At 37.1% G+C, this 288,358-nt stretch overlaps 13 protein-coding genes, 1 long non-coding RNA gene and 2 other non-coding genes across 26 annotated transcripts; 10 read left to right on the top strand and 6 right to left on the bottom strand.

The window, feature by feature from the left end:
• The first annotated feature begins 16,149 nt into the window (after window positions 1-16,149).
• On the top strand, window positions 16,150-19,123 carry LOC131934539 (uncharacterized). Its single transcript, XR_009385800.1, has 3 exons — window positions 16,150-16,283; window positions 18,445-18,506; window positions 18,947-19,123. It is a non-coding gene; the product is annotated as an uncharacterized LOC131934539 (long non-coding RNA).
• Window positions 19,124-46,904: 27,781 nt separating this feature from the next.
• LOC131934524 (uncharacterized) lies at window positions 46,905-61,871 on the top strand. Its single transcript, XM_059290562.1, has 15 exons — window positions 46,905-46,987; window positions 48,245-48,348; window positions 49,830-50,035; window positions 51,459-52,013; window positions 52,695-52,942; window positions 53,886-54,028; window positions 54,495-54,722; window positions 55,707-55,854; window positions 56,596-56,667; window positions 57,110-57,230; window positions 57,474-57,643; window positions 57,794-57,930; window positions 58,342-58,467; window positions 58,908-59,056; window positions 60,664-61,871. Exons 3-15 carry the CDS (start codon window positions 49,851-49,853, stop codon window positions 61,190-61,192), a joined length of 2,811 nt encoding a protein of 936 aa, XP_059146545.1. The 5' UTR covers window positions 46,905-46,987; window positions 48,245-48,348; window positions 49,830-49,850; the 3' UTR covers window positions 61,193-61,871.
• Window positions 61,872-62,250: 379 nt separating this feature from the next.
• LOC131934525 (ATP-dependent zinc metalloprotease YME1 homolog) lies at window positions 62,251-73,872 on the bottom strand. Its single transcript, XM_059290563.1, has 19 exons — window positions 73,564-73,872; window positions 70,854-71,006; window positions 70,508-70,655; window positions 70,244-70,357; window positions 69,770-69,903; window positions 69,388-69,554; window positions 67,903-67,976; window positions 67,654-67,736; window positions 67,414-67,504; window positions 67,174-67,233; window positions 66,308-66,400; window positions 66,016-66,148; window positions 65,692-65,754; window positions 65,253-65,365; window positions 65,005-65,049; window positions 64,770-64,880; window positions 64,461-64,612; window positions 64,143-64,343; window positions 62,251-62,964 (listed from the first exon to the last, which is right to left on the bottom strand). Exons 1-19 carry the CDS (start codon window positions 73,609-73,611, stop codon window positions 62,731-62,733), a joined length of 2,217 nt encoding a protein of 738 aa, XP_059146546.1. The 5' UTR covers window positions 73,612-73,872; the 3' UTR covers window positions 62,251-62,730.
• Window positions 73,873-77,182: 3,310 nt separating this feature from the next.
• Window positions 77,183-92,170, top strand: LOC131934526 (uncharacterized). 4 transcript variants are annotated; one of them, XM_059290566.1, is made up of 8 exons: window positions 77,183-77,257; window positions 84,105-84,191; window positions 85,903-86,130; window positions 86,359-86,458; window positions 86,734-86,839; window positions 87,205-87,460; window positions 88,523-88,700; window positions 89,245-92,170. In XM_059290566.1, the coding sequence occupies exons 2-8, from the start codon at window positions 84,144-84,146 to the stop codon at window positions 90,588-90,590; spliced, it is 2,262 nt and encodes a 753-aa protein (XP_059146549.1). In that variant the 5' UTR covers window positions 77,183-77,257; window positions 84,105-84,143; the 3' UTR covers window positions 90,591-92,170. The 4 variants fall into 4 exon arrangements, with proteins under 4 accessions (XP_059146549.1, XP_059146547.1, XP_059146551.1 ...); XM_059290564.1 differs by lacking the exon at window positions 77,183-77,257 and adding an exon at window positions 83,831-83,964; XM_059290568.1 differs by lacking the exons at window positions 77,183-77,257; window positions 84,105-84,191 and adding an exon at window positions 84,828-84,924.
• Window positions 92,171-97,839: 5,669 nt separating this feature from the next.
• On the bottom strand, window positions 97,840-98,062 carry LOC131934541 (small nucleolar RNA U3). Its single transcript, XR_009385801.1, has one exon. It is a non-coding gene; the product is annotated as a small nucleolar RNA U3 (small nucleolar RNA).
• A 502-nt stretch (window positions 98,063-98,564) lies between these two features.
• Window positions 98,565-107,774, top strand: LOC131934502 (RUN domain-containing protein 3B-like). Of its 2 annotated transcripts, none has more exons than XM_059290550.1 (13): window positions 98,565-98,584; window positions 100,372-100,430; window positions 100,767-100,885; window positions 100,972-101,126; window positions 101,912-101,997; window positions 102,159-102,248; window positions 102,692-102,772; window positions 103,015-103,177; window positions 103,570-103,727; window positions 104,479-104,649; window positions 105,277-105,457; window positions 106,151-106,196; window positions 106,857-107,774. In XM_059290550.1, exons 2-13 carry the CDS (start codon window positions 100,375-100,377, stop codon window positions 107,330-107,332), a joined length of 1,782 nt encoding a protein of 593 aa, XP_059146533.1. In that variant the 5' UTR covers window positions 98,565-98,584; window positions 100,372-100,374; the 3' UTR covers window positions 107,333-107,774. The 2 variants fall into 2 exon arrangements, with proteins under 2 accessions (XP_059146533.1, XP_059146526.1); XM_059290543.1 differs by lacking the exon at window positions 98,565-98,584 and adding an exon at window positions 98,598-98,708.
• A 6,260-nt stretch (window positions 107,775-114,034) lies between these two features.
• Window positions 114,035-122,202, top strand: LOC131934518 (chromobox protein homolog 1). Of its 2 annotated transcripts, none has more exons than XM_059290561.1 (6): window positions 114,035-114,153; window positions 114,581-114,634; window positions 114,853-114,991; window positions 119,930-120,086; window positions 120,179-120,279; window positions 120,764-122,202. In XM_059290561.1, the coding sequence occupies exons 2-6, from the start codon at window positions 114,628-114,630 to the stop codon at window positions 120,903-120,905; spliced, it is 546 nt and encodes a 181-aa protein (XP_059146544.1). In that variant the 5' UTR covers window positions 114,035-114,153; window positions 114,581-114,627; the 3' UTR covers window positions 120,906-122,202. The 2 variants fall into 2 exon arrangements, with proteins under 2 accessions (XP_059146544.1, XP_059146543.1); XM_059290560.1 differs by having other exon boundaries at window positions 114,581-114,664.
• Window positions 122,203-124,011: 1,809 nt separating this feature from the next.
• Window positions 124,012-134,280, top strand: LOC131934540 (cysteine sulfinic acid decarboxylase). Its single transcript, XM_059290584.1, has 14 exons — window positions 124,012-124,076; window positions 126,085-126,282; window positions 126,494-126,584; window positions 126,786-126,916; window positions 127,132-127,222; window positions 127,418-127,524; window positions 127,788-127,903; window positions 128,219-128,353; window positions 128,969-129,150; window positions 129,376-129,454; window positions 129,705-129,904; window positions 131,657-131,711; window positions 133,031-133,120; window positions 133,506-134,280. Exons 2-14 carry the CDS (start codon window positions 126,159-126,161, stop codon window positions 133,677-133,679), a joined length of 1,575 nt encoding a protein of 524 aa, XP_059146567.1. The 5' UTR covers window positions 124,012-124,076; window positions 126,085-126,158; the 3' UTR covers window positions 133,680-134,280.
• Window positions 131,012-131,234, top strand: LOC131934542 (small nucleolar RNA U3). Its single transcript, XR_009385802.1, has one exon. It is a non-coding gene; the product is annotated as a small nucleolar RNA U3 (small nucleolar RNA).
• Window positions 134,281-135,032: 752 nt separating the features above from the next.
• On the bottom strand, window positions 135,033-175,981 carry LOC131934527 (uncharacterized). The gene is made up of 7 exons (XM_059290569.1): window positions 175,869-175,981; window positions 173,088-173,600; window positions 157,261-157,311; window positions 138,960-139,065; window positions 138,391-138,499; window positions 137,416-137,530; window positions 135,033-136,749 (listed from the first exon to the last, which is right to left on the bottom strand). Exons 2-7 carry the CDS (start codon window positions 173,145-173,147, stop codon window positions 136,123-136,125), a joined length of 1,068 nt encoding a protein of 355 aa, XP_059146552.1. The 5' UTR covers window positions 173,148-173,600; window positions 175,869-175,981; the 3' UTR covers window positions 135,033-136,122.
• Window positions 175,982-185,339: 9,358 nt separating this feature from the next.
• Window positions 185,340-186,632, top strand: LOC131934535 (delta-type opioid receptor-like). The gene has a single exon (XM_059290580.1). The coding sequence runs from the start codon at window positions 185,340-185,342 to the stop codon at window positions 186,630-186,632; it is 1,293 nt and encodes a 430-aa protein (XP_059146563.1).
• Window positions 186,633-207,347: 20,715 nt separating this feature from the next.
• Window positions 207,348-215,565, top strand: LOC131934439 (protein adenylyltransferase SelO, mitochondrial). The gene is made up of 14 exons (XM_059290527.1): window positions 207,348-207,491; window positions 208,053-208,344; window positions 208,649-208,887; window positions 209,293-209,431; window positions 209,859-210,004; window positions 210,283-210,406; window positions 211,094-211,209; window positions 211,475-211,578; window positions 211,686-211,855; window positions 212,010-212,041; window positions 212,362-212,562; window positions 212,687-212,807; window positions 213,245-213,402; window positions 214,343-215,565. Exons 2-14 carry the CDS (start codon window positions 208,057-208,059, stop codon window positions 214,599-214,601), a joined length of 2,097 nt encoding a protein of 698 aa, XP_059146510.1. The 5' UTR covers window positions 207,348-207,491; window positions 208,053-208,056; the 3' UTR covers window positions 214,602-215,565.
• A 61-nt stretch (window positions 215,566-215,626) lies between these two features.
• LOC131934378 (uncharacterized) lies at window positions 215,627-236,373 on the bottom strand. Of its 6 annotated transcripts, none has more exons than XM_059290518.1 (16): window positions 236,328-236,373; window positions 228,901-228,957; window positions 228,597-228,734; window positions 228,335-228,423; window positions 228,112-228,223; window positions 227,753-227,872; window positions 227,221-227,247; window positions 226,270-226,293; window positions 222,038-222,146; window positions 221,740-221,858; window positions 221,342-221,485; window positions 220,969-221,094; window positions 220,408-220,580; window positions 219,594-219,806; window positions 219,122-219,292; window positions 215,627-218,790 (listed from the first exon to the last, which is right to left on the bottom strand). In XM_059290518.1, the coding sequence occupies exons 2-16, from the start codon at window positions 228,917-228,919 to the stop codon at window positions 218,614-218,616; spliced, it is 1,761 nt and encodes a 586-aa protein (XP_059146501.1). In that variant the 5' UTR covers window positions 228,920-228,957; window positions 236,328-236,373; the 3' UTR covers window positions 215,627-218,613. The 6 variants fall into 6 exon arrangements, with proteins under 6 accessions (XP_059146501.1, XP_059146499.1, XP_059146500.1 ...); XM_059290516.1 differs by lacking the exon at window positions 236,328-236,373 and adding an exon at window positions 229,606-229,730; XM_059290517.1 differs by lacking the exon at window positions 236,328-236,373 and adding an exon at window positions 229,631-229,717.
• A 6,595-nt stretch (window positions 236,374-242,968) lies between these two features.
• Window positions 242,969-246,362, top strand: LOC131934531 (galactoside alpha-(1,2)-fucosyltransferase 1-like). The gene is made up of 4 exons (XM_059290576.1): window positions 242,969-243,052; window positions 243,583-243,697; window positions 244,074-244,448; window positions 245,013-246,362. The coding sequence occupies exons 2-4, from the start codon at window positions 243,624-243,626 to the stop codon at window positions 245,641-245,643; spliced, it is 1,080 nt and encodes a 359-aa protein (XP_059146559.1). The 5' UTR covers window positions 242,969-243,052; window positions 243,583-243,623; the 3' UTR covers window positions 245,644-246,362.
• A 7,981-nt stretch (window positions 246,363-254,343) lies between these two features.
• On the bottom strand, window positions 254,344-259,919 carry LOC131934364 (galactoside alpha-(1,2)-fucosyltransferase 2-like). The gene is made up of 5 exons (XM_059290509.1): window positions 259,652-259,919; window positions 257,540-257,627; window positions 256,808-256,939; window positions 255,572-256,108; window positions 254,344-255,004 (listed from the first exon to the last, which is right to left on the bottom strand). Exons 3-5 carry the CDS (start codon window positions 256,879-256,881, stop codon window positions 254,374-254,376), a joined length of 1,242 nt encoding a protein of 413 aa, XP_059146492.1. The 5' UTR covers window positions 256,882-256,939; window positions 257,540-257,627; window positions 259,652-259,919; the 3' UTR covers window positions 254,344-254,373.
• Window positions 259,920-264,299: 4,380 nt separating this feature from the next.
• On the bottom strand, window positions 264,300-267,823 carry LOC131934534 (galactoside alpha-(1,2)-fucosyltransferase 2-like). Its single transcript, XM_059290579.1, has 4 exons — window positions 267,808-267,823; window positions 266,306-266,445; window positions 265,542-265,922; window positions 264,300-264,930 (listed from the first exon to the last, which is right to left on the bottom strand). The coding sequence occupies exons 2-4, from the start codon at window positions 266,377-266,379 to the stop codon at window positions 264,300-264,302; spliced, it is 1,086 nt and encodes a 361-aa protein (XP_059146562.1). The 5' UTR covers window positions 266,380-266,445; window positions 267,808-267,823.
• Between the last annotated feature and the right edge of the window lie 20,535 nt (window positions 267,824-288,358).

The raw sequence follows: 288,358 nt of genomic DNA, 5'->3' as shown, positions 1-288,358 counted from the left end.
ACTGACGGACGACTTATAGACGACTCATAGACGACTGATGGATGACTGACGGACGACTGACGGACGACTGATGGACGACTCATAGACGACTGATGGATGACTGATGGACGACTGATGGACGACTGACGGACGACTGACGGACGACTCATAGACGACTGATGGACGACTGACGGACGACTGATGGACGACTGACGGACGACTCATAGACGAATGATGGGCGACTGACGGACGACTGACGGACGACTGATGGACGACTGATAGACGACTGATGGACGACTGATGGACGACTGACGGACGACTAATGGACGACCCTATTTTTTCAGGTCTGAAAGGGGCCGATGAAATGAAAGGTTTCGACCACAGGCCGCAGGACTTCTCCCTGAGAAACCATTTTGTGCTCTACCCCTTTGTCTTTTCCTACAAGATGCAGTGTAAGTTGGGGGGTGGGGGGTGGGGGGATCATGAGTCGTTTATTACAAGATGCAGTGTGAGTCGGGGTGTGGGGGGTGGGGGAATCATGAGCTTTTTTTTACAAGATGCAGTGTGAGTCGGGGGTGGGGGGTGGGGGGAGGGGGAATCATAAGTCTTTTATTACAAGATGCAGTGTGAGTCGGGGTGTGGGGGGTGGGGGGATCATGAGTCGTTTATTACAAGATGCAGTGTGAGTCGGGGTGTGGGGGGGTGGGGGAATCATGAGCTTTTTTTTACAAGATGCAGTGTGAGTCGGGGATGGGGGGGGGATCATGAGTCGTTTATTACAAGATGCAGTGTGAGTCGGGGGGTGGGGGATGGGGAATCATGGGTCTTTTTTTACAAGATACAATGTTAAGTCGGGGGGTGGGGGTAGGGGGAGGGGGAAATCATGAGTCTTTTATTACAAGATGCTATGTAAGTCGGTGGGGGGGTGTATAGGGGAGGAGCATGGGTCGGTTTTTTACGAGACAGTGTAAGTGGGTGGGTGGGGGGGTCAGGGATTCTGTTTTCTACAGGATGCAGCATAGGTCTTTGGGTGGGTAAGGGGTCGGCTATTCACAAAGTGCAGTACAAGTTCGGGGTCAGAGGTTAAGTTCTCGTGGTTTGGTTCTGGTGTAACTGACGTCATGCAGTCGACTTTCCTGTGTGCTTGGGTTTTCTAGTGGTCAGCTTTAAGTAAGCTTTAGAGCTAGTGGTCAGCTTTCTGACCCTTACATAAGGGTAGGAGTTAGGTTAAAGGTTAAGTTCTGTACATTATCACTGAACATGGTTTTAAATTACCATAAGTGTAGGAGTTAGGTTAAAGGTTGCGTTCTGTACATTATCACTAACTGAATATGGTTTTTATTTTAATTCCACAGCTCGACTCCCTAAAGCACAGACCATGGGACAGACCATCCAAATGCGTAAGTGAGGGGGGGGGGGGGCTTTTTGGTTGGTTTGTTTTATGGGTTTTAATTATGAACCACGATAATTAAACAAAATTTGATTTTATCCAATCTGTAGTTAGAGAGATATCGTCTTGAGACAGCTAATATTTGAGTTTTGTATGACACACTGAACTAATTAACTTGTCATTAACATTAACTTCGAGGGGGGAAAACCCTGTGTTTCTCCGCTAGCAAAAGTGTGTGTAGATCAGTAGGTTTTTTTTTAATAGTGTCCCATATTTGTGTATATCTCTCCGTCTTCATTGCATTCCTGTCTGTCTTTAGCCGGAAGTAACTCTATTTTGGTGCTGTATGGATTATAGTCAGCACTTCCCCCATTATGGTGCTGCATATATTACAGGCAGCGCCATCTTCACGTTGGTTCCACCTATCTTTGTGGCATCATCAATATAAAAACATCAAGCAGCCGTAGACGTAATCTGGGGGCATTAGACGCCAAATACCTGAACAGTTGTAGATGTGTAAATGGGAATAGTTTCTCTACAAAGTTTGCTACTATTTATAATTTGTTTCCTTTTCATTTTCAGCTTTATATTACCGAGTCCAAGACATTGACTTTGCAACTTGTAAGTTCTTTTAATCAACAACCCACCTGTTGTTATATTTATATTCTGGCGCACTCAAACTATGAGACATTGTAAATAGTATGATTATGTGTACTTGACACTGTAAAAAAAGTTAAAGCTTCCATTACAGATCTTACGACACATAGGGCAGAGTAAGTAGAGTTCATTTTTTTTTTTTTTACCCAGGCGAAAGAATGATTTAGTCAACACTATGCTTTTACTTTTCCCAACGGGGGTTAGTTACCCATCAGGGCTGAGTAGACTCTGGGACGTCCTGACCAAGATCCGAACTCAAGACTTTCGGGCTAACTGCCGAATGCACTACCATTTCACTACGCTGTCCCATGCTATATTATGTGCATTATGCAAAATGATAATATTACACTGATACACAATTGTATCACTTCTTTTGTGCACTTTTTTATGTATCGTTCTTTAGATGTTTTGAAATCGCCAAGAAAGCATATTACAAAATAATCTTTACACAAAGTTTCTCCCGAACCAACGCCCAAATCCATTGATCAAACACTCCACTCCTATTGGTCAAATATACCACCCCAATCAATTTACACACCACCCCATCAATCCATATACCACTCCACATACCACCCCCATTTATCCACATACCACCCCCATCAATCCACATACCACCTCATCAGTTCTACAACTACATCAATCTACCTCTAGACCACACCCTCCCACTATTCAACATCGAACACCACTATAACCCACCCATCCCTCCCATGTATCACAGCCATTTGTTGTCATCTTACCCACCAGGCCCTGGGAAAGAAAATTGGACTTTTGTTCCCGAGCTGGGGAATTGTTTTCGTCGTTTCTTGGAGGTCCGCAGCTGGGCAGATGCCAGGGATGAGTGTGTGAGGCACAGGGCAGAGCTGGTCATGATCAACTCGTGGCAGGAGCAGGAGTTCCTTAAAGGTGGGTTGGTCACTCATGGTTGTCATCTCGCTGGTGGTCACTCATCTGACGGGTTGGTCACTCATCTGACGGGTTAGTCACTCATATGACGGGTTGGTCACTCATCTGACGGGTTGGTCACTCATCTGACGGGTTGGTCACTCATCTGACGGGTTGGTCACTCATCTGACGGGTTGGTCACTTATCTGACGGGTTGGTCACTCATCTGACGGGTTGGTCACTCATCTGACGGGTTGTCATCACGATGATGGTCACTCATCTGACGGGTTGGTCACTCATCTGACGGGTTGTCAACTCGATGGTGGTCACTCATTTGACGGGTTGGTCACTCATCTGACGGGTTGGTCACTCATCTGACGGGTTGGTCACTCATCTGACGGGTTGTCATCTCGATGGTGATCACTCATCTGACGGGTTGGTCACTCATCTGACGGGTTGGTCACTCATCTGACGGGTTGGTCACTCATCTGACGGGTTGTCATCTCGATGGTGGTCACTCATCTGACGGGTTGGTCACTCATCTGACGGGTTGGTCACTCATCTGACGGGTTGGTCACTCATCTGACGGGTTGGTCACTCATCTGACGGGTTGGTCACTCATCTGACGGGTTGGTCACTCATCTGACGGGTTGGTCACTCATCTGACGGGTTGGTCACTCATCTGACGGGTTGGTCACTCATCTGACGGGTTGGTCACTCATCTGACGGGTTGGTCACTCATCTGACGGGGGGAGCAATGGTTGTCATCTCGCTATGTTGCCCGACTTTAGCTCTTTGCTATTTGCCTGGTTGTCTTACCCGATAGCCATTTCACTTGTTTGCATTTTACGCTGTTGCTATTGGACGTGGTTGCTATTTTGGGTGGTTGCCATTGCATCTGGTTGCATCTCATGGGGTTGGTGTTTCCTCTCAACGGGTACGGGTTGCGGTTGTTATCCTAAATGGTAGTATGTGTAAAATTGTGTACTCCCCCCCCCCTCACACGTACACATACATATATATTTATTTATTTATTTATTTATATCATCTAAGTATGTATGTACGTATATATATATATATATATATATATATATATATATATATATATATATATATATATATATATATATATATATATATATATATATATATATATATATATATATATATATATATATATACTTATATATTAACGAGAGCAATTTGACATGTTCACAGATTTCCTAATTTACGAAGAGCCTGGTATGTATTGATCAAGAGTCCGATTGTTTATTGTTATAAAAAAAAAACATTTTGATACAAAAACTAGTGTAACCAATCAATGAATGCTGCGCCATTAATTATGTAACCAATCAATGAATGCAGCGCCATTAGTTATGTAACCATTCAATGAATGCTGCGCCAGTAAATATGTAACCATTCAATGAATGCTGCGCCATTAATTATGTAACCATTCAATGAATGCTGCGCCATTAATTATGTAACCATTCTTTGAAGGCTGCGCCATTAATTATGTAACCAATCAATGAATGCTGCGCCATTAATTATGTAACCATTCAATGAATGCTGCGCCATTAATTAAGTAACCATTCAATGAATGCTGCGTCATTAATTGTGTAACCATTCAATGAATGAGACGCCATTAATTATGTAACCATTCAATGAATGCTGCGCCATTAATTATGTAACCATTCAATGGATGCTGCGCCATTAATTATGTAACCATTCATTGAATGCTGCGCCATTAATTATGTAACCATTCAATGAATGCTGCGCCATTAATTATGTAACCATTCAATGAATGCTGCGCCATTAATTATGTAACCATTCAATGAATGCTGCGCCATTAATTATGTAACCATTCAATGGATGCTGCGCCATTAATTATGTAACCATTCATTGAATGCTGCGCCATTAATTATGTAACCATTCAATGAATGCTGCGCAATTAATTATGTAACCATTCAATGAATGCTGCGCCATTAATTATGTAACCATTCAATGAATGCTGCGCAATTAATTATGTAACCATTCAATGAATGCTGCGCCATTGATTATGTAACCATTCATTGAATGCTGCGCCATTAATTATGTAACCATTCAATGAATGAGACGCCATTAATTATGTAACCATTCAATGAATGCTGCGCCATTAATTATGTAACCAATCAATGAATGCTGCGCCATTAATTATGTAACCAATCAATGAATGCTGCGCCATTAATTATGTAACCATTCAATGAATGCTGCTCCATTAATTATGTAACCAATCAATGAATGCTGCGCCATTAATTATGTAACCATTCAATGAATGCTGCTCCATTAATTATGTAACCAATCAATGAATGCTGCGCCATTAATTATGTAACCAATCAATGAATGCTGCGCCATTAATTATGTAACCATTCAATGAATGCTGCGCCATTAATTATGTAACCAATCAATGAATGCTGCGCCATTAATTATGTAACCAATCAATGAATGCTGCGCCATTAATTATGTAACCATTCAATGAATGCTGCTCCATTAATTATGTAACCAATCAATGAATGCTGCGCCATTAATTATGTAACCAATCAATGAATGCTGCGCCATTAATTATGTAACCATTCAATGAATGCTGCTCCATTAATTATGTAACCAATCAATGAATGCTGCGCCATTAATTATGTACACAGCTGGGTCGACGACTGAGGAATATTGGGTTGGCTTTCATGTCGTAGACAACCATTTTCAGCTGGTCAATGGTCGAGAGGTAATTTTTTTTGCTTGACCTACGTTTTTGAAAAAAAGACAACTTTAATTTTAATTTTTAATTTGTATGTCCTACCTTTTTTGAAATGGATGAAACTGTTTTAAAAAGTTGGACTTTATTAGTAAAACTGTTTTTGTTGAATATAAAAGCGGTCTTACGTGCTCATCTATAATGGTGGGTACTTGAGGGTTTAACAACACATCCATTATATATATATATATATATATATATATATATATATATATATATATATATATATATATATATATATATATATATATATATATATATATATATATCCTAATGTATAAAAGCCATGTGCGTATTTCTGTACTTCTTTCTCTCTCGCTATCTCTCTCTCTCTCTCTATCTCTCTCTCTCTCTCTCTCTCTCTGACCATCACATATTTTTCGAGGCTATGAGATCAGTATCTTTAGAAAAAATATGAAGAATTTTATGATGCGGAATTTTACATGCATAAACTCCATTTTATTTAAACCCTGAAAATTTAAAAATGGCATATTCGAATGTAGAAACACATCTTTTAATAAGCCAATTGAAGAAATGTTTATGGTTGTGACAAGAACGCTCTAGAGAACATATAAGAACCTCAAAAACTGCCACTGGCAAAAAAGAATGACGGAAAGTACACAACACTAATAGCGTATTTGATTATAGGATAAAAAATGTTAAAATCGGAGGTCGAAAATGATACACATTACTATTGACGTCATCTTCAATAAGATTCGCATCTCACATCTTCAAAATTTTAGAATACGAAGAAATGAACTATTTCACTCAAATTTTATTTAGATCGATAGATCTACTTATCGAGAAATGAAATGTTACAATTTTCTCGGACGGAAAAAAAATTAAAATTAGTATAAAATACAAAAACAAAAAAGCCGGATTTTTAACGGAATCATTTGTCAATTAATCAGTGCTGGCGTTTGATAAGGTGTAGTGCTGACTAATTTTATATATATAATTTGGTTTTAATTTTTCTTATAGGTATTGGTAGCCTATGTTACATTAAATTTGACGGATTTTAGCTATTTAATAATTTCTTTGCTTTGTCACTACTATCGTTCAATGTAAAGTAAAGCACACATCGTTTTGACCGATAATTATTTTATAAAATATTTTTCTGAAACAACTATAACCTTAATATATATATATATATATATATATATATATATATATATATATATATATATATATATATATATATATATATATATATATATATATATATATATATATATATATATATATATATATATATATATATATATATATATATATATATATATATATATATATATATATATATATATATATATATATATATATATATATATATATATATATATATATATATATATATATATATATATATATATATATATATAGGCCCTATATATAACGCTGACCTTGTTGCTAGATGGTGTTTCACAACGTCCACACCTTGCCGCAGACCGGCCAGTGTGGCGTGTTCAGTAAAACCCAGACCAGCTGGTCGCTTCAAGCTTGCACACACAACCTGCCTTTTTTCTGTGAATACACCGTTACAGGTGAGATTACACCGGTACAGGTGAGAGTACACCGGTACAGGTGAGATTACACCGGTACAGGTGAGATAACACAGGTACAGGTAAGATTATACAGGTACAGGTGAGAGTAAACAGGTACAGGTGAGATTACACAGGTACAGGTGAGATTACACAGGTACAGGTGAGATTACACAGGTACAGGTGAGATTACACCGGTACAGGTGAGATAACACAGGTACAGGTAAGATTATACAGGTACAGGTGAGAGTAAACAGGTACAGTTGAGAGTACACAGGTACAGTTGAGAGTACACAGGTATAGGTGAGATTACTCGGTTACAGATGATATTACACAAGTACAGGTGAGATTGCACCGTTACAGGTGAGATTACTCGGTTACAGGTTAGATTACACAGGTACAGGTGAGATTACTCGGTTACAGGTGAGATTACTCGGTTACAGGTGAGATTACACAGATACAGGTGATATTACACAGTTACAGGTGAGATTGCACCGTTACAGGTGAGATTACTCGGTTACATGTTAGATTATACAGGTACAGGTGAGATTACTCGGTAACAGGTGAGATTACTCGGTTACAGGTGAGATTACACAGGTACAGGTGATATTACACAGTTACAGGTGAGATTGCACCGTTACAGGTGAGATTACTTGGTTACAGGTGAGATTACACAGGTACAGGTGAGATTACTCGGTTACAGGTGAGATTACTCGGTTACAGGTGAGATTAAGGGCAATAATATATTGCTTTTCTAAAACCCCTTTATGGTAATACAACCAATTGTCACCACCTCCCAGCACTAAGACCACCTCTCCCACCCACCTCCCAGCACTACGACCACCTCCCACCCACCTCCCAGCACTACGACTACCTTCCACCCACCTCCCAGCATTACAACCACCTCCCACCCACTTCCCAGCATTACGACCACCTCCCACCCACCTCCCAGCACTAAGACCACCTCCCACCCACCTCCCAGCACTACGACCACCTCCCACCCACCTCCCAGCACTACGACCACCTCCCAGCACTACGACCACCTCCCACCCACCTCCCAGCACTACGACCACCTCCCAGCACTACGACCACCTCCCACCCACCTCCCAGCACTACGACCACCTCCCAGCACTACGACCACCTCCCACCCACCTCCCAGCACTGCGACCACCCAACCTTAACAAGGCGACATCCCTAACAAGGCCTCACCCTTAACAAGGCGACATCCCTAACAAGGCCTCACCCTTAACAAGGCGACATTCCTAACAAAACCACACTCCTAATTATGCCACACCCTTAAGTATACCACACCCCTAACATTACCACATCCTAACAAGGCAATTATCTTAACTTGGCAACCATTGCCACAGTATTGTTTCCACGTGTGTCTAGCGTCTAAACGTAATTAAACGACTTGACACGCTTGACCTCGACCTTGACACTTGACGGAACCACGAGCTTTGAGACCTCATGACGTCACGATCGTCACACTTCATGACGTCACGATCGTCACACTTCATGACGTCACGATCGTCACACTTCATGACGTCACGCTTTTGTCTTGCAGTCACTGACGATGACGACGGAGTCGCCTGTGAGACAGGCAGCTACGACTTCGACCCAGTGAACCCTGCAACCTACTTCCTGTGCCAGAATAATAAATGGAAAGTCATGACATGCAACGTCCCTAACACCGTCTACTGCGGCCCACTTCTACTCTGTACTACTAACCGTACAGAACACTGCATTCGTAAGTCAATGGTCCTGATCTCTAGTTTCACCCTATCCTTTCTCTCTCTCACTCTCTCTCTCTCTCTCTCTCTCTCTCTCTCTCTCTCTCTCTCTAAACATGGTGTATGGTCATGACCCCGACCCCTGGGGTCTCTAGCTTGACATCCGCTCTCCCCTGGATCAAGTTTGCCTGAACTCTCCCATAGACAAGGATGTAAAGCTTATATTCTCTCTCGTGGGTTTACATCTCCCCTAGGTATCCCCTCTCTGAAATGTCACGAAACCCAAATGACCACCAATGCTCTCTTTCGTGCTTAGGATCCCTACCAGGAGCCCTGTCCTCTCTCCCCAGGGTTAAGGGTCCCTGAAATGACCCCTCTCCTCTCTCTTCTCAGGGTCAAAGGTCCCTAGCGTGACCCCCTCTCTCTACCATGACCCCTAACCTCTCTCCCCAGGGTCAAAGATCCCTACCCTGACCCCTGACCACTCTCCCCAGGGTCAAGGATCCCTACCCTGACCCCTGACCTCTCTCCCCAGGGTCACGGGTCCCTAAGACAGAGAAGAAGACAGAGACGACGATCCTGCGGACGATCTCGAGTACCGGTGAAATGGCGCTGGAACAATCCGGCGTGCGCCGCACGTTGAACGTCCGGGTCACCACGTCCACCGGAAGTCACTACTTCTCCACCTTCCTGGAAGTTCCCGTGAGTAGTTTGTGACTGTGTTGTCATGGTGACGCTATAACCACCGGCTGTCGTTTTGTTCGGCGGTTGTGCGCCCCGGTGCGGCTGGGTCTTCCATATGAGTTCACGACGACTAGTATCGTTTTAAAGTGTGCGCTTCACTAGGGATGCGGTTGGTTACTATAATCTTTAACTAAATCGACACTTCCGCCGGCATTCGTCGATCATGTAACCAGGCTACACCCGGGTTCCCTCATTGAGGCGCTTACATTCGTTTTAAAGAGCACACTACAATGGGACACTGTGGAACACTGCATTCGAGGACTAAACAGAAACAAGGGATGCAAATGACGCCCCTGCGGTAGTGTAAACCGTGGCTCCCGAGAGCACCCCATGATGCCCCGGACACCTGGCTGGTCACAGAAGTGTGTTCTACCTCAGTTTTACGGAGGGTGATTACCTTACACTTAAGTCTTTCATACAGAGCTCCTTCAGGCGTCTGGACGGTGGCGTAGACAAAACCCGCGCCCCAACAAATAGTATACAAAAAAATTAACGCCAGCTTTGTTTTCATTTAAATAAACTCGTTTTAGACAACACGTCTTAAAATATGCGATTAGTAACGCGTTGTTGAAACCCTTTTAAAATTTTAGTTTCGTCTGTGCGTAGAACTAGATCGCAGCAGCGCGCGCAACGGGTACGCTATTTACTTTATAAAATCTACATACGCTATTTACTTTATAAAATATATTTCCAGCATTAAGCGCAATGACCCTACTCAATTTAAATATCAAACATGTATTAACCAGTTCTAAAATATTGACATATCTTTCATTAAAAGTATTTTTATACTTGACCTATTGCTTTTGTTTCATAACCTGCTGTTAAATATTATAAAATCACACATGTAAAATAGAAAAGGATACATGTGAGTGGGACGGAGTTGTCTAGAGGTAGAGAGCTGGACTGCTACCGTAAGTCTCGAGTTCGAATCCGGGTTCAAGTCAGTCACAGAAACAAGTGAACTCTACTTCACTTGCCCCAGGGAAACTTTACTAACTAGCACGAGCTGGTTACGGAACTGCGTGATCTAAAAGTAGACCACGCGCATGGTTACCTGAAAACAAGGAAATCGGAACTGTCCCCGTAGCAGTTGGTTTTGATGCACCGACTGTTTTCAACTGGGAACATGAAGTGGGTGCATGAGGAGGCGGGACCTCACGGGTCTAATGCCCGACAACATGGGTGTGAGAAATGCTCAAATTTGATCATGCGATCCGGAGGCGTAGCAAGGGGGGCGCCAGCTCTAGCTAGAGGGGACGCCACACGGGGTGGAAAAAAAATAAACTGACACGGTCTAAATTTAAGGGAAAAAAGACTGATTATTGGCTTTACATAGTGATCTAACAGTTTTCTACATCCATTGTATGATACCGAAATAAAAACTGTTACAGGATAGTGACTGGTAAAATGCGCAACCAACCGTTCCAAAATTTAGAGGGGGGGGGATTGCGATTTTTAGCCAACTTGATAAACTATATATAAATGGTGGGGGGGGGGGCGCAAAATTGATAGGTCGCCCCGGGCGCCGGAATGGGTCGCTACGCTTCTGCTCTGATCTGCCTGTTTTGTTATGGCCAATTATGGCCGGATAAGAAATAAAGAGAAAATGATCTAAAGTCATTAGTTGAGCCAATGAAAATATTACCTTCTGTCTTTATTAACAGTTTTGGATGACGTTTTGACTTATTTTTTTATTCATATCCAGCCCGGCAATTTGTCATTGATAAATCCATCGAGAACATACGACAAACTACAGGTTGCTGTAGTCAACGGTAAGTTGTGTGTAGTGGGGGGGGGGCGTGAAGGGGAGTTTTGTATTCTGAGGGGGGGGGGGGCTGAGCTATGTGTTGGACGTTTAGATGGGATATGTATTGTGCAATTTGTTTTGGGGTGCATTGTAGCATATTAGCATATTAGTTTTAGTTTTTAGAATAGGTTTTATTCCTTAAGTTGGACATTTTAAAATAGTTTTTTTTTCTTTAAGTGGGAGGTTCTAGAATAGGTTTTCTTCCTTAAGTGGGAGGTTTTAGAATAGGTTTTCTTCCTTAAGTGTTAGATTTTAGAATAGGTTTTCTGACTTAAGTGGGAGGTTTTAGAATAGGCTTTCTTCCTTAAGTGTTAGATTTTAGAATAGGTTATCTGACTTAAGTGGGAGGTTTTAGAATAGGTTTTCTTCCTTAAGTGGGAGGTTTATAATAGGTTGTCTGATTTAAGTGGGAGGTTTTAGAACTAGTTGAGACACGACAATTGATTATTGGACTTACAGGTCTACTTGTGTCTTTCAGACTTGACCTACCTTGGACCTTTCACCTTGTACCTGACATATCAGGACGCACATCCAAACCGGCGCAAGGTAGAGTTGACTGTCTTGTTGTCTTATGTCTTGTTGTCTTCTTACTGTCTCGTTGTCACATCCCTCCAGCCTCCCACCCGAATCCCACAAACCTCCCAACAACCTCCTGTCAACCTCCTTTCAACCTCCAATACACCTCAACAGTAAGCACACTGATCTACACAATTCTTGAGACTTTGTAATCTATCCTGTCTCTCGCCAGCTGATCCACAAAATTCTCGAGACTTTGTAATCTCTCTGGGTCCTATCTCTCGCCAGCTGATCCACAAAATTTTCGAGACTTTGTAATCTCTGTATCCTGTCTCTCGCCAGCTGATCCACAAAATTCTCGAGACTTTGTAATCTCTCTGGGTCCTATCTCTCGCCAGCTGATCCACAAAATTTTCGAGACTTTGTAATCTCTATGTGTACTGTCTCTCGCCAGCTGATCTACAAAATTCTCGAGACTTTGTAATCTCTGTGTACTGTCTCTCGCCAGCTGATCCACAAAATTCTCGAGACTTTGTAATCTCTGTGTACTGTCTCTCGCCAGCTGATCCACAAAATTCTCGAGACTTTGTAATCTCTATGTGTACTGTCTCTCGCCAGCTGATCTACAAAATTCTCGAGACTTTGTAATCTCTGTGTACTGTCTCTCGCCAGCTGATCTACAAAATTCTCGAGACTTTGTAATCTCTGTGTGCTGTCTCTCGCCAGCTGATCCACAAAATTCTCGAGACTTTGTAATCTCTGGGTCCTGTCTCTCGCCAGCTGATCCACAAAATTCTCGAGACTTTGTAATCTCTGTGTACTGTCTCTCGCCAGCTGATCCACAAAATTCTCGAGACTTTGTAATCTCTGTGTACTGTCTCTCGCCAGCTGATCCACAAAATTCTCGAGACTGTAATCTCTATGTGTGCTGTCTCTCGCCAGCTGATCCACAAAATTCTTGAGACTTTGTAATCTATCCTGTCTCTCGCCAGCTGATCCACAAAATTCTCGAGGATTTGACGACGTCCAAGAAGACCGAGATCTCCTACTCTAACGTGGACTTGGTGCTGCTGGCAGTGGGACGTCTGCTGCAGAAAAAACCGCACAACATCAGAAAACTGGTACGTCTTTAGCTGCGCAGCTTCTTTTTTTTTTTATCTTGTAAGTCATTTAGAAATTAGGTGTTAGTAAGACGTCTATTTTTTTGTAGCTTATATTTTTGGTGACCCGTGCTTTTATGGCCCGTAATTTCTGGTTTCTGTGACCCATGTTTTCTGTGACCCATGTTTTTGCTGACCCATTTTTTTCTATGGTTGTGCTTGTGGTTGTGTGTGTGTGGTTGTGCGTGTGGTTTTGTGTGTGGTTGTGGGTGTGGTTGTGCGTGTGGTTGTGCGTGTAGTTGTGTGTGTGGTTGTGCGTGTGGTTGTGTGTGTGGTTGTGCGTAAGGTTGTGCGTGTTGTTTTGTGTGTGGTTGTGTGTGTGGTTGTGTGTGTGGTTAGCATCTCCCAATCCACATGACATCTGACCTCTATTCCTTGTCCACCCCCCCCCTCACAGAGCCTGGCCCAAGCGGTGGTAGAACGTGTCGTACACACCCACATCAACTCACCACACGACCCCAGCAGCGACCAGGCTTTGTTTACGTAAACATGACCTTTAACCTCACTATTTACATTTGGCTTTTTTAAACATTGGCTTTTTTAAACGTTAGCTTTTTTTTTTTATTTTTAGCCTTTTTTAAACGTTGGCCTTTTTAACTTTGGCCTTTTCAAACGTTGGCCTTTTTAAATGTTGGCCTTTTCAAACGTTTGCCTTTTTAACTTTGGCCTTTTCAAACTTTTGCCTTTTTAAACGTTGGCCTTATTATTTATATCAATTTCCGACGTCTCATTGTACTTTGCTCTATAAAAACCTTTTGACATTTTTTTCTACTTTACAGTTTTTACATAAACATTGGGCCTTAAGTTTTTCTTCAAAGTTTAACAGCTCATGTTATATTATTTATGTAGCTTGTAGGTTCCTGTCGTGTGCTGTAGGCTACTTGTATGATCCCATGTATTGTGAAGCCTGGACCCTCAATTAATTCTTCTCCCTGCGACTTTCTGAAATGGTTTTAGGGCTCTTGATTGGTTTTATTCCAATCACTGTAAATTAAAAAGTGTATTTCTATAGATTTTGCTTCCTTCACGAGGCATTTATCACGTAATTTATATATATATATATATATATATATATATATATATATATATAAATATATATATATATATATATATATATATATATATATATATATATATATATATATATATATATATATATATTGCGCTGAGTTCAATGTAAATTTACAAAATCATGACATTTGTAAATGTGATTTTGCGAAAGTTTTACAATTTACATATGAATCTACGAAATATTGACAACTTTACAGGTGAATGTACGTAATTTTTACAATTTTAGATATGAATCTTGTACGAAATAAAATCTTGATAATTTACATGTACGTACTTTTATAGGTAGAACTATGAAATTTTGACAGTCAAATCTATTTTAAAAAATACGTTTGTGATTTCAGAAAAGAGTTTCAAATTTTGGATGATATCAAGGAACTGATAGTCACTGGCAAGGCAGAAAAATGGATCGGGCAAAATGATTTCAAGGTAGGGTCAAGCTAAGTCAGGGTCAGGAGAGTTCAAGGTCAGGGTAAAAAGCAATAGCTCGAACGGTACTAATATATGAAACAGGCGGTGGACTTTGCAGTTAGTGCGTTTACATTCTGGAACTATAGACGAGAGTAGCCGCTCCTTGAGCAGCTTGTGTAACTGTAGGCTTGGGTTCGACGCTTGTCTGATGCAGTCCTACAGTACACCAGTGCAGAGGCGTAGCGAGGGGGGGGGGGTGCGGACCGCACCGGGTGACACCATTTATGGGGGGGGGGGGTGACACCAAGGCAAAATATAGCAAAATATATAGAGAAAAACGTGATAGGGGTGCAAATTGAAAGTTTGTCCCCGGGAAGGGTCACTACGCCTCTGGGGGGGGGGGGGTGACACCATTAAGTGCCGCACCGGGTGACACCCGACCTCGCTACGCCACTGCACCAGTGTTATGGTGGTAGGTGGTCTTGTCAAACAAAAACTTGTCTTTACTGTTTGACTTTTTTCACTGGCTGAAGCTAAAGATAACCTGGCCAGTTGTGAGACTCCGTTTGATTTAGTCTGGCTCACCGTGTTTTCTGTGGCGTTTTGTTTAGGCTTACCTTGTGGCCGAAGGTGTCACCACAATGCAAAGTCAGCTGCTACAGTACAGGACCAGCAAACTAGTTGAGGTAGTTTCCCTTACGTGATAATTCGTTGAGGTTATTTCCCTTGCATGTTTATTTTTTTGGTTATTTCCCTTACATGTTTATTTTTTGAGGTTATTTCCCTTACATGTTTATTCTTTAGGTTATTCCCATTACATGTTTATTTTTTGAGGTTACTCCCCTTACATGTTTATTATTTTAGGTTATTCCCCTTACATGTTTATTTTTTGAGATTGTTCCCCTTACATGTTTATTTTTTGAGGTTGTTCCCCTTACATGTTTATTTTTTGAGGTTACTTCCCTTACAAGTCTATTTTTTAGTTTGTTTCCCTTACGTGTTTATTCATCTAGGTTATTTCCCTTACGTGTTTATTCGTTGAAGTTATTTCCCATGCAAGTTGAGTGATTGCTTTTTACTGTAATTGTTTGTGATGGGCTGTGCTTGACACAGATTAATTTAATTGATTGTGATTGACTTAACAGGCTCTGTTTGATTGTGATTGTTGTGGTCTATGGCTTGGCAGTGATAGACTGTGTATGGTGATGTGATCATTGTTTCTTTCAGACATTTTTAGGGGTGCACTTAAAATTTTCAGGAAGGGAGTCGAAAGACACCGATTAAGTATATATTTTCTATATAGTATTTTTACTTTCTCGTATTTACGAAGTATAGAACTTGTAAGTTTATCGTTCTTTCTCGCGTTAATTCATGTCTGGTTAGCCAGGGAGAGATAAAAGTTTTCGAACTAAATCAATTGTTGTGAACGGGATTCCCATTGATAACAAAAAACATGGCGGCTATTTGTTTAGTAGGTCCCGCTTCAAGATTTCAAAATCATCAAACGTTCCAGAAATGCAACAATTGTAAAAACTTTCAACGCTGTTTTGTTCATATGGATGGGAACAAACACATGTGTATGCATTTTTGAATATAAAAGTTTTGTGGCGGTAAGTATATTGATTTTATTTCTTTTGTTGATAGTTTGTCCAAGGCTAGGGGACATTACTCTGACTCTCTACTCAGTCTTTGCTACGAGACTCAAGATTCCCAGACCTCTAGATCTAGAATCTTCTAATCTACATTGCTTTAATCTAGTTCTAAGAGTATAAGTTCATGAATTAGAATCTATTAGATTCTAGATCTAGTATTTCAGTGATCTAGATAAAATATTAAAAATATTAAGAAAAGGATGACTCAGTCTCACTGAGCCTACAAACTACAACTTAAGAGACTTAAGACTTAAGACTTAAGACTTAAGAAGACTGAATCGAATCTAGAATCTAGATCTAGAGAATTATCTAGTCTAGATCTAGAAATCTAGATCAGACTAGATTAGATTTTAGAAAGTTAGATTGACCACATTCTCTTGTTTATGTAAAATTTAAATCTAAACATTTGTATTTACTATACTATTTACATTTTAAATTTAGATCTAGATCTATCATCTAGCTAGATATAGATCTAGATTCTAGACTTTGAGAACAATGTTATTAATATTATAGTTAATAGTAAAATTAGTATAGACTACTAGATCTATTGACTCTAGGTCTAGATCTAGCTAGATTACTGAACTAGACTCTAGTACTGATTATTCAGTGATTACTGTTTAATATTTTAGAAGTAGGCCTATAAGAAGTAGCTTGTAGATAGATGGCTAGATAGTGATAGTAGATCTAGATGCAGATGGTAGTATGGTAGGCCCTAGATCTAAAATCTTGATCCAGAGAATCTAGTAGATCTAGATAGATTCTAGATCTAGATTAGATCTAGTTTAGGTAAAACCTACCCTAGTTAAGTTTAGTAAGAGCTAGTAAGGCTAACCTGTTTTTAATTTTAAATCGATTTTTTTAGATCTAGAATCTAGACTCTAACTATTAGGCCTAGTATTTAGTAAATACTATTTACTAGATCAGTAACCAGTAGAGTGAGTAGAGAAGTAGTAGAGTGTTGTGTAGAGTATTGTAGACAGTGGCGTAGCCAGGATCGTCTCAAGGGGGGTTCCAATTTTTACCCGGGGACAAACTTTCGATTTGCACCCCCCCCCCTCTCCAAACTTGCGATTTTCACCCCCCCCCCCCTCAAACTTGCGATTTGCACCACCCCCTCAAATTTTCGATTTGCACCCACCTCATATTTTATATATATATACCGAGGGGTCTATGGGGGGGTTATGACCTCCAACCCCCTGCCTACGCCACTGATTGTAGAGTGTAGGTACTAATAACTAGACTTAAACTAGATTAGACTAGAATCTAGATCTAGATACATTTAGGGCTTACAGACTTATCAGACTACAGTGTTGCAATTAGTAGATCTAGTAATATATAGACTAAATTTAGTTTGAAATTGTTACAGTAGTGCTACTACTTTTCTAAGTAGTAAGTAGTGTAGACTACTAGAAGAGCAAGATGATAGATCTCCATCAAGCTACAATAGAGTTTAGTTAGTAGTTAGTTAGACGTAGTAATAGTACCAAAAGCAGTGTAAGTAGCACAGTAAAAAAAAGTATTACTAGGCCAACTACTATTGTATTTGGCCCTTTTATTTTTAGCAAGTTAAAGTTTGGTTAAGTACTAGTCTTCTAGCAAGTTGCCTAGTAGTAAACTTAGAAACTAGATCATGTGTATTAGTACTATTAGACTTGTAGGCTAGTCTTGTTAGTCTAGACCAGGGACTATAAATTCTACAATTGATAACTTTCGGCCTTTTAGTATAAGCCTAATTATTAATGAATTACATGGTACAAAAATTAATAAATTGGTCAGAGTCAGTAAGGTTACAGTTAGCTGTCAATAGAATTAAGTTTTAGATCTATTGACCACAATTTTTAGTTACAAGTAATGAAAATGAAACTAATAGTTTTGTAATAGTAAAGATATGGTTAACTGTAATCAGATATTTTAGCTTTTAAGACAAGCTAAGTAGATAGAAAACTGAACCTTTACAATAAATGAAACATATATATATATATATATATATATATATATATATATATATATATATATATATATATGTGTGTATATTAATATCACATATTAGTAATATTATTTTATATTTTAATATAATATATGGATAAACTTAATACTTTATTATATTTAAATTCTCTAGGTACTTGGCAAGCAATTTTCTCACACTTTACTGTGGCTATTGGTGCTGATCTTGAACTAAAGGTGAGCTGAATTTTTTTTTATAATAAGCCATTTTTCAGCTTAAGCCCAAGTTTGAAACCGATTCAGTTTTCTAATTCTTAAAGAATATGTTGCTACTAAGATTATTTACTGTAAGTATTAATATGTATGGCTTGATAGTGGCACTGTCAGACAGTAGCTTTCACATTTCTATCCTAAAAGATAAGAGTTCAGATCCCTGGTTTTAGTCCTGGTATGATGTCCTAAGTCTCATGAGTACCAGCTCTCATGAGTACCTGGCTCAAGATAGGGAAATTAAAGGTGGCTGGGTATATACCTCTGAACACTCTACTTTTACATGCAAATGTCACAGAAACAGGTGAATTTTAATTCAACTGCTATATTGGCTGTCTGTTTTAATCAATGATTAATTTTTTCATATTACAGAAAGTTGTTAAAAATATTATTTATTTAATTTCTAGGTAAATGGAACAGCATGGATGTGGATTTTTAGACACAAGGAAGCTGAATTTAACTTTTAATGAAGAATTTAAATGATGATTGTCCATGAAAAGAAATATTAATCATATACATTGTAATGCTGTATTGATGCATCTTCTGTTTTAAGTAATTAAAAAACCATCCATTTATGAAATTCTTTTCATTTTTTTTTTCAATTTTAAAACTGTAGTTGTGTTTTGTTATTTGAAAACAATGATGAAAGTATACTGAACTGCCATTGAGATATTAATATAAATGCTATTGTTTATAGTTTAATTCTTTCAGAAGCAACTATATTGACATCAAAACTGAATCTTTATTGTACACTAAGTATAAAAGCTTACCCGCAAACCAGTCCATGTCAACAATTTATTGACATCCAAACATTAAATTTTTTTAAAGGTGATTTTTCTTAAATAAAACAGACTACTTTCATATGGGATAAGAAACATTTAATTTTGAAATTGATTGGTTTATTAAATTTTAATGTAGCTGAAACTAAAACACTGGGTACAAATTTATTATTACTTTGTTTCTTAGAAAATTGCTAATTTTGAACATAAGAACTGTGGGAAGTAGGCAATGATATTAAAATATCTCTTGAAACTTGAAGAAATTGTGGAAGGTTTAGAGATAGAAAACAACATGTCAGAAGATGATGTTTGAAATAATGGTAAAATATCTTTAGCAATTGTCACTGAATAAATATTTTCATTAGACAAATCACATTTATGTATAGAAGAATAAGGTACGTCTTCAGATTTTCTTATCAGCAAAGATCCTGGGTGATTCTCTTTGTTACCATTGGTCAAACGACAAGCCAATTCTGGAAAATTCATTGGGTTCTTTGCCTAGGCAGCTAAATATATTTAAATTAAGTTCATGCAAGGCTTTAGAAACATCAATTTAATAAAACTATAATTTGATTAACTTTTTATTAATATCAGCTCCAAAGGAATAATATAAACAAGTTACACATCATCAATAAATCAAATGTACAGATATTTCCATTTCACCAAACTTTCTCTAAGTCATAATATATATTTTAAATTCATGGCATTTTGATAGGCTAGATATGTTGGCTTTTATTTACCACAATAATATGATTATATAAATTAACAACATTACATTAGGATTACCCAGCTATCATGCATTCTTCTTTTTACTGCCCTCCTTTATGAGGGGGGGGGGGGGTAAAAATCATCATAAAATGTGTGATGCAATTTACAGATGAACCCTCTCTCTCTCTACCCCTCCCCCTATATATATGTATATCTATATAATCTCTAAAATCATGTTGGTACCTCTACCTGTTTGAATGTTAGGCCCCTTTCCTTCAACTGTTTCTGTGTGGATCTTCTCCATGGGGGTCATCCATAAATGACGTCACGCATTTTTTTGACGATTTTTACACCCTCCCTTCCCCCTACACATCGTCACAAAAAGCCAGACCTCCACCCCCTAAAATGACGTCACACAGTACTAGATTCTAGATCTAAATTACTACAGTTGCCTACATTCTAGATTTAGTTCTTAAGTTCTACAACAAGACTACACTAAACTTTACTAGATCTAGAATAATCTAGATTCTCTATATAAATTGATATTGAACATATTCTAGTCTACCTGTCTTAAAGTAAATAGCCTATTTATTAGGCCTAATTTTAGTAATTTAGTAATTAATTCCACTCAACTACACTGGTGTAAAATAAAAGAAACTAGATCTAGTATCTAGATCTCTAGACTACTCTTGTGTCTATAAATTAAAAATAAATCCTGTATGTCGTATGTTACTGTCTAAGTCGGAATTTTCAAGAGGGCTTTTTTTTTTTAAAGTCATAGATCTAGATATAGAATTCTAGATCTAGAAATCTAGACTCTAGATCTAGGCTATATATATTTATTAATTAAATTAGACTTGATTTCAGATTTACGATTGAAATCTTTTAGGCCTATAAATATCATGTTTTATATAGATGTATTATTATTATACAGGTTGTATTCTAGATCTATCTAGCTCTATATAAAATATAATATATTTGTGTGTGTTATTTTAAACTTAATTTACTTAAAACAACTTATTGTCGGAGTTTGTTTTTATTCCAAAAACGAAAGTAGATTTCATAACTTAAAAAAAAATTAATAAAAAATATTCACATTTGGTTTGAAAAAACAAAAAAAACGCTAGCTGGCAACTACCGGAGCGAGAACTTGGTAAGCTACTTTAACAACTTACAAGCCCAATAGAGAAAGTATTGTAATCGTGCACAAAAATCATTTGATATTTTAACAATTTTTACCGTATTACACCTCAGGCCTTCATCACATCCGAAGTATAGAGGACTTATTTTAATCGGGCAAAAAATCATCAATCCAGATTTATCAAAATTAAGAGGTTTTATGCGTAATCCAGTCTGAAAAACTGGGCTTTGCAATTCTGTCCGTATGTCTGTGTGTCTGTCTGTCTGTGTGTGTGTCTGTGTGTAAACACGATTACTTGAGTACCGTTACAGCTAGGTTGATTAAATTTTATATATAAGTATTTTATCAAAATCGTAGATCCGTATCAACCTTTGAGCGATAACCGGAAGTGGTACTTTTTCTACTTTGAATTTTTCAAAAGCCTATAACTTGAGTACTATTTCAAAAAGATAAATGAAATTTCACATCCAAGTATAAGATCTAATTCTCTACCTTCTGTTAAATTTTGAGTAATTTCCGTTGACCAGAAGTAGTAATTTACGCTACTTCGGATTTCTCAAAAAACTAATGTAAATTTTTAAAGTACTAATAATATTGCGCACTATTATGCACTTTTTTTAATTTGGCGTTCACTTGGTGTGCAATTCTTTTGTCTACGAGATTTTATTCTATTATTAAAACTTTAAGTATTTAAAAAATGGATTAAAAATCAAGTCTATAGCCCGAGTTCCCATCCCCTGTTGTTTTATATAAGAATATTCGAGAAAGTTTAGGGGAGATCACTCCCGGTTTATTTTCTATATCGTAAGGGGGGTGGGGAGGGTGGACGTGCTACTGGGGTTGCAGTGTCCGTCTACCACCTAGATAATACCTGAAAGAAACTCCGACTGCCATTGATTGTTATTGACTGTGATTGATTTTGTCTCTCTGTGACTGTATGTGACTGTATGTGACTGTATGTGACTGTATGTGACTGTATGCGACTGTATGTGACTGTCTGTGACTATGTGACTTATGTGACTGTATGTGACTGTATGTGACGGAATGTGACTGTATGTGACTGTCTTTGACTATGTGACTTATGTGGCTGTATGTGACTGTATGTGACTGAATGTGACTGTATGTGACTGTATGTGACTGTCTGTGACTATGTGACTTATGTGACTGTATGTGACTTATGTGACTGTATGTGACTGTATGTGACTATGTGTGACTGTCTGTGACTGTATGTGACTGTATGTGACTTATGTGACTGTATGTGACTGTATGTGACTGAATGTGACTGAATGTGACTGTCTGTGACTGTATGTGATTGAATGTGACTGTATGTGACTGTATGTGACTGTATGTGACTGTGTGTGACTGTATGTGACTGTATGTCCAGAGGTACCCTACGATCGACGACCTCCGCCTTCCCAAGTCAACCGTCACCAACTTCTGGATAAATACTGAGATCGATACCGACCTTTTGATTGGCTCCGACTACGCCACAATCTTCGTGGCTACACACGAGTACCGGCGAGCCTTGAGTGAGTTCTCAGTGGACACGTACTTGAACTTTGGGGTGAGTACATGGTGACACGTACTTGAACTTTGGGGTGAGTACAAGGTGACACGTACTTGAACTTTGGGGTGAGTACATGGTGACAAGTACTTGAACTTTGGGGTGAGTACATGGTGACACGTACTTGAACTTTGGGGTGAGTACAAGGTGACACGTACTTGAACTTTGGGGTGAGTACATGGTGACACGTACTTGAACTTTGGGGTGAGTACATGGTGACACGTACTTGAACTTTGGGGTGAGTACATGGTACAAGGTGGCCACGTACTTGAACTTTGGGGTGAGTACATGGTGACACGTACCTGAACTTTGGGGTGAGTACATGGTGACACGTACTTGAACTTTTACGAGTGGCTGATTGTTAAAAAATGCTACTCTTCTCTTCCCAACCCCCACCTCCGTGCCAGGCCCCTAAAACCGTATGCTGACTTCCCCCCCCCCCCCCCAAATAAAGTCTACCCCCCTCGAACGATATGGAATTTATATAGAAAACGTATGCTTCTTACCAGTGTCCATTCCCCCCCCCCCCCCCCGGAAAAAAATTAAGTCCGTCCCCCACCCCGAAAATATCAAGTGTCCCGTCCCCCCGGAGGAAAATGTGGAAGAAACGCTGCCCCCCCCCCCCCCCCATACAATGTCCACGTATTGCAGATCTACGCCACCCACGACAGCCCCCACCAGTCGTGCTTTGATGACATAGAGATCAACCACCCCATGCTCCTGCTCAGTCTGGAACAAAAACAGCCGGACCAGTACGCCATGCCGGACGTCGTGCCGAGTTTGTTTGACGTCAGGCTGCACCACGACAGAAAAGGTAAGACGGGATGGTGTTTGGTGGTGGTGGTGGGATGGTGTAAGCGTTTGTTGGTATTGGTGGGATGGTGTTTGTTGGTCGACAAGGTGTTGTAGGTGTTTGTGTTGGTGGGATGGTGATGATGATGATGTTGGTGTGATGGTGTGGGCGTTGGTGGGATGGTGTGGGTGTTGGTGGGATGGTGTGGATGTTAGTGGGATGGTGTGGGCGCTGGTGGGATGGTGTGGGTAGGATGGTGTGGGTGTTGGTGGGATGGTGTGGATGTTAGTGGGATGGTGTGGGCGCTGGTGGGATGGTGTGGGTAGGATGGTGTGGGTGTTGGTGTTATGATGATGATGATGTTGGTGGGACGGTGTGTGTTGGTGGGATGGTGTGGAGGTTAGTGGGGTAGTGTGGGCGCTGGTGGGATGGTGTGGGTGGGATGGTGTTGGTGTTGGGTGGATGGTGTGGATGTTGGGTGGATGGTGCTTGTATTAGTGGGATGTTGTTAGTGCGGCGGTGTCGGATGTGTAAGATAATGTTGGTGTGTTGGGTGGCCTGTACTGAGTGGGATGGTGATAGTGTGATGGTGTGGAATGGATGGTGTTATCGGGATGGTGTAGTGCTGGTGTGGGTGGCATGGTGTGGGTGGAGTAGTGTTGTGAATGTAAGCGAGTGTGGGTGCTAGTGGAATGGTGTGATATTTCCTGACAATGATTTTCCTGCGCTCCACTCAGCCGTGGAGGAAAAGAAAACACTATTCAGTCTGGGCGTGTACAGCGACACGGAGACGGGCAACATCATCACCGAAAGTGACTGTCTGATTATAAAGGTTAGACATCCCAATATTTTACTAAACATTCAACAGTTTAACTTTAAAATTCGCATTTTATGTTTTCGTTTATGTTTTAGCTTGCGTTATTGTTTGCGTTTGTGTTTGCGTCAACGTTTGTGTTTAAGTTCGTGTTTATGTTTGCGTTATTTTTTGCGTAATTGTTTGCGTTTATGTGTGTGTTTATGTTTGACTTTATGTTTATGTTTTTGTTTGCGTTTCTATTTGCGTTTTTGTTTGCGTTTGAGTTTGCGTTTATGTTTGCGTTTATGTTTGCGTTTGTATTAATGTTTGTGTTTGCGTTTAGATTTATGTTTGCGTGTATTTTTATGTTTACGTAAGTGTTTATGTTCTTTGCTTTTATGTTAGCTATGCGTTTATGTGTACGTTTGCGTTTATTTTGCGTTTTTTTTTTTTTGCGTTTGTGCTTATATTTTCACAAACGTTCATATTTAAAAATAGACTTTTAATTTAAAATTTTATATATTCCCAAATCCCGTTTTATATATATATATATATATATATATATATATATATATATATATATATATATATAAATAACCTGACCGATATAAATGCACATAACAGATGTGGCTGTAGATAATTCAACTCCACTATAGAGGCACAACAACAAAAATTTGACACCACTAACGATACATCCCTAGGTGCCCCACTCACGTGATTTCGGCAGCCAGCTGACCTTGAAGTCTGACCTGACCCTGGAGGTCACGGCCGAACTTCACCGCCTGAGGAAGGAGAGCCTGAAGATCATCAGCTCCCACACCACCACCGTCCCCACCACACCTCATCCCAGGCGGGGTCTGTCTCAGCTGCCGAATGCTGTCTTCCTCCCTAAAGCTACGATGGTAAGATGTGTGGTGTGCTGGTTATGGCAAGATGTGTGGTGTGCTGGTTATGACAAGATGTGTGGTGTGCTGGTTATGGCAAGATGTGTGGTGTGCTGGTTATGACAAGATGTGTGGTGTGCTGGTTATGACAAGATGTGTGGTGTGCTGGTTATGACAAGATGTGTGGTGTGCTGGTTATGACGAGATGTGTGGTGTGCTGGTTATGACGAGATGTGTGGTGTGCTGGTTATGACAAGATGTGTGGTGTGCTGTTTGTGACAAGATGTGTGGTGTGCTGTTTGTGTCCCCCAAGTGTGTCTTTTGGTGTAAATAATGATTAACCTTTTGACAAAAATTACCACTACTTCGAGGTGACTGACCTTGCTGACCACCATTAGAAGTGACCTGCCTCCAGACAGTTAATCACCAACATTTTGTCAAGTCCACAAAAACATTTCCTCCTTACGATAAACATTAGAACTTAACATACAGAAATTATAGGCTACTTATTTTAGAGAAACAATGTCTACTGCGGACAGAACCAATATATTTTACGGAAACAATTAACTTGTTTTACAGAATTGATATCTTTTTTTTAACAGAAAAAAAAAATAGCTTTAAAAAAACGTTTGCAGAAACCTTTTTTTTTACAGAAACAATAACTTTTTCACAGAAACAACAACTTTTTTCACAGAAACAATAACTTTTTTCAGAGAAACAATAACTTTTTCACAGAAACTAGCTTTTTACTTTCTCGTATACACGTAGTATAGAGAAAGTATTGTAATCGTGCAAAAAAAAAAAAATCGAGATTTTTACAAATCTCGACGTTTTACACCTCACTGATACGGAAAAACATGATTTTGCAATCTTGTCCGTATGTCTTGTGACCTACTTAGGTCGAGTCATTTTTATTTTGACATTGTATAATTCCTTATATGGAATGATGGTGTAACACCTGGGGTTTTTCCACTGACTTATTAAGGTGTTTGAGACATAGAAATTTTCCATTAAAATCTGATTGAATGATTCTGATCAGATGATTATCCCAACCAATGGCGACATGAGTTGAGGATAACCTCCCCTGTCACAGAAGTCTTTAATTGCACTGCACACTCGCAACACGAGGCAGTTTTATCTTGACCTGGCAGTCTACGAGGCAGTTTTACCTTAGTCAGGCAGCCGTCCATATTGTCCGGCTATAGGCTCTGACCATTTGAACGTGAGAGTACTTAAGACCTGTGTGTGCCTTGCTTTCTTAAGTTGATTTAGTCTTCTAGTTTAATATTACTTGTCGCTAAGTAATTCTAGAAACTACAGCAGTGTTGTGTGGCCTGTGGCTGTTTTTTTGACAGTGTAGAAATCTGTGATAGTGTTTTTTCCTACATTGTGTAAGTTGGGTTTTTGATATTTTATACATTAAATATTTTATCTAGTTCATCTTTGTGTTCTGCCACTTCTGAGTTCGCTGATTAAAAGGTCGTATGTAGATTGGATGAGTGTTAAATACAATAGTATCACTAGCTTCCCTAGACATTAATTTCGAGCCCTAGTGGGACGTTGTGTTAAGTGTTCATCCACTTAGGCCGTAAGGTATTTGCATATGACCCCGAAAAAAGAATCCGGGGACGTTCTCCTTCTATTTAGCTGATAGATAGGTTAACGTTACAAAGTGGGAGCTCGCCGAGATTTAATCTGTCGTTCCAGTTGTTGGTTATATCAGTTGAATACTAAGGTTAGTTGGATTTAGTTGTTTTATATCCAGTAGCGCAGTGTTCTTACAACGCGCGCTCAGGCTAGAGTATCTAGGTCAAATAAGCAGACGTGTCACGTCCTACATTTAGAGGTCAAGTACACGGCCCAACGCTGTGTATTAATTTAAAGGATCTAGGCTTGTTGTGATTTTCAAGTTAGTGTTATGGAGTCTTTTTTGGCTAATCCTACTTTTGAAGAGGTCGAGAAGTTGAGTAGAAAAGTTTTGGTTAGTGTAGTTAAGGAATTGAAATTGGATTATTCTGTTACGCAGAAGTCAGAGGTGTTGAGAGATAAAATTGTTGTTCATTTCATTAATGAAGGAGTATTTGATGAAAGTTTGTTGGCGGATGTGTTACTCCGCGAGGAGAAAACTCTAGAGAAGGTAGAATTAGAAGCTAGAATTGCTTTAGAGAAGGCTTTAAAAGAAAAGGAGTTTGAAACTAAAATTGCTCTAGAGAAGGAGAAAGTTGCTTTAGAGAAACAGAAGATAGAGGCTAAAATTGCTTTAGATAAGAGGAGGTTGGAATTAGAGTTTGGTCAAGTTAGTGATGTTACTTCTCTGGTAGATCCAAAAAAGTTGTCGGTAGGGCAAGTGATTGCCAAATTTGGGAAATTAGTTCCTAAATTTGATGAAACAGATTTGGTCGTTTTCTTTAACTCGTTTGAGAGTTTAGCGAAGACATGTGAATGGCCCGAAACTTCCATTACTGCTTTATTGAGCTCTGTCCTTACTGGGAAAGCTGCAAAAACATACCAGGCACTCTCTCACGACGTTCAAAATAACTATAGTTTGGTCAAGACTGCCATTTTAAAGGCCTACGCACTGACGCCCGAGGCCTATCGGACAAAATTCCGAACACTCCGCAAGTTACCCACACAATCATATGTGGAATTTCTCTTTGAAAAGGAGAAAATATTCTCAAGGTGGCTACACTCTGAGGAAGTTTCTGAGTTTGAGAAACTCAGGTCACTTATCCTAAGGGAAGAATTCCTATCGTCCCTGCCTGAAGAGATACGACTACACATTCTGGATAACAAGATAACTGACATCCAGAAGGCTGCTGAGTCGGCTGACACATATATGTTGGTGCATAAGAAACCACCAGTGTCAGGAAACCGCCTCAACCCCGTGCTTCCCCTTTTTGGCAGCAATCATCCTGTTGGCCAACATTTGAAGGCATCACAGTCCAGAGAGAAACCAAGATCAACTCTCAATCGTCGAGCAGTATGCCAGTTCTGCAAAAGGTCTGGGCATCTTGTCAAGGACTGTTACAAACGTCGTCAATATAACAGAGAGGTGGTGCGTACTTCCGCGCACTATGCTCTATCCCCTCAAGCAGCCAGTTCAACTATGAACTCTAGAATTCTAAAGGACTCTAACCCTAAGTGTCCGCAAGAAGGTAGTCAAGTCTCCACACATTATGTGCAGTCACATTTTGACTGTTCTCGCCACCATCCAGTTTCTTCCGAGTCTACCGATCTCGAGGGATCGAGAAAAGTTGACTTTTCATCTTTTATGGCCGAAGCCATCATTAGCAAACCAGGTGATCCGTTGTCTCAGAAGAATATCACCGTTCTAAGAGACACAGGAGCGTCACAATCACTCCTTTTGAAAAGTTCAATGGACATTTCACCAGAGACGAACACCGGAAGGATTTCCATTATCCAGGGAGTGGGGACAAAATCTACTGTCGTCCCTCTACACAAGTTTGCCCTGAAACATCATCTCGTCGAAGGTGAGGTCATTTTAGGTGTGATAGATAGTATTCCAGTCCCAGGAGTACACCTACTTCTAGGGAATGACCTTGCGGGAAGCAAAGTATACCCCTGTACGGTTTCAGACCCTTTGTCAACAGTTCCAGATAATGATTATGAACTGTATCCTGCATGTGCGGTGACAAGAAGCCAGACCAAACAATTGGCTGACACAACGTCTGAACCACACCCGCCGTCATCGTCAAGAAATTCGACTCCCAAACTGGAGTCTATGCTTCCAGAAAACACAAGCTTGGGCTTACCCCTGAGAATATCTCAGGAAGACATCATTAAAGCTCAACAAGTCGACGCGGAACTCAAAGCAGCGGTCGAAAAATCTCTATCATCTGACGATGGAGAATATTTCGCCGAGAACGGCCTCTTCTTTCGTCGCGCTATACCAGTGATTGCCTCACCGGCCGAACCATGGTTGGGTAGAAACCAGCTGTGGATCCCTCCACCTTATCGGCATGAAATACTTAAGCTGGCACATGACCATCCAATGTCAGCGCACCCAGGTGTCACTAAAACGACGGCGAAGATCAAAGAACTGTTCTTTTGGCCCAAAATGAGAAAAGATGTGTCGCGTTACTGTAGAAGTTGCACGAACTGTCAGTTGGCCGGAAAGCCAAACCAGACAATTCCTAAGGCCCCTTTGAGTCCGATTCCTGTATTAGAAGAACCTTTTTCTAAAATCGTCATGGACTGTGTAGGTCCCTTGCCTAAAACCAAGGCGGGCAACGAGTACCTACTTACCTTTATGTGTTCAAGTACCCGTTTTCCCGAGGCGATTCCCTTACGGAACATTAAGGCAAAGACTGTAGTCAGAGCCATGACCCGGTTCTTCACTACCTTTGGATTACCTAGAATCGTGCAAACAGATCAAGGCAGCAACTTCACCAGTCACCATTTTCAGGAAGCGCTAGCCAAGCTAGGCGTTACCCACATCACCAGCTCAGCCTACCACCCTCAGTCTCAAGGCGTACTTGAGAGGTTCCACCAAACCCTCAAAACCATGCTAAGGACATTCGCTAACAGTAACACCCAATGGGATGAGTCTGTTCCTTGGATTATTTTCGCCGCGAGGGACTGTGTCCAAGACTCTTTAGGCTACTCGCCTTTTCAACTTGTGTTTGGACATTCTGTCCGTGGTCCCCTGAAGCTGATACACGAACGTTGGACAGGTACCAGTGATCATCCAGTGGAAAACTTCGATGATTTTCACGTTCGACTGAAAGCCGTGTGCGAAATGGCTCACAAGAACTTAAGAAAGGCCCAAGTTAGAATGAAAGGACTGTATGATAAGAGTTCTTGTAAACGAACATTCAATCCAGGCGACAAAGTTCTTGTGCTAGTACCTAATCTGAACAATGCGTTATCCTTGAGATATTGTGGACCCTTTACTGTGCATTCAAAATTAAGTGATTTGAACTATGTTGTCAATACGCCCGACAGAAGAAAGAAACAGACAGTGTATCATGTCAACTCACTGAAAAAGTATTATGATAATTGTAACAATTTTCATTCCACAGCTAAAATTACTTTACCTGTATGTTCAAATGTTTCTGATGATGTGATACATGATAAATTGAAACCCCCAAAATTGGTAAATTCTTCCTTTTTAGATAATTTGAATGTCCACCTTATGCATTTGTCCACAGAGGAAAGCCATAGATTGTCTCAATTATTTGACACATTTCCCTCTATTTTTGGGGATGTCCCCAAAGAAGCGAAGGTTCCACCTCATGATGTAGACGTTGGTGACGCAAAACCCATTAAACAACACCCCTATAGAGTTAACCCGGAAAAAGCTGCTTTGATAAAAGATGAAATTGATTATATGCTCAAGAATGATATCATTGAGCCCAGTTTCAGCAACTGGAGTTCCCCATGTCTCCTAGTCCCGAAAGACGGTGGATCTTTCAGGTTTGTGACCGACTTTAGGAAGGTGAATGCGCTCACCAAAGCTGATTCCTATCCCTTACCTCGGATAGAGGACGTTATTGATAAAGTTGGTCAGGCTAGGATAATTTCCAAAATTGATTTACTTTCAGGATACTGGCAAATCCCATTATCTGACCGTGCAAAAGAAATATCTGCTTTTGTAACCCCTAATGGTTTTTATAGATACAAACGTATGCCCTTTGGTATGCGAAATGCTGGTCAAACTTTCCAGAGAGTCATTAACTCTGTCATTGCTGACATAGACCAATGTGAGGCCTACATAGATGATATAGTTGTATTTTCTAATACTTTTGAAGAACATATTGTTCAATTGACTAACCTTTTTAGAAAATTGTCTGAAGTGAATTTTACTGTAAACTTACATAAAAGTGATTTCTGTAAAGCTTCAATTACCTATTTGGGTTATCAAGTGGGAACGAACCAAGTTCGGCCCATTGAAGCTAAAGTAGATGCTATTGTAAAGTTGCCACCTCCCAAAAATTGTAAAGAGATCAAAAAGTTCCTTGGGATGGCTGGTTACTATAGACGGTTCTGTCAAAACTTTTCAGCTATTGCTGAACCTCTTACTGCATTATTGAAAAAGGGTGTTGAGTTTGAATGGTCAGATAAATGTCAAGAAGCTTTTTTAACCATTAAGTCATTTCTATCTAATGATCCTGTTATGGCTGCACCAAATTTCAGCAAGCCCTTTAAACTTGCCATTGATGCTAGCAACTTAGCCATTGGCTCAGTCCTATTTCAAGAAGACAACATGGGAATTGACCATCCCATTGCCTTTTTTTCCAGGAAGTTAAATGAGAACCAAAAGAATTATTCTACTATTGAAAAAGAAGCTTTAGCTTTGGTTTTGTCATTACAACATTTTGAAGTCTATGTCTCTTCTTCAACCAATCCAGTCAGAGTGTTTTCTGACCATGATCCCCTGAAATTTACCTCTAAGTTAGGACAGACAAATCAAAGAATATTGAGATGGTGCTTATATTTCCAAAATTTTAATCTGGAAATTTCACACATTAAGGGTAGTGATAATGTTGTGGCTGATTGTTTGTCAAGGATGTAAAATCTTGTTACACACATTGATCATGTGATATGCTTTGTGGTTCATTAGGACCATAAACAGGTTTTGTTTGAGTGTCACTCATATGAAAGTGAGTGGTGTGAGTTTTGAATTTTTTTCAAAATTCCAATCCTGTTGAATATTTTGTTTATTTTCAGGTGAACCTTAATTAAAGGTGGTTTTTGATTATATATAATCTTTTATAATAATATGTCTCATATGGCTCCGTTGATATTGTAGCTAGTCATTGAAATAAAGGTCTTACCCTGGCGGGTTTACCACTTTTAATATCCACATGGAAATATTGTAATACCCTTTTTTGAGGGATTTTGATGTATAATTACTTTTTGAAGGGTTACTCCCCTTTCACCAATTGTAAAAGTTGGAGTTACTTCCCTTTTATGTTCAGGGATATTTTCATCTGGTATTATGATTTTGATTGCCTACATTTGTAAAACATTTTGGTTATTTCATTGCCAGATTGGTTCCCTATGTATGTTTTTGTGGAACCTATCTGTCACTTCCAAAAAGGGAGGGGATGTGACCTACTTAGGTCGAGTCATTTTTATTTTGACATTGTATAATTCCTTATATGGAATGATGGTGTAACACCTGGGGTTTTTCCACTGACTTATTAAGGTGTTTGAGACATAGAAATTTTCCATTAAAATCTGATTGAATGATTCTGATCAGATGATTATCCCAACCAATGGCGACATGAGTTGAGGATAACCTCCCCTGTCACAGAAGTCTTTAATTGCACTGCACACTCGCAACACGAGGCAGTTTTATCTTGACCTGGCAGTCTACGAGGCAGTTTTACCTTAGTCAGGCAGCCGTCCATATTGTCCGGCTATAGGCTCTGACCATTTGAACGTGAGAGTACTTAAGACCTGTGTGTGCCTTGCTTTCTTAAGTTGATTTAGTCTTCTAGTTTAATATTACTTGTCGCTAAGTAATTCTAGAAACTACAGCAGTGTTGTGTGGCCTGTGGCTGTTTTTTTGACAGTGTAGAAATCTGTGATAGTGTTTTTTCCTACATTGTGTAAGTTGGGTTTTTGATATTTTATACATTAAATATTTTATCTAGTTCATCTTTGTGTTCTGCCACTTCTGAGTTCGCTGATTAAAAGGTCGTATGTAGATTGGATGAGTGTTAAATACAATAGTATCACTAGCTTCCCTAGACATTAATTTCGAGCCCTAGTGGGACGTTGTGTTAAGTGTTCATCCACTTAGGCCGTAAGGTATTTGCATATGACCCCGAAAAAAGAATCCGGGGACGTTCTCCTTCTATTTAGCTGATAGATAGGTTAACGTTACAGTCTGTGTGTGTGTCTGTGTGTCTGTGTGTCCGTGTGTAAACACGATAACTTGAGTACCGTTAGAGCTAGGCTGGTGAAATTTCATATATAAGTATTTTATCAAAATCGTAGATCCGTATCAACTTTTGAGCGAATTCCGATAACCGGAAGTGGTACTTTTTCTACTTTGAATTTTTCAAAAGCCTATAACTTGAGTACTATTTCAGATAAATAAATGAAATTTGATATGTAAGTAAAAGAGCTAATTCTCTACCTTCTGTCAAATTTTGAGTAATTTCCGTTGACCGGAAGTACTTATTTACGCTATTTCCGATTTCTCAAAAAACGTATGTAAATTTATAAAGTACTAATAATATTGCGCACTATTATGCGCTTTTTTATTTAGCGTTCACTTGGTGTGCATTTTTTTTTTCTACGAGATTATATTCTATTTTAAGAAATGTGAGTATTTAAAATGGATTAAAAATCATGTCTAGAAGTCTATATCCCGAGTTGCCATCCCCTGTAGTGTTATATTAGAATATTCGAGAAAGTTTAGGGGAGATCACTCCCGGTTTATTTGATAGAAGCAATAACTTTTTTCACAGAAACAGTAATTTTTGTTCACAGAAACAATACCTTATCACCAAAGGCGGTCACTACTTCGTGCTGATTCGCGTGAGGAACGAGCAACGTTTTCCCGCCACTAGCCATACGCCTGCAGCCAATGGGAAGTTTCTGCTCGGTCACGTGAACGTCGAGGTCGGCTGTCTACGTCTGCTGTGTGTGGTGTGGAGTGGGGAGGAGCACTCCTGGGAGACCAAGTACTGCAGGGTGAGTAGAGTTTACAATGGGGAGTCACATGCGGGGGGGGGGGAGACGAGGGATACACACTGCAATATACTTTCACACACATATTACCCCACCACATATACTCTAACTTTCTTCACGATATCCCAATCCCACGTCATCCTACCCCACACGTTTCTATCCCACACCATCCTATCCCACACCATCCTTTCCCACACCATCCTTTCCCACACCATCCTTTCCCACGCCATTCTATCCCACACCATCCTATCCCACACCTTTCTATCCCACACCTTCCACCTTCACTACATAGTCTATGTAGTCTTAGGAATGTGTGTGTGTCCTTGTATGTGTAGGTGCACCCGTATGTGTGTGCACGTGAATGTGTATGTGTGTGTTTTTGATAATCTGCGTCTTAGATGAAGTCTTTGACTTGTGTGCGTATGTATATCTGTATGTGTGTGGGTGAGAGTGTGTGTATGTATGTGTGTGTATGTCCGCGTGTGTATGTCAGTGTATATGTCCGTGTGTATGCGTGAGTGTGTCGGATGTGGTTTACGTGACCTACATTCAACAACCCGTTTTGTTCTGATCCAGCCCCAACCCGAATCATTCGGCCAGCAGTCCGTGGTCAACTGTGTTTGTGTGTATGCACTTGTGTGTTTGTTCAAGTGACCCACATTTAACAACCCGTTTTGTTTTGATCCAGCCCCAACCCGAATCATTCGGCCAGCAGTCCGTGGTCAACTGTGTTTGTGACACAGGGCGCCTGTTTTCTGCTGGGGTCGCTCCATGTACCGGATCTCAGGAGATAGACTGGTAACCATGGAAACCTTCTCTTGTTCAGCCTTCTGTTAGTTTGGTCAGGGTGTAAGTCAAGAGCCTGTCGTCTAGCTAGGGCGGGTACCTAACTCACTTCAGGGAAAGTGTAAGTGGCTGGGCATAGTGCGCACCACACTATCCCTTCAGTTGCTGAGGTCACAGAAACAGGTGAACTCTAGGTGGGCCCTAGTTAGAGTGAATGTTTAATCCACCTTGAATAAAGGTGTTTATAAACTTCTTCTTCTGACCACTCCTTCCTCTTGTTCAGATTTTAAACTTAAGAAATCACTGCGCGGCACAAAATTCGTCCTGCCCAGCCTCACCAAAGCCCTATACTGGGTGGCACGCAACATTTTTGCGCATGCGCAAAGTCCTATAATTTATTCTATCAATTCCTCGGTTCCAAGAAAAATGCGCAAACGGAAAAATGCGAAACGGAAAACTGCGCAAACAGAAAAATGCGCAAATACTAACTATTTATACTATTACATTTTAATTTTGTTATATTTCGTGGAAAAGTTACAAAGCTACAAAGCACATGTGTTATTCTTTACCAATGCCTATAAATGCTCGACTTATGGATACTCAAATGTCAAGGGGTGTGGTTTCAAAATCTTTAGGGATTGTTTAAATTTTACACTGTTTTTATAATTGTTTCGCTCTCTTTATTTTTTTTTTTTTTTTTTTTTTTTTTGAGGTGGGATATGTTTTTCATTTCTCAAGCAAACATGATAAATATTTAATTATTTTTGCGTGTCTAATAATTAGGAAAGATTAAGTTAATAAAACGTAACAAAATTAAACTAAAATAAATATGGTCTAGTGATAAAGGTAAAGTCTAGTCCAGGGGTCTCCAAACTTTTCAGTCCGAGGGCCGCATTAACTATCAAATTTCAGTTCGGGGGCCAGTTTCTTCCAGACATGTCTTTGATTTTTCTGGGCAACGTTCCTCGGTTATCACCAACAAACGTTTTTTCCTTGGACAAAAAGATCTCCGCGGGCCGGCTCAGATGACTTCGCGAGCCGTAGCTTGGAGACCCCTGGTCTAGTCTGTAGTATAGACGAAGTAGCCTTTCTAATAAATAAACAACGAACATAAGCTGACAAGAGATACAAGGTCCGGTTTTGAGATATTTTACAAACAAACGCATTCACAATTGAAATAAAATTTTCTTTTTACTGCGCATGTGTATTTTAGTTGCGTCTAGAATCGGCTTATTGAGTTTTTTCCTGATCGTGGGCTATTTTTAGTCTGCTAAGTCAGTATAACCTTGACCCTTTGCCCCAGGAAGGAGTACAGCCTGCACCAGTTCAAGTGGGACCAGATCACCAACATGAATGAGGTCAACTACACCGTGTTGACCATCGTGCTCAGCATCTGGCTCTTCTTCATCGCCGTGCTAGTCTGGGCCAGGAGGCAGGATAAGCAGGATAAGCTGCTGGTCAGTGCACTGCCATGGCAGGATGGATTAGGATTATTATGTGTGATGGATTGTATGGGGTATGGGTTATGGAGCAAGAGTTGTTAGATGTGGATGGCGGGTTGTAAGTGTTAGGTTGTTGGTGTAAGGTTGTATTTTACTTTATTTTTAAGAAATAAGGGTTATGGATAATTGGCTTTTATCTTTTCGGTAGTGGATTATGTATCAAGAACAGAGTTTCTTCCAGGCATCTCTTCAAAGCCCCCCCCCCCCCCCCGCGAAAAAATTCTACCGCCCCCCCCCCCTCCCCCCGAAAAAATTCTACCGCCCCCCCCCCCCCCCGAACGAAATGAAATTTATATAATTTATATAGAAAATATATACTTTTAACAGTGTCCGCCTCCCCCCCCCCCCCCGAAGAAAGTCTACCGTTCCCCCCCCCCCCCGAAAGTTTCAAGTGCCCCCCCCCCCTAGAAAAAAAGTCTAGAAGAAACACTGATCAAGAAATATGGGTTATGGATAATGGATTTTTAGCTTTTATGTTGTCTATATGGTTTTTGTTTCAAGAAATATGGATTATGGGGTTTTAGCTTTTGTGTATTATTCATTAAGAACTATGAGTTATGGGCTGAGGGCTGTAGGTTAACATGTTAACATCTCCCTTCAGTGTTAACATCTCCCACCAGTGTTAACATCTCCCTTCAGTGTTAACATCTCCCATCAGTGTTAACATCTCCCATCAGTGTTAACATCTCCCATCTGTGCTAACATCTCCCACCTGTATTAACATCTCCCACCTGTGTTAACATCTCCCATCAGTGTTAACATCTCCTCCACCTGTATTAACATCTCCCACCTGTGTTAACATCTCCCACCTGTGTTAACATCTCTCACCTGTGTTAACATCTCCCATCAGTGTTAACATCTCCCATCAGTGTTAACATCTCCCACCAGTGTTAACATCTCCCACCTGTGTTAACATCTACCCCACCTGTGTTAACATCTCCCCCCTGTGTTAACATCTCCCTTCAGTGTTAACATCTCCCACCAGTGTTAACATCTCCCTTCAGTGTTAACATCTCTCACCTGTGTTAACATCTCCCATCAGTGTTAACATCTCCCATCTGTGCTAACATCTCCCACCTGTATTAACATCTCCCACCTGTGTTAACATCTCCCATCAGTGTTAACATCTCCTCCACCTGTATTAACATCTCCCACCTGTGTTAACATCTCCCACCTGTGTTAACATCTCTCACCTGTGTTAACATCTCCCATCAGTGTTAACATCTCCCATCAGTGTTAACATCTCCCACCAGTGTTAACATCTCCCACCTGTGTTAACATCTACCCCACCTGTGTTAACATCTCCCACCTGTGTTAACATCTCCCACCAGTGTTAACATCTCCCACCTGTGTTAACATCTCTCACCTGTGTTAACATCTCCCATCAGTGTTAACATCTCCCATCAGTGCTAACATCTCCCACCAGTGTTAACATCTCCCCCACCAGTGTTAACATCTCCCACCTGTGTTAACATCTCTCACCTGTGCTAACATCTCCCACCTGTATTAACATCTCCCACCAGTGTTAACATCTCCCACCTGTGTTAACATCTCCCATCTGTGCTAACATCTCCCACCTGTATTAACATCTCCCACCTGTGTTAACATCTCCCATCAGTGTTAACATCTCCTCCACCTGTATTAACATCTCCCACCTGTGTTAACATCTCCCACCTGTGTTATTATCTCTCACCTGTGTTTACATCTCCCATCAGTGTTAACATCTCCCATCAGTGTTAACATCTCCCACCAGTGTTAACATCTCCCACCTGTGTTAACATCTACCCCACCTGTGTTAACATCTCCCCCCTGTGTTAACATCTCCCACCAGTGTTAACATCTCCCACCTGTGTTAACATCTCTCACCTGTGTTAACATCTCCCATCAGTGTTAACATCTCCCATCAGTGTTAACATCTCCCACCTGTGTTAACATCTCCCCCACTTGTGTTAACATCTCCCCCCTGTGTTAACATCTCCCACCAGTGTTAACATCTCCCACCTGTGTTAACATCTCCCACCTGTGTTAACATCTCCCACCTGTGTTAACATCTCCCACCTGTGTTAACATCTCCCCCACCTGTGTTAACACCTCCCCCACCTGTGTTAACATCTCCCCCACCTGTGTTAACATCTCCCCCACCTGTGCTAACATCTCCCCCACCTGTGTTAACATCTCCCCCACCTGTGCTAACATCTCCCCCACCTGTGTTAACATCTCCCACCTGTGTTAACATCTCCCATCCGTGTTAACATCTCCCACCTGTGTTAACATCTCCCACCTGTGTTAACATCTCCCATCAGTGTTAACATCTCCCATCAGTGTCAACATCTCCCATCAGTGTTAACATCTCCCATCAGTGTTAACATCTCCCCCACCTGTTTTAACATCTCCCATCAGTGTTAACATCTCCCCCACCTGTGTTAACATCTCACACCTGTGTTAACATCTCCCATCAGTGTTAACATCTCCCCCACCTGTGTTAACATCTCCCACCTGTGTTAACATCTCCCACCTGTGTTAACATCTCCCACCTGTGTTAACATCTCCCACCTGTGTTAACGTCTCCCACCTGTGTTAACATCTCCCATCAGTGTTAACATCTCCCACCTGTGTTAACATCTCCCACCAGTGTTAACATCTCCCACCTGTGTTAACATCTCCCATCCTGTGTTAACATCTTCCACCTGTGTTAACATCTCCCACCTGTGCTAACAGCTCCCATCAGTGCTAACATCTCCCACCTGTGTTAACATCTCCCACCTGTGTTAACATCTCCCATCAGTGTTAACATCTCCCACCTGTGTTAACATCTCCCACCTGTGTTAACATCTCCCACACATCTCCCATCAGTGTTAACATCTCCCACCTGTGTTAACATCTTCCACCTGTGTTAACATCTCCCACCTGTGCTAACATCTCCCATCAGTGCTAACATCTCCCACCTGTGTTAACATCTCCCACCTGTGTTAACATCTCCCATCAGTGTTAACATCTCCCACCTGTGTTAACATCTCCCACACATCTCCCATCAGTGTTAACATCTCCCACCTGTGTTAACATCTCCCATCAGTGTTAACATCTCCCCCACCTGTGTTAACATCTCTCACCTGTGTTAACATCTCCCATCAGTGTTAACATCTCCCATCAGTGTTAACATCTCCCACCAGTGTTAACATCTCCCACCTGTGTTAACATCTACCCCACCTGTGTTAACATCTCCCCCCTGTGTTAACATCTCCCATCAGTGTTAACATCTCCCATCAGTGCTAACATCTCCCACCAGTGTTAACATCTCCCCCACCAGTGTTAACATCTCCCACCTGTGTTAACATCTCTCACCTGTGCTAACATCTCCCACCTGTATTAACATCTCCCACCAGTGTTAACATCTCCCACCTGTGTTAACATCTCCCATCTGTGCTAACATCTCCCACCTGTATTAACATCTCCCACCTGTGTTAACATCTCCCATCAGTGTTAACATCTCCTCCACCTGTATTAACATCTCCCACCTGTGTTATTATCTCTCACCTGTGTTTACATCTCCCATCAGTGTTAACATCTCCCATCAGTGTTAACATCTCCCACCAGTGTTAACATCTCCCACCTGTGTTAACATCTACCCCACCTGTGTTAACATCTCCCCCCTGTGTTAACATCTCCCACCAGTGTTAACATCTCCCACCTGTGTTAACATCTCTCACCTGTGTTAACATCTCCCATCAGTGTTAACATCTCCCATCAGTGTTAACATCTCCCACCTGTGTTAACATCTCCCCCACCTGTGTTAACATCTCCCCCCTGTGTTAACATCTCCCACCAGTGTTAACATCTCCCACCTGTGTTAACATCTCCCACCTGTGTTAACATCTCCCACCTGTGTTAACATCTCCCACCTGTGTTAACATCTCCCCCACCTGTGTTAACACCTCCCCCACCTGTGTTAACATCTCCCCCACCTGTGTTAACATCTCCCCCACCTGTGCTAACATCTCCCCCACCTGTGTTAACATCTCCCCCACCTGTGTTAACATCTCCTCCACCTGTGTTAACATCTCCCACCTGTGTTAACATCTCCCATCCGTGTTAACATCTCCCACCTGTGTTAACATCTCCCACCTGTGTTAACATCTCCCATCAGTGTTAACATCTCCCATCAGTGTCAACATCTCCCATCAGTGTTAACATCTCCCATCAGTGTTAACATCTCCCCCACCTGTGTTAACATCTCCCACCTGTGTTAACATCTCCCACCTGTGTTAACGTCGACCACCTGTTTTAACATCTCCCATCAGTGTTAACATCTCCCCCACCTGTGTTAACATCTCCCACCTGTGTTAACATCTCCCATCAGTGTTAACATCATTCCCCACCTGTGTTAACATCTCCCACCTGTGTTAACATCTCCCACCTGTGTTAACATCTCCCACCTGTGTTAACATCTCCCACCTGTGTTAACGTCTCCCACCTGTGTTAACATCTCCCATCAGTGTTAACATCTCCCACCTGTGTTAACATCTCCCACCAGTGTTAACATCTCCCACCTGTGTTAACATCTCCCATCCTGTGTTAACATCTTCCACCTGTGTTAACATCTCCCACCTGTGCTAACAGCTCCCATCAGTGCTAACATCTCCCACCTGTGTTAACATCTCCCACCTGTGTTAACATCTCCCATCAGTGTTAACATCTCCCACCTGTGTTAACATCTCCCACCTGTGTTAACATCTCCCACACATCTCCCATCAGTGTTAACATCTCCCACCTGTGTTAACATCTTCCACCTGTGTTAACATCTCCCACCTGTGCTAACATCTCCCATCAGTGCTAACATCTCCCACCTGTGTTAACATCTCCCACCTGTGTTAACATCTCCCATCAGTGTTAACATCTCCCACCTGTGTTAACATCTCCCACACATCTCCCATCAGTGTTAACATCTCCCACCTGTGTTAACATCTCCCATCAGTGTTAACATCTCCCATCAGTGTTAACATCTCCCCCACCTGTGTTAACATCTCCCATCAGTGTTAACATCTCCCACCAGTGTTAACATATCCCACCTGTGTTAACATCTCCCCCACCTGTGTTAACATCTCCCACCAGTGTTAACATCTCCCACCTGTGTTAACATCTCCCACCAGTGTTAACATCTCCCACCTGTGTTAACATCTCCCACCAGTGTTAACATCTCCCACCTGTGTTAACATCTCCCATCAGTGTTAACATCTCCCACCAGTGTTAACATCTCCCACTTGTGTTAACATCTCCCATCATTGTTAACATCTTCCACCTGTGTTAACATCTCCCACCAGTGTTAACATCTCCCACCTGTGTTAACATCTCCCACCAGTGTTAACATCTCCCATCAGTGTTAACATCTCCCACCTGTGTTAACATCTCCCACCAGTGTTAACATCTCCCACCAGTGTTAACATCTCCCATCAGTGTTAACATCTCCCACCTGTGTTAACATCTCCCACCTGTGTTAACATCTCCCACACATCTCCCATCAGTGTTAACATCTCCCACCTGTGTTAACATCTCCCACCTGTGTTAACATCTCCCACCAGTGTTAACATCTCCTCCACCTGTATTAACATCTCCCACCTGTGTTAACATCTCCCACCTGTGTTAACATCTCTCACCTGTGTTAACATCTCCCATCAGTGTTAACATCTCCCATCAGTGTTAACATCTCCCACCAGTGTTAACATCTCCCACCTGTGTTAACATCTACCCCACCTGTGTTAACATCTCCCCCCTGTGTTAACATCTCCCTTCAGTGTTAACATCTCCCACCAGTGTTAACATCTCCCTTCAGTGTTAACATCTCTCACCTGTGTTAACATCTCCCATCAGTGTTAACATCTCCCATCTGTGCTAACATCTCCCACCTGTATTAACATCTCCCACCTGTGTTAACATCTCCCATCAGTGTTAACATCTCCTCCACCTGTATTAACATCTCCCACCTGTGTTAACATCTCCCACCTGTGTTAACATCTCTCACCTGTGTTAACATCTCCCATCAGTGTTAACATCTCCCATCAGTGTTAACATCTCCCACCAGTGTTAACATCTCCCACCTGTGTTAACATCTACCCCACCTGTGTTAACATCTCCCACCTGTGTTAACATCTCCCACCAGTGTTAACATCTCCCACCTGTGTTAACATCTCTCACCTGTGTTAACATCTCCCATCAGTGTTAACATCTCCCATCAGTGCTAACATCTCCCACCAGTGTTAACATCTCCCCCACCAGTGTTAACATCTCCCACCTGTGTTAACATCTCTCACCTGTGCTAACATCTCCCACCTGTATTAACATCTCCCACCAGTGTTAACATCTCCCACCTGTGTTAACATCTCCCATCTGTGCTAACATCTCCCACCTGTATTAACATCTCCCACCTGTGTTAACATCTCCCATCAGTGTTAACATCTCCTCCACCTGTATTAACATCTCCCACCTGTGTTAACATCTCCCACCTGTGTTATTATCTCTCACCTGTGTTTACATCTCCCATCAGTGTTAACATCTCCCATCAGTGTTAACATCTCCCACCAGTGTTAACATCTCCCACCTGTGTTAACATCTACCCCACCTGTGTTAACATCTCCCCCCTGTGTTAACATCTCCCACCAGTGTTAACATCTCCCACCTGTGTTAACATCTCTCACCTGTGTTAACATCTCCCATCAGTGTTAACATCTCCCATCAGTGTTAACATCTCCCACCTGTGTTAACATCTCCCCCACTTGTGTTAACATCTCCCCCCTGTGTTAACATCTCCCACCAGTGTTAACATCTCCCACCTGTGTTAACATCTCCCACCTGTGTTAACATCTCCCACCTGTGTTAACATCTCCCACCTGTGTTAACATCTCCCCCACCTGTGTTAACACCTCCCCCACCTGTGTTAACATCTCCCCCACCTGTGTTAACATCTCCCCCACCTGTGCTAACATCTCCCCCACCTGTGTTAACATCTCCCCCACCTGTGTTAACATCTCCTCCACCTGTGTTAACATCTCCCACCTGTGTTAACATCTCCCATCCGTGTTAACATCTCCCACCTGTGTTAACATCTCCCACCTGTGTTAACATCTCCCATCAGTGTTAACATCTCCCATCAGTGTCAACATCTCCCATCAGTGTTAACATCTCCCATCAGTGTTAACATCTCCCCCACCTGTGTTAACATCTCCCACCTGTGTTAACATCTCCCACCTGTGTTAACGTCGACCACCTGTTTTAACATCTCCCATCAGTGTTAACATCTCCCCCACCTGTGTTAACATCTCCCACCTGTGTTAACATCTCCCATCAGTGTTAACATCTCCCCCACCTGTGTTAACATCTCCCACCTGTGTTAACATCTCCCACCTGTGTTAACATCTCCCACCTGTGTTAACATCTCCCACCTGTGTTAACGTCTCCCACCTGTGTTAACATCTCCCATCAGTGTTAACATCTCCCACCTGTGTTAACATCTCCCACCAGTGTTAACATCTCCCACCTGTGTTAACATCTCCCATCTTGTGTTAACATCTTCCACCTGTGTTAACATCTCCCACCTGTGCTAACAGCTCCCATCAGTGCTAACATCTCCCACCTGTGTTAACATCTCCCACCTGTGTTAACATCTCCCATCAGTGTTAACATCTCCCACCTGTGTTAACATCTCCCACCTGTGTTAACATCTCCCACACATCTCCCATCAGTGTTAACATCTCCCACCTGTGTTAACATCTTCCACCTGTGTTAACATCTCCCACCTGTGCTAACATCTCCCATCAGTGCTAACATCTCCCACCTGTGTTAACATCTCCCACCTGTGTTAACATCTCCCATCAGTGTTAACATCTCCCACCTGTGTTAACATCTCCCACACATCTCCCATCAGTGTTAACATCTCCCACCTGTGTTAACATCTCCCATCAGTGTTAACATCTCCCCCACCTGTGTTAACATCTCCCATCAGTGTTAACATCTCCCACCAGTGTTAACATATCCCACCTGTGTTAACATCTCCCCCACCTGTGTTAACATCTCCCACCAGTGTTAACATCTCCCACCTGTGTTAACATCTCCCACCTGTGTTAACATCTCCCACCAGTGTTAACATCTCCCACCTGTGTTAACATCTCCCACCAGTGTTAACATCTCCCACCTGTGTTAACATCTCCCATCAGTGTTAACATCTCCCACCAGTGTTAACATCTCCCACTTGTGTTAACATCTCCCATCATTGTTAACATCTTCCACCTGTGTTAACATCTCCCACCAGTGTTAACATCTCCCACCTGTGTTAACATCTCCCACCAGTGTTAACATCTCCCATCAGTGTTAACATCTCCCACCTGTGTTAACATCTCCCACCAGTGTTAACATCTCCCACCAGTGTTAACATCTCCCATCAGTGTTAACATCTCCCACCTGTGTTAACATCTCCCACCTGTGTTAACATCTCCCACACATCTCCCATCAGTGTTAACATCTCCCACCTGTGTTAACATCTCCCACCTGTGTTAACATCTCCCACCAGTGTTAACATCTCCCATCAGTGTTAACATCTCCCACCTGTGTTAACATCTCCCACCTGTGTTAACATCTCCCACCAGTGTTAACATCTCCCATCAGTGTTAACATCTCCCACCAGTGTTAACATCTCCCACCTGTGTTAACATCTCCCACCAGTGTTAACATCTCCCATCAGTGTTAACATCTCCCACCAGTGTTAACATCTCCCATCAGTGTTAACATCTCCCATCAGTGTTAACATCTCCCACCAGTGTTAACATCTCCCATCAGTGTTAACATCTCCCACCTGTGTTAACATCTCCCACCTGTGTTAACATCTCCCATCAGTGTTAACATCTCCCACCTGTGTTAACATCTCCCCCACCTGTTTCAGCGAAAAATCTTTGTGTACCCCAGGATCTTCAGCGCCTATCTGGCTGAGCAGTACCTGGTGTGTATCGCCACCGGCACCCGCCCCGGCTCGGGGACGCTCAACGCCCCCACCCTCACCCTCATCGGCTCCAGTGACGTCACCTTCAACTACAAGCTGTTCCCGGATAACTACGTCTTTCAGGTAACGCTGGGTGGGGGGGGGGGGTTGTCCCTCAGTGGGCTGTTATTGTGGGCTGTTGTTGTGGGCTGCTGTTGTTAGTCGTTGTCGTGGACTACTATTGTTAGTCGTTGTTGTGGGCTGTTGTTGTGGGCTGCTGTTGTGGGCTACTATTGTTAGTCGTTGTTGTGGGCTGTTGTTGTAGGCTGTTGTTGTGGGCTGCTGTTGTGGGCTGCTATTGTTAGTCGTTGTTGTGGGCTGTTGTTGTAGACGGCTATAGTTGGTTGCTATCGTGGACTTCAGCTGTTGGATGCTGTTGCAGGCTGTTGTTGTGTTCCCCTGTCAATATTGTAAAGAGGTGGGATGTACATGTTTTTGAAAGTGTTTTGTCTGTCTATCAAGCTATGTTTTGTCTGTCAAGCTATGTTTTGTCTGTCAAGCTATGTTTTGTCTGTCAAGCTATGTTTTGTCTGCCTGTCAAGCTATGTTTTATGTGTCCTCAGACGGGAAGTGAGATCTGGTTCCTGTTGAGCTGTCCAGGAAATCTCGGACAGCTCCAATCTGCTGTCCTGGCTTTTGAGGAGAAACGGACATTAGATGAGTGGTTGGTCTAACTTTTGAATTTGGTCTGACTTTCTAATTTGGTCTGACTTTTTAATTTGGTCTGACTTTTTAATTTGGTCTGACTTTTTAATTTTGTCTGACTTTTTAATTTGGTCTGACTTTTTAATTTGGTCGAACTTTTAAATTTTGGTCTAGCTTTTAATTTGGGCCTAATTCATAATTTGGTCTAGTTTTTTAGTTTGGTCTGACTTTTTTATTTGGTCTAACTTTTTAATTTAGTATAACTTTTTTATTTAGTCTAACTTTTTAATTTAGTCTAACTTTTTAATTTAGTCTAACCTTTTAATTTAGTCGAACTTTTTAATTTGGTCTGACTTTTTAATTTGGTCTGACTTTTTAATTTAATCCAACTTTTTAATTAAAATTTGGTCTAACTTTTTAATTTAGTCTAACCTAAAATAATATATGTGAACAGCGAATTTGTATATGCTATGGAGAGCTTCACTTTACGTTAAGTAATAGTCATGGAACTAGACCGATGTTCTCTTTTCAAACAACAATATGTACTCTTCTTTTTTTTTTTAAATCAAAATTTTACGTCGGCTATATTTTTTTTAAAAGCCAGCTTATATCTTGTAGTCATCATTTTTTACGATTTTGAATAACTTAACAATAACGGAAGTACCTTTTGGTTTTAAAAATACTACCTGGCAAATACGAAAACCGTAAGTTGGTGACCTACTTACAAGCCCTATTGTTGTTTGAAATCCTATGTTTTGTCTAGCAGATTTAGCTTGCTACACATCCTTTAAAATGTTATTCTGGGAATTATGCCGACTCTCGTAAACATTGGTCAGTTACCAGTTAGAACACATTCCAACAATACATTAACCTCAGCTCACAACACCCTCACAAAAACACACGGAGTTAATTAAACTCAACTGAGTTGTAGACTATTCTACCCTAACTTTCAAATGACCCGCAACTCATACCATCAGCCTCAAATGTGAACGCTACTAACCACCCACCTCCCCTCACCCCACCCCCACCCCAGGTATGTGCTGCACATATTCTTTAGAAACCTCAGTACCAACGAAGACAGCTACTGCATCTGTGACAGCTGGATTCCCGACCAGAGAACCGGCTACCGGTACATCATCTACCCCATCACCAGAACTGACGGTAAACTTTTCATACCTGTACATTATCTACCCCATCACCAGAACTGACGGTAAACTTTTCATACCTGTACATTGGCTACCCCATTACCAGAACTGACGGTAAACTTTTCATACCTGTACATTAACTACCCCATCACCAGAACTGACGGTAAACTTTTCATACCTGTACATTATCTACCCCATTACCAGAACTGACGGTAAACTTTTCATACCTGTACATTATCTACCCCATCACCAGAACTGACGGTAAACTTTTCATACCTGTACATTATCTACCCCATTACCAGAACTGACGGTAAACTTTTCATACCTGTACATCATCTACCCCATCACCAGAACTGACGGTAAACTTTTCATACCTGTACACTGTACATCATCTACCCCATCACCAGAACTGACGGTAAACTTTTCATACCTGTACATTATCTACCCCATTACCAGAACTGACGGTAAACTTTTCACACCATGCCGGCTTTAAGCCGGCGTCATGCCCGCGTCATTCCGGCGTCATACGGCGTCATACCGCGTCATACCGCTGTCTTTCTATTTTTTGTTTTAAACCTCAGCTGATATGGTAACACAGCTAAATAAAATCAATTTATTACTTTTATAATCAAAATCAACATTTTGTTTCATTAGAAGGTTAGAAGAAAAGTTAAATAATGCTCAAAAGGACGTTTGGTTAAAGTATAAGATTATAATTTAAAACAGAATCATTTTTGTTAAAGAAATATTCTTCGCTAGGCACCCAGACCCCACTTTATCTGTCGTGATATTTCTTCCCCCCCCCCCCATCCCTCACCCCAACCCTCACCACCACCTGTAGTAATATCTCTCCCACCTGCAGGCAGTAGATACAGGACCCTCACCCACCCCATCCCCCACCCCATCCCCCACCCCATCCCCCACCCCATCCCCCACCCCACCACTAATAATATCCCCTCTTGCGGTAGCAGATACAGGACCCTCCATCTCCCACACCACCTTCCCTACACAACCCTACCCACCCCATTCCCCACCCCCGCCTCTAATAATATCTCTCCCCCTACAGGTAGCCGATACAGGACCCTCCCCCACCCCCACCTCTAATAATATCTCTCCCTCCACAGGCAGCAGATACAGGGCCCTCCCCCACCCCCACTCCCACCCACCTCTAATAATATCTCTCCCCCTACAGGTAGCAGATACAGGACCCTCCGCCTCCCACACCACTCCCACACCACCCCCACCTCTAATATTTATTCCCCCCCCCCTACAGGTAGCCGATACAGGACCCTCCTCTACCTGTTTGTCCGGCACCTCCGTATCCTCCACGTCATTGTCGGCTGTGTCTTCAATATCCCTGGGAACGTCTTCACTAAGGTAAGGTGGCAGGTGGGGCGGACAGGTGGGGCGGACAGGTGGGGCGGACAGGTGTCTTCAATATCCCTGGGAACGTCTTCACTAAGGTAAGGTGGCAGGTGGGGCGGACAGGTGTCTTCAATATCCCTGGGAACGTCTTCACTAAGGTAAGGTGGCAGGTGGGGCGGACAGGTGGGGCGGACAGGTGTCTTCAATATCCCTGGGAACGTCTTCACCAAGGTAAGGTGGCAGGTGGGGCGGACAGGTGTCTTCAATATCCCTGGGAACGTCTTCACTAAGGTAAGGTGGCAGGTGGGGCGGACAGGTGGGGCGGACAGGTGTCTTCAATATCCCTGGGAACGTCTTCACTAAGGTAAGGTGGCAGGTGGGGCGGACAGGTGGGGCGGACAGGTGGGGCGGACAGGTGGGGTGGACAGGTGGGGCGGACAGGTGGGGCGGACAGGTGTCTTCAATATCCCTGGGAACGTCTTCACTAAGGTAAGGTGGCAGGTGGGGCGGACAGGTGGGGCGGACAGGTGGGGTGGACAGGTGGGGCGGACAGGTGGGGCGGACAGGTGTCTTCAATATCCCTGGGAACGTCTTCACTAAGGTAAGGTGGCAGGTGGGTTGTCAGGTGGGGCGGACAGGTGGGGTAGACAGGTGTCTTCAATATCCCTGGGAACGTCTTCACTAAGGTAAGGTGGGAGGTGGGGCGGACAGGTGGGGCGGACAGGTGGGGCGGACAGGTGGGGCGGACAGGTGGGGTGGACAGGTGGGGTGGACAGGTGGGGCGGACAGGTGTCTTCAATATCCCTGGGAACGTCTTCACTAAGGTAAGGTGGCAGGTGGGTTGTCAGGTGGGTTGGACAGGTGGGTTGTCAGGTGGGTTGGACAGTTGGGTTGTCAGGTGGGTTGTCAGGTGGGTGGACAGGTAGGTTGTCAGGTGGGTGGACAGGTGGGTTGTCAGGTGGGTTGGACAGTTGGGTTGTCAGGTGGGTTGTCAGGTGGGTGGACAGGTAGGTTGTCAGGTGGGTTGGACAGGTAGGTTGTCAGGTGGGTTGGACAGTTGGGTTGTCAGGTGGGTTGTCAGGTGGGTGGACAGGTAGGTTGTCAGGTGGGTGGACAGGTGGGTTGGAGAGGTGGTTTGGACAGGTGAGCCTGACGGGTGAGTGCGACAGATGGTTAAGATGGATAAATTTAGGTTGGTTGTGTATCCCAAAAGTCCTAACTAGTGTTGGAACTGTACGAGTTCCTCTGTCATAAATTCTGAGGACCGTACATAAACTGATTATAATTCTTGTCTACCCCATGCCAAATATACCCTCTGCCTTATTTTCCACATGCCAAATATGCCCTCTGCCTTATTTTCCACAGTCCAAATATGCCCTCTACCTTATTTTCTGCAGGCCAAATATGCCCTCTACCTTATTTTCTGCAGGCCAAATATGCCCTCTACCTTATTTTCTGCAGGCCAAATATGCCCTCTACCTTATTTTCCCCAGTCCAAATATGCCCTCTGCCTTATGTTCACTCTGCTGCTGATGATGACCTTGACCCTGGTGACCACGGGGGTCATCAAGGTGGAGCTGTACGGGGACCGGATGATCATGAAATCGGCGGGAACTTTCCAGTCTCTGATGTCAGAGCTCATTCTGACGTCATTTATTGGCTCCATCATCTCGTTCTTGATCGTCCTCCTGGTGAATTTGTGAGCAATCATTTGATTGGTCTGTTTTTAATTGTTGTCATGGTGAATTTGTGAGCAATTATTTGATTGGTCCGTTGTTTTGTATCGTTGTCAAGGTGAATTTGTGAGCAATCATTTGATTGGTCTGTTGTTTTTTATCGTTGTCATGGTGAATTTGTGAGCAATCATTTGATTGGTCTGTTTTTTAATCGTTGTCATGGTGAATTTGTGAGCAATCATTTGATTGGTCTGTTGTTTTTAATCGTTGTCATGGTGAATTTGTGAACAATCATTTGATTGGTCTGTTTTTTAATCGTTGTCATGGTGAATTTGTGAGCAATCATTTGATAAGTCTGTTGTTTTTAATCGTTGTCATGGTGAATTTGTGAGCAATCATTTGATTGGTCTGTTTTTTAATCGTTGTCATGGTGAATTTGTGAGCAATCATTTGATTGGTCTGTTTTTAATTGTTGTCATGGTGAATTTGTGAGCAATTATTTGATTGGTCCGTTGTTTTGTATCGTTGTCAAGGTGAATTTGTGAGCAATCATTTGATTGGTCTGTTGTTTTTTATCGTTGTCATGGTGAATTTGTGAGCAATCATTTGTTTGGTCTGTTTTTTAATCGTTGTCATGGTGAATTTGTGAGCAATCATTTGATTGGTCTGTTGTTTTTAATCGTTGTCATGGTGAATTTGTGAACAATCATTTGATTGGTCTGTTTTTTAATCGTTGTCATGGTGAATTTGTGAGCAATCATTTGATAAGTCTGTTGTTTTTAATCGTTGTCATGGTGAATTTGTGAGCAATCATTTGATTGGTCTGTTTTTTAATCGTTGTCATGGTGAATTTGTGAGCAATCATTTGATTGGTCTGTTGTTTTTAATCGTTGTCATGGTGAATTTGTGAGCAATCATTTGATTGGTCTGTTTTTTAATGATTGTCATGATGAATTTGTGAGCAATCATTTGATTGGTCTGTTGTTTTTTTAACTGTCCCATTGTTGACTTTGTGAGCAGTCATTTGATTGGTCCAAGAAGTAAATAGGGGCAGATAACTACATTTTAGAGATCTCAAGACAATTAATGAATTTTAATGTAGATATTTTTAGGCGTAACTTAGTATGAACTTAATTTCGATCGAATGTCTAAAAAGGCGACTTCATTTGTAGATAATGTACTCAAGTAGTTAAAATCTAACAAAGACATCATTTGATTTTTTAAAATTCGAACTCTCATACTATAAAAGTTCCAGAATCCGCATAACTAAATTTTGAAAAAAATGCCTTTTCTCCTACTAAATAAATAACAAAGGGAATTCCAATTCAAGTACAAACTCTTCATTTTAGTGATCATTACATTTTATTTTCTAGTTGTGTAACGGCGTGCCGTAAAAAATAAACATCACATTGCATAACATTTTCTTCTCCGCTTTGTAAAACCTAGTATAGGTCTCAACCAGACGGGCACACATTCACTCAACTGGCCTCAAAGTATCCGGCATGACGTCACGCTCCCGCCCCTGCCGGATAGGCCGGCGCCCTCCCTCTTAAACATGACGCGCCCCGTGGATAAAGCCGCGACGCCCACAGAGACGCCTAAGAGACTTTCGAATAAATCCCCCCGATCAGAAGTCACAAGTTTTTCCGATAACCGGAGCCCCTCGGATGACGGAACGACCGTGGGGCCGTCGGTGGAGGAAGAAACGAACCGGAGCGACAATGCGGGGGAGGACACCCCCCGTGTGCGGAGAATGTCGAGCGTTTTTTCTGCGAAAGGTGGCGAGCCCGTCAAGAGGGACGCCGAGATCGGTGAGGTCATCGCCAAACATCGGCAGCGGAACCAGAGAATCCTGAAGAGCATCCAAGATACGGGCGTGGACCTGTCAGCCTTCAGGGCGCGCAGAGAGAGATCTCCCTCGGAGGCGTCGTTGTTCTTGTACCACATTTTTCTGGAGAATCTGCACCTGGACCCCCAGTGGCAAAAGGCTCAAGACAAAGGGTATGTTCTCTTTTTTCGCGTTCTACTTTTCTTTTCGCGTAGTGTACCATATTTTAAAAACCAATAGCAAGGTCCCGATCTACAACCATGTTTTCATTTTAGTTTTTAAAGTATTTCTATACAATGAAAATGTGACATCATATATAAATAATACCTGATATGCTAATGACAGAAATCAACTCTAAAAACATATTGCGAACTTTGCTTGCTAAAATTGTACTTTTCCGGTCACGAATGTTCGTATGTTGAAACGAAACACGTTTGTTCACGTTTTGAAACTGTAACCACTTGTTCGCGTATTGTGGCTGAACCATTTGGTTCGTACATTGAAACTTAACCATTTTGTTTGTACTTTGAAGCTAAAACATTGTGTTCGTACATTGAAGCTGAAACATTGTGTTCGTACATTGAAGCTGAAACATTTTGTTCGTACATTTACGCTGAATTATTTTGTTCGTACATTGAAGCTAAAACATTTTGTTCGTGTTCTGAAACTGATCCATTTTGTTCGTGTTCTAAAGCTGAAACATTTTGTTCGTACATTTACGCTGAATTATTTTGTTCGTACATTGAAGCTAAAACATTTTGTTCGTGTTCTGAAACTGATCCATTTTTTTCGTGTTCTGAAGCTAAACCATTTTGTTCGTATATTACAACCGAACCATTCTGCTCCACCCACAGCATCAACTGGATTTCCATCGCGGAGACGACGGTGTTGTGTGTCCTCATCTTGACCATCATCTCCATCAGCTACCTGGTCATCTTCTACGGCTTCCACATGACGGAAACTGCCCACTACCTGCTCGTCAGCTTCGCCACGTTCTTCATCGTACAGGCCATCATTCATCCCTTCTTCATCATGGTCGTCGCCTTCATCGTGTTTGAGAAAAATCCGCTCTTTAAGACTGAGGCTGACTTCAAGTTCAAAGGTGAGTGGATGACTTAAAGTTCCAAGGTAAGTCGATGACTTCAAGTTCCACGGTGAGCCAATGACTTTAAGTTCCACGGAGAGCGGATGACTTCAAGTAGGTGAGTGAATGACTTTAAGATCAACGGTGACGCAATAACTTTAATATCAAAGTCCAGATGTACACGAATAAAACAAGTAAGTGCTTAATAGAACGCTGAGTAGCCTATAGAAAGTTAAGATAAAATTATATTTGGAAAACCCTGAAATTGTTTATTTTAAATCGTAAAATTATATTTTTTCAAACTTGGGTAATTTTATTTAAATTTTTTTTTTTTAACTTTCTCGTATATACGAAGTACAGAGAAAGTCTTGTAATCGTGCAAAAAAAAATTGAGATTTTTACAAATCTCGACGTTTTACACCTGATTCGGAAAAACATAATTTTGCAATCTTCATATATAAGTATTTTATCAAAATCGTAGATCCGTATCAACTTTTGAATTATTTCCGATAACCGGAAGTGGTACTTTTTCTACTTTGAATTTTTCAAAAGCCTATAACGAGTACTATTTCAGATAGATAAATGAAATTTCACATGTAAGTAAAAGATCTAATTCTCTACCTTCTGTCAAATTTTGAGTAAGTTCCATTGACCGGAAGTACTAACTTAAGCTATTTCCGATTTCTCAAAAAAACGCATGTGAATTTATAAAGTACTAATGATATTGCGCACTATTATGCACTTTTCATTTGGCGTTCACTTGGTGTGCAATTCTTTTTTCTGCGAGATTTTATTCTATTTTAAAAACTTTAAGTATTTAAAATGGAGTTCCCATCCCCTGTTGTTTTGTATAAGAATATTCGAGAAAGTTTAGGGGAGATCATTCCCGGTTTATTTTTGTGTGTTTTTTTTCTTGTTACATCTAGTGTGACCCGCCCAGATTTTTGTGTTTCCCCCTCAGCTTGCCAGAGGTACCTGTACTCTGGTCTGAAGATTGGAACCCTGCTCAAGTCTGACCCCAAGAGAACCGTGTCCTACAAACACACGTACCTCTCTACTGCCTGGAAGTTCATCTACCGCAAGCACACTCGTAACGTGCTCAAGGTACGGTCCGGTCAGGGCACAGAGTTTCTTCCAGGCATCTCTTCGGGGTGGCGGAGCCCCCTCCCTCCCTCCCCCTCCCCCCGAATAAAGTCTCCCCCCCCCCCCCGAACAATATGGAATTTATATAGAAAATATATACTTTTAACAGTGTCCGCCCCCTCCCCCCCGGAAATTTGAGTCCGCCCTCTTCCCCCCCCCCCCCCCCCCCCGAAAATTTCAAGTGCACCCCCGGAGAAAAAAGTCTGGAAGAAACACTGTCAGGGCATTGTATAGACAAACCAAGTAGAGTTCATCTGTTGGGTGGTAAATTATGTACCCAGCCGACTTTAATCTCCATAACGTAAACCAGAACTGGGTGGATTCAATGGTCAAATATTAGAAAGTCGTGTGGTTTATTTTGTCTATACCCTGACCACTACCAAAAAACTGGACAATTTTAGCTCACACTTGTCAAACTCCCGTCCAGGAGCTTGGGGTCCACATCCCGACGGTGGAGGAAAAGGGGGTCGGGGCGGTGGGGGACATGCCGGCCCCCAAACGAGGCTCGGACTTCCAGCGCTCGGCCCTGCTCTTCATCTTTGTGGTGGTTGTCATCATCAACTTCCAGAGCGGCGACGTCCTGATGCGCTACCAGCAGACGAGCTTCTTGAGGCAGCTGTTGCAGGTCGGCCGGGCAGAGGTCAGCATCAACACGGTGAGTGGCCTTTGGTTTTTGTAGCTTGTACGTTCTTTAATGCAGATTTTACTGTAAGGGTCTTTGGTTTTTGTAGCATGTACGTTCTTTAATGCAGATTTTACTGTAACGGTCTTTGGTTTTTGTAATGTACGTTCTTTAATGCAGATTTTACTGTAAGGGTCTTTGGTTTTTGTAGCATGTACGTTCTTTAATACAGATTTTACTGTAAGGGTATTTAGTTTTTGTAACATGTACGTTCATACGAGCAGATTTTACTGTAAGGGTCTTTTGTTTTTGTAGCATGTTTCATGCAGATTTTACTGTAAGGGGCTTTGGTTTTTGTAATGTACGTTCTTTAATGCAGATTTTACTGTAAGGGTCTTCGGTTTTTGTAGCATGTACGTTCATTCATGCAAATTTTACTGTAACGGTCTTTGGTTTTTGTAGCATTACGTTCATTAATGCAGATTTTACTGTAAGGGTCTTTGGTTTTTGTAGCATGTACGTTCTTTCATGCAAATTTTACTTTAAGGGTCTTTGGTTTTTGTAGCATGTACATTCATTTATCCAGATTTTAATGTAAGGATCATGCATAAGAGATGTAACTTTACACATACACAACCCCCCCCCCTTTTCCCCCATGGTCACAGATCCTAACAAAACGCCAGACTCCCCCCCCCTTAAATGACGTCATACCTCAGCGCACAACAGCCCTCTCTCTCCCACCCGAAACGACTGCCAAAACTTCCTTTCTGAGTAGGCTAGCTTGTCTCATTACACTTTCTGATTGTGCAAATACATCGAAAATATACAAACAGTAGTACAAAAAATATACAACCAATTTTTTATGACATGTTTCAATAACAGCGCGGAAAGATTTCTAACCTTTTTTTTCCACTTTTATACTATTCCAGGCTGATGTCATTTGCTTATAAACTTTCATTTTCCACTATTGTTGCATTGTTTACTAATCAAACCCGCTCTCGTTGTCCTGTGTTGTAGTTTATCAGCATCGACGACTTCTGGAACCACCTCAAGTACAGCTTCCACATGAAGACACACAACTGGCTGTCCAACGCCAACACCACCACCAGCTTCAACAGCCTCCCCAACGTCAGGATACGACAACTGCGGGTACAGCCGTATGATGGTAAGTCAGTACAGAGGTAGGTCACAGGTAAGGGTACAGAGGTAGGTCACAGGTGAGGGTACAGAGGTAGGTCACAGGTGAGGGTACAGAGGTAGGTCACAGGTGAGGGTACAGAGGTAGGTCACAGGTGAGGGTACAGAGGTAGGTCACAGGTGAGGGTACAGAGGTAGGTCACAGGTGAGGGTACAGAGGTAGGTCACAGGTGAGGGTACAGAGGTAGGTCACAGGTGAGGGTACAGAGGTAGGTCACAGGTGAGGGTACAGAGGTAGGTCACAGGTGAGGGTGCAGAGGTAGGTCACAGGTGAGGGTGCAGAGGGTATTTAGTTTCTGACAAAAATTCTTTTGGTGACAGAAAGATGACCACTGTTTGTGACAGAAAGATGACCACTGTTGGTGACAGAAAGATGACCACTGTTGGTGACAGAAAGATGACCACTGTTGGTGACAGAAAGATGACCACTGTTGGTGACAGACATGACCACAGTTGGTGACAGAAAGATGACCACTGGTGGTGACAGACATGACCACTGTTGGTGACAGAAATGACCACTGTTGGTGACAGAAAGATGACCACTGTTGGTGACAGAAAGATGACCACTGTTGGTGACAGAAAGATGACCACTGTTGGTGACAGAAAGATGACCACTGTTGGTGACAGAAAGATGACCACTGTTGGTGACAGAAAGATGACCACTGTTGGTGACAGAAAGATGACCACTGTCCACTCTTCCATCCAACAGGGAACTGTACCGAAGACTTCAACGAACTCATCAGCCCCAGATGTCACTTTGACATCGAGAGATCAAAGGCAGGTAAGTGTCTTTCACACTTCTGTCATTAGACATCAAATCCAGGTGTCTTTCACACTTCTTTAGCCTCACTCGTGACATTAGGGCCAAAAGTGGCTCTTGATTAAATAAATTATAAATGCGACTCTTTTCTTTCTATATCCGTCTACAAGCAAAAATGTAATGAACCTTTAATATTTATTTTACTGCACAGGACTGAGCTACGTTGTTTGTGGCTAGTGAAAACTCAACAGCAAATGTAACCGTCAGATAACTTGGTAAAACACGGTTTAGGTTTGCGTACAAAGGGTTGACAGAGATCGCTATCATCTCGTCTCCTTAGAACAGGGATCGCCATCATCTTGTCTCCTTAAAATAAGTCCTTATCGAATTTTGTCTACGATGCAACATACTATAACTAGTTTATCTACTAACCTACAAACTACATTTTTCTACAAACCACCAGAGTTCAAGAACTACGCGCTGTCGTGGGGCAAAATTACAAAACGTGAAGTCCTGTTTGGTCCTTTCAAAAATGAGGAGGGCGAGATATTCAATACTTGGGAGCATAGGTACCCCTCTGATGGGTGAGTAGGGAGGTCATAAGGGGGGAGTGGTCAGTGAGGAGTGGAGTGGGCAGTGAGGAGTGGAGTGGGCAGTGAGGAGTAGAGTGGTCAGTGAGGAGTGGAGTGATCACTTGTTCTGAAGGGAATTCTGAATTCAATTTTTTTTCGTGATCGACATAAGTCAATGACCACTAAATTTCTGTACAACTAAAAAATTGTCATCACAAAAGAGAGAACTTTTTGTTGTTTTATTCCTTACACCAGGTACAACGCCATGTTTTCGGTGCGAGCAAAGAAAGCTGAAGAACTCGATTACCTGAAGAGTCGACAATGGATCGACGAATACACTCGGGCGGTGCGAGTCGATCTCGCGTTGTTCAACGCTGACACTCAACTCGTCACGTCCATTGTTCACGTATACGAGTTCAATTCCGGTAAGCCATTTCCTGTTTGCTTAGATGACTCGCGTGCGAGGCGTCTATTTTGCGTAATCAAAAGCTAGTAATTTCCGATTTTTTTTTCGAGAGAGTGGTTCAATCAGTGGTATCGCTAGGTAGGCTGATACCCCCATATTCTGTTAACAGTGGGCATATCCCAAGACACGCCCCAAGTCTACAGCTTCCCCCTCTTCTACAACCCGACACAGAGCATCGTACTACGTGGGTTCATGGTGGTCATGTTGATTCTCACAGTTCACTACATTAAGGAGGACATTGTACAGGTAATCACAGGTTGGTCTAGTCGTGGGCAGGTAATCACATGTTGGTCTAGTCGTGGGCAGGTAATCACTGGTTGGTCTAGTTGTGGGCAGGTAATCACAGGTTGATCTAGTTTAGGGCAGGTAATCACAGGTTGGTCTAGTGGTGGGCAGGTAATCACAGGTTGGTCTAGTTTTGGCAGGTAATCAAAGGTTGGTCTAGTTGTGGGCAGGTAATCACAGGTTGGTCTAGTTTTGGCAGGTAATCACAGGTTGGTCTAGTGGTGGGCAGGTAATCACTGGTTGGTCTAGTCGTGGGCAGGTAATCACAGATTGGTCTAGATGTGGGCAGGTAAATTCACATCTTAGCACCACAATAACCATCTTAGCACAGCCACTTTGTTCGGTCGTTGACCTCGTCATCTCTTGCACCAGATGCAGGACCAAGGGTTAATGACCTTCCTGAAAAAACCTATGTCCTGGATCAACATCATTGAACGTGGCAACTGTGTGATCGTGATGATACTCTTCGTACAGGAATATTACATTCGGAAACAAGCGGTAATTATCATTTGTTTGTTCTTAATAATTTTCAATTTCTTTAAGAAAAAACAATGTTATGGATCATATTATCACATTAAGTTTAAGAGGTTATAGTTACCAGAAAAATGTATGTAGACTCCTCCAATAGAGCAAATCCATGAGCTCTAGCATGGCTGAGTCACCTGTACCACTATATACCACGGTATATAGTGGTACAGAATATCTACTTTGGTAACAAAGATTCACAAATGTTTCTCTTTACCCACAACAGAATATCTACTTTGATAAAAACAATGATACACAAATTGTCACTCTTTTCTCGCTAGATTCTCGATGTACAGAATATCTACTTTGATAACAAAGATTCACAAATGTCTCTCTATACCCACTAGATTCTCGATGTACAGAATATCTACTTTGATAACAAAGATTCACAAATGTCCCTCTTTACTAACTAGATTCTCGACGTACAGAACATCTACTTTGATAACAAAGATTCCCAGACCTACATCGACTTCACAGAGGTGTCTGACATTGCTTACAAAATTACGTCATCCTCCTGCGTTCTGGCACTGACTGTTTTCTTAAAAGTTATTTTACAGACAAGGTAACAACAGTCTATATGGTGTGTAGGTCCTTAGGTAACAACAGTCTATATGGTGTGTAGGTCCTTAGGTAACAACAGTCTATATGGTGTGTAGGTCCTTAGGTAACAAGTCTATATGGTGTGTAGGTCCTTAGGTAATAACAGTCTATATGGTGTGTAGGTCCTTAGGTAACATCAGTCTATATTATTATGGTGTGTAGGTCCTTAGGTAATAACAGTCTATATGGTGTGTAGGTCCTTAGGTAACAACAGTCTATATGGTGTGTAGGTCCTTAGGTAACAACAATCTATATGGTGTGTAGGTCCTTAGGTAACAACAGTCTATATGGTATGTAGGTCCTTAGGTAACAACAATCTATATGGTGTGTAGGTCCTTAGGTAATAACAGTCTATATGGTGTGTAGGTCCTTAGGTAACAACAGTCTATATGGTGTGTAAGTTCTTAGGTAACAACAATCTATATGGTGTGTAGGTCCTTAGGTAACAACAGTCTATATGGTGTGTAGGTCCTTAGGTAACAAGTCTATATGGTGTGTTGGTCCTGAGGTAACAACAGTCTATATGGTGTGTAGGTCCTTAGGTAACAAGTCTATATGGTGTGTAGGACCTTAGGTAACAACAGTCTATATGGTGTGTAGGTCCTTAGGTAACAACAGTCTATATGGTGTGTAGGTCCTTAGGTAACAACAGTCTATATGGTGTGTAGGTCCTTAGATAACAACAGTCTATATGGTGTGTAGGTCCTTAGGTAACAACAGTCTATATGGTGTGTAGGTCCTTAGGTAACAACAGTCTATATGGTGTGTAGGTCCTTAGGTAACAACAGTCTGTAAGGTGTGTAGATAGCTAGGCACTACTAGCAGTGGCGACAGACATGGTTTAAATTTAAAAATCAAGACAATTTTCATAATCGTCATTTGTTTTTAGGCCTCTTTCGGGCACACATGATTTTTTTACAAGCTTTTACTTAGTTCGCAACGTCCGTTTGTTAGTTCGTGGATTTGTGGCAAATAAATTTTGACCCACTTCTAATTCACAGATTCCGTTCAAACTTTTCAGATACACTTGTCTTCGATGACGATGCAATAATATCTAATTTTGATTTTAAATAAATAGTAGATTAGTCATTAAAAATATAATTAAAAGATGACTATAATCAATAATAAAGGGGAGATAACAAGATTAAATAATAGCACAAGCGCGATCAGTTCGCCGTCGTGAACTGTTGTCACGGTTGACTGATTTGGTGATGAGCGTTGACTTCGAAGAGGGGGCTGTCAACTGTCTTTTAGATATCACAAGCTACTGATCGGGCTTATTAAATGCACATATTTGTGGGCGTAGACTATATTGTACTAATGTTAACATCATTTAGAACGAATTACTGAAAGGCGGAAAAATAAATATATATATAAAAACCTTTACAAAAAAATTGTTTAAATGCAAACTTACTTTCTTTAATAAAAGTAATATTCTCTTACATATTTCGACGACATTAAAGAAAGCAAGTTAGCATTTTAAAAGTTTTTTTTTAAATTATAAATAAAAGGTTTTTAAATTTCTTTCATTTAATTTTAATAAAATTGTGTTGCCGTCTCTCTCCCCAGAAACATCGGGTCACTGCTGATATTCCTGGAACTTGTTCCCCCAGTTCTGGCCATCACGTACATTCCTTTCCTGGCCATCATGGCCTTCTCCTCCACTGGGTACCTCCTCTTCAGCGACTTCTCAGATTTCCGGTCCGTGACGTCATCGACGTACACCGTCACTGGCCTGCTGCTGAACCAGGACGTCATACCGCCGCTAACCGGCCTGTACCGGATCTGGGGGCCCCTCTTCATCGGAACCAGTATGTCGATTCTCAACTATGTCATTGTCAACTACTACATCATCCTGCTGAATGAGAAATATTCTAGAATCTGTGAGGCGGTGCGAATCAAGACGGGGGGCAAGGTGACGTTTCTGGATGAGATCGGGACGTGGATGAAGCATAAGACAGTGGAATATGAAGAGCTGGACAGTGAGGAGGAGATGGTCGACCACAGCGAGGACAACCAACAGATTGCCGTCAAGGATTCTCACAGAGGTTTTGATTTCACAACATGGATAGAACAAGTACAGGAATCTAACAAGTAGATCTAGCTTTTCTCACAAGTAGATCTAGCTTTTCAAATAAATAAAATGAAAAGTGTCCAATATAATAAAAATGATTTAATAGTATCCAGCTATGCTTACTGAAGGCTTCAGTAAGACTTACTCGTTCAATGCTAGAACTAGTAAATCAGGCAAATATATGAAGGATAAAGTACTTAGAATGATCCCACCCCCTCCCAAACTATCAGCTCAGGGTTAGAGCTAGTATCAGTTGACAAACACTTCATGATGAAATGCACTGAGCCCTATCTATTTGTAAATCGTGAAGTTTGCCCAGTGTCATTTAATTGAAACTATGACATTGCAAGATGCAACATACTTACTAATGTTTTAGTGTAATATAACATTTTAATTTCTCGTGTTATCTTTGGCCAATGAATAAGAAACTTAAAAAATCTGCATGATTATAGTCACAGAAGTGCTTTTTCATGGAGTTATTACTGTTGAATTCTGGAGGCCATTTTACCAGTTTGACATATGAGAGAGGATTTCTATCATAGAAAGTTCTCATTCACCCAAAGAGAAGAACCAATTGAAATAGCTGGACTACCTACTGCTTTTGTAACATTTTTATCAGGTTCTGTGTTAAAGCTTGATTACTAATTACTATTAATTTGTAAACATTATGTGACAGAGGTGAGGAGCCTGTTGAATAATTAGAATGTATTTTATCAATAAAGTTTTATAATGTATTACAACTGTTTCTTCAAGTTTTGTGATGGGGCAATAATTACACTATGAGCTGATTTTACCAGTTTGGAGTCACATCAAATGTACAAACAAATGAACCAGAGGAAAGAAATATTTCAACTGTGGGATAGAGAATTTTGTAATGAACTGGGAATATCTTGAGATTAGGTTTAGAGGGAGGGGCAAAACATATAATAATATGTACGGGAAATAAAAATATTAAATATTAAAGAGGAATAGTTGAAATATTTCCTTTACACAGTACAAAAAAAATATTTTAAGTTTTCTTTTAAATGTAAAATTTACTGAAAATAGAAAGATAATTTCCATTCACTTTTTTTTTTTATTAACACAGATTCAGTCAGTAGCACCTCCAGATACTCCATCCGCTTGTAACAAAAATGTTCGACTTACTAAAAGTACATGTTAAAATTCACCCTAAAATAGCAGATAAAATTATACGGGCAGCCTATAAATACTACAATGATCTCAAAGTTAGTCTAAAATATGGATCCTGAATATTAGTCATATAAAATAATGATTTAAAATATCATTAAAACTTAGTCATCAGCTCTTACAAGAAAATGTTTAAAAAGTTACTATCAAGTAAATATTAAATGAACCTTGTATTTTTCCCCTCATGAGTTAAGAAAAGTTGGACTTGAAATTTTTTAAAACCACTCGGGCTTTTGGCAAACTTGTACTACACCAGTGGTTACACAAAACAGCTTCAAAGGAATCCAAAAAATTTCATTTCTTCGACTTGTAGCAGGGCTTGCCAGTTGAAATGTTAAATAAGTTTGTCAAGAGTTTAAAATAAATTTCATGGATCATAAAGTCCTGTTCAACTTTTTCCCTTCAATAACCATTTTGATCTCATCTTTGTCTAAAGTTTCGTATTTCATGAGCGCCTGTGCTAGATTGACTAGTTCATGGTTGTGCTGTCGGAGTATGGTTCTGGCCCTCTCGTAGGATTCTTGTAGTAGACGTCTGATTTCGCTGTCAATTATTTCCCTTTGTACTGGACTTAACTCCACTTCATCTGTAAAGCTCCTCAGCCCAACCTGAACAATAACATAACAATAAGTTAGAGAAATAAAATGTGTACGGGAAATAAAAAATCTACATGTAACATAACATGAATAAATTTTAGAGGATTTATTTTTTACACAAAAACCAACATGTACAAAAGTCTATAGAAAAAAAAACAGGTACAAGTAGATAAACATCAGGACAAAAAATAAATGCTCAAAAACAAGAAAGTTGGAAGCAAACAAAGAAATAAACCGGGAGTGATCTCCCCTAAACTTTCTCGAATATTCTTATATAAAATAACAGGGGATGGGAACTCGGGCTATAGACATGATTTTTAATCCATTTTAAATACTTAAAGTTTTAAAAATAGAATAAAATCTCGTAGACAAATTAATTGCACACCAAGTGAACGCGAAATAAAAAAGCGCATAATAGTGCGCAATATTATTATTACTTTTAAAATTTACATTAGTTTTTTGAGAAATCGGAAGTAGCGTAAAGTACTACTTCCAGTCAACGGAAATGACTCAAAATTTAATAGAAGGTAGAGAATTAGATCTTTTACTTACGTATGAAATTTCATTTATCTATCTGAAATAGTACTCAAGTTATAGGCTTTTGAAAAATTCAAAGTAGGAAAAGTACCACTTCCGGTTATCGGAAATCGCTCAAAAGTTGATACGGATCTACGATTTTGATAAAATACTTATATATGAAATTTCATCAACCTAGCTGTAACGGTACTCAAGTTATCGTGTTTACACACGGACACACACACACACAGACACACACACAGACACACAGACATACGGACAAGATTGCAAAATTATGTTTTTCCGTATCAGTGAGATGCAAAACGTCGAGATTTGCAAAAATCTCGATTTTTTTTTTTTTGCACGATTACAAGACTTTCTCTATACTTCGTATATACGAGAAAGTAAAAATACTAAAAATCAAAATTAAGTGTGTTGCTTAATCTTGGGACTGAAAATGGATACTTTTTACCTATAGAGGTTTTTTTCACATGTCAGAGTAAAGGCAGGTTTGCCTAATTGGACTGACATGTATGTGCTTTACTTACTTCATGATTAGTTCATTCAATAAATTATCAAATCAACTGAAATTTAAAGGATTGTATACAAAAGAAAATGGCACAGAGACACCATCAAAAAGTCAATTGGGCAGTTACAAATGTAAACAGACATACTTTTTCAGACATTCCGTTAGCCATGACCATAGCTGTGGCTACTCGTGTAGCTTGCTGTAGGTCTGATGAGGCTCCTGTTGTCACTTTCTCTGGCCCGTATATCAGCTCCTCTGCCACCCTGCCCCCCATGGACGTGTCCATTGCTGCCTTCAACTGTGAGACTGTTCGGTTGTACACTTCTTTTTCTTCAATGAACGATGTCTGCGTCAAAGAAAAATCTCTCTTGTAAAATACTTCAACCTGACTTGGAATAACAACTAAACAAATTGTGTGCCCACTCTGCTTCAGCTATGATAATTAAAGTTTTAAAAAACTCACATGCCCCAAAGACTGCCCTCTGGGGATAATGGTCACTTTGTGCAGGGCAGTGGCATCTTTAGTGAAGTACGCAACCAGTGTATGGCCTGCCTCATGATAGGCGGTGATTAAATTTGTTTCTTCATCTGGTATTCTGTACTTCCTTTCTGGGCCTACCACAGAAAACAACACACATTATTTATTCAAAAATCTTCAAAGGTATTGTTCCATTAAATATGTAGGATTATCAGCTGCGAACATAAAGTATTGTAGCTGTTTTATATTTTCCCTTATTTTATTACAATGCAGTATGTGACCAAAAAAATGTACCCATCATTATTTTGTCCCTGGAATATTCCAAATGGCTCATAGTGACTGTGTCTTGTCCATCTATAACTGCCTTCAGTGCTGCCTGGTTCACCAAATTCTCCAGTTCAGCCCCTAAATTTTATGGTACAATACATTTCAATGATCAGCACAGGAAGTAGCAAGTAAAAAAGGGTACACTCAAAAAAGGCAGACACAGTGGTAAATTTTATGTATTGGCTGTGTGGTAAGAACTTACCAGAAAAACCAGTGGTACCCTTAGCTAGTTTATCTACATCAACATCTGAAATAACATAGCAAAGAATCATTGCATTTTTTACTCAACACGACTATAGAAAACGTCATTGTTAATTCATTTTTTTTAAATAATAAGAAATTACTTATTTTGCTATCAACATAGAAATTGAAACAAAAAAGCATCCATAAAATTAAGTATAGACTTAATTCAGAAGTGCTTTAAGTTGTATTATCATGCATTCAACTTACTTGGATCTTTCTTGATTTTACTGATGTACAACTCAATGATTTCTTTTCTTCCTTTCAAATCAGGTAACTGCACTGTGACTTCCACATCAAATCTGCCAGGGCGCCTCAGAGCTCTAAAATTAACAAATTTAGGATATTTCAGACCTTCTTGTTTTTAGGATACACAATGATAAAGTAAACAAACCAGAAGAGTAATATTCAACCTAAAAAAAGTCAGGAAACACTTCAAAGCCACCTTTCCCCACACATAACATAAGCAAAATTAAAATATTTTCAATATATCAGAGCAATGAATTACTACAGCTAAGAAAATGTGTTAGTTGACTGTTTGGAAAAGGGTAAGTATTGAATAACAAGATTTGACTATACAACCAACCAACCAACCACCCACCCACCAACACATAAATGCCCACCGCGACCTAGTAAAAAAATGATTTACTTGTCCATGTTATCCACCTTGTTTGTGGCTCCCATCACAATAATACCTTCATTCTGTTGAAACCTGAAACCACATCCAAGCTTAGTTAGTACCAGTCTTTACTCTTTTAGTTCATTGAATTAATGATTCAAAGATAAGGCTAAATGCCAGGTTTCTATTAGAAGCTCAGTTCAGCTATTACATGATATATTGGTGCCACTAACAGTTAGATATAATTCAGAGGTTAAAGCTTCTATCACATGATGAACCTAGCCCATGAAATGTAGATGCTACCAACAGTAAGATACAATAAAAGGTTAAACTCTTATCACATTATGGACATACCCATCCATTTCACTCAGTAGCTGATTCACTGTCTGATTAGCGTAAGGATGGATAGCAGAACTTGTCCTTTTGGCACCTACTGAATCAAATTCGTCAATGAATATAATACATGGAGCTTGTTCTTTAGCAGCACCTAGAAAGAAGAAAAAAAAAATTAACATTAACTATTAATGCACTTTCAATAACTTACACCTTAAAAATAATGTAAACAAATATTTGTAAGTTACAAGATTAAACTGTGCTAAAAAAAAAAAACTCAGTTCAGTTGGTTAAAATGTTTTGAAGAGCTTACTGAAAAGTTGTCTAATACGTTTAGCTCCAAGACCAACAAACAACTCATCAAATTCAGAACCTGAAGCATGAAAAAATGGCACACCAGCTTCTCCTGCAGAGGTAAAGAGACAAAGATGTGCTCAAATTATTGTATGAGACCAGCCCAGCTTTAGATAAAAGGTCTGTATCAGTCTTATCTCTAATGAAATAAATATCTTGAATAAAATGCTAATTATATGTTGTAGTATAAACTCATTATACAAATAAATTGTTATTTTGTGAAAGCTTAATTTTTTGCTAAGGTATTATTAACCCATTACTACAGCTGACCACAGATATAAGATTTAGAACATCATTCATCAACACAACTCACCAGACTGGTTTCACAAATATCTAGTTATTTCCCCTATGTAATTTTTTTTATATTTTCTTTTTGTATAGGGCAGCCTTAAAATGTATTTTTAATGACTAAGTTTCTTAATTATCCTCACAACTAAAATAATTTTTTTAAAATACATGCTGATGTACCATTGTTTGAATAATACAGAATTACCAAACTTGAGTGCTAAATAATTGATTTATTTTTAAATGTGTATCACAGCACGCTAAGCAGGAAGCATTAAAACAAACTTATGGTCCTGTTCCAACAACAGCCAATCAAAGTTTGTATTAGAAAAGTGATTTTTGCAAATTTTTAAAATAATTTTTTAAGTTGTCTGCATTTGCAAATTTTATAACATAAATTCCTAAATTATTAGATTCATAATTGTTTTTACACAGCTTAGACTTAAGTTGTTTTTAATAAGTGTAAGACAAAATAGACAAAAAATGTCTGGGCTGTAGAATATTATCCAAAAACATCATAGCATTGTTAAAGTTTAGTACCTGCAACAGCTCTGGCTAGTAATGTTTTTCCTACTCCAGGTGGACCAACTAGCAAAACACCTGGAAAACAAAAATATGTTATTGTCAGTAAAGACCTGACATTTCATAACTTGATGACAATAGTATACGTTAAAATACGAAAATCTTAAATTAACATTATTAAACGATTTTTTTTATATATCTATATAACTTACCTGGTTAATTATCAGAATTTGGTGTTAAAATATCTAAATGACTTACCTTTAGGTAGCTTAGCACCCAATGATGTGTATTTCTCTGGATCTTTAAGGAAATTAACAACATCTTGCAGTTCTTGTTTAGCTTCATCAGCCTAAACAACAATGTTTATGTACATGAAAAAGTTAAAAAAGAAAATTTTATATATTCTTTTAGACAGAAAATTAGATTTTCTAAAAATGTAACTAATGACAACAACAGCTATTTAAATGTAAAAAAAAAATTAAAAAAGTAAAGACATACCCCCTTTACATCTGCAAAAGTAACATTTACATCTTCTGCATTTACTTCATATGAAATGCTGTTCAGAAAACCAAGTGAGCCACCTATGTCGTCCATAGAAAATAAAATGCAAAATATTTTTTGTGTATTTATTTACTTCTATTCTCACATATGCATTGGACATTTTAAAAATGTTTTTAAAAGGACAGTTGAAAAATTGTTATAATACTACTTTTAACTAAGATATGTGTGTTAAAAATTAGCCTTTACCTGTTTTTATTGAAATCTTAGCACTCAGCAATTGGTAGGCAAGCCACAAAATAAATGCCAAAATAATGAAATTTCTGTTGAGCCGAAAACAGACAAAATTAAATCAATGCTGAAGAAACCAATATTAACAATACAAAAATAAAATACTTAAAAAAAACTTTTTAAAAAACCACGTTTTTCTTGTGGACTAAAAAGTAGAAAATAACTATTTACATACATTTGATGACAAAAAACGTGGGTACGTTCACCATCAAATTTCCCGACCCATCTGCCCGACCCACGTTTTTTGTCATCAAATGTATGTAAATAGTTATTTTCTACTTTTTAGTCCACAAGAAAAACGTGGTTTTTTAAAAAGTTTTTTTAAAGTATTTTATTTTCTCCTTTTTAGTCCGTTGCTACACATGAAAAACGTGGTTTTTAAAAAGTTTTTTATATAGTTTATTTTCTACTTTATCTAATCACTTGATTAAGTATGACTTGACTAAGTGTTTTTAAATACACGGACTAAAAAAATCTTGAGCGACTGATACGCTTTAAACAGAGAAAGGGTGTAATTTACGTTGCTGGCGTGGAGATCTACTCACGAATCACGTGATCAAATCTCCCATAAACAAACAAATAAACGCGAAGCTGAGTTAAGGAAAAACGTGTTTATGTGTATTTTAGCATGCCCAGCGTACCAACCGTGTCACCGTTAACAATGTGTTACCGTGTCCGTTCTCCTTTTTAGTCCGTTGCTACACATGAAAAACGTGGTTTTTAAAAAAGTGTTTATAAATACACGGACTAAAAATCTTGAGCGACCAGGATTCGAACCTGGGTTGTCGCGGCCACAACGCGAAGTACTAACCACTATACGATCACGGCCAGCGCGCTCACATCGATTGGGGCCGAAGTAACTGTGTCAATAGGCTTCAAGTCTTGTCGGTATCTTTAGAAATCATGTCCTCAATTTTATGGTCCTTGGGGCGTAATTAAATTAAGCTAATTACGGTCACTAATTGCTAGTTTTTATGATTGCATCTGAAATTGTTAGGCGAAAGTAGCATGCATGCCAAATTTCAGGTCTGTAGAGCAATCAGAAGTGGGCTAATTTTCGATGTCAATTTTAACAACAAACATCCAAACAAACAAACGCGAAGCTGAGTTAAGAAAAACGTTTTAACAACTGACCTCCACTGTGTGGGTATACTGTGCTTAACCACAAAATTATAGACTTCTCAATACAACAATTACATTTATCATGTGAAAGTTACATGGAAAATGGAACCTGTATTGTTTACATAGGGGATAGACAACATTGGAAAACAATTTGTATTGGAATTTAGCTATATTAAACTGGACATCAAAAGTAACTGGTATTCCTTTACAAAATTGACTCTAAAAATGCAAGTTATTTAAACAAAATTTTATTATGAGCGTCACTGTTTAACAAAGATAAATCATTTGTAAAATTCTCGACTGACAGAACTGGTTACTAACCTTATACCTGGCCACTTTTTCTTCGGAACCTCTTCTTTAGCTCTATAACCTTCGGCAAATGCTATCTTGAGTTTTTTGTCCAACTCAGGATCAAGATCAGAATGAGACTTAGAAGAAAGTGAAGTTGGGTTAAACAGGTTGCCGACTTTTGTTCCTTGTTGGTCACTCTGTTTAATAAAAAAAATGGAAAAGTTAATCTTAATTAAGAACAAAATGTATTTTTAAAAGATATTCTGATTTACTAGAATGTAAACCCTATTACAAATTTAAAATTCACATAATTTTATAATGTTAAAAGCTATCAAAAGAAAGGACAAGATATTTAAATTTTAAAGCCATTGTAAGGAAGTTAGTATATAAACAAAATAAAATCACAACATACTTGCTTCTCTGAGCGACCGCCAAACAAGTCTTGAAAGTTGTCAAGAAATGAATCTGGTGAATCTTTCTTAGAGCCAACACCAACTCCAAGATTTCGCTCTGATCTGTGTGTCTTAAAGCCGCGTTGCTGTATATCTATACAAATTAATTAAAAGCAAGTTGATGTTTTTGGTTATTTTGCAGTGTTTCACACTTTCAGCCATAGGTTGCTAAGAATCTTTTCATCAAGATGGGACAGTATGTATAAATGCATATCCGTTGTACACCTAAACAGCAATTACCATGAGCTTAATGTGCATTAGATAATTATTTTATTTTTTCTTTATTACAAACTGATTTTGAAAAATTAATGTTTACTGAAGTTCATTCAAAATGCATTCACATCTTCTGCTTAACATTAAACAAATATAATTGCAGACGCAAAAAAATTTTTTTTTAATTTTGATGTTGTATGTTAAACTTCCAGAACACTTACAATGTGAACTTATCAAAGATTTAAATATTTTTCTGAACAATGGGTCTTGTGCTGCTGTCTTTACAGTTGACAAAGTCGAATGGTTATCTGCTAGTAAATGTGTTTTAGGGAAACCTGTTGATCACAGAAAAAAAAATTACCTATTTAAAAAACAATAAGCAATATATACATTTTTTTATTTTTAAAAAATGACTGTCAAGACAGCAATATTTAAGAATGTAAAGAACATTAAACTCTGAATTATCCATTTTGAAATGGCGTTACCTGTTTTGTTCTCAAAGAATGTACTGGCTGATACATGACACTGTGACCAGTTTGTTTTTTTACCAGCTAAGGCAGTGGTTGGAGTGGTTAATATGGCTGTCATGTCTTTGAAAATTATTTTCATATCAGATATTTGTAATGGTTGGAACTGTTGGAACACAAAACATTTTCTTAAAGCAGCAGCATACAGCATACAGAAAACAATCTTTTTTTTTTACTTCAAGCAAATTACGATCTTAATTTTGTTATAACATTTAATGTACAATTTACATTTTTCTTAAAAATAAAGTTTTAAAGTTAATTATGTGATAAGCTTGATAAAACTGGAAAGCAAAGTTTAAAATACCTCATCTAATTCTCTTTTCTTGTCCTGTCCTGATGTTACACTTTGTGTGTGTCCACTGTGCTTGCTACTGTGATTTACTGATCTGTTTTTATGACTGGACATAGCTCTGACACTACCCACAAAAGAGGTTAAGTGAGAGACTGCTGCGGCAATCTAAAAACAAAATATTTAACTTCAATATTCAATAGCAATCAAAAGTATTCAACAACAATCCAAAATAGTAAAACAATCTTTTAATTATGAAACAGTATTTAATGAGAAACTAATGAGACTAATTTATAGTTTATATTTAGTACGATAGTAGGATGGTAATGCAATGAAGTGCACGCATTTCAGATACAAATGCATTAATCAGGATTTTATTTTTATTTTTTCGTTAAATCTCTGACAACCCTATGGCGAACAATTTTTTAAACAAGTCTAACAACAAACTCTTCTAAAAAATTGGAATTCACGTTATGCAAGGAGAGTCTAAACTACTGTAGATTTGTTGTCAAGATATATCAAAGTTTGTTTGTTGGGGGGGGGGGGGGGGGGGGGAGGTGCTAATAGAAAAAAATTATTGGGTTACTGTTAATATTAACGAGACCACAATTATCCTGTGGGTTTAGGGATCATTCATAAATGACAACATGCTTCCCCTCCCCACTGTCATGCTTTGTCACAAAATGCCAGACCCCCCCCCCCCCACATCTTAAAAGACATCACACCTCAGCCAAAATGTTTTTTTTTAAAAACACATATTTTGGCTGAGCATGGTGCTGATTAAACTATCCTGAGGTCACAGAAACACGTAAACTCTTCTTCATCATCCTCGTGTCTTTCCTGATCAGAAAGGCACCTGTACTATACACATCTAAAAAGGCGTCATATCATAAATTTATCTTTTAAAAACATCAATTTCTTTCTTCTATGTTCTTTTCTGAGCTCGAACCTTATATTAAATACAAATGAGTAAATTATGTAAGCTAATGTCTAAATAATAATGAATTAGCACAATTTACATGCATTGAAATTACCCACAGTGCCCTTTTTAGGTGGGGAAAATTAAAACCAAAACATTAACACTGGCTGCATGCTTTTTTTATATGTGGCTATCAAACTGTATTTTCAGCCAGCAACTCACAGACCATTCGAGTAAAATATTTTCTGTTAAAATTTTAAAGGGAGGCTACTCTTAACCATAAGGTAAAACTATGCTAAATATTATTTTAATTAAATTGTATCCTAATTTAAATAAATCCATTGCTTAAGATAAAGATTTATATGACATATGTAAGGCCTGAAATAATGCAGTTTGAAAAAACAATTATTTATTGTGCTTATGTACTTGTTTTTAACAAATTATTTTGGCCGCATTCGCGTGGTTTGCTCCGCATCATGCTGAAGACCGCATTTGCGCTGTACGCTCACCGTTACGCTAAATCTTTACCCTAGGTGGCACGTGATCTGAAAAAATAGGACTGCCCGATTTTTTTTGTGTGTCAGCAATTTAATGTTGACATAGATCTAGATCATAGTGCAGAACCAACAAACTAAAAAATAAATATACAAACTTATAAGCAAAAGTGACTTTTAATAATAAAGTCATAGATGAGGCAGTACTGTCACATGGTACAGTTTTTAATGTTTGATTAAAATTAAATCCACCCTGCTCTTAATTACACTGACCATTACTGACATTACTGTACTCAGTACAGTACTTTTACTAGTAGTAGTGTAGTAAAAGTATAGGCTTACACTGCAACAATCAACAGGGTGTTGGGAAATTACAAGGCGCTAAAAGCGAAATGGCGAGGCGGTTAACTGCGAAAAGATAATGCCAGATATACCTGCAGAACCATGGGTAAATAGCGAGACATCTTTTGCGAAAAAAAAGTTTTGTTTTATGCTTATTTATTTAAATTATTTTTTTGTTTTAAACTAAACAAGCATATGCTTAAAACCATACCCTTTAATAAAGGCGGGCTTTAACACGAGTGTTAATTGTTATTTTTTTTATCCAGTTTTCATTATTATATATAGATAGAAAGATAGACACTAAGATCCATAGATATAGATCTATCTATTAAAAAATCCTAACATCGTTGCTGTGCTACTGTCATCGCCCGCTCTCGTTTTCTCATAAGCGAGAGGAAAATACCGTCTCAGTCAACATTATTTTTAAAAATTTAACGTGAATTCATTATGAATTGGTATAATCTTGTGTTCCACACAAAAGAAAGAAGATGATCTATCGTCGGCGGTATTTCGGGCAGTTTCAACAAGGTGGTATTCTAAAGATGAGGAAGTTGAAAAGTCATCAGAATGTCTAGCGACGGAAAAATCGGAAGTTTTAACAATGTAAATGAAAATGTTTGAAGTCTGCATCAAATACCACTGTAAATCGGGTGCGGCAAATTTTTTGCAGATATGTTCGTATTTTAACACCACCCAGCGCAAGTATCGGGTGGTGGTAATAAGCGAGACAAAAATGTCACGTGACCGGTCGTTTCGCGCCTTTCTCGCAGTTTACCGCCGCGCCATTTCGCTTTTCGCAATTTCCTAACACCCCATTCAACATGCCAATTTTAATAACATGAATGAATTACGTAACAAACGATATAATTATAAGTTCACAATTTTTAAGGCATTTAGTGAATATGAGATTAAGTATAGATCTAGATCTAACCTAGATTAGTAGATCTAGATTTATTGACATTAGTCCTACCTGAGTCTGCTGGCAAAGATAGAACGACTGCGCCAATGCTGACGACATTCTGTTTCGCTTTTGGACTTGGTAGCGTAGTGAAGTACTGAAATCTTTTGTTATTTTAAAGCTACAAATCTAGCAGAGCCTTCTGTCCAGCCTATGATTTTTGTTTTACTGTTGTTTATGTTGTATCGCTTGTCGTTTTAGTTTTACGTCATGCAATATTTACTGTTATTTATTAATTATTGATTTTTTAAAGTCAGGCTTATAAAACGGTGACCGACAAGACTGAAACTACATTTACCAGATTTTTTAATAACAAGCGACAAGAGAGAGGCCTAAGTAAGTACTTTATGCTGTTTTCATTATTTTACCATCACAAATCAATTTTTTAATTTTTATATTTATGAATAAACCGTGTCGCTAAAATTTCAAAGGTGTATATCAAGGGTGATAATTAATTATGTGGTAATTTGATTTCAGCCTTTTGAAATGCTAAACCTGGATTAAACACAATTCGCGGAAATGATGGTAAATGTAACTTATTAGCTAAAAGACTTCGAACAAACTTATGCAATGCACAGAAGAGTCGGGGGAGGGGATTACGGATACTTCAGATTATAACCTAGATATCTAGAATGTTCTTGATACTTTAGTATAGATTCTAGTGTAGTTGTTCGATAAACGAAAAAAATAATTCAAAATATGCATTTAAAAATACAAAAAGACGTGTTTTTTAAGGAAGACAAGCAGACTAATAGTATTAGCCTTTAAAATATTTTGAATCTTTGTTTTCCTCTTTGTTTTTTCTGCCAGGCTTTCACATATATAAATTGCTACTTCCGGGCAACGGAAATTACTCAAAATTTGACAGAAGGCAGAGAATTAGATCTCTTACTTATATGTGAAATTGCGTATATCTATCTGAAACAGTACTCAAGTTATAGGCTTTTGAAAAACCAAAAGTAGAATAAGATCCACTTCCGGTTACCGGAAATCGCTAAGAAGTTGATACAATACTACAAATTTGAATTAATACTTATTTATGAAATTTCATCAATCTAGCTGTAACGATACTCAAATTTTCGTGTTCACAGTCACATCCACTCAGACACACACACGCAGACATATGGACAAAATTCCAAAACGCTGTTTTTCCGACTCAGAGATATGTAAAACGTGAAAATCTCGATTTCGATTTTTTTGCACGATTACAACACTTTCCTCGAAGTCGATTAAGTATTCAATAATATAAGGGGAGATAAGATTAAATAATTGAGATCGCTAGATGAACTTACCGATAGCATTGAACAGTTTTACATAGCTAGTTGATTTCTTGCTCCCGAGAGTTGACCACCGACTATGAAGTAGCATAGCATTGTCTTTTAGGGTTTGTAAGCTTTAGATGTGGTTTTAAAGCAAATATTTACTTTCTCGTATACAGAGTATAGAGAAAGTATTGTAATCGTGCACACAAAACACATGAAACTTTGACAGTTCTCACCGTTTTACACCTCAGTCATTCATCACATCAGGAGTATAGAGGACTTATTTTAATTGGGCAAAAATTATAAATCCAGATATTCCAAATTTTGGCGTTTTATGCGTAATTGAGTGGGATAAACTGGACTTTGCAATTCTGTCCGTATGTCTGTGTGTGTGTATATATGTGTGTATGTAAAAACGATAACCGTCACAGCAAGGTTGATGAAATTTCATACATAAGTATTATATCAAATTTGTAGTTCTGTGTCAACTTTTCAGCGATTTCCGAAAACCGGAAGTGGAACTTATTCTACTTTCAATTTTTTCGAAAGCCTATAACTTGAGTACTGTTTCAGATGGATAAACGAAATTTCACATATAAGTAAAATATCTAATTCTCTGCATTGTGTAAAATTTCCGTTGACCGGAAGTAGTAATTTACGCTATTTCCAATTTAACAAAAAAAAAAAGCATATGAATTTATAAAGTACTAATAATATTACGCATACTGTTTTTCGTTCACTTGGTGTGCAATTCTTTTTTCTATGAGATTTTATTCTATTTTAAAAAGTTTAAGTAATTAAAAATGGATTAAATATCATGTCTATATCGTGATGTACCATCACTGATATATATAAGAATTTTCGAGAAAGTTTAGGGGAGATCACTCCCGGTTTATTTTAGTCATAGCCAATTTGGTGTCAACTTCATTTAGAACCAAATGCTAAAAAGTTAAAAAAAAATATATATATATATAAAAAACATTTTTTTACTAATAAACTTTTAAATGCACTGAAAATTATAAAATAAAACAAATGTGTTTTTTAAAATAAGCTTTGGTCGTTAAAATATGTAAGAGATCTCATGTGCGACCAATCTGTATTCCGTTGTATCACTTCATCGACCAATCTGTATTCCGTTGTATCACTTCATCGACCAATCTGTATTCCGTTGTATCACTTCATCGACCAATCTGTATTCCGTTGTATCACTTCATCGACCAATCTGTATTCCGTTGTATCACTTCATCGACCAATCCGTATTCCGTTGTATCACTTCATCGACTGACACTCACTGCATTAAACAATGGTGTCACCCTCCTCCATGGCCAACTACTTCGCCTATTTATTTATTATGTAGCCTATCAAAAACTTCAGGCAATTTGATGTTATCCTTTATCCCAGACAGCGTAACAATGTGTATAACTGAACGGTGTATTTAACAAGGTTTTTTATTAGAGCAATGTTTCGTTTTGGTATCACCCTCACAGATGGTGTCACCAGGTGAGCCCCCCCCCCCCCTCCCCGTCCCCCACCGTGTTGGGACACTACTGATATCAATGATTGTGCTACATAATTTTACACTCAGCAAATCTATCTAGGTTAAGTACTGGAAATTAATACTCTATTTTTTTAAAACTGTTCTAGATATATTAATTTATATTTTTAGACACGACTGAGATTGTTAGTGTCCTTCACGCGTCCCTTCAGGACTTTTTTTTTTTTTTTTTTTTTTTTTTGGATAACCAAAAGGATGGAAATTTTGCCTTTTTATCAGATCTAGAGGGAAAATGTGTAAACTTTCCTCACTTCAATTTAACAAAGCTCAAATGTTCTAAGGCCTATTTCACCTACTAAATGAGAGAGAGAAAAAGAAAGAGTTAGGGTCGTAGCAGACCCGTGGGTACTGATGGAAATAGCCATGACTCACACGTCCATCTGATGAGTCACGGGGCACGCACACCCTGTCTAGACACAATTATGTAAAAATAAGTTTTGGGGTTCGGGTGTAGGATTTCTGTTTATTCTTTTATCTTGGCAATGTCTTGCTTTAAATAGGCTTATTTAAACCACGATTTGTTAAATTTATATTATGTCTTAGTTTTTAATACGGTTTTTATTTCAAATAAAACCTAACAAAATAGACATTTTATTTTTTAAAAATAGGTAACAGTCCTAGGGAAAAAAAGGGCCCATTCATATATTGATTTTATTTCTCATCGCTGGGGCTATGCTAACAGTAACAGTGATGACAAACTGCGCGTGCGTTTTCCCGAAAACGTCACAGGAAATGTAAACGTTTATAAATAGCACTTTCCCAGAAGAGGAAGCAGTTGGCTAAAATTAATATAATTATTTAGAATTTAGAGTTAAGCTAGCGGCCTAGACCCAGGATATCTGCTGTTATTTGAGCATGATTGGTAACATGATTTAGGGCCTACCAAAAGGTAACATCCCAATTTCCCATTCTATTTCTAACAACTGTTTTATACAAGTAAAGAGTTTCTTGTTCTACTATTCATATTTCTCCATTGTATTTTTAAATAGACAATGGTTGAAACAACGTAAGGTAAAAGGATATCTAAAACGGGCGTTAACTCTGTTGTAAAGCGATGTTTCCTGCATTTTAAGTTTTCTTCCTATCCATGTTGGCCAAATTGTATTTTACTGTACATATTTCTGTACATATTTTATCCATCAAAGTCGCAGTCCTTTATAGTACAAGTTTATAGTCATGGGTCATTTAACACATTGTATACGGCAATATACGGTAATAACAAAAACAGATAAATCGGGAGTGTAATAATAAAAGCACTTTTAGTCATATTACAGCCCCGATCCTGGCGGCCCATCGGGATTTTTCCCGGTGTTCTGGCTACCTCGTCCACCCTTTGTCCCCTGTATATGAGGTCTGTACATTTACATATGCACATATTATATTCAGTTTTTATATTTGTGTGTAGGTTCGTAAAAACAGACACAGAGCATACTACTGAAAAGTTTTTCTTTTAAACTTTTTTCTTCTGAAGCGGGGGGGGGGGGGGGGCACTGATAAAATTAAATATTTTCTATATAAACTTTATTTCGTTTGGGGGAGTGGGGGAGGGTGCGCGGTAGACGCTCTTCGATGCCTCCCGACTCCCCGAAGAGATGCCTGAAAGAAACATTGCAACTGAACTGAGTACAGTCTGCATTAAAAATCTTCTGATAATCAAATTACTATAGGCCAATACTCTATCTCTCTCTATAGCATATATAGCCAATATATAGCCAATATATATATATATATATATATATATATATATATATATATATATATATATATATATATATATATATATATATATATATATATAAAATTGTGTGTAGTATATAGCTCTCAATAGGCCGAGAACTTTGTAAAATAAAAATACACACCATGATGTGTGATCATCCATAAACACAAGCAATATTGCTAATCATTACATTGTTTTTATACAGGCTAGACATGCATCTTTTTTTTTTAATGAAACGGCTCCTTTTATAATAATACATACAAACGAAGATTGATTCGTGCATAATATATATCGAGTAGCTTTAAATGTGTTGTTGTCTTTTTACTTTTAAAAGAACCCATCTTTACGAAAGGAAAGGTCCAATTTACGAATCGCGACACTAAGGCGAAATTATTACTATTAATTAGCATTTTATTTTTACGTTTTACTATGCTCCAATTCTTTGTCCTGATCCTAGATCTGTATTCATAAAAAAAAAGTACAACCGCTAAGGGTCAAGAGAGTTTTAAAACAGACTAACGGTAATACCCGAACGTCTAAATTTAGTAATTTAGTTCTAGGCCTTGCTAGCCCCAGATAATATCATGATTAAGATCTAGCAATACAAAAGAGCATTGTGAATTTCTTGTTAAACGTTATTTAGCCTTGAACCGTGTGTTTGCACAAAAAAGGGGAAAGGGGGGGGGGGGGTTAATACGTCAGAAATCCCACATTTTCCCCCTTTTTTTCTTTTTACAAATTTTTGGCTTTATTTTTTTAATTTTTTTTTCGGATATTTAGTTTTACGTCAAAGGGCCTGCAGTATTCATTAAAATTATAATTTGTGCTTGGAATATGGGTGGGTCCCTGAAATGGCCATTGCGTAAAGGGATCTTTTGCAAGAATCCTGGACCCTGGATTTAATGATTTTTTTAAAAGGGGTAGGCAGGGGGGATATTAGATGCGGGGTAGCCCTTAAGGAACCTCAAGATGTTAGCTGTCTAAAGATACAGCTTCTTACAAGACTGCGTTCGTGTGACTTTCAGTGTTTACGATTATATATATATATATATATATATATATATATATATATATATATATATATATATATATATATATATATATATATATATATGTGTGTGTGTGTGTGTGTGCGTGTGTGTGTGTGTAAGTATGCCTACAACATGCGTAAGCGCTAATGAGTAGGCCTTTATTTTTATATTCATAATGTTTTAGAAAATTCATATGCTGAAAGTGAAAATTTTGAAATCACCCGTCGTTAATTGATGTCTCAGTGTAAGAGAAACTGCTTTCATTGTAGGCGGTCCACGTCAGTACGCCACAGACCTTGATATTCCTGTGCTAGAAACTGGTTTTAGTTTTGAGGTTAGGTTTGGTGTACAATTATTATATCGACCAGGGTTTTTTCAGACCCCTTTCTCGGGGTGGTGGCAAAAGGGGGAGGGGGGAGGGGGCGCTGGCTAAAATGTACTTTTACTATATAAATAATTTGTTTTTATTTGGTCCGGGGTTAAGGTGTACGTGGTTCGAGGGGGCAGTGACCCCCCCCCCCTCCCCCGAGAGATGAAACTGATATTGACTATCGCTTTCAGTAACACAACGCCTAAGGACGATAGTCTGTTTGAGTAATCTGGACCAATTAAATACAGATAAAAAATATTTGTAGTACTTAGTTATTCAAATACTTGAGCTTGAGTCCGGGTAATATATCCGTTTTTTTTTTTAAATTAAATATTCGATTTTGTTATTGGATAAAAATGTAAACAGGGGTCTACGGTAAAGATTTCAGAACCGTCGTGATCCTAGGCGTGTCTAGGGGGGAGGGGGAGATTGATGAACAAGGATGACGTAGGCACGGCTAAACGACGCGGTTCACATAACACGCTGTACGGGGCGGGCAAGTGGTTGGCATACAGGATGAGGGTGAAGCAGGATTGGGAAGGGTTGTCGTTACTGCGTCATACGTTCATTGACGGAAACCCTAAACACTAACAATAGGCCTGCACGTTTACACTTTGGTGTTATTTTTGTTGACAGTTTTTGAGGAATACCCCCAATCGGCGAGTGCAAAAGTGTAGCTAGTCTCTACTGGATTTATTTGACATCAACCTGTTTACTATATCCTTTGAGAATGTAGGCTAATCTTTAATTACACGAAATTGAAACATTATATAAACATGTTTTTGAAATGGAAAACAATTCGTGATCTGTTGAATTTGTGAACAGAGCTGTGATGTGGTATTGAGCAATGTTATATAACGTTGACTTTGAAAGTCATTATTATTTTTTATGCTTGAATGACAAACTATTTATTTTAATATAACGATTTTTATACAATTGTGAAATTGTAGTGAACAGGGCGATATATGTTTTTAAACAATGCGAGACCTACATAATTGTATGAGTGTATGTTGAGAAGGTTTGTTCAAGAAATGTTATATACGATACGATACGATGCGGGGCTGCGTGGTTGTCTGTTCACGTGATACAAATTGATATATAGAATTTACATCATACAATATGGCAAATTTTGATATAGTACGTGCGCTTAGGCGTTTTTAAATCCCACCGTTTATGGCAAACACTTCAATTTTACGATGTTATCGTGATGAAATGCTATACTACATGGTTAGTTACGTCCCCTGCTATTCGTGTATTTATTTTTTACTTTGGACGCGTGAAGTGAAGTATGTGAAGTCTCGATGTTAAAAAAAATTAAGTTACTCCATACAATCACTAGTGCATCTTTTCAAGCGCCGTTAGAAGTATGAGTAAAAACAATAGACTGAGCCACAATCTGCTTTTGTCTGTGTCTATTACAATTCTCTATAGTTATGTTTATAGGTTTATAAAAATGATCTATAGGTCAGTTCTTTTATGGAGATTTACAGACCCCGAAACTGTTCATTTTCATGTTCACATAGTAACTTATTAGAGGAATTATCAATTCATCGGCGGTGGCGTAAATTAAATATAATCGTAGGTAGGGATGCTGGGAACTTCCATACATGTAGGTATCGATACATTAGGATTTCGATGCGTTCATTGTATCGAAAAAAATAACATAGCAATATATTCGGGTATAACAATACATTCGGCTTATCAGTGGAAACAACATAGACTCATCGAGTCGAGCACATATTTCAATGGTAACAACACAATTTGTAGGTCGTATCACGCAAACACACACAACTCACATAAACTTACACACATATGTGTTCATAACAGTCCACACATTTTGTATAGCTAGGGTTTAGACAGTGGTATTCTTTAACAGACGAATTGAATACCATGTTGCATATTGTATGTCTTCATATATAATTGATTCATCATTTCCTCATATTGATTTCACATTGTCTCAATACAATGACGTCATATACATGTTAGCCGGATGCACTTTCCCGGCATGCGACATGTTTTTAAAAATAACCTCACGCGACCTAGATCTACCTGTTCTTTGAGGGTATCACCTGGCACGCACTCAGAGCCTACTGCCGACTGGAGATAATGAATACTTATAAACATGACAGGTTAAATGGCTAAAATTAGATTAACTCATCCTTCATTCAAATATGACCGGTAGCGTCACAAGGCGAAGCCGGGGGGGGGGGGGGCGGACCGCACCGGGTAACCTCATCCAAGGGGCGAAACAAAAAATAACTAATTTTAGTGAAAAATTATGCCTTTTACTAGTGAGTTTAATAGCTTAACACAGTTATATACATTACATGCACAGAGCCACATCATTTAAAACGAGGGGGGGGGGGGGGGTGTCGTAAACTGCCTATACTTTTAGTATTGGCGGAGGGGGCGACACCCTTGGAAACCATAGCAGATAGCACGCGACGCCACTGAAAGCGACTGCCTAAAAAACAATTTTAACCAGCCACGTTTTCTAAACGTTTTTAAGTTGTTTTTTTTTAATATAGATCTCTACAGTTTTTTTACACTAAAGATGATTTCATGTTAAATACAAACCACTGACAACAACATAAACAGGTTACGCTGGCTTGTGTTGGGCGTACGGTGCGATTTCTTGTGTTTTCATAGCACATTCTGGATCTAGTGCAGTGATTCTTAACCTCCTTGGAGGTACCGAACCCCCACCAGTTTGACATGCGCGCAGTCGAGTTTCTTCCAGGCATCTCTTGGTGGGGGGGGGGGGCTCCCCCCCGGAAAATGTTGACCGCCCCCCGAAAATATCAAGTGCCCCCCCCCCCCCCCCCCCCCCCGGAGAAAAAAGTCTGGAAGAAACACTGTATGCACATTCACCAAACCCTTCTTATTAGTTATACCGTCCGCACTCAACAAAACTGATCGTGAATAAGTCGAACCCCTGAGACAAACTCACCGAACCCCTTGGACTGACTCACCGAACCCCTGGTGTTTGATCGAACCCAGGGTAAAAACCACTGATCTGTGACTCGCATACTTTGTCTTTTTTTGTCAAATTCTTTCACCTATGGTCTAATGACTAATGTAGAACTACGAGACATAAAATGTTACATCACAGCTACATGGCGCCGAATGCTGAAGTTGGACGCCCCCCCCCCCCCCCCCCTCACCCCTCGCTTACAGCCTTACATATAGATCTATCTCAGAAGAAAAAAAATCACCTATCATTTTAAAGTTAATTTTTTTCTGAGCTTTTTTTCAGTTTGAGCCAAACATGAAGAATTATTTCATTATGCACAAAACTTTGTAATCAAATCTTATAAAAACATGTATCAATGCTATCGAAACCTGGTGTTGAAGGAATACCCTGGAACCAACAGTGGCTTTATATTAATATTAACTCAAGAATCAGTTTCAGTTTTAATAGAAAGATCTAGGTCAACGTTTCAAGCTGGCAGAGTTTCCGGGTAGCATGAATAGGTGGATTTAATATTAAGTTAAGAAATTGCGTTCTAGATCTATTTGCAAACTTGTTACTTCTCGGTATCGTTCCATTTGAGTGGTTATTAACTGCCAACAGGACCGGATTTTTCATAAGCTTAACTTGACTAATGGAATAGTAGGCCCTAAGCCACACTCAGTTTTGTGCCAGTGGCCAGCATTCTAAAACATTGTTTTCCGCGAAGCTTTTGACTACAATGATGAAAAAAAAAATAGTTGTAGGTTTTATTTCTATTTTTAAAATATAATTTAAGATGGTTTTTTTTTTTAAGTTTTAGTTATTTCCCTGAAAATCGATATTTGAAATTAACCAGGTGAATTATTATTTCGAGCTAGAAATAATTGGGATGTCGTAACAATCAATAACGGGTAGCCTACTGTTATCTGTTAGTCAAAAGGCCTAACAGATAACATTATATTAACATTATTGTAATAGTTCCGAACAAAACCCCAGTTAAATTATATCAAGCAGCGCAGGCTTGTTGTTGTAAACATATCTTTTTCGTGAAATTTTGATACCTATTTATATAACTTGATAAACAAAAGTTGTTGCGGACTAGGCTATATTTTGGTCCCATTTAGATCTAGTCCACAGCAGTGTTGTTTGTCATGTGACTGTTCTTTACCCAGAATTTTGACAGCTTCGCCTCAGCGGTTCAAAAACTATCCCATGAATTTAAGTTTTGTCTCTATTTTTATTACCAAAAATGAAATTGATGTTTGGGAACTAAATGGGGATTTAATAATCTTAATTCTTGCTCCATCTTTCCAACTAGCATAGCAGCATTTCTTTTTTAAATTAATAGACGACCTGGTTTTATTTTAAAAATTTAGAACTGCTTATCAAAAGATCTGTTGTAAGTATAGTATCCAGGACTGCCCCAGGTATTCTAAAATAGCTAGTTCGCAATGGGCCTGAGCTCAGCCGCTCTTAACATGGCGTTATAAGGCGTAATTCAGGCAGCTTTGCGACTGTTATTTTGGTAAGAAAATGATTTGATTGATTCTATACTCGTGTTCAACGATTGGTTTATCATAGTCGTAGTCTACTTTTTTATTTAATGTTTATATGAAAGGTATATTCCTTTTGGTTTTAACCTGTTTCTTTCTCTTCCTGTTCCAGGAAATCTCATGTGACCCGATGAAATGAAATTTTGGAGGTATGAAATTAACCAACCCTTCACCAGAGATTCAACACAATCAAAATAAGGTGAACATATTACGTCAATAATCAGCCAAAACTTAACCCCCCCCCCCCCCCCCACACACACATCTTAGCAAAAGACCAAAAGATGTAAAGATGGGCCTATTTATATTTAATTTATACTATTTAGATCTCTATATTATCGCTTATAAATTTTTAAAATGGTAAAAGCCTACTCTCCCTCCCCCCCCTCCCCCCCCCCCCCCCTTTGGAGAGCTTGCACATTGATTTTTAGCTTTTGGCTTTTACTCTATTATTACCCCCAACGAAGTCCTAACCTTACTATTTTTTAAGCCTGGATCTACTAAACTAATAGTAATATTTTTTTTTATACTTTATACATAGTCTATGTTCTATTCTATGTCAAAGAATAGAACAAAGGCCTAGACATAGCTGTGGTCTTGAGTGTCCTTATTTTAATTGGTGTAGAAAAAAAGTCCCTTAGAAAGGGATACGTTTAATCTCTTTATATATAATTGTCTAAAAAACAACAACAATAAAATGTGTGGGGATTTTTATGTTTGACTCATAAAAATAGCCATCCCATCTCTCAACCGCATTAGTAATAGTATTATCATTTAGGCCTAGGCCAAATACGTCCAGAAAACAAGCGGAAGTGAACTCTCCAACTTTTATATAACCACAACTAAAAATACACAAATAGGGGAGATGATGGCGTTCATCCCACCTTCACTATTGGCAAAATGACATCAATGCTAACGGATGAGTGGAGCATTTTGTTAGTTTCTTGGTATTGTAGAGTCTGGATGTTGTGAATCTATTTGAATACTTCGTTTCATTTATAATACTTTGAGGTCCTTTCCGTAAGTTATTCCGATCTTATTCTCATCAAGATCCAGTCATCGACTCAACTTATCACAATCACATCATCATCATCGTGATCATCCATCGACATTTTTAATCATAAAAATAATATTTATCAGTAATTTTAATTTATCAGTAGAATAGATCTAGATCTAATACTTATCGAAGTCGATGATAATGTAACTAGAATCTAGATCTAGTGTAGTTCTCAGTCTAACGCTAGATTAGATTTAGAAGATCTAAATCTTATTCTAGGGCCTAGGGTAGTAGAAATCTAGAATTTTTTTCCACCTGAACTTAACTTTTTAGTAGATCTAGATCTAGTTTTCACCTAAACTCCTAAACCAAATCTAGATTCTAGATATAGAATCGAGATCTAACTAAAAACTAACTAGATCTAGTAACTACTGAACAGATTCAATAGGGCCTATAAATATTGAATAAATAATCAGTAACAGTGATTTTAAATACAAAACTGAGTGTATTTCTTTTCTCAGCTTAGCTTAGTCAGCAGCTACAAATTAGTACAAATATTTAATGAGTCAAAACAAATACATGAATGAATTTTGCTATGTTTGACTCCAATTTTTACTTACTCTTAACAAAGTCTTAGTACTTAGTAAGATAGTAAACTCATTGATTTTTATTTAATTTTAAGGGCAGGTATCAGATATTTTAAAATAAATTTTATTTAGGCCTAGGCCCTATTATTTATTCACAAACCTAATTGACCTATAGTCATGTATTTTCATATATTTTGTTAGTATCACTGTAAAATGCTCCTTAAATAAATACAGGGAGTTTACAACCTTATCTTGCCATTTTATGGCAAGCAAGATTTCATTAAGCTCTAGTCCACTATGTCTAAAATTAGAATTTTTTTAAACTTTAGGTCCAGAGTAAAAGTCCTTCAATGTGGCATAACGACATTACTTATGGGACGGTTCTGCGACCGACATTTATAATGGATGAACAAATTGGTAATAACATTGGTTCTAAAGGATCGTATGAGGTGTACGAACCCCAGAAGAATGGAGAGCAGTTCCCAGTTGGGGAGAGTGCAGTCAATGGAATTGATAAGACTGGAAATCAAGGCAGCCAAGATGAATATTTAAAGCAGGTAACTTTTAGTTTTTCACTTAATTTTAGTTTCTTATATAAATCTTTTATGTAAGAATTCAAAGTAAGCATTGTTAAAGTTGCAATAATTTTGCATATCACCCAGTATTATATGAAATGTTTACTTATGCTTATATTGAGCAAAATTATATTGTTGGTAGTATTTTTACCATATGTTTGCTTGTAATAAAAAGATTTGTGAACCTTTACCTGATTGTGAATGTTCTAGCGCTTTCAAGTGGTGTGCAGAGAGCTGGAGCAGAGCAAGATCCGAGAAGCAGAACTACAACACTACATCAATTTATTGAAAGCTCCCAAGGATGCCCAAGGTATCTTCTCTCATCTGACAAAAACATTGAACACTGTATTTTGATAAACATACATTTTGGAGTGGAAGTTAGCACATGAGAATTCCATTTAAATTAGAGTAGAATGAAACTCAAATTTCATTCATATTGTATCAAAAAACAAGTTAATAACTCAAAGTGATAGAATGTATTCTCTATGTATGTATGTGAGAGTGTATTCAGTCATCATTAGAAGAAAAATATTGTTCCTTTAGCAGCAGAAAATGTTAAGACTGAATTAATGTTTGTTTCTATAGGTGCTACAGTGGAGGAGGGTGTGAAAGATGCACACATCAAGTATCTTCAGAGGCAAGTTACAGTTTTGCAGGCCAATTTGTACAAGTATGATGGATGGTCTTCAAAGTAAGTCCTTTGTCCCGCTTTCAAAGTCTCATAAAATTGTGTTTATTAACATAATAAACATGTAACTATTACTTACCTAATTGGTAATGTCTATTTTCAAAAAGCTATTAAGTTATTTCTTGTTTGTTTTGTAGTAATAGTATGTAGTAATAGTTATCAAAATTATGTTGCAATAAAATGTTGACATTACAATTCACTATTTTAGTGATTAGTTAACATAATTCTTAACTAATTAATTTAACCTCTTAGAGATTTAGGGCTATCTTATTCAAAATACATTTTATTTTAAAATAAATATTTGTTTTTTATGTTTAGTCCATTGGTTATCTCATTATAGACTCTAACTTTGAGTCGCTTATTCTCAGGCTTATGAGCGCTACTGAAGAAAGAGACAAGCTCCTAATTGAGAACGGGGCCCTGAAATCAGAGTTGTCGAGGTTACAGGATGAAAACAGACGTCTGACAAATGAAGTTGACACTTTGAGTAACTCTCGAGCAGACTTGCAGAAGAGACTACAGCAGGCTATTGTAGACCTAGAGAATGTTCGACGCCAGAGTCTCCCACCCGGTGAACTGAGAGACGAGCTGATGAGAGCCAGATCAGAGAATAAAACACTGAGGGTTTGTGGTTTTTCTTGTACCTCTACTTTAGAGAAAATATTTTATTGTTAATCAGAGAATAAAACACTGAGGGTTTGTGGTCTTTCTTGTACCTCTACTTTAGAGAAAATATTATTTTATTTTTAATCAGAGAATAAAACACTGGGGGTTTGTGGTCTTTCTTGTACCTCTACTTTAGAGAAAATATTATTTTTATTGTTAATCAGAGAATAAAACACTGAGGGTTTGTGGTTTTTCTTGTACCTCTACTTTAGAGAAAATATTATTTTTATTGTTAATCAGAGAATAAAACACTGAGGGTTTTTCTTGTACCTCTACTTTAGAGAAAATATTATTTTTATTGTTAATCAGAGAATAAAACACTGAGGGTTTGTGGTTTTTCTTGTACCTCTAGTTTAGAGAAAATATTATTTTTATTGTTAATCAGAGAATAAACTACTGAGGGTTTGTGGTTTTTCTTGTACCTCTACTTTAGATAAAATATTATTTTTATTGTTAATCAGAGAGTAGTTTTAGTGGTAATATAATCCAAAACATGAATATCCTAGGTGAATTAGTGTTCTTATTTTTTCATTTGTTCACATTGTTATATTCTACTGATATTACTGAATAGTCAAACTCCAGAAGTAAACAAACTAATAACACTGTTAATTATTTTATATCATTAATAGGTTTAACATTTTACAAGTTTTGCAAACATACAATAGAAACTGTTTTATGAATATAAATATTTATATGCCTGACATACACACACGCACCTATATGTATACATATATAGCCTACATACACAGAGGCGTAGCGACCCTTCCCTGCGCCCTTGCACCCCCCCCCCTCAAGATTTCGATTTGCATCCCCCCCCTCAAACTTTTGATTTGCACCCCCCCTCAACCTTTCAATTTATTTTTCCAACCCATTTTGGCGCCCCCTAAGGTCGGCGCCCTGGGACATATGTCCCCGTCCCTCGCTACGCTACTGTACATACATACATATATATATATATTTATTTATATATGTAAAAAAGCATAAAATTATGACTGATGACCTTAATGTATTAATTTCCAGGAGTCAATATCACGGCTAGAGCTAGAAAACCGGAGTATAAAGGATTACTCCAATGGCAGTGGTGGCAGCCCATCCCTGGGTAACGTGGCCTGTAGCCAGGAGCTGGAGTACCTGCACAAGGTTGTGGACACACTCAAGAGCACCGTCCTGGAGCAGAGGAACTTCCTGCTCAATATGAGTAAGTGTTTCCGTTTGGCTTTGTCTGCAACATGAAAGTGAAAGTAGAGTATTGTTTGCTGTGTTGGTGTTGATTTATTTCCATGGCCGCGGGTAAATTTGGTGGAACAAAACTGTTTCCGTTTCCAGTGTCCAGGACAATATACTTTCATGATATACTTACCTTGCTGATGGAAAAAATAAAACAAAATATTATATGTAGTTAATTAATATCCTGGTGTTATAAAGACTTGATAAAGAAACAAATACATTATGGGGATCAGAATTTGAAGTTAAGAGCTTAGAGCAGTGGTTCTCAACCTGTGTTCGATCGAACCCTAAGGGTTTGGGGAGTCTGCCTCTGATGTTCAGCGTAGGTCAAGACACACACTTAACTCATATGATTTACAATCAGATTATTTCAGTACTGACAATAGAACTATTAAGAAGGGTTCGGTTTATTCGCATATGTAGTTAGTGGGGTTCTGTACTTCCAAAAGGATAAGAACCACTGGCTTAGAGTTAGGCTGCACCAGTTCATTTCCATTCCTTTGTTTAATTTTCAGGAAACCCAACCTCCCTGAATCCTGTCAAGTCCACACAGTTTGCCCTGGCAGGCTCCCAGAGCACAGAGGGGCTACCCAAGCCCAGCAGAGGTTCACCAGTCCCTGCCTTACAGAGGTCGTTGCCCACAGTCACACAAGATGCGTTCCAGAAAATATCCTACAGACAGTCTCCTGAACCCTTTCAGAAACCTTTGAACCCACAGCCAACAGCCCTGTCTGACACAAAATCTCTTGAGAGTTCACAAGGGGGTGGTAACGTGCGGGAAGTTTCTTCAGACGAGTCTGTGTCTGACAGTTTACAGCTACATAACATGGTACCTGTGAGAGAACTCAATGGGTATATCAACATGCCATCAGGCATGCAAGAGATCGGCCCGGAGGTGAAGGCACCAAGCCGTGATGACAATATTCAGTTGACTTTGAAGTCAGCCTCCCATGAGCTTCAGCCTTCTCTGGTAAACAAGAAAGCTATTTTCAGTGATTCGGCACGGCCGCAACTCCCTGAGGGTAATGGAAGCATTCCAAAACTTTCGCCTCAGAAGTTTGTGGCGCCGTTAAAATCACCACACTCTGAAGTTATCAGTCGGAGAAATGGAATAGAGCAGCCGAATGCTGACCTACACCGGAGCAGGTCAGCTGTGATTTCGCGTAACACAGATGCAGTTCCCATGGATACACATACGCCAAGATGGGGAGTAAAATCCAGTTCGCCTCAACTTGAGGAGTTTCATGGGGCTTCAAGGCCAGCTCCTGGTAGCCAAGCTCTGTTTGCTGGACACAAAGTACCTTACGATCGGCGTAGTTGGGAGGCGTCTGAGCTTATGGAAGACAACATGCATGAAGATGACCATGCTATGACGCAATCATCAAAAGCTCAGCCACAGCCTGTTCTACACAGGCAACCCAATTATGAAATAAGCTCACAGACTGTCCCGCCGAACTGGGAGGAGCTGAGCGGAGCCGTTCTGATGCCACCAAAACTACACAGACCCCTGGCACAGACTGGAAACCCAGGAAGAGAAGCAGACGTGCAGTACATCAATGTCTTGACCAACCCAGCAGATGTCCCTGACCCACACCAGCCTCGTCTCAACTCTGACCGCATCTGTCCGGTGTGCAATAACAACTACGATCATTTTTCTATGGAGGACTTTCAAACACACGTGTTCAAGTGTTTTGATGATGAAAATCCACCAGAGACAATGAAGCCCCAAGAAGCTTCGCGCACGTGTCCCATGTGTAGTAAGCTTTTTGATCACAACGCGTCTCAGGCGGAGTTTGAGAAACATGTGCATAGTCACTTTGGAGAAGAGGGGCCGGGGGATAACTTTGAAATTTTACAATGATTACCTACCTTCACATGATCATAGACTGGGTAAACTGTGGTAGCGGAGAATACATAACTTTAGACGTAGCTTAGCCCTAGTGTTTAGATTCCTAGGAAGCAGAAAAATTATTTGCTTCCGATAATTATGTAGGCTAAACATGTATTTAAATTTATTATTTTCCTTTCATGGACTGTTATCATTTACCATCATTACCATAATGACAACCTACTAGTCTGCACTAGAGGGGAAATTAGTTTTGTTAGATCTAGTTTTAAATTATGTAAATTCATTATGTGCTGATTTCTTAAACAAAATTTTACCAAAGAATCTTGGTGGTATCTTACAACTAAAAGAGACTGCACAATTTTTTTTTATGAATCTATTGTCAAACTTTAACTTATACTTGGTTGAGGTGTTTTGTCTTTTTCTTTTATGGATGAAAACTGTAGGGATAAATATAACTTTTAGTCTTTCAGCAGTGTACAGGTGAAACTTTGGAGCACCCTGTAACTATTTGCGGTCGATGTTTGCTTCATCACTGAATGATTCAACAGATTTTCTTGACTGTGTTACCATAGAAACAGATTGTTTGCTTTTTTGTTGGTTTCCCATTTGTAACTGTCACCATTCTACCAGCAGTGCAGTGAGTTGGGCCTGCTCTTGTTGTTTGGCCTTCACACCCTGCACTAGTTACTTGAGGCAAAGCACTGGTCAAAATATCAATGTTTAAAACTTGGTTAGGAATAAGTATTACTTAAATCATTGTTAAAAATTGAAGTGAGAATTGATTTTCGTCAAAGTTCCAATGGGAACTTAGATTGACTGATCAATGTTTAGATTTAAAATGAGAATAAAATGAATCACTGGTGACCATCTTGTGCTACCACCAGCTACACTGGAAGGGAAATCCAGGTTTACAATGGCATTTACTGCAAGGATAACTGAAGGAGAGTAATGTTGTGGCTGTAGACTTCTTTGCAAGTGTTGTTTTTTTTTTTAGACTTGGTTTCGTAAGGACAAGAACTTGTTCTAGAACATACTGACAGGGCTGACAATTGACTTGCCTTTATATTTATATGCACCTTTTAAATATATTTCAGTCATCAATAAATATACATACACACCAAACTGATTGTCTCTGGTTATTTCCCTGTATAAATTCTTTTATCCTTGAGGTTGCTCTAAACAGGGTTTCATTAGAGTTAATGTTAGCATATTTATTTTTAAATTGTTTCATGCATTTTGCAATGTGTTTTAAAGGGTGAAATTTTTAAATTATTTTTGCGGGTTTACAAACTATGATTTAAATAAAAACAACTGGCTTTACAGATTTCCCTTAACAATAACAAAAAATAACTTTGATGCTCTGAACATATGGTGTACAATATTATAGCAAGAATGAAATGACTTCAGCTTGTAGGGAATCTGATCAGAGTGTAATTATATTTACTAAACTACAATGCAGTGTATTCTGAAAAATATTTTGTACTTCTCTCCTGTAATCTATTTTCATTTATCCAGTTTTATTGATATCACAATATTCTTTTGTTTTGTGTTGTGCATTGGAAATGCATTAATAAACCTAACTATTGTTGACACATTGGTGCAGTAGTAATTGTTGCCATTTGATACGGCATTGTTTTCTACTTTGTTTCAATACACACATTGTATAGCACCTGACACATTTTAATTTGGACATTATGTAAAACAAGAATAATATTCTAGACCAGCACATATATGTACATGAAAAAAAACAAGAAATAATCTTGATATTTTTCATTATTGTAAGAACATGGTGTTTACCACATTTACATATATTTACAAGTAAATAAATATATTTTACACTGGTGTATATATATAGTTTTATATATATATATATATATATATATATATATATATATATATATATATATATATGCGTGTATATATATATGCATATATATATATATATATATATATATATCTATATGGCTAGATTAAACATATATATGTATGTATATAGCTAGATTAAGCACATATAAATTTACACATATATGCCTTTACATTCATGTACATATAGATACACATGTAAATATATAAAGTGTATAGCTTGCACTGATAACAAGTATCACGTTTTGAACAAGATTATTTTTAACGTTAAAACTTTTAATCAATGAAAAAATTTAAGAAAATAATCTTAAATACTCTGGAAAGCTCATTCTTAAATAAAAACCAATTTAAATGTTTTTTTGTTGTAAATATTGATGAATTATGGAATTGAGATAAAATGCGTCTCTTTATTGCACAACAAGTATTCAGTTCTTGGAGTAAGATGATAAAGTAAATTTCGTTCACAGGTGGGCTTGAGTGGGATTCAAAATGCAAATATTTAAACTCAGTTTTTTTGTGTAATAAACTGATATGTTGTTTAAAAAAAAAGTTCCAAACTTAACTAAGAATCATAGGCTACTCTTTTGGTTAACTGCTCATTTTGACACAAGTTTGATTTATGTTGAAGTTTTCAATAGGGCAAACACTATCCTTTTCATATCCCAAGGTTACTGAAACAGGTGAACTCTACTTCACCTGCCACAAACTGTCAGGTTTTTAAGGTAGTTTACTTACTTTTCTATTGGAGAAAAGCCAGATAATTTGAGATTGGATTTGTATTAGAAATTTTGAATTGGTATTATGATGTTTGGGAAATGTAGTGAGGATGATAATCTGTAAATAAAAAGATATTGTGTTGATAAGGTCAATGAACTGGGCTCTGTGATTGATACTTGGGGTAGATATTTGATATTTGTGGCAGATCTTTGATATTTGTGTTAGATCTTTAATACTTGGGGTAGATATTTGATATTTGTGGCAGATCTTTGATACTTGGGGTAGATATTTGATATTTGTGGCAGATCTTTGATACTTGTGGTAGATATTTGATACTTGGGGTAGATATTTGATATTTGTGGTAGATCTTTGATACTTGGGGTTGATACTTGGGGTAGATCAATGAGAATTGGTGATTTAAACAATTGAGCCAGTTAGCGTAAGAGACGTAAGAGAAGCTTAACCATTGTTTGTTGACTGAAACTTATTGTATTAGTTTATTTTAGTTGTGATGACTGAGATACAATGGTTAAGTAAGTATATTTACAGTTTGTTTTTATGATAGATTTTAAAAAGGTTTGGTAGATGAATACAATACCTGGTCAGTGATTTACACAGTTTAGGTTCACAACTAAAAGAGTTCATGTCATAGAGGTGGGGGGGGGGGGGGGGGTGTCTTTAATCTTTGAAAATTTGATATCTGATCATATTTTAGGGCATTGACACCCAACCCAATCTGTTGACCAATGTAGTTTCCTTTCTTGGTCAGTGTTCCATTGGGTCTACAATCATTTTCTACACAGGTAACCTGCAGGGTAAAAACCGTAATTAAAAATACAATGACAACATTGATTGAGATAGAGGGAAACGTGTAAGAATTGTTATTTCTTTTATTTATACCCCACTCCTCTTTATGATAAACTGTACTACTGATAATTCGGTGTTGTGTGTTCTTTATGGTCTTGGTCCCCCCCCCCCCCTCTCCCCCCCCCCCCCCCCCCCCCACACACACACAAGACACACACTTAGACTTAGGAAAGGGTAGCATTTTGTGAGTCATTGCTGTGTATCCGTTCTGATTTTCTGGCCTATCTACTAAGTAGGTCACCTCCCGGAAGTATATTCTAAATTTAGATCGCAAGTGCTCTGTGTGTCTCCCAAGTTTTTTGTGTCAAGGGTGTTGTCAAAATCAGTGTTAGTTTGTTGTTTGTTTTTTTTCTTATAAAATGTACAACATGTGTGGTTGTTGATAGTAACTTCGATTAAATAAACCTTAGGGCATATTATGCCGGTCCCAAGGATGGTTAGTGAAATTGGAAACCTATCTAAAGGCTTCGGATTATCCAAGCTCAGTGCCTATCTATGTGGTACATATCCACAATAATTGTAGAGTGGTGATAGGGGATTAAATCGTAGATATGCAGATCTTGTCTAGTAGCATCAGGACTCACCATATTTATTTGTTGTAATTTCTTTGCATTAGTTATTTAGTCAACTAAACCAGTAATTTAAAAAAGTCTAGTGACAATTTTAGCGCAATTTCCTTGTGTTATCTAAAAATAGCTCTGTCGTAGCGTAAATCAAAAGCAGGGTTAGTAAAACCATTGGTTAGTTATTAAAACGTTTTTTATTATTTATTTTTTTCAGTATTTTACATGTTTTACTTACAATAGAGTAACATGACTAAAAACCATTGCGCGCCCAGCTACCGAACGTGACGTCGCAGCCATTGAACGTGATGGCGCAGCTATTGAACGTGATGACGCGTGTGGTGTGGTTGCATAAAATGCCTACTAATTCGGTCCAAATTTTAATTAATTAAAAAAAAATTTTGTGACCGAACGAAAGGATATTTTTGAAAACTTTCTTCGGCAATATTGTTCTAAATTATGGCAGGAATAGATTGGTACATGTTTCAAGTCGCTAATTGGTCTGGTTGCCGAGATATGGGCCAAAAAACTGCATTTTTTCGAGGTTTTTTGGCTTTTCCGGGAAATCCATGAAAGAAACCCGGAATTTTTATGGCCTATGTTCATCCTCGTAACTTGCTTAACATAATTGCTTTGGAACAAGTCCTCGATATTGCTTCGTTGAGGAGGAAATACGACTTAAAGCTGCGGACACACATCCATCCATCCATCCATTCCCAGAAAAGACGAGTTAATAAACGCAATTCTCCAGAATGGAAATAGCGCTAAAAAGTTAAAAGGTTAGTGGCCAGAGGCGTAGCACCCCTCCTTATATTTAGTTATTCAAGTTGGCGAAAAGGCCCCCCCCCCCCCCCATCCGAGTTGGAAAGGTTGGTGTGTATTTTATCAACCCCTTTCCAATAATTTGGAAGGCCTACTAAAAAAATAAATTTCTAAACATCCAGAGTTTCTTGCAGGCTTTTGCTCCGGGGGAGCACACCTGTAAATTTCGAGGGGGAGGTGGGCGACTAACTTTTCCGGTAAAAATACATTTTCTATATAAATTACTAGCCGTCCCGGCCAGGCCCTGCTCTGGCTTCTGTGAAAAACCTTTCTGTTAAAGACCATTACCTGTGTGTTTAGTAATCATCATAAACCCGGCATTGCCCACCCAAACCACAACCAACCAAAACAACAAAACGCAAACATAACGCTAACACAATTGCAAATACAAACGAAAACAAAAACCTAACAACAAACCCAACCACAACCACAAACACCAATACCAACACACACAAAAAAAACAACGAAAAAGCAAACGAAAACAAACCAAATCCAAACGCAAAACCAACCAAAAAACACAAATACAAACCCAAACAAAAAAACACAAACAAAACGAAAAAAGAAAGAACAAAAACGAACCAAATCAAAACGCAACCACTAACGCAAACCCACCTAAACACAAAGAAAACACTAACGCGAACATAAACGCCCGGGGCGGAATCACCTGTTTTAGCTTAATGAACGACTATAGTACCCCAACTTATTCATAGTCTTTTGCACTCACTTAAACGAACGCGCCTGTTTCAATTTAATGAACAATTTTAATACTCCAAGCTTATCCGTAAAATACCTACAACATTTGCACTTGATCAATCCCCGCTAATTATGTAATTATTTTTTTTCCCAACACAAAAACAAAGTAATAAAAAGTAAATTATTTTCCACTAATGCAATGGTTTTATAAAGGGAAGTAATTGTGTTTCCCTAATTTATCAAAGGGAAGTAAGTGCTATAGGACTAAATAAAGACATAATTAGAATTTTTGTAAAAGATGATATTTTTTTTAAAACTTGTGTTTAATGAACATGCCGACAATTATTACTATAATTTGAAAAATGAAAATTATTTCCCAACACTTTCAATAGTAATTTTTTAACTCATAAATTTAGACAAATGCGCACGATAATTGTCTAACACTTAAATCCATCCAAGACCAACGACAAACATATGCGTTACATACAGAACTGAGCTTTATATATTAGACTAGCCGTCCCGGCCAGGCCCTGCTCTGGCTTCTGTGAAAAACCTTTCTGTTAAAGACCATTACCTGTGTGTTTAGTAATCATCATAAACCCGGCATTGCCCACCCAAACCACAACCAACCAAAACCAAAACAACAAAACGCAAACATAACGCTAACACAATTACAAATACAAACGAAAACAAAAACTTAACAACAAACACAACCACACCCACAAACACCAATACAAACACAAAGAAAAAACAAACAAAAAAGCAAACGAAAACAAAAACCTAACAACAAACCCAACCACAAACACCAATACCAACAAAAAAAAAATCAACGAAAAAAGCAAACGAAAACAAACCAAATCCAAACGCAAAACCAACCAAAAACACAAATACAAACCCAAACAAAAAAAACACAAACAAAAACGAAAAAAGAAAGAACAAAAACGAACCAAATTAAAACTCAACCACTAACGCAAACCCACCTAAACACAAAGAAAACACTAACGCGAACATAAACGCCCGGGGCGGAATCACCTGTTTTAGCTTAATGAACGACTATAGTACCCCAACTTATTCACAGTCTTTTGCACTCACTTAAACGAACGCGCCTGTTTCAATTTAATAAACAATTTTAATACTCCAAGCTTATCCGTAAAATACCTACAACATTTGCACTTGATCAATCCCCGCTAATTATGTAATTATTTTTTTTCCCAACACCAAAACAAAGTAATTAAAAAGTAAATTATTTTCACGGAATGCAATGGTTTTATAAAGGGAAGTAATTGTGTTTTTCCTAATTTATCAAAGGGAAGTAAATGCTATAGGACTAAATAAAGACATAATTAGAATTTTTGTAAAAGATGATATTTTTTTAAAAACTTGTGTTTAATGAACATGCCGACAATTATTACTATAATTTGAAAAATGAAAATTATTTCCCAACACTTTCAATAGTAATTTTTTAGCTCATAAATTTAGACAAATGCGCACGATAATTTTCTAACACTTAAATTCGTACAATTCCAACGACATACAAATGCATTACATACAGAACTGAGATTTATATATTAGATGTAATGCGGGTACTGCCCTTCTCCCCGCTCAGATGCCTAAGATAGCCCAAGAGAGAAACTGTTGAAACATAATGATAAATTGTCTGTGCTAGTGGCTGATTTGATTTAATGCTCTGTTCGGCATTTTTCGTTTCACCCGTTCATGTCATTTTAATTTAGGAAACCACTCGGATTGTCACGACCTCCTCCGGCTCCCCGCTGAGGGAGGAGCGGAACGATCATCAACGATCTACTGAGACAGTCACTCAAGCAATGACTGCCTCGAGATCAACTTCACGCTCAGAGGAAGTGACTGAATCTCGTCATCATGGTTATCGTGCCGTTCAATTTTGCTCAATGTCCCGGCAAGACCAACTTTAGAAATGATCCCTAAAAGTATGATCTTAACTGAAGAAAGTGACGATTGTGGTGCCAATAAAAACTAAATTGTATAAATTTATGGTTTTGAACTGTATGAATAGTGAGTTTAATATTGTACAAATAAAAATCAATTAAGATTAGCTAAACCACTTTTATTATGTTTTCACGTTAAAGAAATATAATAATCATTTTACATAAATAAAAAATATGAATTTTTTTTATACTTTTGACTTAAAAACTTAGACATTTTACTATTTAAACTAATTTTATTTCAATTCAAGGGAAACAACCCGAAAGCTAAAAAAAATAAATTAAATTTGGATAATTGGTAATTTATGTTATTGCCGTACTTTCAAAGATAAAAAGTGTTTTTCGGCATCTCAATTTGCATATTTAACATGGTTTAAAAATTGAAGAGTCTATAAGTTTAGATTCTATAATTATTGCTGTGAGAAAAGCTGTCATTTTCATGGGACTAGTTTCCCCTAACTGGAAGTCTTATTCTTGTAAAAACTCAAATAAGCCTAGGCCTACGTTCAGTTGAAAGGTTAAAACTTTGTGCCATTCAGTTTGATTTTAAGTTTGTTTATGAACAACAAAAGTTTATTTAGGGAAGTCACACGACTTCGCAGTTACAGTCGGATAATATTCTGCTTATAAATAATACAATAGTAAATAGAGCTACCAAACTGTATCTAGATCTAATTAATAATTAGATAATTAGTAATTATAGTCTTTATTTTGAGTAAATAAGCTAGAGTCTAGCTGCTTGGTTCAAAATCAAATAGATCTAGATTCTAGATCTTCTTATTAATCTTATCTTCTAATCGACTAATGATAATCTAGATTCTAGAAGTCTAGATCTAGATCTAGCTAGATCTAGTCTGCAAGATTCAAGATTGAATGACAACTGCTAGATCTACTGGGCTGTGGTTGGGGTAGTGACTAGCTATACTTATACTATATTATTAGTAGTCTAGTAGTAGTGAGTGGGTAGGCCTAGAAAAATGGCTAGATTCTAGATTATTTGTATAAAGTATAATAGTTTTTCTTACTATTTGTGAAATCTACTTAATTCTCAATTTAAACATGACAACTGAATAAAAAACGTCCATACTTTATCCTCTAGGCACTAAATTTGGGGGTTGTAGCGAGTTTAGACTAAATTATTGAATTTTAAATTTATTTGTCACTCACAGCTATGATATGACGGATCATCCATGACAACCTGGTTAAAAGTTGAAAGGTTTAACTTTTTAAGTGACCGTGAAATAGATCTAATTTTTTTTCACAAGAGAGTTCCTAAAAAGTAGAATTGGCCCGTCTATCGTCGGGTAATATTTTTAGAGGAAAAAAATTTAAGAGAATGTCATCAGAAAAGAATTAAAAAAAAGACAAGACAGAAGTGATTTTTGAATTCTTTTATTTCTTTAATTTTATGACATTTTTTATTGTACAAAAGAGCAAAAAAAAAAACCATGCCAGGTAAACGTATCCATTCAAATAGCGGTCACGTGGTCAAAAAAAATAAAAAAAATTTGGTTGTCATTTCTCGGTCGATCTTATAAAAAAACGGTTGAAGATATTTGATTTATTTTTTCATAGAATGATAAAACTAATAATGCTTTACTGTGGAAATCAATTTTGTGATATGGAAATCTATATTTAAAAAGTTATATTATTTTGAATGACACCGACTTTAAATTTAGCCAACATCCCCCAAAGCAATTTTTGAAAATGCTTTTCTGGCATATTTAGCCTTGCCACCTATAGCATGTTTTTATAACGTGAAAACCCGCCATTTTACTCGTGATAAACATTTTTAAAAGTAATTCTAAGAAGGTCTCTGGAACTAAGTCGAAAAACTCGCCGGAAGTCATGGTCCGATCCTTACGCCATGTTCTGGTTAGCAACCAAGGACGCTTTTAAGTTAGTGAGCCTCCCTAAAGTATAAGCCTAGGTCTATATAAATATATATAATTATAAATTTAAATATATAATTTAAATATTAAATATATTTATTTATATTAATATTATTAGGCCTATAAATAATATAAATATTATATTAGTTTAGAGTTTAGAGATTGAGATTCTATGCTATGAATAATATAAAAAAAATATAGAATAGGCCCCTATACTATAGAAATGAATAAATAATAAATATTATTATTAAAATATTATTTTAATATTTTACCATAAGAAATGGGTACCACAAACCTGACCTCACATTTAGTCATTAAATAAATGTTCAGTTTCTATGAGACATAGATCTAGCTAAAACCAATGCCTATATCATTAACTAAACATTAACACTGCTTTTGTTTTCCATTGTAGAAAATGTTAAACAGAAGGCAAGTAAATGTGCAAAGACAGAATTTGGCAGCAATGTGCAGGTAATGTGTAGTGTCTGTTCTCTACTAAGCTTTGTATAATGTGTATTATTAAAATTAAAGTGACACATTTGGCAAAATAATTGTTCAGTTTATTAAAAGATTGGATATTTAATGCACAAGAAAAGAGTTATTGTGTGGTTTTTATCAACCCACACAAGTCATGGAGTGACTCATTGAAATGAAAGGCATTTAGTTTCATTTTAGTGGAGTGGATAGGTAGTTCTGTAACTAATTGATAATAGGGTTTTTATAAAAATTAAATCTCAACCTTTCCTGTTAACAAAAACAATGATTATTGTCAAGCTCTTATTATTCATAGTCATTATTTTCCCTCAGGATATCGGTGAAATCTCTGATAGACTGTGCATGTCTGTACACGCATGTTGATGATGAAAGTGAGGAATTTATCAACTTCTGCGCAGTTTTTGAGCAAATGGTCTCTCATAGACTACGACGTAAGCATTCTGGTTTTACTATTTAACATTGCAATTTAACAGAACAGGTTCAAACTTTTTCATGATTTACCTTGCTATCCCTACAGCTTACCAAAAGAAGGTGTGGTTACCTGGTCAGGGGACACCGCGACATTTCTGGGAGGTCCTTGTGGAGAATCACCACAGCAACCGTGGCTTGCTGTTCCCCTCCTGTATCCCCAACATTGAGGTGATAGAGATGATCAAGTCTCCGAAAGCAAAGGTACACATTTATAAACCAGCTCTCAATGGTCAGAGGTACACATTTATAGATCAGCTTTGTACTGTCAAAGGTACACATTTATAAACGAGCTTTCAATGGTCAGAAGTACACATTTATAGATCAGCTTTGTACTGTCAAAGGTACACATTTATAAACAAGCTCTCAATGGTCAAAGGTACACATTTATAGATCAGCTCTGTACTTTCAAAGGTACACATTTATAGATCAGCTCTGTACTTTCAAAGGTACACATTTATAGATCAGCTCTGTACTTTCAAAGGTACACATTTATAGATCAGCTCTGTACTTTCAAAGGTACACATTTATAGATCAGCTCTGTACTTTCAAAGGTACACATTTATAAATGAGCTCTCAATTGTCAGAGGTACACTATAGATCAGCTCTGTACTTTCAAAGGTACACATTTATAGATCAGCTCTGTACTTTCAAAGGTACACATTTATAGATCAGCTCTGTACTTTCAAAGGTACACATTCATAGATCAGCTTTCAGTTGTCAAAGTTTAAAGTTTTATAGATAAAAATAGTTTTTTTTAGTTTCAGACATCACAAGTAAACAATATTCTAACGACAATTTCTTGGTTTTCAAAAGTATAACTGAATAAAAATAGATCTGTGTAAGACAAAGTTATATAAAAAGCCAGGAGTGAATTCATTGTGCTGCTATTTTGTTTAGTATTTAATGTTTTGGGAGAATTAAACACATGTATTTGCTTTAATAAAAGATATGTTGTTTAAGTTGTTACAACTTGCCTATTTTTTTAGCTAAGAGCTTTTATCAAGATAGCTTTAATGGAGAAGAGATTGTCTGACTACCTGTTTTGGCTACTGGACAATTCAAATTTAATAAGGTATGAACTGAACTGATACATTTTACATTTTTACTTCATACTGGTAATTTTTTTAAAAATATTATTTGAATTTGAATTTTTTTAAAATTCTACATTACAGTAACTACACATTTTAAATTAAATCTTTTTAACTAAGCTGCATTGTTTACAACTTCTTTTAGAGAGAGCTATCTAGATGGAGCACTTATGCTGTCTGAGGAAGCCTCTGTTTTATGTGGAGACTTAATTGGTCTAAATGCTATAGACTTCAAGTTAGTTTTATTGGTTTTTTTTAAACATTATCTTATATATGTAAGTAAAGTAGTAAAGTTCCCTTTTTAAACCTGACGGTCTCTTGGGCAAGTGAAATAGAGTTCACTTATTTCTGTGACCTCGGCATATGAAGAGATAGTGTGGTCAGCGCTATGCCCAGCTGCCTTTACTTTCCCTAAAGTGAGTTAGGTACCCATCAGCGATGGGTGGACTCAGGGACGGTCTACTGACTTGAACCGTGATTCGAATTCAAGACTTACGGGTTAGCAGTACAGCTCTCTACCACGAGACCACTCCGACCCCCTTATCTTATGTACTTGTTAACTTATAATTAAATTTTATTAACAGCTTAGAGATTCCAGAGCACTTATCTTTAATTATTGCTTTCTCACACTTCAGACTCTTAACATTAAAATTTTAATCATTGTTTTGCCTCTTTCAGTTTTTGTTTGAAAGGAAATGAAAATGCACTGCAAGGCCCATATGAAATAAGTTATGCCCCTTTCTTGAAATATAAGCAGTCGTAAGTGAAATCCTCACAAATTAAATTTATTGAAGTATGCATTTTATTGTGGAAGTACATAAAGAGATGTGGAGAAAAAAAATAATTTTAAAAGTAATTTTATGCCAAAATATATTATATATTATTTTTCCAATTAAAATGAAAATTGTTTTTAACATTTAGTTATAATTTATGAATTGATTTGAAAAATCTCATTAACATTGTAAATTTAATAAATGATCTTTTCTGCATAATAAAACCAGATCTGCCAGCCAGAGCATTGATGAGATTGAGATGCAGCGGCTTAGTGGAAAAGTTTCTGATGATATTGGGATCCCTTGCAATATCTTAACAGAAAGTAACGTCAATGATATTTTACATTTGCAAAACTTAGAGAAAGAATTCAGGAGTATTAAAGAGCAAAAGGTCAGTTAATAAATCTTTTTCTTTTTTATAATCACTCAGGTTTAAAATTACATCAATATTTACCAAACTGCATGCTGTTACATTATGTGAATGAATTAACTGTGATTATATAACATTAATACAATATAAAAATTTGAAACTTATAAAAGTAGATGAAGTTTGAGTTGATTAATATTTAAATCAAATTATTATTGTATGTAAAGTTAACAATCTTATTAATGACTAAGCCCATTCTAGTTATACTTAAGATTTAAATTAATGAAATAATCTACTTAACTCATTTCTGCTTACTTTTTAAAAAGCAGTGCATCTTATTTTGAGAACATATTTTAATTAAGTCAGTTACCTGATGGCTTCATATGTTAAATGATTTTGTAATTGTTTACCTGAAGGATTACCTGGAGGAGTTGGTGCGTCTGCGTGAGCGACAGATGGGGGAAGCTAACCTTAGGCTGGAGAGCTTGAAAGTTGATCGAAGTGTTTTAGAGAAAGAGAGGGTTAAAGAGCGTAAAACAATGGATGCCTGCGTTTTGGAGCTTCAAGCTGAAATGTAAGAGTGCTCATTCAGATTCTTGTTTTAAAGTTTCATCATACGTATTTTAAAAATATCTATATATATAATTCTCTTCTGGGAGACGCTAGAAAACAAGCTGTAAACACGCTCCCTACCTCCCCACCCCTACATTGTCTTAGTGAGCTGTGTTCACTCTAAATGTTTACAAGCAGAACTGGGTTATGTGACAACTATTAGGGGCAGATAAAACGGTTTTAAACGTAGGGGAGGGGGAGGGGGGAAGGAAGGGGGGGGGGGGTTATGGTCCTTAACGAGCTACTTATAGTGTTTTAAAGAAATATTTTCAGTGGCAGCATTGGTACTGTCGAATTCACAAATTATGAATTACTGTAAAGTAGAAAAACAACAACTAAATAGCGGCGTATGTTATGCCGCGGGCCGGCTCGTTTTTTTTAAACCAAAAAATTGACATCTTTTTGTTGAAAGTATCTAACATTTTGTTGAAATCAAACAAAGGATTGGTACTCCACTTAGCTTTTCTTCTGCATAGTTAAAAATATAAATGTTTTTATACATTTACATAAAATAAAACATTGACAACTTTTCTAGACAATTTGAATTTAGACTCCGTTCAATTTGTGACTAGAGTAATTTTAGCTAGGAGTCAAATGGGGATAGAAATTTGTGAACAAAGTGAACATATTTTGTCATTATTAAAGCTAACATATGAAAAAAGAAAGCAAAACTTTTGAGTCCTCACTGAACCGGTTTTTTTTTCTGTAAATAGATCGAAGGTGAGGAAAGAGAATAGTGCACTGAAAGCCCAGGTGGCGTCACTGAGACAGTACAAAGAGAGGATGGAGTTGAAGGAGGTCCCCATGGTGGACATGGCCACCAGCAGAGAGGGCAGTGAGGAGAAGCCGGAGGACCATGTGGAGATGGATCAACTGGACGACAGGTAAAACATTCATCCATGTGGATTAGCTGGATGACAGGTAACCCATTCATCCGTGTGGATCAACTGGATCACAGGTAACCCATTCATCCGTGGGGATTAGCTGACAGGTAACCCATTCATTCGTGGGGATTAGCTGGATGACAGGTAAACATTCATCCATGTGGATGAGCTGGGGGACAGGTAACCCATTCATCCGTGTGAATTAGCTGGATGACAGGTAAACATTCATCCATGTGGATTAGCTGGATGACAGGTAACCCATTCATTCGTGTGGATTAGTTGGATGACAGGTAAACATTCATCCGTGTGGATTAGCTGGATGATAGATAAACATTCATCCATGTGGATTAGCTGGATGACAGGTAAACATTCATCCATGTGGATAATTGGAGAAAACATTCATCCATGTTGATCAACAAACGACAGGTTTAACATAAACTGATCCTAGAATATCTAAGCGTTCTTGCTTTATACAATTATTTACGTGCAGTGATTTTACATTAAAGTTTTTTTTTGTTTTTTTTGTTCCCTTTTTCAAACTAATTTTTGGTTGACTATATTTCATAACAATGTTTAACCCAAATTATTTATATAAAAATTTAAATACATAAATCTTTGATCAATTAGATTCACTATGCAGCATCGACCAACCTACAAACGAAAGGAAAACGTGATTCCTTCAGACCTCAGGAGTATCATGTCATCTGTCTCTGACAACATCCGACTGAAGGAGGACACACAGAGCATGGTCCCACTGACTGGATCTTTGGCTGATGTAAACGTGGCCATGCTAGAGGGCGCTACCAAGGTTTGTTTGTATATCATAGGCTGATGTAAACTTGGTCATGCTAGAGGGCGCTACCAAGGTTTGTTTGTATATCATAGGCTGATGTAAACGTAGCCATGCTAGAGGGCGCTACCAAGGTTTGTTTGTATATTAATTATTATTGGCTGATGTAAACGTAGCCATGCTAGAGGGCGCTACCAAGGTTTGTTTGTAATTCATTGGCTGATGTAAACTTGGCCAAGCTAGAGGGCGCTACCAAGGTTTGTATATCATAGGCTTTGTTTGTAATTCATTGGCTGATGTAAGCGTAGCTACGCTAGAGGGTGACACCAAAGTTAGTTTTTATATCATCAGCTGATGTAAACATAGCCAGGCCTTGTAGCTTTGCCAAGGTTTGTTTTCATAAGTAGGCCATTTTGAGCAAAATTGAAAAAAGTTCTAACTTTAAAACCTGCAACAGAAGTCCACCTATTCTGATCTGTAATCCACTAAATTGGGAAAGGAGTGGTGGAGAGACATTGGGGACATGTGGTAGTCATGTTGTATTTGGGAAGGGTGGAGAGACGTATATGGGCAGGTGATAGTCATGTTTGTGTGAGTCATATGGATAGAACGCTGATAAACTTGTCTGGAAGAGAATTTCATTCTTTACACAATCAAACATTTAGTATCCAGTGATGTATTGAATTTTAACTTGTAATTTTTAATCAACAGGAACATTCAAATAGTGAGCTGAAACAAAATCAGTGGATACAACCGGGTGAGAATTATCTTGTTTTGGTTTGAAAATTATTTTGTTTTACATAAAAAAGATGTACAAGTATCTTTCTTGTAATAAACTATGGTTTTAGTAACTGGTATTACCTGAGAAATGAAAAGCTAACTAGTATGACTAGCTGGATCAATATAGCTTTTCCCCAATGTGTTATAGTAAAATGCACTTTACCTCAGAACTACATCCTTTTCTCTTAAGGTTGTCAATAGTTTGGTAGCTGGAATATTTATATTTTAAAGATTGCCAACACAATCAGAAATTACTTAAACAATACACAAATCCAAAAATTATTATGTCAGGCTATTTGTAAACAATTACTACCTTAAGTCTTTGGTTCAGTGGCTCAAGTCTGTTACAGGTCCCAGAGTCTACTCAGCTCTAATAGGTACCTGACTCATGTCAAGGAAAGTAAGACATTCGGGTTGGTGTTGACCCCACTATCCTTTTATAATTCATATGTATATATCAGAAAAACAGGTGAACTCTACTTCATTAACCCTATAGACTGCCAGGTCTAAAAAGCGCTTGTTACTTTTTTCAAATTTAGGGATTAATAATAAGCAAGTACAAAGAAGAAATAGAATGTAGAATAACTGTATTGTTACCCTTGTTTTTTAATTAATTAAATTTTTTTGTTGACTGTAGAGCTGATGGCTGTCATGTCAGACAAGCCAGACCAGAAGACACTGGACGCGGGTCAAGTGCAGCCGTCTGAACTAGCTGGAGGCTCAGTAACAACAAAGATGGTCGGGGAAGAAAAAATTCCGGAGGTGAATGTTGAAAGTTTTGTGATAACAAGTGACAACCTGGATTCTGCAAGCAGCAGTGGCAAATCCAGCACACATGAACTGATTGATGATACAAATGTGAATAATTCTGGTGGGGTAGAGGTGAAGACTGGTGAAGGGAGTGTTGTGAAATCTTCAGATTCGGATAAAGACGAGGAGGCAAGCACATCTGAACCAGAGATCATCAACAAAAGTAGTTCCAGCAGTGAGGTGGGGGACGCAGCATGGGAACTTTTGGATTCAGATCAACAGGAGAACAGGGGAGCTGACTCTAAACAAGACCAACAGGAGAACAGGGGGGGTGACTCTAAACAAGACCAACAGAGTGAATAAAAACAAGAGTGTGTTTACTTTCCAAGGTTTGGACCACACTAATATCAATTGTGCAATATAATTAAAGAAAAACCATTGCTTAAGAGTTTTTTCTTTTTCTAACAAGTACTTAATTTAATTTCCATGTACAGCTGCTACTCCATGTTTACAGATTTTTAAATAAATCACAGGCAAAATTGGGAATATAATTTGCTTCTGCTATCAGTTTCACTGCACAAACTGTAGGTTGTACTCATCATAGATTTGTTTTCTAGAAATATGTGTCCCCAATAACAACAGAGTTTTTCTAAAACTATACTTTTAATTTGTTGATGAACAAAAATATGTGCTTTAACTTTGTTTCAAATACTTAATGATAAAGTTTATGAACCATTTGATGCTATTTTTACACATTTTTAATTTTAATAAATGTCTTAAGATACTGATTGTTGTTACATTGCAAAAACATGGTAAAGATAAAAGTAAAATATTCAGGAACTAGTATTTTACTCATACAAAAATTCTTTACATTCTTCTAAAATGTGTATCTTTTATTTTGTTGCATTTACTTTATAATAACAAATCACTGTTTTAAGTTACTTTTTTTTTTGTTTCTTTATAAAGTCATTATTTTATAACAAAATTATTCTTGTTCGGGTGTTGCATATCAGCAAATTATTTGTTTACCAATTACTTGGTAAAAATAATAAGTTTAAAAATATTTTTTCTAAACTTAATGAAGTTTTTAAAGTTTTTTCATTCTAATTTCTCATTAACTATATTACTTTATCATCCGGAAGTGTCAGTATTATGTAAAATGAGCAATAATCTTAAACTTTCTAGTTTTTAAATAATATCAAAATGTCTAAATCTTGGTAAATTCAAATCTTAAAATAATCTTTTTGTTTTTACAAGAAATTAAAAACCCCTATGCTACTTTTAAAATAATGTAATTTATTCTTTAATGAGCATTTTTTTTAAAAAAATCTTTTTAATGGACCAATAAGACAACAATGTGTGCATTTTTTTTTACATTAGTGATGATAAAATAACATTCCCCTTGCTTATCTGCTGTTGGTGTGCCATGAAAATTTTGATTTTTTTTTTTTCTTTTACAATTGTTGTATGTAAGTATTGTAAGTAATGATTCTTGAGGCATCTCCCTGTATTTTGGTACAAAAAGGAAAAATGATGCTGAATGTTTCTCAAAATATATTAGCCATCAAAAATATACAACAAACAAATTCCAGAAGACATTGAATTTTTTCCAGTCAATTAGATGATGTAGTTTGATGGTATTTTATTGTTGATAATTATGTGTAAAGTCTGTGTTAGTTTGGTGACTGTGCTCGTGTTGAGCTTAATAGTTTTTGTGCTAACTGTCTAGATGTTTTAACATTTCCACTTTGCTTTTTGGCGAATTATTTGTTAATCACACACACACATTTATACATATAAATACATATATATACAGATATATATATACACACACACACACACATATATATATATATATATATATATATATATATATATATATATATATATATATATATATATATATATATATATATATGTAATTTTGACCAAAAACTAATATATCTGCACAGGAATGTACATAAATTAACATATCCATTTTTATGAACAAATACTATATGATTTTTTTACATTTGATTCACTATAAAGTGGGGAATGTTTTGATGCACCAAGATTTATTTTACTGTTTTCAGTCTGTGCACATAGGAGTGCTTGAATAGAGAATTTAATTTGAATTTTTAAATTAATTTTTATGCAAAAATAATTTGTATTGTGTACATTTTATAAATACCTCAGGAATTGTGAGCATTTTTGTCTGGAACATTGCTTTGACAGCACTTCGTTGTTCACCAAATATAAACACATTCAAAATTTAAAAAAATAATTCCTGCTTTGATTTTTCATTTCACCCCCCCCCCCCCCCCCCCCCTCCCTAGAATGTTAGAGTACAAGTCTAATATTTTATGAAAATATTTTTTAAGGTGAAATTTTATAAAAATATTTTTAAGTAAATTTTATGAATAGGTTTTTAAAAAAAATTTAGATGTTTTATTTTTAAACAGCCGAAGCTGTATTCTATTTCATTTATGGTTTATATTTATAGGTATTTGAGATGAAATGATGATTTAAAGTACTCAGCATAGAGAAAAATGTGATGAAATATTTGGTGAAATTATCTGATCCCTGGTATTAAAATTTTAAAAATAAAAAAATAATTAAATTTAAAAAAAAAACGTGTAGTGTATTAAGATGAGTTGAATAGTACTGAAAAAAATGGAGGAAAGATATTTTTATGCTAGAATTTGTAAAAATTAATGTTCATTGGTTCATTAAATATACAAATGTTATATGATGTTAAATATAGTGATAATTTTTAATTACAAATTACGTCAAGGTTTAACAAAGATTCAGAAATATATAGAGCCTATGCCATTTACCTGCGCTGTTATATCTAATGACAAAAACATTTTGTTGTCTTTGCCAACCACTCAGACTTTGGATAACCTGTTTATTTGTGTTGTTGTTGTGCACTAATCTAATCTGGTTAATTTGGGCTCCTATTCAGACCTTTTTTAAAAATAAAACATTTTGTACTGCTAATGCTGGTTAACAGAGACAGTTCTTTCTACCCAGATTTTTTACAGTAAATAATTCTTGTCATAAAGACAGTAATGCTTCATGGCAGACAACTTGGAGTGGCCTAAAATGAATGTTAAAAAATTAAAATGCAAATTACAGGGGCCACAATACATATTATCAATTTGTTTTTTATTTGTATATTTTTTTTAAATTAATGTGTGCATAATTAATGTTGATTGTTAAAAAAAAAAACACACCAATCAATGTACAGTATTTAGCTCAAAAAAAGCATTAAATGTGCTGTTTGTATTCAAAGATTGGCCTGTTTTTTGAAACTTTACTGTTGTGATATCTTATTTGTCTGGACGTTCATAAAATATTACATGAAAAAACGTGTGGTGTTTTGTGTTCAAAATAAACGTTCATTTGGTCAGGAGGAATTTATTTATTTATTTGCCGACTGTTTTGTGAAAAGCAAGCGGATTACCATTTTAGAAATGGACTTATGAACATTAGCGTACAAAAACTAACTTTCCAAATGTAGTTTAATTTTTGAAAAACACCCTATTTAAAATTTTTTAGTTTTATCAGTTTGCCTATTCCACTATTTTTTCGTTCAATACATAAGCGAGTATCTTAGTAATGCTGGGGAAAAGGGGTAGGGGTCAGAAACCTCCACCCCCATTAACCACCTAATGACAATGGTCTCACGTTTAAGACACAGCTATGCCGAATCACTTGGGCGGACCAAATACCGAATAGCTTTAAGTACCGGACTGCTTTGTTTAACGTTTTTGTTTTCTGTCGCTCACACCTCGACCTAACACAATTATTTATCGTCACGATTTAAGAACTTAAAATGAAGTCAGGCGGGCGCTGTGTTGCGCCCCCCCCCCCCCCCCCCCGTGGTTTACAGAATACTATACAAGACATCTTACTAGTGGGGGAGGGGGGTTGTTAGATGACCTGAGGGGTTCCTAAAATACCATATAAGACATTATACGCACGGGGTAAAGAGAGAAAGGTATTAGCACATTAGCAAACCCAGAGGCGTAGCGAGGGGGGTGCAAAAAATAGCAAAATATATAGAGAAAAACTTGAGGGGGGGGTGTGCAAATCGAAAGTTTGAAATTTTGTCCCCGGGAAGGGTTGCTACGCCTCTGGGGGTGACACCATTAAGTGCCGCACAGGGTGACACCCGACCTCGCTACGCCACTGAGCAAACCTATCAAAAACACCCTTAAAAACAAACCCTCCCCTAAAAATACAACAGCACTAAAACACCATACACTATGATCCATTCTTAACAGTACTACCAACACGAAAGCCCATATGTCTTTCAGCTTGTTGTACCTTGTGTGTATGCCAGTACATTCCATCTTCGTGTTCCTGGGGTCGACGGAGAACAGGATGGGAGAGATATAAGTAGGCCTACATCATTTTTGTGTATCGTCAAAACGTTGAACCGGAACAGGAATGTTGTTTGAGATTTGGCTCCGCTTCGATAAGCCTGTCGCTTGAAAGCTGTAAATATGGAGTGCTAACCGTTGGTTCCCCCCCCCCCCCCACACACACCCCCCACTTTCCCCCAAATGGTAGCTCTCCCACTTTATGATACAGCTATTGAAGACAGCCCGCTCGTGTCGATGTGAATGCTTGTAGTAAAATAACTGTTACACACACTTATATATAGGTAATATAGGTCATATATATATATAGGCCCTATATATATATATATATATATAAGTCATATATATATATATATATATTATATATATATATATATATATATATATATATATATATATATATATATATATATATATATATATATATATATATATATATATATATATATATATATATATATATATATATACCAATGCCAGCTCTGGATTCTAGGCGTGTAAATCATGCAGCATTAGCTACATTTCTATTACCTTCCTCTTCTTTTATCTCCCAAGTTCACACAGTAACTTTTCCCTGAGAGTTCCAGCGCATGCCTCTAGTCCATCCCCACTTTGGAGTTTTGATGCCCTTGTTAGTGGGCGCTGCCTCTTACTTCTACACAGGTGTTCAAAAGAGATGCTTTCTGGCCATTCTAATTTCAGAATGCGTCGTAGACATTAGTTAATGAAGGTTAGTACCAACCTCTTGGTGTTTGATTGCGTGTTTTGGAACGCCGTGGCCTAAACGATAGAACGCTAGGCTGTTAACCAGAAAGTCACGAGTTCGAATCCGGGTCCAGGTCAGAATAACAACCCTGAGTCCACCCAGATCTGATGGGGAAGTACGGTCGCTGGGCAAAGTGCTGACCACACCTTCCCTTCGTATGCCGTGGTCAAGAAACACGAACTTTACTTCATCTGCACAATGGATTGCTAAATCTAAAGAAGATTCTTTACTCCCCCCCCAGAGAATGGTAGCACCGAGTGACGCCATTTAGAGGGGTGACACCAAGACAAAAATAGAAGTAAAATGCTATTTACCTGTTCAGTTAAAGAATAATTAGAGTTTAAAAGTCTTATAAGTATACATTGACCAACTCGACAATACATACACACACACACTCACGAATAGGCATATATATATATATATATATATATATATATATATATATATATATATATATATATATATATATATATATATATATATATATATATATATACTTTTTTCCTTTGGTGTGTGTAGGTGGTGGGGGGGGGGGTGACACCATGAAATGCCACACCGGGTGATGCCCAACCTAGCGACGCCACTGTGTAGAGATGCGGATATGGATAGTTTAACGGGTGTGTAAAGCGTTAATGATAAAGGTTAGTGTTATGTTAATACATGGATGGAACAAGCTTGTTCTGCCCTACCTGTTCCGTATGTTACATAATGTCTACACACAATACGACATACGGTGTATGTTGTACTGTGTCAACCTATGACAGGCAGTCGTCTACATCCTTTGGTAGTTATAGTACAAAATGTCGCATTGCTGGTATGCACGTTAATTATTCCTGTTGGGGTGGGGGAGAGGAGGTGAGAAGAGAGAAATAATTGACAGGGAGATGTAATGTAATGTCCTGAACCTATAAAGAGGTCATCCATAAATGACATGCTTTTTTGACGATATTTACCCCCCCCTCTCCTCCATCACAAAAAGCGACCCCCCCCCCCCCTAAAATGACGTTACACCAGCATATAACCACCCCCCTCAAAACAACACTTGAATTTCCCTTAAAACATCGATTTTTTTTTCCAAAATCTTGTCTAAATTCTGTCAACTATTATAATTTATAAAAAGTTTTCTAAAATGCGAAATAACGGCTAAAACTCGTTTTCTAACATAGCTTTTTTAATAATGCAAAAGTATGACGACACACCATCTGAACCCCCCCCCCCCCCCTCCCCTCATCACACACATTGTCAAAATAAAATTACGTACCCCCCTCCCCATACGAGTGTGACGTCATTTTTGGACGACCCTTAAGCCATGTAACTGTTTATACTGCCTAAAAAAGTGGAGTATATTTAAATCTTCGACAGAGGGACGGAGTAAATCCTGATTTAGGGATTTAAAGACACATCTGGTCTTGCTGATGCGTTTAAAAAAAAAATGTATATATTCGTCAGCTCCATCTTAATTTTTTTGTAATGATATGCGATGAGGGGGAAATGAGTGAATTGTGACGTCACACGTTTGGAATGTTCAAACGTTTTTTTTTTAAAATTAAATTTTCAATTTTGTAGTATTCTTGAATTTGTTTTATGAATTAGTTTAAAAATGTATCAATATACGTTATATTGAACCGGGTCAAGTAATATAGATCTAGTAGAAAAATAAATGAGTGCAGAGGTTGGAAGAGATGTCTGTAGGCTGAAGTTGGATGTCTTCTGTTGTATGACAATTCAATAGGCCTATTTGTGTGGTTTTTCATATCGATGCTTCTTAGCTTTTACACATTTCCTTTTTTAGTTGCTTAATATGAAAAAAAATCTCTGCATTAGTCTAAATAATTCCCTGCTTTTCAAAAGTAAAATGCAAAGGTTTGACTGTAAACAGCATATATTTAACTGAGTTTCAGAGTTAGTCCTAGACGTAGAACTATGTTCGGCTTTGCAGCCACACTGGAACCCTTCCACTTCCCGCGTTTCAATATCCCGGATGTAACTCATGCGCATGCGTAAACGTTGAAAGAAGCATAGCGCACCCTCTCTGCTTATTGCGAGAAAAGGTAAATTAGATTTTAAAACAAACTAAATTTTTGTAAATTATTAGACCAATAATTATGTATGAGCCGTGCAACATTTTCATTATGTAACGAGCTTCTAAATTTTAAGATAAAACTTTCTACGCATTAGTCCTGCTGCCTTATTATCATTCTTTATAAAACCTTTGATTTTATGATGATGGACAAAATGGCGGGCTTGCCATTTCAATAAATTTGTTGCTTTACGGTTATTTAGCCACGCTGTTAACTATACGCCCTTTGGTAGTAGATTAAAGATTGCTTTATAATTGCCTAGCATAACCAGATTTACTCATAGTAACCAGTTATTTGCATGTTAATGGGTTGTGTAGTGTGCAAAATGTTCATCATTTCCACATCAAGATGCTTTTTTTCTCTCAGCGCAGGCAAACTTTCGATTTGTTATTTTTAGGGCACCTCAAGTCATTCTGCTCGACCCCCCATACATTGATTTTAAAAATGTCTGGTAAGTTGGGGCCTCTCTTCACCCAGGCTGGTAAGTTGCAAAAGTTATCACAATTATTTAGACTAAGTCTGACATTTTTAAAGGAGATAATGTAAGTTTTCTCTTAAACCATGTTTTAGTTAGATTATCATTATGACATTTAGGCCTATTAAACGTTTTTAAAAAACACATGTGACATTACCTATGTGACCAGCATTAACCGTGTTCTTTTTCTTCAGAAAAATCTAAGGATGATCCAGTTGAGGAGGAGGAAGAGGAAGAAGGTGAAGAAGAAGAATTTACTGTAGAAAAAGTTGTTGATTCAAGAATGCGTGGTGGAAAAAAGGAATACTTGTTAAAATGGAAAGGATATCCAGAGTGAGTATGAACATTTGATTTGGAGCTTATGAAAATGATGCATCTATTCTAGGTTAAATTATGGATTTTTTAAAATAAAATATTCTGTTATTTCAAATACACCATTAAGTTCCTTACCCCTTAAGAGAACATTTGACACCACATTTAAATATCTAGCTTACTCGGTTGACGAGAAAAGAGAGAATTTGAAAATTAATCAAAATTGAAAATGAATGACAAAACAGCGTTCTTGGCATAACATGACGTCGTCGACTTGTGTACACGAGCTTTTAATTCCCGCCATGGTAATTGCGTCAGCTTAGGTAATTTACTCACCGGAAAATAACAAAAAGCAACTGGTTGATAATAAAACTAGATCTAGTTATTTTATTATTTATTAAATTCTACTCTACATGTTATTCATACCATTTTATGAAGTAATGAACACCTGCATAAATCAAATGACCATAATAAATATTTTTATTTCAAATTCTAATTTTAAATAATAAATAATAAATATGCTTAAAATAATATGATAGTAACAGTTATGATCGTTTATAAATACAAATACATTTTACACTCAATTCACATTATATTGAGTCAACAGTGTGGCAGCTGAGGTTCATACATGGTATTTTTTTTTTTTTCATCTTGAAAACATGACGTAAGTGTGATTTTTTTTTTTTAAATCTCCAAACATCGTCACTCGCGTGATTGCTTGCTTACGTTTACTATCCTGTGGATGAAAAATCCCACCACGGTCGCGGGTCACCGTGAGTTCAGCAGGCCTATAGTACACGTCATAGCATGAACACGCGTACACGAGATGGTCGGTGTCTTCACCTCTCTCTCTTCCCCCCCCCCCCCTCCCTCTAGCCAATTGAAAAACAGACCTACTTCCCTACTTCTGGTCATTTTTTTTAAAAGTTCGGTCATTTTTTTTTAAAGTTCACATATCAGGCATGCAAGACAGCCAGCCAGTGGCGTAGCGAGGTCGGGTGTCACCCGGTGCGGCACTTAATGGTGTCAGCCCCCCCCCCCCCCCAAAGGCGTAGCGACTCTTCCCGGGGACAAACTTTCTTTCAAATTTTCGATTTGCACCCCCCCTCAAACTTTCGATTTGCACCCCCCCCCCCCCCCCTGCAGCCAGCTGTATTAAAAAATATTTTTTAAACTAGATCTACGTCTAGCTTAAAAAAAATAAAATAAATAAACGCTTAAAATGCCCGTAAACAGATTATTTAGCGCCAAAAAAAAAAAAAAGGCCGCTGAACGAGCATTTTTTAAAATACGCAGCAATGAAAAGGGCTAACGGCCGATCAATTAAGTCTAAAAAACGCCCGTAATTAGGCCTAGCTCTGAAAAAGGCCACTGAACGAGCATCACTAATTATATAAACGAATAGGCCACGCAGCGTTGACGAGGTTAACCACCGGTCACGAATTAAATTCAATGCAGCTACTGTCGGCCCACAGTGAAGAAAAAATCAATATACTAATAAAATTACAAATACAAAAATAATTTCCATAATTTTAATTTTTCTGCACACGCTACAATTGAATTATAATTAAAATACTAGACTTAACAGTTCATTCCGCAAAAAACAAAAACGAGTTGTTTCTGTGAGGTAACTAGCGTAACAATGACGTCACGATAGTAAACAAAGCGGACAGAAATGTCTGCATGGGTACCTCATATGGAAATTCGATATAAAAAAGGCGAATCAACATAACTGTAATTACTCATTATAAATATCTCAATTATATATTTCTGCATCTGTACCAGGGGGTTTTGACCATGTACTGGGCCGTTTAAGGCGGCAGTTCAGTTTTTCCCAAGAGTACTTGACAAGAATAGCGTGTATTAATTAAAACCACATATCTGGCGATTTTTTCGGTTATTTTCAGGCATGGCGTCCATTTATTTAGCATATCGCATTAAAATAATGATGAGAATTTGCGATATTAGCAGTTTTTTTCATTTGTCGTGGATAGGACCCCTAAAATAAACGTAAAAACCGTCAAAAAACGACGCGTGACGTTTCAGGGTCAGAGGTCAATCCAGCCATATAAGCAACAATCCGGCCTAATCTATTCTAACCAGAGATCCAGAATTGTCTGCAGCTATTTGGACCTGAAATTAAATTGCTTAACATTTAGTTAGGCCTAGCCCTGCACAATAATTAAAAATATAGGCCTATTTTAATTGACTGAAATTTTTTTATAATTCCACACATTTAAAAGCACAGATCAATAAAATATCGCGTTACATTTTTGACGAAATTTTTTTATTTCCATTGGGCCTATTTAAAAAATGCAACCTAGTATAAAACAGCATGAAATACCACATTTAGATGTGTTAATGTAAAAATGTACTTTTTTTTTATGTTTCTTTACCAGTCCAAAATTTGTTGAAAAATGTGGGCTACTACTCCTGAGCCCACTTATCATCTTGCATGTGTATTAATAGACCTAAAAGCTCACAATGACCTCAAGTGCTATTTTAAATTTGCTTTGTCTAGGGGGAAAACAAAGATATTATCAACAATCTCAAATAACAATACTTTTGCTGTGATGTATGCTTTAAACCTACTGATATCGAAACAAATATAAACTCACAGTGATCCTAGACTGTCGGGATTTTTATTCAGATAAGAAACTGAACGGGCTATCATAGGAGCATTTATTTTTCATAGTTCTTGAATATATTTTTAAATCTAGCTCAAGAAACAATTTTATAAACAACTTACAGCACTCACGATTGTTCTACTTCTTAGTTGAAAAAATTCTTTTCACACAATTCTGGCTTCTGAGTACAAACAAAAATAAAGATTTAGTTCCAAACCCAGTAACTCCAAGAATTGATAGTAATGAGCCGACCCGCGGCGTATATGCTGCTATTTAGTTGATTTTCTACTTTTCAAATTTATAACTTGTGAATTCGGCACTACCAGTGCTGTGATTGAAAATATTTTCTTTAAAACAATATCAGTAGCTGGTGAATGTCGATTACCACACCCCCTCCCCCGAAAGCAGCCTCCCCTTAGTTTCAAAATTAAATTATCTGCCCTTAATAGCCGTCACTAATTTGACCCGGCTCTACTTGTGTAAACATTGGGCATGAACTACAGATCGCCAGATTGGATGGAGGGGGCGGGAGGAGGGTTAGGTAGTTGGCTTGCTGCGGCGTGGTCCATGAAGAGAATTATTTATATAGATAATTGACTTAACTCTCTAATTCACTTGGCAGTTTTAAATTATTTTGTATATAGACATTGGGTATTTAGAAATCTTAGGCCTACTACTAACTAGTTAATAGCAAATCCACAGAACTATTTAACACAAAAAATACTAGTTGGATGAGCTGTATTCCCTCATGTTTTCAACTGGTAAGACTTTTAAATTGTCCTTCAGAGTTACTGATAGGATTTTAAGCAAACATATTTAACACAAGGAGACCATAAAATAAGTTGTAGTTTAGTATCTGATCTTGAGATTTCCAAATTTGGAACACAAGTGTTCTTGTATGTTTTTGGGCATATTAATTCTGTTTCCTTCCTCTAGGGTCATGCTTTGTTTTTTGTTCAATGAAAGTTTTATTTCTAATTTTACACCACATGCATCTTTTAATGATTTTGAAGATGTTTTTTTTTAAATTTATATTCTTAATTAAGCTTCATCTCTTATCCGAGGCGGTTGAGAGAGTTAAATGTCTTTTTTAGGTCAAGTTCAGGCCTTGGTGTGTATAGATGAATTATTTTAATAACTTGCAATTATTTTTTCCCCGATTACTATCCCAGTATCATAAGAAAGATAGTTTTATTAGAGCAATTTTGTTCTGGCTTCAGCAAGAAAAATGCATGTGGTGTTTTGAGTTATTTTTGCCTTTCCCCCTGATCCAATACTTTTGTAGGTTTTTGAAAGGGCTAAAGAGGATGGTTTACCATTTGTCTGCGCTCTCAGATTTTATAGTATAGTTTATCATTCTAGTTTAGTTTGGACTTGTGAAAATGCAGTGTATAAAGTTTTATTATCTGTTTATAGTACAAACATAACAGCTAAAAGTTTAATTTAGGGCTACTTGCTTGTATAATTTTTCCTGTAATTTATTTTAACACCCAAGTTACTGTTGTACCGAAGCAGTTTCAGATCTACCATCCATAGAAAATTGATCGCTAAAGATGTCTAAAAATAAAAAGTATACCTTGCATGAGTTGTTTTGCAGCATTTTTTTTTCTTGTAGTCAGTGGTTTCCATTTTGCTAAACACCAGCTCTATATGACACTATTCTTATTCGACTCATGCAAAATTGCCAAAGCTAACTTTGGTTTTTAAAACAGCATTTTTGGCTTTGAAAGCAGCATGTCACAATGTAATACCTCCGTTTTCATTTATAAAATAAAGATTATGAAGGGGAACTGTTTCAATTTGTTTTTTATACACTAACTTGCAAAAATATATGATTTTCTTTAAATTTTTAACTATGCGCTAATATTTAAATAGCTGTATTGAAAAGTGTGTCTCAGTAATATCTGTTGAATACCTTAACTAAAATTTAAGAGGCATCACATTTTCTTTATAGCTCTTTAAATAATAGTGTACAATTTTATATTTATAGAGAATCGTTTCTTAACTCTGTTTTTATTTTTTGTTGATAGCCTAATAGATATTTCACACACTTAGGTCAAGTTAGTTCTGTTTGTTTTTATTGTTGGACTTAGTTTTATCTGGTCTACTTGTCATGTTTTAATATGGTAGCCTATATGGATCTTGTCATCTGTATAGAGGATACATGCATGTATTTCAAGAATATTATATTGCGATGCATGCCTTTCTTACCGGTCAGATATATATGCGTTTGTTGAATTATTCAATTGCTGAAATGCCTGGAGCTTAATTTATACTTCCTAGTTGCCAGTATTTTTATTTGGTTCCCATAGAAAGATGTTGTTTATTACAGTTCAGAGAACACATGGGAACCTGAAGAGAACTTAGACTGCCCAGATCTGATTGCAGCATTTGAAGAGAAGAAAAAGAAAAAAGATTCAGAAAAAGGTGCCAAACGGAAATCAACTTCAAATGGAGCAAAAGATGACGCAAAAAAGAAGAAAAAAGATGTAAGAAAACTGAATCAATTAAAAAAAATTTAATAGCTCTTTTTTTTTTGCCAGATTCAAATTCTTACATTCAAATCTACTTTATTTTGTAGGAATCTGATAACAAGCCTCGAGGTTTTGACAGAGGTTTAGCCCCTGAGAGAATTATTGGTGCAACAGACAGCAGTGGTGAACTCATGTTTTTAATGAAATGGTATGTTTTAAATCCTATTTCTTTGTTGGTTAATGACCTTAAAGCTACAATTGTGAAGTTGGTAAGGGGGGGGGGGGGGGTTAACCACTCTGTATTTTATAACACCTATGTCTAAACATTTTGTGACCATTTTAACATATTTGAGTGTTAACCTACTGTTACAAATCTCTTGGCTTGTATCTAGGCTAAATCACAAAATATCAGTTTAAAATGAAGATAGCACTTAGTGTTTAGTAAAGGATGTGGGATTATATTCCACCTAAACCTTCTTGATGCCTAGGCCATCTGGCTTTTCTCACCTTAATAAATATTCAGAATTAAATCGGTTTTTTTTTATTGTAACAAAAAGCCACCTGTTAAATGGTTTCAGACCAAAATGTATATATATATTGGTTCCTTATGGTTTTAAATTGATGTTAAACTACTGGTTTATTTTTTTAAAATGTGAGGCAGGTGAAGAATTCTCTTTTCTTTTTTTCTTTAGGAAGGACAGTGATGAGGCTGATTTGGTTCCTGCACGACAAGCTAATGTGAAATGTCCACAAATTGTAATAGCATTTTATGAGGAAAGACTTACCTGGCACACACACAATGATAATGATGATGATGATAAGAAGGGAGATTGAGTTTAAAAAGATTGTTTATTTGTATGTCTTTGTTTACTGTGAGTTTGAAAATACATGATGGAAAACCCAGTCATTTTTCTTTACTTTATTTTGGATCAAGCAGTCCTTCAAATGATCTGTTACCTAAAATAAAAAAATCTAATACGCTGAATCTAATCTGTTACAGTAATTTTATGACCTGTTATAGAATTGACTCTAAAAAACAAACAGTGCATATTCTTTAATTGTACAACTTGTTTATTTTTGCCTGTCTTGGTTGTTTGAAAAAATGACTTGGTTTTTCTTTTACACTTTCTTTTATGTAATGATTGATTTTCATCAAAGCTTCTAGGAGCTCCATTACTATGTGACATGAGTTATTTCTGCATAAATGGGTCAAATGTAAAAATGCTTCATATGGAATGAACAGCGTGTTAGTTTAAGGAGTCGCATATTCAGTTTTAGATTCTTGTCTAGAAAAGACATCAAGTAAGGCTTTATATGTCTGTATAGAAGTAAACCAATGATATGAGTGGCATAATATGCTGTTGTGATCAGTTCAGTTATTATGGAAATGTTCAGGTTCTTGGTTTTAAATAGTTTTTTTTTTAATTCTTTCCTTTTAAAAGTAGTAGTGTCATTTGGCCCAAATCTTTGCATGCTTATTTTTAGATCTGTTGCTGTGTGTGAAGGAGAATATGGTAATTTTACTATTTGCAGTTGTCTTACATCATTTACATGTTGTGATACTCAGCTGTCATAAATGTTCTGTTCATAACAGCCATCTGAGTATCTCAGTATTTTTATGTTTTAACAAGTACCAGCTAGACATTTTCTATGTATTTGTATTTAGTTGAATGGAAATTGGTATACATTTTTACTGGCAGGGACATGCTTATCATTGTCCTGGTGGTAGTTGAGTGAATTGGGCATTTCTGTTCCCCTTGCGTAACTTTGTTGATGGGTTACACTTTTTCTGTAAACACTTCACTCAAACATGTCATTTTTTTTAAATTCGGCTAGAAATCAAATTATTATTTACAGGTTCTTTTTGTACTTTGATGTATACAATTTTAAATTGAATAGAGATATTGAAGTCTAGGCAGAAAATTACTTGTTTAGGATAAACTCATTGTACATAATCATCGGGGTTCATTTTTCCAGCGCAGAATACTTTTATATTTAAAAGGTCTTCATCTGTTGTAAGGTTTAGAATGTAAAAAAAACTTTCAGTTTCTAAAAGTTAGACTGTCTCTAGCATTAGTTCATCATTTGAAATTTTTATTGTATTGTCAACAAATAAAATTCATGACCAACACACATTTTTTTTGTGATTATTGCAATGTGTGATAACTAACAAATTATATTCATTAAATAAGGAGCCCAAATGCAAAAGGGCTTAAGTGTATTCAAGACAGGTTTCTTAAAACAAAAAATCATTTTGTACAGATAAAATTTTAATTCACTTTTAAAAAATTAAGTGCGAAGCTGGAACTGGTAAATGTGAATTTAAAAATTAACTAATTTTTTGTGAAAAGAGTACTTGAACCCAATAGTATTTGAGTGCCCAAATATAGTGATGATTCAGTGAGAGGGGGGGATTATTAAGCAATAAAATGAGTACTAATTAGGTCAAGTGCATTGCATTTCATAAATTCTTTTTAATAACTATATTATTAGGGTTTGCTGATAAGTTTTTGAATTGATTGAAATTGTATTAGCCTAACAAGTGTTAAATGTTTGATATCAAGAAGGTCTGCAGTTTGAGACAGGGTGAAGCTAGTTTAGTCACTTTGTTATGCAGTTGTTTACTTATTGGTTGTCATCTAATTCAGGATACCTGCTGGTTATTTTATTATTTTTAGTTTGTGTATTGATTACATCCTGCTTAAGGTTAATTGAAAGTTCCTTTTATTTATTATGAATATAGACTTATATAGATATACAATATAAAAAAAAACCACCCATTAAATAAACCAGTCCAGTACTATCAAGTTTTAGACGTTTTAAACAACTGAATAAATCGCATTGCTTACAAAACATTTGAAAAGATTGGTCATGGCTGACAGTTTCTTTCAGGCATCCGAACGAGATGGAATTTATATAGTAAACATGTAATTTTACTAGTGTCCGCCCCCATCGGAAAATGTTGACCCCCCTCCGAAAATATCAAGTGCGCCCCCCCCCCCCCCCCCCCCCGGAGAAAAAAGTCTGGAAGAAACATTGCTAGCTGAAAGGGAAAAACAACCTGAAATCTACTCCACCCTTTGCTGCTTACAATATAGATCTACATTTTTACAGCATTTCTAGAGAATCTAGATAGCTTTGTGAGAAAATGTCATAAAGCTTCTGAAATAATTTAAGACTTTAAGAGGGCTGCTTTAAACTTAGCAGTTTGAAGAAAATAAATGGGTTGTACTTGTTACCTTTAAACACTGAATGGTGTGATGGGAAAAAATGTTTTTGTCCTTATTAACTTCAGTGTACAATTAGTATATACATTCATACAGGAAGAATTAATTTAAACATGGTGAAGGGTTCTAAAAAGGTTAGTAATACATAATTTATATAATTAAAATTATATTTCAAAATCACCAATTAAAAAATCTTTAATAAACCTTATTAATATTATAATTATATAAGGCTTTTTATGAGCGTATGGTGCCGTATGGTATTTAATAAATTTTAATTCTAGATCTACTTATTTATGAAATATTTATGCATACTGCATACCGTAATTATAATTTTTAGTAGAACTATCACTAGACTTCTAGATCTAGATCCTATCTATAATTCTATAATGATACTATAATCTAGATTTCTATATCGATCTATATAATAAAAAAATTATTAGAAAGTACGATTAGGCCTACATTCTACATTATGACTTTACATTTGACTAAACGGACATATCATTTTTTTTTTCAATTTTGGTTATTTCTAGACTAGATCTAGATCTAGATTCTAGTACTAGATTCTAGGCTGGATCTAAAATCCTCAGATTGTGTATCTTTCCGTTTTACTCAGCAATACGCTTTATTGACCTTTTAAACTGGGAATTTTCCATAATGCAGAAAGAGGGGTAAATTTACAGGTCGTCACGTTTGCAAAGGTCAAGGTAACGGTTATTTCATTAACGCTCTTGCGGTTTTTAAGCAGAACTCTTTAAAAATTTGAAATCAAATAGATCTAGTAAGTTATTTTTTTTTTAAATTATTCTTTTGCATTTTGTAGTCGACTAAATTAAATATATTGTAACATATAGATTAGATAGATCTAATCAAGGCAGGCCTATTTAATAAATTTATTACTCGTGTCTTATATTTATAATATTTATAACTAGTCTAGTTAGAGTTATATACTTTTCTTTTTACATGCTATTTTTAAGCCATTTCGGCTAAATTAAAATTAACATAAATTTGCAGGTGCATTACTTGAAAAAAAAAATATAATTTTAAAAGTTTTGTTAACGTGATTAGAACAATGTCATTATATTATGAAGACCTAGATTATTTTATTAGTAATCTATGGGCCTATACACTATACAAATCTCTACTTGTTTGTAGTACTAAGTGTGGCTTTTTTTTAAAGTGCGCATGTACTTAACAGAAATAGATCTAGAGGTTATCTAGATCTATTTAGGTAACTCTTTAGAACTACGCAAAAATGAAATCGTAAAGTTAAAGTAGGAATAGAACAATTATATATTTTCCACGTGAATTATAGTTTTTAGTTATCCCGAAGGTTGTGTGTGGAAAGGGGGGGGGGGGGGGGGGGATTTAGACGTGCAACACCCTGAAAGAAACTCTACGTATGAAGAATCTAAATGCACATACTACAAACAAAATCTAGATTCTAATTGTAAACGACATGCCTAGCCAGACAATATTAGGCCTATACTTAATTATAGCGAGTTTAAAGATAAGTGTAAGCACTTCAACGTCGAACTGACCCCAACTCTACTTAACTATGTCATATCCCAAAGACGACCTAAAGCTTAAGGGTTTCTATATCAATCGTTATCAACGATTGTGTTGTAGTTGTAGGTTAGATGATGTAAGTACGGTTATTTGACCACAACATGTTGGTACAATGTAAAATGGTCTATTTTTACTTGGTCTATATTGCCGATTTAAAGGGTAATTGAAAATTTATTGAAATGGCTGGTTCAAGCTTGAGGCATTATAAAGCCTATATAAAGATGATTCTAGCCTATAAAAGAGCAAAAACCAGTACAACTATTAATTAACTAGTGATACCGTTACGATCAAAAGCCAACCACAATGTCTGACAATCACTGCTTTATTTTCCAATGTAATCTAATTTAAGCGAGAGAAATAAAATCACAAAGTTCAATACATGATTCATAATTAAATTAATTAACCAGCCTTATTCCAATAGCCACCGCCAACAATAACGATTAACAATCGCATTCAACCCCAAATTTAAAATATACAGAAGAAAATTACAAAACACAAAGTAAAGTTCCCTTTCGAACCTAGCGGTCCATGAGGCAAATGTTTCTATGACCTCGGTAAATGTAAAAAAAAAAAAAAAAAAAAACCAAAAACACCAAGGGGAATAATAAAGATTTAAAAAGAGAAAAAGAAAATGTTTAATTGGCTACGTCCCTTTAAATGATTGAAAAAAATTAGAGGATCAGCGTTAAAAGCATTAGGCCCTATGGCTTAAGAGATCGTTCATAAATGACGTCACACTCAAAAAGTGGGGAGGGGGGGGGGGGGGGTCGTAATTTGTGACGGTGCGTGACGAGGGGGGGGGGGGGCTTCAGATGGTGTGACGTCACACTTATGCATAAAAAAAATGTCAGAAAACGTATTTTAGCCCTTATTTCGCCTTTTATAGAACTGATTAAATAAATTGTAATAGAAATTGATTAAAATACTCTTTGTTGATAGAGTTATGACCAGATTTTGGAAAAATATCGATTTTAAGAAAAATTCAACTGCAATTTTGAGGGGGTGGGGGTGTAGGCTGAGCATTTTGTGACGATGTGTGACGGATGGGAGGGGGGGGGGGAAGGTAAAACTCGTCAAAAAAGCCTGACGTCATTTATGGATGACCTCTAAAAAGACAAGTATTATCTTAAATTCTTCAATAATGTAAAAATAAGCAGTTTTTAAATACAAAAAGGAAATATTCGATTTTTACAAGTGTTTTATTTGATAGCTAATTGCAGCATAATTTCTCTACAGGATACTAAAGAAACAAAGTTGGACAGCCATAAATATTGTAAATAAGGATTTAAAAGCCATGAGCTCCACTGCTCTGGTTAGTTTTGATGGAGCAGATTTATCAATGAATGGAGATGGAAAACTTTGTAAAGGAAATTGTAAGATAAGAACATGTGAAAATCAAGAGGATAAAAACAACAAAAGTAAGTCTCTATAATATACTTCTTTCCAGCTATCTATATATATCTAATCATATTAATTATTATAATCATAATATATATATATATATATATATATATATATATATATATATATATATATATATATATATATATATATATATATATATATATATATATATATATATATATATATATATATATATATATAATCATATGTATATATATATTTCAGAACATCATGTAGATCACGGACAGACATTCTTGTCCACTCTGGTTAAACTAATTTTACAAGATGTTGTGGAAAAAGGAGTGATGAAAGATAGGTATTTAAATAATTCTTTATCGCATATCACATCAAAGAATATTTAGTTATTGAATGATTATATACTTTGTATAGAAAATTTGTTTAAATTCCAAAAATTAATTTATAAAAACGGACCACAATAATTATTTTACAGTAGAAATATTAATTAGTAAAATATGTAACAATTACTGAAAACATTTATTGAAATTAAATCAAACAGCAAAGTCATTGAGTTTATGCATCCAGAAAATTTAGAAAAAGAACTTGATTTGAGTCTCGATCAGAACTCAACATCGGACACAGATCTGATTCAAATGTGCCATAAAATTATCAAGTACAGTGTAAAAACAGGTGAGAACTAGACAGTTTTAAAATAATTAAACCATTCCTAATTTAATGTTCGGAATAAAAAAGTCCAAATTTACCATGCTCAAAAATCCACTATCATAATATAGAAGATTTATGAAAATTATGATTTTCAACAGTAAATCTGGTTTAAAATTTTAACTTAAGTGTAGCAGCAAGCTATATTTAAATGCTAATTTTAAGCTTGGTTTTTTTCCCAGGACATCCATATTTTTTTAACCAGTTGTATGGAGGCTTAGACCTGTATGGATTGGCAGGCTCCTGGCTAACTGATGCTCTCAATACTAGTCAGTGAGTAAAAGTTCTGGTTCATTTTTTTATTTTTTCATAGATAGAATCCTATACAACAAATCAATGAAATAGTAACAATAAACATTATATGAATAAAAAAATTAAACAGTTACAAAGATATTTAGAAGATATGATATATACAACTATTAATGAAAGGAATGCATTAAGTAGTAAATATAGTGATGTCTACCACAGATATACTTATGAAGTGGCTCCAGTGTTTACACTGATGGAGAAGGCTGTACTCAGCAAAATGCTGGATTATACTGGATTTCAGTCTGGGGATGGCTTATTTTGTCCAGGTTTGGCTGCTCATATGTGTGAATTGAGGCATATATGAGCTTGGTTGATTTTTTAATGTTAAAAAAATATTTGTAAAAATTTCAGTTACATATTTTTCTTTTATTTAGTGATCTAATTGTTTTGATTAAAATCAGGTCAAAATTACATTTTGGTTATAAATTAACATGCCACAAGTTATAATTTTTTTTACTGCTGTATATATCCAGGTGGTTCCCTGTCTAACATGTGCCACAAGTTATTTTTTTTCTCTGTATATGTCCAGGTGGTTCCCTGTCCAACATGTATGCGCTCAACCTGGCTCGTTACAAGATGTTTCCAGACGTCAAACTGACAGGGCTTAGTGGGCTACCAACCTTGTGTATTCTAACTTCGGAAAAAGTATTATAACATTTTTTAAAATAATTTTTATTTTTTATAATAAGTCACAGGCTTTTAGTTAATAGAGGGATAAATGTTAATACATGGATTTTAGTAATTAGTTGGCTTTTATGTGTTTTAATTTATTTGAGGTGATAATTTAAAATGTCAAAAATACTTTATTAAACGAAATGTTACACAGCAATAACACTATGTGTTAACTTAAATAGGTACTCTGTTTAAAAAGTATATTTAACTTAATCCACTTCATAAATTTTTAAGGTAAAGCTATGCGGCTACTAAAATTCTTTTTTACATAATGTGTTTGTCACCAAGGGCCACTACTCAATCAAAAAAGGAGCAGCTCTACTGGGTATCGGAATGAATAATGTGATCCCTGTGAAAACGGACAGCGCAGGCAGGATGATCCCTGCAGAGCTTGAAACAATGGTTAACAGATCCAAGTCAGAAGTAGGTGACCTGGTTCTTATGTCAGTATAAACCTGAAACAATGGTTGACAGATCCAAGTCAGAAGTAGGTGACCTGGTTCTTATGTCAGTATAAACCTGAAACAATGGTTAACAGATCCAAGTCAGAAGTAGGTGACCTGGTTCTTATGTCAGTATAAACCTGAAACAATGGTTGACAGATCCAAGTCAGAAGTAGGTGACCTGGTTCTTATGTCAGTATAAACCTGAAATGATCAGACAGGTTTTGTTGAATTTGCCATAATGAGAATCTGTTCAATACTTCCATTTGCCTATGAACTTTGTATAAATACAAATAAATATTTTTCCTGCAGATTTGTTTGTTTGGCTTACTCCTGGGTAAAGTTCCTTTGTCTTGTTTACTCCAGGGTAAAGTTCCTTTGTTTACTCTAGGGTAAAGTTCCTTTGTCTTGTTTACTCCAGGGTAAAGTTCCTTTGTTTACTCCAGGGTAAAGTTTCTTTGTCTTGTTTACTCCAGCGTAAAGTTCCTTTGACTTGTTTACTTCAGTGTAAAGTTTCTTTGTCTTGTTTACTCCAGGGTAAAGTTCCTTTATCTTGTTACTTCAGGGTAAAGTTCCTTTGTCTTGTTTACTTCAGGGTAAAGTTCCTTTTGTTGTGAATGCCACAGCTGGCTCAACTGTCTTGGGGGCATATGATCCACTGAATGCCATTGCTGATGTTTGTGAGAGACACGGATTATGGATGCATGTGGATGGGGCATGGGGTGGAAGTGTTTTACTTTCAGAGAAACTTAAAAGTAGAATGGCAGGTGTTGAAAGGTGAGTTCTCTTTCACTTAAGCTTTGTCTTTCTGGATTTAAAAAAAATGTGTTTCTAAAAATTATACAAGAATACAAGTTTTTAAAAAGTAAACTTTTTGCACTTTGCTCAAGCCTGAAAAAATATAGGCCTAGTTACTATTTAATTTTAAAATAGTAAGAATGTTCTCAAATTCATTGTAAAACTTAAATTACAAGTTATACAAAATAATTATATTTGTTATAGGGCAGACTCATTTGCATGGAACCCTCACAAAATGATGGGTGCACCTTTACAAACTGCAGCTTTCTTAACAAAACATAAGGTTGTTTCCCTTTTTTAAATATATTTATTTTCATTGTAAGAAGCTCTAATTGTAGCCATTTTTTAATTATTTTAATTTTATAGGATTTGTAAATTATTAAAATAAAACAAATTTTATCATGACAAGAATACAAAAAACATTAAGATTAATTAGTATACGGTTTTATTTTTAATTAATTGCTAGTTTGTAAGGGTTAAAGGAATTAATTAGGCTTTAAAAAATTACGATAAGTTGACAATGAATATTCCAGGACCTTTTACGTGAATGCCACAGTGCAAAAGCACAGTATCTGTTTCAACAAGACAAATTCTACGACGTGTCCTATGACACTGGCGACAAGTCCATTCAGTGTGGGAGAAAGGTTGATGTTCTCAAGCTGTGGATGATGTGGAAATCAAAAGGCACAAACAACTTTGCTGCTGGCATTGAAAACCTTTTTCATTGCGCCAGGTAGGTGACATTTTTTTTCTGGGGTGGGTTAGTAGCAGTTTCAAGGACCTAACTTTAGATCCTTTTACCAAATGCTAATCATTCACTTATGTTAACTGCCCAAAGACTTAATTGGCTATCAACAATTATTTTATATACCTATTTTTTAAAAATAATAACCCAATGTTTTTAGCATTGGGTTTTATGTTTTTTAGACCTCATAAAGAAAATCAAAGGTAGATAAAGTTTTTTTTTTTAAAATTTACTCTGTTCCTATCCTTCTCCCCCCCCCCCCCCCCCCCCCCCATAAAAAAACAACCAAAAAAAAAATAAAAACGTCACTTATCCTCGTGACGTTAGAATAGTAATTTAAAATATAAGTAAATGTTTAATTTTGTTTTAAATCCCAGCTAGAAAATATGTATAGATGTGATCAAAGTCAAGGGCGACAACCTTTTAACACTTTAAAGATAACTCATGTATTTTTAGAAAGAAAAAAAATATTTGCAAATAAGAATATGAAAAAAAAAAGAAATACAATAATTATTTTTTGAATAGCAACAGAAATCTATGCATAATCATATTTATGCTTATTCAAATTACAATTTGTCACAAATTACTCTTTAACTTAGAGATGAAAAAACCCGTTTATTAGATTTTAAAATCTAAAGTCTCAAATATTAAAAATAAATTTATTACATTTTAATTAAAATAATAATAATAATAATGAAAAGAAATACGTCCAACGTTAAAAAGGAAAATATAATATATTTTTGAATACCAACAAATATCTTTGCACACTCGGTAAATGCGTAGTACTAGTTAATATTGCAATTGGTCACAAGATAATCTATTAACTTTTGGCGGAGTAGTTTCCCTTAGCATATCAAGTCGTTTTTTAATTTAAAATTTTAAAACTTTCAAAAGCTACAGATGATTTGAATAATATTTGCTATTTTAATAAAAGATAGATAAACTAGTTAATTGATATTGGGAGAAAAATTTTTGTAATTTCTGAATTTGTAATATTTCCCAGAGAAAAATCCGATTTACTATTCATGTAAATCCAAACCTTAAAGAAGTACAAATCCTTTATCCTAGGCACTGATTCTGTTACCAAATGCAATTAAGATCATACTTTTAGGGATCATTTCTAAAGTTGGTCTTGCCGGGACATTGAGCAAAATTGAACGGCACGAAAACCATGATGACGAGATTCAGTCACTTCCTCTGAGCGTGAAGTTGATCTCGAGACAGTCATCGCTTGAGTGATTGCCTCAGTAGATCGTTGATGATCGTTCCGCTCCTCCCACAGCGGGGAGCCGGAGGAGGTCGTGACAATCCGAGTGGTTTCTCTAATAAAATGACATGATTGGTAAAAAAAAAAAAAAAAACAAACCCGCACGTGACAAGTGGCAACAAAGCTATATCCAAAGCATTTCATGCAAAACCATCTGAACAAAATTACTTTAAGTTATTTTAAATATATCGGACCTAGATGTACATAATTGTAAAAATATAATAAGTCGATATTGACGTTTTTAAAATAATTAACAGTAGATAATTGCTATAGGGGCTTAAATGCAGCATTGATTCCAGTATGATTATGAATTGATTCAGAATTTAAATGATTCAGAACCCATTACCATATCACAGCACACAATTTAATGAAAATTCATTTATTATAGCCTACACTTACTTTTTATGAGAAGATTACCATTTATAGTTTAAATTAAAACTACTAAATAAATCTAGTACGTATTTTATTTTTAGTTATCTTGTGAAGAAACTGACAGAGACTGAGGCGTTTCGGCTTGTTCTCCATAAGGTTGGTGCCACTAAATTTGTCTAATTTAAACTTTGAAAACATTTTTTTAGGCTGAAGTGATTAAGAACTTTCCAATAGATTTACCCTGGCATTATGAATGTTTTTCTTTCTTTCTTGAGACTTGAGGAAACAAAAAAATTACTGCCAGGGTAAGACAAGGATACATAGATGGCTCTGGGTAAAGATTTTATTTTGTGGTCAAGGCTTCTTTTTCTATTTTTGCTGTTTCGTATTTACATTTTTATCTGAAGCTGAGTCATTTTGGATCTTTAATACAATAATTCAATTGTGCAAGCCTTTTTTAATAAACAATCACAATTTTATTTGTTTAGCATGTTAACACAATTTTGATAAATTGTGAATGCTAGAAAATATACAGTCAAGTAAATAGGCTTCATTGAATCAAAATTAATAAATGAATAAACATTCTTTATAGAAAAGAATGACAAAGCTTTGACCCAATACTAGTTTAGCATCACATTTTTCAATTAGTTGATGAGTGATCATAAAAATCAACATGAACAAAATGTTTGTTTTTCTTGCTTTCTAATCCCACATTTTTATATAGTTTACATTGGTCTTAACCTGGGTTTAACTAATCTTCTGTGGTGGCTTAAAATTTGCTCTTAACTTTTCCCTAAATAAAATATTGATCTAGTTGCCATTAAAAAATTACTACAATTTGGCTTCCATTTTATAAAAACAAATTAAAATGCGTTTAGTTTATGGTTTATTTACAATTTTAAAAAGTCGTATTTATAGAAGAGGCTCCTTTTTGCCTTGATTCAGTCTTGCTGGTAATTCTTTAGTATTTAAATAAAAAACGAAAAAATCTTACAATCTGATTTTAAGAAAAAAATGGAACATTTGGTAAGAACATGTTCATGAAGCTATCAATTTGTAGGCAGCTCAAAATGCTTATTAAGGAGATATTTTATTTTCAGCCTGAATGTGCAAACATTTGTTCAGTGTGCTGATGTAGGCAGCACAAAATGCTTGAGTTGATGTTTTATTTTCAGCCTGAATGTACCAATGTTTGTTCAGTGTGCTGATGTAGGCAGCACAAAATGCTTGAGGTGGTATTTTATTTTCAGCCTGAATGTACCAATGTCTGTTCAGTGTGCTGATGTAGGCAGCACAAAATGCTTGAGGTGGTATTTTATTTTCAGCCTGAATGTACCAATGTTTGTTCAGTGTGCTGATGTAGGCAGCACAAAATGCTTGAGTTGATGTTTTATTTTCAGCCTGAATGTACCAATGTTTGTTCAGTGTGCTGATGTAGGCAGCACAAAATGCTTGAGTTGATGTTTTATTTTCAGCCTGAATGTACCAATGTTTGTTTCTGGTTCATCCCCCCAAGTCTGAGACATTGTGAGGAGACGCAAGAATGGTGGGACAAGTTGTCTAAGGTCAGCTGAACACATTGTTCTTGTTTTTTAAAACTGATAAATATCTTTAGGTTAGGTTAGGTTTGCCTGTCGCCCCTCCTGGGGCATAGAGCTTTTCAGGCGTCTCTGTACTGGGCTAATCTCTCCAACTGTCCCCAGTTGTATCCAATCTTCTTGAAGTCTTCTTCCAGGTCAAGTCTCCAGGTCTTGATGTATAATTTTATAATTTAACTCCTAAGTATTTTCATTACACTTTCAAATAAAAGTTTTTTGTGAGATTTATATAAACAAAGTTAAATTTGATGCTTTGTATCCACTCATTTAAAAGTGTACCTTTTGTACATTCAGTTTTGTTAATTCCCCTCCTGATTTTTCAGAAAGTTTTTAACTCCCTTGTTTGATCTAGGTGGCGCCAGTCATTAAACAGAGAATGATGGAACAAGGCACCATGCTGGTTGGCTACCAGCCTGATGGGGACTTGGTCAATTTTTTTCGCATGATTGTCAACAACCATAATGCCACAGAACAGGATATGGATTTTGTTGTCAAGGAAATTACACGCCTTGGTGAAGATCTTTAAGTAATTAGATCAGCTGTCGTCAGTAAATTAAGCACCTTAATGAAGATTATTTATTAATTAGAGGTTTGCTATTAATTGAATTGGTAAAAATTTTAAAGAAACAGAAACTTTGTAAACGTTCAAACATTTTGAAGGACTAGAAAATTTTACTTTAAAAAATATTAATGTTTCTAAAAATGTATCAGTAAATCAATTTTTCGTCAGTTAAAGAATATATCAGAGCAAGCTGCTTTGGAAAAATATGATTTGGTTGTCATTGAAAAGATGTAAGTTGGAGAAGTAATTTTCTTATAACTTTTCTCTAATGCAGTAAGGTCATTTTTCACAGTTATAAAAAAATAGAGAAGGTGAAGAAATACGGTTTTCGATTTTCAGTTTAATTATGCTAAATACCTCATCTATTAAAAAAGTCAACATATAACTTTTGTACACAGATAAGTTATTCACTGTGATACAAAATATTGAAGTTATCATTAAGCAGCATTAAGTCTTCATATTCATGTATAATCAAAATACCATTTAGTCATATTTTGTAGATTCTATTTTGTAAGCTTATATAATAGTATTTTGTGATTGATGCTTTTATTGACAAAAATACAATTATTGGAGATTTATACATTTTTTGTATTATTGCTTTCATTGCAAAAAATAATTTTGTGAAGAAGCATTATATATAAAATGCTATGTAGATCTCAAGTTTAATGACTGATTATCAATATACCATAGGTACATTCTAATTATTTTTTTATTTCCCTACATTTTGTGCATTTATAATTCTTGTTAAATGAACTGTAAATACCTTGAATACGTCCATGATAATGATTTGTTAGCCTTGTAGTTTGTATTCTTACCTGTGCTTTCACACTGCCAGTCAACTATCAATCATTTTTGTTTTGTTTATTTATTTAAAAATTCATGGCAGGTTATTGTTTTTAATTTGAGATTTATAAGTACTGTAGAAAATTAGCTACTAAATTGTATTTCGTATTGTAGAAAGGATTTTAATTAAAAATTAATAACAGATTTTTTTTCTTTCTTGTTTGTTGAGATAGATAATGCTGTTTAAATTAAAAATTTACCTTTGTTATTATGGGGTGAGCTATCAGTGCTTTCTTGTATTAAAGCACTGAATATTTCTTCACAAAATTTTTTTAACAAAGTGTAATGAATTTTTTAACCCATAAAACAATTTACAACAAACTTGTAGTCATATGGCAGCAGTTAGCTCCCTTTGTCTGCCCCTGTCACTGCTCTGTGTTATAAATGTATGCACAGGATATTCATTAATAAATAAACAACAAAACAAAAGTTATAATTTCAGTTTTAATTAAAAAGTAAAACATGAACAATGAATACCAAAGCAAAAAAAAAAGGTTTTAAATGATGATGACGCTATAAAAAAATGAAACACTTCTTAGCAGAGTGTGATGAGGGATGATGACAATGAGAGTTATACAAGTGTACAAATATACACATTATTAATATACAACATTTTTTATTCCAGAAATATACACATTAAAATAATTTAATTGATTATTCTGAAACTGCACATGAGGGTAAAAAAGGGATATTAACCTTAATTGGTCATATTTCATGGACAAGACCAGTGGTTGACAATTACAAAATTCTAAACATTTGTAAAAAAAAATTTAAGTGGGTTTAAAATTTAAAAAGAAAAGTGGATCATAGCATAGAAAGGTGTCATTACAGTTGGTAAAGCTTAAGATAAAAATATATGTTGTATGTTAAGCAGTAATGTTTACACTTTTTACACAAATATATATGTGCTTACGTTATTCATTAGCCTACATACACATTTTTTGGTTTGAAATTTAATCTAAATTGCCATCAATATTAATTTTGTGTGTGTTAAAAATTGAAACTAAATTACATTAATTTATGACATTTAAAAAAAAATATTATCTAAAGCAAATTAGTATCAGTTAAACAGAATTTAAGTTAACTATCATTAGCCCAAAAGTAATACTCAGTCACCTAGTTCTACACAGAATTAGCAAAACAGACATATTTATGAAATAACTGGCAGAGTTACAAAATAATTTTATTAATTAAAGCCTGCTCATTAAATAAATTAAAATTAACATTATAATTAATGCATCCAGTTTTATCAGAGCCAAGAATTTGCTCAACTGCAACTCATGTAGCCTAGTTAACCCCTTAAAAATTGTGTTTTGTACTTACTATTGAACTGTTGTTAACCCTTGAAAGATTGATTACTAGTTTGTAAACATAACTTACTGTATTACAAAAATATACCCTCCCCTCACCACAACACTAAACTGTCCAATTAACCCTTTAATATCCAGTGCCTGAATATTTGTAAACCCCTGAATTCACATTAATAGTTAACCCATAGTGGTTGTGATGGGCAATGTAAAAAACAGACATCAGCATTGCAATTTTTACACAACGGAACAATCTTCTACACCGGGTTTGATCTGTCATCTTTTCTCAGGATATTGAACAACGTCACCCTGTCGTAATACTTATCTTGCTCAACCCCAGACCAGGATGGGTCAGTTGGACTTACAGCTCTGGGGGTCACAGGTTTCCTTTTCTGTTTACGTTTTCCGCCGTCTGGTTTCTTGAACCTGCCGTCCATCAACCACAGTTGTCCCCCTTTATGAAAACCGGATGTTCTAAACATCGTACTCGGTGACCTCATTTCTAAGTAATTGCTTGGTTTGGTTTCGTTCCCTCTAACCAAGTCTGGTTTAACCAGGGGAGGTAAATCTTTATTTGACAAGTTATTTTTTTCAGTACCGTCCCTTGGTTTATTTGAAAGTTTTTGCTTTTTAGCATTGTTTCTTTTCTTATTTTTCTTCTGCTTTTTATCCTTCCCTTTTTTATTTTTTCTCCCCTTGTGCCCAGCCGCGCCATCGACGCGCTGCTTTGGTTTGGCTGTCTGTGTGTCCCCTACAAGCGACGCCCTCATGTTGTTGTCCGTCTCTAGCACTTCCGCTGCCTTGGCAGGGGCGGTAATAAACTTGGGTGGTCGAACGTCATTTATTTCAACTTCGAAGTCGTCGTCTATGTCGCTGTCATCTTCCTGTAATACATGAGTTTTAAATGTTATAAGTATAAAAAAAAACAAGTTAAAATTGTACAGGGCAGTAGCGACCCTTTTATGGCGCCCGGTGCGAGTTATTTTTTTTTTGTCAGACAATTAAATAAGTCTGAAAAGCCAAGTAGCAGCTTTTTTCTTAACCTCGACTGAATTTATCCAGTAATACAGTTCAGAACGTACTTTTTATTTTGTTTCTACCCCGTTTAGGGCCGTGTATGGCAGGCGCCCGGGACAGCCGCCCCATCGGTCTTACCCTAGCTACGCCTCTGGAATTGTAGCATGTCAAATATATAGGGGAGCTAACTACGGCAGTCATGCGCAGTAACGCAAACCGTGACGTACATTATTGATATTGACGCTTCTTGAACTCATTTTATAGTGGCCTTCTGTATTTGAAATCAAAGCCTATGTTGGGATTACATATCAATTGCTGGAACATCGTATATTTAATCAGCTGTGTGGGGAGGGAGGATATGATACATGGTCACTATCTGGCTCTTCTCAACTCGCTGTCAACACTTTGTGCCTTGATTTCCATGGCTCAATTTTCTGATTGTCTATAAGAATAAGGAGCCATTGAGTTGATCTATATATTCAATGGTGTGAATACGGCTACAAGTACCTGTATTATAGTGCTGTAATACTCACGTAGTCTACGGCTTCGTTGTCCACCTTCTTGTCCCCTTTCTTCTCCTTAGTGCCCGTGCACCTAGCCTCGCATTCCTCAGCGGTTCTAAAGTTGTTTTCATTACCGCCACAACCACTGAAACAAAAGGTTTTAGTTGTTTAAGACTGAGGGTGGTGGGGGAGGAGGATAGTGGTGGTATGTTAATGTGTGTGTGTGAGGGGGGGGGGGGGGGCGGCGACGATTTTCTATTTCTTCCACCCCCCCCCCCCAACAATGTGGGTAAACTGGTGCAGTGGGTTGTATTAGCTGGCCTGTGTGCATCGAGTTAACCCCAGAGTTTGGAGGTTACCTGGTGTAAGCTCATCTATACCTGCTCTAAGGTAAAAAAACGTGGACACTTCGCTAGCATGCAGATACAAAGACAAAACAGGACAAATGTCTAGTTGGGGCATGCTATCGGTCTCTCAAGGTGCCCCCACCCCTCAGTCCCCCCCCCCCCCACTAACGTTCAGGGTTCCTTTCAGACATTTTTCTACGAGGAGGGGTGTGGGGAGGGTGGGATCTTGAAACTTTTGAGCACGGAGGCGGGGGGGGGGGAGGGAGATGACAACAACGACGACAGTTTTTTTTTTTAATTTTCTAAAAAAAAATTTATTCTACGGGTGGGAGGCGGGGAAGGGGAGGGGGAAATAGTAAAGGTGGAGCTGCCTCTACCCCCTCTCATCTGAACAAATGCTTGAAAGAAACTGCTAACGTTGCAATAACCCTTTTTTGCCACCTAGACTTTCCGTCCCACCTGACACGTACAATGACGTAACTAAACTTTCAGCACACAAGACGGAAGTTATAAAAAAAACCCAATATGACTAATTGATTATAATAAGGTACCGTTTTTTTGCATTCCATAAAAAGCACGGCGTAATTAAAGCGCCATTAACGTGCAGACTTCCCCCTGCATGTGTCCTCATTAGGCTAATTATAATGATGTAACTAACCTGTAGGTGAACCAGCTACAGGCGCCCATGTGAACGTTAAAGTACCATCTCATAAACTTGGCGCCACACCTTCCCGGCTCAGGGGCTTTGCGACAAATTCTTGACTTCACTGGTAGGAAAAAATTCTTGTCTTAAATAGCAGTTAAAAACTTAATTCTTAACTTTACTGGTAGGAAAAAATAATTCTTGTCTTAAATAGCAGTTAACAACTTAATTCTTAACTTTACTGGTAGGAAAAAATAATTCTTGTCTTAAATAGCAGTTAACAACTTAATTCTTAACTTTACTGGTAGGAAAAAATAATTCTTGTCTTAAATAGCAGTTAACAACTTAATTCTTGACTTTACTGGTAGGAAAAATTTTTTGTCTTACATAGCAGTTAAAAACTTAATTCTCGACTTTACTAGCAGAAACAAAAATTCTTGTCTTAAATAGCAGTTAAAAACACATGACTTAACTAGCAGGAAAAAATAATTTTTATGCTTAAACAGTAGTAAAAAAAAATTCTTAACTTATGTCAGAGATTTCTTAAAATATATTTATTTGTTGTTCTTTTAAATTTAATTCACCTTCAAAATGGCGACGATGAACACAAACTGGAAACTTCATAGGTGAAGGCCATTCAATCGTCTGTAGAGCGCAGACTTTCTTCGCCGGGCAGATAAGTTTGTAGGCCTGCAGAAAGATAAAATGCAGGCTGATAAGTTTGTAGGCCTGCAGGTGGGCAGATAAGTTTGTAGGCCTGCAGGTGGGCAGATAAGTTTGTAGGCCTGCAGAAAGACAAAATGTGGGCAGATAAGTTTGTAGACCTGCAGGTGGGCAGATAAGTTTGTAGGCCTGTAGAAAGACAAAATATGGGCAGATAAGTTTGTAGGCCTACAGAAAGACAAAATGTGGGCAGATAAGTTTGTAGGCCTGTAGAAAGACAAAATGTGGGCAGATAAGTTTGTAGGCCTACAAGTGGGCAGATAAGTTTGTAGGCCTGCAGGTGGGCAGATAAGTTTGTAGGCCTGCAGAAAGACAAAATGTGGGCAGATAAGTTTGTAGGCCTGCAGGTGGGCAGATAAGTTTGTAGGCCTGCAGAAAGACAAAATGTGGGCAGATAAGTTTGTAGGCCTAACTACAAGGACAACTAAAAGTATTGCACGCTATTTTGTATTTAATGCTCTGCAGAAGACGTTATGTTGGCAATGTTTTAACCTTTATGTGCTGGATGCGTAAAGACAGAAGCGCCTCGGAAGGTGGGGGTGGTGGTGGTTAACACCCCACCTTGTGACCCCACAGCGTGAAGATATGAACATGATTTAGTCGAGCTCTTAATTTGAGTGAAAACACTTTTTAATTCAATTCCAGTTTCCTTTTGTTTATATGTATACGTTTTCCAGGTAAATAATAGAAGCGTTTTGTTATCAACATTACTGAACTCAACTTTTAATTTTTTTGTTTTTAAGTAAATCATAGACAATCAACATTACTCAACTCAACTTTCTTTTATTTCTTTTACATTTGTATATTTCACTAATAGACTTAATATGTTTTGTCATTAACATATAGGCTACATATAAAAGCCACTTCCGGTGTGTCATAATGAACAGAATGGCCGAACCCATTATTTCCTTGGGCGGTCACCAATTAACAGACCAAGGTGTATACACGTATAGGGCGGACCTGATTTTGCTACCCAATTGTAAATATTTATGATAAAATAATTTAGACCAAGGGTGGAACCTCCCCCCCCCTCCCTCCCACATTCGTTCATACTAGTATTCTTATGGATTATGACGACAGCAATAATTTTCTGTTTGTTGGGTGTGGTGTGTAATCACAACACTAATATATTTTTCTCGAATATGCAGTCATTGCATCGAAAACAAAAAGTAAATTCCTTTCTTTCAAATGGCTGGCTGTACATGTATTTGTGAAATACAAGTAACTTTTTTTTTACTTATAATTAAAAGATGGACAAAAACAAACGGCGTCATTTTTTTCCTTACGTAATAGGCCTACAGCACATAACCATAATATTTTTCACGTTCGTGACCAAGACAAGGTTTCAATAGGGGGGGGGGGGGGTAGTGTGGTCAGCACTATGCCACTTTAGTTTTCCTGAGTCAGGTACCCATCCGAGCTGGATGGACTCAGGGATGTCCTACTTACTCGAGCCCGGGATCCGAACTCAAGACATTCAAGTTAACAGTCGTAAGCAGCACTCGACCACGCCGTCCCTAATGCAGCACATAGACATAAATATTTGAGCGCATTCAACTACAGTTGAGCATCATCCGAATTTTTGCCAATTTTTAGACCGACGAAGTTTTACCACTCAGCTAAGCCACCTTTACCAACTCCCACCAAAATGCAACTCGGATGACGAACTTTGAACCCCGCCCACTACAAGGGCTGACCCCTGCCCGGAAGTGAACTTTTTACGTCAACAATGGAAACAAAGTCATCGCTCAAGTTGTTAAAAAATGTCCAGCACGGCCGCCATTCAGGAATTTTGTTATTATTTTAAAATGGCAAATTTAATTGCATAATTTATATTCGTCGTCTGGAATCAACGAGTTTACAGTAATTTACAAGTAATTGTTTCACAACGTGCTAACAAGTACAAGCGTTGGCGCCAAGCGGAATTTTTCAACAAAGGGACGTCACCTTGTCTGTCGTGGTAGGGAGACTGAAAGTGTTGGGAATAAATAATGTGTGGAGAATTTTTAGTCATCACAGAAATATATTTTGTTGTTATCTTACATACAAACGGGGTGTCGTGGTAGGGAGACTGAAAGTAGAATAAGTAATGTGTGGAGAATTTTTAGTCATCACAGAAATATATTATGTTGTTGTCTTACAGCCAGAGCTAACTACAAATGGGGTGTCGTGGTGGAAAGGTAGAGCACATGATTGCTAACGGAGTTTTGCGAGTTCGAGCCTGTATGAAGTCTTTGAGTCTGTCCAGCTATGGTCGTTGGGGAGAAAGTAAACATGTTTGGATATCTTGCTGCCCGCATAATTCTTGCAATGTCCTGTGGATTTTAGTTCTCATTAGGAAATGTATCACACGATTAGCTGATATTTATTACTTTTGTCAGTCTTGGTAAGTTATTTGATGTGAGAGCCAATCAAACACGGACTTTTCAAAATATACATTTTATTTTATTCTTTAAAAAAAAAAACTTCTTCATTTGTTATGTAATGTCGAATCTATATTTAAAAATACGCGTTTCATATATCATTTTAAAAAATTAATTTTCTATTTTGGTTGGAAACACTTTTTTTTTTTTTTAAAATAGATCGAAGTAATTTCAAATCAATTGGCTACATTTAATTTGATTCTATACTTTAAAAAAAGCATTAAAATTAAAAATTATTTTCTTCTTAGATATTAGATGTCGAATATATATTTAAAAATAAAATATTTGATTTAAAATTTAAAAAAAAGCGCTTTTCTATTTTGGTTGGATACGAAAAGTAATTTTGAATCGATAATAAATCACTATTGAGAGGCAGAATCTCTGGGAACGGCAAAATATGGCGACGACGTGAGAAAAAAATGCGGAAGTTGCTTGTTTTTTCGCCTTGTATGCCACATTGTTTTACCAGCTGGGGACGTGTTAGGGGGGGGGGGAGAAGTGTTTTTGTTTTGACTAGCTGGGGACTTGTTGGAGGGGAGGGGGTGCTTTTGTTTTGACGAGGCGGCGGCGACACTTGTGTCCTTAGAGAAGGAGGGGGGGGAGGCGAACACCGCGGGAGGGCTGAAGGAATGTGAACCGCCAACCCAGCAATCAAAACATGATGAAAAGATTGTGTAGCGACAGTCTTTGTTGGTTCGTTACGTACATTGAAGGGCCAATGACTTGAAGAGAATTGTCTTTGGGGAGTGGCGGAATGCTGACAGAACTAATGGACCCGCGCGAGATTAGACTATAAGGTATTCAAGAGGCCCATTAAATATGTTAAAAATCAGGCGCGGTGTAATAAAATTAATATAGTTATAAAATCCTGTTATTTTTCGGACTTTAAAAAAGTGTGGATGTACTTGACGTTTTGGTATTTTCAGCAATAAAACCTTATTTTTAAAAAAAAAGACAAAAATAATTTGGTTTTCAAGTGGTAATGGCGACATAAACAATGACATTCGATAGGATAGCATACATTTTATCATACAAAATGTAAACAAAATGGCAGAACTCGGTCATGTGGTTTAAAATAACATAATGTTATTTAAAAACTTCATCTGCAAAGTTTTGTAAACAAACAACTATCGATCACGGAGTTCCTGTACAACCTATCAATGCTTGTCTTACGAAAATGAAACATCGGGTTATAACTTAAACTTGAAAATAAATAGAAATGTAGCCTTAAACTCAACAGTAGTATAGTAGGTCCCCTTTGGGTCGAATTTGTGCAGACATGTTTATATAGTAAAATATTGAGCAGCCAGAGCAGACATGTTATATAGTAAAATACTCCAGCTGGAGCAGGTGTTCCCCTCCTCCTATTGTCTTCCGTGACGCTCCTTTACGGCCGCGACGACAAACAATAGAGTATCGATTTTTTTTTTGAAAAGATATGTTTAAATAGTCATTAAAAATAATTTATTCAGCTAGGCTTGCTTTACAATAGGCCATATTTCTCATACAGTTGATCTATAAATAGCCGTTACTATTTACTATCAGTCTGTTTTTGTCCTCTGTTTTTTGTCTAGTCGTGTTAATTATGTTAAGTGTGATTGTTTTATTTGTTGTGGCTGTTTGCTTTGTTGGTTTTAATATTTACATATGTTGTAATCACAACGTTTTCATTGTTTTCATTGTTTTTTTTTATTTATTTTTTAACCACCTTTTAACTTAAAGGTTCTATAGCCATCATTTTGACGACCACTTATATATATTTAAATACATTTTGTTTATATTTTTATAATTTTCTAAAAAATATTAATATAGAAGATAAACAAATAATTTTTTTTTTTCTTTCTGTGATCTCGGCATATGAAGTGATAGTGTGTTCATCACTATGTCCAACCGCCTTACTTTCCCTAACGTAAGTTAGGTACCCATCAGAGTTGGGTAGACTCGGGACAGTCTACTGTCTTTGAACCTGGATTCGAACTCGTAAGTTCTACCACGCTGCCCCTTCATTCATGACTATATAAGTGCCTATTGATTTGGTCAGAATAATTGTCAGGGGCACAGTTATCTCTTTACTAAATAAAACTAATATAGAAACGAAGGGAGAGTCGAATTTTTCTAGAACAGTCTTGTTAACAACCACGAGAAGCGTCCCGTAAATTTATGATCCCAATGGTTTAACATAGAAATGACACTAAATACCCTTGGTGATGTCTTTATAAACAAAAAGTCGGTTGAGTTTCAAATCGCAAGTTTTGTAAACGTCTTTGTTTCAGTATTTACATTGTTTTATGTAGGTTCAGAAGTATTTCATAGCGACAATGGAACAGTGTCCGTGCGCGTTTGTTTACATTTAAAAATACATGTCGCGTGCTTTGCGCGCGTCTCACGACGTTTTAAGTTTTCCTAGTGTTTTTAAAACAGCGATTTCTTTCTAAAATAGTGACCAGGGTCAGACATCAAAGAGTATATTAATCAATTATCATTAACAATTTAAAAAGTAATTTAGGATGTCAATGGTTTAACATAGAAATTACACTAAATACCCTTGGTTATGTCTTTGATTTTGTAAACAAAAAGTCGATTATGTTTCAAATCTCAAGTTTTGTAAACTTCTTTGTTTATGTGTTTACATTGTTTTAAGTAGGTTCAGAACTAGGTTTATTTTATTAACATAAAAGTTTTGTCTTAATTAAAAATAATTGTCAGACTAAATAGCTAATTAAAATGATCAATAGCAGTTTGGTTTAATAAGTAATATATGTGTTACACCAGCGTTAATCTTAGAAAAATATTTTGATTGTTATGATTATAATTGTTTTTTTTTTTTTTTTTTTTTTTTCCAATTGTCTTATTAATACTCGGCCCTACGATTTGTGAGATAATGACCAGCATGGTATATATTATATTTATATACACTGTTATTATTTTTTAAAGTCATCACTACCCCACTGAAACCTCTTAAAATAAGACCATTTTCCTATGATCAAAATTTTAGCTCAAATCAGTGAGAAATAAATCGGGTCTAGCATATATTAATCCAACTGATGTCGTTTAGAAGAAAAGCTGTACCTACAATTAAATTTACTGAAAGGTTTGCTTAAAAACTTTTATCAAAATGGTTGTGCACTTATACTTGTAATAAGTTATAATTTTTTACTTTTCATAGATATGTATTGAATTAGTCCATTTTGATTATGACTTGTTGTCCTGGCGTTGACATTTTACACTTTTTTTTTTTGAGACTCACATATACACATACATATACATACACACACACACACACACAAATGAAACTAAAATCAAATCACAACAAGTCTTGTTTAATTTTATTAATTTTATTTTCCCTAAGCCGATAAAATACTATGGTATAATATTTACAAGCTTGCAAAACATACATGCGTCATTCACTCTATGTCTTTTTTAAGTGCAACGAAGGCACGAGACCGCCTTTTATTGTGTGCCGTGAGCACAATACCCATTGTATGGGTATCTGAGCATAGGGCAATAGCTATACCCCAACGCACATGGGCGGTTAGATAATAAGCGAGGTAGCTTTTCCGCGGAGCAAGCTGTGAAACAGGTGAAATAAAGAAAGTCGCTTTTTTTTTTTGTATTTTATGTCTCAATCAGGGTGGCACGATATTTTTTTTTTCTCTTTGTATCCGTGTTGTAAACAAAATGAGGAGGAGAAAGGGTAGTGACCTACCCTCCCACCCGTGTGTTCCATGATGGCAAACACAATTTTAAATGTGTATTTGTTAGGTTTTAGTAGCGATACATCTTCTACTTGTTTCTTCCTTGTGACATCATTAGCAGGGGAGACGATTCGTTTCAGCGGAGCGAGTCGTGCGTCATTTAAAGACATCAAATAGGGTAATGTTACACAAGACAAGCTTTTAGTACTCTGTTGAAATTAATTAAAGGGAGAAAACCCTAAAAAATATTTACTAACGTCCCTCTGGTGTAATCTTTACAAGCTAACAAAACATACGCCGTCATTCACTCTACGCATTTTTTTTAAAGTGCTACGAAAGCACGCGACTACCTTCCATTGTGTACCGTGACCACAATACCCATTGTATGGGTATCTGCGCATAGGACAATTCTTCTTCTTCTTCGTTCTTAATTATTAGTGTTGAAGGGGATCGAGATTTATCTGCCAGTGGGTTTGAACTCGAGGCTTTGTTCGAATTTATCAACCATGAGCTTTTTGCCGACTCGACCACGCCTCCAACACAATTAAGCGTTACGTGTCAACTGGTTATGCGCCATTGAGGCCATTGACTCCGATTTCAGCCTGCTTTTCTTTTTTGGATTTGCTTCCATAGCCTTTGTCCAACCAAGAACAAACTACAAGGCAGCAGTTGTTTAATTTTGGAGTTGTCTCTCCTAGAAGAGTGGCTGTCCCCAGCTAACGAGCCTCATCTGCCCGAGGGTTCGAACTCGAGACTTTTCGGTTTAGCAACCATGAGCTTTACCGACTCGACCACGCCGACCCCGCATAGGACAATGAATCAAACAGACTGTATCGGAAAAATACTTCCACACAACACCCTTCTCTCGAAGAAGACAATTTATTTTTAACTTCACGTTGAGTAATTTTTATTTTTTTTATTTTTTAAAAGTATTTTTGGTACGTTTTAGTAGCGAGATATCGTCTACTCGTTTCTTCCTTGCGATATCATTAGCAGGGGAGATGATTCGTCTTTTACAGTGAGCTAGACCATCTCTTTTCCAAGTGCAACGTACGCGAAATAAAGACACTAGCTTTTGTATTTTATATCGCAAGCAGGTGACGGGATATTTATACATCTGCTTGAGCGTTATCGGCGAAACTTGTTTTAAACATTATTAATACGCCAAAATTTTAAAATATTATTGTTTCATACACCGATCTCAAGATAGAGTTTTTAATCAGATCTATTATTAACAAATATTGTCATTTTAACACACTGCGTAACCATCAAGTTGAATCAACCACACCTGATGTTACCACTCGTAAAGTCAAGTCTTCAAGACAAAACACTGATACTAAACAAGACATTAAACTGAATTATATGCCACTATGTGATACAACTAATATTATCTTTGCAATGTTAAAAGAGGGGGTATAACTTGTATTGAGTATAGATGTATAGTGTTTAATATTTAATACATAGAACACAGGACAAAAAAAAAACAACAGATTTACATCACCGCAACATCCGACATAATGGCTGGGTTGGGTACGGGGAGGGCGGAGGAGAAGAAAAAAAAACACCATAAAATGTATAACGCTACAAATGTTTGGCTTTATTCAACGACTTAAGAGTAGAAATGTGCTATAATTTTATGTATGTCTTCATTGTAACAGTCACCATAACAAATGATTAAACTTTATGATTTTTTTGAGTGCGAGAAATGCTACCAGTGTGATTGCACCAAGTCCTGCCACAGACCATTTAATTAATGTTTTAAAAGATGCCCAATCTCTCTGACTTTCAGTGCGGCGTGAATAAAACTCAACCAGACCTTGCTGTAGAAGATAAAAATAAGAGAGACTCAATTTCTTAATTTCTCTATCTTGAAGATGGGTAATCAGGATACTTTAAAGTCATGGGGAGAGGGGTGATAAAAGATGATAGAGATAAAATATAGCTGTAGCATACATAACAATTATCCTAAACGCAATATGCATTCTAATGAAAACACAGCACATAAATTTGAATTAATCAATATTCTGTTGTTCAAATGTATCAGTTAAAACAAGTCAATATACTGATTTAGATTCTTCTTAACAGGTGATATAAATTTGATATTATGATGTATGCAAATAGAAACTATTCTTACCCATTTATCATTAGACGTCAACCATTCTTGTAAGTTAGTGTCGATATATGAGGTAACCCATTCAACAACATTATCCGCCAAATGCCTTTTATTATGTACGAAACAATATACCACAAAGCATCCAGCGAAGCCTAAAAGCGCTACAATCCTGCCCCAGTTAACACCATCAGAGAAGGTTTCATCAACTATTATTTTAAAAGTATCATAAGCGTTGTTATCAGTAATATTAAGCTGTTCAAGCAAATCATTGAATCTATTTCTAAATCGTTTCTCAAATTCATCACCAAGATTACGCATTGCCGCTTGGACAACATTTGGAGTAACACTATTTTGTCGCCCATCATTTTCCCACTGAAAACCTTCCTTCGCTACTCGATGTTTGATATAATCCACTACTATCGAACGAGTATTATAAGATTCCATGTTTTCAGACAATTCACTCGAACTTAACACATCTGTTTTTAAAAAACCATCTCAAACTTTAAATGAGATTCATTTATATTACACAAAAACAAAAATACCTAATTCAGCAAACAAAAAAGTGAAGACCTTTTGTTATTCGTAGCAACTAAATCGCCAACCAATCTTACGGCCACCTGCATAATCGATCAAATTATAGAAAGAACGTGGTTTGCATCGCAAATTTAAAAACATGGCGATGTTTACCTATGCTTACAGACCTCAACCAAAAAAAAAGGCAATGAAACTATAAGAAGGAGGAATATATATCTTAGTCATGCAGCAGATTACCTACCCATGTTCGCTTTAGTATTACAGTATTCATTTAATTTCTTTTTGACTTGAACTTCTTTAATTTAAGAAGGTTTACTTATACATAATACATTACGTCTAATTACAATTTTTTATTTTTACCACTCAATGTATTTTGTTTTTTCTATATCTTGCATTGTCATCTTAATTTTTGATCACCTTAGTAAAAATTTGCTTAAGATTATAAACTTCAAGTTTTAAAAAACATCAACGTTATAGTACGTCGTGTCAAATGACACACCGTTTAAAATGTCTACATTTAAAGTTCACCAACATAATGACGTAAAAACTAAATATGATATGACGTTAGCATACATATCATTCAATCTAATCACTCTAAAGTACAAATCAATAATTTTTATTGATTAAGGGGCTGGGTGAGTTATTTTTATTCGGGTGCCCAGGGAAGGTTTGGGGTTGGTTGGGACAGATTTTATACACGAGTAGTCGGTGACGTTTTCACCGAGGCAGGGTTCGAAGCTAGACCATGTATGTTTTGGAATTGTTAGGGTTCGAGTCTATAGTAGGGTCGGGGGAGTTTTCACCTAGGCAGGTTGCAAAGTTGGTACATCCATGTTTTAGAATTGATAGGTAGAGAGTTTATACGAGAGTCGTGGGAGTTTGTATTTCACTGAAGCGTGTTTCAATGTTGGGACATCCATGTTTTGGAATTGGATGAGGTAGAGTTTATACTAGGGACGGAGGTGTTTTGGTTACACCGAGGGTGGTTTCAAAGTTGGTACATGCATGTTTAGGAATTGATGGTAACCGAGTTCATACTAGTGTCGGTTAAGGTTGGTTTTGAACTCGGAACATGCATGTTTTGGAATCGGTAGGTGTAGAGTCCATACTAGGGTCGGTGAAGTTTTCACCGAGGCAGGTTACAAAGTTGGGACATGCATGTTTAGGAATTGTTGTCAGTCGAGTCCGTACTAGGGTCGGTGAAGTTTTCACCGAGGTAGGTTTCAAAGTTGTTACATGTATGTTTAGGAATAGATGAGGGGCAGAGTTTATACAAAGGTCGGAGGTGTTTTGTTAACACCTAGGTAGGTTTCAAAGTTGTTACAGGTATGATTTGGAATTGATGAGGGGCAGAGTTTATACAAAGGTCGGAGGTGTTTTGTTAACACCTAGGTAGGTTTCAAAGTTGTTACAGGTATGATTTGGAATTGATGGGGGTAGAGTTTAAACTAGCGTCGGGGGAGTTTGGGTTTCACAGAGGCGTGTTTCAAACTTGGTACATGGATGTTTTGGAAGTGATCGGGGAAGAGCTTATACTACCGTGGGATGGATTTAGTTTTCACCTAGACATGTTTCAAACTGGGACCATCGATGTTTCGGAATTGGTTGTGTTAGAGTTTACACTAGAGTGGGGCGGTCTTTGTTTTCAACAAGACAGGTTTCAAAGTTGGTACATGGATGTTTGGTACAGGACTGTTTTGGAATCGGTGAGGCAAAGTTAAACTAGGGTCAGGGGAGTTTTCAACGACGCTGGTTTCGAAATTGGGCCACGAATGTTTCGGAGTTGGATGGGAACGATGTCACTTGTAACATTAGTTGAATACAGATACAAGTTTCTCTGTTACTTTGTCCTTTGTCTGTCCAAATAATAGTGTGGGTAAAGGTACGGTCTGTTTATCTAGCGGGTGTTTAGGGATGGGGCGAGGGCGGCGGACATAGGTGGCTAGGCTGCAAGAGATATTCAACGAGGAGTGGTGTCTATAAGTTAAATATCCCAGTCTGTTGGAGTAGTGTCTAGGAGTTGTGATATTAGTTAAATAAATATTTGTCTGTAAGATTGTCATACATCCTTTGTCTCTTAAATGGAATAGAATGGGTAGTGGTACGGTCTGTGTATCTAACGGTTGGTATTGAGGTTAGGTATGGGAAGAAGGGGAAAAGGGTTGCGGAAAAAGGGAAGGGGAAGGGCGAATAGTGATAAAAATAACTCACCCAGCCCCTTAATCAATAAAAATTATTGATTTGTACTTTAGAGTGATTAGATTGAATGATATGTATGCTAACGTCATATCATATTTAGTTTTTACGTCATTATGTTGGTGAACTTTAAATGTAGACATTTTAAACGGTGTGTCATTTGACACGACGTACTATAACGTTGATGTTTTTTAAAACTTGAAGTTTATAATCTTAAGCAAATTTTTACTAAGGTGATCAAAAATTAAGATGACAATGCAAGATATAGAAAAAACAAAATACATTGAGTGGTAAAAATAAAAAATTGTAATTAGACGTAATGTATTATGTATAAGTAAACCTTCTTAAATTAAAGAAGTTCAAGTCAAAAAGAAATTAAATGAATACTGTAATACTAAAGCGAACATGGGTAGGTAATCTGCTGCATGACTAAGATATATATTCCTCCTTCTTATAGTTTCATTGCCTTTTTTTTTTGGTTGAGGTCTGTAAGCATAGGTAAACATCGCCATGTTTTTAAATTTGCGATGCAAACCACGTTCTTTCTATAATTTGATCGATTATGCAGGTGGCCGTAAGATTGGTTGGCGATTTAGTTGCTACGAATAACAAAAGGTCTTCACTTTTTTGTTTGCTGAATTAGGTATTTTTGTTTTTGTGTAATATAAATGAATCTCATTTAAAGTTTGAGATGGTTTTTTAAAAACAGATGTGTTAAGTTCGAGTGAATTGTCTGAAAACATGGAATCTTATAATACTCGTTCGATAGTAGTGGATTATATCAAACATCGAGTAGCGAAGGAAGGTTTTCAGTGGGAAAATGATGGGCGACAAAATAGTGTTACTCCAAATGTTGTCCAAGCGGCAATGCGTAATCTTGGTGATGAATTTGAGAAACGATTTAGAAATAGATTCAATGATTTGCTTGAACAGCTTAATATTACTGATAACAACGCTTATGATACTTTTAAAATAATAGTTGATGAAACCTTCTCTGATGGTGTTAACTGGGGCAGGATTGTAGCGCTTTTAGGCTTCGCTGGATGCTTTGTGGTATATTGTTTCGTACATAATAAAAGGCATTTGGCGGATAATGTTGTTGAATGGGTTACCTCATATATCGACACTAACTTACAAGAATGGTTGACGTCTAATGATAAATGGGTAAGAATAGTTTCTATTTGCATACATCATAATATCAAATTTATATCACCTGTTAAGAAGAATCTAAATCAGTATATTGACTTGTTTTAACTGATACATTTGAACAACAGAATATTGATTAATTCAAATTTATGTGCTGTGTTTTCATTAGAATGCATATTGCGTTTAGGATAATTGTTATGTATGCTACAGCTATATTTTATCTCTATCATCTTTTATCACCCCTCTCCCCATGACTTTAAAGTATCCTGATTACCCATCTTCAAGATAGAGAAATTAAGAAATTGAGTCTCTCTTATTTTTATCTTCTACAGCAAGGTCTGGTTGAGTTTTATTCACGCCGCACTGAAAGTCAGAGAGATTGGGCATCTTTTAAAACATTAATTAAATGGTCTGTGGCAGGACTTGGTGCAATCACACTGGTAGCATTTCTCGCACTCAAAAAAATCATAAAGTTTAATCATTTGTTATGGTGACTGTTACAATGAAGACATACATAAAATTATAGCACATTTCTACTCTTAAGTCGTTGAATAAAGCCAAACATTTGTAGCGTTATACATTTTATGGTGTTTTTTTTTCTTCTCCTCCGCCCTCCCCGTACCCAACCCAGCCATTATGTCGGATGTTGCGGTGATGTAAATCTGTTGTTTTTTTTTTGTCCTGTGTTCTATGTATTAAATATTAAACACTATACATCTATACTCAATACAAGTTATACCCCCTCTTTTAACATTGCAAAGATAATATTAGTTGTATCACATAGTGGCATATAATTCAGTTTAATGTCTTGTTTAGTATCAGTGTTTTGTCTTGAAGACTTGACTTTACGAGTGGTAACATCAGGTGTGGTTGATTCAACTTGATGGTTACGCAGTGTGTTAAAATGACAATATTTGTTAATAATAGATCTGATTAAAAACTCTATCTTGAGATCGGTGTATGAAACAATAATATTTTAAAATTTTGGCGTATTAATAATGTTTAAAACAAGTTTCGCCGATAACGCTCAAGCAGATGTATAAATATCCCGTCACCTGCTTGCGATATAAAATACAAAAGCTAGTGTCTTTATTTCGCGTACGTTGCACTTGGAAAAGAGATGGTCTAGCTCACTGTAAAAGACGAATCATCTCCCCTGCTAATGATATCGCAAGGAAGAAACGAGTAGACGATATCTCGCTACTAAAACGTACCAAAAATACTTTTAAAAAATAAAAAAAATAAAAATTACTCAACGTGAAGTTAAAAATAAATTGTCTTCTTCGAGAGAAGGGTGTTGTGTGGAAGTATTTTTCCGATACAGTCTGTTTGATTCATTGTCCTATGCGGGGTCGGCGTGGTCGAGTCGGTAAAGCTCATGGTTGCTAAACCGAAAAGTCTCGAGTTCGAACCCTCGGGCAGATGAGGCTCGTTAGCTGGGGACAGCCACTCTTCTAGGAGAGACAACTCCAAAATTAAACAACTGCTGCCTTGTAGTTTGTTCTTGGTTGGACAAAGGCTATGGAAGCAAATCCAAAAAAGAAAAGCAGGCTGAAATCGGAGTCAATGGCCTCAATGGCGCATAACCAGTTGACACGTAACGCTTAATTGTGTTGGAGGCGTGGTCGAGTCGGCAAAAAGCTCATGGTTGATAAATTCGAACAAAGCCTCGAGTTCAAACCCACTGGCAGATAAATCTCGATCCCCTTCAACACTAATAATTAAGAACGAAGAAGAAGAAGAATTGTCCTATGCGCAGATACCCATACAATGGGTATTGTGGTCACGGTACACAATGGAAGGTAGTCGCGTGCTTTCGTAGCACTTTAAAAAAAATGCGTAGAGTGAATGACGGCGTATGTTTTGTTAGCTTGTAAAGATTACACCAGAGGGACGTTAGTAAATATTTTTTAGGGTTTTCTCCCTTTAATTAATTTCAACAGAGTACTAAAAGCTTGTCTTGTGTAACATTACCCTATTTGATGTCTTTAAATGACGCACGACTCGCTCCGCTGAAACGAATCGTCTCCCCTGCTAATGATGTCACAAGGAAGAAACAAGTAGAAGATGTATCGCTACTAAAACCTAACAAATACACATTTAAAATTGTGTTTGCCATCATGGAACACACGGGTGGGAGGGTAGGTCACTACCCTTTCTCCTCCTCATTTTGTTTACAACACGGATACAAAGAGAAAAAAAAAATATCGTGCCACCCTGATTGAGACATAAAATACAAAAAAAAAAAGCGACTTTCTTTATTTCACCTGTTTCACAGCTTGCTCCGCGGAAAAGCTACCTCGCTTATTATCTAACCGCCCATGTGCGTTGGGGTATAGCTATTGCCCTATGCTCAGATACCCATACAATGGGTATTGTGCTCACGGCACACAATAAAAGGCGGTCTCGTGCCTTCGTTGCACTTAAAAAAGACATAGAGTGAATGACGCATGTATGTTTTGCAAGCTTGTAAATATTATACCATAGTATTTTATCGGCTTAGGGAAAATAAAATTAATAAAATTAAACAAGACTTGTTGTGATTTGATTTTAGTTTCATTTGTGTGTGTGTGTGTGTGTATGTATATGTATGTGTATATGTGAGTCTCAAAAAAAAAAAGTGTAAAATGTCAACGCCAGGACAACAAGTCATAATCAAAATGGACTAATTCAATACATATCTATGAAAAGTAAAAAATTATAACTTATTACAAGTATAAGTGCACAACCATTTTGATAAAAGTTTTTAAGCAAACCTTTCAGTAAATTTAATTGTAGGTACAGCTTTTCTTCTAAACGACATCAGTTGGATTAATATATGCTAGACCCGATTTATTTCTCACTGATTTGAGCTAAAATTTTGATCATAGGAAAATGGTCTTATTTTAAGAGGTTTCAGTGGGGTAGTGATGACTTTAAAAAATAATAACAGTGTATATAAATATAATATATACCATGCTGGTCATTATCTCACAAATCGTAGGGCCGAGTATTAATAAGACAATTGGAAAAAAAAAAAAAAAAAAAAAAAACAATTATAATCATAACAATCAAAATATTTTTCTAAGATTAACGCTGGTGTAACACATATATTACTTATTAAACCAAACTGCTATTGATCATTTTAATTAGCTATTTAGTCTGACAATTATTTTTAATTAAGACAAAACTTTTATGTTAATAAAATAAACCTAGTTCTGAACCTACTTAAAACAATGTAAACACATAAACAAAGAAGTTTACAAAACTTGAGATTTGAAACATAATCGACTTTTTGTTTACAAAATCAAAGACATAACCAAGGGTATTTAGTGTAATTTCTATGTTAAACCATTGACATCCTAAATTACTTTTTAAATTGTTAATGATAATTGATTAATATACTCTTTGATGTCTGACCCTGGTCACTATTTTAGAAAGAAATCGCTGTTTTAAAAACACTAGGAAAACTTAAAACGTCGTGAGACGCGCGCAAAGCACGCGACATGTATTTTTAAATGTAAACAAACGCGCACGGACACTGTTCCATTGTCGCTATGAAATACTTCTGAACCTACATAAAACAATGTAAATACTTAAACAAAGACGTTTACAAAACTTGCGATTTGAAACTCAACCGACTTTTTGTTTATAAAGACATCACCAAGGGTATTTAGTGTCATTTCTATGTTAAACCATTGGGATCATAAATTTACGGGACGCTTCTCGTGGTTGTTAACAAGACTGTTCTAGAAAAATTCGACTCTCCCTTCGTTTCTATATTAGTTTTATTTAGTAAAGAGATAACTGTGCCCCTGACAATTATTCTGACCAAATCAATAGGCACTTATATAGTCATGAATGAAGGGGCAGCGTGGTAGAACTTACGAGTTCGAATCCAGGTTCAAAGACAGTAGACTGTCCCGAGTCTACCCAACTCTGATGGGTACCTAACTTACGTTAGGGAAAGTAAGGCGGTTGGACATAGTGATGAACACACTATCACTTCATATGCCGAGATCACAGAAAGAAAAAAAAAATTATTTGTTTATCTTCTATATTAATATTTTTTAGAAAATTATAAAAATATAAACAAAATGTATTTAAATATATATAAGTGGTCGTCAAAATGATGGCTATAGAACCTTTAAGTTAAAAGGTGGTTAAAAAATAAATAAAAAAAAACAATGAAAACAATGAAAACGTTGTGATTACAACATATGTAAATATTAAAACCAACAAAGCAAACAGCCACAACAAATAAAACAATCACACTTAACATAATTAACACGACTAGACAAAAAACAGAGGACAAAAACAGACTGATAGTAAATAGTAACGGCTATTTATAGATCAACTGTATGAGAAATATGGCCTATTGTAAAGCAAGCCTAGCTGAATAAATTATTTTTAATGACTATTTAAACATATCTTTTCAAAAAAAAAATCGATACTCTATTGTTTGTCGTCGCGGCCGTAAAGGAGCGTCACGGAAGACAATAGGAGGAGGGGAACACCTGCTCCAGCTGGAGTATTTTACTATATAACATGTCTGCTCTGGCTGCTCAATATTTTACTATATAAACATGTCTGCACAAATTCGACCCAAAGGGGACCTACTATACTACTCTCAACAAATTAATTTCAAGTTCTCTGGATTTGCAACTTTTATAACACTGATTCTGAAAATATTAAATTTCTGAATTATTTTTAGGCTTAAGTTTTTATTTTTGTATTATTTTTACGGTCGCTATGAAGTCAAAATATAAAAAAAAACAAAAACAAAACGAATGTTATCCATGTCAACAGTATGATAGATGGATTCTCGTCAACTCGGCCGCCTCCATTGTGTGCTCTACAAGAGGATCTCAAAGAGGTCAGATGATTGTTCTGAGCCGTAGATTCATTGATTACAATACTGTGTTAATTCACACATAATCACAAGCAAGGGAAATGTATGAGAAAATAAAAAAAAGTGTCAATAAATAACAAGAACGTGTTGGCAGTCTGTTTTTGTTTACTGTTTGTGTCACGTGGTTGGTGGAGGTGTTGTGTTGCAATGAATGTTGGACGAACCAAAACAGTCCACCGAATGTTTTCAACTACGAACCAAAACAAGCCACGTCACCACTTAAATTCCAACACATTTCCGACCCAGATCTCGCCTAATCGGACAGGACACCGACAGGAAAAAAAAATGGACCTGCTAAAACTAAAACAAACATCAAAGCATGGCCGAATTCCTCAGCCAGATTCTACACACCACCTTTGACCCAGCCAAATTCTACACACGATCTTTGAAGTCAAAACTTTCACAGACTGTGGCCGATCTGAAGCTAAATTAATTTATTACTGGTCACAAAGTTTTCAAAAACCTCTCTATTTTACGATGCCGTAATTAATTTCACGATGCCGTAATTAATTTCGCGCGTTACCTCGCCTGCAGTGGTGATCGAAAACAAACATGTTTACATACAGGTATAAACTAGCGAGGCAATAATTGGCAAGCGAAAGTCAACTATCTTCAAGTAGTAAAAAGTTATTGGTAGGACCGTCCTAATATTTTTCCCTTGAATAAGGTCGGGGTACATCTTCAGGTCAACTTCATACCGCGTGGTCAAGTAGTAGAGCGCACGATCTCTAGTCAATATTTCACGAGTTTAGATGAGGCTTAAGTCCACAGGGCATACGTGAGTCCACTCAGCTCTAATGCGTACCTGAATAATTTAGGAGAAGAAAAGTCTCTTCCGGATTGTGTTGGTCAAGTTTATCACACAGGACGATGTTATAGAAACATTTGGACTTTATGTGTTTTTTAAAAAATTGTATAGACTTTGCGGGGCACACTGCTAAAATTGTATTCAAAGACCATTCGTTTTCTCTCAATGTTCCAGCATATAATAAGTTAAACACTTTCGTGGTAAAGTGTACCTGGCATAAACTATCATCCGTTAACAACCACCACCAACCGTCAACATCCACCACCACGACCACCAACCACCACCAACCATCATGAACCATCATGAACCACCAACAACCATCACTACCACCAAAACTACCACAAATCACCACTTACCTCACAAACTCTCTTGGCCTCACTGCCGAATATGAAGTCCATCCCTTGAATCTGTGAATTTAAAAAATTAAAAATTAAACGATAAAAGAAGACAATTTATTTTTAAAAACATTTTTGACGGTCTTTGAAACTTCTCTACACAAGCATCATTAAAAAAATCTGGGGTTAAGACTTAAGATTAGGGCTAGGCTGAGGAATACGGCATATATTGTTTAGTCTTTTTTGTTAAGGTTAGTGTGTGGCATGGGTTAATCTCTTGACATTATAACGTTTTCAGTCGACTCTTGGAGCTAGGTTTAGGTTAAGACTTGTTTCTCAAGGCATGCACCAGACTTTATCTGCCGGCAGTGGTGGACAGGCTGTGTCCAAGGGACCCGGGAAATTTTTAAAGGGGCCCCCTTCATTGTGCATTTTTTCCCCGTCAAAGTCTGATGATCACCCTCAGCGTAAAATGGAAATTCACGCTACAATTTATTTAAGAAAAAAAAGTCAACGCACTTAGGCGTAGTACAGTACAGTTACCTGGGGGCCCACCGTGATTTTTTACCTGGGGGCCCACCGAGGTAGACCGGCGGTCCGGTAATGCAGGATACAGCCCGCCAACCAACTCTTAAACAGACCACTTGTCTCCATCACTTCGCTGTACGTCTCCCATTAACAAGCAAACACTTGATGTTAATGCGCATGCGCTAAAGTACGTACATTAAATTCTCACTTTGATCCCCCCCCCTCCCACCGTTACAAAAAAAATAATCCAGGAAGGCATGTCAGGCATGCTGTATGACGTCACACGGAGCATGCCACATGCACTTCGCCGCCACGGAGGTGTGAAAGGAACAATTAACCCGTGTCAATGACACCGAGGGTATATACTTTAACTGTGTACCCCCCCACCCAGCCCTCCCACATCAACTATATTGACCTAGCTCTGTTCACTATTTAATCACGGATGGGGAGGGGGAAAGTTGGGGGTGAGGGTGGGGGTAAAAATGTGTCCTACTGCGTAAAAACCAAGAAACCAAATAACTGCATTCATCGGGAAGATTCCTGACTCTGTGACCTGATTGTAGTTTTCAAACCTAACCTGTGACCTTTGACAGTGGTTTGTCTTGGGAGTGATGTTCATACTGATTTCCGTCTAAATTCAGATTTCCGTCTAAATTCAGATTTCCGTCTAAATTCAGATTTCCGCCTAAAATCAGATTTGCGCCTAAAATCAGATTTCCGTCTAAAATCAGATTAGCGTCTAAAATCAGATTTCTGTCTAAAATAATATCTTCGTCTAAATAAAGATCTACGTCTAAAATCAGACATCCGTCTAAAATCATATTTCCGTCAAAATTAGGACATCCGTCTAGCCGAACAAAGTCTTGCGGCTTGCAACTAGAACAGGAAGCGTTACTTACAGAGATACATCTATCTTGATACACACATGCACTCAACAAACACGAACACACATAATCGTTATATATATATATTTAAAAAAATGCATGTTTTGGATATAAATGCAGGTCAAAGTTCGTACAAAGGTCACATAAACTTTAACCAAAATTCAGTCCAAGATTACAATACAATTTTTCAAATCTAGGACTCATAATCATCACCTACTATACTAGCACTATGCCCAAAGCAACTTTATCCAATTAATTGTTTAATGTTTTATTCATGTGATTTTACTCTTTATTCGAGGTAATACAAATAAATGTCAAACAACATGTACATGTATACAGAAAGGTAAACAACAAACAAACTCCGCGTGTAACTAGAGATGCCATCATTATGCGACAACACGGCCAGCGTATATTATTTGCTCGAGCGGTATGCGTGTCTAATTGAATACATTTAATAAGAAATGCTAACAGTGAATGTCCGCTGTGTCGAGACTTCAAAGAATATAAGGCTTACGATTTCTTTCAGACATTTTTCTCCCGGGGGGGGGGGGGGGGGGTGTGCAGTGCCGGAGGGATGCCTGATCATACGTAATGTTTTTTTTTAAGCCGTGGATGTCATTGTCATAACAATAATAATTTTTAACTGTGAAAAAACACAGGTAGAAATATTAAGAAGAAAACATGACAACTGCAATGACAAAGCAATGAAGAAAAAGCACTTAAGAACAACAAAACGATAAAAACAATCAGTCACGACTAAGAAAGGCAGCAAAACACGACAACAGCAAAACACGACAACAACAGACAATAACACAACATGATAACAACAAAACACGACAACAACAGACAACAACACAACATGATAACAACAAAATTCCGAGAAGTTGGCCTGTATCTTGTTGGACGTTGCTGAAACTGACGATTGGACTAACTGGCCGACATGAATAGGTCCTATGTGCATGAATAGGTCCTATGTGCATGAATAGGTCCTATGTGCATGAATAGGTCCTAAGTGCATGAATAGGTCCTAAGTGCATGAATAGTTCATCAGCTAAAGAACAACTTAAATATTGCAAAATCGCGTAATGAATTATAATCCCCCATTTTAATTGTTAATTGTTTCTGCTGTTTAAATTATAAAGCTAAAAAAAAAAAACCGGATGAGTTTCGGTCTGTTGCACTAATTGTAACCATCCGTACCGGTCTCCCCCAGTCGTCGCCCCCTCCCCCTCATTAGCAAACAGAAAGAGTTGACCTATTTCAAACTGTCAACTTCAACCTTGCACTTTTTAAATTTCTGTTTGACCTCTTTTTAAGGTTATTAGACGGACCTTTTCGCTTGTTTACTAAAACCGCACGCGGTAACTCAAAAAGTTCAACTTGATTTTTCGAAAATAAACTGACAAGAAACGAAACAAAAGTGTGTTTTATAAGGAGTGACGTCAAACTGGTGTTTCTGATGAAAGAGACGGAACAGCCCGACCGTACTGGGAATTGAGGACAAGAAGGAGGGCGTGCCTCTCTTCCAGTTGACTGTTACAGGGAGGACAGGGGGAGGAGGTCACACAGGTGAGGGCAGAGCTCGCAGGCCTGTTTAGGACAGGCTTACTTTGATCTCAGAGAAATAGGTCACATCTGTTGTTTTTTTTTGTTGAGCAAACCGTCAAATTCTATTTCTGTTCACGGCCAGGGCTTCGATACTGTCTTCGTTAAACTGGGGGTGAGGGGAAGGGGCGAACAGGACAAGATGGGACGGAAGGCGACGTGATGGGGGAGGGGTGGACGCCTGGTAGGCTGCATGCACCCGACCCCCCTAAAAAATACAATGTCTGAATTCTCACATTAATTTTAGTTTGGGCAAAGTTTCAACCTAAGAAAATAAAACTAAATTGCATTATTTAAAATAAAAGCTTTTGTCGCTCGCGAAATCTACACATTTTGGAGACCAAAGTTTTTTTTTTTTATTAAAGAAAGAAAATAAGTTTTGTTTATTTAATTTCAGAGAATTTAAAAACTATTAATAATTTTTTTTAAGAACTTGTTTTTTTCAAGTTTTGTAGTCATTTCAAAACTACATACTTCATTTAATTTTATTTTGCACATTTTGCATCAAAAGGCTTTCTGTATATAACAGTAGACGTTTATTGTTGGTTGTAGGCTATTGTGTTCGTTAAATACACTCGGTATATATAGACTCTAGGAACATAAAGTAACGCATCAATCTTTTATGCGCGCCATCAAAAGGCTGTAAAATCATAAGAAAATAAACTGCATCTTCGTATTAAATAACTCCCAGAGCCTGATGAACAACTAGAAAAGATTAGAAATTACAACAGCTTACAGCGTCCAATCTATGTCGCCCTTCGTGTATTCTGACACGACCCAACAGACTCGTAGACCAGCTGACGACGGTCAACTGGATGTAACAAAAAAAAAGACCCTGGTAGGCGAACGTGGCATTACCAGAGAACGGACTCAACGGAGGTTTTATATGGTTGCTGTTTCAGCGGAGGTTTTATATGGTTGCTGTTTCAGAACAACAAAATCCTTTAAAAATTGAAACCTTTTTTCCCACGTTTTCTTTAACTTGCTTTCGCTTCTGTTTGGTTCTCCAATCAAATCTTGCGATCGAAATTTCGGACACTTCCCGGTTAGCTAGCGCGCTGAAATTTTCAGGGAAGCTTTGTTTCCGATGACCATAGAATATTCAATTATTATTACTAAATTGATCCATGGAAACATTTTATTGATCATTTTAGGCCGCTATATAATTGTGCAAAAACGTGGGGGAAAAGGGACATAACCCAGTAACTGTAATTTGATGAAAACAAGGTTCGGGACTCTCCCTCTTTTTACTTACTGACTAGTGTTCACGCAGTGTTTGTGTACAAACAACCAGAACGTAACAACTGGTGGCCAGTATGGGGGAGACGATATGGTCGAGTGGTTGGGCACACGATTGCTATCCCACTCGGCGCGAGTTCAAATGTATGTGTTCTAGTCAGTAACGTATTCACACAACGTGTTTTTTACGAGTTGTCTTTTTACGAGACTTTAATGCTATACAACTTTTACGAGATTTTAATGCAAACAAACAGACAAAGACTAAAAAGTAGAAATTAATAATCATTAAAAACGTTTTAAAAAACCCACGTTTTCTGATTGAACTAAAAAGTAGAAAATAAATGTTATACATCACAATAATGCAAGCGATCACTCTACTATAAGCGATCAAAAACGTGGGGCGCCGTGATTTTCTTACAGTTTCTAATACTGTTGACTCTCTACAAGCTCCATAATAAAAGTCAATAGTATTAGAAACTGTAAGAAAAAAAAATCGAGATTTTTACAAATCTCGTCGTTTTACACCTCACTGATATGGAAAAACATAATTTTGCAAGCTTGTCCGTATGTCTGTGTGTGTGTATCTGTGTGTCTGTCTGTGTGTAAACACGATTACTTGAGTACCGTTACAGCTAGGTTGATGAAATTTCATATATAAGTATTTTATCAAAATCGTAGATCCTTATCAACTTTTGAGCGATTTCCGATAACCGGAAGTGGTACATTTTCTACTTTGAATTTTTCAAAAGCCTATAACTTTAGTACTATTTCAGATAGATAAATGAAATAAATTTCACATGTAAGTAAAAGATCTAATTCTCTACCTTCTGTCAAATTTTGAGTAATTTCCGTTGACTGGAAGTAATAATTTACGCTATTTCCGATTTCTCAAAAAAAACGCACGTTATTTTATAAAGTACTAATAATATTGCACATTTTATTAAGCGTTCACTTAGTGTGCAATTCTTTTTTTTACGAGATTCCATTCTATTATAAAAAGTTTAAGTATATAAAAATTGAATTACAAATATTGTCTATGTCCTGAGTTGCCATCCGTCGTAGTTTTATATTAGAATATCCGAGAAAGTATAGGGGATATCACTCCCGGTTTATTGAACGAAAAGGCTTTGGTCTAGTTGAAAACCCAAATTTTAAAATTCGGAATCCATATCAAGTTTTTGCTGAGTTGACGAATAACTGCAACAGCCACGTCAAGGGCACATAACCTGTTAGGCAATGAGGTCTTGTCAAGGGAGAAAACTTTGGTGTAGTTTTTAAAAATATTTTAAATGGCGTGTCTTGTGGAAAGTTCAGCTTCCTTATGGTGTTGAGCCTCAGCGGACAAGTTTGATAAGGTCATCACAGTTGCAAGACAACGACAGCGCGGACCTTTGCTCAGCACTGTTCCGTTAGAGGGCCCACACATTTGCCTGTCGTAACCAGCACTTGCTGTATTGTTTGTGTATAAGTTGATGGTGGCGTTTGGTTTGTGAGGTCCAAGGGTTGAAGCTAAACAGTTGGGTAACTAGTTATTGTTAATGGGAGGGGGGAGGACGTAAATTTTCACACTCACAGACATTCAAACGTAAACATACTCGCACATACACACGAACACGCACAAGCACACATAAACATATATATATATGTATATATATATATATATATATATATATATATATATATATATATATATATATATATATATATATATATATATATATGTATATATATGTGTGTGTGTATGTAACAGTAAAATCGAAACAACAGTCAATGTGGGCTACAGCTGTCTAGTACACCATAACAAAAACATATTGTCTCACACTATTTAAGTGCTCATCTTTTTATACAACAGCATTACATTGGCGGAAGGACTTGCTTGTTCAACCCCCCCCCCAATCCGCCCCCGGCGTCAACAAAGTCAGAAGTCGTCTGCTTTAAGTACTTAAATCTTGTTGGTGACCTTTGACAAAGCTGGAGACAGGCGCATTAAAGTTTTTTTTACAGCCACGACTAAAACGTTTTTAGTGTGTCACCTTATGACTTAGCGACGTCACATCTAAAAACTGCCTGATGATACAGCTGCTGGTGATACAGTTGCTGGTGATACAGCTGCTGGTGATACAGTTGCTGGTGATACAGTTGCTGGTGATACAATTGCTGGTAACTGGCCTGCTTATAATACACATTAACTAGATACATCAGAAGTACACAAGTGCTTTAGATTCACATTCATAGACGGAGAACTCAAATAAATTTGATTGCGCGGTTGACTGATAGCGAACAATTTGTAAACTCTACGAATTTTTGAGCGTAATTTAGGTGCTCGTCTCCAAGGCAACGGTGATAATTAATTTTAAACAATCAGATACCATACTTTAATTATTTGCTACGCTTAAATTATTTTTTTTAAACACAAGCACCGCTGCGAGGATGTATACATTTTGTTACATTTGTGGTTGTTTTATACCCCCATCCAGAGGCGTGGCGGGAAGGGGGGTACATATGTCACCGGGCGCCGAACGTAGGGGCGCCAAAATGGGTTAGAAAAAAAATTAAAAGCTCATTTTAGCTGCAGTTTTGTATGGGATGGGAAGAGGGGAGCGGGTGGGGGGGGGGGGCGCAAATCGAAAGTTTGTCCCGGGGGGGGGGGGGAACTGAAAGTTTGTCCCCGGGCGCCGGGAGGGTAGATACTCCTCTGCCCCCATCCTCGCCACCTCATCTGCGTGATTTCATAATCAAATGACAATTTTCAGCCACATCATTGATAAAAAAAAAACTAACCGTAAAGTACTTTTATCTATTACCTAATTCAATTTTCAAACACTATCTTATTAATTAAGCGAAGCGGATTAAATAAACACGGTCCATGGTATGCGAATTAAAGGAATGCATAAAATATTGAAATAACTCACACTATCGTGTTATACGTACCCCATACCGGCCAACATTTTGACATGTTTAATTAGCAGGCACGCGGCACGAGCGCACGAAAAAAATCTGTCACAGTAAATAGGTTGACACGAGAGAACCTTACCGCGGTTGGTAATGTGGATAGTGACGCGATTGGTTAATCCCCGAAATGCATAATGACGTCATCCCATTCATAAAAAACAACTAACGGAGGTTGGGGAAAATGTTAACAAGGCCGAATGTACTTCTGCGGTGAATGTCAGAGGTCGTCATTACATTCCTGACCCAGTTCTTGTTTTGATAATTACTACACGTGGACATTAATTTAATTTATTTTAAAAATGTTTTAATACCTTAGTTTAAGTAGTATTTAAAAATATGTGAGGCGTTTAATTATATATTGTGTTATTTTAGCGTAAATATGTAAATAACTTGACTACAAATTAGCTCACAGTTAAAATAAAATTAACTACTTTAATTACATTTGAATTTTAAGTTGACAAACCAAAAGGCAATCTGGATACATCAAGAAAAATGTTTGAAGTATAAAACTAAAGCAGAAATTAAATATATATAAAACATTGAGCCCCCCCCCCCCCTCCCCTCCTAAGGTCCAACCTCTGTCATTCGTCACATATCTCATGAGAAATTATCACCCAATTCAAATAAAAAATGTTCATAAAAAACGTTTTAATAACAAGCTTTTATGTAATAATGCACTAAAAAGGAGAAAATAAATTATAGACTACTATTTAAATAACTATAAAGAAAAGCGTGGGTCATTTTAGTATCTATTGGATATCTTTACAAATATTTAAGAAGAGACCCACGCTCTTCTTTATTGTTATTTAAATAGTAGTCTATAATTTATTTTCTTCTTTTTAGTGCATTATTACATAAAAGCTTGTTATTAAAACGTTTTTTTATGAATTTTTTTTAGTACTTTACATGTTTTATTTACAATAAAGTTACATGACTAAAAACCATTGCGCACATATTGAAAGCGATGACGCCCTATTGAACGTGATGACACATGTCTAATAGCGCGGAATAGTTTGATGAGACAGCCTACTATTTTGGACACAATTTTAATTAATTCATAAAAAATTAATCAGGCAACCAATTAAGTCAAATTTAATGTCATGCTGCATAGTCTTCATGTCTTGACGCACGTACCAACCTTATCTGTCAATTAAAAGTGCCTGCAGTGTCGCTCGGGCGTTTCGATCTAGACAGACTGACGACAGACTGACGAGGAAGTGAGTTAAATACAAGCTTGTAATAAACCGGTAGTGATCTCCCCTAAACTTTCTCGAATATTCTTATATAAAACAACAGGAGATGGTAACTGGGGATATAGTTATGATTTTTAATCCATTTTAAATACTGAAACTTTTAAAAATAGAATAGAATCTCAGTAAAAAACAATTGCGCACCAAGCGAACGCCTAATAAAGGTGTGTATAATAGTGCGCAATAGTATTAGTACTTAATAAATTTACATTAGTTTTTTGAGAAATCGGAAGTAGCGTAAATTACTACTTCCGGTCAACGGAAATTACTCAAAATTTAACAGAAGGTAGAGAATTAGATCTTTTACTTACATTTATTTCATTTATCTATCTGAAATAGTACTCAAGTTATAGGCTTTTGAAAAATTCAAAGTAGAAAAAGGTACCACTTCCGGTTGTCGGAAATCGCTCAAAAGTTGATACGGATCTACGATTTTGATATAATACTTATATATGAAATTTCATCAACCTAGCTGTAACGGTACTCAAGTTATCCTGTTTACACACGGACACACAGACACACACAGACATACGGACAAGATTGCAAAATTATGTTTTTCCGTATCAGTGAGGTGTAAAACGTCGAGATTTGTAAAAATCTCGATTTTTTTTTTTGCACGATTACAATACTTTCTCTATACTACGTATATACGAGAAAGTAAAAACAACAAACCCCCTTCACCTCAGCAATAACACGACTATAATAAAAGTAGCTTCACATCTTATCTTCTGTTATATCACAACACTCAGACATAAATGTCACAACATCCCCACCCCACCACAGTTTAACACCTATTATCTCACAACACTCAGGCCTCATACATGTCACAACATCCCCACCCCCACCACAGTTTAACATCTACTATCCCACAACACTCAGGCCTCATACATGTCACAACATCCCCACCCCCACCACAGTTTAACATCTATAATCTCACAACACTCAGGCCTCATACATGTCACAACATCCCCATCCCCACCACAGTTTAACATCTATTATCTCACAACACTCAGACATAAATGTCACAACATCCCCACCCCCACCACAGTTTAACACCTATTATCTCACAACACTCAGGCCTCATGCATCTCACAACATCACCCTCCCCTCCACCTTAAAACACTTCGTGGTGTACAACCCTGTTGGTGATGAAAGAAAACAAACTTACACGAGATGACCGAGTAACATAGAACAACATAAGACAACATAGGACAACATAATACATAAAACACATATAACACCACAACACACATCAAAACACAATAATACATCGCAACACATCACACCGCACACTACACCACGACGATACACCACAGCACAGCCCTCATCACATGACAACACATACCACAACAACCACCACAGCAAGCACCACAACACACAAAACAACAACGAACCCCACCTCACATGACAACACAACACACACACAAGCAACGCCACAACACAACACAAACTGAGGCTAAAAACTAATACTACTTTTTTTTTCACCCGGCAAAATTAAACAAAACTTTCCACAAATCACCTATTTAAATGTCCCCCCCCCACCCCCACCCCTTCCCCCATTTACAGCTAGGCTAAAATATGTATTAATAGCCCTCAGTCCTCGCCAATAGGTGTGAAGATCTTTATGGCAGCCCTTGAATTGAGATGATCTCAACTATGTAACAATAGGTGTGAAGATCTTTATGGCAACCCTTGAATTGAGATGATCTCAACCACGTCACAATAGGTGTGAAGATCTTTATGACCGCCCTTGAATTGAGATGATCTCAACCACGTAACAATAGGTGTGAAGATCTTTATGGCCTTTAAATTGAGATGATCTCAACCACGTAACAATAGGTGTGAAGATCTTTATGGCCTTTAAATTGAGATGATCTCAACCACGTAACAATAGGTGTGAAGATCTTTATAGCCGCCCTTGAATTGAGATGATCTCAACCACGTAACAATAGGTGTGAAGATCTTTATGGCCTTTAAATTGAGATGATCTCAACCACGTAACAATAGGTGTGAAGATCTTTATAGTCGCCCTTGAATTGAAATGATCTCAACCACGTAACAATAGGTGTGAAGATCTTTATGACCGCCCTTGAATTGAGATGATCTCAACCACGTAACAATAGGTGTGAAGATCTTTATAGCCGCCCTTGAATTGAGATGATCTCAACCACGTAACAATAGGTGTAAAGAGATTATCTCAACCATGCTGTATAGGGGAGCATTAGCCGTTCTGCATTTGCAAAATACCCGATGACGACGAGTAAGGCAGACTTGCACTGAGTTTCTTTCAGGCATCTCATTGGGGGGTGGGGGGCACCCCTCCCCACCCCCGGACGAAGTAGAAAAAATATAATATATAAATATACAGAATATATACTTTAACCAGTGTCCACCCCTCCACAAGGAAGTTTTGACAGGCCCCCCCCCCCACTCTGCCACCGGATAAAAATGTATGAAAGAAACCCTGGTCTTGCACTTGCTAAAGAACTGGTGATGCAGAGTCAATGAGTCTTGCACTTGCTAAAGACCACTCAGAAAGTCAAGAAGTCTTGCACTTGCTAAAAACCGCTGAGAAAGTCAAGAAGTCTTGCACTTGCTAAAGACCGCTGAGAAAGTCAAGGAGTCTTCCACTTGCTAAAGACCGCTGAGAAAGTCAAGGAATCTTGCACTTGCTAAAGACCGCTGAGAAAGTCAAGGAGTCTTGCACTTGCTAAAGACCACTAAGAAAGTCAACAAGTCGTGCACTTGCTAAAGACCACTAAGAAATTCGAGGAGTCTAAACAAGGAGAACTCGAGTTTGAAGTTTTTGCTGCCTCACTCACCTGGCCTGTACCGTCACCAGGTGTGTGACGACGTTTCACCGTGATGTCAAGTGCACTCGTTAGATGTCACCTGTACATGTCACCTCACGTGAGCATGTCACTTGAATCTGAACAAGTCACTCCAACACAAATGGACGGTTCGGAAATAGCAACTGGGAGATACTTACTTCATTCAAGATTTTGGAAGTTAAAAAATCAGACCACTTCCGGTTTGAAGGAAATGTCGTGTTCTTGTAACATCGAAAAAGGTGACGATGTACATGTCAAGTGATGTATATGTGAGAGGAACTGCCTTAGCGTGTATGTAAAGGAGGGGGGGGGGAAGGAGAGTAATAATTATCATAAGCAACAGCTTACTAACTAGTCCTGACAAATTAAAAAAAAAGACACAACTAAACCAACACAACTAAAGTGAAATTGATAACGAGTTGGAGCTTATGATCCGTTTTACGATACAGAATTTATCGGTCACAAAAAAAAAATCTTGTTCTCTTTCCGTGAGAACGGAACAAACTTCGTAACTAGATTAGGGGTAGGGATTTCTAAATTAGATGGTGATTGGTGCGGGTGGGGGATGAATAACATTTTTACGACGCAATAGTATTCTGTGTCCCCTCAATAAAATGTGGCAGATAGGTAATGTAATGGGCGGGGGGGGGGGGGGGAAGAGGAAATTAATCGCAAGGATCCAACACTTAAATTCTATTCTTCACAGTGAATGTCGGGAGGGGGGGGGGGGGGACGACGACGGCAAGTAAAAAAAAAATACAATTCTAAAACTTTATTTCTACATGCCGCGTGTGGGTTTGGGGGGGGGGGGTGCACGAATCAAAGAATGTGTACCACCACGTGTTATTATCACATCCCCCCCCCCAACGTGTCAGACAACTGTAACAGATCAACGAAAGGAGGTAACAAGATTTACGACACCAATATGGCTGACATTTAACTCTAGGTCGCCATTAATTCACCGCCCGCCCAGCCCCAGGTGTAAATATCACCTGTTGGCGGCCGCCTACAAAAAAAGGGGGCCGCGGGCCGCCTTGTTCTGTACAGTAAAAACTGTTTTATTGCGCCGTAGAAATATAGGAGGGGGGGGGGCATGACATTTTATGGAGGACCTTGGTAGGGTTATCTGTAGGTGTTAAGAAAAGTTCGAGCGAAGGAAGGCTGGAATGTTGAAGGGGTTGGCGCTAAGGGGTTGGCGCTGAGGGGTTGGTATAGAAGTATGATAGGGGCCAAGGTTTATAATTCCAAAAGGTTGGCGCTGGAGAGTTGGCGATGATGAGGTTGGTGAAGAGTTGGAGCTGTAAAATGGTTGGAATACGGACAGGCGGTGTCGTGGTTTTGGGAGGTTGGCGAAGGTTGGAGTGCTGATTTACTAGATGCCGAAGGGTTGGAGAGGGCGTAGGGTTGGATTGCCGAATAGTGTGCACCAAACAGAGGCGTAGCGACCCTTCCCGGCGCCCGGGGACAAACTTTTCCATTTGCACCCCCCCCCCCCTCAAAAACTTTCGATTTGCACCCCCCTCAACCTTTCAATTTATTTTTCCAAACCATTTTGGCGCCCCTTAAGGTCGGCGCCCGGGGACGTATGCCCCCCCCCCCCTCGCTACGCTACTGGCACCAAATGGTTACAATGCCGATAGTTGGATTGCCGAATGTTTGGCTGTGGATGCTTAGTGCTGATTGGTTCAAATACCTAGCACTAGCAGTAAATCCCAGGGTGCCATCTTAGGAATGTGTATTCGGGATGGACGTCAACAAATTTAATCAACAGGAATGTGAAGTTAAGATGGACTGTAATAAACATATGACTGTAATAAACATATGACAACATGATCAACATATAAAACTTAGAATATGTGATAACAATGGCAAGTGGCACACCTAGCTTAGTTATCTAACCAGCCAGTTAATCACGTGGTGCTGATTGGTCATTTGTGGTTGAACTTAAAACCGAAGTTTTTGTGTGACTAAGTGATCGAGTGGTTCGGTGACTAAGTGATTGAGTTGTTGTGTGACTAAGTGATCGAGTTGTGGGGTGTTTATGTGAGTGGCAGTTGATGACCAACCTTCCAACTAAGATTTTAAATACGCAAGATATTCAGCTTTTATAAGTACCCTTCATTTATTGCAGCAATAATTTTGATTTTGATCAGACTATGTTTTGGCCAAATACTGCAACAAGGGACAAGTAGATCTTTCGATGTAATATTATTTAAATACTGAACGTATTAACTTCCACCTTTTTGTTTTGTTTATGTGTTTGTAAACTGCAGGTAATCTGATCTTTGGCTAAAAATATCAACATTTTGATATCTAAATAAAAGCTTGTTGTGCGCGTGACGTATGTGGTGCAGTAAGGTACGAGGCGCGACCTGCCATTTGCAAGGACGGAAATATCCGATTGTATTTATAGCAGGGTAATCAAGGAATGCTCAGGGAACGTCGCTCGCACAAAAGTTACGACCCCGGGGAAAAAAAGCGCGCACTCAAGGTCGGTGTGGGAGGGTTACATCTGATTTACTCCCAAACAATGCCTGCACGTGTAGTGGGTGGGTATTGTTACTCACTCGGAGCCACGTGTAAAATTGACAGGGCATGTGATGTCAGCGAGGGCTCGTCTAATTTAGTTTACATTGGCCCGCGGCTGGGGCGATTCTGCGCATTCGCTCTTCATCATGTAATCAAGTTTCTATTTTTAGGTGGGGGTTAGCTTTCTTTCTGATTATACTTTTCGCTGTTGATTATGAACTGAATTAACATTGCTCATGTAAGCAACATTCCTTATACCATAAACTATTGATAAAATGTTTATTGCAATTGTTTATCTCTAGTGTTAATATAATATGTTTAGCCTATACATGCAATTTTTATGTAGTAGGTTTATATCGAATGTTTATGCTGAAGCTTATTTGGCTGTAAAAAATGTGGCACCCCCTCTATAAAGGGGCACCTCCCTCTATATGGGGCACCATCCTCTATATGGGACATCGCTTCTTTATGTAGAACCTTCTCATTATGTGGCACCTCCCTTTATATTTGGCAGCCCCTCTAAATGGGGCACTTCCATCTGTATGGTGCACCCCTCTTTATGTAGCACCTCTCACTATATGCGGCACCTAATTCTACATGTGTCACCTCCCCTCTATATTTGGCACCCCAAGATATAGGTAGCAGCTCAGTCTATATGTGCCACCTCCATCTATATATGGGATCTCCCTCTATCTGTAGCACACTATTATCACATTGTCATACTATTCTCCTATCGCCCTCTCCCGCCCCACACACCATTTTAACCAATCATCAGACCAACTAGAAGACCATAATTCCAGACTTGACCAATCAACATGTTATATTTCCGTAACACCAAACAGCCAGAAAATGTTAGAAAAAGTAAAATATATGGGTTGCGACTGGCGCCACCCCCCTCCCCACTGGTGCCCAGCGCTAGCGCCTCCTATTGCTGCCCCCCAACTGGCGCCTCCCACTGGCGCCCCCACTGGTGTACTCTAATGTAACTACCTTGAAGTAACTTGTCGCGGGATGACTTTACGACTTGGCACAGCCCTAGTGAGCTTAGCCGAAAGTCCTCATCAAATAGTGGAGCCTTCCCCACTCCGCTTTGTTTGTTTACTTTTGAAAGGTCTCCAAGATCGTCCGTAAAAATCTAGGACAGTAGCACTTTGAGTATTGCCTCTCAATGTTCTATGTTGATATTTTAACTTTAAAAAAATAAACTGCACTAAACAGTAAACAGAAAATAAGTTTCCCTTTCAGGGCACATAGGGCAGATGAAGTTGTTCATGTTTCTTGACCTCGGCGTATGAAGGGATGGTGTGGTCAGTATTATCCCAACCATCTTTACTTTCCCTAACGTAAGTCAGGTATCCTTCAGAGCTGGGTGGACTCAAGGACGTCCTTCAGTCACGAGTCCGGACCGAGTTCCGAACTCGAGACCTTCAGGCTAGCAGACGAGAGCTCTATCACTCAACCATCCCTTCCAAGCACTAAACATTAACAATGTATTAAACATTCTGGTGTACCATAACAAAATTTGACCCAGGAATAAACAAAGACACTGAAAATAACTGAGATAAAAAAGTACATTTTTTAGACATAAATACATGTCAATGATACCAGAAGAAAAAAAAACAAACAAAAACAAACAACATCCTTAGGTAGACACATGAATAAAATCAACAGGCAGAATTGACGGCCTGGAATGGCCGGGAAGTGGAAGGTGTTTGTTGAAAATGAAGCTGGAGAGGTAGGAGTGACATGACACGAACTGATTAAAATCTACCCATTGGGTTTCATGAAGAACTATGGTCTTGGTATTATGTTCGGAGTTAAAAGTATCAATAAACAAGAGCAGTACAGTAACAGAAGATCGTCTGAGCAAGGTCCAGATGTTAAGTAATCGCGATAGGTACGAAATGCCACTTGTGGAACACAGCTTTAGAAAGTAACTATACGTTTTTTTTTTCTAGCCGATTCTTAAAACAACGTTCAAGCTAGATTTATTGTGACTGTTAAAATGGATGCTAGAAATGTTTTCTTACCTCATTGAGTAAGCTCAGCACGACGGCAAGCTCAAAAAACATGAAATATGACGTCATCATGTTTTGTGTTCTCTTGCTCTTGGCTTCTCCTGTTAGACTGATGGGTTCAAATGTGAATAGACCGATTTCAAGCGGTGTGTTTTTACTGACAAAATATTGTCCAATTGTCAAGTAATTGCTACTTGTCAAACGCTGATCGTTCAGGATGCGGGAATTAAAAGCTTTAAAGAGGATAATGGCGTATCATTTTCTATTTGTTTGTCCTCGTCACGTGGCATCATCTCGTGAATTTGATTGGTTGGATCAAGGAAGTGCTCGCTGAATGGATGTTGAGATCCGGGTGGGATTTTTACAGGCGCTCCGGATTCTTTACCGTCATACAGATCTCGCAGGCAGGCTGCACAGGGTAACCTGCGGCAGGTGAGCCTGTTGGAAAGCCTGATTTGAAGTACCGGAAGTGATGCTGTATCGTCCAAGGTATTGGAGGAGAAAGAAGCTTCTACACACAATATTCTGAAGAAAAAAGTTTCAGTTTTTAATCAATGTATAAAAAGTACGATCTGAGTAGACTTACAGTTTAAACACCAACACACGTAACACATTTCTGGCTATTGATATTTTGTGATTTTAACGACAATGGCGAAAATAGTGCATTAAAAACCTCATAATTTTAAGGGCTTCATAAAATAATGTCATATTATTGTACCTGATTTTCACAACTATGCATCCCCCCCCCCTCCACACCCAGAAAAAAGCGAAAAAAAACCCACCCTCCCCTGCACCTACAATTAAAAAAAAAAATAACGCTTCATTTTATTTTCAACACATACAAAAGGCATGCTGCGGATTGCTGCGTCATATTTCTTGAGAATACCCCACCCCCCCCTACCACGGCCTAAAATAACTGGACACCCCATCGCTCACCTAAATTCGTGACGTCAGAACGGTCAGTAAAAATCTACTTACGGTATTATTTGCACTTATGCTTCTAGTGTAGCCGTTTCTATTGGAGGATTTTGTCTCAACTAGCACTTATTTAAAATGTCACCCACCATGTTATGCCTAGGATCTAGCAAGTCTATTCAAAATTGTAAGGTTAACTACTCGTCAAGAAATAAAACCAAAACAAGAAATACCAAACAACAACAACAACACGTAAACCCGAGAGGTGTGACGTCCCTGGTCCACAGGCAACTTTCACATCCAAATGTGAACATGCCCCTCCCCCACCCTCCCTCCGGTATACCTCACCCCTCGTTGACATCTTCACCCCTCCCATCCCCCACTTGTGTTGACACTCGTCACCCCCTCCCCCATTACACCCCCACTCCTCCGTTTGTATTGACACTCGGCCCTCACCAGCTTTTGAGACACTGAATGACCTCTGAACTTTTCACAAAACCTGCGATTTCAACCCTCCTTACACTTTCTGCACTAATTAACTTCGGATGAGCTAGTAATTGTATCGTGAATTAGTAATAGAGATGTTGTGTATAAACTATGATGAATTAATGGTTATACTGTGTTTAATATATGATTAGGAAATGATTACAAAATATCCAAATTCAAGTGTTCAAAATGAAAAGTAATGTGAGTTGATTCGCTGTGAAATGAGTGGGAAAAGCTTAAAAAAAATAAGTGCGATTATCAAAACAATGCAGGAAATCGGAACTTTGTTTAAAATATCACATATGTCCGATACCAAGTAGGTATCGTCGACCACGATACATCAATTCTATAGGTAGATCAAAAATATCCGATATCAAGCTGTTGCCTACGATACATCAATACTAGTATCGGCACATCAACTAATAAAAATCGTTTTCTTTCAGTCCTAGTAAACACAGTGGGACAAGTTATCCATTTACTTACAGTGTCCTACAGTGAACGCGTTTACAATGTTTTCTCTCAGGTTTCCCTTCCCTATGCGGCTGAACTAAAAAAACATTGGGGACAACAGGCAGGTGGCCCCGGGGGGGGGGGGGGGGAAGGGGGGGGGGGGGTGTAAGGGGGGGGGGGTTAGTAGATGGCAGTGGCCAGAATTCTGACAGTGACCAGCAGAGCTCTAACGTTGCCATGGACGAAACATGTTTATACAAGTTTTGTTTTATATTAAAGCTTTAGAAACTAGAAAAGTATTATTTTATAAAACGTATGTAATAAAAAATGTGCTAATGCTGAAACAAGTTTTACTTTCAAGCTTCAAACACCCGATCATAACCTTGACATTTCAGGTCGTGTCTTCCTTGAAATACTAGCTTTGGTTGGCTATTTAATTAAGAACGTCGCGGATTTAGTGCTATGAGCCCACATCTATTCCAGTAAATATTTGTAGACCTGATTACACTCATACAATTTTTAATTACGTTACCGTGTGGCGACACAAAAAGTTAAGTTTTTTTTTCACATATTGTTAAGTTTAATTAGCATCTTAAAATTATGAACCAAATAGCTATATCTAACTAATAACACAAATGCTACACAAATAAATAGTTAAAAAAATAGAGTTTTTATGAGAATCTGGATTTTCTATTAAAGGATGGTATGATCCAACTCTAGTAATTTGTGGACCATCGTATATTTTTATCGTTAAAATTTTATTTTTTAAAGAACAAAATAACAGACCATACACATAATGTTGGACTTTATACCCAGGGTTATACCCATAGAATAAAACATTTTTAAATGCATTGTTTTAGAAACATCTAAAGTTTAACAATACACTCGGTTTTTTTAAAGCATGCATATTTTAAATAAAAAATTAGAAAATTGTTTTTTTACCTTGCAGTCTGAGTGAAAAAGTGAGAAATAAAAACTGTGTCCCAGCTGTCTGTCAATACTTTAACTCAGGGAACGTCACCGCGGCCCGACTGTCTCATTTTTGCAGTGAGTGCCGTCCCTTTATACCTGCTAAAACAACACAAATTACACCAAGACGCGCTGCGATGCCTTAAGTTTTATACTGCTAGAGGCTAGCTTGTATTGGGAAGGAAAGTAACGACCTTAAGTACTGATACGGACCTTACAGTGGCAGTGGGGTAGGTGGGAGGAGGGGGGGTACATTCCAATTGCTAGACGTACGGAGGGGGTTAGGAAATGTTACTTACCATGCACACATACGTATCAGCAAACTATGCAAATGAGGGAAAAGAAGGTGCTGGGTGGGGGTGGGGGTGAAATTAGATAAAAAGCCTGTTGTCATTTAACCTTTCGGTTAGTTTAATTTCCATTTAAACTGCTATTTTCTTGATGATTCCATGCTCAAACTAATGCGAACGGCTAATAGTTCAATTAAAAAAAAATGAATTTTATTGTCACTACATGCATAGTCTTCAGTTTTGGGATATTTGAAAAAAATGAAATTAGAAAAAAAAAACATAAGAAAAATACAAAAACAAAAACAAAGCTAGGCTTGTGAATATTTGTATTCTTGTTTTGAAACCATCGGCTAACTCATTTTGAATTCTCCTTTAATTTACTTCCGTATATAACAGTGAAATTTTCATGTATATGAGAGTTGGGAGCTCTATATTTCCGAACCAGGTAAGCGCTGCTACGCCATGCTTTTCGTTACATTGTTGTAAAGAAATGGTGGTGGTGTAAGGGGAGGGGGGCACATGAAGGTGATTGGGGAGGGGGTTGTCGGGGGCGTACACCGTGTAAGTAGGGGTGCCATAAATGACCGTCTATCATTATTTAATTCGCATCAAATCGTGCCATTGTTGTAGCAGGTATTCTAACATGACCCCTGACCTCTTGTGGCTGATCGGACCTAGGGACTGGTTCCCTGAAACATTGGGATCTCAGGAATTAAATATCACGATTTACCAACGTCCCGGTCTACGAACGCCCGAAGTACGAACATCACGGCTGATAAAACTGTTGCCCCAATTAGGTCAAAGCAATATAACGTGCGTAAGTCAAGACACGCCGACCACATGACTATGACGTAGTTTTACGCGCCGGGTGTGACGTGGCTGATCTCATTCATAAATTCCAGAGCATTGTGGGAGTGGATGATTAGTGCATGTAGCAGGCAGGGCGGGGTTGTGGGGTTATGACTGTGTGAGGCTTGGATGTGTGGGTGGAGTGGTTGTCAGTGTTTCTTCCAGACTTTTTTCTCCATTCCATTTCGTTCGGGGGGGGGGGGGGGGGGTAGACTTTCTTCGGGGGGAAGAGATGCCTGGAAGAAACTCTGGTGGATGTGTGGATATGTTAGGGTTTTTGTTTGTGGGGTGTGGATTGTGGCGTGTGGATTGATGTGCGAGGGGAGTATATGTGTGGGGTGTGGTTGCCTGGGGAGGTAAATATGTGGTGCAATAGATATGGTGTGGGGGACGGCAGGGTCGGAGGGCAGAGCGTCAATGAGTCCATTCAGCCCTGATATGTTACTTGAATTACCTTAGGGAAAAAGTGGCTGGGCATAGTGCTGACCACACTATCGGTTCATATAACCATTCAGCCATAACATGTAACTTGAATTACCTTAGGGAAAAAGTGGCTGGGCATAGTGCTGACCACACTATTGGTTCATATAACATTTTCCCCCCAGGGAAACAGATTAACGCGACTTTATCTGACCCATGGACCGCCAGGCTCCAAAGTTGTTTTTTTTTTTTTGGGGGGGGGGGGGGGGGGGGATGCGTTGTGTGGAAGGACTGGGTGTGATAAGCATCAGTGTATATGTGAGATTGGCAGTGACTAGCTTATTCATGGATACAAGGGGGGGGGGTTGCTTTCTCGCCTTCGGGCGACACCAGATAGGGGGTGGCACCAGAGTGACACAAATCAGAACCTTTACTGTCAAAACAATGTTTTATCAAGTTGATATATAAAATAATATAGGGGTGACACCAAACCGAAAAATGTTTGGAGGGGGAGGGTAGGGTGATACTCTCAGTTACAGCACCCCGGCTGACACCCGACCTAGTGACGCCACTGTGGGGAGTGTAGTTATAAGGGGGGGGGGGTGAATATGGCGGCTCCAACTTTATTTAAACATTTCTATATCTGATGTGCAAATGAATTTAGGGATATTTTTAAAAAAGTAGACCCACCACTGCCTTTATTTCTAGAAATTTTAGCTAATCGATTAAATGCTGTTAAATATGTTAAGGTGTGATTTCGTTAGCTTTTACCAATCATATTTATGATGTTTGTATTGTATGTTCATTAAGTTGCAATATGTAGATTGTATGTTTGTCATGGTGAGTCTGACTCCCATCTTCTGCATAGGATGACAAGAAAGATAGATCACCAATGGGGGCAGTTGCAGAAATTAGCACAAGAAAGATGGGTCACCCTTCCGGACAGTTGGAGAAACAAGCACAAGATGGGTCGCCGTTGGGTTCAGTTGAAGAAAGCATCCCAGGACAAAACCTTTGCCGGACAGTAAGTTAACAACAACTTCTACCACTTGTGGAAAATGGGTTGTGACTTATACCACTTGTGGGATGTTGGGTTGTGACTTATACAATTTGCCAAGGGCGATAATGTGAAGAGAAAACAACTTGTGTCAGAGATTCCAGAATAGGACGGTATGACCTCGCTGGCACGTGTGACGACATGGGGCGTGTCGTGACATGAGGGGGGGGGGGGAGGTGACTTGACATGGGGGTGTCGTGACATGGGGTATGTCGTGACATTGGGGTGTCGTAACATGGGGGGGGTGACTTGACATGGGCGTGTCGTGACATGGGGGGTGACTTGACATGGGCGTGTCGTGACATGGGGTATGTCGTGACATGGGGGTGTCGTAACATGGGAGGTGACTTGACATGGGCGTGTCGTGACATGGGGGTGACTTGACATGGGCGTGTCGTGACATGGGGGTGACTTGACATGGGCGTGTCGTGACATGGGGGTGACTTAACATGGGCGTGTCGTGACATGGGGGTGACATTACTTGTCAGGACGACATATATCCCATCATTTATTGTAAAAGCACACACAAGAATATAGAAACAGATATTCATCTCGAAGGTGGAACACAAGGCAATATACCTAGTGATATTGTCAAATAGTTTTCTTGCTTAAGAAGTATTTTGATAGATACTCTTAAAACGTAGCAAAACATCGGCAGCTGTTTCAAGTGCAAACAAATCAATATACTCTTTAGCTGAAGAAATTTCAATGAAATAAAACACGCGCTCTTTTAGCAGAAGTGAGTTAGTGAGGGTAGACGTGAGCAGCCACGTGCACCTCTTGCATGCGTGCGCAGTCTGCTCAGTGTCCTTGTCACAACGGTGAGCCAAAACGGTATGTCTCCGCTTGATGTATTCATCCGCCGTGAAGTTTTTAAAATTCTAAATCTGACAAATGCACGCGCTGTGTTGATAAGGAGTGACGTCCTAACATCCACACACAGGGTATAAACTAGACAATCAACAATGGAGGGGGCTAGGGGTGGGGGTGACAAACATTGCTTATTTACTAACAGTACATTAATAATGTAAACAATGATGGGGGTGGCGGTCTCTCACATTCAGAATCTAATCGGTTAATGCGGGTTAGTACTCAAATATTAGACCTTATTTTCAACTTTATCAATTGTTATTTCTGTATTTCTGACCACCACAACCCACGCTAGACAATGGATTGACCATGACAACCCACACTATACAATGGATTGACCATGACAACCCACACTATACAATGGATTGACCACGACAACCCACACTAGACAATGGATTGACCATGACAACCCACGCTAGACCATGGATTGACCATGACAACCCACACCTATGTGTACCCGCTTAACTTGATGTACCTCACATTTTGATATACCCGCACATCTTGATGTACAAAATATGTATTCGTAATGAACTCTATTTACCAATACACCTTGATAAACTGCATATTTATCCCTTCTCCAAAGTTACATAATATTTATACGTTTTTTTGACACCCCCCCCCCCCCAATGTTTACCCCATCCCCTCCGTCCCCACAGCTAAGCCACTGTCTACGACAATATTTCTCTAACCACCACGTGACCGGCCGTGTAAAATGTCTTTACACCCGACATTTTGACACCTTGTTTAGCCATTACCCGAAGCGTGTTTTTACACCCGGCATTGGTTACCCTAGCATAGCAACCAGCACAACAAAATATCAAATGCCATTTGTCACTTTCGGTATGCTCATGTTGTGCAGACCCCCTAGCTCGCTCGCCGCACGCGCATAAACACATTGCTGACATTTTCTGGTACTCACGCTGGGATGCTGTTCATTTTTATGCAGCACGTGAGATATTTAAACAAATGTGATCAGTTTACAATTTGCTGAATGCAGAGAATGCTGGAGAAACAAGGAGAGGTGAACTACGAGTGGAATAGTTGCACGCTTAGAATTATGCGCTGGTTCATTCATTAAACCTGAGAATTTGTGTTGATTGATTATAATTCGAATGTATATTTCTTGACTGCGTGGTTATGAGACACACGATTGCTAACAGTAAAATATTGAGATAGGTTCCTTGAGTTCAACCAGCTTTAATGAGTACCTGGCATAAATCGAGGAAAAATCAGCTAGACATAGTGTCGAGGTCAGAGAAACTACACTATGCTACATCAGACTTGACTACTTTACCTTGGTATATCTGAAGATTTACGACACCTGGCCAAATTAGACGTGACCAGAAACAAGATGGCTACCACATTTTGATGATGTCGGTGATGCCGTGTACCATTGAAGTCACCCTGCTGGATGAGACAGGCAAAAAGTTAGTTTTGTGATCTGCTCTATCCAAGGAAACTGTTTTTAGAATCTGTTCTGTCAATACAAACTTGTGTCTAGGATAAAATAGATGATCGATCCGTCTTAAGTTGAAGGTAGATCGAGTCTATGACAGATTAGTTTAGGATCGATCTATTTTAGTATCGATTTTGACTAGGATAAATTAGGTCTAAATTCCTAGACTAGGATCGATCTATTGTATGGTAATTTATCGATGTAATAATTTCAAACACACACACACACACAGATTTGATTCCTTTAGTCACAGATAATGGGGAAAGTATCAATCTAGTTAAAGGAACAAACCCACGCGCCATATAAAGACAAACTATGTTAACAACTTGTAAATAGTTTAAACAAAACGAAAACACTCGTTTAAAACGTAATTCTTTGTTTTCCACTTGAATGTATGTATCCTTTCATTGAAGACTATTTTACCCATAAATTTAGCGCAAGTATGTTTTTTAATTTACTTTCGTGGGGTTTATTTTGAGCTGTTTACTGTTCCCGTGGGGGTGGGGGCTTCATGAAATGAAGCGCAGGTACCCTGCATCGTTTACTGTCATAGCTAATTAAAGGTGACTTCTGCTGGACTATATTTAGCGCACCGCATTTTTATGGCGTGAGTAGGTCTAAATTTAGCTCACGCAACTATTTCATTTCGCAGGCCACTAGCGGCAAGTGCATATACATTCTTCCTCCCCCGAATAAAAACGAAACTGAACAGAAGACCTCGTCGTCACCAGCAAACATTGGCGCATACGGGAGTTCGTCACGCGGGGGGTGGGGGGGGGGGGTGGGGGGGGGTGGGGAGAAGGCTCTAACCCACATATATCTATTGTTTTTATGATATAAACATGCGACGATAAGAGCGCAGCATCGTCAATTATATATCTGAAAGTGGCTCAATTTTAATTGTGGCGGTCCTTGAGGGAGGTCTACCCCCCACCCCCTGCCTACGCCATTGCCAGCCAACTCACCCAACGCATGTAACCCTTAGAAGCATGCGATCGCTTTTCTCAACAACTTTTTAACGCTCGTAACCTCTCTTATCTCCTTGTTAACCAGACAACATTATCATAAGGACACCCGTTTCAAATGACGCAGTTCGTCACAGGATTCATAAAGTTGATTCCAGTTGACATGCAGGCTAGAGTTAAAAAGAAAACCGGACAGGTCATGGTGTTGTCAGGTCTAGTAAAATCTTTAGCACAAGGAAAAATTTAAATTTCAAGCAAACGGAAAAATTTCAAGCAATAAAATAAAATAAAATAAAATAGGAAGACAACATCGCAGTTGTTTGTCCGATATTTACCCGCTTTCCAGACTTTCCTCCACAACAAACGTCATAAAAAGTCAGACCACCTCCCCCTTCGCAAATACCATCCCACTTCAGCCTACCTATCCTTTCTAACTCCTTTTATTTTGTTATATAAAATATTTTTAAGCTAGGCCATGATTGTATTTGTATATTAATCGATTTTTCTATTGTAATTTACCTAAAGCCTTTAAAATAAAATAAAGTATATAAAAAAAAACAGCAAAAGAATTTCGTCACAGAACTTGGTCGTCACCCCCCCCCCCCCCCCCCGAAAAAAAGAATAAGTTTCTTTTTCTTTCTACACCTTTACCAAAGATCTCCTTTAAAAACATTGCTCACTTGACCCGAAGCATAAAACAAAAACCTGCGTATAAAAAAGAAACAGGACAAAGTAAACGAATCAATTGCTGTAAAAGTTAGTACCTGCCAACATTCCACCCATCACCTTCTTCTTGTCTGCGAGACCCGTCATAGAGCTCTCATTCTTCCCCTCCAGGGGGCGGGTGTCTTGTCGCCCCATCACACTTTCTTCATGCCACTTCACGCTGAGCACGTATCACTGCAATGATCCAAACGATATTACCTCCCCTGGTGTTTGCTTAACTAAGAAAAAAAAACCATACCTTCCCTGAAGTAAGGGTTAGTGAAGAAAACCAACATTACCTCCCCTGATGCTCCATTGAGGTACATTATTGCCGAGTGTTTAGGCGTGGTATAGTTTTTTTTTTTTGTGCAAAGGTCAAAGTTCGACCACCAGCTAAGAAAAAGCTACGAATAGGAAAGAGCACGACTGCTAACTCCAAAAGTCCCAATTTCAGAACCTCGCCATATGAAGCGCAGTAAGAGGGGCGACAGCAACCCATCTTGGATAGAGAAAACCAAAATCAAACAACTGTTACCCAGAGGCAGGGGCGGATTAAGCTTGAGCGGGGCCCCGGACGGAAATTTTTTGGAGCCCATATATATATATATATATATATATATATATATATATATATATATATATATATATATATATATATATATATATATATATATATATATATATGGGTTTGACGTTTTCCCGAAAGACACTTGGCCGAATGACGTTCGCTCGAAGGCCGATTTTCCTAATAGACACTGAATGAAAGCCACTTGCCTAAAAACGATTTAACAACTATAAAATAAACCAAGATGAGAAATATAATCATGCTGCTAGCTCAGTAATAGCCAGCCGGACTCAAGTTTAGAAATATACACAACCTTGTGGTAAATAAATGAGTCCGAATTTATTAGGACACACAGAATAAACTATATAGCACATACTAAAACATTGGTTTTTTAATAAAATATAAAAAAAACGTAAGTTTTCAAGTGAAATTTACTATGGTTTGTAAGAGAAAATTTGGGGGCTCCGACAAATCGAGGGCCCCACACTGCTGCCTTCTCACCCCCCCTAATCCGTTAATGCCAAGAGGAATAGGTAGGGACAAGAAGGTGGAGCAACTCTGGGGTGAGGGGTGTGAGCGCCAAATGGGTTAGAAATATAAAAAAAAAAACTGATTATACTCTATATTACTAAATTATAGACAGTTGACATTGAAAGCCAATCCACAAAAAAAGCAGTCTGAAGTCGGAGTCAACGGGCCATATGGCGAACAAAGTATTGACACGAAATCCCCACAGATATTACAATTAAGAGTGAAGTTGAAGAAGATACACTGGACTACATCGTCACACTAACACTGTATCAGCCACAAGTCAAACGACTTACTAACACGTTTGTATCAACCACACATAATCACACATTAACACGGTGAGAGCAAGTATTTACAATTGATCTACGTTCTTACAGAGTTGTTTATCCCTTGTGCTCATCCTCCATAACTATTCTCAGTCATCATCGTCTGTAAAATTCTGTCTGGAATCATACTCTAAAATAATTTTCCGAGATTTAAAAATAGCATTTTACTTAAACAGATCGGGACTTGCAAAAATGATAATTTCTTATCAAAATACCTTTGCCCGTTGGCCAATTTCAACTTAAATTTTAAAAATAAATGTTAAAATAATTTAAAAAGGCTTTTTTTTGTTCATAATTTTATGAAGATATTTTATTCGTAAAGCCTTAATTGATGCATAATTTGGTGTCCTTGGCCTTACTGTAGACAAAGAAGCGTCTTGGTTTTCTCCCAGGCGTTTTTTAAAGCGCCATTGTGTTGACATCACCGTGTCAACAACTGTAACATAACTTCTCACGAGTGGACTTGAGTCGTGTATCACAAAGGTCTCGTTAAAACTTAGACGGTTCTTAAAAGTACCACCATAAGATGGTTCTTTTGATTGATTCCCTCTTGTGTCGAGGGGAACTTCTCCATTCCTTTATTGTTTAATGTTTATCATGTTTAATGATGGTGTAACCCTTGAAAAGAGAATCTAATTTTCTCAAAGTTGTTCAAAGCCAGCAAGAGTTGCCTCCTAAACTAATCGCTAAATAGCTGTCTTCAATAAGAATATCAATACATACAAGTGGTATCGCTTGTAGTAAATATCGTTCACGGGGTCCAAAATCATCAAGTAGCTAACTGTAAGACACAGTAATAAAACGATTACTTTATTTGATATCAATGAATCTTTTTCCATAAACGATACCACTTAAATGTATCGATGACTAACAGTCTGCTATAGACGTTTTAAGTTATATTCACTTAAACGCCCATTGCAGCGAACGCATATCTTATAGGATCTACTGGCTTTGTTTAGTTTAATGCCATGAAAGAAATCTGCCTTCAGCGCTAGAAACAATTCCGTCTTTTTATAAAAAAAAATATATTAAAAACTCAGAGATAAATTCATTTTGTGTTCGCAAACATTTCCAGATTAAATAACATGAAAATAAAATTAAAAATTTATTAACAGGCTTTACATATGAATTATTATATATCAATGTAAATTTTAAATTAAAGAAAAAAAGGTTTTAAGCCTTAAACTGTCAGTTGCATAAGCAAAAGTGTGAGCAAACTAAAATATTTCGGTATTTAAAATAAAAAAAATTCGCGCATTTATATTTCAATATATTTTAGCTTATCTCATTTTTAATTTTAACACAAACACTAATGTTCAAAGATTAACATTAAAAAAAAAAACAATGTTTATAATGATCATTTGTGTCGTTTTTATACACGTAATTTCTCTGATAACTTTAAACGGTGTAGCCATGGCAGACGATGAGATGAACACTGAAGATGCAGCAAGCACACAAGGGATGATTCAACCCAACCTGAACATCGTCACTGCCACAGAAAATGTGAACACGTTGTTAACCACAATAATACCATGTTCAGCCAACATTAAAAACGCACAGAATTTTACAAGTGACACTGACTGTCTGTTGGATACTGCAAATACTTCGTCAGTAGCTGAATTAGTTCCTCAAAATATCTCAACGACATTTTCGTTTTTGGACATGACAAACAGCACGAAAATGTCCACAACTGGCAGACAAAGAGGATCACTTGGCGCGTTCTCATACGAGGTTGAAATCGCTAACTATCTGTACGTTTTCGTCATCCCGGTCATTTTTTGCCTCAGCTTGCTAGGAAACGTTATTTCCTGTATGGTGTTTGTGAGGAGCGGCCTAGACAAACCGTCAAACATCATCACTCTTGGCCTGGCTATTGCAGATATATGCGCTATACAGATCAACATTGCCAAATATTTTTACGTATTTGGACCAGGGGTCAGTTTATTGCTTCCGGGCTGGATCGTACCTCGCAATGTTGGCTACGCCGCGTTCATCGGTTTTATCGGAATCGAATTCATCCAGAACATGGGCTCCAACTGCGTGTCGTTCGTGACGGTGGTGATAACGTTCGAGCGGTGTCTAGCTGTCTTCTGCCCACTCAGGTTCTCAACGATCGTCACGGCGCCTAGAGCTAAGGCTATGGTCATATTCGTCTTCTTGTTTTGGCTGCCATGGAGCCTCTGCACATGTTTTGTGTATACTTTTCAATATTACTACACGGAAACTTATAAGCAGTTTATTGCAAGAATATACTATAGTGACTGGTTCCTTGAAAACAAAATTATATTTGATTTATTTAGCTACGAAATCATGTCCGCTTTAAGCACGATCATTCCTTTGATACTAGTCACTCTCGGTTGCATATTTATAGGAATAAAAATCCGACTCACCAACAGAAAGAGGAAGGTCCTTTCATCCTCTTCTAAATCCGTCTCGTCATCACGAACCACGAGGACCCTGCTCAGCGTCTGTTTCGTTTTTGTTGTTATCCACTCGTCCATCTACTTGATTGGATTGGTGAGTAGCCAGCTGTACGCTGTCAATGGCGTACAAGGCAGCGGTTTCTACCTAATCTTGCAGGTGCCTGTCATTAATATTCTCAGCTCAGCGAACAGTTTGATGAACGTCATCATTTACCTCTTTCTCAACCCCAGATTCAAGGATATTTTCTTAGACTTAATCCGTCTTCGTTTTTCTTTGATTTGATCTGTCTTGGTTTTTTCCCACGTTTTCTTTAACTTGCTTTCGCGTCTGTTTGTTTGTTTTGTTTGTTTGTTTGTTTGTTTGGTTCTCCAATCAAATCTTGCGATCGAAATTTCGGGCACTTCCCAGTTAGCTAGCGCGCTGAAATTTTCAGGGAAGCTTTGTTTCCGATGACAATAGAATATTCAATTGTTATTATTACTAAATTGATCAATGGAAACATTTTATTGATCATTTTAGACCGCTATATATTTGTACAAAAAACATGGGGGGAAAAGGGACATAACCCAGTAACTGTAATTTGATGAAAACAAGGTTCGGTACTCTCCCTCTTTTGGCTTACAGAGTTTTTGGTCACGCGGTGTTTGTGTACAAACAACCGGAACAACTGGTGGCCAGTATGGGGGAGACGATATGGTCGAGTGGTTGGGCACACGATTGCTAACCCACTCGACACGGATTCAAGGCACGTGTTGGTTTTTTACGAGTTGTCTTCGTTTACCCAAAAAAAAAAAAGTGAATGCGAAAAGATAAAATCGATAGCAAGATTTTAATGCAAACAGACAAAGACTAAAAAGTAGAAAATAATTATCATTAAAAAAGTTTAAAAAAACCACGTTTTCTGATTGAACTAAAAAGTAGAAAATAAATGCTATACATCACAATAATGCAAGCGATCACTCTACTATAAGCGATGAAAAACGTTGGGCGCCGTGATTTTCTTACAGTTTCTAATACTGTTGACTCTCTACAAGCTCCCTAATAAAAGTCAATAGTATTATCTAATCAATAGTAATATAACTTTTACATCTTATATTAACAATGACCGATAAAAAACTTTTACTTCGGCGCCCCACGTTTTTCATCGCTTATAGCAGAGTGATCGCTTGCATTATTGTGATGTATAGCATTTATTTTCTACTTTTTAGTTCAATCAGAAAACGTGGGTTTTTAAAAACTTTTTTAATGATAATTATCTTAGACTTGGTCCGTCTCCGTTTACAATTGGTATAGCTGCCTTTTTCGAGTAACTGTATTCTATACTCAACAGGAGAACTGCGAAAACAAGGACTCTAGATATAATTAAGCCAGTGGCATAGCCAGGTTCGTCTAATGGAGGGGAGGGGGGGGGGGGAGCGGGGGTGTCAAAACTTTGACGTATATATATATGTATATGTATATGTACATGTATATGCATATGCATATGTATATATATATATATATATATATATATATATATATATATATATATATATATATATATATATATATATATATATATATATATATTTATATGTATATATATATATATGTATATATATATATATGTATATATATATCTATAATATAAGCGGCCAGGTAGTGTGTCAGTCCTTCCTTCTGTCATCACTATAGATTTTGGAACCATAAAAGTAAACAGCGCACCATGCAGTGCTTTTCAGTGCTCCGCAGTGTCTTATTATAAAATAGGCATACTGCCTAGCTTCGCTTAGGTTTTCAAAAAAAAATGAGAAATTGAATGATTAATTAGTAGGTGATTGGCTGCTTTGTTAAATGCTTAGGGCCTAAATTTATACAGTGGAGTAATATTATGACACTCGAGTATTGATTGAATATTCGCAAACTTATTACTCGCCGGTTATTAGAACTGCAAGGGGTTTCTTAAGGGTATCAATCTAATATTATAATAAATTACTTTCGCAATAATTTTTACAATATCAGTACAATGCAAAACTTAATTTGTAACAAAATATTTATTTAAAAAAATGCTATACTTTATAATTTTTGTTTTTTTTTCTTAAAAAGAGATTACGAAATATTTAAAAATTATTACATTAAAAAGTTACCTCCCCTGTTAATAGACCAAATGACCAAATCTCGTATAATGAGGATTTCGCTCGCGGTTATTTTTCGCCCTCTTGGAGGGCTTTAAGTGTGACCAACAGTTTTTCCATACGGCGTAGTCATCTTTAGAGGTGTATACAAAAAATTAGCCAGATGTAAAGCTCGTAATAGAGCTCATATAAAGAGAATTTCACTCGCGGTCGCTTTTTAGCCCTCGTCGAGGGCTTTGAGTCAAACCGACAGTTTTCCCTAAAGGTCAAGCCATTTACATAAGAGCATGCAAAAAATTAGCCAGATGTAAAGAAAGTAAGTGCCCTAAAATCCGTTTTGAAATCACCTTCTATTTTTCACATAAAATACAAAGATTATATAGGGAAATACGACTGGTCAGTTTTGACCCATTTAACGAATTTTCCCGGACATGGCGAGTTTTTTGTGACGCCCCAAGGCGTTCTCCTACCACCTCACAAAATTTCAAGGGGGGTCGTCGGAGGAATTTTTTTTTCGTAATAGAGCCCATATAAGGCGCCGGTCAGTCGAGGTCAGTTTTGACCCCCTCTCCGTGGATTTTTCGGCCAAACCGTCACCGGCCCTCGTGTTCTATCGCCCCAAGGCACCATCGTGCCAAATTTGACGCGCCTGCGGCGCCGGGAAGTGCCCTGTCGGGCATCTGACCACTTTGCTTTATATATAATTCGATGATAGAGCAGGGTTTGTTTATATAACAACATAAAGTTATTTTATAAATGCCACTGTTTTTAATCTTTTGCATAATGTAAAGAAAATATTAAATACACGTACATTGCTAAAACATATTAAAAGGATCAATCTTAAATATCATTTTCGTTTATATTCCTAGAAAAAGTGGATAAATTTAATAACATAATAACAGTAGGGTAGAAAAATCAAATTAATTTAACTCTTTTTTCAAATTTTGACTAGAGAGGTAATTTAAAAATAAATTAAACTCACGCTAATAAAAAAACATTTGAATGCAAATCTAAGGACGTCCTAGAAGGAATTAGTGTTGCAATAATATAATTAGCAAAATGTGAATGCAAATTGTGCGGATGTGGAAGAGGAAATTATTGTTAGAAAATTATAATTAGCATGGATTGATATTTATGGATTTTATTTATTTTATTCACTGGATGTACTGTTTACTACTTATAATTTTTAATCAAATATTCCGCACTATAATATTCGCGTCATCACGTTCATTGGGTGCGCAATTGTTTTAGTTATGAAACTCTATTATAAATTTTTAAAACGTAATGTACTGGAAAAAAAATGAATTGATAAAGTGATATATGGTAGGTAAAACACGGATATTTTAAATATTGCCTATTATTTATTGTATATTATTTATTATTATTCTATCTTTCGGTTTGCGGACAAGCTGGGGGTTTTATAGGAGAGGCGTAGCGAGGGGAGGGGGGGGGGGGGCATATGTCCCCGGGTGCCGACCTTAGGGGGCGCCAAAGTGGGTTGGACAAAATTTGCGAGGGGGGGGGGGGTGGAAATCGAAAGTTTGAGGGGGGTGCAAATCAAAAGTTTGAGCGGGGGAAATTTCAAAACAAAAGTGGTGCAAATCGAAAGTCTGAAGGGGGTGCAAATCGAAAGTTTTAGGGGGTGGATTGGAAATTGAAATTTTGAGGGGAGGGCGTGCAAATCGTAAGTTTGAGGGGGAGGGGGTCAAATTGAAAGTTTGTCCCCGGGCGCCGGAAAGGGTCGCTACGCCTCTGTTTTATGGTCATTCACTGTGTCAGACGCGTCCGCAGGCGCTCGGAAAGGGCGCAATTTGGCGTTACGGGCTAGACTGTGAGCAATAAGCCTTTATGATTGCATTTAAGATGTGTTTATGTTATGCGTGTTGTGTTTTTTTTTGTGTTTTTATTTTGCGTCCGTTTGTGTTGTGTTTAGTTTTAATCTGTTCCCAAGTTGGTACATTTAAAAAAAGATTTACCGTGGCGGAGCACGGGATGCAGCTAATATATATATATATATATATATATACACTAGCCGTTATCGGATAGGCATTGCTAGAGCCATTTATAGCCATATCAAAAAATAAGTAGATCTTAACACACATAGGCCTACGTATTTTTGTTTTAAAAAAATATTTTAAGAAAAATTAAAAGGCGTTACATCGTGCTACGCTAAAAACAGCACGCGATTCTAAAAAATAACCTACACATAACCTGCCACACAATGACATCACGTTTTGTTACAAAAATATACTTACCATCATAGTCAAACCATTAGACAAAAACTTTCCCTCTCCAAGTGACCAACATCCAACTATTATACAATTAGTATATACGAACATTACATCTCGGAATAGTATATAGCTTTTTACACCGTGAATTGATGTAAAAAAAATAATGCATACTCTTTTTCTAAGACAATAAATAACAGCGACCAATAGGTATTAAATGTTATATAATATGCATAGACTTGCCTATAATATTAAAACCTAACTTAAAATAAGCATATAATTATAACTAAATTCAATGTTAATTTGATCCAAAGTGTGAAATTTTGTACCTGGGTGTAAGACGGTAGCCACAACTACCCCCCCTCCGGTCGTTAGCCCTCAGATCAATTAACTCCTCTTAATTACCACCCTTTGTAATTACCCCACTACACAATACATATTATATCAGTACCTATCGCTATCTTTCCCCATAGCCATCTCAAAATCCCTAACCCTGTTGCTAACCAAAACCATATTAAATCCTCACCATATCCATATTAATTATTATATCCCATCATTACCTGTATACTTACCGTTGTCGTTAACCATACCGCCGTCATACTGAAGATTTTGGGTCAGAATATGTCTTGTCAGGTGGGGTAAATAAAGGGGGAAGAGGGGGGGGGGGGGGTTAATGACGTTGGTAAAAGAACCCTAACTTTTAGAACTTTATCTGCTTTGCAATAAAAATAAATAAATAAATAAATAAACATATACAAATCACTTGGTGCGCAATATACAAATCTACTCACAACAATTATATTTTTATACCTGAAATTGTAAATGTGTAATTAAATGGCGATTCAAGGGATTTAAGGGGGTTGGCTCCGGAAAAAAACGGGAAAAAAAGTTATAAATCAATAAACGTTTTTTTAAATTTATTTTTATATGTATAAGTTAGGGTACGTAATGGAAAACCTTTGCATGTACCAGGGACTCTTCTGAAAATATGTTTGCCATCTTGGAAAAGACTACCTTTTGTGGAGTTCTAAAATTTCATTAAGTAACATATAAACCGCCCATATAATCATTGATTATTTTCAGTGGCGGAACTAGAAAAAAAGGGCCACCCCGCAAAAAAAAAAAATTGTTTATAAAAATTTTTTTTTGTATATATATATATATATATATATATATATATATATATATATATATATATATATATATATATATATATATATATATATATATATATATATATATATATATATATATATATATATATACAAGCACAAAATACAAACATAGGATACTCATTTCTGACCTGATCAGGTTTTGAAATAAAAAAATGTCTTTTTTAAAATTAAAACATATTACAACAACATGTCTTGTGTGTGAGTGCTTTAGTCTGTTTTGAAAACATCTGTTTTATTTTATATCAGCTGTAATATTTCCTATCATCAAGTCGATCAAAAGAATATGAAACATGAAAGCTTTGTATGTGTAATGGTTTCTCATGTTATGTTTATTTATATATTGTTTCGTATTTATATTATTAATTTTAAATTTATGTCCTTTTTTGTACTATGTCATCCTTTAGTATGTATATTTAAAAATAATAATTTTAAAAAGTAATTGCTGTTTAATTTGTTTAGTACAAATCTATTAAAAGAAGCTTATGAGGACCCCTATTTCACCATTTAACAATTAAAAAAGGGAAATCATTGACAGCCTAGTGACGCATGTTAACTGTTAACTTAAACTATGACCTATATAAAAGCAGCAGTTGACAGGTCACTTGCTAAGCAACATTTCAACATATTTAGCACATATTTCTATTTTTTTATTTTATTTTTATTTAGCTATAATGCTTTTGCTATTATTTTGCTATCCTTTAAACTGGATATTGTGGATAAAAAATAAACATGTGAACTGGCACAAGAATCAAGCAATGGCGTAGGCATGGGACGGAGGGGGAATCACCCCGTGACACATCCCCCCTTAAGCCAATGTGATCGTGCTTTATCTTTTCTCTATCTTTCTTAAAGGATTTCTCCTTGCTGTTTTGTCTTGCATTGATGGAGTAGTGCAATCAGTTTTCACTCATTTATAGCGGAAAGATTTATTGCATAACTTCGGGGTGGATTATTATTCAAAAATGATAAACTTGTTAAGGACTTCATAATTTTCATAATGATACGCTGAATATTTCTTGAGCAACGTTTTTAAGGGTTATGCATAAGGTAAGCAAAAACATTAATTGTGTAAGACGCCAAAGTCAAAATGTTAAAACATAGGTCAAATAATTTTCTTTGATAGAATACGTCAAGTGTAAACAACCTTTAGATTAAGAAACAAGATAGTGGATGTGCTAAAAAAAAAGAAATAAAATAAAACACATTTTCTGGCTATCTTCGAGATCTTCACTTACTTTAATTTTAATGACTAATTTAATATCTAATACGATTAAGAATGAAGGGAGAGTTTTCCCGAATGTACACTTTCCCGAATGACATTCTTGTGTTTTCATCGGAAATGAATTTACTTGCAATAGAAAGGGTCAAAGTTGAGATTATACGTCAATATTTGTCTAGACCTCTCAAGCGTACCGGTAAATTTAATCGAATTACCTTTCTCATGTCCAAATTTACTTTAAAGTCATTTTATTTTCATATTTGCTAAATTTGAATTCGGAATATAGGCCTGCTTCTTAATTTTATAACATAGTTATTTATATTCACTTTGTCGTCATAATTGCCTCAACACATAATACATACCATGGATAATGTTTACAGTAATAAGTTTGTATACATAGTGCGTACTACGACACACTTCATCCTACCCGTCCTTTACAACTTGCTTTTTTGGTTATATAAAATATATTTAAGCTGGAACAGGGCTTTATTTGTATATTAATCAATTTATCTATTGCAATTTACTAAGTCTTTAAAAATGAAAAATACGATTTAAAACAACAACAACAGTATGGCGTCACACTTGAAAAGCTTGCTCGTCGCACACTGTTACATGTCCAACTTCCCCTCCCCTTTCCAAAAGAATACGATATTTTTCACTACCCCTTTACTGAAAAATCCCATTTAAAACATTGCTCACTTGACCATACGCATAAATAAAGCGGAAATGATCTCCCCTAAACTTTCTCGAATATTCTTAAAATTCTTATATAACACTACGGGGGATGGCAAGTCGGGACAAAGACATTATTTTTAATCAATTTTTAATTACTTAATTTTTAAAAATAGAATAGAATAGAATCTCGTAGAAAAAAAAGAATTGCGCGCCAGGTGAACGGCAAACAATATCTGTATAATAGTGCTTTATAAATTCATAATCGTTTTTTGAGAAATCGGAAATAGCGTAAATTACTCCTCCGGTCAACGGAAATTAGTTAAATTTGATAGAAGGCAGAAAATTAGATCTTTTACTTATATGTAATGTTTCATTTATCTATTAGAAAGAGTACTCAAGTTATAGGCTTTTGAAAAAATTAAACGTAGAATTAGTTCTACTTCCGTTTCTTGGGGAATCGCTGAAAAATTGACACAGAACTACAGATTTGATGTAATACTTATAATATATATGAAATTTCTTCAATCTAACTGTAACGGTACTTAAGTTATCGTGTTTACAGACACACAAACACACACAGATATATGGACACAATTCCAAGACTATGTTTTTCCGACTCAGGGTGGTGTAAAACAAAGAGATTTCTGAAAATCTCGATTTTGATTTCTTTTCACGATTACAATACTTCCTCTATACTTCGTATACGAGAAAGAAAAAAAATCTTGTGTATAAATAAATCATATTCAATGTTCCCGACAACAGAAACGAGGAAAAAGTAAACGAATCAATTGCTGTAAAAGTTAGTACCTGCCAACATAGAGCTCTCATTCTTCCCCTCCAGGGGCGGGTGTCTTGTCGTCCCATCACACTTTCCTCATGCCACTTCACGAATTGCGCGTATCACTGCAATGGTCAAGTCAAACAATATTACCTCCCCTGATATTTGTTTAAACTAAGAAAAAAAAACAAGGTTACCTTCCCTGAAGTAAGGGTTAGTGAAGAAAAACATCATATATATATATAGTGTTACGACCACCTGGTGTTTGACCTGGGCTGACCCGTATGTTGGGGTAGCGATCTCACGCTCATCCATCAACCTGGCGGTGGTCAGAGGCTGACCAGTGCTGGCCGTGTGAACCTTTGGGCCGTGACGGCCATACCGGATTGGGTTCCACGCTGTGGGCGGCGCATACCTGGTGTCTTGGGGTCCCAGCTATTAACGTGGCCAACAGCTCGTGATTTACGGCTGGGAAAACCTTCCAGGTCGGACGGGACCGAGGGGACCGTCATGGACGGATATGACCTAGGGTCAGGCCTTAATTAAAATCGTTCCCACGGTGTATAGCGGGGGACGAGTACTTTAGGAGGGTAGACAGGAGTCCAGGGGGACACTCTCGACAGACACACTCGGGACACACACACGGGGACGGACGGACTCATCTCGGATAGCTAGGTTTAGAGGAGACAGACATGGGTCGTCTCTGTGAGCTAGTGGAAAGCCACGACATGTACTAGACCTAGGCTAGATAGACAGTTAGGGACAAGTAGGGTAGTCGTACTAAGAACTTTAGTTGTTGTAGTTACTTGTGTATATTTCTGATTGTTGTACTTCGGTGGCGGGTTAACTTTAAGTGTTGTGATTTGTGGCGAATAAATAGAGATTACTGAAATTGGCTTTTATTTATTTTTATTTTTCTTCTTCTTGTTTACGATCCCCTGACTAGTTCGAAAGGATTAGAGAAGGGGGTACGTAACAATTGGTGGCTAGCGTCCGGAATTGAATAGACAACGAGGCCATAGTTGAATAGTTTCTTTTGATGCCATGTTCAGTTGGGGGCTCACGAGCTTGTGTTTTAGTTTTAAGTTTTATGAGTAGTGAGATAAAGTTGTTCACGGAATCAGGAGAGTTTTCCAAACATTGAGTAAGTAGCGAGCTTATCACCTTTGTATTGACACTGAGTTTATTATGCTGTTTTTATGTTGGTCCAGTAGAGCTGGAATTTTTATTTTTATTCAGTATAGCTGGAGGGATTAATGCCCAGTATACTTGAATGTTTTTTGTTTGGTCCAGTGGAACTGGAGTGTTCGGGTTTATTCAGTACAGCTGGAGGGTCATTCCCAGGTACGTGAATAAATTCGTAATTTTTGTTTGGTTTGCTCAGTATAGCTGGAGGGTCAATTCCCAGTATACGTGAGTAAATCGTTTGTGATCCAGTGTAGCTGGATATCTTAGTTTGGTTGGCCCAGTATAGCTGGTGTCTACCTGTTTCAAGTGTCAAAGGTGATAGCCCTACTTTTAATGTTTAAGTTAAAGTTGTTTGTTGTGAGCCACATTTTTAGTAGTTAACCGCCACCATTCAGCTGGATAAGTTCCGTAAGTGTGAATCATGGACGTAATGAGTTTTATTGAGTGTCCAGCTCTAGAAGTTTTAGACAGGTTTTGTCGCTTAGAGTTGTTGTGTCTAGTTGAGCAACTAGGACTAGAGGTTGATGTCTCGGAAAGAGATAGAGTTATACGAGATCATATTGTTGTTGAGTTAGTAAATACAGGTAGATTAGAGGAGGAGTGCCTAGACTCTATAGAATATTATGAGATAGGACGTATTAGGGTTGAAGAAATTGAGAGGAAGTATCAAGTTAAGTTGTTAGAGATCGCGAGAGAAAAAGAGGATAAGTTGTTAGAGATCAGGAGGGATATATTCATGTCAGAATCTTGGAAGGAAATTGAGATTAAAAGTTTAGAGAAGCTGTGCGGACATGAAGTTAAACTATTAGAGATCAGGAGGGAACGGGATTTACTTAGGCTAGAGGAGGAGGCGCAGCTTAGTGGGTTGTTTGACTTTCCAGAATCTGTCTCTGTTTTCTCTCAGGCTAGTGTAGTAGTTTCCGAGGATCGGTATAGAAATGAAGATAGTTCGTTGTCTGATAGAGTTGGTAGTGAGTTTTGTCAGTCTCAGACTAAGGCTGCCACTAGCTTTGGCTCAGTCCCTGAAGTCGACTCTAACCTAGCAGAATCAGCACAAACGTCAAAACGTGCTGATAGTTTACGAGACGAGAGTTGTGTGCCGACAAGTACTGAAGGCAGTCAGCAAGTTATTGGTTTAGATAAAATCACGGCGACCACTCTGATGTTGACCAGTCATGAAAAGGGGCTGTCAATATCTGACCCAGTGGATACAACCACCGATGATATCACGGCGACCACTCTGATATTGGCCAGTCATGAAAAGGGGCAGTCAATGTCGGAACTAGTGGATCCAACCACCGCTGAAATCACGGTAACCACCGAGAGAGTGAATACCCATGAGAATAGGCTGTCCTCGTCTGAACCTGAACCAGTAACTGCATCTGATCAAGACCTTACCACTTGTGGTCTTGAAAGCGTCATGACCTTAACTGGAGGTCATGTGAATGGTGACCCACACCTTCGGTTAGACGAGTCAACGAATCTTTTGCCAGCATCAGTAATGGACAAAATTGTTACCCATTGTCTTGGAGGTGAGCCTAACACGGGCTGTCCTCCCATTATCACAGCAGTGTTTGATTTCTCCCCGACCAAGTCCAGCAACCTGGAGGCCATGACCTCACCTGGAGGTCCCGTGGATGGTGTTCTACATCCCGAGTTCGAGGAGACAGTGAATCTATTGTCAGGCTTCCCTCCCCTCATCACGGAGGTTATTTATGGTTCTCTGACCGACCCGGTCAAGACCAACACCCTGGAGACGGTGACCTCAGCGGGTCACGCTACTTCCTTCAACCGAGGGTGCGTACATGCAAGCGCATATCCCATCGCTTTCACGGAGACGGGGCGTGGAATCGTCCCCTCTTTGTGTGCCTCGATGTTCAGGATTAACATCGAGTCAAAACATGGCATTAGTGCAAGCTGTCCTGTGAAACCACGCCTTATGTGCGAGTCGTTATTGTTGTGAACGGACAATAACTCTGTTACTAAAGTTGTGCTACGCCGGTATAACGTTCGGCTTAAGTTTTATGTTTACGGACTCATGATGACCCGAAAGACGGAAAACTAATTTGTGTTTCAAACCTATTAGAACTGTTCCCAAGATAGACTGTTTCATGTTTTCCCAGGATGCAAGTGTTCTAATCAAAATGAACTGTTTTCAGGCTTAAAGAATGTACCTTTTACATGTCTTGTTTGAAAAAAAAAATGTGTTATTGATGTTTTACATGATGATGAATTCTTGACAGTTTTTAATTGTATTGACAGGTTTTGTTGACTGATGACGTAACTATCAGTAAAACGAAGACTGTTGGTTTCAACCTTAAGATTATTTGCGACAGTGACGCATGTGTTGCAAATTGGCGGTTTTATTTACTTTGATGTCTATGTTTGATAGCATTGTGTTTGGGGTATTTAGTCAAACTTGTTATTGTGACTAAATCATCCACGTTTCATATCCTTTTAATAATGAAGATGTTAAATTGTTTTAGTCCTATTTAGGTTTATTCTGGGACTTTTGAGGAGTTGTGAGATTGGGGTGGTGGTCTAAGTGACATTCAATTAATTCCCCTTGCGGTGAATTAATTTCTCGAAGGGAGGAGGTGTTACGACCACCTGGTGTTTGACCTGGGCTGACCCGTATGTTGGGGTAGCGATCTCACGCTCATCCATCAACCTGGCGGGGGTCAGAGGCTGACCAGTGCTGGCCGTGTGAACCTTTGGGCCGTGACGGCCATACCGGATTGGGTTCCACGCTGTGGGCGGCGCATACCTGGTGTCTTGGGGTCCCAGCTATTAACGTGGCCAACAGCTCGTGATTTACGGCTGGGAAAACCTTCCAGGTCGGACGGGACCGAGGGGACCGTCATGGACGGATATGACCTAGGGTCAGGCCTTAATTAAAATCGTTCACACGGTGTATAGCGGGGGACGAGTACTTTAGGAGGGTAGACAGGAGACTAGGGGGACACTCTCGACAGACACACTCGGGACACACACACGGGGACGGACGGACTCATCTCGGATAGCTAGGTTTAGAGGAGACAGACATGGGTCGTCTCTGTGAGCTAGTGGAAAGCCACGACATGTACTAGACCTAGGCTAGATAGACAGTTAGGGACAAGTAGGGTAGTCGTACTAAGAACTTTAGTTGTTGTAGTTACTTGTGTATATTTCTGATTGTTGTACTTCGGTGGCGGGTTAACTTTAAGTGTTGTGATTTATGGCGAATAAATAGAGATTACTGAAATTGGCTTTTATTTATTTTTATTTTTCTTCTTCTTGTTTACGATCCCCTGACTAGTTCGAAAGGATTAGAGAAGGGGGTACGTAACAATATATATATATATATATATATATATATATATATATATATATATATATATATATATATAATCAGTCTGATGCGTATATTTAGGTCATCTAGTTAGCAATGGTACAATGTTTCAGTTATGATTTGAGTGGCGTGTACTGTTGTTTTGACAGTGACACGCATAGGCTACTACATTTCTTGACTATTCTTGACACCCAATACAAAGAACATGAGTATTGGTGCTGGGGACGACAGGAAAGTACACGACTGCTGACTCCAAAAAGTCCCAAATTCAGACCCTGGGCAGATGAGTCGAGGTAAGCTGAAGTGAAGATAATAGACTGATAACTAGCTTTACAGACTGATTTAACTGTTTTCCACATCTACTGTGTGACACCGATACAAACTGTTAAGCAGTAGTGACTGGTAAAAATAGCCCCGATCTTTTCTTTCTAATCGGGTGTGTGTGTGGGGGGGGGGGGGGGGGGTGGCGCTGTTTCGCGAACGAGAATAACTATAAGAATAGGAGGGAGCACGAAATTGATAGTTCCACCCGGGCGCCGGAATGGGTCGCTAAGCCTTTGCTGCTGCCTTGCAGATTGGTCTTGGTTGGATAAAAACTATGGAAGCTAATCCACACAAAAAGCAGTCTGAAGTCGAAGTCAACGGGCCATATGGCGAACAACGTGTTGACACGTAATCCCCACAAATATTACAATTAAGAGTGAAGTTGAAGAAGATATAGTGGACTACATCGTCGCACGCACTAACTATGTATCAGCCACACGCCAAAGGACATACTCACACGTTTGTATCAACCACACATAAGACAACGGCTGAAGCTAAAGCCATGTGGAAAACATGGGTGCGAAAGATTTGCCGCATGTTAGGGTCTGTCCGGCAGTCAGAAGACTGTAATTGTGTTATAAAATGTTGAAATAACTTTAGAAATCTTTTTTTTTGTTCATAATTTCACATACATTTTTCAAATTTTTCTTTATTTCGTAAAGACACAATTGATGCAGAATTTGGTGTCCTTGGCCTTACTGTAGACAAAGAAGCGTCCTGGTTTTCTCCCAGACGCGCCAGTGAGCGCCATTGTGTTGACGTCACCGTGTCAACAACTGTAACATAACTACTCACAAGTGGACTTGAGTCGTGTATCACAAAGGTCTTGTTAAAACTCAGACGGTTCTTAAAAGTATCATCGTAAGATGGTGCTTTTGATTGATTCCCTCTTGTGTCGGGAAAATCGGGGGAACTTCTCAATTCCTTTATTGTTTAATGTTAGCTATTGTTAATGATGGTTTAACCCTTGAAATAAGAATATCAATACATACAAGAGGTATCGCTTGTAACAAATATCGTACACGGGCCCCAAAATCAAGCAGTAGCTAACTCTAAGATATGGTAATAAAACTATTACTTTATTTGGTATCGATGAATCTTTTCTATAAACGATACCACTTAAAGGTATCGATGACTTACAGTCTGCTACAGACATGTTTTAAGTTATGTTCACTTAAACGTCCATTGCAGCGAACGCATATCTTGTAGGATCTATTGGCTTTGTTTTGTGCTTAATACCATTAAAGAAATCTGACTGCAGCGCTCTAAGCAAAAGCGTGAGCAACTAGAATATTTCGATATTTAAAATCAAATATTTTCGCGCATTTATATTTCAATATATTTTCACTCATCTCAATTTTTAAATAAAAGCACAAATGATCAAAGATTAACATAAAAGAAACAAACAATGTTTATAATGATCATTTGTGTCGTTTTTATCGAAGTAATTTATCTGATAACTTTAAACGGTGTAGCCATGGCGGACGATGAGATGAACACTGAATATGCAGCAAGCACACAATGGATGATTCAACCTAACCCTTACCTGAATATCGTAACTGCTACAGAAAATGTGAAGACATTGCTAACCACAATAATACCATGTTCGGTCAAGATTAAAAATGCACAGAATTTTACTAACGACATGGACTGTCTGTTGGATACTGCAAATACTTCGTCAGTAGCTGAATTAGTTCCTCAAAATATCTCGACGACATTTTCCTTTTTAGACATGACAAAGACCACGACAATGTCCATAACTGGTCAAAAACATTATTTTGTTAATGAGTTCTTATACGAGGTTGAAATCGCTTATTATCTCTACGTTTTCGTCATCCCGGTCATTTTTTGCCTCAGCTTGCTAGGAAACATTATTTCCTGTATGGTGTTTGTGAGGAGCGGCTTAGACAAACCTTCAAACATCATCACTCTTGGCCTGGCTATTGCAGATATATGCGCTATACAAATCAACATTGCCAAATATTTTTACGTATTTGGACCAGGGGTTAGTTTATTGCTTCCGGGCTGGATCGTACCTCACAATGTTGGGTACGCCGCGTTCATCGGTTTTATCGGAATCGAATTCGTCCAGAACATGGGTTCCACCTGCGTGTCGTTCGTGACGGTGGTGATAACGTTCGAGCGGTGTCTAGCTGTCTTCTGCCCACTCAGGTTCTCAACGATCGTCACGGCGTCTAGAGCTAAGGCTACGGTCATATTCGTCTTCTTGTTTTGGCTGCCATGGTACCTCTGCACATGTTTTGTGTATACTTTTGAATATTACTACACGGAAACTTACAACCAGTTTATTGCAAGAGTATACTATAGTGACTGGTTCTTTGAAAATGAAAGTATAATTTATTTGTTTACCTTCGAAATCATGTCCTCGTTAAGCACGATAATTCCGCTAGTACTAGTAACTCTCGGTTGCACATTTATAGGAATAAAAATCCGACTCACCAACAGAAAGAGGAAGGTCCTTTCATCTTCATCTAAATCCGTCTCGTCAACACGAACCACGAGGACCCTGCTCAGCGTCTGTTTCGTTTTTGTTGTTATCCACTCGTCCATCTACTTGATTGGACTGGTGAGTAACCAGCTGTACACTGTCAATGGCATAGAAAGCAGCGGTTTCTACCTAGTGTTGCAGGTGCCTGTCATTAATATTCTCAGCTCCGTCAACAGTTTGATGAACGTCTTCATTTATCTCTTTCTCAACCCGAGATTCAGGGACATTTTCTTAAACCTGATCCGTGTTGGTTTTTCTTAGACTATGCGTCTTGAGTTTTCTCAGGCTTGATGCGTCTTGGTTTTGCTGTTACTATTTGTGTAGTTGCATTTTTCAAGTGATTTCATCCCATGCTAAACGGCAGAGCTAAGAAAATAAGGATTTGAGTTATACTTAAGCAAAATATTATTTACAAAAGTTAATGTCTTAACAGATGCATGCATTAGAAAGCAAACCAATTATAAAATCTTTAGTAATATATTTTTGTTTATTACATACTTATGTTTTTCTTCATAAAATTAATTAAATTATGAAGCCGTATGTCACAGCGTAGAATGCTTTTGATACGTAACATTTTTGTTCAAAACAATTTTTTTCCGAGACTATGAGATCAATATGTTCAGATATATATGGAGAACTTAAGATACAGACTAATTTTGAAAATAATATGTTGGATGTACTAAATGTATAAACTAAATTTTATTTAAAGAGGGAAATGAAAATAAAGGCATATAAAGAAGTGTTCAAGTAACGTCCATTAGTCCACCCAACCTTGATGGGTACTTAACTTACGTTACAGAAAGTAAGGACGGTTGGGTATAGTGCTGACTACATTATCCCTTAATATGCCGAAGTAAAAAATATATGAACTCTAAATCATCTGCCCAATAGATCGTTAGGTCTAAAGATAAATCTTTAATTTGATATATTTTTAAAATATTTTAAAATACCTCAAAAATAAAATATACATTTGTGTTAAGGTTTTATTTCCGGTTTAGGTTAAATTTCCAGTTCAGGTTAAAATGCCGGATCCGAATATATGTGGTTATATTTCTTTCGTAATAAAGTTCAAATTTCGGTTAAAATTTCCGTTTCCAGTTCACTTACCCTTGCCTGTTAAGCTTCGTCTCCATTAAAACTTCCGCTTCTAGATAAAACGTCCGTTTCCAGATAATTTCGTGTCCGGATAAATTTCGGTTTCTGCTATTAAATTTTGAACTCAGTTGAAATACCATTTCCGGCTAAGTTTTTATTTTAAAAAATAAGGTTAATGTTCAGATTTCGGTTAGATATCCGGTTCCGGATAAAGTTCAGTATCCGGTAAAATGTCATTTCCGGTTAAATTTTGATTTCAGATGGATTTCCAGTTTCAGTTCAGAAGTTTAGATTTAGGTTCATGTGTAGATATTTATTTGATTTAGAGAAAACAAAAATAACTTGATACTTTGTTTTTTCTTTACTTTATCACAAGTATCTTTTAACGTGTAGTAATGCAGATTATGTTTTGACTAATTACTATTATAAAATATATTTCTGAAACAAGTAAAGATTTTTAAAAAATATTATGTCATTATCTTTTCCCGTTTGTGCCAAAGACACATACGGCAGATGAAATGTATTTAATTTATATGTTTATTTTTAGGATTCAGGTTGAGATGAAGATTAGGGTTAGGGTTATGTTGACGTTTCTGTTCCAGTTCCTGTTCAATGTTCGCGGTTGTGAATGTGGTTGTTGGTTTTTTAGTGTTTGGTAAGGGTAAGGTTTAGATTTAGGTTTAAATCTATGCATATTTCTCAGAATTTCAGCTTCTAATATATAGACTACAGTTAGAAATAAATTTGTTATTTTTTTAAAAGCAATATATATATATATATATATATATATATATATATATATATATATATATATATATATATATATATATATATATATATATATGTATATATATATATATATATATATATATATATATATATATATATATATATATATATATATATATATATATATATATATATGAAATGAATGTAAAAACGGCTTAGCGCTTCTTGTATGGATTAGGTATGAGCGATGAGTTCAAGGTCAGGAGAAATATGACATCTGCTAAAGCGCCTTTGATGTATGGCAGAATTGCGCATGTTCCGCCAGGAAGAGAACCATGGCCCAAGAACGTGAACAAGCCGGCGATGACGTCAGTCACTAAAGAAATAAAAGCTGAATGGAACCACACTGGTAAACAAGGTTGCAAAACGTCGTCATAACAAATATGGCTCCCAGGGAATTCTGGGAAGATAAATCAAAGTCTTGATGCTAACCAGCACCAGAATATGACAATGGGGAACACAAAAGGTGAAAGAGAAGTGAATAAAAAATAGATACGAAAAAAGTCGCAGAAATCTCCTCACGGAATCAAAAACAATGTTGAAAGGAAATACGGGAAGATTTTTGCTATAGAACAAAGGATCTCAGCGATAGAAGTAAGGACCGCAAACTGTAGTACAAAGGCGGAGGACGGACACTGTCAGAGACAGAGTAGATAAATCAAAGGGACAAGTAAAATGTATGTTAAGTTGGTAAAAGAAACAGATGGGGAACGATCTCCGTGTGCTTTTTATGGGAACCCGATGTAGGGACATGGGAGTTTGGTGAAAACGTGTCAACTTAATCATTTAAACAAGGGATCTGCAACTATTTTGAAAAATCAAAAGAATCCACACAAAAAAAAACCAACAACAAATATATACAGAAATAAAACACAAAACAAATGTTATCCTTCCATTGTCTTCATTTGTTTCTTAGCAACACTCTTTTAACTGCGAGCAGTGAGCCGCATGTGTTTAATAATAGTGCCGCGTGCACATCTGGTGGGGTAAGATGCCGGTCCTGATTTAGATAATATATTTTAAAGGACGATTATATAAAGGAAATAGCCGACCCCTGATTTGGACGATAATATAAAGGAAATAGCCGACCCCTGATTTGGACGATAATATAAAGGAAATAGACGACCCCTGATTTGGACGATAATATAAAGGAAATAGCCGACCCCCTGATTTGGACGATAATTTAAAGGAAATAGCCGACCCTTGATTTGGACGATAATTTAAAAGAAATAGCCGACCCCTGATTTGGACGATAATTTAAAGGAAATAGCCGACCCCTGATTTGTACGATAATTAAAAGGAAATAGCCGACCCCTGATTTGGACAATAATTTAAAGGAAATAGCCGACCCCTGATTTGGACGATAATTTAAAGGAAATAGCCGAACCCTGATTTGGACGATAATATAAAGGAAATAGCCGACCCCCTGATTTGGACGATAATTTAAAGGAAATAGCCGACCCTTGATTTGGACGATAATTTAAAAGAAATAGCCGACCCCTGATTTGGACGATAATTTAAAGGAAATAGCCGACCCCTGATTTGGACAATAATTTAAAGGAAATAGCCGACCCCTGATTTGGACGATAATTTAAAGGAAATAGCCGAACCCTGATTTGGACGATAATTTAAAGGAAATAGACGACCCCCTGATTTGGACGATTTTGTAAAAAAAAATAAAAATAGGCGAACCCTGATTTGAGACGATATTTTGAAGAAGTTAGCAGGCCCCTAACTGAGATGATAATATTAATATATTTTTAGAGCAGGTGAAATTCGCTTACAATTTTTTTTCAGCAGTAATAATTTATATTTCTGCAAGATGTGGAAAATTGGAGCTGAATTAGCACCGAAAATAGAAATAATTAAAACCCAGAATAACTTGGCTAATCAGTGAAGGTAGAGTGTGGAATTAACTAAAGCCATGGTGGGGTAGGGCAATATTTTTGTAATCACGCAGAATCTCGGGCATTCTGGCAAGGGAAGGTGCTTTGTACCAGAGTAAAGAACAGAAATCTAGTTGTTGAGTGCGCATGATTAACGGATGCCTCTGTCCTTGTTTAGAGTCGATAGCTGATTCAAATCAATGGTGGAGAAAAAATGAACACTAGAAGTATGTAAGGACCAGTGTTTCTTCCAGACTTTTTTCTCCGGGGGGGGGGGGGGGGGGGGAGGGCACTTGAAATTTTCGGTGGGACGGACTAAAATTTCCGGGGGAGTGGGGGGAAGGGGGCGGACAATGTTAAAAGTATATATTTTCTATATAAATTCCATTTCGTTCGGGGGGGGGGGGGCGGTAGACTTTATTCGGAGGGGGGGGGGGGGGGGTGCCTGGAAGAAACTCTGGTACGGACGGCGTTGTGGGGAGGGGGTGTAGACTTTGGGTGGTGAAAAGATGCATGGAAGAAACTCTGCAAGCTACTGATCGGTTTTTCAGCAAATATTTTTGTCGTGTGCGGTGTCGACTTAACGAAGAGCAAACTGAACGGAAAAAATAACTACTACTAATAATTGATTTAAAAAACTAAAATATCGACTTTTAACTTTAATTACTGAATCTAAAAAGTAGAAAATAAAAAACAAAAATAATTTTCGATGCACTGAAATAAGAAAGTAAAGGCAAGCAAAGTAAAATAAACTTTCCTTTTTTGTTAGTTAAGTGATATGCGGCGGGGCAGCAAGTGAAGTAGGCTTCCTGGGGTCTGGAGGTGGGTGGATTCAGTGACGTTCAAATATTTAGTAAATTAAATAAAAGGCTAAAAAACGTTTGTCACTCAAGCAGAGTTTCTTCCAGGCATCTCTTCGGGGGGGGGGCAGCCCCCCCCCGAAATTTTTTTACCCCCCTCCCCCCCGAACAAAATGAAAATTATATAATTTATATAGAAAATATATACTTTTACCAGTGTCCGCCCCCCCCCCCCCCCCCCCCCCCGAAGAAAGTCTACCGCCCCCCCGAAAATTTCAAGTGCCCCCCCCCCCCGGAGAAAAAAGTCTGGAAGAAACACTGCACTCAAGGCTTCACTAGCACTTTTTGTGATTTGCGACTTTACCTTATAGACCAACGCTTTGATTTTTTTGTTTTATTCTCTTAAGTGCATTTAAAGATTGTTTTCATATTCGTTTATGGTATTGGCTGATTATGTTGTTTTTTAAAACTTTGGATTGTTCTCTGCAACTTTGAGTTGATGCTAAATAAAATGGAAGAGAAAAAAATTGTCACGTGACTCAGTGAATTCTGCTCACGAAAGTATATATAAAAGTCAAATGGTTTTATGAAAAAGAAAAGATGCTAAAAAACAAATAAAAAGATGCGGTTAGTTTAAATGATGAATTTTAATAAATAACACAGAAATATTTATCCTAAATAAATTGCAATAGGCTACATAGATCTATTAACTCACTGCAATGTGACTGCAATAAATGAAAGAAATAAAATACTGTTTTTAATCTATACAAAAAGCACAAATTAACAATTGATTCGTTTCTATTAAACTGTAATTACAAAATTTTAGCTGCTAAACACAACAATCACAAGGGAAAGTACTCACAAAAATTTGATACAATCTAGATTCCAGATCTAGAAACACCTTACTCATTGTAGATCCACAATCCTAGATTTTTGTAGACTAGTCACTTGTCTTATCTCTAAATCTTAGATAATTCTTAGTCACAGGAACCTTAAATAAAATTAATATTAAAAAAATAAGATTACTAAAGTTTGTTGTGTTAAGATATTACTTTAATCTAGATTCTAGAACTACTAACGTAAAGAAGTAACTAGATCTAGATCTAGAAATTGAATCTAGGCTAGATCAGACTAGATTTCACTAGATCTAGATTTCTAGATTCTAGATTAGAACTTATATTATAATAGTCTAATTATCACTAGATAGATTATTGAAGTTTGCCCTAGTTACTAGATCTAGTTGATTAATTATAATAATTAAGTAGAGCTAGATCTATTAGCAGATTCATAGTGTCCAAGAAGAACCCTAGCCATAGGGCCCTGCCTGGCCCAAGAGTGCCCTAGACCCTACTCGTTTTTTAGATCTCTATTCTAGATGCTCTTGTTGTGGGAAATTTTAATAAAGACTAGGCCTAAAGAAGCAAAGTTCCCCTTTATTAGTATAATTCATACTCTATATAGGGTAAAGCAGAGCATTAAGAGCCGTGTGGTATTAGGCCCCAATCAACACCCCACTGCTATTATGGCAGTAGTTGTGCAATTTTTTATGCTAATTTTACCAGAGTAGCTGATCATAATCTCATCAAAATAGATTTATGCACCAAAGACATTTCAAAGCATTTACTCAGAGGTATTCTGTTACTGTACAAATCCTGCAGACGTTTAGCAGAAGTCTGCACAACTCTGTAAAAATTGGTCAAAATGGCTCCACACATGCTATCATGGAACACAGGCCAATTACCTTGTTGTCATTAGGATATGCTCTAAAGAGGTTTGCCTACAGGATGGCTGGTGTTAAAGTCACGCTAGAGACTCTAAACTTTAACAATTTGGCACTACAGCGTTTGCCTGTAGATCCCTATGTTAGTGACACACAGCGAGAGGTGAGCATTGAAGTCTAAAAGTTGTTAAAAACTAAAAGTACAGTTGTGATGTCTTGAGTTAGATGGCATTCTCGTTGTGCCTACATTCTTTAAATATTTTATGCTTGTGTTCAATAATTTCTAAATTACTTCAAGTTATTTTTCAATCTATATTTACAAATTTTACAAAAACAAAACCACCAGAAACAACCTTAGGTTTATTATTTTACTGTTAAGGACCTTTTTAATACTAATAATTTCTATACTATTTCTATAAATTTGATGCTTAAATATACATCAACTTTTTATTTAATATTATCCTTAGGTAGTTGGGGCTTGTTTTGCAAGAATCAGCCCCACACCTGTGAAACAGCCAGCCCTTGTGTGTGTTTCACTTCCTGCGCTGAAACTGCTGGACATTGAAGAAGATCAGACCAAGCGACCTGAGTTTTTGGAATACTTCAGTGGCAATAAGATCCTGCCAGGATCTGAAACAGCAGCTCACTGTTACTGTGGCCACCAGTTTGGGTATTTCTCTGGGCAGCTTGGTGATGGGGCAGCCATGTAAGTTGGGTGAAGGGGGAGCCGTGTTAGTTTGGTGAAGGGGAGCCGTGTTAGTTTGGTGAAGGGGAGCCGTGTTAGTTTGGTGAAGGGGAGCCGTGTTAGTTTGGTGAAGGGGAGCCGTGTTAGTTTGGTGAAGGGGAGCCGTGTTAGTTTGGTGAAGGGGAGCCGTGTTAGTTTGGTGAAGGGGAGCCGTGTTAGTTTGGTGAAGGGGAGCCATGTTAGTTTGGTGAAGGGGGAGCCGTGTTAGTTTCAGGATCATAAATAAATAAAATGTTCAAAGTAAAAATTGTATCATATCTATTTTTAATTATTTTAAATTAATTTTTGAACAACATTGATCTGTTTTTGATTTTCATATGAGTTTTTAAATGTAAGCTTTATTTAAAATTGTTTCTTATTCTAAAGTTATCTTGGTGAAATTGTCAACCAAGAAGGTGAGCGCTGGGAAGTTCAGCTGAAAGGTGCCGGCAAAACTCCATTTTCCCGCGGGTCTGATGGAAGGAAAGTGCTGAGAAGTTCCATCAGGGAGTTTCTGTGTAGTGAAGTAAATAATTTTTCATCTGTTTGCTGGTAGTTGAGGCTATTTTTCTCCATACTTAGCCAACACCAAGCAATGTATCTGTGATGTCAGGCCATGTGTGTGTGATATTTGCTATGTTTCACTGTTAGATGGCAAAGTGTAGAGGGGTTGGGAGTGCTGGCTCTGTTACTGAAGTATCTGTCTAGATATAGTTTTATTTTAATCATTGGCGTTGCTATAACACTGTCTCTATTGATGCCCGGCAATGTGTCTATGATACTTTGAAGTGTAAGTGGCACATTGGTTAGTTTTCCACATAGTAGTTTACATTTTAACCTAGACATAATAAATGTATTTACAAGATTACCGTGGTTACATTTACTCTGTTTCTACTAAAATTTTTTAGAAACTGATAAATATTTAAAGTTTCTAAACAAAATTCTGTCTAAAGGCTATGTACCATTTGGGAGTGCCCACCACCCGGGCTGGGTCATGCATCACATCAGAGACTAGAGTCATTCGGGATATTTTTTATGATGGCAACGCAATTTCTGAGAAGTGCACCTTGGTTTTGAGAATCTCGCCTACTTTTCTAAGGTGAGTTTTTTTTTTGTAGGCAATGTGTAATTTTTTTTGGCAATGTTGAGGCCAAACTTGTAAAACTGAAAGCTAATTTCATTGGTTTATATTTAAGCTGGAAGTTATTTTATTTGAGTTATTGATTTACTCTGCATTCACATATTTAAAAAATAATTAATGTCTGGTAATGTTGATTATCATATATTTTATTTATTTATCATGAAATTTAAAAAAAATGTCTGTTTTAACTCTAGCGTCAACACAAGTTTTAGGTAATAAAATTGAAATGTTCTCAGATTTGGGTCATTTGAGATCTTCAAGTCAAGAGACCTGGACACAGGAAGATCAGGTCCCAGTGTTGGTCAAACTGACCTTTTGATCAAGCTGTTACAGTACACCATTGAGACCTTTTATCCTCAGGTCAGTTGGCCTTTTTTTCACTTCACTCTTTTGTCCAATTATGTTTTAACATTATGGTCCTTAAGATTGATTTAAAATTTCTAAGTTTTTTAGTCCACAAATTTTAAAAGTTTGAAACTTTTAGTTAACAAATTTATTTAAAATCTTCTTACCTACCAGTGTTTTTAAGAATAAGAAAACTGGGTACTTCCCAGTTGTAGAGGTACCAGACATCCAATATGTCACTCGGCATTCATATCTCTTCATTAGTATTTGTGTTAGAGTAAGAATTAGCCTGCTGGAGGGGTGTTCATATTGCTATAAAGCAATGTTTAATTTAACTGAAAATGAAGATGCACTGAATATTAAAACAACTGGTGGCTAGAAGTCAGTTTTTATTATAGTTTTAGCAGTTTGTGAGTAGAGTGAGTACCTTTTCTATCTCACCCTTAAAAAACACCAAGATCAGCTCAAGTATTTATTAAAATTTTTATTCACGATACATTAAACTTGGTTTCAGGTTACTTTTTGAAAAACACTGTTTTATTTCTTATGTCAGATAATAGCCTATATAAAATAAATACAATTTCGTCTAATATAAAATACCCTATTTACTTGTGTCCCTCCCATCCTACATCACAAGCCTACCATCCAGCACACCTGTAGCTGCATGTTTTTATAAAATTAAGAACTGTTTCCCCCTCTCAGATCTGGAGCCGCTACTTCAGTGACCCAGAGAAAATGTACCTGAAGTTCTATCAAGAGGTTGTCAGAAGGACAGCCAGGCTTGTGGCACACTGGCAGTGTATTGGCTGGTGTCATGGGTAATCTTTTTTGCTCATTTTTTTATATAGTTTTGTTTGTATAACTGTCCATTGTAAGAACTTTGTTTTTAATAGTTTTGTTTGTATAACTGACCATTCTATTAACTCTGTTTATAATAGTTTTGTTTGTATACCTGTCCATTGTATTAACTCTGTTTTTAATAGTTTTGTTTGTATAAGTATCTATTTTATTTACTTTGCTTTTGATTGCTTTGTTTGTATAAGTATCCATTTTATATTCTCTGTTTTTAATAATTTTGACCAGTGTCCTGAACACGGATAACTTGAGTATTGTGGGGGTGACCATTGACTATGGACCATTTGGTTTCATGGACAGATACAACCCAGATTTTGTATGCAATTCTTCAGGTAGGTTTAGAAAAGTTTTTTGTGTGTTGATCGGGCAAGTTGAGTCAGTGTTTGTCCTGGATAGTTTTTTGCCAAGATATTTGACCATGTTTACTGGTCTTATTCAGATGACGCAGGTCGCTACTCCTACAGACAACAGCCGGAGATGTGCAAGTGGAATTGTTTGAAGCTGGCTGAAGCCATCCAAGATGTGGTCCCCCTCTCCAAGACAAAAGATTATCATCATTTATTTGATGAGGAATTCCAGAGATTTTATAATTCCTTGATGAGGAAGAAGGTACATTTTTTGTCTTAAACATTTGTTTGCATTATGTAATGTTCTAATATTTTTTTGTGTTACTTAATGTTCAAATATTTTTTTATGATACTTAATGTTCAGATATTTAGTTTTTTGTAACTGCAATAACAATTTATAAATATTTTCTTTCAAGTTTGGACTAAAAAAAGAAAAGCCTGAAGATAGGTATGTCAAGTAGTCATCCACTGTTTTGTTGAGTATCTTTGATTACAATTTGGTTGTGTATCTTTAATTGATTACAATTCAGTTGGGTATCTTTAATTAATTACAATTTGGTTGGGAATCTTTAATTGATTGCAATTCAGGAATAAAAAAAGCTGTAATATAAATTTAGCTTAATTACTATTTAGCAATACATAAAATGGCAAATTATTTAAGCTTGACAATTCTATGAATTTGTTTTTTTTTTTCATTTTCAAAGAAAGCTAAGCTGTATAAATAGATTTCCTGCAACTAATTTGTTTTTTCTTTTTATTTTCTTTTAGTTTACTTTTTGACGAGTTTTTAGTAACCTTACAGAAAACTGGAGCAGACTTCACAAACTGTTTTCGCTGTTTGAGTAATTTCCCTTTGCCGAACTCCCCAGATTTTGAAGAAAGGAAATTGGAGACTTTAAACCAACTTCTCTCACAGAGTAGTACTTTAGCTGAGTTGAGAGAAATAAACAAACCACCACCTCCCAATAGGTGGGTATGGAACCTAAGGCTTAGTAAGGTTTCGTATAGGAAATATAGAATTTTTTTTTTGTATTATAATTACATTTTTCCATGAAGTTGTTTGTTCTGACAAAGAGCCCATGTGTTCCTCTAGTCAGCTGAGTCTGCTGATGTTGATGATACAGAACAAACCCCACCTGGTACCCATAGTCAAGCTAAGAATGCCAGGTCTGGAGGCAGAGTACAAGAAAGAGGCAATCCTGCAATCTTTGCAGGTAAAACATGATCAGTCTGTTTTTATTTACATTTGGCTTAGTAACGTATGAACCAACAATGCATCTTTTGTCATTAGAGAAGTCTTTGTTAAAGTTGTGAAGAACAAGCATAAGTAGAATAAAGTAGCATTACTGCTTTAAGATTTCATTACTAGAATTATTTTTGACTCTTCACCCAAAAAGGTTGCTATTCCTGTACTTTAAGCAGAATAATTTAAACACGCTAGCAATTGAAGTATTACCAATAGTTTGCTGTTAAAGTTACACAAATTTTAACGATTAAGTCAACTGAGGGAAACTTTTTGTTAACTATATTTTCAAGATTGTCAGAAAACAAACATGTAATTTTTATTCCTGCCAGTCACACTTAGTCATTTAAAAAAAACAAATGTCTGAAGTTCGTTAAAAGCTGATTGCAGATTTTTGTCATTGTTTAGAACACAACAGAAGAAGAGTTGACTGAGGCAAACAGAGGTGCCTGGCTGGCCTGGATGGAGACATACACACAGCGTCTGCTGTTTGAGGAAAGTGATGTTGCTGATGTGGTGATGCTAGGGGAGGAGCGGAGGCAAATGATGGACTCTGTTAATCCAAGGTGATACATTAAGTCAATCCAAGGTGATGCATTAAGTCACATGAAGGTGATACATTAAGTCACACCAAGGTGATACCCTAAGTCACACCAAGGTGATACATTAATTCAATCCAAGGTGATACCTTAAGTCAGTCCAAGGTGATACATTGTCAAGTCAATCCAAGGTGATATAGTGTCAAGTCAATCCAAGGTGATACATTGTCAAGTCAATCCAAGATGTATCATTGTCAAGTCACCCCAAGGTGATACCTTAAGTCAGTTCAAGGTGATGCATTAAGTCACACCAAGGTGATACATAAAGTCACCCCAAGGTGATACATTAAGTCACACCAAGGTGATGCATTAAGTCACACCAAGGTGATACATAAAGTCACCCCAAGGTGATACATTAAGTCACACCAAGGTGATACACTAAGTCACACCAAGGTGATACACTAAGTCACACTAAGGTGATACACTAAGTCACACCAAGGTGATACACTAAGTCACACCAAGGTGATACCCTAAGTCACACCAAGGTGATACATTAATTCAATCCAAGGTGATACACTAAGTCACACCAAGGTGATACATCAAGGCAATCAAGGTGATACATAAAGTAAGCCCAAGGTGATACAGACTTTGGGATCAGATTGCCGGTCAGATGTCTTATGTCCATGCCTGAAATGGTTGTTTAGCCAGTAAAATACCTGCATCTTTATGGGCCTTAGCAAACTGATTTCAGAACTCAAAAAGCAACTGTCTTTTTTTTCTTATGGGTGGAGATTTAAGAAAATGTAGTTTGTTTCCTAGGGTATTTCCAATATCTGTACTGCCTAATTAAATAAAGTTTAGAAACTTCAAAACTGAATTTTTTGGGTTTTCCCCCAGGGACTCTATTGCAAAATTCTGAACTGCCAGGTTGAGAAAGGTTTATGGACATTCTTAAAATTTGTTTCAGGTTTATACTCAGGAACTATGTCGCTCAAAGGGCAATAGATGCAGCTGAGAAGGGAGACTACTCTGAAGTCCAGAAGGTTCTCAAACAGCTTGAGTCTCCATACACGGATGTCAGCCTAGTGGATGAGCTGGATACATCATCCAGCGTGGATCATGAGATGGGTGGAGACCATGTGACAGCCAGTATAACGGGAGCAAGGTGCCTTGCCTCGTACTTAACCAAACCACCAGCCTGGGCCTCTGAGATCAGAGTGAGCTGATCCTCGTAGGGTGGTCACTGGTCAAAGGCTCGTTAGATCTAATGCCAGCCTGCTCCAGATGACTCGCCATGTTTGACCCTGTAACCGTCTTGCTCTCTGGGGGGGCACAAGAAAATCTGGGATGCTATAATTTATCTACCCTGATATTTTTTTGTGTTAAATTTATTGTGATAGTTATCCTGAATAGTCTTGTGGCTTTCTCCCATTGAGTGAGATGTTTGATGGCTAGGTGGAAAGCTCATTCCCAGCTCACCTAAGCTTGATGGGGTACAGTGGTTTAAACACAAAAGCTCTGTTGATACAGAACATATCTTGTTATATCATAGCCCAACATCAACCTTTTTGTTTATATAGACCATAAAAATGGTGGTGGGCAAAATGTAAATCCATATAATTTTTTTATTTTTACTAATTTTTGTTCATACTGAAACCATATTTGACAATGCTGTTGCATTACTAATTACATGTATGGATTTTTTTTGCTTAAAATATATTGATTTTTAAAAAATATACCCATTATCTTATTTGATATTAAATCATGCTCACTGATTATTATATCAGTATAATCAGAATTTTCTAGCATGTTGAAAATATAACTTGTGAAATGTTAATTGGGATAAATTTACTTTTCTTATTAAAAAATATGATTTTGTATTGGTATATAGTATACACCTGGATAATAGCTACCTGTTGATTGGGTTAGCTTAGTTATCTTTAAAAATGTGGTTCTGATGGTGAGCAATTTTTTCTAGTAAACTTTGTGTTGTTTTGGTGAAAACATTCAAAATTAGTTATGTACAAGAATCTCACTTTTCACCCATATATTGATGGGGCTCTATTAAAATTAAATAAGTGTACACTTGTTATGTTTAAAAGTTTCTGAAATGTTCACTCAAGTTATATATATAACAAACTGTGAAGTATTGAAAGTCTGTGATGCATAAACGCATATTAAAATGTTAAAGTTGTGAGTGTGATTTTTTTTTTTTTAAAATTAAATAGACAAGCAAGGACACCACTTGTTGAAATAAATGTTAAATTTATTATAAGATTCATTTCTAAAGACAAGCATGTCATCCTAGGCAGAAAGTAACTTGACAATTAGAGCAATAAAACATCAGGACATTAGTGAGCAATTTAATTTATACAGCAACAAAAAGAACAAATTGCATTTACACAAAAATAGTTAAAAGGACATTGTTTAAAAATAATGAACAAATATTCCGCTAGTGACTGGTGTTCTGGTATAAATATTTTTATGGTGGTCCAGCTTAAAAACATTTATTACGGACAAGTAACCTGCTTAAATTAAATGCCAGTGTCGCTGGTGACCTCAACAGGTGGTGCCAAATATTTGACTAAATTCTTGGTATAAAAAAATAATAGCCACATACAATTCGAGACAAAAAAAATAAATAAGGCAAGATTGTTTATTATGACAATATCATTACATAAAAACAAGCATACCTGCCTCAGTGAAAGATGAACTGCACTTGTAAGGTGTGGCCAGGGTTTTAAATACTACAGCACATTTCAAGTTTCCATGTAATAAAATGGTTGCTAGCAGTGACAAAATCAAACTTGGAATGTTCAAATATTAGACTGGAAATGGTATAAGGTAGAAACTAAACTGTAAAGAGTGGAATTATTTTTCTTATCACTTCATAGACAAGTTGCACATCACATTTAACAAGGGACACAACTGCAACAATTGCTTCTCTCCTCTACCAATTCTTAGTGCCCATTTAAACAAATTTTATATAACAGCAACACAGTTTAAACCCACATAAATATATGATTATGATAGAAAAAAGCTTTACTAATCTAAAGCATGTGTATAAATATTTATATATATGTAGACAACAAAAAAAAACCTTGAAAGACAAGGAATAGACCCTGCCTTTGTTTAGGTTTTTAAACTTTCATTTTCCCTAAAAAAGTCAACACAAATGGTCAAAGACATTGATAATGCAGTAAGTAGTTCACATTGAGAAAGTCACAGAAGAGAAGTTAACATTTAAAGGTCAACATTATATATAATCTGTTTAAAATAATTATGTATAGTATTTACTCTTTTGGCCAAATAAGAAATAAAAAAGGCTTATGTACATGTAAATATTAAAGACAAACTTCAATTCTCGTACATTTTGGGTGTATTCTTATATATTAAATGCTTTTTATTGTGAGAATGAACATTTTAAAAATAGCAACTGAAAAAAGAATTGTCATGTATTAAAGCATGATGCAGGATTCTTCACTAAGTATTTAAAAAAAAACCCTAGTTTTTAGAGCATGACTTTTTAAATGGGTATTATTTCAAGACCAAATTTTAAAAAAGTAAAAAAAAAAGTATGAAACTGCATGATTTGCCAGGTAAATTTAAAACTGAACTGGTCAAAAATGAGCATGAGGGTAAAAGAAATTGTATAGCAGTGCATGAACTAAGGTCCTGTACTAGGAAAGACACAAGATGCATACCTCAGTAAAAGATCAACAGTTAACAAGGAACTCAGGCCCACACTATTGCTCATCTTTAGCAGCGATAAAAACAGAAATTTGTGCCAAGTCTATTAGTCAGGAGAGAAAGTCAAGTCAAATTAGGATCAAAGAGCACATGACAATAGAGTTAGGCACTGGTGTTATTATAACTCACTGAAACAACACAGGTCTTCACTTCAACTCGGTTGGGAAGTATCAGCTTTTGTGTCTTTAACACAAGCAGGATTTACCAGAATGTGAGACCAACTTAATACTATAGAAATGGCAATGTTTCAAAGTGAAGCCAGTCATTAGGTATGACAGTCATTGACGAGCCTATTAACCAGAGAACAGTGCCAGATCAACCCACCTGTGACCAGGTGCCACAATATCAAGCTTACGACTAAGCTGAAAGAAGTTTAATTATGTCAATAACACATACATCTACTTTTAAAACCTTTCTGTAATTTCATTTATGTTCATAATGTTAAGGTTCTATTATTAACAGTTAATAAATCAAATCTTTCCTTTTTTTTAAAGGCAAATATGGGAACTTTAAAACAATTTGTTGGATATAGTTTAGACTTGAATAAGCTGAAAACAGACTTCTATTAACAATAATTTTGGGATGATGAAGATGGTTAAAATCTTGTATAAAAACATGGGTAGAGTTTGCAGCCATACACAAATTATTCCAATAAACTTTTGATTGTTTTATCATACAAATCATCAGATATCTCTTCCATCCACATTATAGATAAAAACTCTAAAGGAAGACTGGAATATAAAAGCTATAATCATTCATACCTTCAAATAAACAGAATATGGAACAAATTACATTGCATGATGAAGATTTTTCACTTCAATTAAAAACAAAACCCACCTACAATTCATAGCTAATTATTTTTTTTAGTTACAATTAATTATTATAATCTAATACTTCTCTATGCTTCTGTTAAGACATTAAGTCAGCCACTAGAGGCCAATAACTGCAGCAGGACTAGAATCTCTTGAGCGTTACATGTTTCTAAAAACTTTCAACTTCATTTAGTCCTAACGAGAGTCAACCTAACCTTTTACTTAAAAAAATATATAAATGAAATGGAACTCTCATAAAGAAAAACTAAATCTTATAAAATAAAATGGCCAGATTATTCAGAGATGTAAAACCAATTATATTTACTAAACATTACTAGCATTCAGTCTAAAACAATCTGGGGTTAGATAAAATCTGTGAATTACAACACTATACCAAAGTTAAAACATTTACACCTCATCTTTCTATTATGCCTGTGTTGATTACTTGATCTAGTTAGATAATATCAGTAGAATAAAAACTGTCCCTCTTAGATCCCAGGGCACTGTGCATCACGTACACCTACAGCTCATATCCAAACCATCCACCAAGTCTGTACCAGGCTGGGCTAACAGCACACTAAAGATCCCATTCATGAAAAACTCAAGTGATTAAAGTTTCTAAAACTATTCCATAAAGTCAGTGTCAAGCTGGTAAAGATCCCCATGAAACTTGTCCCTAAAAATCGTCAAGCTGCGCATTTTTCAACGATGTGATGATATATTTGGTTACTGCAGCAGCCGCTAGTGCAGCATACGGCTGCCATTCCTTATTTCTTGTTCCATCTACATAGTCGGCAAGTCCTCGGATGAAGATAAAACTATCCTTACGGTTACCTACAATACTATCCAGCACCTGAAACAACAATGTACATGGTTAAGCTTGAAGCTATGCTATACATTTACATTAAAGTATGGGACTATTTACTTCCCACAGATATCACTGCTTAACTATATGGCTGGCATTAAAAAGAATAAATAAAACAAAAGCTAATTGTCTAATTGGCTTTATCTACAAAATATTTTGTTATGACAACAGGGACTGTTTTTGTGTTTATAAAAATTATGAATGATTTGAATAAAAGGAAAACAATGAGTTATGTTTTAGCAAAATTTTAGGGTTAATGTTTTATGACTGTATATCCTTTTAAATCAGTAGCAGTGAGAGTTTAGAAAGCCTGAGGTACCTGATCAAAGTCAGTGTCAAAAGATTGAATGCCATATCTGGAGGCGAAGTCGTGTCGAGACATCTCCTGCTTGACAGGCCTGCCTGCACCAAGCACCCCAAACCTGATGGTGGGTAAGTTTGTTAGCTCCTCCACGCCGTCAGGATTCTCTGGGTGCTGAACTTCAATCACCTGATGGGATATTAAAAGGCAACTTTGTTATACTGAAATTACTTTTAACACTTTGCGACGATGGGTGAGTTAAAATATGATGGAAAAACATCACTTACGTCTTTTAAAATTAAAATATATTGTTTATTTTCTAAGCAAACTTTAAACCCATATATCATTTTAATATATCATTAACTTTCTATGCAAACCTGACGCTTATGTCAAAAAATGGAATAAAACACTTCTGCAGTTCTTGATATATTTTACTATCACTGACATTTGTTTATTACTAAAGAACAACAATGAGCAACATGAACCATACCTGACCCTCTCCAATGCCCATATATAACCTATCATTTGTTCGTGGTGGACGAGTGTAGTCTTGTTCTTGTGATGCCAGTAACTCCTGACCCTCTTCAATATAATGCTGCCATGGGGCAAATGATGGGTCTAGCTGTAGAACTTCCTTCAGCTTCTCTGCCATCCTTTGTAGCTCCAGATCTCTTGGTGACCATGTCTTTAACTGGTACTGAATCTGATAATTCAAACAAGATTAAATAGTGATTAGACAGAAATTCATTTACATCACACACAAAAAATACTCCAACTAATTTTAAACAAATTTAGTCTACACATATTTTAAAATGCCAAATTCATCATCCTTTCCCATTTACAAAGACACATGATCAGATGAAGTAGAGTGCATCTGTTTCAGTGACTTCAGCATACATGGGGATAGTTTGGTCAGTACTATGCCCAGGTGCCTTAGCTTCCATAAAATCAGGTACCCATCAGAGCTGGATGGACTCGAGCCCAGAACCCAAGTCTTTTGGGTTAGCAGTAGTAAGCTCTACTGTCCAACCACACCACCCGCCTAATATTTAACTCTTAACAGAGCAACTAACAGATTTGAGCAAGAACTAATGCAATAAATAAAATCAATAGAAAGAAGAAACAAGTATTTGTACAGTAACTTGAAAATAAAATAATTGCAGACATTCAGTACAGATTCTATTCCTATTTGATAAAAATCTTAAAGTGTTGTTTTTATATTAGGTGCAATAAAAATCTTCAACTATTAAGTTAAAAGATGTTATCTAATGGCTGGATTTATAGTTTGGGTTTATGGAACTTACATCTCCTTTCTTGTCTTGTGTGATCTTGTCACAGTAGTAATAGATGTAGCCCTTCTCATCACAGGTTGAGATGACCACATCCCCCAGTCGTCCATGCTTGTAGTAGTCTGTGAAGTGGGGCACGCTGCCAGCACAGCCCACCAGGAACACATGCTCAATGGCCTGGAAAGTACCTGGACACAGGGAACATGACGTTTCAGGTAATGGTGACTGACAGGACTTACGTAACTCACTAATTAAAATAACATAACTTTTCAGGTTATGTTGACTAACAGGACTTAAGTCACTCACTAATTAAAATAACATAACTTTTCAGGTTATGTTGACTAACAGGACTTAAGTCACTCACTAATTAAAATAATATAACTTTTCAGGTAATGTTGACTAATAGGACTAAAGTAACTCACTAATTAAAATAACATGACTTCAAGTAGTGCTAACTAACATGACTTAAGTAACTCACTAATTAAAATAACTTCAGGTAGTGTAAATAAAATGACTTGTTACAAGCAGTATTACAAGCAACATAACCAGAGAAATAACGAGGCAAAAGACATTTACCCAGCAAGCGTGTTGTGGTATTGCCTGATGAGATTTGAGCAGCCCTGAAATGACCAATGGCTGGTAACTTTGTGGTCACCACTTTGTGTTCACCAATAAAACCAGTGGTGTAGACATTGGATTCTCCTGGAAGATTGAACAATGTGCATGTCTATTAGATTAAACCATAAACATTTTCAAAATTTCTTTCAGTGATAATTTGAGACAATTTACCTTTTGAAAAGCAAAATTTTTTAGTTTATGAAAAAACCTTCTAAATGTTTCTGTATTTAAATTATAATAGCTTGTGCAAATTATTTAACATTAACATAGTTTACAACTATACTAAATTACAAAACAATTTCCTAATTTAACTACGACCAAAGCAGCATACCTTCTGTTTTATACCTAACATAGGTGGTCTTGTTCTCCATCATAGCATCAACAGCCATCTTCTCACAGTACTGGTAGGTTATGATAGCAATTGTAGGCTGGAGATTGGCTGCTAACATGGGCATTGTCTTGATCATTTGGACCTCTGAAAATATTTGAAGATTTTTTTTTAATACGGGCATTGCCTTGATCATTTGGACCTCTGAAAATATTTGAAGATTTTTTTTTAATATGGGCATTGTCTTAATCAGTTGGACCTCTGAAAAATTTTCAATTTTTTAAAACCAAAAACCTACTAATATTTAATATATATTTTACTATTGAAAAAAAAAAGCTTACATATAAAATGTGGTAGTAACTGTGGAGATGTGTAAACTAAAATAAAAGTGATTCAGGTACCTGTCTTGTCATCCAGTACTTTCCTAACAAAGCCACCATTCTCCATGGGAGAGATCAGCTCTCTAGTCTGTAGTTCTTGTAGTTGTAGGCTGACAATGGCCGCATCAGCACCAGTGATTCTACAAGAAAATATTGCCGTAGTAGGGTGGGATACACAATGTGGTGAATGTAGAACTTTTAATACAAGTAACTGGGAAATCTTTGGCAACTGATGACAGTTTTTAACATCAGATCAAATGTTATGAAAACTATTAGTACATGTAAATGTTGTCAGCATGTACATCGTGCTCATACATACCTAACTAAATCCTCCACAGATAGGACATTGGGGTAGGCAGATTCTAAAACTGTCAGCAGCTTCTCTCTTATAATTTCTTCTATTGGCCTGTCGTCCTTTTTATTGAAGCCTGCAATTTAAACAAAAATTATTTTAATAATAAAAATATCTTCAGGCTTATCAGGTAGTACAAAAGATTGAAATGAACAAACTACTAAAATAGTTGGTAATAAATTGTACAGCAGGTATCTAAATAAATAATCTATACAAATTATTTCATTATAAAATTAAAACAATTTTAGATTACTGCTTATATACAAAAAGTTAGTTTAGTTAGTAAAAAGTAACAATAATTTGCTAGTAGGACAAAAGTTGTGCCAATTATTCTGCAGCTTCCTCACAGGACATGCAAGTTCTAACAAGGATATCTATTGCACATTTTCTTGCACATTTAACTGGTATATAAATGTGATTTCTCTGCTATATAAATGTGATATACCACTGAAGTATAATTAAAAACATAAAGCACCCAAGATTCTGTATATAGTTGATGTAAACCAACCGATAAATCAGCTCTGAGTGCTGAGGTAGCAGGTATAAACCAAGCATGCAGTAAGGTAACCAGTGTGTGGAGTGAGGGGGTCAGGTTACACAGGTGAAATAGCCAGACAGGATAGTTCCCCTCACACCCAGTAAGGTAACCAGTGTGTGGAGTGAGGGGGTCAGGTTACACAGGTGAAATAGCCAGACAGGATAGTTTCCCACACACCCAACTCTAATGCTTCATGTTGAAGACTGATTTACAAGCCAATTACATTAACAGTACAAACTATATGGTAATGAATCAACTAAAATTTTAATTTTAAGTAAATAAAAAAATACTTTAACTGTTTTTTCTACTTCAGTAACATTTGTAATAATATTTTATACACTTTAAATATGAAATGCATTGTTACTCAAGCTGCCTGGCCAACTACATTATTAAAATGTATAGTTTTGTACAGTGTAAAGAGAACATATAGAGTGGGAGAAAGCAGGGCACTGGTTTACCTATTCCCTCAAACATTGGTTGATATGGACCTTCAAGTTTAGGAAATGATAAAATAAAATATCATCAACAAAACTTTATTCAGATACAAGGGGTAGTTTGTGAGGTATGGATCTTTAAATTTAAGAAATGATAAAATAAAATCATCTAAACTTTTTAAGGGGGTGGTTTGTAACAACAAGGAAAACAGGTCAACAAGAGAATCACTTGGGGTAAGGTGGAGGGTGTGAGGGGGCTGACTCGAATTTCTCTTTCTCATGCAAGTAGGGCAATCCTATTTAATACAACATAAACTCACAGGATTAAATGTAGCAGAATGACAGGATGTGGTAGTTTGTTTTCTATGAAAGTTACTTGACTTACAGAATTTTCTTTTAAAAGCAGTTTTGGTTGGTAACAGCAATTAAGGATATGGGACTTGGTTTTCCCAAAATAATATTGACTGGATCTATCTAAGACATAGATGTAACTGAGAACTATCTCCCCTTTACACCACATGGGTCAATGTGAGGGGAGAGAACTCCCACTACAGCAAACATTTTTTCAAGTGCTCAGTGAGTCAGGGAAGAAAGGAAACACCCCTGAATCACTTGAGGTGACACGGCCTAGATCTACAGAAACCAAGCCTTGTTTATTTTAATTGGCTTTAGCAGGAAATGAGAAATCTTATTTCTACAAACTGTCACCACAGAAACATAAAAGACTTAACCAAAGGTTTTAGCTGTTAACCAGTGTGACATTAAATCTGTTAATGCTGACACAAACATAAAGTTTAAAACATTACTATTTGTAAACACACTTAAGTTAAAAAGATCATGCCCTCCATTTATGCTCCTAGAACCAAACAGACAACAAACTTCATGCATAACACAATATTTACTGTCACTGCTTAAAAACCCATTTGCTTGGCTAGGCAGAAATGCTGTTTAAATAGCCGTATGGCAAGACTGAAAATTAGGGTCATGTCAAATGAGTCATCACAGGCCAAACAAGTTGTACTTAACTGTATACAAGGAAATAGTTTTAGCTTTTAATGACAGTTGTGGCTAAGGAGTTGTCAACAATATATAACTTAAGAAACAGTGAAGTGCACAAAGAAGATTAACATCAGTTTCGTGTAGGTTTATATAAACTATGATATTCCCAAAGGTTTATGAAAAGAGTTTTCATTAATATACAATAGAAGAAACAGTGAAGTGCACAAAAGAGATTAACATCAGTTTCGTGTAGGTTTATATAAGATATGATATACCCAAAGGTATAGTATATGAAAAGTGTTTTCAACAATATACAATAGAAGAAACAGTGAAGTGCACAAAAAAGATTAACATCAGTTTTGTGTAATGTTTAGATAAACTATGATATACCCAAAGGTATATGAAAAGAGTTGTCAACAATATATAATATTAAGAATAGAAAAGTGCACAAAGATTAACATCAGTTTCATGTAAGTTTATATAAACTATGATATACCCAAAGGTATATGAAAAGAGTTTTCATTGATATACAAAGAAGAAACAGTGAAGTGCACAAAGAAGATTAACATCAGTTTCATGTAAGTTTATATAAACTATGATATACCCAAAGGTATATGAAAGGAGTTGTCAACAATATATAACACAAGGAACATTGAAGTGCACAAAGAAGATTAACATCAGTTTCATGTAAGTTTATATAAACTATGATATACCCAAAGGTATATGAAAGGAGTTGTCAACAATATATAACACAAGGAACATTGAAGTGCACAAAGAAGAGTAACATCAGTTAATGAAGGTTTATATAAACTATGATTTACTAGTAGGGTGGGTCTAATGAATAGAGCTGTCAAAACAAGTTAAGTTCATGCATCATTTGACTACAGGAGAAATGAACCAGTGACAGACCTGACATTTACCAAGTGAGGATAATGGGAGTGTGAACTCTGACCTTCTCTTCAAACATCAATGTGATAATAAAGTGAATGGAGACATGACTTTTCACATCTGCTCAAAAACTTATTAGAGGGGAATATTGATGCATAATAATGATAGTACCTTCAGTGTTGTTAACATCCTCCCCTAAATGTATTTAAACTTTGATCTAATAGGTTTATTCTCCCAAAAAATAAGTTGTGCTGATAAACAGAAACAAGTATTACAGTAAAATGGAACAAGTAAAGTATCAGATAACTGGTGTAGAAGAGGAGGTTAAACAAACTATTAGGCTATAGGTCTACATTGGATATAAGGAAAAAAATTGGTCACTAAAATTTCCTGAACATTAAGTAAAATTACTGTTATAGTTAAAAGTAGATTATTGTTTGAAAAAGGTCTGAGGCAGAAAGTCAACATTCAATGGGAACTGTTCAAGCTTACAATGGTAAGGTATTATGACGCAAAGAAATGCAGGCAATAAAATGCACATTCTCAGTTAGATCGTACACAAGTGAACACAATCAACATAAAGAACATTCACTAAATATTTTTAAACTTATGAAAAGGTAAAAATAAAATCTATTTGAAGCTGACTTTTAAACATTTAACAACAAAAGATCAAAAGTACAAAATTTAGGATTCAAGAAATCTAAATGCTACAGCTGAACATACTATTTTAATTTCAAATAATACCATCCATATAAACTACACACCTAGTTAAAACAGTAGGGCAGATTAAATGTGACTCTCCATGCCTAAATAGGTCACTTTGCACCTCAAGCTAGGGCCCAAGAAATGAGGTGGGGAGGGGTGGAAGAGGAAGAATGTCTAGGAACTTATATTTATGCATATATGCACACATCCTTAGTGATGAGTTTTAACAAAGTATTTCAGTCTCCTTTAAGGGCAACTAACTGTCAAGCTGGGTATGACGATGTATGATGCTAAGTATGATGCTAAATTAGAAATTTCTCAAGATTCCCATTTTGGATGTTAACAGTTAAACTATCACTGCTTAAGGATTAGTGGTCTGATTCCTACAAAGTTCTTCCATAACACTGGATGGTAGAGTAAGCAAAAGGTGCTAAGTGCCTGACATGGAGGGTCACAATTACTCCTCTAACACCACATCCAAATCTTGTTGCACAGTTCCAGACATAGCATGCCAGTCCATGCTAACTACAGAAGATGCTGAGTAAACAAACATACACCAAGACCAGGAAATCAAACACACCCAAGGTCCATGGCTAGAAGGATGCAAACAACCAATACGCTTATACAAAACTTACCCTCGCCATTCATATTTTCTATTCCTTTTAGGATGCAAAAATGGACAGAAAAAGAAATTGTAATATTTAGAAAAATAAACCATTTTTTAACTGAGCTGTTACTAACAGAAACAAAAAATTATCTGCAGAATTTATACATACAGCATACATTCATAACATTTATTTCCATTACATTACCTATAATCCAACATATTTTTAAGTGATAGAAAGTACATGTATTAAGTGCAAATAATTAAATGTTTTAACTTATCTAGGATAAAGAAGTGTTAACAGTTTGTATCTGGTGACTATTAGTTTAAGAGCCACACAGAGCTATATTCTTAGAAGTAGTATAGAATAAAATCTAAAGCATGCATATCTGATGGAAGACTAAAGAAGTAAACAAATAAACAAATAACATGTCAACTTAAAAAAATTAACTGTTCAATATAAAACTAAGATATAACAGTAACTGAAGGACAGACTGAAGGGTGAAACGAATAAATACAAATTAAATTAAATTAAGCCTACATGGTTTAATATTTTTTAAACAGGTGAAACATTTTTAAAAAAATAAATGTTCATTAGGACATGCAACATTTTAGTATTGTAAGTGGATACAAAATATAAAACATCAAGTATATATACATTTAATTAAGAAAATATCAAAATACAGTTCAAACACTACAAACTTAGTCACTTGAAAAAGTATATATGTAAATAAAATTAAGTTAATTACTGTTAATGGTGAATTCAAGGTTTGATACAGCAAGCTTTAAACAACTATAAAAATTTCAATAAAAATATGAACAAAATGTCAGTCAAATATTTTGTTCGTTCTGGTAGAGTCTCAAGCAGTGTATGCTAAACAAAAGAAACTGACTGAAAAACTCAAACAAATAATGAACAAAGGTTAATCTTGAACAAAATGTGTTCACAAGAACATAACCTGATGCAGTCTTTATCACCTACCAAACTTATCCAAAGGAATAAGGCAGTCTAGTTGTTTCATGGAGGGTAAAGAAAAACAAGAGTAAACATTGTCGGATAAAACTTCCGTACATTCAAAGTGTGGATGAGAGTCAAGTAGAATACTAATGTAACGCTTAACAGTGCTTGAAAATTAACCATTAAATAAAAAAATATACACAGCTACAAGTGTGAAATCTCTTTACAGTTATTTATGAAAAAAATCTTTAATTAGGTTCCATTCAGCTCTTAATAACGCAAGGAGATTTGTTTACTCATTTGTTTCATTCTAAAATTTGAACCTAACGCTATATCTGCATTGCAAGATTAAAGCAGTTTTCTGACCATTTTTCTTATGAATAAAATAAGAGCCAACATAATATTGAATAAACTCTAAAACTGAATGAGCACCAGAGATGTGGTTTTTACATTAACTACGAAATAAACTCAATTTTAATATCACTATGAAAAGGGTATTTGAAAAAGACCCCACCCCCCCCAAACAAATGTGGAGAGATAAAAAAAAACCCAGTACCTGGACTCATGGGTGCATCTGCTGCATCTAAATGTTCAACTTCAAGGTCAACTTTCCTAGCTTGCTTATAACGATCACTCTGCATCTGTTTCATACATTTCTTAATAAATCCTACGTAATCTGAAAACAAACACAATAACATTCAAATTACTTTCCACAAGCTTTAAAAATAATAAGAGTTTGTTCTGTAACTCTTGAATGTCCAAAGTAACAAATGCATGCTAATAGTGTCAAGCTGACCTAGACACTGTAATGCGTTACTTAATAAATCTAAGTTTATATGCAATTAATTAAAATAACAATTGACTAACATTGACTATGTCTAACAGCAATCAACAGCTTTTAAACAAAAAACTAACCTCTAGGGAAATTTTCAGGTCGAACTAATTCTTTAAAAAATTCATAAGCTGTTGTGACTTGATTGTAATAATCTGTTCCTTCAACATACCAAAACTTCAATTTCCTACTTTCCTGTTCATGACAAAAAAACGTGAATGAGAGGAATTTTCAAGTTTTATATTAGGAAAAAAATATTTCAAAAGCTGGTAACTTATATAATTAAAAAACTTAAAAATCACTTACAACGTAATGTTCATCTGTTTTCATGTCAACTAAAAAACACATAAACCCTAACTGGAGCTGTGGTTTGCCTAGATCCATTTCAGCCGCATCTGAAACAATATTACAATACAAACAAATAAACAATCTTATTGAATATTTTCAAACAGGCATCTAAAATAATAATACAGTCTTGTTTAAATTTAAAAGTTAAATAATTCAAAGATTAAATTAAAATATTAGTATGGTGATCTAAGCAAAGATAAGAAAAAAACAAGGCGCATACCTGGTCTAGCAACAACTAGACCTTGATGTTGGCCACCAGCAACATGTACAACATCCTCTGGGTTCACATACTGTTTCTTCTTTCTTTCTATTTTTATATGAGTTACTTTGCCTTTTTTTGACGGGGTCATAACCACCTCTGTAAAAAAAAATATCTAATCATGAAGTCAAAACTATACAAGTCTCACTAGATTAATAGCAATGCAACAAAATTGACCGTCACCTAAAAGTAAATGATTAACAAAACTTAGGGCTTGGCAGATTCCATATAGGACTAGAATTGACATTAAATTACGTGAACATACCTTCATCATTAGTGGCCATTCTTTAACCTTCCTGTAATTCCCTTGATTTTACTTGGCCTATGTAATAAAAGTTGAAAAATAGATTTATGATGCATCTGATTTACACTAGTTTTTCTATTCATGTCATAAACTTAACTAGTTTTGATAGAGTCTAGACTAGACTCTAGACTGTTTAGCTAAACTGCTAGTAGAGTGACTTCTGGTAGTTGCTTGCGTAAGAAAAGCGGAGTCAGGTATCACTTCTCTCAGTCTCACTCACTGTGACTGTGTCACTGCAGTCGTGGTAGTTAGGTGTAGGACTGTAGGTAGGTAGGGAGGATTACCCGTTGGTTTTAAGTTTTAGTTTTAACTTAAAAATTAAACTTTAATCTAGATCTAGAAACTTTACTTCAGTGATCAGTGTAGACTGTAGATCTATTTAGATCAAGTAACTAGATTCTATTTACTATTTATTACCCTAAAAACAAAGCACAGTTTTATTTATTGCACACGTCTTTAGTCTTTAGTTTAGTTTGTTAGTCACAGTCACAGTTCTTAATCTTCTTCTAATCTTCTTACTCGTAGTTTAGTAGTTTACTAAGTTTAGTGAAGATGAGATCCTTAGATCTAACAACAGAATTGATGACATGGATAGGAGCTTTAAGATATAACTTTTTTTACACTGAAATAAAATTAAGTGAGGCATATCATATTTTAAAACATTACCGAAATATGAAAAAATTGCTTTTACAGTTTCGATTATTTGCAGTATTTCCAAATCAACTTTCTACTTCGCCGCTTCCGGGAACTAATCCACCATGTTTGTTAGTAATACGCATGCGCAGCGTCTCCTTAAAATCTAAGAGAAAATAAAAACCGGCTAGAAAATCCTTAAAAGGACATTCATTCATTAGTTTAGTTAGGTTTAGATCTAGATACAATTTCGAAATGTATTAGATCTAGGTTCAATGACTAAGAAATTGATCTAATTGATAATTTTTCTGCAAAACCCAAATAAATTCCGTGCTAAAAGACCTATTAATCATTTTAGAAAAATCCTTGTAGCCTATGCATTATATACTAACTATATAGAGTAGACTAATTTGTATTGCCACGTGGTTTTTATAATATAGATCTATTATTTAGTATTATTATATTTCCTTCCATTTCCCCCAGTCCACTTTATCTTGACAACGCGACATAGAATCTAGATCTATATAATAATTTCGCAACGCACAACCTACTAGGCTCAACCAGTTATTTTTCGAGTAGGCCCTACGTGACTTGGGATGTTTCCATTAGTTTCCAATATTCTCATTAAGGGAGGTAACTTATTGATTTTTTTTTCGGTGGGTGAATAGAATCCAATCTTCATAACGTATTATGTTGACAGTAATAGCATATTCCAACCAAAGAATCATTAGTTATTTTTTTTGGCAATGCAGAAATAAATTGATTCAGAATGTGCTATATTTTATTATCGTAAGTAGAGAGGCACAAACCAACAGTTGTAAAAGCAATGAAATTTGAATGATGTCCCGCTCAAATCCATTCAATAGGAGTTACGCCGCTTTAGAAATAGTCTGCTCCGCAGCCCTTGTCAGTGTCAGTTAAAAATTTATTGCCCTTGAAACCTGCAGTGCAGTTCAGGTTTTAGTAGCCATGCTATTTATAGATCTAATAAATTTATACGTTAGGTGGTTGATCCACAGCGAGGATAAAACATCTTAAATCAAACTATGGGCACCCTCAATATAGGTCAAGAGAGGTCTTACGACCTCTCGAATTAACCACTAATTAGCAATTAGAAAGAAAAAGATAATTAAACTCTATCAGTGGCGGAACTAGAAAAAAAAGGCTCCCCCTCAAAGAAAAAATTAGGGCCCCCCTAATCTACTTCATTGCAATATAAAACGATTCTGAGAGAACAAACCAGAAAAAAAGTTTAGTCCAAATTAATATTAATAATCCAGCAGCTCATAAATATGCTGGTCAAAAATATATAAAGACATTAGCTTGATTCGTGAATGGTTTCTCGCGTTATGTTTATTTTTTTTCATTTTTGGCTTTTATAATATCCATTTTGAAAAGGTTGATTTTTATAGCTATACTATTGTATAGTACGTCTTATTTAAGTAACAATTCAGAGAGTCAATTGCTTTTTAATATACATAGTACAAAACTATATAAATGAGCTTCGTGGGCATCCCTATTTTAAAGAAGGGCAGTAAGTCATGGAAGTAGTGTGAATGTTTACCTACCTTTCAAACTATAGCTCTTGTAGATTTTAAAATATTTTTCTACGCAACAATCTCTGCTATAGTAGACCTGTTTTTTTCTTCTACAAAACCACTTTCAAGATGCATGAAAAACATAATTTTTGAAAAAAAAATTCATTGTTTTTTGGTCGGAACTGGGCCCCTAAACGTCATGCCCCCCCCCCCCCCCCCCCCGCATTGCGGGGTCTGGCGGTATGGTAGTTCCGCCCCTGAACTCTATTGAAAATAACTCATGACTAAGCTGGTCGTATGAAAACAACTTTAAAAAAAAAGATAATCTTCTTTTGGTTACAATTGTTTCCCCTTTTTGTCATAAATAACAGTGATGTCCCTTGCCATAAAATTAAACCAGGGTCATGTGTAAACCTAGGAACCTTAAGTATTAAGTACACGACTGACCATTAGGTCTAATCATAACCATAAAGAAAAATATCCATCTAAACCAGGGGTCTCCAAACTACGGCCCGCTGAGATGTTTTTGTCCACGGGAAAAACGTTTGTGGGTGATGGCTGAGAAACTTCACCCTGAAAAATCAAAGACATGCCTCGAAGAAACTGGCCCCCGAACTGAAATTTGTTCGTTAATGTGGCCCTCGGACTGAAAAGTTTGGAGACCCCTATCTAAACAATAGCGCCCAGCGTTAAAAGTATATGGCTGATAGATGTCAGGACCACAATCACCACATCATCTCTTCATTTGTCAAGGGCATGGAAATCCGATTCTGACCACACAATCTCATCATAGTTCGAGGACACACAGATGTAGCGCTGACCACTATAGGTCAAAGGTCCAGAGATCTGATTCTGACCACACAGTTCGAGGACACAGAGTAATCTACTGGCAGATGCATTAATGATATTGAATGACCATCTGCCCCACACCACCACCCTCCCCCCCCCCCGGGTCTCCCAGAAACACTGGTCCAATGAAATACGTCACGCTTACTACAACAATGACAAGACAGCCGGTCGGTTTTCAGAGGCGTCAATGGAGTTTTTGGCAGCAACAGATGGTATGATCATATAAACACATCACATAAACATGACATAAACACATCACATATTACATAAACACACATCACTTATTACATAAACATCATATAAACACATCACATAAACGCACCACACAGCACATACACACATCACATACACTACCATTGAAGTTTCTAGGTCACATACACATGTTTAAATAACTGTGTGTGTAATGTAGAGCGTGAATTCCACCCCTCTCTTCCAAATAATAGACTAATTGATAGCCTAGTTCAACTAACAAGTTAACTTTTAAAAATATAGAACTAACTATCTAATAGCTCAAAAAATGCGAATCAGTTACAAGGCATTGATTTATTTTGTACTCAATACAAATCCCATGAATTGCGAGAGAGAAAATGGGAGAGGGGGCCGGTAGAGAGGGGGGGGCGTTCCCCAGACCTCCACTACCTCCCGGGCACTTGAATAATATAAAGATTAATAAATATATATATAAAAACACACACACACACACACACACGCACGCACGCACGCACGCACGCACGCACGCACGCACGCACGCACGCACGCACGCACGCACGCACGCACACACACACACACACACACACATATATATATATATAGTAACCAATCCAGGGATAACATGGGATGTAATATTAGGATAAAGTCATAAACAAAATACTAAAAAAAATGACTCTAGTAATCAGTGTAATGGTAGAATATCTGGCCGCCATGGGGCGTTTCTAGCTCAATGTTTACAATAGGGCCATCGATTTCATTGTTGTGTTCGTTATTAGAATATGGGCTTCTAACCTTTTTATCGTCGTTTTATTAGATAACGGTTGTGGAGTATTGCTGGCCTGTTGAAGGTCTAATTAAATTTGATTAGGATCATAATCTACCGGTATCTGAGAAATATTGAAACACAAAAATAGTTATAATTCTCATTTTCAAGGATATCCTTGAGATTATTTAAACTTGTCTATATTTTTTTTAGAAAAATAAAACAAGATTGGTTTTTTCGCGTGGGTGTTATTTTAGTACTTGTGTCTGTATTGGCATTATGGCTATTTTGATATTTGTTGACGACAGTGGCGTAGCCAGGATCATCTCAAGGGGGGGGGGGTTCCAATTTTTACCCGGGGACAAACTTTCGATTTGCACCCCCCCTCAAACTTTCGATTTGCACCCCCCCCTCAAACTTTCAATTTGCACCCCCCCCCCCTCAAACTTTCGATTTGCACCCCCCCTCAAACTTTCGATTTGCACCCCCCCCCCCCCCCTCAAACTTTCGATTTGCACCCCCCTCAAACTTTCGATTTGCACCCCCCCTCATACTTTTTATATATACCGAGGGGTCTATGGGGGGGGGGGGTTATGACCCCCCCTAACCCCCCCCTGCCTACGCCACTGGTTGACGATGTGTTGTTTTGGTGGCTATTTTAGTTGTTGTGTTGTTACTTAGTGTTGGATGTAAACAAGGAGCAGCCTACGTGTGTACTATACTTCGTGTCAGCATCACTTCTATAAATAGCATATTTACACAAGTTAAAAAAATGTAAACTCGAAACCAAACAAATGCAACAACAGCCTTATGCTAATTCTATTTATAGACAATACTTTAGCCCAATCTTTTTTTGTCCTGTAGTTTTTTAAACGTTAAAAAAACACATTACTAGCTCTTTTAATTCTTTATTTCTTTACAACACAATCACGCAAGGGAAGTAACCACACATGGCATTACCTCCCATTTAGAAGGCTACAATATCTAGGCTAGGTTCGTTTTTACTATCGTTTTGACACACTAAGTTTACCACCCCCCCCCTCGCTCCCCAAAATGTTGACACAGACGGAACCGTGTCCCCATTAAGCCTATTAGGATTATAATATCAGATGGTACTTTGAGTCGTGTAGGCTTATTACTACCACAGGAAGTCACCCTTTACTGAATGTAACCAGTTAAGGTCAAAGGTCACTAATCTCACTATAGAGAACACTGGGCTGCCACTGGATCAAAGATAACAGTGAAATATATTATACTTCAGGCCGTAGCAGCTTGACGGATGGGGATAAATAAATGAACTAAATAAAACAAAATCGGCGTTTACAAGATCAATCAATGCAAGATTCGATCACTTCATCAATCGATCGCCAAGATATTCGTTCACCACAAATATTAATCGTACGAGAACTTTTCACGTCAGCAAAATTCATGGATGTCTCTTCTTTTAAAACAGCTGACTCTATGCTTATAACCCCCCACCCCTACCCCCAACTATAACCCATACCGATGAAGTGACCAGTCTTTAAAACCTTCTGACCCCCCCCTCCTCCCCCAACTTTATCCTACACCGATGAAGTGACCAGTCTTTAAAACCAGCTGATCCCTCCCCCTCCTCCCCCAAGTTTATCCTACACCGATGAAGTGACCAGTCTTTAAAACCATCTGACTCCCCCCCCCCCCGTCCTCCCCCAACTTTATCCTACACCGATGAAGTGACCAGTCTTTAAAAACAGCTGACTCAATGCTTCCCCCCCCCCCACCCTTACCCCACCCTTACCCCCACCCCCAACTATAACCCATACCGATGAAGTGACCAGTCTTTAAAACCAGCTGACTCCCCCACCCCTCCTCCCCCACTCAGCGTGACCCCCACTCCGATGAGAGTGACAAACAGGTCTAGACCATGACGTTTGTGTCAATCACCCACAGCCAGCTCGAGAATGCCAGATAAACCGGTCCTAAGACTCATACTAGACCAGTTGGCAGTGGCGTCGCTAGGTCGGGTGTCACCCGGTGTAAGCCCCCCCCCCCAAGAAACAAAGTATATACATATATGCGTGTGTGTGTATGTGTGTGTGTCGGCCTAAATAGGCCTATAATTTAAATATATGCCTCAAACGCGTACATGTATGTTTTCTCTATAGTTTGCACGTTTACGTCATGATGTCACCCCACCCTCTTGTAATAATTGTCGATTTATACTTAAAAGACTATTTAACTTTAATTAATCATTAATGGATCTGGTAAAAAGCATTTTTCTTCTCTACGTTTTGCAATTTTTTGTCTTGGTGTCACCCCCCCCCCTAACTGGTGCGGTCCGCACCTCCCGCCCGCCCTCGCTACGCCTCTGCCAGTTGGTATGATCCGTAGGCATGAAACATTAGAACTGAGCGGCAAGACCAGTAGGCAAAACTCAAGTCTTTTTATCAAGATTCGCTGGCAAGACTTATACTTATAAAACACACTTATAAGCAAGAACAGTCGACCGAATGTGTCCCATTCCGGCACAAACTCGGTATTTTTGTCCAAAACTTTATTCAATAAACGATGTTTATGATATAATAACATGTAGTACCAAGTTTTATGCAAATTATGACCCGAAAAAAAAATGTTCAACGTGCCGCTATAGAGAAAAATGTCAGCATGAACTTATTTATTGCTATTTACTTAGTATTAGGGCCTACTTAGTTGTAATTTAAAGAATACACAATTCAGAAATACTTTTTTATGTTTTAAATTTTCAAATATATTTAACATAATGAGGCACACAGTAGCTTGAACTTCATTTTGAATGTTGAAATTGTAAAGCAATAAAAAGTAAACTTTATACTTAAACTGTATAGGCCTATACAGTAGCGTAGCGAGGGGGGGGGCGGGGGGGGGGGGACATATGTCCCCGGGCGCCGACCTTAGGGGGGGCGCCAAATTGAAAGTTTGAGGGGGGGGGGTGCAAATGAAAAGTTCAAGGGGGGGGGTGCAAATCGAAAGTTTGAGGGGGGGGGGGTGCAAATGAAAAGTTCGAGGGGGGGGGGGGTGCAAATCGAAAGTTTGAGGGGGGGGGGTGCAAATGAAAAGTTCGAGGGGGGGGTGCAAATCGAAAATTTGCTCCCAAGGGGGCGCCAAATTGAAAGTATGTCCCCGGGCGCCGGGAAGGGTCGCTACGCCTCTGGGCCTATATAGAAAAGATGCACAAATAATTTTAAAATAATTTAAAATTCGTTTTGTTTACTAAGAGAAAAATTCGGTCCAATGACATGTGTACAAATATCGACCACCGTGTTGGAAGTAGGTTTACACAAACTATTGCGAATTGAATAGATCTAAGTAAATAAAAAACAATACCTTCAAAGTTCTAATGCAAAATTAGATTGACAAACACAAAAAAATCCACCTACTAGTAAACGATGCATTGAAAAATGGACACTGAACCAAACGATAAAACAATGCTGCTATTCAAATGCTGTTTTAATTAGGACGATAAAATCCCGCTTTTCTATTAGCCAGATAACAGCGATGTTGTGGGTAGAAAAGATATTTTTAGCGCACCTACGCTTTTTGAGGGAAGCCCGAAACTGTCACGTGATCAAGAAAAGGACAGAAAAAAAGAGGCTTAAATTGCGCCGGCTGATTTCAATGACTTAAGGTCATGGCCATAACTCGATACAATTCTAGAATAAGTTTGCATTGATGAAGCTGAAATTACATTCCTGGGATTGGTTATAAAAATAGAATTCTGACGTCACCCTGAGGTCGATCCTGTGTTTTACTAAGCCGAGACAGACGGGAATTATTCTTCCTGATTCCACTTCTGCTCCACTTATGTTTGAGCGCTTTCCACTTACTGACGTCATCAGTATTGTTTTTTTTTTAAATAGAGGTCATCATCAAATGACGTCACTCACGTATTGAGCGAAACTGGTTGGCTGAGGGATGGTTTTGACGTTTAGAGATGCGTGGTTGGTGTGTGATTGGGTGGTGATTGGTGTGTGGTTAGTGTGTGGAGAGATGTGTGAATGGTGACGATTGGTGTGGGAGAGATGTGTGATTGGGGTGGAGAGAGATGTATGATTGGGTGGAGAGAGATGTGTGATTGAGGCGAGTGAGAGATGTAGGATTGGGGTGTGAGAGATGTGTGATTGGGGTGTGAGAGATGTGTGATTGGTGTGGAGAGAGATGTGTGATTGGGGTGTGTGAGATGTGTGACTGGGGTGTGTGAGATGTGTGATTGGGGTGTGTGAGAGAGATGTATGATTTGAATGGAGAGAGATGTGTGGTTTGGGTGTGAGAGCGATGTGTGATTGGGGTGTTAGGGAGATGTGTGATTGGGGTGTGAGAGATGTGTGATTGGGGTGTGGAGAGAGATGTGTGAATGCGGTGTTAGGGAGATGTGTGATTGGGGTGTGAGAGATATGTGATTGGGGTGTTAGAGAGATGTGTGATTGGGTTGTGAGAGAGATGTGTGATTGGGTTGTGAGAGAGATATGTGATTGGGGTGTTAGAGAGATGTATGATCGGAGTGTGAGAGAGATGCGTGATAGGGGTGTGAGAGAGATGTGTGATTGGGGTGTGAGAGATGTGTGATTGGGGTGTGAGAGATGTGTGATTGGGGTGTGAGAGATGTGTGATTGGGGTGTGAGAGATGTGTGATGGGGTGGAGAGAGATGTGTGATTGGGGTGTGAGAGATGTGTGATTGGTGTGTGAGAGATATGTGTGATTGGGGTGTGAGAGATGTGTGATGGGGTGGAGAGAGATGTGTGATTGGGGTGTGAGAGAGATGTGTGATTGGTGTGTGAGAGATATGTGTGATTGGTGTGTGAGAGATGTGTGATTGGTGTGTGAGAGATATGTGTGATTGGGGTGTGAGAGATATGTATGATTGGTGTGTGAGAGAGATGTGTGATTGGGGTGTGAGAGAGATGTGTGATTGGGGTGTGAGAGAGATGTGTGCGTGGTGTGTGAGAGAGATGTGTGATTGGGGTGTGTGAGAAATGTGTGAGTGTTGTGGATTAGGGAAATAGTGGGAGAGAGGAGTAAGAAGGGGTGTAAGCGAAGGAGTAACGAGAGTTAAAAGAGTGAATGGTGGATCTTGGGTAGGTCTTTAAGTTTTGCTAGATGCTGTTTACCATGTAAAAAAAAAAACACAACTACAAACGAGTTATCTCGCTTAGTAATGAAGAATGTAACTTGTTATTTACCTTGTAAAGATGTAGTCAGTACACAAACAAACCTTCTTTAAAAAAAAATTAAATATTAAAACCTTCACATTTATTGGTAATTATTTTATCAATTAGATTTTTTTTATCAACTTGGTCAAAAAATTTTAAAAATGTAATATAACCGAATACTGTGATACCCTAATCATGATAAAACATGAATTCAGTGTTTTTATACTGGTAGAGTTTACAACCCAGAAATAAACGAAAATATTCTAAATTAAAAAAATCAAACTGACAATGCTATTATTACTTTATTACTATTGCTATAACATGAACAGAAGTCTGGAGGTTTGTTTTCTTGTTTAAAGGGAGGTTATAAATAATTTTAAAATCCGTTAGAGATTTTATTCTTATAACCGCCCTTTAGTTTTCTTAAGCACCGGGATTATATATATATATATATATATATATATATATATATATATATATATATATACATATATATATATATATATAAATATATATATATATATATATATAAATATATATATATATATATATATATATATATATATATATATATATATATATATATATATATATATATATATATATATATATATATAGATATAGATATAGATATATATATATATATATATATATATATATATATATATATATATATATATATATATATATATATATATATATATATATATATGTGTGTCTGTCAGTTGTGGAAGATAGATGCTTGACAGCATGACTTCAACTTTACATGTTTTTATCGACCAACACACATGCACATGTTTTACACACATGACTTTAACAAAGAGGATATGACGCGAAAGTTGTAACGAGTTCATTACATATTGCGGTGTAATACAGATATTACGATAAATCAGTGTAATGAGGTTATTACAAGGGGAGTTGTGTATAATATTACTTATAAACCGGTAGTGATCTCCCCTAAACTTTCTCGAATATTCTTATATAACAATACGGGGGATGGCAACTCGGGATATAGACAATAATTTAAATCCATTTTTAATTACTTAAACTTTTAAAAATAGAATAGAATCTCGTAGAAAAAATAATAGCATACCAAGTAAACACCAAATAAAATGTGTATAATAGTGCGGAATATTATTAGTACTTTATAAAATCTCATGCATGTTAGGAGAAATCCGAAATAGCCTAATCTACTACTTCCGGTCAACGAAAGTTACTAAAAATTTGAAAGAAGGCAGAGAGTTAGATCTTTACTTATATGTGAAATGTCATTTATCTATCTGAAACAGTACTCAAAATATAGGTTTTTGAAAAATTAAAAGTAGAAAAAGTTCCGATTCCGGTCATCGGAAATCGCTGAAAATTTGATACAGATCTACACATTCGATATAATACTTATATATGAAATTTCATCAACCTAGCTGTAACGGTACTCAAGTTACGCACATACACACACACAGTGGCGTAGCGAGGTCGGGTGTCACCCGGTGCGGCACTTAATGGTGTCACCCCCCCAGAGGCATAGAGACCCTTTCCAGGGACAAACTTTCAAATTTTCGATTTGCACCCCCCCTCAAACTTTCGATTTGCACCCCCCCCCCCTCAAGTTTTCGATTTGCACCCCCCCTCAAACTTTCGATTTGCACTCCCCTCAAGTTTTCGATTTGCAACCCCCCCCCCCCCCCCCTCAAACTTTCGATTTGCACCCCCCTCGAGTTTTTCTCTATATATTTTGCTATTTTTCGCCTTGGTGTCACCCCCCTAAATGGTGTCACCCGGTGCGGTCCGCACCCCCGCCCCCCCCCCTCGCTACGCCCCTGCACACACACACACTCATATATACACACTATATGTCAAGCTATATGTATATATTTAAGCTATCCGACTACTATCTAAAATGACTAACTACAATATTTAATTCAGATGTTTCGGTACTTCACGGAATTCAGATTTCCAATAGCTATACGTAGTCCAGATACCCAGCTGTTATATGTCCTTTCTATTGGTATTACATTTAATAATGCTTTTAAAAATAAACTATTTTTAAGAAAACTGCGATTGTAAGTGCGCTCAGTTGCCACAGCTATCAGATTTCAAATTGTTTTCTAATTTCTCAAAGCTTTTCTTTGAGAATCGGAGCTAATGTAAGCCAAAATCAAACGTTGCTCATGCAACAGATGGTCGCGATTTGATCCTCCACAAGTCAACTAAACAATAACATTTCTTCTCTAGATTTGGTATAGAAATAAATTGATGATATCAAAATGCTAACTGTATGTTACCATGTACGGAATTGCCAACGATAAATCAGATTTGTGGAAAAGGTCACCGTTGGCGGAAGCAAATCCAAAAAGCAGGCTAAAATCGGAGTCAATGGCCTCAATGGCGCCAAACCAGTTGACTTAATTGTGTTGGAGGGAATTTCTTCCGAGAATTTCATTCAACACTAAATATTAAGAACGCAGTAGAAGAAATCAATGTAGTAACTGGATATTGTGTATTGTGTATAATTTTCAACGTTTGATTTTCAGTTAAACTTTTTATCCCACGATCAATAAAGCCATTTGTTTACCGTAGGCTGTCTTTCTATTTGTTTCATGTGACGTCATTCTATTTTTTTCCGCCTCAGACATGTAATTTACAACGTCTGTTTGCCTTGCATGTTCGCTTTAGTATTATAGTTTTCATTATCGGCTTGTGAGGACCGATTACAGATTTACAATAGTAATACTCCTTTCTTACTTGTAGCTTCCTTTCATTCATTTAATAAGATGATTTACTTATACATAGATCTAATAACAAACGCCTAATTACAATTTGATTATAAAAAAATAACCTGAAAATGCAAATGTGTAATTAAATGATGATTCAAGAAATTATTTTTACCATCGGCCCCGTGATGGTCAAAGCCCCTATGGTCAAAGCCCCTCTGTGGTCAAACCACCTATGGTCAAACCCCCTGTGGTCAAAGGTCCGCGCACCAAAATAGCATGAGAACTAGACTAAAATAAGGTGTGCAAACTCGGTTTCTTTTTACTGCTAAGTTTACTGTGCTCCATCCTCAGAATAAAAAGAAATGAACTATTTCATTTAAAATTTGATTTAGATCGACGTACGCTATGAAATGTATACAATACAATTTTTCCGGCCTAAACTTATAAAATTTATTTTATCTATTTGGATTCTAGATCTAGATCTAGAGATTCTAGATCTAGATTCTAGATCTAGATCTAGAGATTCTAGATCTAGATTCTAGACTAGATCTAGATCAAAATCTACGCAAAAACTAGACGTAGACGCTAAGTCGCTAAAATCTAGAATCTATTCCAAAATGAAATCATCTTTTAAACTATTTCAGGCCTTAATTGTTTTATAGAAATCTTTGTGTGTTTAGCTATGGAACTGGCTAATTTGGGTTACAAAAATTAATTTGAAAGAATAGGCATATTTGCGTAAGTTAAGTTTTTTTTTTAGATACCTCTTTCATTCTCCATGTTATGTACGGTGCATAAACAGCTGAGATGATAGTGTACTTAATACTACGCAGGTGGTGCGCGATCGAGACACACCAAGTCAATCTTAATTATTTTTTTTAGCGCAATTTCCATACTGACAATTGCGATTATTAATTCGTTATTTCTGGATGGATGGATGGATGGATGTGTGTCCGCAGCTTTAAGTCGTATCTCCTCCTCAACGAACCATATCGAGAACTAGTTCCAAAAGCAAATATGTTAAGCAATATCTGAGGATGATTGTGGGTCAAAAAAATTCCCGGAATTCCTTCCTGGATTTCCCGGAAAAGCCAAAAAACCTCGAAAAAACAGTTTTTGGCCCATATCTCGGCAACCAGACCACTTAGCGACTTGAAACATTTACCAATCGATTTCTGCCATAATTTAGAACAATATTGCCGAAGAAAGTTTTCAAAAATATCCTTTCGTTCGGTCACAAAACATTAATTAAGGAAATTGCGCTTAAATTGTCACTAGACTTTTTATTAACTTGTTTTAAATGTGAATCTTCCGATTTTAGACTATAAAGAAAGGAACTACTTCATTCAAATTTGATTTAGATCTAGATCTATAGATCTACTCAACAAGACGTACGCTATGGAATATATACAGTTTTATCGGTCAAACTAATACAAATTACTTAAAAACAACGTAATGACTATTGAATAGGCATATTTTTAACGGAATCATTTAAGTCACTTAATCAGTGTGTGCCTGTGTTATGTCAAATGTGTCGGATTTTTAGCTAATTAGTTATTATTTTTGCTTTGTCGCTAATATCGTTCAGCGTGTAATCAAGCACATTGCGTTTTGACCAATAACTATTTCATAAATTATTTTTCTCAAACAAGTGCATTTTAAAATATATAGGCCTATAATTCACGTGAAACGGGTGCCGATGGCTAGTTAGTTTATATATTTAAAACACCCACCATATTATTTTTTTTTAAAAAGTCCGTATCTTTAAGCCATCCATATATTGCTGTAGATACTGATCATATAGCCTCAAATTTGTTGCGGACAGACAGAGAGAGAGAGAGAGAGAGAGAGAGAGAGAGAGAGAGAGATAGAGAGATAGAGAGAGAGACAGAGAAAATGAGAGAGAGACAGAGAACACAGAGAGAGAGAGAGAGAGAGATTAGGATAAGAAAGTTTAAGGTAGATCCCTACCGCTTGATTCACAAACAAACACACTGGAGCATCTGGCACACCTAAACACAGTTGCATATTTGAATAAGTCGATCCGCAGTTCCCCACCAACCAAACATTTGAACAGTAAAATACTTTAATCCTAATCGAATAAATCTTTTTTTCTGGTTTCTTTCCGAATCAGATGCTCTAATGCGCTGAAGCCTTCTTGTTAAAATGTGGTGGCGCTGACGTCGTTTTACAATACGCGGATCAAATGGTGTAGGGAGTGGATGGTCCTTGCTGGCATGGTGAGTAGTACTCCTGTGTGACTGTTTCTACTGAAACGGATGTGTTTTAGACAATTAACATTAAATTATAAAATAATGATTGAATAAACATTAAAATGTTTTACTATAAAATAACAGATAGGGCAGTTCAAGAGTTCCTAATAAATTACTGTTTGTATGTCTGTCTGTCTGTCTGTCTGTCTGTCTGTCTGTCTGTCTGTCTGTCTGTCTGTCTGTCTGTCTGTCTGTCTGTCTGTCTGTCTGTCTGTCTGTCTGTCTGTCTGTCTGTCTGTCTGTCTGTCTGTCTGTCTGTCTGTCTGTCTGTCTGTCTGTCTGTCTGTCTGTCTGTCTGTCTGTCTGTCTGTCTGTCTGTCTGTCTGTCTGTCTGTCTGTCTGTCTGTCTGTCCGTCTGTCTGTCTGTCTGTCTCTCTGTCTGTCTGTTTATATATATATATATATATATATATATATATATATATATATATATATATATATATATATATATATATATATATATATATATATATATATATATTCTTTCTTTTCTTTAGCGAATTAAACAGTGAGAGGCAATTTAGCTGTCCGAGGCACCATGAAGTATATTTTCTTTTTCGTCGCAGTGAACCTAGTGGTCAGCTTCCTTGTGTACATCACCATAGTGTCCAAGTGAGCTGAGACTTTTGTTTTAATGACTATTCTAACTTGTTCTCTCAAAATACTTTATATCTAAGAAAGTGTCATATAAAAAAGTTGAGTCTAATTTTACACGACTTTCTGTGGTAGAAAATGAAGTATAAATCTAAGGCCGCTTTAAACATTGTTTTCCGTTGTAGACAGCACAAAGAACCTTTGAACCTTTTAGGCACTCGACAACCCACTACGCAGCTACAAATGAGTACTTGCAGAAAAGCGTCAAAGACAATTTTTTTAGTTAGATGTTTTTTAAGGCGATGCAGTGCGATCTAAGTTGAGCGTTTGATGCCATCTTGTTGTTTAGAGTTTGATACCATCTTGATTTTATTTTTTATTTTTTTGATTTCAGCTTCTGGGCGAGCATCACTACACTAAACGCTTTCAACTTTTTTGAACAGAAGTCAATTGATAGCGAATTGTCGGTCAGGAATTCGACAGTCAGTTATGGCGAGCTGACTAACAACATGACAGTTCAAGCCTTGAGCACCACCCTTCCGTCCACAGCCACAATGTTGCCCACCTCTGGCGTCCACACAGAAGGTGAACCCCTGTACGTGGTCGCTTTAGAGGAAACGCTTGTAGGCCGACTCGGCAACCAAATGTTTATCTACGCCGCAATGCTGGGCATTGCCATGACACAGAACAGGATTCCGTTGATCGTAGACGGCACCTTGTTGGAAAAGGCCTTTCAGTTAAACCATATAGGCAGGGTTAACACTACTGGGTAAGGAATCATTTCTCATGTCACTTTGTTTATATGGCCACATTTATATAATGATGTAATGTTGATCAAATACTACCCTGTGCTCTATAACTTTGAAAAAAAGCACCCCGACTTTCCATCATTAGTAGACATGCATAAAATATGAAACCCATAAATAACATCACGCTTTTTTTCCCGTTCTTAACCTCCCCCGGTAACATTGTCGAAAAACTCCAGGACCCCCACCCAAAAAAAATATTTATGAGCAACCCACCCCTACGTTTGAGTGTAACGTCATTTATCGCCGCCTCTCTTGTTCCACTGTCGACCCACTCTTTATTCACTGTGGACCCCCCCCCCCTAAATCCACTGTTGACACCCCCACACACACACATTCCATTGTGGACCCCTCTTTTGTTAAACACAGTGTAACAGTCTCGCCATATGCTCCTTTCGTCATCTACAAGGATCACATCAGTTAACTTTCAACAATTTTGGTTCTCTGTTAGATTAAAGAGCAAATACTGTAGTGACAGAATAAACACAGTATTAACACATTTTCCTGAATATGTTCCTCCTTTTCAGCTGGAAAACGATGGTCCATCCAAAGTACGGTACATTTGACCCAACTTTTATGAACCTGCCTAAAATCAATGTCACTTTATTCGGCTGCTTTCAGTCGTGGAAATTTTTTGCTCACGTTGAAGACGAGATTCGACGAGAGTTTACGTTTCATCCAAACATCCTCGAGAAGACAACCCGTTTCTACGACAGCTTACGTCAGAATAACACGGACACAGTGTTTGTTGGTGTTCATGTTAGGAGATCCGACTTTTTAAGCGAGGGGAATGTAAAGGCAGGGTATGTTGTGCCGCAGATGTCATATTTCATAAATGCGTTTAACTACATGAGGAGAGTAGTGTCGAACAACACAATATTTCTGATTGCCAGTGACGACATGGAGTGGTGTAAGGGAAATTTCAACGACTCAGACGTGAAACTGCTAGAGCCGGACTCAGCAGAAAATCACATGAGTATTTTGTCTACGAGCGACCACGTGATAATCTCTGGAGGAACTTATGGCTGGTGGGCAGCTTGGCTCGCTAAAGGTCTCAAGATTTATTTCAAAGGTTTTCCTATTCCAGGCTCACCGCTAATTAAAAACTTAAAGAAAGCTGATTATTACCCAAAAGATTGGATTGCTTTAGATAATTAAATGTTAATTAAAATTGCATGTAAAGATATATCCGCTTTAAACACTGGATGACGGCTGTTCTTTATGCTAACTCTTCCCACAACGTCATCCCACGTCACATCACTCATTACATACTTTCCTGGCTAGTGCTAGGTATGGCTATGGCTATGGCTATGGCTATGGCTATGGCTATGGCTATGGCTATGGCTATGGCTATGGCTATGGCTATGGCTATGGCTATGGCTATGGCTATAACTTATGCAAGGGCTGAAGTTTATTCTCAGGAAATATTCTTGATGCAAAATAAACTGATTTTACATTTGCCTGGTGTCCTTGCTTGATAGAATACCAAGGCAAATTTCGAGATCCTCTTCTTTTCTTCTTCTTCGTTCTTAATTATTAGTGTTGGAGGGGATCGAGATTTATCTGCCAGTGGGTTTGAACTCGAGACTTTGTTAGAATTTATCAACCATGAGCTTTTTTTTTGCCGACTCGACCACGCCTCCAACACAATTAAGCGTTACGTGTCAACTGGTTATGCGCCATTGAGGCCATTGACTCCGATTTCAGCCTGCTTTTCTTTTTGGATTTGCTTCCATAGCCTTTGTCCAACCAAGAACAAACTACAAGGCAGCAGTTGTTTAATTTTGGAGTTGTCTCTCCTAGAAGAGTGGCTGTCCCCAGCTAACGAGCCTCATCTGCCCGAGGGTTCGATCTCGAGACTTTTCGGTTTAGCAACCATGAGCTTTACAGACTCGACCACGCCGAGATCCAATATATTTTATATTTTGTTAGTCCTTTTTCACTGTGCTGTAAAATGTACAACTGTACAACAGGTATTATTTTATTAGTACCATAAGGTCTATTGATAATGATTGTTAAACCAAAAAGTCCCGGGTATTGACCACAGTTAGATGAGCCCCCCTCCTCTTCACTTCCCCCAAAGCATGGAACTGCAACTACTTTAGCAGAGCAACCGTTAATCAGAAGTGGAACCCCATTCATATCACACACCTCAAATTCCCACTCCCTCTCCTTATCTGCAATGTGAAAGAACTTATATTGTCAAAATTAACTCATTTTGAAGGAAAATCGACACAATACTACCACCTACGCCTTGCCCAGGCACCTAACACCCTGTGCAAACATCATACTCCAAAATAGCTTCTAAATCTTGACAACCACAAGACATCACCAATAGCATCTGCATAACAATCTTATACAAGCATTATTAGAAAATTGTTTTAAGAATTAAAATAATTATTTTTTTACAATTAATTAATAGTTTCAGTATTTTCCAGAATTAATCGTAAATGACGTTAGTTATTTCTAAAAAAAAATTGAGTTATTTAATGCTCGCAGTCGTGATTAGTCTCGAATGTTTTATTAAATATTTTAAAAATCGGATGGGATGTTATCAAAATAAATGTGGTTAGAAAAACTGTATTGTGAGGTTTTTGTCGGGCTTTACTAAAGATTTTTTTGTATATGATGTTTTTGGTATCTATGGTAACTAAACATTTTTTTTAAACGCCAAAGACTATTTATTTTCATTTTATCATAGAATATGACCATAACCATTAAAGAAATAGGTCGAATAGTTTTAAAAAAATCTATATTTAAAAAAAAAAAATGGTACAGTTAAGTTTTGAATTCAAACTACTACTAATTGGGGTTTTCAGAAGATCAGTCACAAAGTTCCTGTCCACCAAGCTATATTTGTCTTCTGAAAGTGAAAATTTTAGTTTGTAATTTAGACTGATAAAATAAAATTGAAATTGTGACCGTGGATGCAAATAAAAATGTTTTTCAAGTTTTCTGGATTCGAAGCTTTTATAGCATTGATTCTTGCTTAAGTTTTTGTTGGCTTAATCGAAAAAAATATTTAAACTGGTTTCCATTTTTGTACCATGCTTAGCAGTTCCATTGGTTTATTACAAGCTTTTATTTAACTCACTTCCTCTGTCGTCAGTCGTCAGTCTGTCGTCAGTCTAGATAGAAACGCAGGAGTGAAAATTCGGACACTTCTACTTGACCGATACGATTCACATTTGGCACGTGGGTCAAGACATGAAGACAATGCAATCTGAAACTAAATTTTACTTAATTCGATGCCTAATTAATTTTTTATGAATTAATTAAAATTTGGACCGAATTAGTAGGCATGTCTAGCCAACCACACCACACGCGTCATCACGTTCCATAGGTGCGCCATCAGGTTGAATAGCTGCGCCAACGATCAATAGGCGCGCAATGGTTTTTAGTCATGTAACACTATCGTAAATAAAACATGTAAAGTACTGAAAAAAAATTCATAAAAAAAAAACGTTTTAATAACAAGCTTTTATGTACTAACTAGAATACCCGTCATCCGTTGGATAACTGTGGGTTTCGGGGGTCATCCATCAAAAAACATCACGTCTGTCACTCAGAGGCATAGCGACCCTTCCTGGCGCCCGGGGACAAACTTTTCGATTTTAACCCCCCCCTCCCAAGATTTCAATTTTCAACCTCCCCCCCCTCAAACTTTTGATGTGCACCCCCCCCCCACTCAAACTTTCGATTTGAACCCCCCCCCCCCTCAACGTTTCAATTTATTTTTCCAAACCATTTTGGCGCCCCAACATATGTCCCCCCGCCCCCCCCCCCCTTCCCCCCTCCACCTCCCCTTTCCCCCCCCCCCCCCGCCTCCCCTCCCGCCCCCCCCCCCCCCTCCTCGCTACGCTACTGCAGTGTCACTCAAAAAAAACAGACCCCACTTTCAAAAATTTGTTTTTTATCTTTTAAAAACACCGAAAACACCGATTTCGGACTATCCCTTCATATACTGACTTCATAGGTGACCTACTCAACTCTACTTCACCTGCCCAGTGTCCCGCCAAGTCTCAGACAACATGTTTTTATCGTTTAAAAAACGATTCCAGCCGAGCATGTCTCTGACCACACTATCCTTTCATATGCTTAGGACAAAGAAACAGACAAACTCTACTTCACCAGCCCTGTATCCTGCCAAGTTCAGATAGGCAACTTTATTATTCACATCTAAAAAAAAAAAATTGAAAAAAAAATCATTGACGAATTGGTCTAGAACCTGTGCCACCCACATGAGAGCCGACCTCACTACCAAGTTAGCTATTTACTCGTGACATTAAAAGTGAAGTTTTATACTATACTTTGAGTCTCCTTACGCGCATAGATCTACATCTAACTCTAGTAGTAGTAACTTTCAAATTAAATTTTATCTTAAATTAGCCAAACAAAAATTTATATAAAATAAAGAAGGTCTGAAATTATCTAGATCTAGATAGAATTATCTAGATCTAGTCTAGATTCTACGACTCTTTTGCTTAAGTCTTCTTATGTTTAGTTTTTCTTGCTAGACCTAGAATCTAGATCTAATCATTAGCTACGCTTATAGGCCCGGAGCGAGCATTTCAAAATTACCATATTCCAAACAAAGATTTATATAAAATAATAAAGGTCTAAAATAGTTTAGTATATAGAAAATCATTATTATCTAAATCTAGATAGAAAATTATCTATATTTTAGATCTACGACTGAGCTATATCTAGAGTTTACGTCTATAATTTTGCACACTTAGCGGTATAGAAGCCGCGTATGAATCTTAAGTTATGCAAATAGGCCCCGCATCCAGCATTTCCTAATTAGCATATTTCATAGCTATACAAAAAAAGATTTATATAAAATAATAAAGGTCTAAAATAGTTTAGTATATAGAAACTCATTATTATCTAAATCTAGATAGAATTATCTATATTCTAGATCTACGACTGGTTTGCTAAAGTTTCGTTTTTTTTTATTGTATTTATAACTAATAAATCTTGGATTTGACCTAGATTTTTAGATTCTAGATTCTAGATCTAGATCTATAAATAACTTTCCTTCGACAGCTGATCTTTAGACCTAGAGAAATTTATTGTAAAACTAAATGAAAAAGACAGTTGAAAATTGATATAAGTGTTGGAACGTAATAAATACAGCAAACGGACGTATTGTTAAAGTTAAAGCCGACAGAAAATTAGCTTTAGAACGCGTTAAACATTGGAATGGGAACACAATCTTCTTCGATAGGCCGCCATTATCGATGTAAAAAAATAAACACATCATGTGACGTCACTGTTTCCGTCGAGTCTAGTGGCTTTTCAAATCTTTTTTAAAAAAATGGGTTAATCTGCATATGAATAAATCAATTAATTAATTAACGTCTTTAAATAAATTTGTGATCAACAGTCTGTCTGCATTAAAAAATTATTCTCTACCTGCATACCATTTTACAGCTTTCCAGATAGAGTCGAACATATCACAATTTTCGATCAGGCAAACAAATAAATATTCAAACATGTAAACAAACTTGACTTTTAGTAGTATACTAGAATACCCGTCATCCGTTGGATAACTGTGGGCTTCGGGGGTCATCCATCAAAAAACATCACGTCTGTCACTCAGAGGCATAGCGACCCTTCCCGGCGCCCGGGGACAAACTTTTCGATTTGAACCCCCCCCCCTCAACCTTTCAATTTATTTTTCCAAACCATTTTAGCGCCCCAACATATGTCCCCCCCCCTTCCCCCCCCCCGCCTCCCCTACCCCCCCCCCCCCCGCCTCCCCTCCCCTCCCGCCCCCCCCCCCCTCCTCGCTACGCTACTGCAGTGTCACTTATCGTCACAAAAACAGACCCCACATTCAAAAATATGTTTTTTATCTTTTAAAAACACCGAAAACAACGATTTCGGACTATCCCTTCATATACTGACGTCACAGGTGACCTACTCAACTCTACTTCACCTGCCCAGTGTCCCGCCAAGTCTCAGACAACAAAAACTATTCCAGCCGAGCATGTCTCTGACCACACTATCCCTTAATTTGCTTAGGACAAAGAAACAGATGAACCCTACTTCACCTGCCCTGTGCCCCGCGAGGTCCTGATAGTCAACCTTATCATTCACATATAGGGCTTAAGAAAAAATAATTGAAAACGTAAAAAAAAAAAAAAGTTCTATTAATGTTTATGACACTGACTTTAAAATTTAGCCTTCATTCTCCAAAGCAAATTTTAAAATGCTTTTCTGGCATATCTAGCCCTGGCCACCTATACAATGTTTAAATAATGTGAACACCCGCCATTTTGTTCGTGGTAAACATGGCCTAAAAATGATCGGCAGACATGCGTCCGGTCCGTACGCCATATTGTTGTTAGCAGCCGACCACGCCTCCAAGCTAGTGAGTAATCCTACTTTATCTAGATATAGAACGTAGATAACAAAAAAAAGCCCATGTATTCTCGAATTAGATGATCATTGAAGCTAAACAAAGATTTATATAAAATAATTAAGGCCCGAAATAGATTCTATATGTAGAATTTACATTAATCTAGATCTAGAATTTACATTGAGTCTAGTGACCTAGATCTAGATCTAGGCCCTAGGCTAGATTCTAGAATCTAGATTCATAACTTTCCTTCGACAGCAGATCTTTAGATCTAGAGAAATTTATTGTAAAACTAAATGAAAAAGACAGTTGAAAATTGATATAAGTGTTGGAACGTAATAAATACAGCAAACGGACGTATTGTTAAAGTTAAAGCCGACAGAAAATTAGCTTTAGAACGCGTTAAACATTGGAATGGGAACACAATCTTCTTCGATAGGCCGCCATTATCGATGTAAAAAAATAAACACATCATGTGACGTCACTGTTTCCGTCGAGTCTAGTGGCTTTTCAAATCTTTTTTAAAAAAATGGGTTAATCTGCATATGAATAAATCAATTAATTAATTAACGTCTTTAAATAAATTTGTGATCAACAGTCTGTCTGCATTAAAAAATTATTCTCTACCTGCATACCATTTTACAGCTTTCCAGATAGAGTCGAACATATCACAATTTTCGATCAGGCAAACAAATAAATATTCAAACATGTAAACAAACTTGACTTTTAGTAGTATACTAGAATACCCGTCATCCGTTGGATAACTGTGGGTTTCGGGGGTCATCCATCAAAAAACATCACGTCTGTCACTCAGAGGCATAGCGACCCTTCCCGGCGCCCGGGGACAAAGTTTTCGATTTGAACCCCCCCCCCCTCAAACTTTTGATGTGCACCCCCCCCCCACTCAAACTTTCGATTTGAACCCCCCTCAACCTATCAATTTATTTTTCCAAACCATTTTGGCGCCCCAACATATGTCCCCCCCCTTCCCCCCTCCACCTCCCCACCCCCCCTTCCCCCCCCCCCGCCTCCCCTCCCCACCCCCCGCCTCCCCTCCCCACCCCCCGCCTCCCCTCCCCTACCGTCCCCCCCCCCTCCTCGGTACGCTACTGCAGTGTCACTTATCGTCACAAAAAACAGACCCCACATTCAAATATATGTTTTTTATCTTTTAAAAACACCGAAAACACCGATTTCGGACTATCCCTTCATAAACTGACGTCACAGGTGACCTACTCAACTCTACTTCACCTGCCCAGTGTCCTGCCAAGTCTCAGACAACATGTTTTTATCGTTTAAAAAACAATTCCAGCCGAGCATGTATCTGACCACACTATCCTTTCATATGCTTAGGACAAAGAAACAGATGAACTCTACTTCACCTGCCCTGTATCTTGCCAAGTTCAGATAGGCAACGTTATCATTCACATCTAAAAAAAAAAATTGAAAAAAAAAATTTCATTGACATATTGGTCTAGAACCCGTGCCTCCTGCATGAGAGCTGACTACGCTACCATTTTAGCTATTTACTCGTGACGTCACAAGTGAATTTTTATACTATACTATGTGTCTCCTTATGCAACTTGATTTACGCGTATAGATTCTAGATCTAGATCTAAAAATAAGTCTAGTAGTACTAACTGTCAAATTAAATTTTATCTTAAATAAGCCAAACAAAGATTTATATAAAATAATTAAGGCCTGAAATAGATTCTAGATGTAGAATTTACATTGAATCTAGTGACCTACATCTAGGCTAGATCTAGATCTAGGCTAGATTCATAAATTTCCTTCGATAGCTGATCTTTAGATCTAGAGAAATTTATCGTAAAACTAAATGAAAAAGACAGTTGAAAATTGATATAAGTGTTGGAACGTAATAAATACAGCAAACGGACGTATTGTTAAAGTTATGACCGACAGAAAATTAGATTTAGAACGCGTTAAACTTTTGAATGGGAACACAATTTTCTTCAATAGACGCCGCCATTTTATTGTACTAAAGAGTAAACAAAAACCTGTGACGTCACTATTCCCACAAAGTTTAGTCAAGGTTCTAACATTTTAAAAAAAAATGGGTTATTCTGCGTAGGAATAAATCAATAAATTAATTAACGTCTTTAAATAAATTTGTGATCAACAGTCTGTCTGCATTAAAAAATTATTCTCTACCTGCATACCATTTTACAGCTTTCCAGATAGAGTCGAACATATCACAATTTTCGATCAGGCAAACAAATAAATATTCAAACATGTAAACAAAGTTGACTTTTAGTAGTATATAGATATAGATAGATGCACTAAAAAGTAGAAAATAAATTATACACTACTATTTAAATCACTATAAAGAAAAGCGTGGGTCTCTTCTCGTAAAGGTATAAAATAGGTACTAAAGTACTAAAGTGACCCACGCTTTTCTTTATAGTAATTTAAATAGTAGTGTATAATTTATTTTCTACTTTTTAGTGCATTAGTACATAAAAGCTTGTTATTAAAACGTTTTTTTTATGAATTTTTTTGTATTCTTCCTTGTGTAAATCGACTAGCAACATCACCAGATGGCACTAGATTAAAATCCACAAAGAAAGTAGTTAAGCCAAAATAAATAAATAAAAGCCAAATTTTAACTGAGAGAGACCGAGACTTACAAGCCCTATAGTGAGTCTACCAAAATGACAAGAGGCTTATAATTTATTGTGGATACAAATAAGGTTATCAGGTTATCTTTATTTGATAATTTTATTCGATACATAATATAAATATTAAATACACTATCTTTAATTAATACGGATCTCATAGCCTCGTAAGAAACAGAGAAGAACTCGCATGGACTTTTTGTATATTAAGATAGATTTTTTGTAACGCTGTTGTCAGATTAAAAAGTAAAGAAAGGACTGGACAAGTACAACGGGCTGACCGTAGCTTTAATACTTTAAAAAACAGTTCATGGGGTTTGCACAAATGTAAGCACTATCAACAGAAAGTTGAAAGCTTGGAGACTTTCATGTTTGGGGTAATAGAACGTGCATGGCGGCAGACAAGTTCTCTGGATTTTCTCACTCCGATTGGCATCAACAAATACAGAAAGTTATTTAACGCCAAGATGACAAGTATTTCAATCCGGGTTTCTTTCAGACATTTCACTGGGGGTGGGGTTGGGTGATTGCGCGTTGGAATGACATTTTTGTGAAATGATAAGAATGGTCAACGTCCAAATTTAATGTCAATGTTTCCTGTCTTGTAAGATGGACGCTGGGTGTGCTCAGCAAATGGGTAATGTCTCTACTCTTTTCTCAAGGCGTTTGTTGAAGTATCACAACAAAGTGATGTGTCTTTATGCACTCATAGGATCAGAGAATGACAAAATTTCGCTTCCTGTTAGCATTATTTCTAGAAAGTTTGTCAACACAGCCCCATAACAATGTTTAATTAAATTATTTTTTTAATAAATACTTTTACAATATACAACACAGAAGGAACATGAAAATTATGCTAATGATTTATTTTTTAGAGAGCTGAGTCTAGTTATCTAAGGCTATCCAGCTAGGTGGGTAAAAATCCTTTCTATTTAAGTCGTGAGACAGTCTCGAATTTGGGATGGGGAAACCTTTAAAGTAAATCGTGAAACCTTTAGCCAACCACGCCGCCCACCAGCCAAAAGTTCCACCAGAGATTATCACGTGATCGCTCCTAGACAAAATACTCATGTGATTTTCTGCTGAGTCCGGCTCTAACAGTTTCACGTCTGAGTCGTTGAGATTTTTCCTGCACCATTCCATGTCGTCCGTGGCGACCAGAAACATTGTGTTGTTCGACAGGATATCTCTCATGTAGCTGAACGCTTTCATGAAATATGACCTCTGCGGTACACCATACCCCGCTTTGATATGCCCTGAAGCTAAAAAGTCGGATCGTCTCACATGAACACCAATGAACGTCAAGTCCGTGTTGTTCTGACGTAAGTTGTTGTAGAAACGGGTTGTCTTCTCGTGGATGTTTGGATGGAACGTAAACTCTCGTCGAATCTCGTCCTGAACGTGAACAAAAAATTTCCACGACTGAAAAAACCCTGTGATTGTCACGTTATCATTGGGTAGGTTCATGAACGTTTTGTCAAAGACGCCAAACCTTTGATGGTTTACGTTTTTCCAGCTGAAAGCAAAAGATTTAAATTATTAAATAATAAAAAATATTGAAAAATTAAAAATGAGAATTGGATTTTTTGTTTCAAATGTATGAGAAAATAGCCATTAAACTAAATCAGTATTAAACGGATCCATTTGACAAGTGAGCTGCAACTCTAATGCCATCTTCTCTAGTGACCCACGGGTATTGATACAGGTGTATTCTGTGATGATCAAAGATACTGATGTCTGATAATAGACTCCTCCAAAAATAGATGTGCTAGGTTGTAAGTAGTATTGTAATCTCGATTAGTTTTATGGTTTGAAATTTTGGGTTAGGATTAGGGCTAGGGATAAGCTAAGCGGTGACTCTAGCAAGCAAATGTGTGTATTTTAGTCAACTACCAGTAACCTAATACCCTTTTCAAAAAAGAAGATTCTATTATCGGACATTGGTAGTATAAATAGGTTAGGAAAATAATTAGCCGATAAATATTTTAAAAAATAGCTACATTTCGCATACAAATCAAACCTTTGAAAAACAAAATTATTAGTCGTTAAATTTAAAAGAAAAGGCTAGTTAAATCTGACATACCCAGTCGTGTTGATCCTCTCTATGTGGTTGATCCTAAAAACTTTGGCCAGCGACTTCCCTTCCTCCAGTACCGGAGTCCTGTTCTGAATCCTTGCGATACCCAGCAGAGCTGCATAGATGAACATGTGGTTGCCGAGTCGACCTCTCAGACCCCCCGCCTTCACAACTACGTACAGGGGCAGGTCGCTAAGTGCAGCACTGACCGCTGGCGTCGTACTGCTAGCAGACGTGGGTTGGGTCACTGCAGAGGTCGTGACCTGGGCCAATGATGACGTCGAGAGACGAGTCACTGATGACGTCGTGAACTGGGTCGGTAATGACGTCGAGAGTTGCGTCACTGATGACGTCAACCGATAAGTTGTGTTGAAAGACTGAATTGTCCTGAGACTTGTGCAAGATGGGCATGAAACTAGTATATCGCCGTCTGGTTCGGTGGTGACATTCATGTAGTTTACTTGAATGGTGTTGGGGGATTCCCGACCTCTCCAGTCTGGAGCAGAGATATACGTCATCAAAACCATCGGGTATTGCCAGAAGCTGTAAATAGTGAAGTTTTAAGTAGTTAAAACAATGGTAGGATGTTAAATTTGGATTAATCGAACAAACCGACACATGCACACAAAGGCACACATGCATAAAAACACGCATACACACTCGACCACAGACAACGCCCTCCTTTATACAAATACAAAAACATGCAATTATACACACGCACAAACATGTATCATAACAATTGTTTTGACAATATGCCCCGTATTTCACAAAATTCGTAATTCAGACTGGTCACTTCTAAAGACATCTGAAGTTTTCTCGAAGGTGAAATTGTTTTGTTTCTGACCCCAGTGGGTGGTTCTACTACCTAAGGAATCATCAGGGGGTTTAACGTGGGAAGTTTTTATATATATTTATAGCTCATAATAGGCTCTGGTCAGTCAAGGTTAATTTTGACGTCTTCTTTGTGAACGATCAGCATTAGCTCGCATGTTCTATTCGCCATAGGCTAGCGTCTGTCAAAGTCAAAGCGTTTTTTGAGCATAAGACTGCTAACCCGAAAGTCTCGAGTTCGAATTTAAGATTGTTACTAGACTCAGGCGGCTGGGCCTAGTACTGACCACACTATCCCTTCATGTGCTGAGGTAACTGAAACAGGTGTACTCTATTTCACCTGCATCGTTGACCGTCATGTTTGAAAGGGTACTTTAGTATTACTTGCTTAAACAAAGAATGTTTTCTTACTTAAAAACCGCGGCTATGAAGACAAGGGAGAGAAGTATTATTCCCACAGTAACTTTGAAATACACCGAGTTCATGTTCTTGGCATCACCATCGGCAACAGCAATTGTTGAAAGTCAGTCTCTCTGCCATCAGCTAAGGATAAACAACAGTCTACTGATAAAAAACACAATATATAAACCTTGTGTTGGCACAGACTGAACGATACTGTAGAGAGGCGTGTCTAATGTTGGCAGTTACAGAAGATGGGCGTGTCTAATGTTGGCAGTTGCAGTAGATGGGCGTGTCTAATGTTGGCAGTTACAGAAGATGGGCGTGTCTAATGTTGCAGAAACAGTTGATGGGCGTGCATGTAGATGGGCGTTTCTAATGTAGGCAGTTACAGTAGATTGGCGTGTCTAATTTAAGATACAGTTTATGGGCGTGTCTAATGTTAGCAGATACAGTAGATGGGCGTGTCCAATGTTAGCAAATACATTAGACGGGCGTGTCTTAAGATGGCAGATAAAATAGATTGGCATATTTGATGTTTGCAGATACAGTAAGTATAAGTAAGAATAGTTTAGTGTACTGATTTTGTTCGCCTGTGCACCTGAAGCCACTTTAGTTCAAGTACGTTATTAGTTTGTTTACTTTTAGTATTTAACGCTCTGTATCATTTTTCAGTTCGTTAGTTTTCTTGTATTAGTATACGTTGGTTTGTTGTTTCTATCTAACAAACACATCTATACTTACACAGCTCGCCATCCTGATGTTTCAGATTTTAAAATGCTACATATAATTAGTCCAGTGTTGATCCATTGCTAGCAAGTCACCGAAGCGCCTACAAAAGAACACATAAACAAACTAGGAGCGAATCGCCATTTCAGTGTTAAAGCGTGTTTTTAATTTTTTTTAATGACATTGTCGGTGCATGTCAGTGTTGAACACACAGGTCGAGCGGGGATTGCTGTACAAGTCATTTTCACCTTCTCGTATCCCCCCGCCCCCGTTTACTATATAAGAATGTTCGATAATAGGAGAAAGTTTAGGGGAGATCACTCCCGATTTGTAAAGAGGACTTTGTGTTTTTATGTTTTTAATTGCTTTGTGTTTGTTGTGGTTTGCATTATTAAGGAGCCACGCTGAAACGCTGAAACTGGAATACTATGGGAGCCACACTGTAAGTTACACATTTATAAGAGCCGCACTGGAACGAATACATTTATAGGAGCCGCACTGAAACGAATACATTTATAGAAGCCGCACTGAAACGAATACATTTTTAGGAGTTACATTGAAAGTTACACATTATTAGGAGCCACTTTGAGTTACACATTTTTAGGGTCCTCTGGAAAAAAAAACATCAAAGGTCAAGGGAAACATGAAGGCGCACAGGCGAAAATGATCTGATAAAAGCACAACTAACTTGGGGGACTGTCGAGAAAACTGCCAGAGACCGGCAACAGTGAAATGAGCTTTCTGTGGCGGCCCCATTGGTCTTGGGCACAAAAAGAAAAAGATGTTGACAGAGAAACGTTTAAATTGTTAGGAGCCTGACTGAAACGACTGTAACAAATACATATTTAGGAGCCACACTGAAATTAATGTTTAAAAGCAAACTGTTAATGTAAAAACTTGTAATTTATTTATGTAGGCCATACGTATTACAGGAACATATGTTCCTCTGGAACCTCAAACTGTTTTTCCCTAGATCTGTTTGTATGTGAGTAAGACATCTTATTTCTAAACATACCCTAGCACTACATTTCGTAATCGACGGCATTTCTTTCTTTCTCTAAATATTTGATTATCTTCTTTTCATGCTTATAAAAACCAGATATTTGTTAAATAACTCAAAGGTTTCACCCTTATTTAGACGTTCGTCTATTAATTACATTTGTGTTAGCTACACCTAACCTAGCGACCTAGCACTGACAAATATAAAGGGAAACGACTCCAGAAACTTGTCAAACGGGTGCAGATTTCCATAACATTCCCTGTAAGTCAATGTTCAACACTTCAAGGATCCTGACCCTAAACACACCGTGACACTTGCTGCACGCTAATGGTGTGCTCTGTTTTGTTCAGACATGGTGTGCACATCAGTGCAAGACCGTGTCTTTTATAAATGGCTTGCGCTGATCTGTGTGGTGTGTTTAGCAGCCCCTCTCCCCCATCTCCCATATTGGAAATCTTTTTTAGTACTTTGAGTAAAGCTTTCCCATTTTCGACATGTAAAGAAATGGTGTTATAGAAATAGGTTTATACAAGACATGACTTTACTCTCTCACATACACAAACATACACATACACACACATATATATATATATATATATATATATATATATATATATATATATATATATATATATACATATATATATATATACATATATATATATATATATATATATATATATATATATATATATATATATACATATATATATATATACATATATATATATATATATATATATATATATATATATATATATATATATATATATATATATATATATATATATATATATATATAAAGGTTGGTTCTCGTTTTTTTTAAAAATTATATTTAAGCAAGCTTTTATGACTTTCGCAACAAATCTCTTTGTTTTTAATTGAAAAAGAAAGTAGGTTTTCTCAGCATTGGTCTATAGATTAAGATGTAACTAAAGCGTTCAATGCACCTGACCCACAAACTAATGTTTTAAAAAGTCTTCAATGTGTTATACACTTATGGGCTACTATACACGGCTCGTACATCTGTATCATACTGGGCTAAAGAAACCTTTATAATTTTTTAATGTGAACATTGTCTATTACTAACACAGAATAAATGCTACATTTTCACTAGCTAAACGTACCTTTTTATTCTCTTATCCTTTCATCAGAAAAATCAATGTGGTATTGGCACACATGTAGTTTATATTTGTTTGTAAAAAAACTGTTATAAAAACTCTGAGTAGTAACTATGTGTATAAAATCTGTGTATGCTATCTTTATATATATTTTAAATACGAGACGAAAATCCAAGTAAAAATGTTTCAAGATCTGCATGTATGCAGACACAAGACAAACTAAAAAATAAAACGTGTCTAAGTTCCCCTTTTGTGCGACACCCGGTAGACGGCCGGCCGCATTTCTTGTTATATTTCTCATTGACTCGGCACTTCAATCTTAAGCTACCGTCTCAGGTTACCTATGAAAGAGGGCGCTTACACTAGGGGGTCGTATGTAGCCTACGGTGGGGGGGGGGGGGGGTAAAAGTAAAGTTCCCGTTTGAAACCTGACAGTCCATAGGACAAGTGAAGTAGAGTTCGGCATATGAAGAGATTGTGTGGTCAGCACTATGCCCAGCCGCCCTTTACTTTCCCTAACGTGAGTTAGGTACCCATCAGAGTTGGGTGGACTCAGGGACGGTCAACTGACGGTGGGGTGGATCATATATAACTACAGGGTGGGTAGGGGTCATATGTAGCCTACGTTAGGGGGGTCGTATATAGCCTACAGAGGGCGGGGTTGTATGTAACCTACAGTGAAGTCATATATATATATATATATATATATATATATATATATATATATATATATATATATATATATATATATATATATATATATATATATATATATATGTATGTATATATACATCTTTCAGCATATTTCTGCATACTGATGTTTTCTGTACTAAATAAAAGTACTGCACTATATTTTCTGTTATTTTGCATGGCAGAAGCCCATACAGAACCTCCCATAATCCGGCTATCCACCAGTCGACTGGATTATTTTGCTGCAGTGTTTGCCGTATGAGTGTGCTGTAATGCTGACTGGATTAGTGTCTGGATAATGTGCAACTAGGGCGACACACTGGTCTATATTTAGCTCCGTGTGACATGGGTCATGTAACGCTACCCGCTGAATGTGTGATTTGCTGCGCATGGCTAAGCACGCATTCAGCTGTGACTGAGAAATAAAATGTATCGCTTCGTAATCATTCATGCGGGTCTGGACGGGGATTGACCCGTCCGCCCGACCCACCACTAATAATAACGTTATTACACTCAGTTTTACTTTCTCGTGTACAAAGTATAAAGTATTGTAATTGTGCAAAAAATAAATCGAGATTTTTCCATATCTCGACGTTTTACACCTCCCTGCGTCAGAAAAAAAAAACATAGTTTTGCAATCTAGTCCGTATGTCTGTGTGTATGTGTGTGTATGTGTGTCTGAGAACACGATAACTTGAGTACCGTTACAGCTAGCTTGATGAAATTTCATATATTAGTATTTTATCAAAAGGATATAAGTATTTTATAAAATCACTGCGTGGCAGCTTAAAACTGCTGTGCGGCCGCGCAACCGCACAGGTTAGAGGGAACACTGGTGCGGAATATTATTAGTACTTTATAAATTTACATGCGTTTTTTGAGAAATCGGAAATAGCGTAAATTAGCACTTCCAGTCAACGAAAATTACTTAAAATTTGGCAGAAGGTAGAGAATTAGATCTTTTACTTACTTGTGAAATTTTATTTATCTATCTGAAATAGTACTCAAGTTATAGGCTTTTGAAAAATTCAAAGTAGAAAAAGTACCACTTCCGGTTATCGGAAATCGCTCAATAGTTGATACGAATCTACGATTTTGATAAAATACTTATATATAACATTTCATCAACCTAGCTATAACGGTACTGAAGTTATCGTGTTTACACACACACACACACAGACACACAGACATACGGACAAGATTGCAAAATTATGTTTTTCTGTATCAGTGAGGTGTAAAACGTCGAGATTTGTTAAAATCTGGATTTTTTTTTTGCACGATTACAATACTTTCTCTATAGGCTACTTCGTATATACGAGAAAGTAAAAATGCATGAATTTTGTACAAAAATGATACATAAGCTATAACGTTTTATGATAACATATATTTTTATATCACAGTACATGATTTTAATGATATTAAAGCAGAAATTGTACAATTTAACTGTCATTTACAAATAGCAAAAAAATAAATAAGAACACAATCATCCTCATCATTCCTGTGGACCGCTTGTAGAGCATAGGGACGCAACCACACTTCTCTATCGTACTCGGATTTAGGCGAATTCTCCAAGTTGGATCTACCACATTGTGGCAGCTTCAGCTTTTCCTACAGCTAATTTTATTATAGTGCTGTCTGGCGATGCTGCTAGTCGGTTTACACAAGGAAGAATACAATAAACCAATCGAACTGCTAAGCATGGGACAAAAAAAAAAAGGAAACCAGTTTAAATATTTTTAAAAATTCGATTAAGCCAACAAAAGCTAAAGCAAGAAAAATTCAGAAAGTTATTGTTTTTAGAATCAATGCTATAAAAGCTGCGGTTACAGAAAACTTAAAAAAAACAACATTTTTTTGCACCCATGGCCTCATTTCAATTTGATTTAATCAAAGCCTAAATTATAAACTAAAATTTTCACTTTCGTAAACAAAATATTCCTTTGCTGGACAGGAACTCCGTGACTTATCTTCTGAAAACCCCACTTAGTAGTAAACTGAATTCAAAACTTAACTATACCATTTAAAAAAAATTAGATTGTTTTTTACAAACTATTCGACCTATTTCTGCAATGTTTATGTACATATTCTGTGATAAAATGAAAATAGTCTTTGGCTTTTTTTTTAAAAAAATAGTTTAGTTACCATAGATATCAAAAACATTAAATAAAAAAAAAATCTTTAGTAAAGCCCGACAAAAGCCTCACATTACAGTTTTCATAATCACATTTATTTTAATAACATCCCATCCGATTTTTAAAATATTTAATAAAACGTTTAAGACTAATCACGACTGCGAGCATTAAATAACTCAATTTTTTAGGACTAACTGACGTCATTTACGATCAATTCTGGAAAATACTGAAATAAATTTTTACCAATAATCATACTTATTAATTAATTGTAATAAATTAATTATTTTACTTCTTAAAACAATTTTCTAATAATGCTAGTATAAGATTGTAATGCAGATGCTATTGGTGATGTCTTGTAGTTGTCAAGATTTAGAAGCTATTTTGGAGTATGATGTTTGCAGAGGGTGTCTGGGCAGGGTGTAGGTGGTAGTATTGTGTGGATTTTCCTTCAAAAGACGGTTTATCTATGAATGAGGTAACTTTAACGTTACTACTTCTTACACATTGCAGATAAGAAGGAGAGGGAATGTGAATTTTAGGTGTGTGATATGAATTGTGGGTCAAGGACATTAACCCATCCCCAATGGGGTTCCACTTCTGATCAACGGTTGCTCTGCTAGAGTAGTTGCAGTCCCCTGCTTTGGGGGAAGTGAAGGGGAGGGGGCTCATCTGACGGTGGTCGAAACACGGGATTTTTTGGTTTAACAATCGTTATCAATAGACATTATGGTACTTATAAAAAAAATACCTGTTGTACAGTTGTACATTTTACAGCAAAGTGAGAAAGGACTAACAGAATATACAATACGACCCGACCCGCGGCGTATCATACGCCGCTATTTAGTTGTTTTATTTTCTATTTTTCAATAATTCATAATTTGTGAATTCGACAGTGCCAATGCTGCCACTTAATATATTTGCTTTAAAACACTATCATTAGCTCGTTGATGACGATAACCCACTCACCCCTTTCCCCAACACCTACACCCCCCCCGTGAAAACAGCATCCTCTTAGTTACCTCCCTTAAGTTTAAAATCGTTTCAAACTAAATTATCTGCCCCTAATAGCCATCACTAAACCCGGCTCTACGATTGTAAACACTTAGCGTGAACCACAGCTCACCAGACCATGAAGGGATGGGGGTGTTAGGGAGCGCGCTTACAGCTTGGTGTTTTCTAACGTCTCAAGAAGAGAATTATATATATAGATATTGGATTTCGAAATTAGCCTTGGAATTCTGTCAAGCAAGGACACAAGGCAAATGTCAAATCACTTTATTTTGCATCCAGAATATTTCCTGAGCATAAACGTCCTAGTCCTAGTCCTATCCCTAGCCCTATCCCTAGCCTTAGCCCTAGCCCTAGCCCTAGCCCTAGCCATAGCCATAGCCATAGCCATAGCCATAGCCATAGCCATAGCCATAGCCATAGGCATAGGCATAGGCATAGCCATAGCCATAGCCATAGCCATAGCCATAGGCATAGGCATAGCCATAGCCATAGCCATAGCCATAGCCATAGCCATAGCCATAGCCATAGCCATAGCCATAGCCATAGCCATAGCCATAGCCATAGCCATAGCCATAGCCATAGCCATAGCCATAGCCATAGCCATAGCCATAGCCATAGCCATAGCCATAGCCATAGCCATAGCCATAGCCATAGCCATAGCCATAGCCATAGCCATAGCCATACCAAGCCCTAACCAGGAAAGTATGTAATAAGTAATGTGACGTGGGATGAAGTTGTGGGAATAGTTTAAAGCATAAAGAACAGCCGTCATCCAGTGTTTCCAGCGGATATCACTTGCATGCAATTTTAATTAACATTAATTAATTATCTAAAGCAATCCAACCCTTTGGGTAATAATCAGCTTTCTTTAAGTTTTTAATTAGCTTTGAGCCTGGACTAGGAAAACCGTTGAAATAAATCTTGAGACCTTTAGTGAGCCAAGCTGCCCACCAGCCATAAGTTCCTCCAGAGATTATCACGTGATCGCTCCTAGACAAAATACTCAAGTGATTTTCTGCTGAGTCCGGCTCTAACAGTTTCACGTCTGAGTCGTTAAAATTTCCCTTACACCATTCCATGTCGTCACTGGCGACCAGAAACATTGTGTTGTTCGACACTACTCTCCTAATGTAGTTAATCGCATTTATGAAATATGACATCTGCGGTACACCATACCCTGAGTTTACATTCACCGCACTTAAAAAGTCGGATCTCCTGACATGAACACCAACAAAGACTGTGTCCGTGTTATTCTGACGTAAGCTGCCGTAGAAACGTGTTGTCTTCTCGTGGATGTTTGGATGGAACGTAAACTCTCGTCGAATCTCGTCTTCAACGTGCACAAAAAATTTCCACGACTGAAAGCAGCCGTATAAAATGACATTGATTTTAGGCAGGTTCATGAAAGTTGGGTCAAATGTACCGTGCTTTGAGTGGACCATCGTTTTCCAGCTGAAAAGGAGGAACATATTTAGGAAAATGCGTTATAAAATGCTGTGTTTATTCTGTCACTACAGTATTAGCTTTTTAATCTAACAGAGAACCGAAGTTGTTGAAAGTTAACTGATGTGATCCTTGTAGCAGATGAAAGAAGCTTATGGCGAGACTGTTACACTGCGTTGAACAAAAGAGGGGCCCACAATGGAATGTGTATGTGGTGAGGGGGGGGGGGGTGTCAACAGTGGATTTAGGGGGGAGAAGTGAGATCTACAGCTGATAAAGAGTTGGTCGACAGTGGAACAAAAGGCGCGTCTACAAAGGAACAAGATGGGCGGCAATAAAGGACAACACACTGAAAGGGAGGGGGGGAATGCTCATTATTATTTTTATGGAGGGGTGGAGTTTTGTGACAATGTTAGGATGGGGGGGGGGAGGGATTTAAAAATGGTAAAAAAAGCGTGACGTTATTTTTAGGATTTCATATTTTATACATGTCTTTTAATGATGGATAGTCGTGATGCTTATTTTCAAAGTTATAGATAACAGGGTAGTATTTGATCAATATTACATCATTATATAAAGGTGGTTATATAACCAAAGTCACATGAGAAATGATTCCTTACCCAGTAGTGTTAACCCTGCCTATGTGGTTTAACTGAAAGGCCTTTTCCAACAAGGTGCCATCCACGATCAACGGAATTCTGTTCTGTGTCCTGGCAATGCCCAGCATTGCGGCGTAGATAAACATTTGGTTGCCGAGTCGGCCTACAAGCGTTTCCTCTAAAGCGACCACGTACAGTGGTTCACCTTCTGTATGGACGCCAGACGTGGGCAACATTGTCACAACAGACGTGGAGGGATGGGTGGTGCTCAAGGCTTGAACTGTCATGTTGTCAGTCAGCTCGTTATGACTGATTGTCAAATTCCTGACAGACAGTTCGCTATCAATTGACTTCTGCTCAAAAATGTTGAAAGCGCTTAGTGTAGTGCTGCTTGCCCAGAAGCTAAAAAAAAGATGGTATCAAACTCTCAACAGCAAGATGGTATCAAACTCTCAACAGCAAGATGGTATCAAACTCTCTTTTCTGCCTAATACTCTTATCTATCTTCGTAAGGCCTCTGCCCTAAGGATAGTTATTTAGGTAAAGACGCTCATGCGTCGAGGGTCTTTCACTGCGCTACTTGCTTTCTTAAACAGTAAGCAATAATTCATATCAATATTTACTTGTGGAAAACAGCGTGCAAAAATGGAGTTTAAATTAATTTTTTTAAAGAAAATTATGAATAATTTATCACGAAATTGAATAAGACAACTTATTTAGATTTATTTCTTAGACGTAAAGTATTATTAGAGAACAAAAGTTCGAAAACAAGGGTCTCAGCTCACTTGGACACTATGGTGATATACACAAGGAAGCTGACCACTAGGTTCACTGCGACGAAAAAGAAAATATACTTCATGGTGGCTCAGACAGCCAAACGACCAGTCACTGCTTGATGTTACCGGTCGTTTGTAGGTTCAATTTTCTATAGAAAAAGAAAGTATATATATATATATATATATATATATATATATATATATATATATATATATATATATATATATATATATATATATATATATATATATATATATATATATATATACACATACAAAGTTTGTCTTTATTTTCGAATGTTGGAATTTTCAACAGGCAATATCCTCCCCCGACTGAATACCCATTTGTGAAAAATTTTCAGTTAAAATATTTGTCTAATCGATATATATTTCTTAACAGTTTCCTGAGCCTGAAGACTCAGCAGTTTCTTTTAGTTTCAGCTTAAATTTGGATAAATATATTCATAAATATTTACTTTTAAACACAATAACGATGGTAGAAACATTTCAAGTAATCATAAAGTAATGTGCAAATATTAAAACAAACGTCAAGACCTTACGATTTTTCATTAACTCCCAGTTTTCAAAAACATTGTTTTTTTAAAGAAACAATATTAATTTCTGTACAAATTTTAAAATGTCTAATAGGGTTTTTGTCAAATTTTGGAGTGATTATTCTTATTATTGGTTTGTATATATTAACGCTATTTTAGATATGAATATCAATATTATTTTTATATTTTAAGCTTTGAGAGATAATGACTAGCGTTTTTTCTTTTTTGAAAATAAAAGAATGATTTGAAATAAAGTTTTTGTGTGATGAGCAAAATAGCCTGTTTCTGATATTTGCTGAAGGTTGAATTTTAGTTATATGTTTATTTGAGAAATCCTTGAGACTTTAGGTTTAGTTTTAATGTAATTGGCGATTCTTTAATATTTTTTTTTTACATTTAATGGGTACTGGTGGCTTTCATTTTTCTAGTAAATATAGAAGTTTTATTTTTGGATATTTTATTTGAATCATACGATGTTGTTGTTCACCAGGAGAGAAAAATAAAGTAACAAGAGTTTTATGTTTTTGTTTCTGTATTTGAGTCTTATACTTGTTATGTGTATGTAACAAGCCGTGTTATCGGAGAATGGCAGTTGATGTGTGAGTTAAATTTTAGAATCCAGTAAAAGTGTACGTGTCGCTCTTTTGAGCATAGATTTATGTATTGCTATTTAAATTTTTGAATAAAAAAACACCAATTTCAGTAATTTAAATTTAGACATGGCAATAAATGGACGGAGCAAAGCCTAGCCCATAACGGCTATCTATTTTTATAAAACTGTTTTTATTTAACACATCTTACTCTGTCATATTCGTTATTTTAAAATATCCGTTTACTATATAACATGTAATATTATAAAAGCTTTTAAAATTTGTTCCATTATTTTACAATTTAATATTAATTGTTTTAAAACACTGTTTGTTTCAGTAGAAACTGTCACAAAGTAATACTACTCACCATGCCAGAAATAGCCATCCACTCTCTACACCATATGATCTGCGTATCATAAAATGTACGATCGCCACCAAGTTTTAACTCTACGTCTTAAGCGCATTAGACCATCTGATTTGGATAGAAACCAGAAAAGAGATTTTCTCGATCAGGATTAAAGTATTTTACAGTTAAAGTTCTTGGTTGACGGTAAATTCCAAATCGGCTTATTCAAATGAGCACATTTTAAGTCGTGCCATATGCTCCAATGTGTATGATTTAAATCAAGCAGGAGTAATCCCCCCTAACCTTTCTCGTATATTTGTATATAACAATAAGGGATGGGGTGGGATTTCCAGTGCAATCGGGTTATAAAATACAAAGAGGTGAACATTTTTTTAGAACATACTTTATAAGGGTATGATATAAATTTCAGAAATTCTGACGGTATTTGAGAAGTTGGAAATGGAGCAAAATCCCATTTTCCCACTCAGTTAAATCACATTTAAATACAATAGAATCACGCAGAACAAACAATTACGCAACTAAAGTGATATAAAAGTGTAAAAATCTAACGGGTTTTTTTCGTTTTTTTTTTTAAATTTCCACCAAATTCTTAAAGAATCAAGTTAATAATATCTCAAACCAACGCTAAGAAGTTTTGTCTAAATACCAGAAACTTTGTCTTTTGTGTTACCGGTAACATAGATACCGGAAATATCGTAAAGTACAAATTCCGGATATCGGATGTCACTGAAAAATTGATAGTAATCCGACTATAAGATGTTATATATGAAATTTCATCAACCTACATTACACGGTACTTCAGTTATCATATCTACATTCACAGATAGTAACTAATTATTCTTGTTTATAAGTTAATCATTTGTCACGTTTGCTTGAATGTCGGAATCTTGCAGAACAAGCCATTTATAATATATTTCTGCGAACGTGAATCTATTGAGGCTCATTACATGTAGTTTTAATGAGTTTTCAATAGTATCAAAAACAATAAAATATTCTTTTTACTTTGTGTCAATCGATTCTAGCTGATATGTCCCTCTAATCTTGCTTTTTAACCAGCAATATATTGATTTCTTTTGTCTAGCTACTATAATGATTTCAGATGTCAAGTAATATATTGATAAAAGCAGCATACCCGTGCTTCGCCACGGTGTAGGCCTATCTTTTTACTTTCTTGTATACGAGGTAAAGAGAAAGTATTGTAATCGTGTCAAAAAACATTTTTTTTTGCAAATCTCGACGTTTCACACTTCCCTGAGTCGGAAAAAACATAGTTGCAATCTTGTCCGTATGTCTGTGTGTATATATGTGTGTCTGTGAACACGATTACTTGAGTACCGTTACAGCTAGGTTGATCACATTTCGTATTTAAGTATTATATCAAATGTGTTGTTCTGTATCAACTATTCAGCGACTTCAGGTAAACGAAGTGGAATTTATTCTACTTTCATTTTCCAAAACCATATAACTTGAGTACTGTGTCAGATAGATAAATGAAATTTCAAATATAAGTAAAAGATCAAATTCTCTGACGTCTGTCAAATTTTTAGTAATTTCCGTTAAACGGATTTAGTAATTTACGCTATTATCGATTTCTCAAAAATACGAATGTGAATTCATAAAGAATTAATAATATTCCACACTATTATACATAGATTGTTTTGCGTTCACTTGGTGCGCAATTCTTTTTTCTAAATGATTTTATGCTACTTTAAAAAGTTTAAGTAATTAAAATGAATTAAAAATCATGTCTATATCCCGAGGTGCCATCCCCCGTAGTGTTATATAAGAATATTCGAGAAAGTTTAGGGTAGATTACTCCCGGTTTATTTGAAATGTACCAACTTGGGAACAGAAAAAATCCAAACACAAATGTAAACACAAAGCAAACACAAACCCAAATGCAATCACAACACGAAAACGCAAGCACAAATACAAACACAAAAGAAAACACAAACACAAACGATTGCAAACTCGAACGAAAACTTCAACGCAAACTCAATGATAAGCACTTTATCGAATGTCTTTATGAAACCAACGGCCGTGTATAAAAATACTCTCACGCACAGCCGAACAACACGTTCTCCTGGGTGCAGTGAGGGCCTTTCCCACATTCTCTAATTTAACCATCTATTTATATAACACCGAAAAACAAAACAGAAAATAGTGATTTTGAGAGATCATAGAAATAAAAAGCAAACTATAAAACCCTGTGCCGACTAATCAGGAAATAACATGAACAATTTTTACATTAAACTATTTTAATTTTGAGCCTTAACATACAATAATTAATGCAGTAGGAATTATTTTTTTAACTTAAATAGCAACGTGTAGTGTGAGTTGATTTTCTTTTTGAATTACCTCCCCTGGCATAATTATTAAACAATTAAAATGATTGGTTTTACTCAACACTGGTATTAAAATGAATCTATTTTTAGGAATATAAGCAAAAACTATTTTTAACATTGATCCGTTTAATACGTGTTAGCAAAGTGCGTGTATTTAATATTTTATTCATGTTCTTTTGTTGACGTGTGCAAAAGATTAAAAACTTTGCCGTGTATCAAAAAATGTTAGTCGTTGCATAAATAAACCCTATTCCAATTCTTAAAATAAGACAATGCTATTCAAATAAAATCACGACATGTGGTGTTTATTTTTATGGTTCCAAAATTTATAGCGATGACGGAATGATGGATGGACGTACTGACTGACACACTGACACACTACCTGGCCGTTAATATTATATATAAGATTTCCTACTATTACATTAATTTAAGCCAGGGGTCTCCAAACTTTTCAGTCCTAGGGCCGCATTAACAATCAAATTTCAGTTCGGGGGCCAGTTTCTTCCAGGCTTGTCTTTGATTTTTCTGGGCAAAGTTCCTCAGCCATCACCAACACACGTTTTTTCCGTGCACAAAAAGATCTCCGCGGGCCGGATGAGAGCACATCGCGGGCCGCATCCGGCCCGCGGGCCGTAGTTTGGAGACCCCTGATTTAAGCCATCCAGCTACTATATTGATCTCTAACTACTATATTTATTTCAGATTTCCAGGTACTATAAAGTTTTCAGCTACGCTATGCGCAGTTCAGATACCTAGGTATATAGTATTTTAGATGTCAATTTCTATATCGATCTCAGATGTCAAATTCTATATCGATCTCAGATGTCAATTTCTATATCGATCTCAGATGTCAATTTCTATATCGATCTCAGATGTCAATTTCTATATCGATCTCAGATGTCAATTTCTATATCGATCTCAGATGTCAATTTCTATATCGATCTCAGATGTCAATTTCTATATCGATTTCAGATGTCAATTTCTATATTGATCTCAGATGTCAATTTCTATATCGATCTCAGATGTCAATTTCTATATCGATCTCAGATGTCATTTTCTATATCGATCTCAGATGTCAATTTCTATATCGATCTCAGATGTCAATTTCTATATCGATCTCAGATGTCAATTTCTATATCGATCTCAGATGTCAATTTCTATATCGATCTCAGATGTCAATTTCTATATCGATCTCAGATGTCAATTTCTATATCGATCTCAGATGTCAATTTCTATATCGATCTCAGATGTCAATTTCTATATCGATCTCAGATGTCAATTTCTATATCGATCTCAGATGTCAATTTCTATATCGATCTCAGATGTCAATTTCTATATCGATCTCAGATGTCAATTTCTATATCGATCTCAGATGTCAATTTCTATATCGATCTCAGATGTCAATTTCTATATCGATCTCAGATGTCAATTTCTATATCGATCTCAGATGTCAATTTCTATATCGATCTCAGATGTCAATTTCTATATCGATCTCAGATGTCAATTTCTATATCGATCTCAGATGTCAATTTCTATATCGATCTCAGATGTCAATTTCTATATCGATCTCAGATGTCAATTTCTATATCGATCTCAGATGTCAATTTCTATATCGATCTCAGATGTCAATTTCTATATCGATCTCAGATGTCAATTTCTATATCGATCTCAGATGTCAATTTCTATATCGATCTCAGATGTCAATATCTATATCGATCTCAGATGTCAATTTCTATATCGATCTCAGATGTCAATTTCTATATCGATCTCAGATGTCAATTTCTATATCGATCTCAGATGTCAATTTCTATATCGATCTCAGATGTCAATTTCTATATCGATCTCAGATGTCAATTTCTATATCGATCTCAGATGTCAATTTCTATATCGATCTCAGATGTCAATTTCTATATCGATCTCAGATGTCAATTTCTATATCGATCTCAGATGTCAATTTCTATATCGATCTCAGATGTCAATTTCTATATCGATCTCAGATGTCAATTTCTATATCGATCTCAGATGTCAATTTCTATATCGATCTCAGATGTCAATTTCTATATCGATCTCAGATGTCAATTTCTATATCGATCTCAGATGTCAATTTCTATATCGATCTCAGATGTCAATTTCTATTTCTATATCGATCTCAGATGTCAATTTCTATATCGATCTCAGATGTCAATTTCTATATCGATCTCAGATGTTCTATATAATGTTTAATATTGCGTTTATTTTTGCTTTAAAAATAATTTATTTTTAAGAAAACAACGTTTGTCTGTAAGCTCAGCTGTCACATCTATCAGATTAGAAATTGTGTTCTAAACTCTTGACGCTTTTCTCTGAGAGTCGGGCTTTAAGTAAGCTAAAATCAAACGTTGCTCATGCAACAGATGGTCGCGATCTAATCGACACGTCAACAAAACATGTGAATTTATTCTCTAGATTTGGTTTAGAAATAAACTGATGATGTCAAATGCTAGCTGTACTTTACCATGTTTTCGTGAAGACCGAGTCACCGACGATCAATCTGTTTTTTAAACACTTCCTCGTGTGGAAAAGTTCACTGTTGGTTATGGAGTCCAGTTTCTGATTTGAGCTTTAAAAAATGACCTCTTGGCTAAAAGCGTTGACAAAACAGCGACGACAAAAAAGCCCTGACAAAATATACCCACATACAGTGCTGGAATTTCCTCCTCACACACATAACACACTCACACACACAGATACACAAAAGCTTAATGAAAAACAACGGCTATCTATAAAAAAAAAAGAAAAATTATCGCAAATTATTTTCATTAAAATGTATATATTCTAAAACACAAAGAAATAAACACATTTCTTAGTATTTCTATTTAAACCCAAAAGTTTTTAAACATGTGTTCACAAATTTTATATTTATACACACTACACCCACCCCCCCCCCCCAAACATATATATATATATATATATATATATATATATATATATATATATATATATACACAAATAAAAGGTAAAGTGCCCTTTTCAAACCTGACGTTTCATGGGGCAAATGAAATAGTGTTCACCTGTTTAGGTGACCTCGGCATATTTAGGGATATTGTGGTCAGCACTATGTCAAGTCGTCTTTACTTTCCTTAATGTGAGCTAGGTTCCCATCAGTGCTGGGAGGACTCAAAGATCCGAACTCGAGGCTTTCATGTTAGTAGTCTGGCGCTCCACACAGGGGCCCGAAATGATTTTATTTCAAAGGGATTTTTTTCTCTTATACATCCACTATACACCAAACCATAGTAATTTTAACACGTTTTTCTTAACTCAGCTTCGCGTTTGTGGATTTGTTTGTTGTTAAAATTGACATCAAAAATTAGCCCACTTCTGATTGCTCTAGAGATCTGAAATTTGGCATGCAGGCTACTTTCGCCTAACTATTTCAGATGCAATCATAAAAACTAGCCATTAGAGACCGTAATTAGCTTAATTTAATTACGCCCCAAGGACCATAAAATTGAGGACATGATTTCTAAAGATACCGACAAGACTGGAGGCCTATTGACACAGTTACTTCGGCCCCAATCGATGTGAGCGCGCTGGCCGTGATCGTATAGTGGTTAGTACTTCGCGTTGTGGCCGCGACAACCCAGTTTCGAATCCTGGTCGCTCAAGATTTTTGGTCCGTGTATTTATAAACACTTAGTCAAGTCATACTTAATCAAGTCATTAGATAAAGTAGAAAATAAACTATATAAAATTTTTTTTTTAAAAACCACGTTTTTCATGTGTAGCAACGGACTAAAAAGGAGAAAATAAAATACTTTAAAAAAAACTTTAAAAAAAAACACGTTTTTCTTGTGGACTAAAAAGTAGAAAATAAATTTTTATTTTGTGCTTCCTCGAGCTGTGCAGATACTTGTGATGACTGACAAAAAACGTGGGTCGGGCAGATGGGTCGGAAAATTTGATGGTGAACGTACCCACGTTTTTTGTCAGTCATCACAAGAATCTGCACAGCTCGAGGAAGCACAAAAGAAAAATTTATTTTCTACTTTTTAGTCCACAAGAAAAACGTGGTTTTTTAAAAAGTTTTTTTAAGTATTTTATTAGACTTGTCTCATCGATGTATTTGTTCGCCATTTGTGGTTTGGATTATCTTTATATTCTTTATCTCTAACTACCATCTCTGTAAGCGTCCGTTTGTGTATGATAGCTCAACATCCTGTGAAACATTAAACAAACTAGGCCTACCTGTGCATCTCTAAACCTTAAAGTTTACTGTTGTAGTCTTCCTATTGCCGTCACAAATCTAGACAACAAGCACAGGCAATGATGCTTTCATACATCTTTATAACGGATTACCCAGATTCATACTTGCATTTTTATGTACAGAAACAATAATTCAAAGGTAAGTTTGATGTGTAATTTTACACACAAAATTTTGTGCGATTGTTGAATAGACTTTATAGATAATCATATCATTACCTGATGATTGAGAAAGTCTGGGAATGTCTGTAGAATATCTTCAGAAAGTCTGAAGAATGTCTGGAGAAAGTGGAGAGTATGTAGAACGTCTGGGAAAAGTCTGTTGGAGTTTAAGAATTTCTAATCTCTAATTACCAGGCAAGCGTCATGAGGGTCCGTAAAGTTAACAAATATGTTCTGGTAACGGCTGCCTCCATTGTGTACTTTATATTTCGTGAATTAAGGTATGGATATATTTATAACTTTCTTTCTATTTAGCAGTAATGGTTACGCAATACAAATTAAACATAGCAATCTATTGCACACACTAGAATTGCTATTTTAGTCGCTTTGTCTAAATAATCCAACATGTTTATGGTTTAGCTTGAGCTCGAAAGCACTGCATAAAACAAAGCTATATAAATATAACTCACATTGATGGATTCACGTATAAACTAAACAAACTATTGCTTAGGGTCCTAAAAAAGCAGTGGCTTAGCGAGGTCGGGTGTCACCAAATGGTGTCTGTGAATAATACAGTTGGGTGTAGTATTGTTTTCTCTATAGCTAGCACGTTTACGTCATGGTGCCTGCCATCCCCACTTCCTTGTAATAATCGTCGATTTGCACTTGAAATATTTTTTTACTGTAATTAATCGTTAATGGAACAGGCAAATTGCACTTTCTCGTGTACATTTTGCAATTTTTCGCCATGGTGTCACCACTCTCCTAAATGGTGTCACTAGGTGCGGTCCGCACCCCCCGCCCCGCCCTCGCTACGCCCCTGCCAAAAAGTATTTTCTTTAATCTGTCGTGGACGTTTTGTCGCCAAACTGTAATGGAGGCCGAATTATCTTTCCATTACAGTTATAAACACATTGTTTATTCGGCAAACTTCTATTAAAAACATATATTTGGCATTGACATTTAATATCTGGATGTGTAAAGGGCCCTGCATAAAAAAAAAGCTTAGGGCCATACGAACTATAAATCCGCCCGTAGCATATTTTTATCTAAATATAATGGTTAGCAGATCTAATACCCCAAACTAATCTTGTATTCCCCGCCATTCTTCAGTTGTTAAAAATCTAATATTCAATCTTCCTTCCTGTGATGTTAATTAATTTAACATTTCACTCCCTCCCTTTTCGTTAACTCAGCTCAAACTCCTTCTTTCCTCGTTGTTAATAATCTCCCACCCTTCGACACTTAACTTTAGCGCGGATGTCCTAGGGTGCAGTTAAAATTGAAGTTACTTTTCTGCTAATGTTACAGATATGGAGAGTATCTTAGACTAACCACGGGTGACAGCTGGAGTTACTCAGTTAAGGATAGAAGCTTTTTCCGTGTTACAACAAACACAAGTCAAGTAGTTCCGCCCCCCCCGGAACAATTCCAATTTATTCTTCAAACATAACCTCAGTAGTGACTAGTTTCACAATGCCAGCGGTCAGTGCCAGTCCACTGTATGTTCTAGCAAAGGTCAGTGCTCAGAGTTGCAGACTCGGCAACCGCATGTTTATCTACGCATCGCTGCTGGGCATTGCCAGGGCACAAGGCAGGATGCCTTTGATGGAGCAGGGCAAATTGCTAACTAAGGCGTTTGAGTTAACCCACATCGGCGCGGTTAACAACAGTGGGTAAGGGTTTGGTCTTCTCGTTTTTATGTGGTTGCTGTGTTTTTATAAGATAATCATTTCACCATGTCTGTCTATAATTTATTTTCTACTTTTTAGTGCCTTATTACGTAAAAGCTTGTTATTAAAACGTTTTTATGAATTTTTTAGTGGATTGAAATGCTACTTGTGCTATGCATTTTTTCCCTCAAATTTGTGTTTTATTTTAATCTTGCTGAGTATTACCAGATTTAAGTACAAGTTCGAAGCAAAAATAAATTATTTAATTTAAAATCAATTAATTTTTCTTCCATATAGCTGGATTCATTTCAATCATCGTCAGTTTGGCGTCTTTGACCCAACCTTTATGGCCCTGCCTAAAAATAACGTCACAATCTCAGGTTATTTTCAGTCGTGGAAATTTTTTGTTCACGTTCAGGACGAGATTCGACGAGAGTTTACGTTCCATCCCAGCATCCACGAGAAGACAACCCGTTTCTACAACAACTTACGTCGGAGAAACATTGACACGGTGTTTGTTGGTGTTCATGTGCGTCGAGACGATTTCTTATCTCGGGGGAACAGAGTAGCAGGGTATGGTGTACCGCAGAGGTCATATTTCATGAAAGCGTTCAGCTTCATGAGGGATGTCCTGTCGAACAACACGATGTTTCTGGTCGCCAGTGACGACATGGAATGGTGCAGGAAAAATCTCAACGACTCAGACGTGAAACTGCTAGAGCCGGACTCAGCAGAAAATCACTTGAGCATTTTGTCTAGGAGCGATCACGTGATAATCTCTGGTGGAACTTTTGGCTGGTGGGGTGCGTGGCTGGCTAAAGGTTTCACAATTTATTTTAAAGGTTTCCCCATCCCAAATTCGAGACTGTCTCTCGACTTAAGTAGAAAGGATTTTTACCCACCTAGCTGGATAGCCTTAGATAATTAGACAGCTCTCTAAAGAATAAATCATTAACATCACTTTTATGTTCCTTCTGTATTTTGTATTTTAAAAGTATTTATAAAAAAATAATTTAATTAAACATTGTTATGGGGCTGTGTTGACAAACTATCTAGAAATTAATGCTAACAGGAATCGAGATTTTGTCTTTCTCTGATCCTATGAGTGCATAAAGACACATCACTTTCATTGTGATACTTCAACAAACGCCTTGAGAAAAGAGTAGAGACATTACCCATTTGCTGAGCACCTCCAGCGTCCACCTTACAAGACAGGAAACACTTATATTAAATTTGGCCGTTGACCATTCTTATCATTTCACGGACGTTTCTTTCCAACGCGCATCCCCCCCCCCAGTAAAATATCTGAAAGAAAACCGGATTGAAATATTTGTTATCTAGGCGTTAAATAACTTCCTCTATTTGTTGATCGGAGCGAAAAAACCCAGAGAACTGGTCTGCCGCCTTGCACGTCCCATTACCTCAAACACGAAAGTATCCAAACTTTCAACTTTCTGTTGATAGTGATTTGTGCAAACCCCATGAACTGTTTTTAAGCATTAAAGCTACGGCCAGCCTGTTGTACTTGTCCAGTCCTTTCTTCACTTCTCAATCTGAAAACAGCAATACAAAAAATCTATCATAATATATAGAAGCCCATGTGCGTTCTTCTTTCTACCTATGTTTGTATGTCACATTTTCTTACGAGGCTATGAGATCCGTATTAATTAAAGAAAGTGCATTTAATATTTATATTATGTATCAAAAATTAGTAAATACAGAGAACTGATCAAGGTATTGTGTGATGTATATTTCTGTCTTATTTATATCTACAATAAATTATAAACCTCTTGTCATTTTGGTAGATTAACTATAGGTCTTGCAAGTCTCGGTCTCTCTCAGTTAAAGTTTGAAATCTCGTCAGCCAGGGAGAGATATAAATTATCGAACTAAAGTAATTATTGTGAACATGATTCCCTTTAAAAAAAACATGGCGGCTATTTCTAGGCCTCAGTTCAAGATTATAAAATACCAAGAGTAGCCTGCCCCAAAATCCAATAATTATACATTTTTACTAATCAAATAAAGTACCGGTTGGCATAATATTGAATAGCGTTTAGGACAATTAATATTGTATAGTGTTAAGGGATCCCCTCCAACGAAATTAAGCTTTACGTGTTAACTGATTATGCGTCAATGAAGCCATGGACACCGATTTCAGCCTGTTTTTCTTCTTGGATTTGCTTTCCCACATAGCCTTTGTCCAACCAAGAACAAACTACAAGGCAACAGTTGTTTGATTTTGGAGTTGTCTCTCCTAGAAGAGTGGCTGTCCCCAGCTAACGAGCCTCATTTGCCCGAGATATTATTTTAACAGAACATTTAGCACTATAGAGTTTTATCACCGAAGAAACAATTCGATAAAAAAAGGTTACTATAGTCTTTAAGTGAATCAAATCCGGGCGTCCTTTGGCGCCCAGACAGGTTGCTATTTGGCGCCCGGGGCTTTCCCGTGTTTCCTTTGGCGCCTACGTTCGTTGACGTGAGTGCAAATAACTATGAATAAGTTGGGGTACTATAGTCGTTTACTAAGCTGAAACAGGTGGTTTCACCGGTGCTCAAGCATGGTGCGATTTGGCGCCCCAGGGTAGACTGTGAGCACTTTGCGTTTATGTTTGTGTTTTCTTTGTGTTTGGGTTGGGTTTGCGTTTGTGGTTGGGTTTGCGTTTGTGTTTTTTGTGTTTGTGTTTGCGTTTGCGTTTTTTTGTGTGTTTTGGTTTTGGTTTGTTGAGGTTAGGGTGGGCAATGCCGGGTATATGCTGATTACTAAACACATATGTCATGGTCCTTTACAGACAGGTTTTTCACAGAGGCCAGTGCATGGCCTGACCAGAACGGCTAGTATATATATATATATATATATATATATATATATATATATATATATATATATATATATATATATATATATATATATATATATATATATATATATATATATAATATATTTTTACATATATATATATGAATATATAGGCCTATTCAAATATATATATATATATATATATATATATATATATATATATATATATATATATATATATATATACACTATTATTTCGACTTGCCTCATCGATGTATTTGTAAGACATTTGTGGGTTGGATTGTCTTTATATTCTTTATATCTAACTACCATCTCTGTAAACGCCTGTTAATGTGCTACGGCTAAACATTCCGTGAAACATTAAAGACACTGGGTCTACCTGTACATCTCTAAAACTAAAAGTGTACTTGTGTGGTCATCCTATAGACCGCATATACACAGACACCGAGCACAGACCAAGATGTTTTCTGTTAAAGGATAACACTGTTTTTGTGTATTGAAAACATTAATTTAAAGGTAAGTGTGATTATAACTGTACCCATAATATCCGTTTGCGATTGCTTAAATAGACTGCATAGGTAGTTTAAATATAACTTGGAAGATAAAAAGGAAGAAGTCTGTTAAAGTCTGGATAAAGTCTGAGAAGGTTTTTGAAAAATGAAAATGGCTAAAGAAAGTATTGAGAAAATTGTTAAATTTTAGAATGTCAGAAGAAAAGCTGTAGAAAGTCTAGAAGTCTGGAGACTGTCTTAAAAAGTGAAATAGTCCTGAAAAGTCTTGAATAAAGTATAAACATTTCTAATTTCAGACTATCAGACGAGCGTCATGAAGGCCTGCAAAATTAACAAATGTGTCCTTGTCCTGGCTGCCTCACTTGTGTACTTTATAGTTCGTGAATTAAGGTATGAGTGTACTTGATAGTGAATTAAGGTATGAATATTTTTATGATTTCTTTACTTGTCATGTAGTTGTATTTTTTATACAAATTAAATTTAAAAAAAAACCCTCAACACACTAGATATGCTCTTTCTGGCGATACTGTCTAAATTCTAAATAATCTCTACTGATGTTTCCCTTGAGCTCGTAAGCACTACATAAATTAAAGATTAATAACTACCTCTGATAAAAAAAAAATTACAATAAGTTTACCGTAAACAACGCTGTAAAGATTTATTCCTTAAGCATCCATTTGTGTGCGCTGGAGGCGAACTCGGCTACATCTGGTGCTGGATTGACGTGTAGAGTAAACAAGCAGTTATCGCTTAGGGCCCCAAAGTATTTTATTTAAACCTTGGTGGACATTTCGTCGTCAAACCTTAATGGAGGCCGAATTATCTTTCCACTACATTTATAGACACAATTTTTTTAAACGCAAACTTTTTCTAAAAAACAATATTTGGCATTGACTTTTAAAATCTGGATATAGAAAAAAAAACCTTGATAAAAATAGCTTAGAGCCTTGTAAAGCCAAAATCCGGCGCTGATTCCATGATACCATATTTCTCTCTCAATTCTAAATATTATTGAATTAATACTCCATCAACTCTCTGTATTGTTATCTATAAAATCTAATATTTTTCTGTCGTTAATATATCTAATACTTGATCTTCATGTGGTGTTTACAAATTTAACATTTTACCCTTTTCCTGTGCCGTTAACTGAGCTAAGAAAACCTCCTGCTCCCCTCGCTGGTAACGGCCTTCCACCCCACGACATATATATATATATATATATATATATATATATATATATATATATATATATATATATATATATATATATATATATATATATATATATATATATATCACGATGCTACTTTTCTGCTACTGTTACAGATATGGAGGGTATCTTGGACAACCCACGGGTGACAGGTGGAGTTACTCAGTTAAGAATAGAAGCTTTTTCCGTGTTACAACAAACACAAGTCAAATAGTTCCGCCCCCCGGAACAATTCCAATCTATTCTTCAAACATGACTTCAGTAGTGACCAGACTCACAATGCCAGCGGTCAGTGCCAGTCCACTAGTCCAACCACTGTATGTTCTAGCTAAGGTCAGTGATAAGGGCTGCAGACTCGGCAACCGCATGTTTATCTACGCCTCGCTGCTGGGAATCGCCAGGGCACAGGGCAGGATGCCTTTGTTGGAGCAGGGCAGATTGCTAACTGAGGCGTTTGAGTTAACCCACATCGGCGCGGTTAACACCAGTGGGTAAGGGTTTGGTCTTCTCGTTTCTATGTGGTTGCTGTGTTTTTATAAGATAATAATTTCACCATGTCTGTCTATTATTAATTTTCTACTTTTTAGTGCATTATTAATTAAAAGCTTGTTATTAAAACGTTTTTATGAATTTTTTTAGTGGATTGAAATGCTACTTGTGCTATACATTTTTTTCTTCAAATTTGAGTTTTATTTTAATCTTGCTGAGTATTTGCAGATTTAAGTACAAGTTCGAAGCAAAAATAAATTATTTAATTTAAAATCAATTACTTTTTCTTCCATATAGCTGGATTAATTTCAATCATCGTCATTTTGGCGTCTTTGACCAAACCTTTATGGCCCTGCCTAAAAATAACGTCACAATCTCAGGTTATTTTCAGTCGTGGAAATTTTTTGTTCACGTTCAGGACGAGATTCGACGAGAGTTTACGTTCCATCCAAACATCCACGAGAAGACAACCCGTTTCTACAACAACTTACGTCAGAAATACATGGACACAGTGTTTGTTGGTGTTCATGTACGTCGAGACGATTTCTTATCTCAGTTCAACAGAATAGCAGGGTATGGTGTACCGCAGAGGTCATATTTTATGAAAGCGTTCAGCTACATGAGGGATGTCCTGTCGAACAACACAATGTTTCTGGTCGCCACGGACGACATGGAATGGTGCAGGAAAAATCTCAACGACTCAGACGTGAAACTGTTGGAGCCGGACTCAGCAGAAAATCACTTGAGTATTTTGTCTAGGAGCGATCACGTGATAATCTCTGGTGGAACTTTTGGCTGGTGGGGTGGGTGGCTGGCTAAAGGTCTCACGATTTATTTCAAGGGCTATCCTAGTCCGGGCTCTCCTCTAATGAACGATTTCAACCGAACGGACTACTATCCACCTGGATGGGTTGGGTTAGATAATTAGTCAGGTGACCTTGGACAATGAATTAATGACATTTCTATGGTCCTTCCAGGATACCAATATTTAGTGGAAGACCAACAATTAGATAGACTGGAGGCTTTAAGATTGTCACTAAAAAAATAAACAAATCACTGCATGTAAAACTCTAGGATTACAAAATTAAAAATTCATAAAAAAAACGTTCTAATAACAAGCTTTTATGTACTAATGCACTAAAAAGTAGAAAATAAATTATACACTACTTTTTAAATAACTATAAAGAAAAGCTTGGGTCACTTTAGTACTTTAGTACCTATTTTATACCTTTACTAATATTTGAGAAGAGACCCACGCTTTTCTTTATAGTTATTTAAATAGTAGTCTATAATTTATTTTCTACTTTTTAGTGCATTAGTACATAAAAGCTTGTTATTAAAACGTTTTTTTTTATGAATTCTTTTTCAGTACTTTACATGTTTTATTTACAATAGTGTTACATGACTAAAAACCATTGCGCGTCTATTGAACGTGATGGCGCAGCTATTCAACCTGATGGCGCAGCTATGGAACGTGATGACGCGTGTTGTGTGGTTGGATAGACATGCCTACTAATTCGGTCCAAATTTTAATTAATTCATAAAAAATTAATTAGGCATCCAATTAAGTCAAATTTAGTTTCAGATTGCATTGTCTTCATGTCTTGACCCACGTGCCAACTGTGAATCGTGTCGGTCAAGTAGAACTGTCCGAATTTTCACTCCTGCGTTTCTATCTAGACTGACGACTGACGACAGACTGACGAGGAAGTGAGTTAAATAAAAGCTTGTAAAAATAATAAACCGGGAGTGATCTCCCCTAAACTTTCTCGAATATTCTTATATAAAATAACAGGGGATGGGAACTCGGGCTATAGACATGATTTTTAATCCATTTTAAATACTTAAAGTTTAAAAAATAGAATAAAATCTCGTAGACAAATTAATTGCACACCAAGTGAACGCCAAATAAAAAAGCGCCTAATAGTGCGCAATATTATTAGTACTTTTAAAATTTACATTAGTTTTTTGAGAAATCGGAAGTAGCGTAAAGTACTACTTCCACTCAACGGAAATTACTCAAAATTTAACAGAATGTAGAGAATTAGATCTTTTACTTACATGTGAAATTTCATTTATCTATCTGAAATAGTACTCAAGTTATAGGCTTTTGAAATATTCAAAGTAGGAAAAGTACCACTTTCGGTTATCGGAAATCGCTCAAAAGTTGATACGGATCTACGATTTTGATAAAATACTTATTTATGAAATTTCATCAACCTAGCTGTAACGGTACTCAAGTTATCGTGTTTACACACGGACAGACAGACAGACAGACAGACGGACAGACAGACAGACACACAGACAGACAGACGGACAGACAGACAGACACACAGACATACGGACAAGATTGCAAAATTATGTTTTTCCGTATCAGTGAGGTGTAAAACGTCGAGATTTGTAAAAATCTCGATTTTTTTTTTTTTTTGCACGATTACAAGACTTTCTCTATACTTCGTATATACGAGAAAGTAAAAACCCACCAATTTACAAGTTTTTATTAATTCGAAATGCAGTTACGTGGATTGGGTTTAATCTGGATAATTACAAAGTAATTATTTTCCTTAATTATTAAAATGAATGGACGTATGGATTATCTAAAGTAATATTCTAAATGGGCTTGAAAGTGGTTCAAATTGTCGTACTCAAAAAGCTTGTTTTACCCTAAATTAAATTATTTTTGAAGATGTATAAAATAGTCCATATTGACTTCCGGTTTCTAATAAAGCTATATCCAAACAGGTTGGCATAATTATTAGTAATATTAGAGTACTTTTGCTAATATTTTAATTCGGTTTAGTAGAGGCAGAGTGTTGTGTGGCCTGTCGCTTGACCTACTTTTATTTACCGTCGTCATGGTAATGATGGCTTCCGAAAACGACGATACTGTGATTCAGTTTTGTTTTTTAAACAATGTTTCATTGTCATTTCAGAAATTAATACTTAAAATCGTTATTTTGGCGTATTATTCAATGATACTGGTCTAGTTTTAACAATGGACGATGAGCGTTTGATACTAACTTGCCGTTTGTACATTTTTTTGGTCTAATCGCTGAGAATATCGAGCAGAACATAATAAAAGTAAGCAAAACGTGAAGTGCTTTATTTAATACTAGGCATACTGCCTAGCTTCGCTTAGGTTTTTAAATAACATTTGAGAATTTGAATACTTAATTATTTAGCGATGGATTGGGTGTGGAGTGATTTAATTTAAACAGTAATGCTAAGTTTAGAAAAAAAATGTTTTTAATTGTCATTTAAATACCGTTCTCAGCCAAATATTGGAAAGTACGCACTGTATATCTAAAATGGAATTAGAACTACACAGGTTCCATGAACAGTATATCTCATAGTTTATATTACATTGCCTTTTGAAATTTATTTATTTATTTAATTAAAATACGTAACTGAATTAACAACTTAATTTTTGTACTAAAACAAATGCTATACTTCGTCATTTTCTGTTTCTGTTTAAAATAGTATACAATTATTTGAAAAATAATAATTTTACAAACGTTACCTCCCTTGAAAACTGAACGTATGACATAAATCTTTGTTTACTTTTTTTTTACAAACAGTTGCTATGCTTATATAAGAAATTACGGTATATGAACATATTTAACGACTATAATGGCTGTTTCCGACGGGAAAATTTTTTTTGTTACCTTCCAGGGTTGGTCTACGACGTCATATAATATTAAGGGGATCGTTCGTCTATTTATATATTTATATCTCATATAAGGAGAATTTCACTCACGATCATCTTTTAGCCCTCGTCGAGGGCTTTGAGTCTGACACAACAGTTTTTCCATACGGCATAGTCATCTATAGTAGTGTATGCAAAAACTTAGCATGATATACAGACGTTAAGTAACCTAAAAATTGTGTTAAAATTTCCCTGTTTTTGCCATAAAATACAAAGATTATATAGGGAAATACGACTGGTCAGTTTTGACCCATTTCCCGATTTTTCCCAGACATATCAAGTTTTTTTTGACACCCCCGGGCATTCTGCTACCACCTCACAAAATTTCAAGGGGGGTCGTCGGAGGAAATTTTTGTTCGTAATATAGCTCATATAATGAGAATTTCACTCGCGGTCACTTTTTAGCCCTCGTCGAGGGCTTTGAGTCAAACCGACAGTTTTCCCTAAAGGTCAAGCCATTGTCCTAAACGTATGCAAAAAAATTAGCCAGATATACTGAGTTTAAGTACCCTAAAGTCTGCGTTGAAATGACCCTCTGTTTTCCCCATAAAATACAAAGATTATGTAGGGAAATACGACTGGTCAGTTTTGACCCATTTCCCGATTTTTCCCAGACATGGCAAGTTTGTCTGACACCCCCAGGCATTCTCCTACCACCTCACAAAATTTCAAGGGGGTCGTCGGAGGAATTTTTTTCTCGTAATATAGCTCATATAATGAGAATTTCACTCGCGGTCACTTTTTAGCCCTCGTCGAGGGCTTTGAGTCAAACCGACAGTTTTCCCTAAAGGTCAAGCCATTGTCCTAAACGTATGCAAAAAATTAGCCAGATATTCTGAGTTTAAGTACCCTAAAGTCTGCGTTGAAATGACCCTCTGTTTTTCCAATAAAATACAGAGATTATATAGGGAAATACAACTGGTCAGTTTTGACCCCTTTACGAAGTTTTCCCAGATATGCCGAGTTTTTTGTGACACCCCAAGGCGTTCTCCTACCACCTCACAAAATTTCAAGGGGGGTCGTCGGAGGAATTTTTTTTTCGTAATATAGCCCATATAAGGCGCCGGTCAGTCGAGGTCAGTTTTGACCCCCTCTCCGTCGACTTTTCGGCCAACCGTCACCGGCCCTCGTGTTCTATCTCCCCAAGGCACCATCGTGCCAAATTTGACGCGCCTGCGGCGCCGGGAAGTGCCCTATCGGGCACCTGACCACTTTGCTTTATATATATAGATTTTTCTAAACATACTGAAAATATATTTTAAGTTATAGGAAAATTATGAGTTGCTTTCTATCAAACTAATGTCATTAATATTTTTAAAATCATGCATGGTAAAATAAAACCTTAAAAATAATTTGATCGAGACAAAAGCTAACCAAGCCCGTCCATTTTGCCCGCCGTGTATTTGAATGGGGAGAAATCTAGTAGACGACACATTTCTGCTGAACGGCAGTTAACGGCCAATCGTGACCATAAAAACACTCTTTAATTAATGTTTAATCAATATCAACATTTTTAATGTTATTATAATAAGTTTATACTATAATGAACCTGTCGGACATTTTTGTCTAATGACTATGGGGTTATCCATAAACTATGTCACGTGTATTAATCATTTTTACATCAACCCCTCCACATCATCACACCACTCCCAACTCCCCCACCCCCAAGTGAAAATGAAGTCACACTTCAGCCTTTAACCCCCCCCCCCCCCCCCCCCACCTCAGATTAAATTGAAATTGTGTTTTGAAATAAGCGATTTATTTTTTAAAAAAATATGTACTGAGCTCGATGGACATTAAATTATATATTGATCAATTTTATTTCAATTTATAAAAGAACTAATCACAATGATAAATAAAGGTTTAAATTCAGTTTTTAACATTCCTTCAGGCTAGCAAAAGTGTGTCATTGTTTAATACTGCACCCCCACCCCACCCCCTCCAGGAGAGATTGATGTCTTTTATGGACGACCACTACAACCCTTTACTATTACCTATAAGATATTCATTGATTGGTAATACAAACTTATGTTTATTTTATTTTGTAAAACAATTGTTGTGATTTTAATTGTTTTACTTTCCCTGGCCACTCCAGTTGACTACGTAATAAGTTCATGACTGTTTGAAATATTTGAATTGTTAAAATAAATCTATAATTATTTTTAACGGATTATCCTCAATACAATTGTGAGTACAATCGATGGTTCCCAGACGGTTTTAGATTTTAAAAATGTAAACAACTTTATAGCTTGCCACAGTTTAAAAAAATAATTTCAAATTATATAAAGATTATACAGATTTTGAACCAGTTTTCAAGCAAATTTCGTGGGCATTAAGCTCATGGAATCTTGTTCAATTGTTAATTATTTTAAAGTTCTGTTTACAATATGCAACCTATAAATCTTGTTCTCGTTTTGGAACACCCCGGTTGGTGCTGTACACAGTGTAACGCTTGCTTGATTGTTGGACAGGTTTAAAAACATCATTTTAGTTCTTTTTAACATGCATGATTGGAGGTTGTGACATGTTTTGTCGTTTAATTCAGTTGTCATTTAGTGGGAGGAGGGTGTCCACACAGTTGTTGGGAGCAGGTGTTAATGTTGGGAGCAGGTGTTAATGTTAGGAGCAGGTGTTAATACAGTTGTTGGGAGCAGGGTGTCAATATAGTTGTTGGGAGCAGGTGTTAATGTTAGCATCAGGTGTCAATATAGTTGTTGGGAGCAGGTGTCAATATAGTTGTTGGGAGCAGGTGTCAATATAGTTGTTGGGAGCAGGTGTTAATGTTAGGAGCAGATGTCAATATAGTTGTTGGGAGCAGGTGTCAATATAGTTGTTGGGAGCAGGTGTCGATATAGTTGTTGGGAGCAGGTGTCGATATAGTTGTTGGGAGCAGGTGTTAATACAGTTGTTGGGAGCAGGTGTCAATACAGTTGTTGGGAGCAGGGTGTCAATAAAGTTGTTGGGAGCAGGGTGTCAATAAAGTTGTTGGGAGCAGAGTGTCAATAATTTGTTGGGAGCAGGTGTTAGTACAGTTGTTGGGAGCAGGGTGTCAATACAGCTGTTAGGAGCAGGGTGTCAATATAATTGTTGGGAGCAGACTGACTATACAGTTGTTGGGAGCAGGTGTTAATACAGTTGTTGGGAGCAGGTGTTAATGTTGGGAGCAGGTGTTAATGTTGGGAGCAGGTATTAATACATTAAAGGGGATCGGCTGTCTCTATTGTCCCCATCGAACCCAAATTTCGACAGACCCCCCCCCCCCACAAAAGGAGTGTGTCGTCAAATGTGGACAACGCGTTCCTAATCGCCTCGCTCAATAAAATTAGATCAGCTAATCTGGGCTACAACAAAACACGAATTACCTCTCTTTATAAGTTTAATCCACGAT

This window comes from Physella acuta, unplaced genomic scaffold, assembly GCF_028476545.2.
Source record: "Physella acuta isolate Inbredline_101_S28 unplaced genomic scaffold, ASM2847654v3 ptg000109l, whole genome shotgun sequence".
Lineage (NCBI taxonomy): Eukaryota > Metazoa > Mollusca > Gastropoda > Physidae > Physella > Physella acuta.
This window is presented reverse-complemented; position numbering and strand designations above follow the sequence as displayed.

Coding starts and splice junctions, on each gene's coding strand:
- LOC131934524 (XM_059290562.1), top strand. CDS start 49,851: ATGTTCACTCTGCTGCTGATGATGACCTTGACCCTGGTGACCACGGGG. Junction 54,723..55,706: donor CAGAGGTCAGCATCAACACG/GTGAGTGGCCTT, acceptor CCTGTGTTGTAG/TTTATCAGCATCGACGACTT. Junction 56,668..57,109: donor CATCGAGAGATCAAAGGCAG/GTAAGTGTCTTT, acceptor ACAAACCACCAG/AGTTCAAGAACTACGCGCTG.
- LOC131934525 (XM_059290563.1), bottom strand. CDS start 73,611: ATGTCGTCAGCATTGGCGCAGTCGTTCTATCTTTGCCAGCAGACTCAG. Junction 67,234..67,413: donor GGGTGCTAAGCTACCTAAAG/GTAAGTCATTTA, acceptor TTTGTTTTCCAG/GTGTTTTGCTAGTTGGTCCA. Junction 65,050..65,252: donor TAAAATCAAGAAAGATCCAA/GTAAGTTGAATG, acceptor ATGTTATTTCAG/ATGTTGATGTAGATAAACTA.
- LOC131934526 (XM_059290566.1), top strand. CDS start 84,144: ATGAAATTAACCAACCCTTCACCAGAGATTCAACACAATCAAAATAAG. Junction 84,192..85,902: donor TTCAACACAATCAAAATAAG/GTGAACATATTA, acceptor TTTAAACTTTAG/GTCCAGAGTAAAAGTCCTTC. Junction 88,701..89,244: donor GAACTTCCTGCTCAATATGA/GTAAGTGTTTCC, acceptor TTTAATTTTCAG/GAAACCCAACCTCCCTGAAT.
- LOC131934502 (XM_059290550.1), top strand. CDS start 100,375: ATGTTAAACAGAAGGCAAGTAAATGTGCAAAGACAGAATTTGGCAGCA. Junction 100,431..100,766: donor AATTTGGCAGCAATGTGCAG/GTAATGTGTAGT, acceptor ATTTTCCCTCAG/GATATCGGTGAAATCTCTGA. Junction 106,197..106,856: donor AAATCAGTGGATACAACCGG/GTGAGAATTATC, acceptor TGTTGACTGTAG/AGCTGATGGCTGTCATGTCA.
- LOC131934518 (XM_059290560.1), top strand. CDS start 114,628: ATGTCTGGTAAGTTGGGGCCTCTCTTCACCCAGGCTG. Junction 114,665..114,852: donor GCCTCTCTTCACCCAGGCTG/GTAAGTTGCAAA, acceptor CTTTTTCTTCAG/AAAAATCTAAGGATGATCCA. Junction 120,280..120,763: donor CTCATGTTTTTAATGAAATG/GTATGTTTTAAA, acceptor TTTTTTCTTTAG/GAAGGACAGTGATGAGGCTG.
- LOC131934540 (XM_059290584.1), top strand. CDS start 126,159: ATGAGCTCCACTGCTCTGGTTAGTTTTGATGGAGCAGATTTATCAATG. Junction 126,917..127,131: donor CAAGTACAGTGTAAAAACAG/GTGAGAACTAGA, acceptor TTTTTTTCCCAG/GACATCCATATTTTTTTAAC. Junction 131,712..133,030: donor TTCGGCTTGTTCTCCATAAG/GTTGGTGCCACT, acceptor TTTTATTTTCAG/CCTGAATGTACCAATGTTTG.
- LOC131934527 (XM_059290569.1), bottom strand. CDS start 173,147: ATGATGACGTCATATTTCATGTTTTTTGAGCTTGCCGTCGTGCTGAGC. Junction 157,312..173,087: donor TGCTGAGCTTACTCAATGAG/GTAAGAAAACAT, acceptor TTAAATTCACAG/ATTCAAGGGATGGACTTCAT. Junction 138,500..138,959: donor TCATCGTCGCCATTTTGAAG/GTGAATTAAATT, acceptor TTTTCCTACCAG/TGAAGTCAAGAATTTGTCGC.
- LOC131934535 (XM_059290580.1), top strand. CDS start 185,340: ATGGCAGACGATGAGATGAACACTGAAGATGCAGCAAGCACACAAGGG.
- LOC131934439 (XM_059290527.1), top strand. CDS start 208,057: ATGCACCAAAGACATTTCAAAGCATTTACTCAGAGGTATTCTGTTACT. Junction 208,345..208,648: donor TTAGTGACACACAGCGAGAG/GTGAGCATTGAA, acceptor TATTATCCTTAG/GTAGTTGGGGCTTGTTTTGC. Junction 212,563..212,686: donor AAACCACCACCTCCCAATAG/GTGGGTATGGAA, acceptor GTGTTCCTCTAG/TCAGCTGAGTCTGCTGATGT.
- LOC131934378 (XM_059290518.1), bottom strand. Junction 228,424..228,596: donor TCTAGTTGTTGCTAGACCAG/GTATGCGCCTTG, acceptor ATATTGTTTCAG/ATGCGGCTGAAATGGATCTA. Junction 218,791..219,121: donor TTGACACTGACTTTGATCAG/GTACCTCAGGCT, acceptor TTGTTGTTTCAG/GTGCTGGATAGTATTGTAGG.
- LOC131934531 (XM_059290576.1), top strand. CDS start 243,624: ATGAAGTATATTTTCTTTTTCGTCGCAGTGAACCTAGTGGTCAGCTTC. Junction 243,698..244,073: donor TACATCACCATAGTGTCCAA/GTGAGCTGAGAC, acceptor TTTTGATTTCAG/CTTCTGGGCGAGCATCACTA. Junction 244,449..245,012: donor GGCAGGGTTAACACTACTGG/GTAAGGAATCAT, acceptor CCTCCTTTTCAG/CTGGAAAACGATGGTCCATC.
- LOC131934364 (XM_059290509.1), bottom strand. CDS start 256,881: ATGAACTCGGTGTATTTCAAAGTTACTGTGGGAATAATACTTCTCTCC. Junction 256,109..256,807: donor TTCATAGCCGCGGTTTTTAA/GTAAGAAAACAT, acceptor CACTATTTACAG/CTTCTGGCAATACCCGATGG. Junction 255,005..255,571: donor GAGAGGATCAACACGACTGG/GTATGTCAGATT, acceptor TTTTGCTTTCAG/CTGGAAAAACGTAAACCATC.
- LOC131934534 (XM_059290579.1), bottom strand. CDS start 266,379: ATGAAGTATATTTTCTTTTTCGTCGCAGTGAACCTAGTGGTCAGCTTC. Junction 265,923..266,305: donor TATATCACCATAGTGTCCAA/GTGAGCTGAGAC, acceptor TCTTTTTTTTAG/CTTCTGGGCAAGCAGCACTA. Junction 264,931..265,541: donor GGCAGGGTTAACACTACTGG/GTAAGGAATCAT, acceptor CCTCCTTTTCAG/CTGGAAAACGATGGTCCACT.